Raw genomic sequence first — 251,596 nt, 5'->3', positions numbered from 1 at the left:
AAAAAATAAAATCTGATAAATCCCATAATTTCCACGCTCACAGTTTGGAACAAATGAGGATAATCATGTATATAAAGGGTCTTTTCAATATAAACTATTGTCTGAGTCCTCTGCACTGGTATTATGTATAGTTTAATAGGATAATCTCTGCATCACCTATTTCTGGGCTTAATTTAGTTCTTTTGCCTTGCATCCTACTATATTTTCTTTTTGCAAAAGGAGGCCAAACAGATCTGTATTGCTTACTGGCCTTCTGTATCTTCACTTAATTTGTTTTGGAGGCTGAGTGTCAAACCAGAAAAGTGTCCAAAGAAATAAGCTACTGGATGTAATGTGACTGCAAAAGACTTAATCAGATATATTGATGAATTTTATTAGCAAAAATGCTTTGAGAAGGATACAAGACTCTCACCTCATTCTTACAGCCAGCAACAGCTAGCAAGAAAGATTAATTTATTATGACCAGAATGGCACATTTACAGTACAGATACTGAAATTTAGTATTCTGGTCTCTATATTATTTAAAAAATCATTAATACTGCAAATAGTTTCTTGAAATATGCAATACCTTAAAACAAAGATGGATCATTTACAATCTGTGTCTGACAGGATCATATAAACTTAGATTTTAGAAAAGGAAACAAATCTATTCAGTCAAGTAGTACTTTTCTCCTTCAAACTAGGTAATTCCCCATTGCTTTTAAAGTATATTTCCTGGTTGCATGAAGAAAAAACTCCATGCTGATGCTATAGGTTTGAGGATGACAGATATCTGAAGTTACTTTTTATATTCTATATGTTGCTTACAAAGTCCTATACAAGTAAGACTCTTGCAAGGAGCCTTACCCCTGCTTAAAGGATTAATTTGCAGTCCTCTAAATCCATTAAATCAAATTCTAATTAACTTAAAGTCAATATTCTTTAGGCCTTGTTTATTCTACAAAACCATCATGTTTAAACTGGGTGGTGAAACATATTTCTTAGTCTCCTGAATGGACAGAAAAATAATGTTAATATGATATGTTTTAGTAAGCCTAGTACAAACCTAATCTGCAACACTGATATTAATTGAAGTGCTCTTGGAATGAGGTACTGCTCTGCATGAATTAAGGTATCAGACTGAGTCATATTAAATAAGTACAGATAAGATTTGAAACCATAATATTGCAAAAGCCTTGTTTTGATAGAATTTTTATTTGTGTTTCATGCTTTCAAAAACAATTTTGTATGAGTTTTCATTACAGATATTTCCTATCTTTATTGATTTGTATGTGCTCTGCATGAAACTATTGGTATAATTACACAAACTCTTAGAGTTTTAGAAAAAATGAAACCTCCTCCACCTCATAAATATGCTTCTTCATATTTCAGAGACAGGGAGTGAACATCACTGAGCATCGGGGTTTGGTAGTGATGAGACATGATGTTTGAAACAATTCCCCTATGCCATGCAGAGAAGAATTACAGTCAGAATGGTACTCTGCTGGGGAAAAAAGAATATTCCAAGGCAATATCCACCAACGGTTTTGTTAAGAAATATGAATCATTCCAAAAAGGAAATTGATAGAGTGGTTTTTCTTAATAATAAGATGAGATCACAATAGAAACAAACACTTTCCTCCACAATTGTTCCAAATTTTGTAAACAGGAAAAAACTCCATGTGGGAACACAAGAAATTAAGGTATAAAATACAAGAATTGTAATTAAATGATGTATGAAACTGCTGCCTGTAGCATCACTTTCTATACTGTATAATCTTTTTCAAGTCAGTAGTTATACTGCTGTGTTAATATATGCTAATTTAAATATTTGACATAAAATACCTCGCTTCAAAAAATTTCTTAATGCATTATGATACAGCAAGTCAAATGTTCCAGCAAAGTAAAATATTCAAATAATATGATCTTTAAAGAAATTAGAAAAAAAGCAAATGCATACTGCTCTGCATCTGTGCTTGGGAAACGATTTAAACTATTAAATATTCTAAAGTTGTGTTGTTTTTTTAAGGTAACAAATTGAAATGAAGCACAGTGATTTTTTTTATTATAGCTGTCTTTTCAGCTATATTTCTTTCCATTTGCACATTGGAATGGAACACGTTACCACCACTTTGTAGCTTTTTTATAATCCTTTTAATCAGCACTTCCATTTTGTTTCTGTAATTTGCAAATTGCCATTCTTTTCAATGAAAATAAATTATGTGCGTAATTTTACTCTTGACAAAATTGTTTATTCTTATTGATTAATCACTTTCCTCGTTTTGTATATTATCTTAAACCATAAATTCACAAAGACATAGAGTTATATTTGATTTGGCATTTTCCAACCTTAAATCTTTTGCATTCGTAATGAGAAAACTCTGGCTATTTATTTTCATAAGGCTGATCCAGTAATCCATCTCTACTCTAGAAAGCATTAAAAGTACATTTTCAAGTGCTTCAGTGATGAGGGTTGCTTATTTATTAGCTGAATTTGGGCCTAAAACAGGCTATGTCTGACAATAAATGAACCCAGAGGAATAAGGCTCTGTCAAGGATTGACAGAATAGAGACTTTCTCTATTTGTTCAAACAATCAGATTTCACTCTGCTTAAATTTAATGTGAGTTTTGCCATTATCTGCAATGGGACCAGACCTTAGCCATTATTTTTCATTTTATTGTACATTATTCTAAATGATATACAGCACACACTGTTAAAAATTGTAAGTTAATTTGCTTTCTATGAAGCAGCCCTTCTGAATAAAACCACGCTGTAGCTCTCTAAGGCATGAAAAATACTTCTAATCGAATCTATCTCTGGGTGGGAAAAAATATGGTAAGTGGATGACAAAGAATTATCAGCAAACATGACTTCGCCATCCTTTTAAGAAAATGCCTTCCAAAACTGACCCTGTTATGGATAGTTTTTAAATTTAGGAAGTGTATATATTTATGAAGATTTTATGATGGGTCAAGACCATTTCTCACATAACTCTATCAAAGTCTGCATGCTATTCCATGCATGACTTATGAACATGATTTACCAGCTTTATCTTCAGAAGTTGGAACTGCATCAAGAAAAGCAGAGAAGTCCAGAGGGATGGATGGAAAGCAATACTATAGCAAAGTACTGTTTCATCTGTGAATGCAAGTGGGGTTTTTTTTCCCAAAAATAAAATCAACATTCTCTCCTGACCTGTGCATGTGGGAAAGACAGCATCTGACAAGGAGCTAAAACTTACAATTAGAGTATATTGATATACCATATAAAGGAACACATTTTTTTAATTACTTTAAATTACTGAAATATTACCTGTAAAAACAGTAGAAAAACACTAGCTATTAATTTTAAATTAGAATTAGAATAGAATAGAATACGATATTTTAGTTGGAAGGGACTTACAATGATCATCTAGTCCAACTGCCTGACCAATTCAGGGCTGACGAAAAGTTAAAGCATGTTATTAAGGGCATTATCCAAATGCCTCTTAAATGCTGACAGGCTTGGGGCATCGACTGCCTCTCTAGGAAGCCCGTTCCAGTGTTTGACCACCCTCTCAGTAAAGAAATGCTTCCTAATGTCCAGCCTGAACCTCCCCTGGCACAGCTTTGAACCATTCCCATGCATCCTATCACTGGATACTAGGGAGAAGACATCAGCACCTCCCGCTCCACTCCATTTTACTTTTAGTCTTCCTGCTAGATAAACCGTATTTATACAAATCGCTCCACATTACTGTAAATTGTGCGCACACTAGGATTTTATACTGCTAAAATCTCTCGGTAGGAAAAGAGCCGGGTCTATAATCAGTTCCTGTGATTATATGAACGCTGTGTACTGTCCATCCATCTTCCAGACTAGGTCTCCCTCTCTCCTTGTGTATTTTCTATATAGTTTCCTACCTCCTGCTTTGTTTCTGCTGTATCTGTCTTTCACAGGTATGCAGTGAGATGCTGTACAAAGAACATTACCCAACATTCAAGACAAGGTCTTTATAAACATAAGGAAAGGGATAGGAAGCAAGCACCTTTAGTGATACTTTCAGTGAGCACTTGTGATACAAATTTTTGTTGTTGTAGACAAAATAATTTACTCTCCTTCTCTGACAAAATTTTCCCAAATTCATATTCCTCTGTCTTTGTTTCCACAGTTTTAAACCTTATAGGAATTAGCCCTCTCCCTGACAAGAGCATGAAGCTCAACACAACAACATAAGTAAAGACAAACATATTGTTTTCCTAAAAATAGAAGAGGTGGCTCTGATCTTCTTCACAGACTTACACAGAAACAGAGTACAGATCTTTAAAAAGTTAATCACCATAATGGAATCTTCTTGAGGCTTAGTATATACTTAAGAGTTTTAGAATATATTCTTCTAGATCACTTCCTTCTTATCAAAATCCAGCATACTTTTTTTTTATCCTTTCATCAGATCATTACTAGACACCCTCTAGAGGCCAAAGCAGAACAGTAAATATTAAATGCAATTTATATTCAAAATAAGCTCTTATATTTGAGATTTATGAGCATTACTATTAGCATTTATTATTGCAGGTCCAAGGAACATCACTCTCAGTGTCCAGTATACTCAGCAATGAACACATACAGAAGAATATATTTCTTAAATAGAAGATCAAGCACTCCTTAAGAAAGATGACTTATTGTTAAAAGAAGGAAAAAAAAAATGATATCTCTACTCATCATAGTGATAGGATAGAATTTGATCTTGAAAATCCTAATATGGTGATGATTGTAACGAATTAACTTGTATGTTACTTTGAAAGCACAATTTGCTGTGTTACATTACTGTGGGTTCACTATTTCTGTACTCAGCCCTAGTAAGGCCAAAACTGTAGCAACATGTACAGTTTTTGATCCTGTATTCCAGAAAAAAAAAATATATTGACCAATTTGATTATGAATGAGTGTTGAATGAATATCATCCAGACAGAGAATGAAAGATAAGCGGACTTAAAACCCCTCAGCCAAAACCCCTCAGCCTTTAAGGAAAGATCTTAAATAATTAAACAAAAAGAGTGTGTGGGAAAATAACACAGTAGCAGCTTTCAAATAGATAGAAGACTGGTGTGCAATGACGTTGTTCTCACATCTGCTAGGAATAGGACACAACATAAGAAAAAAAGATGCATTAGAGCAACAGAGACTTTGTTTTGACATGGCTGGGCGGGGGGAGAAAACTCAGCACATTCTGTGTGTAAGGGCTGTTAAACACTGGAAGATATTGCCTCAGTGGCTCTTTGGTCCTTTTTAAGAAGCAGTTAGACAATTGACTGCTAGGGATGTTTGTAGTCAGATTGATCCTGCCCCAGGGCAAGAAGATGACTGTCTTTAGGTCTGTCCTAGTTCTGTTATCTTCAAGTCTGTTGTTTTATAGTTGTGGCATTTCCCACTGGCTGTTCGATAGCTCTGTTCTTTCGTGCAGACTGTGTATTGAAATACCTCAGATTTGTCTTTTAGGCAATCATTAGCAAGTGTCAGGCTTGAAATGCCAGCCTGTAACCTACTTGAACAATTCAGAAATCCTCAGAATGTCTGAATTAGACATATTCCAATTTTACTCATGAAGAAATTGAAGCCATAAGCGATTAAGTTACCTGCCCATGAATATACCATGAATGAATGGGAAATGAGCACTGAGAACTTAGGGGTCCTACTCTGGATTTTACACTTAAAATTGTAAAAATAAAATAATGGTATGTTAAAAAAAAAAAAAAAAGTATAAGAAATAGGGCAGAGTCCCATAGATCACAGAAACTGCACAGTTCTCTCGCTATAAAATACATATAGGTCTACTTTGGAAGTATAGCTTCCCAAAAAGTCCATATTTCCAGTACAATTTCTTTTGACTAAATGTAGCATCAATCCAGCTCAAAAAGAAAAATCTTTCAAAGTACCTTTAGACAACTATTCCGAGTTTTAAAATATATACTCACTAAGGGTCCAGCAATCAGTCTTGGCTATCAATCACTCTGACAAAATCATTGATTTTCATTTCCTTCTTTCATGTTGTGTGGGAACAGCCTGAGTTAGATTACAAGATCTGAGAGAGGCGATAAGGACAATAAGCAGACTTTTGAGAGATTCTGAGCACCTAGTGGATTACTGTCTGTTTAACCTTTTAATGAACTCTTGGGTTTAGTTTTGGGAATCTTGTCTCTTTAGCAGCATTAGTCTCATTTCTATGCTGGTGAGACAGAGAATGTAACCAATATAGTACTGAGGTGCCAGATGTAATCAGACGTCCTACTCCTAGCAGGATGCTATAAATTGTGTGTACGTGATTCTACTGAAAAAGTTAATGTGTCCATATTTTGTGCCATATAAAAAGGCTACTAAACAACCCAATAAACAGTAAAACTTCTGAAATCGCTAGATTTTAATCAAATCTTAAATCCTGATCAATAGTCAAGCACGGTCACCGGACTTCTCGACCCAGTAACAATCACCCTGTGTGTCACAAAGGGATGCCTTGAAGATTACATACTATTTTGCTAAACTTTTAAAGGTCTACTAAAGAAACAGTAAGCGAGAGTGACTTTTTCAAAGCAAATATATTCCTGACAGCTTTCATTCTCTCACACAGAACCAGGTTATCCTTGAAATGAATTAGTGTTGTTAGAGCTATGTCTACTAAAGCATCACTTTGTAGTAAGTCAGAGGCCTGCTTCTGTATATTCTTAGCTTATTCCTCTGATGGTTCCTAAACGAAAGTAGTTCCTTCTAAGTGTCTAAACTTAGAAACATAGAACCAAATCCTGCAATCCTGTTTATCTTTAAACACGTGAAGAATCCCATTGAAAGTACAATTTCACGCAAAATCCCAGAAACACGTGTTGCACCTCTGTGACTACCATCGATTACTAGTGAGTTTTTCTTTCAAGCTGTGATTGAGGGGTCAGCAACAAAGCTAGCTTTACGCTCCCTAGGCCCTATGACTTCAATACGTACAGCATCGTTATGCCAAAACAACCGCACTGTATTTGAATCTGATTATTGATCCATGCATAAGAGAGGAAGCAGAAGGGTAGTGGTGCACTGTCAGGAACTGACTGTAGGATGGGAGATGTGTGGTGGCTTTTCAGGAATTGTTAAGGGTGGTTGTGTGCTGTGGCAGCACCAAAAGGGCTAATACATGGGGTCTGCCTGAGATGGGGGAGAAGTTAGAGCAACCGCAGTGTTTGTCTGGGGGCTACCCCAGGCTGTGGGGAGGATAAGGGGGGCTCTCAGGAGACACGTATGCAGACCCCCCTGAGCTGGGCTGGCTGGGTGACCCTGAGATGTGGGCTCCATCCTCCTGTCAGTCTGGGATGGAAGAAAGGGTTCTCAGATGGGGAGTGTGCGCTGTGAAGAGCAGGGAGTCATCTCAGCGGGGAATGCAGGCATCCTGCTTCAGGGGGGATGAAGGTACTCTGCCAGTGCAGGATGGGGATGCTGTGCTGTGAGGCACTCTTCCACCTGTGCACTGAACAACTTCATGGGCTAAAAGCTAAACCAAGTGCAAACCTGAGGTTTTCGCTCTTACCAGTGTGCTAAAGTAAAATATTTTAAAAAACCCCAACACTTTTTTGTTTGACTTATTCTACTCCAAAATTATTTTCCTTTGTTTTTAAAAACAAACAGGGAAAAATCTAGAATGCTCTGAGCTTACTTTTGTGTAAGAAGGTGTTACTTGTCTAAAATGAAAATGCTTCATGTTTGTTCAAATTCTTGTTCTGCTTCCAGATATCACTATTGCATAATCTTCCGTAGCAATATGAGGGGCCCTTTCCTTTTTTTAACTAAACCCTTATAACCTTTGCTTAATTAGGCAAATGGCTGCAACTGCATGGCTGGGACAAAACACAACTGACAACGTCAACTTACACAGCCTTAGGAGAATAAAACGAAGTTTAAGAAAAGTAAAATAGACTAAGGCGCTGATGATTCAGTTAACTCTGAGGGATGCTCTAATGTATCGTAATGCTGCCCTCTTAAGGACAAAGAAAGCGAGGAGCTGGAGAACCTGCCTTGCTCAGAGGCCTACAACTTCTGTGTGACAGCTAAGATTTATTCGAGGTATTTCGACATGGTTCCCATGCCTTTATGTATGCTACTGCACTCTGTTACGTTCCTTTCGCCCTCCGGGGCACATCAGTACACCCTCGAGCTCTAAAGCTACACGGTGGTAGGAGCCCCTTCTGCGAGGAAAGCAGGCGCGAGGCACGACAAAGACCAAAATGCCCCTGTGCGTGTCTACAAAAGGCTTCGTCGCATCCCATCTCACACAGCGCACGTTTCCTGCGGGTCGTAAACGCAAGGGCGCAGAGCACGGGCAGCACCCGCTGCCCCATCCTGCCCGCTCCACTCCACAGGGGTCTGCGCGCCCGCGGGCAGCCCCACCACCACCAGCACCGGCCGGGGGGGCTGCGGGCTGGGGGCTGCAGGGGGGACCTCCCCACGGGCAGCCCCGACCTGAGGGATGCTGCTGCCGCAGGAGGGGAGCCACACCACAAGCAATTCTATCTCCTTCAGTTAGAGATTTCCCCTGCGAGGACGGGATTTACAGTTTTTCCCAATGGGTTGTTACCACGTATTTACAACACAAAAGTAATTACTGTGACATATAAATTAACCATGGGGAAAACTAAAATATTATCAGCTCGGACCTGGTAGCCCAAAAGGTCAACCGCGGTTATGCAGACATCTCTGCGTGGCTCATGGTGCCATCAAACTCGAAAGACAGAGCTGAAAAAGTAATCCGAAACGATACTGTTAACACATTAAGGCAGTTCAGTTGTTACAGAGGATTTTGATTAAAGGCAGCTCCTTTCTGAGGAAGGCCCTAGCGTGGGATGTCAGTATGTCTAAAGGATTCATCTGGAAGGAAGAAACTGAGAATCAAAGCAACACTTTTAAGACAAAAGTAAAAGAAACAAAGTTTGGGGGTTGTGTGCTGAAAGTAAACTCCCAAGACTTTCCTGTTACCAGGTTTGTGCTGCAAATACTGAAAATGAAGGTGATATTCTGTCGTTTATCTTCTCTTTTCCCAGAACTGAAAACCGATTCTCTTCATCAACATTTTCTATTTCTGTTGTCATACTTCCAATTTAATCTTCAGCTTCGTGTACCTGAAATTTAACTTGCTGAATCTCTCCATTGGTGAGTATTGTTCCTCACACAAAGTGGTTTAAGATTAAATATGATTAGTACTTTTGTGTTGTAAATTCTAAGATAGCTTGTCGTTACTGCCAATATAATCGTGCAGCATTCACAAAATCTGGATGTTCAAGATTACATTCAGTTGACAGTGAATGCAGTGACCAGAGGGTTGTACTAGATGATCTTTAAAGGTCCCTTCCAACACAAACCATCCTATAGTTCTATCAATGAATATATACATGATTTTTGTATATCTGTCCAGATGTTTCAATACTAAAGTTGTGTTTGTGGTGAGTTTTTGTATAAAATGTTTCACAGGCATAGCAAGCAAAGTTACAAATTTAAAATACAAAATTTTGGAAGCTACATGAGTCCTTTTGGAAAAAAAAAAGTCATTCTGGAATAAGAGAGCTGTGCCGATATAATCTGCAAGTCAGATCAACCTTAAGTATGTGAGGATAGTGTGAAACAGCACCTGTGGGTGAACTCTTGGACCTACTTCAGTCAACCAAAATTGTGGCCATTGACTTCTTGGACCTACTTAAGTCAACCAAAATTGTGGCCATTGACTTCAGCAGGGCAGGAGTTTGCTCCATGTTTCCTAAAGTGAGCAGTTTAAGGAAGGTAAATTGTCTTGTGCTCTGAGTTCCCAGGCCACTGCCTCACCTTGATAGTTATGGACCCTGTTGTGTGTGAGATCCTGGATGTATCTTTCTGCATGCTCAGGTTTCACACCTGTTAATTTGGATATATTTAAGCATATATGCCTATATTTATTTATTTACCATATATCTAAACCATGTGTATGTATCATCATGTATATGTAATTTATGGTGTGTGTATATCTAATGTATGGTGTGTATATAATATACAATGTATATATAATGTATGGTGTGCATATATATACATACACATCAGCATTAGAAAGTATATTAATGTCTGTGTGAGATACTGAGAACCTTTGAAAGAAGCTGCTGTACAACGGTCTGAGGTAAAATCGTGCAATCCATTTCTTTCTTGTTCTGACATCTTAAGTGCTCATCCTGTCCTACTGTTAGCATTAGTGAATTTTATTCCTGATTTCCATGTATTTTCCTGTCTAGCCCACTTTCTAATCTGATGCTGAACTTGCCTGTGGAATTTTTAAACATGTGTGATAGGTCGTGTTTTTTAAATTTCTCTCATCTGTGTCTACCTGAGCAAAGCAAACTGAATTTTAATAGGTAAGTAGATTGTATCTCATTCAACTATTTGAGTGTATTTCCAAAAGCTTTTCACTCTGGAATACCAAATCATCATTGAGCCATCCTGCAAAAATCAAATCATAATTTGATATAATCAAAACACAATTATTTTCATATAATCAAAACTGCTGCTGTGCACTGCTGCTACAGTTATACGCCCCAACTTTGCCACCTGCAAAGCACAACACTTACAGCTGTGCACAGGAAGGCAACGCTGGAAAAGATGACTTGCATTAAAAGTTTCATAGCAATTGCTCTCAGTTCAAATACTTTTTATATTATTCTATTTATAGCCATATAAGAATTTTAAAAGAAGAGATTTATTTGCAGAGTAATCGAACTAGACTTTTTCATCTTTCGTGAATCAAAACGAAGTTTTGGTGGTGTCATTGGCCTACAGAAGGAAAACAATTGCAGAGGAATGAGGAGGACCTGCAAACGAGGCTGTCAAGCCCAGCCATTTAAGCATCCTGAATCTGGCCTCAACTAGACACTATATTCAACCACAGAGAACGGAATTAAGTCAATGCACCTCTCATCTGTTCAGTTTTCTCTAAACACAGTACTTCTTTCCAGACCACGCTTTCTTTCTAATCGTGCTCTGGCGATATTCGATGGGCAGGTAGCTATCAAAGTACCCGTTTGATTACGTTATCTAGAGGCAGACCGTACTGTTCGTAACGCTATTCTTTTTTTTGATTACCAAAGCTGTCAAGAAATTAAAAGGTTACCTCTGGGGTTCGGGGTTTTTGACAGCTCTGTGCGGACAGCGTCGCTTACTTCACAGCGTCGCCTATACCCCACGGCCACTCTGGTAAGGAAGCAGTGGTGGTGTTCGCCCACCCACGGAGGACGACCCTCCCCAGCAGGGCCCCCTCGGTGGGCACGGGCCGGCCGCCCTCACCGAACCAAGGCCCAACTCGTTCTTCCCCTCCCACCCGCGCCCCGCTCACCGGCTCTCGCCCAAACACCCTCCTCACGACTCGCACCCCCGATGACCTCCAGCCGGGGCTGGACCCTCCGTTTCCGCGCCTGCTCCCAAGCACTCAACGCCTCGGCGGGAAACGTTACGTTTTAAACCCGAGCGCTTTAATTAAGCACACGCCGGTTGTACGGCCGGGGGCTCGCCCGCCCGCCCGGCTTCCCTGGAAGCGACGGCCCCTTCGGCGGCGGGGGGACACACACATTCCCCCCCCCACAAGTGCTCGCCCCGATCCCCGGGCCCGGCCTCGGGGGCGTCCCCACACCCCGCTCAGGTGAGGGCGGCCCCGCCGGGGCGGGGCGGGCCGGGGGGGGCGGCTCCGGTGGCGCCGCAGGAAGCACCGCCCGCGCCCCTTCCTCCTCCTCCTCCTCCTCTTCTCCTCCTCCTCCGCCTCCGCCCGCCTCCCCGCGGCGGCGGCTTGGCGATGCAGCAGCACTTTTCCCTGGCTGACTGCGACGTGATGGGCTTCGACCTGGACCACACGCTCTGCCGCTACCACCTCCCGCAGAGCGCACGGGTGAGTGCGGGCCGGGGCGGCACGGCACGGTACGGTGCGGTGCGGTACGGTACGGCACGGCCTGGGAGCCGCGGGCCGGGGCCCCTCCGCTCCGCCCCGCTCGCCCGCCGGCTGCCCAAGCGAATGGGAAAGTGGCGGAGAGAGCGGGGCGGCCGGTCCCGGGGGGGGGCGGTGTCTGGGGGCCGGGACCCCCGAGCCTGCCGGCTGAGGTCCCCTGTGGAGAAACCTAAAAAGCGAAGGGAAACGCAAGTGCCTGTCTCGCCGGCCGCTTCCCCAGCAGGCCTCTGCCCGAGCCAAGGGGACAGCCATGTCTCCGTCTTCCTTTTGCAAATGGTGCTTCTTGAGAGCTCTCCCAACTGTAGCGGCGCTGAGGAAAAGGTAGAGCCTTCCTCCCCCCCCCCCCCCCCCCCCCCTCGCCCCCAGGCAAATCTAGAGATGCCGCGGACAGAGCTGAAAGTCCGCAGCACTTTCGACAGGCGACCTTTGCAAACTTACGGGTGCTTAAAATAAAACGCCGAGCTTAAAGGCGCTCGGCATCGCTGCCCTAGTCCTCCTGTCCCTTACGGCGGGGGACCGCTGCCATGTGCTGTCCCTTCCCGCCCTTGGCACTTTTTTTTTTTTTTTTTTCCCCCCCACTGGCGCATTTGAAGCTTCCTACTAATCTTTCATTGACTCGTCCTTCTTTGTCAGGGCTTTGCCGCGGAGCTATCTTGTGTCGCAGATGCTCAGGGTGTCCCCCTCTCCCCTTTTTTTTGCCTCCGTCCACCTACAGTACGTTTTGCGCTGCGTGGGACTCCTACACGCATTGCAAGATACTTATGAATTTGGGATAGAAATGGATGTTTATGAGTGTTCCGTTTATAAATAGGCACGGTTCAGTGCGTCCTGCGTTGAAAAATTGCATTGCTTCCTTTAGCTGTGAGTGACTTTCTGTAGAGAGGCATCTTCCTTACAAAAGAGGGTTCAACAGTAGCAAGTTATAAACTGTATGTCCTCTGAAGTTCCCGCTGGAAACTATAGGCTTACCTTCCATGTTCTTTCTGTTATGCCACACGTGTTACATCTTACACAGGCACATTCTTCCTGATAAGAATTTTGTCCAATGAAGGCAAACTTTAGACAATTGATAACTAAAAGAGTTTAAAATAAACAACAAACCACAAACCAAAAAATTCCCAGTTAACAAAATGGAGACAAAAATGAAAACTTTCACTAAACTTAGTTTACTCTTCATCTTCTCACAGCACATAGACTGACTGACACACGCCCGTTGCATGCCTTCTTGTCTGTAGGAAATAAAAAATACTTTTAAAGGCTGACAGGCACAGCTGAGGAGGCAGTTAGTTCTCGCTCTTTCAGTGTTGGCCTTCATATTAGTCTTTCTCAGACATTCATATTCATTCCAAGAGCAGCTTTTGTAATTAAAAAAAAAGGCCAGGGAACAGCTTTAATGAAAGAACCATGACAAAAAGGGAGCGATTACTATTTTTGGATGGGCCTTAAGGACCTGGCAGCATCTACGTGGCTGCTCTTGTACAACTTTACCAGCACATTACATTAATAATTGCTGACTCTTGTACCCGGCTTTAACAGTGTTCTTTCTGAACTTAGAAGTAGTAAAAATTTACTTAGTAGTTGCCTGTTTCCTTCAAAACATGTTCCTTTGAATACTTTTAAAATGGCCCCTGATGGTGGTTGTTTATTGGTTTGGAAGCTGTTTATTGAGCCTTGGTAACCATGATGTTTAAAATTAAAAAACAAAAAAAGGTTGGGGAGGGGGAAGTAGTGACTAGTCTTAAGTACTTGCCACCTTGGTTTCCCAACAGTCATGAAGCACAGGGGCAATGAGGTAGAATGCTGTAAACTTGGTTATGCTGGACACACTGCATCAGAACTGTTGTGTGAGCATCTTGAGCTGTTTTCCAGCCGTGAGAGAAATAACCTTGGGCACTATTTCCCAGTAGTGGAGACAGTGGGACGGGACCCTTAGCTCCCTGGTTTCATTTCGCTTAGGAGGCGCTAACAATTGCATCTCGCCACTTGCCAGGGAAGCAGTATCTTTCGTCTCACTTAATCAATATAGTTAACGCATGTATTTTTTCATTTGTAGCTAATATATGATAGTTTTGCCCAGTATCTGGTAACGGAGAAGGGTTATGACAAAGACTTGCTGACTCTAGCTCCAGACAACTTAGACTTCTGGTGAGTACGTTGAAAATAACTTCCTTTATGCTCTAACTTTTACAAAGCTTGGAAAACAGCTGCTCTTATTAGGCGATTGTTGTTATGATTGTCAAGCCCAATAGTTAAATCCAAAATTGCAGTTTTAAATACTCTTTCGAACAAGTATTTGTCATGAGATACCTCTAACGTGGTATTTTGAAGAGAACTGAGCATCCAAGCTTGCTTTGTCTGTGCTTCTGTCTAGATACAAGCTTTTTAGTCTACCTTACTCTTTTTGTATGTATCTCCTTTGTCTTCTACCTTCAATGCAACTGGTAAATCCAGTAACCATCAGAATTTAGTCATTTTTATCTCGACAGATGTGGATTTGTTTGTGCAAGGCAGAATAATCCCAACAGCCTTCTGAGGAAAGGTGACATGCCAGGAGGTGGCCCTTGGGTGGCAGGTCAGCCACCAACCTGTGACGCAAAAGACTGAAATGCAAGTTCCTGCTCTGAGCTCAGTGGCCTCTGAGCAGGAGCTTGAATGTGAATCTCCGATCTTCCAACTTTAATAGGTTGGCCCTATCTAGGCCACGGGGGTGGGGGCTTGAAGGCCTGGTAATCACTAAATTTTTTAGGAGTAACACAGGGGCTTTTTTAAGTAATGTATGCATTATTGTGTAATGCTTTTGATCAGTTGTTTTTACAATTCAGTATTTGATTAGATGGTTTCCGAAGGGATCAATTTCAACTTTCATGAGACAAGCAATGTATCTGTATTTCTCATATTTTGAGGCCTCTGGTGCATGAAATCCTTTAAGAACTAGATATCTCTGCCTCGGTCCCTTATTGGAGCCGGAGGTTCATTAACATGGACCTACAAGCCCACAGTGCTGGTAGCTGTGTGTTGGTGCTACTCACCCAGGTGTCATTTGTGAAAGGCTGGGGTCTGCTTGCAGCCTTCATGGCATATCTTCTTTCCTTTGGGTACCTTATAACAGAGGGTGAAGGTGCCATTACTTTTTCAGTCTCATTTATTCATTATTATTCTAGCCACTGAACTCTGAATGAGTTGAATTTACGTTTGCTTAGGTTGTTTGAAAAATTATCTGAAAGGTACAGATTTACTAGGAGAGTTAGGAACTCTTGTTGGGTATCTGTCCTACGCTGTCAACTCTTCACCTTTGTAGTGCTGGCTAGCATGGCAATGCTTCTGCTTCATGTGTTGCTTGGATATTGAGTTGCCTCATTTAGAATGATGTTCTACCCCTCTCTCCCTTAATAATTGCTGTTATCAGTCTAGTAATAATAAGTAGGGGAGTTGCCACTAAGAAAAAGATACATTTCTTTAATAGAAGTGGCTTAAATATCACATTTCTTAGTTGTATATGTTTGGACCTTAATCCTTTAACCTTATCTATATGAACAGTCACTGAACTCACTGAACAATGGAACTGGATTTATTTAGTAGGAATTTGCTATGTAAGTGAAATCCGGTCCTCATTGTAGTAATATGTATTTGCACATATAGAGCATTGTTCAAACATGGAAGTATTTGAAGGGTTGTGACTTCGTTGTTTTTGTGTAGCATCATTGTATAGCGTCTGTAACTGCATTTCACTGATATATAACAAGGCATTCCTCTGAAAGCATTAATTGTTTGTTTCTTCCTTAAAATAAAATTATTCTTAGTTGCAAAGGCTTGGTGTTGGATATTGAAGAAGGAGACTTCCTGAAACTTGCAGAAGATGGAACGGTTTTAAGGTAATATTGACAATAAGTTTATATTGTTAAATGAACACCAAAATTTTAACCTCTTTCTGAAAGCCATCTCTCAGTTTTATTAAATATTTAAAATACTAATTTTGGCATACATTCGTTAACTGGATGTAAAAGTTTAAATACTCTTTGGTAGTGTGACACTCAGTTTCTCTTAATGTTACATATGCATTCTTTTCGTAATATTTCCATGTTAGCTGCTAGTAAAGAATGTATCATTTTTAGTAAACATCTAAGACTCTGGGGGTATACTGATCCTGAAAGTAAATTCACATTTTCAGTGGCTACCAATGCACTCTTTGTCCAGTTCTGCTAGGATCCGGGGTAAGGTTTTTCTTTGGATTATGAGTAACCTGACTCAGAGTCAGTGCTAATGACTAATGCTAATGATGGGAGCACTATTATCTTTGTACCATACATGTTCAAAATTCTGCAGGCTTACAATGTGTAATTTAAATAGCCTGAGGTAAATTTAACACAGAAACTGACACATTCTCTTTCAAATTTCTGGGTTATTTTCCTCTTAAAAGCTATATTTTGCCTGCAGTCATCATTTCAGTACATTCTTAGTTCCTCTTTCCCTCCTTTTTTTAAACATAGAAGACTGCTATTTTGAATTGCAAATCTGAAAAGTAAATATACCTAAAGGATATCAATCCCAGTCCCATTTCCCACTTATTTTTTGGACAAAAAATGAAAATCTGTTTGACTTAGTACGCAAGATAGACTCTACTGTTTTTTTTCTGATAGCATGTGGGAGAAGGAGCTTGAAGATGCTAGAGAAAATCAGATCTCATTGAAAGAAGGGAAGAAATACCTGTGAGTCTCTGCTGTGTATCCTGAAATTCGTTTAGTACCATGAATTTCGGAGTACAAAATGCAGAATTCAAGACTAGAGGGTATACCGCATTAAAGGGAGGAGTAGTACAGGATTACTTCTAGCATTACCTGCATTTGCTTCAAAACTGGAGTCTGTGTTCTTTTGGGGCCCAGTTTGGTGATCAAACTAGTTGATTTTTAATTCCTAAAAAGGCTTGTGCACACTTCTGTATGACACAGCTGCTTGCAGGGCTCAAACTAGCACTTTTTCCATAGTTCTGCCCTGCATTCTGTGAATGTTACCAGGTTTCAGAATGATGTATAGGCTTTCTGCACTGTGTTTTATTGTGCAGTGTATATTGATAGTTTAAGTATAGCGAGTGTCCTCACACAATTGGGAACATTCAAGCGATAGAGTGATTGTGTTAGCAGGTGAGGCACAGCAGCTGTGCTCCCAGCCAACCAAACTGTAGTGTAGTAAGGCCTTTATTGAGGACTGTAATGTATATGATAAAAGCTTAGGCCATGGGAAACTTCTAAGTTATAAAAAGAGTTACTTTTGATCAACTTGCATGCACCTCAGTATTCAGTTGCAATGCATTACTTTGCACAAGGAGTGGTTTGGCTGTTTTCAAACTTTTTTTTTTCCCCTTTTTTTAAATAACTTAATGCACAAATAGGGCAACCCATGGTACAAAGAGCATGACATCCGAAGAGATCCTGGAGACATATGGAAGGAGGGAGTGGAAGCATTTTAATACAGTCAGTGGAATGGTTTCCCGCTCAGGTAGCTATAACTTAGCATGTCCTCTTCTTTGAAATTGCTCTGATCCCTTCAGTGCCTCGTACCATTAGTTCTTACCAGAAATATTTAAAAATACTTGAGCTGACAATTACTGGAATAGGTAAATGTTTTGGGGAAGAGTTGTTGGGGTTTTCTTTCCAACTTCTAGTACTAGAGTTCAACTTAAATTTAGGTCACTAATGAGACAAATGAGCTGACATTATAGAAGTGTTTTGGTTATAGAGATGGGCACATTGTGCCTTGATGAAGTAGACTGAGATTACTAGCCTATCTCGTTTAGGGTGTATTTGGCAAATCTTAATTTTTTCTTAATTGTTGACTCATTGCTGTCAGTGCTGTTACTAGAGGCCTAGGTGCAGGTGCAAAGAACAGAGCGGGTCTGGAAACAAAACTTCTGCAATTGAAGTTTCTTGCGTTTAAGATGGGAGTCGCTTTGAGGGCACTGTGGCTAGGTTTGTGTTCTTGCTCTGTGCTTCCTCTCCATTTGATCTTGGCGATTGTGAGTAATACACATAAAGTGCTCAGTTAAGTTGCATCATCCAATGTAATAGAGATATTTTCCTTGAGTTTTGCTGACATAGACTTGTTTGTGATGCTTATTCTAAACTGCAGGTGATCTTTTGCAACAGGGTAGAAGAGAAAGGTTTCCTTTGGTCATACAGCAAATGTGCCTTTCTTATTATTGAAAAGTGCACTTGGTCTCCCTTGTGAATGTTGGTCCCTGTTTTGCCTACTTGTTCTTTAATATACCTAAGAGACGGCACAGACAAGATCATGAATACAAAAAAAAAAAAAAAAAATCACTGGTTAAAATTTCACTTGTAGGAAAGAGTTGTTGAACGGACCTCAGTCTGGGGGGACATTTGCACCCTCCTGACTTAGTTCTGTTTTGCAGGTTCATGTAATAATGTGGGCATGCTTCCCCTTGGGCTAAGGTACTGTTTGCAGCATGTGTGTGCAAAGGACAAGACTATGTGTAAGACCTGTCCAAATATTTCTGAAACAACTTCTCAAACCCTTTCTTTGTGTTTCCACTGCTAGGGAAATAGATATTTTGGAAGAGTTGAATGATACTGTCCCGACTCTTAAAACTCATGGTTCTTCCCCATCTCTTCCACCTTAACTTTTAGAACCTTGAAATGTATTTACAAAATATTACTGCCTTGATACCAGTGAACAACTTTCAGTTGCCAATTATGTGGATCAGAAGTAGGAATGAAGGCTGACAAAGATTGGGAAGCAGATAATGCATATTACCAGTAAAATCCAAATAGGAGCTTATATTATTATTTAAATGTATTTTTTTATTTGTGATTAAAGCATACAATATGGATTAAAAAAAAAGTAGAATTTTTTTATTATTTTTTTCCAGCTAAATACTATTTGTATGATAATTATTTTGACCTGCCAGGAGCTCTCTTGTGTGCAAGGGTTGTGGACAGCTTAGATCAGGTAAGAACTGGTTTGAAACTATGTATTGCATTATCTTCCTCTTCCCCCACTACACTTCTTGCATGCATTATTAAAAGCATACAAATAGCATATTGAACAACATCAAAGTCTTTAGCTTTTTTCTTGTTTGGAATTTTTCATGTTGGACTTTGTGTATTAAAGCTGTCTCTGAAGATAATTGTGAGCTACATGGCATGTTCAAAATAAATGTACTTCCACCAGAGGGCACAAATAACTAGGATACGAATAGAAATGCACTATCATTTTTTTTTTTCAAGTTTACGCTGTGATAGGTAGAATATAGCTCTTAAAATCTCCGTTAATTATACTTGATGATACTTGAATTAAATCTAATGCAAGTCTTCTGAGTAACATGGTTTGCTAATTTGCTAGGTGTTAATGAGTTGAAAGCTTCATGCCACCCTTTTTAAAATTTGTTTTTGTCTTAAATATATTGATCTATGTACACAGATGTAAATACACCTCTAGAATAGTATCCTTTTTTTTTCTCTGCGAAACAGTAAGTTAAATTCTCAAGGTGGAAAATACAGTTGCTTGAACCTTTTTCAGTGATTTTTAGATAGATAGAATGTCCTAAATCCATCCGACCTTTGAAGTTTGATGCTAGTTGATTTGGTGGTGTTAAAGAAGGCTTGAATCTTAACTTGTATGCAGCTGGGGGTGGGAGAGGGTTCTTCTCATACAGTAAGTATATTCGTGTCAAAAGAGTACTGATGTAATCTTAAAGGTACCAAAGCGCTGCAGCACTGAAAATTGCCAATACTAAACTTTGCAGACTGAAATTCAGAGCTGTGAGATGGGTAGCTGGGATTCCTTTGGGTATCAGCTGAATTGATGCTTTAGCCTCCACTCCAAAATAGCATGCTGAGTAGATTGCTGGCTAAGTCCAAGTGCTGCATGAAGAGTTAGCTAAAGCTAGCTTATCGGGAAGCACTGAGGACAGGTGCACCACAACACTCTTAATTTTGTGATTAATCTCCTTCCTCTAAGCTGTTCATGGCTTACAACCCTGTCTCAGATGTAACACCTGTATTGTATTACTTTATTTTATATTTAATTTAGACTTGGCACAAATCACCTGCTTATTGAGAGAGAAAGCATGTCATAGCACGTGTGTAATAAGCTTTCACGTTCAGTTACTAGTTCACAAGCTGAAGCACTGACCCTGGATCAGTGCTGTCTTCAGCCAGAAAGAACTAAACCTGTGCCATTTCTCCAGAGAGCTACCAGAAGTGGGTCATGCACCCTCTCTATCAGCTAGCAGTTCTTGAATATTTTACTGGATGTTGGCCCAGTTTCAACAAGAGGGCTACAGTTATTCCCTGGAAGGTTAGCATCAGACAGGTGAGATGGATGCAAGGCAGGAGGTGGTAGGCCTCTCCAGCACTCGTGCCTGCAGAATGCTGCATCCTGACAGTTAAAAACAGTCACAGTTTCTTCTTCCACATTTCTAAAAGGAGGTGGAGGCTGCTTTTTCCTGTTCTGGGAGCCTGTTTAGTAAGGGCTATTTTCTTACCATTTCCAGACAACATTCTAGGATCAGGAAAGCTTGCTGCTGGAAACAGATGGGAGAACTGCTAGGTTTGGATTCAGAATGGGTTTAGACATGAGTTGGATGCTGGACTGCTCTACACTGTTAAAAATGAATCTGCTTTTGCTGTGTTCAGAGCCAGAACTCTTACGTGCTTTCAGACAAAGCAGAGGAGCTTCTCAGTGTTTTGGATCTTCACATTGAAAAGCTACACAAAATACCACTTTGATAGTTCAGCTAACGAAATCACATTTGATAATCACACCAAAATCATGGTGGACTGCATGGGCATGCACACAGTTTTCTCTTTGCTTTCTGGGAATTGGTCTTTTCTTTTAAGTCTCATATGCAACAGCTGTGGATTTGCAAGGAATTAGTTTGACTGAGTTCACTCTTCCCTGAGGTCAACTGTTGTGAAGGAAGTGTACCCGCTTTTAAATGAGTACCCATCTGTCCTCAAAACAGCACTCTGAAGAACTGTTAGCTCATTGCACTGATTTTTGAAAAGAAACAAAGAAAAAAAAAAAAAAAAAAAAAAAACACCCCAAAACACCAAACTAAGGAGCAAGTCAGCCACGTGGAGTATGAGGGGAGCAGACAGTTGAATCTGTCTGTCTCAAGGTTAAAGTTAGTGTAGGCTAGTGCCGTGGCCACTAGACACATAGGTGCTCCCCAGCATCTCCTGAACATGGCTTTGAATAATGACCTTGGTTAGCAGCTAACTGAAGTTTGACATATATGAAACCTTTTGTCTTTATTAGTTCTTTTATGTAGTTCTGTGGCAGTTTGCTATAGGAATGGATTAAAAAAAAAACCCACTTGAAAGCCACAGCATCGTATCTTTCCTGCTCTTAACCTGCAGCGCTGGTGGATGATAAGCAGACTGCCGTAGAGCTCGTCAGTCATGCACAAAAGGCCTTGCTTGTGTGACTTGCTAGTTGTGAAATTAAGGGCGGACCATTCCTCTGGAAGCCTCCATGGCAGATTAGGCCTGATGTAACAGTTTACTTCAGTACATATAAACTACATATTTTTGGCTGGTGATGTTAAAGGTTTTTTTGGTTGTTTTGTTTGGGGTTTTGGTGGTTTTTTTTGTTTTTTTTTTTTTAGTTTCTGAATGTTTCCCTCTCCGTAAAATGCTTTGTGCTTACAAAATGGGTCATCACTCAGGTATCAGTGCAGTGGTCAGGACACACAGGGTGGCAATGCTGTGAAATCCATTAAACAGTTGCCTTGAAATTTATCCTAAAGTAGGTGTGGAAGGCCTGTAACAACACTACAAAGATACTTTCCAAGGCATACAAACTCAGAGACTGTACCACCTGCTTTACTACAGCCGGGTAACTCTGAGCACCTCTTACAGGCTCCGTGGCTGATCTTCTGCTCTGGAATTGCATCTGTCGAATTCAGCATTCCTAAAATTTGTGAAGTTTGAGAGTGCTGTGGGGCTCAGCTGGTTGAGAAGCTTTTCCTCTCCCTTGGCGAGATGCTGAAAGGGTGGTTGAGGTCAGCTGGAGCAGCTCTGTGCCCGGGCAGCTTTCTAGGAACGGCGAGAGCCTGTTCCCAAGCACAGATCGCCTTCCCCTGTCCTTCTGCCAGAGCTGGGGTTTGGCAGTCTCCGGAGTACAATGCAATGCCGTGCCACTCAGCCTGGCTTCTGGATGAATGTTTTATACGGTGTTTGGGTGGAGTTGTTGGCAGGAGGGCATTACCTCTAAATTATAGTGAAGGGGTTTGCCAGTTCTGAGGGTGGAAGGTGATATTAGTGCCAGGCTGCAGATAATGTCAGCCTGCTAATTAAGTACAGTATCTGTAGCTCTAGGGACTTCTTTTTCCCAAATGTCAGTGGGATGGCTCATTCATTAAGTCGTTGTTCTGTCTAATGCCCTGCTTTGCTGTAGTATTTTGGAGTTCCTCACAAATATGAATTCTATCTCCTTTCCCTTTCCTCCCCCCACCTCCTCCATAACCTCCTGGAGTAGGGAGATAATGTGTTTGTGGTTACCCAAAGTTAAGCTGGGTACTATCGAGTCCTGATGTCCCAAATCCTACTGCCTAAGACCGTTTTACTCCAAATGCTTTTGTTTATTAATGGCGTTGCTGTCACTGTTTCAATATGAAAGCTCAAAATAGCTGATACCTGATATAATGACTAGGTTCCTTTTGACACTTACAGCATGATGGTCAGAAAAAATATGACTTCTGGAAGGACATGGTGGCTGCTATCCAGCATAATTATAAAATATCAGCTTTTAAAGGTAAGTGGGTTCACTGAAAAATTACTATAATAGCTGAAAATATTACATGTGCTTCCCAGAGCAAATACATTTCCAAGTACACTGCAGGGTACTCAACACAGCTTTTACTTTTCAAGCTTATAAATAGTTGTATAATAGACACATGCTTATCCTGGAATAGAACATCTTTATCACTACTGTTGCTATTTCATTTAGCTAAAACTGTTTTGCTATCTTCAAAAGCACTTGTGATGTGCTACTTCACTGAATTTAGGAGAAAAATGGTTTCTTACCATGATTGGTATGGTAATGTGGACATCCTTGAACTGTATTTTGATTCTATTCCTTATGTTCTTGTAATCATAAATAAAACCAGAAATGCACTGGGGAAAAAAAAAAAATTACTAACTAATATTTGATAATTTTCTTTAGCGTTCTAGTTTTGATTAGAATTCCTCATGTATTGACACAATAGTGAGGTGATTGTTATTTTGTTATAAACTTACTAGAAATTGCAGAGGAATTTTCTTTTTTAATAATAGCCTTCCTCCACCCAAAGCCAACATTATAATACTGTAACATAAATTAGGGTTGGAAAATATCTTGGTTACCCTTCAGCTAGAAATTATTTTCATTCTTTCACAGACTTGACTTCTGAGTTTCTATTAGGCATGTAAAATAATTAGTTGATAATAAAAGCTAATCATCTTGTGTGTGCATACAGTTAATTGAATTTTATTTTTAACCATGTTTTTTTGTAAGAAGATTATATGCAGCTCAGTTTGGAATTCTGTATCATTTTGCTGACAGTACTTTCCAATAGTTACCTCTGTTAATGCAACATCCATGAGGCACAGGTGTAGTTTGGACACTCTTAAAACTTACCTTTTGTTCACCAGAGCTGTACTACTTGCTGTATTCCTTTCAAATATAATTGACAAAATTGTTTCAGAGAAATTTCAAACAAAAATAGAAGTTGATCAACATCAGGTTGCATGTTGTAAAAGACAGCAAGGTAACTCCTAAAATGTTTTGTTTGTCGTTACTGTGTTTCCATTGGAGCTTAGAGTGTGATTGGTAGTTAAGAATTCCTTTACAAACTCATTCGGATATGAAATAAATGTATCCTTTGTTTTCTGCTGATACTAAACCAATCGTAATCAGCTTTTTTAGCATTTTTGTTAATTCATTTTTCAAATCATGAAAGCGCTTTGTTTTAAAGGTGGTGATCATGCAGCATTTGGCAAAAAGAATAATTTTTAAGTGTTCTTTGGAAATTAGATCAAACAAAAGTTAAACTCTGATCTTTGAACTCACGTATATAAATAAACCCAAGCAATTATTTATGAGTGCCTGCTTGTGTGCACATGTGTATGTTTATGCATATACCTACCTATCAGGTACCTATTTGTATATGTAAGCATGGAATCTGCATACAAACAGGTGTGGGATATGCTTTAATCCTTTCTAACTCCTATCGGAACTGGTACCTAATTTAGTACACCTCATTCTCTCTTATAAAAGTCATGAGGTATATGTGCAACAGTGTTGAAAACATAGTAACTGATAGGTATGAGTTATTTTGGATAAAGCTCTGCAAAATCAGAAGTGAAACGATGCAAATTGTATACACTACTTAAATATGTTAATACATGAAAGTGCTACTCTCTGTCATGCATCACTTTGAAGGGTTTCATAGTGGTCTTATTTTCCTTTTAATAACATGGTCTGGTAGATAAAGCACTGAACAGGGAGTCAGAAGAACCAGAGATAATTTCTTCCTGTATCACTTACCTGTGATAGTCCCATGGAGTATCTCTTTTTGCTTCAGGTCCCTCTCTGAAATGAGAATAATGGTACTAATCTTCTTTCACAAGTTTGCGCCAAAGAGATTTATTTTTTTCTCAGTAGCAAGTTTAACATAACTTCCTGAGGAAACTCCTAAACCTGGCTCCAGCCCAATGTCTACATACCAGGAAGCCCCACTGTCTTTCTTAGCCCAGAGCCTGGCCTGAAAACCACAGCCTCTTGACTTAACTCCAATCCCTCAATGTCTTGTAGAGGGTTTAACCCTTTAGACAAAAGCAGTACTCATTAACAGCTAGTCAAGGTAAAATTTCAAAAGCAAACTTATTAAGTGGTCAGTTGAGGAGACGCAAAGTTCCCAAGTTGAAATGGCATCTTTGTAGTGCCATTGTCAGTGACGGAGCAGAACGACTGTTTTATTTTTTTAAATCCATTAAGTGTTTGCAGTTCACTTTGGTTTGTTGTCAGTATGCCCTTGTTTCTCTATGTCCCTTCTCTTTTTTGCATGATTTCTTTGATCATAATCAACTGTCTGGTGGATTTTGCTTTTCATTGTCTTAGCTATGGTAATTGCCTCAGATAATTGCCCTATGATATTTTTTTTGGATGGCTCTTTCAGTTAGGCATGATTGTCCTGACTCAGCCTAATGAAGGGTATTAACCCACTCTCCTACTTGTAAAGAAGTGAAGAACTGAGGCTTGCAGAGGGAAACTAAAAGGGTTCCAAAATAGTCTTGTATTATTCAGGCCTTCCTTTGTGAAGAATAACTCAAAAAAAAAAAAAAATTTTAAAAAAAAGGGAGAATCTATTAAACAATACTATCAGAAAAGTACGATGTCAGATGGCAAGGAACACAGATATTCATATTTGTCAAATGGTCGTTTCTTACCTAATAATACGTGCAAGAATGCCCTCTGCAACTGATATCCAAGTTGAGCATTAAATCTACTTGAGAATCCTTTTTGTAAATCTTTAACTTATTACTGGAATATTTTGCAATTTTAAGGTGATTAACATTACTTTCTATGTGGTCCATTTAGTGTATGTTCTATAGGCATTAGTAAAGAGCAATTTTAAAGGAAACGTCATGTGGCAATGCATTTTACACTATATAAATCCATGGACAGAGGTCCACAACACATTATGGAAACAAGTTTGATCTTCAGAGGTGTAATGAGGACTTGAAGTATTGTATAATTATCTCCATGTGAAAAATTTCAGATTAGGTGATTTTTTTGATGGAGAAATCAGTAGGTTTTGTGGAAGTTGCCTAATGTAATTTTGTAGAGCAGAATTTTGTAAAATTTCTTCTCTTAAAGGCAGTTTGCTTTCTCTTGCACAATTGTCTCTCCCCATAATTCCCCTGACACTTCTGAAAACCATAGCATCTGTGGTTATATAGGGAAAATGATATACTTGTAATATTTTCAATAAGTTTATAAGTTTATGTTTCATTTTGGAAGTAAAAAGTTCATGGCTAATGTGGCAGCAGAGACTTCATAAATTGCCCATGAAAAGGCTTGATGGAATCTGCTCTCAGCTTTCAAGGGTGCAGCTGAGAAATTTGCCACTGACTATCCTTTACAAAAAGGAAAATTATCAGAGAAAGAAAGTGCTAGACTTAAACCCTGGTTTTTAATAACTTGCATTTCATTTTTGTTTTTTTTTCTAATGTGATTGATCAGCATTCTGAAGTGGCATGCTGATATACAGGAAGTGTTACTTCGGGGAGGAAAACTTTGGATCTTTCTAAACTACTCCATCTTTTCCCCCAAAACATGCACACGTACACAGAGGTTTTCAGTCACAAGTTTATGGTATTACCCTGCTTTGGCAGAAGATAATGAACGTAGATATCTGTGATATGCGTGTGATATCTTTTATATGCAACTTCAAGTACAACAAACAAAAAGCAACGATGCTTTTCTGACTAATAAGAAAGAATCCTCCAAAAATTCTGCAAAACATCAGAAATTCCTAATGTCGATGTAGTCCCGTGATGAGAGATCTTTATTTGTCTTAATTGTGAAAACTGCAACAAAGATAGAAGCAAGTAAATCTGTTACACTTCTCTGCTGTGCTTTCCGGCTAAATACAGAAGGGATTATTTGGGTGCTTCATGTGTTTGACTACTTAAGGCTCCAAAAATTTCAGTAGTTCTTTGGAAGTGAGTTTTATACTATTACAGGCTCTTTGTTTTCATTTTAATCTCATATTGGTTTTTCTTTCCTCTAATGCCCATGATCCAGAAGAGATGTGGTTTCTGGAAGAGCTTTATCTTTAGGCTGCTGATCTTCATGTGGAGAAAATATTGGAAAACAAACTTAAAAATCTTACAGACCTTCTCAAGGTCCCCTCTAAATTGAGAATCTGAAACTAAAATCAAAGTATAAGTTGTGCTCGTGCCACAACTTGGTGTGTAATCTCTAGTTTTTCAATGTTAAGAGTTGCTTATGTAATGTCTGAACAATTATGAAAAGCTTTCAAAAAAGACGGGCATGAGGTACTAAGCCATAGAGTTATTTGAAGTCCTATGTGCTCATTCGAGGAACAAAGACATTAAAGGACAAAACCTGGTTTAAAGTGGATGAACGGTGAGGATTAGTGAACTGTGCTTTTAAGAATACTGTCTGTGCCCAGTTTCTTGTGCAGACACTAGTTAATTGGAATCACGGGACAGTAATGTACTGCTGAGCACCAAGCATCTCCAACAATTTTAAACATGTGCTTTGGCATACATTTCATATGTAAAGCAATTAACCAGAAACTTTACAACTACTGAGCAGTATTTTCCAGCTCCAGTACCCAGTCCCTCTATTTGTTTCCAAAACAAAAGTGCCAGATTGGTTGAATATATGGGCAGCAGCACATGCTATGTTTAAATACTGGAAAGTGCTGCTGAACTAATGCAAGTGACTGCCCAGGAAAACGTTTTTAGTGCAAAAAAGATATAATTCTTAGGAGATCTGTAATTAATACTTGACCTAAAACAGGAAGGTAGAAAAGTGGGGATAAACAATGCAGACTCAAGTGTCTTGGGTTTTATTTTGGCTTGGAAAAAAAATTATCACAAGATTGCTACTTATAAATTGTGGTACTGTCCATATTATTTCCATACAAATATTTGTGTGCAGTGTTTATAATAGTAGTACCAGTTTGCTCGTCTAGGTCTGCTTGGCTGCTAAAATAAGCAGATCTCACATTACACTCTCTACTTAAGCATTCATTATTTTACTGAAGTATAGCCTAAACCACAGGCTTCCTTATCCAGCAGCACTTAATAAGAGGAGGAAAAAAACCAATTCTGCAAAGCTACATTCTTGGTAGCTCTTTACAGTTTCCAAAACATTATATAGTTTTGCTAATGATGGATCAACCTAAAGGTGTCCTCACTTTTTTATTAATCCCAATGTATTATCAAGTACTTGGGGAAACTGCTGATTTCAAACATATACAACACAACAAGCCTCGGGTTCTGCTTTCATGAAGAAATGGTAATACCACAAAACTTTTAAACATAGGCCTACATACTTTTAGTGCAGGTGATTAAAAATTTCTGTTTTAAAAACTGAAGCTAAAAATATTTTGAGTTCCTAAGGTTTTGATGTATATGATACTTCTAAAGCACACGAATGGTAACTGTCATTGGAAGACATGTGTGATCAAACTATTACGGTTTCATAATTTATAAGCACTAATTTTATTAAGCTAGCTTACTTTATACCATTAACTTTTCATAGTGCCACAACAGATTAATGCAATGTCTAATGTTTGTGAGACATGAGTGTATGTAGGTATGGTAAATATGATTATGTCTACTGACTAATTACTGTCATCGTTTGATAAATTTACCGTAAGAAGTAAATATATTCCCCAGACTATTGTGTGTTAAAGGAATGAAGTTATTCAGGGAAAATTGGTGCAAAGATTGTCTCCAATTTTGGGGTGGTAAAGCTGTTCTGATTTTGTGAGTGTCTGCATGCTTCTGAAGATACGTTCTTAATGTCTGGACTTGGTGATAGTTGTTTTACAGTACTAAATATTGTAGTTTTACAGAATGTTAGGAGCTTAAAAAATATTGAACTAGTTTGTTGCAGATTACAAAATATGCATCAGACAAAGCTAAGTGGATTTCTAGGCTTCAAATCTAGTTGCTTTTTCATATTGTGAAAGTCTTAGATCTTCAGTAACAGGTAATAATTCACAAATCTACCTTTCTCCAAGGTAGTTATGCATTAATAAGAAAAGTGGAAGTAAATTAAAACTGTGACCTGGTATGCACTGTATTAGAGTTGTTTTCTTGACTCCTGTTCTGTAGTTTAAAGATGAAGCTGACTGTTCCTCAAGTATATTGTCCAGCTGTTGTGATGACTGTGGTGTATCTGAGACTGTGTCCTTTGAATAATACCTTCAGTTAATTCAGGTATAGTGGAGTATGATCTAGAGTCCTGGAATGGCTACTTTATGTGTTATAAGAAGTGATATTTAGAAATTCTGGTTTTCCTTTTTTCGGGGGGGGGGGGGGGGGGACCCAACAAAAAAAAACCAAAAATGCTGGTGCATTATATTAACTCATAAAATTTTAATGTTGCATTCAGTCAGACAATTGATCATCATTTGAAAAAAATTTCTTGCGACAATTCTCTAAAAACATACAATATTATTCTACTAGGTTTGAACCAATCTCTTCTACTTTCTCACTCCCTCCTCCATTTCTGTTGCAAAATTGAAGTTGCATGACCTGCTAATGACAAATCAGATCAGCGCCCAATTAAAACGGTCTGAAGGAGAGAGTGTCAGGACAGTGTAAGTGGGATGTTGTTAGTTATGAGCAAATAGGAAACCTGAGAAAGAGGAGTGAACGTAGTCAGAGGAATAGAGACCATTAGATTCTGAATTGGGCAGTTGGAGCCACACTTGATCGTTCTCCATGAGATCGATGACAGCACTGCCAGAAGCCTGGTCAAGGTATCCTTTCTTGTACTCATCATAGGTGTACATGAGCGGGGAGCCATTTTTGTAGAGCGCAACCCAAACATTTGTTCCTTTTGCATGTACATGGTAGGAGAAATAGTACAGTCCAGGGATCCTGCAGGTGAAGATTCCTGTTCTGGGGTCATAGTGTTGCTGCCTGTTGTACAAGATTTTATCAAATTTGATGGGGACTGTTGCCCCAGGGTAGGCTTTTGAGAGGATGACACTGAAAGCAGACACTGGCATCCCTGTAAGAGCTTGGTTTACTCCTCCTTTCACGAAGGACATTCCTGATAGCTCCCGAGACTCTCCTGCTTTAACGTAGCTGTCGGGCATCTGTGGCATTACGGCTTGGCCAGGGGGACCAGGAGGACCTGGCGGGCCTGGCAAGCCAGGCTCTCCATTGTTGCCTTTAGGGCCGGGGGGTCCAGGTGGTCCCATGGGTCCGGCTAAACCTTTTGTAGAAATACCTGCAGGGCCCGGCAGTCCTGGTGCCCCGGGCTCACCTTTCGCACCAGGGGCTCCTGGCAGGCCAGGAGGGCCAATGGGGCCTCTGATCCCGGGTATTCCCGAAGGCCCTCTGGGGCCCGGCTCACCGTTGATCCCTGGCACTCCCTTAACTCCCTGGGGACCCATTGGACCGGGCAAGCCAGGTAGCCCAGCGTGGCCAGTGTCGCCTTTTGGACCTGGGAAGCCTGGGTGTCCCTTAGGACCAGCAAGACCCTGCTCACCTGGGTATCCTCGTTTTCCCTCTAGCCCCGGTAGACCCCGTTCGCCCTTGGCCCCTGGGAACCCCGGGGGGCCCGCAGGGCCCATGTCGCCTTTGGGCCCGGGTAGGCCGTTCTCACCAGGCAAGCCTTTGAGTCCTTGAGGGCCCATGTTCCCTGGGGGTCCGGCAGGCCCTGGTTCTCCTGGCACACCAGCCGGGCCTTGGTCACCTTTAGGTCCTGGAAGGCCAGGAGGACCTTCAGGGCCTCTGTGTCCCTTCATCCCTGGCAATCCTGGCTTTCCAAATCCTGGAAGACCCGGGGATCCAGGCAAGCCTGCAGGTCCGGGGTGTCCCTTGGCTCCAGGGACGCCTGCTGCTCCTGGTGGTCCCATTGCCCCAGGCTTGCCAATGCCAGCTTCTCCAGGTTCTCCTGGGGGACCCTGGGGACCAGGCATACCGGCCGCTCCGGGTGCACCTGGTAAGCCTCTGTCACCTTTCATACCTGGCTGACCTGGAAGACCGTTTTCGCCGGGCTTCCCTACCCCAGCAGGACCCGGGAGGCCCCGGGGCCCCTGTGGGCCTGGAAGACCCCTGTTACCCGGGCGGCCTGGAACGCCGAATCCATTTTCTCCCTTTTGTCCATTTATTCCAGGGATACCTGGCTCTCCCTTCTCGCCAGGGAGGCCCCTCGGCCCTTGAGCTCCTGGAGGGCCTTGTGGTCCTGGCTTGCCAGGAACAGACAGTCCTGCAGGGCCAGGAGTGCCGGGGGGTCCTTGTGGCCCTCTTGCTCCTGGGAGTCCGACAGGTCCAGCTTCTCCTTTCTCACCATTTAGTCCTCTGTCTCCTGGCTTTCCTGGTAGACCTGGCATGCCTGGCTTTCCAACCGCAGAGAATCCAGGTGGTCCTGGGGGGCCAGGGGGTCCTTGGGGACCAGGACTTCCAAACCCTGGCTTTCCTGCAGGACCTGGTTGTCCTCTTGGTCCAATAGGGCCTGGGGGACCAGGGGGTCCTTGTTCACCCCTTATCTGCACACCTGTGAGAGAGAGGAAACAGGTCAACCAGGGCAGCTCTAACAGATTTGCAGACTTGTAGCATGATGGTGAAATGTGTGAAGGGTTAACTTAACTTGAGCCTCATAGAAGTCAAGTTTCTAATACTGTGTTTGGTCACTGAGAACCCGATGTTCAGAGCAGAATTGTCTCAGAGCTCTTACAAGTGCAAATTTGTTGGAGTTGTGTTGTGAGCTACAAGGCTTCTAGAATTTTTTCATGACTTCAATACATTTAGGGTCATCAGAGAGCTTAAAAGTTGCTGTGCAAGTATTAACGAAGGAAAAAGAAAACCCAAAACCAGCAGGTAACTGATGTAGCAAGTCATCAGACTTACATCTTGATGGTGAACAAAACCAGAGAAAGCTTCCTGTGCAGGTGTAGCTGCTTTCCTGAAACTAGTGTGTGATACATTTTGGTGAGATATTTGTCCTCTCCCCCCCTCCCCCCCCCACTTCCAAAAGTGGGCCAAGGCTCTGTTTTTTCGGTCTTAAAGATTTTTGTTTGTCATAAAAATTTCACTCGGTGGTGAGGTCACAACTGATAATTCATCTTACTGCAGTCAGAATTCTGGCATTGTTTTGTATTTTTAATAATACATTATTTTCCCAGTTATCAAAACAGCAGGTGGAGCCACTTAACCAAATGTCACACAGAGGAATAAACAAACAAGCTCACTGCTTAGTTTTCTGTGCACTTTGGGGGAGCTTGCAGCTTTGTGTTGGAATTAGGTTGCTGATTTGTGGGACATTACAGACAAGATTAACATGGACGTTGTGAGACTACTTCAGTAGTTTGCAGCAACTGGCAGCATTATAGAACAAAATACCATACCTATGATGAATGTTAATTTAAGAAGTCACTTTAAAAAAACAAAACTGAGGGCTATAGGAAGAGCCTGGATTCTGGTTTTTATAATGGCAACATGCTCTGTTTGTTGCTTATTTAGAAAAGATTGATAATTGATCAACAATTAGATCAGCTAAAATTTGCATTTCAGCCTCTTAGAGCAATGTGTGCGAAAGTTTATGCAATGGTGATTCTGCTGTCTCTTAGATAATTAATTCCTTTTTCCAATTGGTGGCTAGTCTTGATGAACCAAAATGAGTTGAAGGAGGAATAAAACTATTCTTGTACCTATTGTATTTTAAAAAAATAATAGAGATGTGTATATGAAATACATTTGATTTTAGTCTGATATGGGATCTGCAAGGTTGCTTTCTTCCTATATTGCCAGGGAAATTGTTCTTATATACCAAGTGTAGAGAGTGCATTTTCTTTTTTTGCTGATGCATAAAATTGGCACAAATGCATATCACCTTATTTTGCATACCTTCCTATCTCATCCTCCTTAAGACAGTGAAAAGGAAGATGTTAAAATCCTACATATAGAAAGAAAGCAATCTGTGTGATTTACTGACAAACTAAAAATGCAAACATGCATCCTCAGCTGCAAAGGAGATTGTGGAATCTGTGAGTACCAGTGACAAGTCTGGTGCAGTCTTTGGTTTCTTACTGATACTGTTGGATTTCTTACTACTGATATCCCATATTCAGCAGGGTGCAATTGCAAGTCGGTTTTCTTGTTATATAGGTGGCATAAGATATGGCAAATTTTAAGAACTACATCATATGAAAAAATAATTTGGAAAGGCTTAAGCCTGTCAGAATTAGCATGTACCCTGGAGCAGAAGTGGCATGTAAATGTTCTTTACATGTTACATATTTTTCTCTTCACCACAGATAAAGAGAGCTGCCATCAGACAAAACAGCTTACTCAACTGGAGGACTCAGAATTTATTCCATAGGTTCTGTCTATGGATAGAACTTAAACTACCTGTTCACATCAGACAACACAGGCAGGTCAGATCGAAGCCTCAATACAAATACCTAAATGAGTTCCTGAGCTAATGTTGTTTCAGTTGTAAGGCATTAGGGGAAAAATACAAATAGGTTTATACATCAACTGCATCAAATCCAAACCCAAGCATTTATGTGGGTACTTTGGCAGAAGACAACAGTGACCCCAGCCAGGTCTGCTCTTTCATAACAATAACTCGAGGAACTATGTCCAGGCTTATCAAATGTATTTTGTTCTTTAGCAGTCAGAATTTGATTTCTGCAGCCTGGGCAACATTCATTTTATTCAGCTGTGTTTAAGTAACATGCAGTAATTGCACTTGATTAAATTATCTTTTTTTGGGCGGTGGCAAATTGCATCAGACTTTATCTTCAGAGTGCTTCTCTTGCTTTTTTACTGTGTTTTGGATGCAACTTCGTATCGGTCCTAGGTTCACAAAGTGGTGGGTATTGCCTTTTTGCATAAGATGCTAAAGGCTTTGTCACTATTCATGATGTTATAGAGATTTTCTGTGAGGAGCTATATTGTTTCAAAGTTGTGCTGCTTTTAGATCAAAATGTTTGGTAATTGTGTTGTCTAGAGACAATGGTAAGTCCTCTGAGGAAAGGACAGCTGACTGCATCAATGAAGTAGGATTTTTACCAGGAAAATCGAAGTAGTGGTTGGCTACTCTTTTATATGTCTTGGCACATATCTTGATGCAAAATTGGTTTACGTTCTCTGAGTGCAGTCAAACCCTATTTATGTATTGAATTAAGTATGAAGACTTTAACAAAAGCTGTAGTAATGGCTTATTTGAGCATTGCTGAACAGTCAGACTTAATTTAATGATTATTCTCAGCTAGGACTTTTCAAAGTTTTCAAGCCAAAGAGCTACTGGTTTAAAAATTGTCCTGCTACTTTTAAAAAATGATAACACTAAATACCTACAGAAAAGGAAAGTGTGTTCTGACTGGAGAGCTGTCAAGAACAAGACACTTAAAACTGTTAATACAATTTCACCAAATTAAATGAAGCTTTAATAGGTTTTGATTGCCAACAGAAATTGTATGATCTATTACATGTTGCCCTGAGTCACCAGTCTGGGTCTAGACTGAAATTTTAGTTCCAGGCTGCTTTTTCACAAAGTTATACAAAAAAAAAAAGATAATTTATTCGTAACTAAATCTCTAGAAGCCAATGTTTGGTGACCAAATAGGAAAAGTAAGCTATAATGAAAAACTTGCCATATGCTACTTGAGCTACTTGCATACGGAAGAACTTGCTAGGCAATAGTTAGGTGAATTTGGTTCTGTAGACTCCTGTTTTATTCTTCCATGATCATCTCAGACTAGAAATTATGATGTCTAACAGTCTGCCCTCTTTAAACTTTTCTAAAAACCCCTCTATAGGATGCTTGTTTTCCAGACTGAAGAATAGCAGTGGTTTTCCAGTCCTCAATTTTGATGCTTGTTCCCTAAATGAAGACTTGCAAGCAATTTTGAATGACTGGACTCCCACATCTGTAAAACTGAATAGCCTGTTGATGTCTGAAAGAAAATAATGTTGTTCTGGGGCGGGGCAGAGAGCGGGATGTTCACAAGGAAGATTCAGTTCTTTTAATTTTAGTGATGATAATTTTCAATAGAGACTACTGATCATACTTTGGGGGACAATTCATGAAATAAATGCAGTACCTAGGAAGTCAGAACTTTTGATTTCAAGTTTTTAAAAAAGGCTTTGGCCTAAGCATGGAACAATAAAACAGAACTCAAATAGTTTCAAACACTAAGTATAGCCACCCGTTTGTCTTATAAGGACAGAGAGGATACCCAGAAATAAGATGTCACAATGTGTAGCATTGCAATTATATATTGCCTTTACAGTCTGTTACAACTGATTTATGAAATGAAGATAACTTTTTATAATAAAGCTAGAATTGTTGTATTACTATGAGATTAGTCTGGTAATTAAAGTATAAGCTTAAATCACTCATGAAAAAACTATGTAGAGGTTTATGTCACATTTTTACAACTATATATCAATTTATTTTGCCTTTCTAGTTGTTAAACAGATCTTCATTTGGCCATGTATATCAGATACGTATTTAAATTCACACCTAAGTTCTGTGACAGAATATGTAAAAGTTCTTTCTGAGTATTGTAGATGACAGGTCTATTGTTAGAAACCCCACTGTTCGATCAAGAAATTTGAGGATAATTAGCAAGTTGCACATAATTATGTACACAGTCATGTTGTATTATTCCGACTACTGAAGATCAAATCTGTAGCTGTGATTTTTGTTTCTGGTCTATAAGCCTTTAGTGATTATTGTGTAAAAAAAATTTGTCCGTGGCAAGTGTACATCTTTGTCAATAAGAGGCAACTGCTAGAGCCACTGCCAGTTCTTTCTGCAGTGATGACATTATTTTAATGAACCTAAACTGTTAGTGAAAGTTGAATACCAATAGTATAAACAAAGAGCTTTTGTTCATGTATTGACCCACTAGGAATGATTGCGTTAGTTTTATTATCAGAAAATAGTAAACTTACCTTGACTCTTTACATTGAATGGTAGAAAATGTGGCCCCTTGATGCTGGATTGTTTCTGATATCGCTCAGAAAAATATCCATCACTACCATGGACAATGTTCAGACAAAACAGCAGCAGTAAGGATATTTGTAAATGCATGTTTCCAAATCCGTTCTGTGTTAGAAAGGGGAGAAAAAGTTTGTTATAAAGAAAAGCTGTTCAATTCTCGTTCTTGTGCATGAATAAGTGAGTTTTCTTTAAGTATTGGTATTAAAAGTAACACGATTTTGTGCTTACTTCTTCCTGCTTTCACTAGTTGTGAAAAATCCTCTAAGAAAAAGGGAATCAGTATTGCTATCACTTTGAATAATACAGGTCTTGTATAAATAGCTTAAAAGTGATACTCTCACTCTTAGGAAAAGAATGATTTTAAATGGATGCCAGTCTATTTAAAACCACTATCCTCAGAAACAGTGATTATTTTCCTAGTTACACTAGGGCTCCAAAAGTAAGTTCAGGAGTTGCATATATCAAAACTCCTGAAATGAAGAAAAGTTTTCAGGGGAAATGCATAGACACCCCACAACGACCTTACTACCTCTGTCTAATGCTATAGCAAATGAAGCATGAACTCCTGGCTCCCTCAGCATCAATGGCAAAAATCTCACATTGCCTTGCTTGAAACCAGACTTTTATCTGTAGCCTTTCAAATAGCCCCAGTGGCAGTAAGGATGCTGTCACTGGCCCTTAAATATCAACCCCCTTCCCTTTGAGCCAGAAAACATTTATCCTGTAGAAGTTACCTTCAAAACCAAATAGAATGAAATGAAATCATTAACATACCAAGATGTTGTGGATCTCCAGTGCAGAGTGGTAGAGCAGTGAATCCTCCTCTATTGAGGAGTTCTTCTGCCACTGGTGAGTGAGCAGAAGCTGATGATTTCAAGTGTCACCCTTGAGTATTTATACAATTTTCCCCCAGTTGGGTGACTGCTGGGCATAAGCTCCTCCCCCAAAATCAGTAAGCAGTAATTATCTGTGTGTATATGTGTGTTTTTTAGGGGTGGGCAAATCTATTTTGGGCAGTCATCCTAGATCCTGTTAAGGTTTTTTGTTGTTGTGGGGGTTTTTTTCCTGCCCCTTGGATTTCTTACTGTTGATGAAATTGTATTGCTCATACCTTGTATTTTCTAAAATTTTACAGCCCCTCTGTTTTTAGAACTGAGAAAGAATTACCAACCTTACTTACAAGTTCATGATTTTTTCCAATGTTACCCAAGTGCTTCATTTGGATTTCTCTGTAAATGCTTTCAGGAAAGAAATATACATCTTGAATTTTGGTGAGCTGTAATTGTTCATTGGGATACAAGTGAAGAACTTAAAGTCAGTTAAGATGTTAATAAGGGAGTTGTGTGATAACCTGAAGATTACTTTTATTATTTTAGGAGATTGTTATCTTCACATTATATTTCTAGACTTCTGTTTTGATGCCAGAGGTACAGTACTATGTATATGATGTATTCTGCAAGTAATGTTTCTGTATTATGAATTCTTGAAATGCAAGCTTACCTTACACAATGAGAACTTCATTGTGTGTAGTTGTAACAAATGCTCTGAAATCCATACTGCTTAAATTTGCAAGTGTTATACAGCCTGATGTTTGGGGCTGATGGAGCTTTTTTGAGCTTTTCTGCAGTCAGCAATTAACTTTTTTTAAGATTGTTCAATCAAAGGCAGTTATTGCTGTACTTTTACTAGATGCATGTTTTTCCTATTAAATGGTTTCAGTTTAGTAAACTTAAACTACTGCTGTTTTACTGTTGGTGGATCAAACTTGATTTCAGCTTATCTCTTTTTTCTTTTTTTTTTTCCTTCAGTTTATAAACTGCTTTTAGCCATTAAGAAAGTTTCTTAAACCAGTCTTGCTTAAGAGACTGTATCCACACATTGTGACTTTTTTTTTTTTAATAAATAATGGAAACTTACAGTGTTTCAGCATCACTTTTATTAGTGTTCAGTACTAAATAGGCAGTAACTTTCAGTCCTTGAATTGTTTGGGTCTCAAACTTCATTTAAGATCGAAGGCCAAAATAAGAGAGAAGAAACAAACATTTCTCATTTAGGATGAAACCAATAGAGCTAAATATATAGTACACTTTGCTTTTATCAAACATTCTCAGCAAAAATACCTACATATAAATTATCTGTGTATTAAAACTACTTTGCCAATTACAGACTTCTTTGATATTTTTATATGGTATTCAGTCTTGTAGGAGATTTTTGGATGAGTTTGAAATACTTTGTTTCCCTTGTACCGAAAATCAGTGGAAAATCAAAGATAAATTATATGTGTTGTTACTAAAGGAAGCTGAGCATGTGCTACAAGTTACTGTCCTGATGAAGTAAGCATGTATTTTTTTTTCAAGTTAATTTATGCCATTTGTGGAAGCTGTCTGGGGAGCCTTTTGGTGAGGTACAGGCAATATCTATGCAGAAGCATATGTATGCACCCATATCCTAATACCAATAGTAGAAATACTGTAGTCAGGCAAGGGTACTAGCATGTTATCTTATAGGAATACTAATAAATAGTGTGCGTTACTGTGAGTTCTCATGCATGGTAGGTATAGAAGGGACACCTGTTACTGTTCCAACCAAAGAACTGAGCTGGTGGCCCTGAGCTGTGCAGCTATCCTATGGAATGACAGGTTAACGTGGGCTGAATTTTACCTGCTTTGTGTCTTTGTTTAATTCCACACTCTTCAAGTGACAACTTTTTTGGCTTTTATGTATTATGGCAAATATCCTAGAACACAAGTTACTGTACTGAAGGAGACCAATGGACCATCAAGTCTATCCTGCTTACAATTGTGCTAATACCTTTGCTTACTAGAGGGCTGTATTAATGTTGTGACTTAGACTGCTGCAATAATTTATTTAATGTATTGTTGAACAGTTCTTTTCTTCTATTCTTCTTCCTAAGCCGTCCTCTAAACAACACTATGTTCCATTTTTGTAAATAAACCCTTTCTGCTGCAGGGGTCTTCAGATTGAAGCCTGCTTTCTCCATTAAGCTTGCGTGCCCAATCTGGTCAGTGGTTTTCAGAGAATGTTTGCCCAACTGAGATGGCATTTCTACTCCCCATATATGCATTCTGTTCCTTTTAATCTTTTGGAGAAGGAAGCTTTGTCCTCAAGTTGTGTAACTTCTCAAGGTGCTTCCTTTAAAAATTAGTCTCTACAAATTCAAATGAGAATCCAGTCATCCACTTTTGACAGAGGCAGCAAATATATGGGCATAGAGTTTATTTCCTCCTTGAAGAAATGCAACTCCAGCCTCTTTTTTTGGTTCACATAAACCCAAAAATAGCTTTTGATTTTAAAACACTTAAATATGCAGCCCTCAGTGGGAAGTGTGGTTGTTGCTAATTTGACAATATTTGGTTAAGAAAGTTAAGAACAGCAGGCAACAGTTTTATGCACACACGGTTTCGTGCTAATTTCTAGCCTAATTCATAAATACCCCCAAAGCAGACGCACTTATGTTAGAGAATCACCAATAATGTACACTGATATTTGCCCAGCAGCCTCACTTCCTGCCTTGGGTCCTTCTGGGCAGGAAGGTGAATACTCTGTGTGTGTGTCTGCATAAATAGGGATGATTGTGGGGTCAAAAGGTATATACAGGCAAATCTGTTGTCCTTATGTTTAACCTGAGCTCCACCCTATTGTGCTATCTTATGCTACTTCTTTGGTTTGAGGTTTTGTTTTTTGTGGGTATGGGAAATTGAGGTAGAATTGGAGTTCACTGCTTTTGTATGTTTTCCCTGTTGCTGTGGATATTTCCTATTGGCAGAGCACTAACACACATCTAGCTCTAAGCATGCATATGAAAGGTAGGCTTTGGTATATATTTGCACGTGCAGAAATATATGCAGTAGACATACTTGTGTATATGTATTTACAGTAACAGCACATTTTAAACAAGAAAGGTTATTTGCATACCTGTTTTCAAAGTATAAACATTTAGACGCTTTTATTTTATAATTATACAGTTAGAAAGTTGTCTTTGCTTACAAATGAAGGTGTCTTTGCTCCCTCCTGCTCCCCCTGTCCTACTACCATAATAGTCAGGAGTAACGTTTGATCCACTGCACTACTTCAGAACTTGCTTTTGTTATGTATTGGCTGCTTCTTCCCATGTAAAGGTAGCCATGGTAGATGTTATAGCGATGTAATAGCTTAAGTCCTAAGCTTGACTGCAATAAAAAGACTCAAAATAGAGTTTCTCTGGACCATAGGAAGTAGGTACTGGAATTGCAGAGTCTTTAACGCTATTCGCAGCAGTCTGCAGTGTTTCATCATAATTGCCTACTGAATGTTCAATTTGTTGTTGGAAAGCCTGCAGTCGCACAGCCTTTCCAAAACCCCCTGTTGCTTCAGTGCCTTACTCCCACAGAATCAGTGAAAACACATGCATAAGTAACATGGAAGTGACACCATTATTTGGGAACTGGGAACTGACTTTCACCACAATCCTGCAAGTTTCTCACAAAGTGACTTGAATGAGTCCCACAATAAGCAACTGCTTATGAGCAAGAACATCTTAATTAAGCATAAATTGTAATAAACCAAGCAACCACTCCCTGTCACACACCCCATCCCCACCCTAATCCCACCCCAAAGAAAGGAAAGAGGAGAAGCAAAACTCAGAGAAAGGTTGGGTTAGGTCCTTGTCGTAGTTGGGAACTGGATTAATATGTTCCTGATGCTGAGGATTTTCAGTGTGAATATGCTTAGATTTATTGTTTTGACCTAGAGTATGTGATCTTGATTTTTGCACCATCTAAGCAGAAACCATGTGCTTAGTTTCAAGGAACCAAGTTCTTTGAAAGTAATAATTCACAACTTTAACTTGGAATTTGTCTTATTTTTAATAATTGCCTTTTAGTCTTAATCCTGCATTTTTTGTAGTTTATAATTACTATTTATGTTAAAATGTGGTACCCAAGGAACCGGGGAGGCGAGGGGGGGGGGGGGTTACTCCTTAAGTTTGAGATTACCTAAAGTAATCTCAGCTGTGAAGAAAGAGGCAAGAATGTGTTGGCGGGAGATTTTTCCTGTGGTTTAAGTAATCTGAAAAATTTGGAATAACTTTTTATTGATGACATAAAATCTCAACACTGTTAAGTGGACACAATTATTTTGCTGCTTCTGGTGCAGTATGTATGACTAGTGCTTTCTGATGATGTCAGTTCCAATTTTGTTACCTGCCTGAAGTAAACTTTGAAGACTCTACCCTAGTCTGTGACAAGTTTTCCTCTGTTAAAAGTGCTTATACCCAAAACTCATGGTAGCTACGATTTTGCAAAGAACTCTAGTAGGTTGTAGCACCATCTCTGGTGAAGAAATTCTCCAGTCTCCAATTTTAAGTTCTCAAGGAAAGGTGCTTAAGAATTTTGAAGGAGTTTGAAAGCCTGCCATGGAATTAAAGGAGTAATTGGGTTTCCTAGTTTGTGGTGCACTTTATGACACTCTGGAAACTCCTAAATCATCTCAGCAACATGGTTTAAAACTGTCCTCTCTCCCATTCCGTCACGCAATGGTGAAGAGTGTTTGCATGCTCCCGTGATAGCAGCCAGGTAAGCCCGCAATGGCAGTGCAGAGGAACAAAGTGTTCCACTGTACCTTAATGGGGAAAATTAATACAGAGGGTTTTCAGCTTCTTCCTGCTCACAGTCAAATGAACCCAAAGAAATAGGAAGCGGGAAAATTTGTGAGTTCAATAGCTGTGGGAAATCTGGGGTGGGGTGTTCTGTTTTTGTTGTTGTTTGGTTTGGTTTGTAATTATTGTACTTTGTATTTACATGGAGGGTATTTTCTGTTTCAACTCCAGCCACTTAGACTGCACAGGACTAGAAAACATCTTGGTGAAGAAAGTATTTACCTTGCTAATTGCAAAATAAATAAGATTTCTTTTGAGTTTCAGAATGCATGTTATCTTTTGTAATTAAAGGAGGCTTGTTGAGGTAATTTGCAGGGCTGCACAGTCCTATCTATATCTGTATTTTGAGATACAATAAAGAACTCTCTCTTAAAACAAACAAAACTAAAGAAACTGTGTTACTCCTATAGTCCCCTACTAGTCTTTTTATAGACTTAAAGTTCTTCTAACACTTATACTTGTGGTTGAATAAATGTCCTACTTTCAAGTAGTAACGGAAAGATGTTCTGTATTTATTCTGGCACTGCAAAACTGACTGCTGACCAGTTTGTTCTGTTCAGCTCAGGTAACTTGATCGCAAGAGCTCTATTTAGTATAGCAGTATATTTGAATAGATGACACCCATTTATATATTTATGGTTGTATTCTGACTGAGTTAACTTGCAGAGACACTGAATGACCATTCTGAAACCTCAGGAAAAGATGTTTTCCACATAGGCTATAGAGAAAGCTTTGAGACTGACTTGAATTTCTGATTATACATTCCTCAGAGTCAGGTAGTATTATTGATGAATGCTTTCTAACAACTCTGCATCGTTTATGGCCTCATTTCATTGTGCTTGTATAAAGATAAGATAATCTTCACCCATCTTAGAGAATTTGCAATACGAGAGTAAAAGATATCAAACAGAAGTACTGGTGTTAGGAAAGATGTTTTCCTGTACTTTGGGTATGCTGCTGGCCTGACCTTATTCCTCCCTCCCTTGTCTCTGAAAGCAAAACCAACAAATATTGTTCAAATGAATGCATTAATTTGAAACATATCAGATGTGTGGCTTTAAATGAAAACTGATCAGTTTTCAAGATACTGAAAACACAAAGCTGGTTTTATATATTTATATTCATCCTTTCTACCACAAATGCTTTTCTGATTAAGTAGCATAAATGTTTATATATTTGAAGTTTTGGATTTTTACTAGATTTGTTTAAAAATGTAAACATGCACGTGATGGCAGGACTTCCATCTTCCTGATGGAGGTGAAGAGAAGAAGTATCTAGTTAACGTTGTGCACAGCTTAGGAAAAATAATTTTCAAGGGGCCTGATCATTGAATAGCCTAAGCAAATATGAAAATTTGACTTTGGATTTTGATGAGGGGGTTCCACAAAACTGTTTCTGGAGCTGCTTAAACACAACCAGGTAAAGAGATTTCCAGTTCCTTCTAGCTGAAGATGCTTATTTCCAGCCTCCTGCCTGATGTTAATTGCATTCTCAGTTGTGTCAATACAATGGTTTATGAAGCTTTTCTGTAAGCTGAGTTAGTAAGAACTTGATTTTGACTAAAATGAAATCAAACTTTCCTGGGAGTGACAGAAGGAGGGATGCTTGTTTTCCATAGGTCCACATCATTTCGCAGGATGTTAAATGATTTTTAAATGCTTGATATACGTAATTGGTCTTTAAAGATTACTGCAAGTGTTCTTTCTTTAGTAAGTTCCTGATGTTCTTGTTTAAAAACCCGATATATAACAGTAAAAAGAGCATTCACATAAAAACGTAAAAATGCTGAATAGTCATATTTTCCTGGGGAGGATTATTTTTGTTTTCTTTAATTCATGCTCTATTTTTCTCTTATTAGATTATTTAATATTTTGTTCTATCTCTGTGCCTGCTGGACTCAAGGTTTCTGTCAGACTACCCTGGACCACAGTGAATAAAGTAGAAGCCATGGTAAAAGAAGGGTGGGAACAACTCATACTTTCCCAAAGGTGAAAAAGTTCAAGCAGCTTCCTCAGGTATCCCATAATTAGGGGACTCTTCCAACCAGTTGTTGAAAAATAGGTGTAACTGAGCTGCTTTTTCAAGTGTACCCACTGGAGCAGGTAGCCAGTGTGCTGAATAGTCTCATTCATTGACCTTACTACCTGCTGTGGTTTGGACAATTGGCATAGAGTTGTTTTTAAACTTTCTTGTTTAGAAACAGGTGCCAAAGGTGGAGGGGAAAAAAAAAAATCCAGACTTTTACAGCCAGAACAAATAAAAGTTGTCTGAGTTCACTTTAAAAATAAGGGATTTGTTTGGTTTTTTAAGTCTGGCATTTTAAATATTGCTGTTCTCTCTTAACTGATTTAAATTGAAACTTAGGAATGTTATGTTGGTGGGTACATATAAACTTTCTATACTCTTTCCCTTATGCAAAATAAGCTTGAGTCCATGGAGCCTAATTTTTCCTGATGATTATTAATAGGACTGCTTTTAATTTCACTTAGGTGAGACTGGATTTTTACAAGCATTATATTGTCATAAAGGAGAGTCGTAATTACCTGCTTGTAATAAAGTGCTAATGAAGTGGCTGCTTTTATTATTACAGAAAATGCTTCAGGGCTACAAAGTTTTATAGGCAACACCATATTACCTGACTCAAATCCACAAGCTTCAATGTCTCCTGCATTTTGTAAGAGAAAAATCACATGAATGTGAAGGATGATTTTTTTTTAAGTACTTTAACCAGTAGGGTCTCACACTCAAAGATTTGAGGATTGAAAGATAGTTATATGAAACTGGTTCATATGTGCAGCAGGTAAATACTTCCCAAACTACTGATACAAAAAATTATCCAGATACCAGGGAAGTATAGGGACTCTTGAAACTCATGATAGATAACCTGACCAAACTGCCAGCTTGTTTTCAATGGTGATGCTTTCTGACCCTGCTGTTACTGTGGTAAATGCTGGAAAAATAAAAACAAAAATTGGACTCCTGCTGGAGGTGGTGTTAGATGACTTTGCACCCATTGATGATGAGATGTAAGCAAGGATCTCCACAGAGTTAATGAATAAGAGCCTGATGTATTTGTGCTGCATACAGAAGTAAAAGTGGGTAACTTTGTAAGCAGAAATTAAGTGTTTTGAGATTTTGAGTCTGTTACTCTTGTATTTAGGTGTGCAAGTTCCACTGAAGCCATTAAACCTTTCCAGACATTCACAGAAAATTGACTGTACCTTTCACTTTGTAATTGTCACAGCTTAAGAATATAGCCATGGAAAGGTAATGGCTGCTTGGATTATATGTGGTTAAAGTGCTGTAATGTGAATGTGCTTAAGCCTTAACAGAGTTACTAAAGATCAGAGAAGGTGAGAGACAGGGAACCGAATCCACAAATGCCAGGTCCCCATCTGATTTATTAACAGATGAGCCATTTTCTTCTGTGTGATCTGTAACCAATAGCCAGTTTTTGTTCTTGAAACAGTTTCTCTGGCAGTAGCTTAGCTAGGAATGTAGATAAAGGTAAAGCTTCTGAGACTCCTTTTGTTAAACAACTCATGGTCCATAAGTGAGGAAGAGGCTGCTCTGCTGTCAGCAGCTGCTGCCAATAACATATGCTACAGCAGAAGACTGATACCAGATTTCAAGGAAGATTTTCTGACACGCTGGTATTGCTACAGGTCCGGAGTGGAAGAAGTCTTCCACCAATCTGCAATAACCAAGATAAAGAGTTAGGACATTGAACTGGGGGTGAGAGAGTCCTATAGGATAGGAAATGGGATATGGAGGGAAGGAGTCATTGATCTGTGTCACATAGTCCAGACTGTGGTGTGGAGTCTGAATTGTATGTTTATCTCATGCAGCATCTTTCTTGAGGAATTCTTGTAGAACCTGTGGGTTTCTTTAATAACACAAGATATAAAAAAAGGAGGACACTGCAACTCCTGGTGCTCAGCTCATCTGTTTTCTGATCAAACTTTCATGAAATGGGGAAGACCTCTGAGCAGGTCACCATACTAGGTGAATGTAAGCCTGCGTAATACATAAAATCAGGAGAAATAAATGGTGTTTGGGTACAGCTGGGGTGGAAATTAAACCGCCTTAAATGTAGGTGCCTTAACCTGGGCCTGAACCCAGCCTTTCTGGCTTTATGCAGGCTGTTGGACCTTAGTGCTGAAAAGCTGAAGCAACTTTATTCTACTTAGCAGTCTGGCTGCAACCTGTGTTGAGCTGCTACAAAACCAGAGGGAAAAGCAGGGTAAGTGCCTTGTGGTTAGCTTGCACTGTGCTCCAAGCTGTTGTGGGAATGAGCAATCTCCACCTATGACTAGTTTGAGATTGTGTACTGTGCGTTTGCATCTTAGGAATACTGATGGATCTACTCATTTTGCTATATATTATACTGTTGTGACTGAGGTTTGAAACTCACTATAGTTCGAGTATGAAACTGCTATAGTTTCATGTCATTTTATTCTCACTACTGAATGGATTTAGTAGGACTCTACAGTGCTTGAGAGTCAACTTTAGAAAACCTTTGGCAAAGGAGGTCTGTTGTCCAGATTGCATCAGTTCTATGTTTCTGATTAGAGCTTTAAAATGGTATTTTTTTAAATGTATTTTGCCTGGCTTGGGAATATATCTAATCACTGCAGCTATAGCATTGAAATCTAAGGGAGTGAAAGCTGATCAAGATCTGTAGTGAACATCTACTCCAAGTATCTTGGATTTCTTCACAGGTTCACCTCGGACAGAAATGAAGAGGGGTGTAACTTAAACGTGGCTGTCTTCCCTAACACATATTCCAGACTACTCAAATGGTGCAAAGATTTAGCCACCTGCAAGCTGTAGTTTCCAGTTTGAGAGCTAGTATAACTACTTGTCTGCAGAGGGAAAAAATATCATATGATGATTAGGAGGGCTTTTTAACATATAGAAAATAAGGGAGGATGTATATAAACCCTGAAGGTTCTGAGACAGCTTGCTGTGTTACTCTAAACTATTTTTCAGCCAAAAAAAGTGTGGGATCTGGGAAGCTAAGGCTAAAATTGTCCTGGTTTCAGCTGGGATAGAATTAACTGTCTTCCTAGTAGCTGGTACAGTGCTATGTTTTGAGTTCAGTATGTGAAGAATGCTGATAACACTGATGTTTTCAGTTGTTGCTCAGTAGTGTTTAGACTATAGTCAAGGATTTTTCAGCTTCTCATGCCCAGCCAGGGCACCTGACCCAAACTGGCCAATGGTGTATTCCATACCATGTGATGTCCCATCTAGTTTAGGAACTGGGAAGGGGGGGGCAGGGATTTGCCGCTCGGGGACTGGCTGGGTGTTGGTCGGCGGGTGGTGAGCAATTGCCCTGCGCATCATTTGTACATTTCAATCCTTTTATTACTACTGCTGTCATTTTATTAGTGTTATCATTATCATTATTAGTTTCTTCTTTTCTGTTCTATTAAACCGTTCTTATCTCAACCCAGGAGTTTTACTTCTTTTCCTGATTTTCTCCCCCATCCCACTGGGTGGGGGGGGAGTGAGTGAGCGGCTGCGTGGTGCTTAGTTGCTGGCTGGGGTTAAACCACGACAAAAATGAATGCTGTTACTTGATATGGTACCTATGTTTTGCTTGATAGATTTCATTCATGCTAATTTCATCACATAATTTATCATTAAATCTGGTAGAGTCAATTCAACATGGCCTTATTGCCATTGCGTGGCTTATCCAATTAGTATCTGGTTATCTGATTCTATACTAGAAACAAGGTAAAATTCTGTCTTTATATTTGCAATCTCATTCTGCATGCTGGCGTGTTTTTTTTCTAAAGATACTTCACGTTTTTTGGATAAGTGAGAAATAAATTTCAGTGTTAGATTTAGATGCAGTAGAATGAAAAAGGATCCTTATGTACAGAAGATCCATCTGCAAATTCAGTAGAAGTTACAGGAATGAGATTTGGAATTTGGTTTTTGGATTGAAACCCTTTCATTTACCAGCTTGAAATATTTTTATATGAAGCTGAGCATCTTTAAACATTCTCCATTTTTCAGGACCTAAACATAAAAGTGTTTGTCCGTTGAAATACTAGGTCACCACAAATGCATGTTAGGTCATTCAGAGAGAGCTTATTGTTTCAAAAAATAGACCATCTGTGTCTATAGACCTGTGGTGGGATGTATTTGCTTACCTACATATTAGTAAGTAAAAGTAAAATTAACATTACTAGCATATTTTCTACCTGGTTCCTTTTTATACCTGTCTAAATCCAGATCTTTTCTGGTATATCCTGTGTACATAAATTGTATTGGGTTTCAGAGTTGGATTCTACCTTGGGCTGTGCTGGTGACCGCAGGATGTTTATGTGAATTATGCTAAGTTTCTGCCAGACTTTTCCCTCTGAGGCCTTCATGCAGTACTCTGTCCCTGAGACACTCATGTCATTTAGAACAGGTTTTTTTGTTTGTTTGTGCACCAATAGTGTGCAGGTACTTTAAGGGAAAATATATTTAGGCTAGTCATGTAGGTAGTGTCAACACTGCTGGGAAACTGAGAGCTGGCAGGAGCATGAGCAGCATTTCTTTGAGATGTGAAATAATCTCTGGACAACCTTAAACTATTTAATAATAGTATAGGATAATTTTAATACCTTTTCCAGTTTCTAGGGGTCAGAAATGCCAAATAAAAATAAGACAAACTTTTGCATTGGCAAAGGAAGATCTACTTTACAAACTTAATGGGGGTAATGGACATGTTTTTGTCATGTTCTTTCTAAAACTGCTTTGAACTATTTAAACTTCTACTGGATCATCTTTTAGAAGCAGAGAAAGCCCTTGCTGTAAAGAATCATACTCTCTAAGAAAACAATCTGTAGTTTCTAGAGAATTTGATTAGAAGCTGTCACAGTGATATTACCTATCAATCTCCCAGTTAGGGCTAAATGGTCTCATGGGAACCCAGGATCTTGGTCTTTTGAGAATGAAAAGTCAAAAACAATCATAGAGGTAAAGGCTCAGAATATCTGTTTTGGTTGAGAGTTGACTTCTGCAACTTCAAGAGTAGAGAGCAAGTTAACATTACAATATTTTTAAACTGTCCTTCTCCTGAAACATAGTGCGGGACACACTACCATCTGGCTGTTCTGATGGAAAACTGCCTCAGGCTGTTCATTCAAAGCCCTGGGAGAAGCCTCTCTCCTGAGTTGTTAACATGCTGTCCTTGGAGTCCTTCATTCCTAGGTTAAATGAAGGACCAGTATGACACCTCAGATGCATGGATGCATATGCTTTTTTGTGTCTAATAGCTGTGGGCAGTTATTTTGAATACTTAAATGCATACAACTGCAAAAAAGGTGATAGTTAACTACATTTTGTGTTTGGAGTTACTTTGTGGCCTACATCTAAAATGTCTACTGAAGCAAAACATTTTTTTGTCCTCAGTTATACTTATGTTCAGGAAAGGACTGTAGGGCTGTCCAAGTCTCAACAAACAACTTATCACCAGGGACTGATGGCATCTAGTTACATTTAAGATGACTGCACAGTGGCCTGTGAGCTAAAATATGCCCCTTTTTTTGGCAGTGGGGTCTACACTGGCTTATGTAAATGTGGATCAGGCCTCTGATGTTTTAAAGGATGTGTATGGCCCAAATCTGTACTTAGCAGAAAATTAATTTATAAACAGAGTCATAAGAACTTAGTTCTAAGTTTCTGCAGTCAAGCTTATGACCCATCAAAACTTTACCAGCTCCCTGTACCCCTACAGAGCAGCACTTTCTTCCTCTTCTGCATTTATGCCATGTGCCTGGAAGGCACATAAGAATCACCTCAATTTTGTGTTCTTGTGCCTGGGGGACAAAGCGTATGCAGTTACATTCTGCTACTTGCTCTTCCAAAAGAAATACAGTCTCTTTCTTTTGGAGAATGGTCTGTTAAGCGATTAAGTAGGTGTGAGGCCTCAGGGACTGAACATATAGATAGTGTCTTTGGAGCATTTAGGTGCCAAACTCTAATAAGTCTTTATTGTGCAAATGCAATCTGAAATTTGTAATAATTGTACAGAATTTCATGGCAGTGGCAGAATGGATATTTTGCACATTACGCCGATATGTAATTACACCAAAATGTAAATGTTCAGGCATTGGAATAGACTGCCCAGGAAAGTGGTTGAGTCACCATCTCTGGAGGTACTCAAAAAGTGTGTAGACAAGGTACTCCATAACATGGTTTAGTGGGCATGGTTGATGGCTGGACTCAATGATCTTCAAGGTCTTTTCCAACCTAAATGATTCTATGATTCTATGTGACAAATTCCAAACCTATGGAAGGAATGACAGACTTAAAGCTGCTTTGCAAGATGGATGTAGAGAACTAGGGTAGAGACTTTTTTTTCCCCTAATATTTTTATTTAAGAATGGACAAACAGTTTTAAACAGATCCTTCTGAAAAAGCAAAAGCCTGAGGTATAAGAAATTGGAGTTGGACTTGTGAAAATTTGGCAATGTTTTAATTGTCTGAAAACCTAATTTTGAGGAAACCTCACACTTCCTGCTAGAGATGAAGCAAACTGTTATAACATCAGGTAATTATTTTAATGGTTAAGCTCTTTTCTTTTACGTTTTTACAATTCAGGGTACCAGGTTTTTTGTTTTGAGGAAAACTACTTTCACAGTCTTTACTTACTATTACTATCAAAGACGTAATATTTAGTATTATCATTAAAAGCTGTTTAATCTACAAAAACTGGTGTTGAAAGTGCTGTGTATTAAGTCTAGATTACTGTGAATTAAAATGAAATCTTCACAAGAAAAAAAGCCAAGAATACAAATGTTTCATATGTGTCCTTTATAATTCTATAATTTAAAGCATGATCACTTATCTCTGCATTCTCCCTCCTTACTGATATTTGCCTTCCTCTGAGAACTTCTTGCCAAACAGTTCTAAGAGTAAGAAAACACTGCTTTGGAAAAGTTTGAATTCACAAGTACACCAGTTTCAGGCTTGCCATCTCTTCCCAGTGGGACTTCTTCTCTTCTTCATCCCAATCATTTGTGAAGTTTGCATCTGGAGAACCTTTTAAAGATGAGTATTGCAATGTTCCTGGCTCTTTTTGAAGAACAGTGTTTTTTACTTTTGAAGTATAAAAAACAACAGCAAAATTGGTAAGAACTCATTTTTTGAATTCTGTTTTCCCAAGGTCTGGCATTTGTTTTCTTTAGTCTAGTACAGAATGTTTGCTCTGAATTTTAGTTATTGTCCTTCAATATGAAGACTTAGAAGTGCTTTCTATACTCTGTGTTTTGGAGCTGATTGCGCTATTAATGTTGTATCCTCCTATGTATATGTATAACAGAATAATCTGTAGAGGACTATAAATATGGTTAGGAATATCAGTATATCTTTTTGGGGTGTATCCGTTTGGGGAGCAGGGATTGTGAGATGCTTTTGGAAACTTTTTGGTCATTACAGCATGCAAGTACAGAGAGAGGATTAGAGTTTGAAAGCTCTGCACATATGCATAGGTGATCGCTCTTTGGCTTCACCTTTTAAAGTAATCAGAATATAACTATTAGATAGCCTTTTATCTGTGGTTATTTGGGGGGGGGGGGGGGGTGTTTTGTGGGTGTTTTTTTTCCCTGCCCTTTGTTTCCTCCTGGATATTGTGGTTAGGCAAGTATTAAGGATTTTCATGATTATACAGACTTCCAGCTTTTCTTAGTGCCCTTATGCCAGGAATCTTGGATGCCAATGAGGCAGAGATATAGATATAGATGACCACCATTGCTGTTTCAAAGACAGTAGCTAAAATGGTAAATAAAAGTATGGATGTTAATATATCAGTGTGCTCGGTTCATAGTGTTGTCTCTTAGTTTACTTAGACATAGCCCACAGGTCCAATGCTATCCAAAGAGGTTTGGCCTTGCTGCCTGTGTACTGTGCACCCCAAAGTCATGGTGCTCACGTGCAGTAAACAAAACAATTTCAGGAAGTTTTGTTTCATAGGTAAGCTAAAGTGTAGATCCTCTCTCGAAGACCTCAGAATTACTGTGTGCTACAGTCGTCTGGGAAGCCTGCGTTGTCAGACGGGATCTGTAACTCAGAAAATTAGGGATATGTTTTACCTCCCCTTCCAGTCAGGAAGCAGCCGGTGTCAGGGGGCCAGACTAGAGCAGAATGAGAGTTGCTCCAAGGGCAGGAGTCATGACTGCTCAGCAATAAATGGCAGAAGCAGAAGAGAAATGAGAGAGAAAATTGACTCTAGTTCGGTCAGGTTATGAGAAGGCAAAAAAAGAGGGCATGCTGACAGAAATTTTTAGCCCCATTCTCATAAAAATAAACTCGCTGTGTAGGCCTTAATCAATTTCTTTAAGCATTGAAGTTCTTAATTCTGAAAACAAAGTGTGGATTAGTTTCTACTGGAAAATAAAACACTGAAAGGGATTTGAGTAGGTGTGCTGATTGCAGAGTGCTATCTCAGATCAGTAAAACTGATCCCTTTAGAAACTGCTGCCTTGTTAGGCACCATACATTTTGACTTAAGTTTTGTAGGTGCTTGAGGTACTCACAAAATTACCTCCATTTAGGCAGTGAGACACTGAAGCTCATGCCTCGGCCTCAATCCTAAGTATTGGAGGCAGTTTCACTGAATACCACTTTTATAGAGGCAACTAATTGCTGTCCTCAGGTGAGGCTGGAGATAAGATTTCACATGCATGCCTTTCTCCATGTGGCTGGTGGAAGTGGCTGTAAATGGAGAAGACAGCTTTTAATTAGAAATGTGAGCACTGCACATTTCATACGTAAAACATGCAAGCAATAGATTTCAGAAATGAAGGCTTATCTCTGTCTTTCAGTGATTCTTTGTATGCATTTCTTTCCATCTTCCATACCTTTAGCTTTGCTGTCTGCTTCTCTGTGTACCTGATGCTTTCTTGTACTATTTACTGTGTTCTATCTATGCTGTTCAGCATTGCATGGGTGGAGGAATTTGTTGCTGCTCCTTATATCAGCTCTTGATACTCATGCATTATCAAGCAGGGGTTACTTGGAGCCAAGCAGCATGAGTAGGGTGAGAGTCCTTTTTTGAAAAATGAGGCCCAGACAGAGGTGGAAATACATTTTTGGCTAGAATAGAGGCTTTAGATAGCAAGAAACTTCTGCATTGTACACTATATTCTTGCTGCAAATTGTCTGACCATATTGACATAGAATCACTGCTTTCAAATAGACTAATTTAACTAGCTCATAGTTTACGTCATATTTTACATCTGTTCAAAAACACTATATCCAAAACTCAATATTTAACATTAGACCACCGAAGATGCTGGTCTGTCCATTGACTCACTTTAAAATGTCTTCCTATGAAAATGCAACCTGAGACAAAAGCCAGCAATCCTGAAACTTCAGAAGGAATCTATGCTAGGTGAAAGCTTTGGATTTTCTAATTTTATTATTATAGTTTCTGTCATGCTGTCTGAGATCAGTCTGTCTTGTCTTACATAACATCCTTCCCATTCAGCAGAACTGAAGATCATCTGAGTTTGAGTACTAGTCTGGATGTACTGGATAAAAAATAAGTTTTAAATTTCTCATTTATTTTGCTTGTACACACACAAAAAAGAACAACCTGCTTCTTGGCTCTTAGCTCTGAGAAGCTGCAGAGTGTCTCAGTCTTGTGATGAAATCTTTCTGCTGTGATGACAGCCCAAGAATGCTGTCTGCTCGATCAGGTCAGCTTTGGAATTCAGGGCACTTTTCTTTTGTTTATGTCCGTAAACTTGACAGGAGCTTCTTCCAGCAGGAAACAAATACAGATATTTTTATGATATGCCACTTGTTTCAGGTTTCTTCTTGCAGCTGCTCAGTCACTTGTTTTCTTCAATTTTATTTAAACTCAGTGAGACTGAAGAGCCTTCTTGCTGTCTTGAGAAATCACTACCAGGTTTCCCAATAATTCTCTGGAGTCTTGACATGTGTCTCCAGCTTATTATCCCTTGAGCAAAACATAATTTTAAATATTTTCAGTGGCTAACGCCAGACTGGGTTGTTACAATAACTCATTCTGACTGTCATAACACAAGCCAAAGAAGCTTGCCCAGTAGCTTCTGTTTCTGTCCAAAGCATATCTTTAAGGACACAACATCCTAGCCTTTATTTAGCTGTGGGTTACTCTGGTTGCTTCACACACTGCTCCTGATTCTCAGGAGGAGAACTCCTACTTCACACCACTTAAGGGAGCTCCCTTTAGATGATTTGTTATCACATCTTTCGAATGTTTGGCAGGAAAGAACCTGAACTTTGTAAAACTATATGGCCTCGTTTTGATTTGGGAGAATCTAAGCATCAGGAATTATCATAGATGGCTACTTCAGACACAGAATCTGTCCTGTATCTCCAAAGGAAGGATTTTTCGTAGTTTAGTATTTTGAGAACACTTTTTCTCTCAAATACTGCTTTAAAAATTAGTTTGATGGTTCCATTTTCATATCTTTCTTTTTGTTTTGATCAGATTTTTATCCTGTCTTTTTGCTGCTTGTTTGAATATGATATATATTCTGTCTTTTGGGTACAGCACATGTACAGCACAAATAAACTTACAAATATGCTTTTATATAACAGACATCCTTTGTGTATACAGAGTTGAAAAGTTATCTCACATCACCTAATTTTCAGTATTTGTTTCCAACACCATTTTCAGGCCATATATAAAAACAATAAAATCAATTTTTACTATAAAATATTCATTCATTTTGGAAAAGTGATGTAAAAAATTAATCCAGACAACATTATGAAATTGCATAGAATATATAAAACCATTTATTTCTAAACTGTGAATTCAACTAGTTCCTGAATTAAAAAATTGACTTTTATACTAATTGACATCAAGAGATATCTATCAGTGCTAGGTATGCTATAGCAAAACTTTGTAAAAATTCTATTTAATATGTTTATCTGCAAATTCAAAAGAAAGAGGAGCATTTTTTCCTTATCAAAGGAGAGACATTCCTTGAACTGTTCTTGAGACTTCACCCTTAGGTGCTTCCAAATCTTTGCTTTTTCAAGTATCTTCTTTTTTCTTTTCTCTTTTCCAAAACAGTTTTAAATAATGTAATCATCTTTTGAGAATTATTAATTAATGCTTTTATGTATACAGCTTGGCTAACTCATTTGTTATGCTTCAGAACAGGGTTGTTCCCAAAAGCAAAATTGCAAGTAGTTTCAAAATTATTTCAGGCTCTGTACACGAAAACTCATCCCCTTTGCAAATGATGGGGAGCAGAATGACAGACTGTACTGTTCACCAGAGCAAATGTCTAGTCTGGCCCCCTGCGTCTGTAAGTGGAGTCTGTTGGATCCTGACTTTGTCCATATTGACAAAAGTACTGCCCTTGTCTAAGGTTTTCTATTAGGATAGTCTGCTAAATTAGTCTGAAGTGTATCTTTCAAGATGGAAAATGAGTTTAAACAGGAAAGGCTAAGGTAGAACTAAGGCTGTGGCAGCAAATACAAGTCAACAAAGGAATGCTGTCAAGTCTGGCAGGCCCAAAGCCTACATGACCTACATGAAGCATTTCACAGTGTTTCCATTGACAGATGCATGACTGAACTTGCATCTGGCAAGTTCTGCTGAGAGACACCAAAACAGCTTTTTTTTTTTTTTTTTTTTTTTTGGCCGCAAGAGTGGATATAAAACCCTTTCTGTGACTTGCCAAATGCACACAAATAAATTTGGGATGCTGATTTCTATTTGAGACCGTGGTAGCAGGTTGTACTTTTCCTCTGACTGTCATTATTAACTCTTTGCAAGTGCTACATCACATTTTCCATTGCTAATGTCTAGCTGACCCCGTTAGATTTGTTGTACTTCAGTTATTGGGAGCTTGCCTCTTCTCTAGCAGCTGCAGCTTTACAAGAGGATGCTCCTCAGCATATTTCATGCCTCTGGCCAGCTACACAAAGCAAATTCTGCTTTTTGATATTTGGGCCTCTGAGCACATTGGGCATGTCTATACAGCTGGCACCAGGCTCTTGCCCTTCTGCAGAAGCTGGCTGGATGTGAAGCAGGCCTTGACTGGAAGTTACGTGATCGTCCTAGAGCACTGATACATGTATTAGTGAGGGGACATCCATACTAATGCAGCTGCTTCCAGGCCGGCACTGCTTTGTATGCAGCCAGCCCAGGGTGTAAGCAGTGTCTGGTTGCACCTGCCTGTGTAGATATCTCTGCTGTGTCCAACAGATTGTGTAGAACTGCCAGTTCTGGTCACCTAAAAATAATCAAATTACAACAAAAAGAAATAGTTGTACCGTTACAGAATATGAGAAGAGTGGAAGAAGAATGCTGCTGGAAAGGGAAGAGAACTTTTTCTTTTACACCAAACTATTTCTATCAAAATGCCAGAGCATAGAAAACTGGGAATTGGCAGGAGCCTCCTCCACACAGCAGTTCTCTGTTGTGAGCTTAGGGGAAAGCAGCTTTGGAGCTGGATGAGTAGGGAGGCTGGAAATCCTATTGTGTGTGCTTATGATTTTGAACAGAAGAACTTCATTCTGAACGGCAAAATATGGTGGTTGGTATGTGGCAAATGGTAAGGTTTGTAACAAAGATGCATAACGGTTTATGGAGTATGCTATGAAGCAGTGAATCCAGAGAGAACAGCTTTGGTGTCTGTTACACAGTGTTCCTAGAACTTGGTGACTGAGCGATTTTAAAGAAAGTGAAAGATAAATACTCCCACACCCATTGGAAAAGCAGATATTTTTCCTTTTAGCAGAGAACATCTGTTGTAGTTAAACTTATATATGAAATACTTTTTTCTGAGAAATTGGAGCTCCTGCAGTTTTTACAAAGAGTAAAGACTGAAAAGAGGACATGAGTCCTTTTGAATTAAAGGTCCCCTTCTATATAGAAAATAAATGCTTCCTTTGTATCAAGAGAGATTTTACCATAGCCTCCATGACTCACATAGATTTAAAAAAACAACAACAACAAAAAACCAAACAAAAAACCAAAACCAACCGAAAAACAAACAAACAAAAACCAAAAAACACCTCAGAATCATCCCCAAGAAGAACTCTAGAGCTGTTGTCTTTCCTCATTTTAAATAGATGTAGTTTGTGTTAGTATTCTGGAAAGGTAGATATATCAAAAGCCCTGCTTTACACCCTAGACAATGTGAACAGCTAAATATTTGTGTAAGTGACATTAGGTAGCATTAGTCTTTGTCTCCTAAAAAGGCTGGTCCAGATAATAGTATAAGAGCCATCTTCTTTAGCTCAAAAGTTGACTCATGCTTTTAGTTACTGATTCAGCTGAACAAGTTCTGCTTACAGCACACGAACAGCCCCCGTATAATCGCACAAACTACTCACATGATTCGGAGAACAATTATCTTTTTGGTTAGTATGACGGTGCTTTTTTTCCCCTCCATAAAGAAGGTCAAGAGTCACAGAAGACAGTTTAATTTATCTTTTAAAAATACGTTTGATGCTCTACTGATAGAAGCAATATTTGGGGGCTTATTTATGGCAGGAGGAGCCTCCAAACATGGGTTGGGAGAAGTAGTATCTACTATTACATCAGCAGCACTATTATAAAAGACAAATTTTGGGACTCAAAAGAGAATTTTATGAGAATTAAAAAAAAATACATATATCTGTATCGAAGCTAATCAGTCCTGAAAGCTTTTTTACTTTTTCTAGCTGTTGCAGTTAGATAAATAGGTATAGTTATACATCAAAAAATGTGGAGGAAGAGAAAGCACTATAAATATGCCTTGTTTCAGGACCAACCACAGCTTTGATACTTGCAACATTGGTTATAACTAGGTGTTTTATAATAGCCTGACTTAATTCAGTGGAGTATGGATTTGCCCAAAGTAGGTATTGACTTTAAAAAAAAAAAAGGAAGTGTCTAAATTGTTTAGTGCTGCTACAACTTAAAACCTAGTTCAGTCTATGAATTTGCAGTTCATCTATGCATAGTTTTCACCCTGTCATGGTTTAGTTAAAGCTTCTGAAATAGCCTAAGGGAAACGTAGAACTACTTAGCAGTAGCGCATTAATTTATAGTGCTACTAATGGAATGTTAGAAATGAGCTGTTATGCCTTGAAAGAGCAGTGGAAGCAGTTATATGCAAGATGTGATTGTTTTTATGTGAATGGAGATAAAATGACATGGTTGGAAAATGTCATTATATTCCTCAGTAACTAAATTCCCTCTGTCCTCCACAAATGGCAAGAAATCTCAATAATGTTTTAAAATCTGGGTTTCTTTTTAAAAGGCACTTTTCATTCAAAAAAATATTTTGTTGGGAAAACTTTGTAATATGATTTTTGCCTGAAACCGTTTTTCTTCTAAATATTATTGTGAAAGGCTGGCAAGTTTGTGGCTCAGTTTTGTTATTTCATATGATCTTCATTTTCTGTTACTAAAAGCAAATCAAATTTTATATTTATGTATGTGTGTGTATGTGTATTTATAGTGAGAGAGAGAAAGGAGGGTAACCTTCAACCTGGAAAAGGTGACAGAAGACTAAGAAATATTTTCACATTGCTAATTTAGCCATTCCAACTTAGTTATATATGGTCAGCTAGTAAATTTCTCTTCCCAAACTGGCCTTTGCTCATGAAGCACAACATGTTTATTTTGGCTGCACGAGCTTTAAGCAGACGTGGCGTGAGAGGTGGACAGTGCCAAGTTAGTCGAAAGGTCTATTAAAATGTTGTAAAGTGGGCAAGGAGGAACAGTGCTACTTATTTATTTGAACTCAAAGCATTAAAATAAGGAACTGCTTTCTGTAGTAGTAAAGAAAGCATATTTTTTCCTAGTTGAGAATGTAGGATCCCATGGGCAGATGGCTGTTGATTATTTGTAGATGTACAGGAAATCTTTATCTTCTAAGTATAGCTATTTGAGCTTATCTTCTTACATAGACCTGTTTTGTTTACTTAGCAGTTCATGAAAGGAGTAAAATTCATATTAACACTGAGGATGGAGAAAATACTTAGATTATTAACAGTGGTTTGAGTTTAGCCTGGGGTGATACAGTTTTTTCTGAAGCTGGAATGCAGTTGTTTTTCTTTTGTTTGCCTGAGGACCCAAGTCCACAAATTATGGCAGGTCAACTGGTCTGCGAATAGCTTTTAATTTGTAATGCTTAATGCATACATTGGTATTTTTTTCATTATGTTTTGAGTTTCAACTTAGATTTTTAAAAATGATGTGATGAAATACAAAAATATATGATTTCCACCTTGTAAAAAGGAACAAGGCATATGTCTGTGTCTAAAACTGAGTAACGCAGTTTGCCCTTTCTATTTCTCCTTCCTTTGCACATCTTTGTCACTGTTACGTACCTTCCACCTTTTGTTAGTCTGTTTCTTTTGGTTTTCCTAACTTTGTTCCCATTGTAACTTTTTATTGTCAGCAAAATATTTTATTATAGCCTTTTTTAAAAATCTTCATTTATTTTTCTCATTTCCTATATGTAATAATATTTCTATATGGTATCACATAATTACACATGTAATTATTGCTTTGTCTGTTCATATATGCTTAAGGATAAAATGGAAACAAGCCATATCTCTTGTAATCCATTTGGCTACATAGAACTAAATGAAAATAGCACCTTGTTGGAATTGTTTGTTGAGCACTTTTATGTCATTGTTATAAACACAGGATGTCTGCTACTGTCTTCCATTGGTTTTAATTGTCAAAGGTTTATGTGTAATGGACAAGAGACATCATATTTTGATGAAAGCAGAAGGACTAACCCTTTTCCAGAACTGGAAGAGCAATGTGGTTGTGAGATATAATAACTGATATGAAATTTAGCTTTAAGCTGGCTCATCATAACAATAAAATTTCTCTGCATGACTTTTTGAACAACCTTACATCCAATTCCTTATTTCAGTAAGACAGAGAAATTTCACAAAGGTATGTAGCGCACTGAGAACTTCATGGTTGAAAAGAATTTTTGCTTATCACAGCATACCCCAGCCATCCTATCAAAGCAGCTTTAGCACCCTCCGGTAGCATTCATGTATTCATATTCAACATACAAATTATTCCTTATGTTCCTTTGCATTATGTTTTCTCATTACAGTAAGATAAATGAACAGAGAAAACCTGTTCATGCAGAGGTCACCACAGGTGACAAACATGTCAGGGTTTATCTTCCTGCCTCCAGACTAGAAATCTCTCTTAAAGGAAAAAGTATTTGTAAAGAACAGAAAGAATATATACCTGAGTGCTAAAAGTATTCTTACATTTCTATTTAAAACTAAAGGTGTCTCTGAGTAATTCCCACAGATAAAACATTATGGTTACCTTTAATAACTCAGCCTACAATTTCATATGTGTTTTACTACAAGAGTTTAAGTGTTCAGTCTAGCCCAGAAAATGTCATCTGCATGGGATTGGAGAGACTGTATTTAGAAAACTTACCCCTTGACTATTGGCGTACCAGATTCTTGCCCTTTGATTTCCCAGTAGTGCCTATTCTTATGAGTAGTACTAGTTAGATTTAGATGTAAGGATGGCAAAAAGGGGCTCTCAGCTTACATTGTAATAGTGTAATTTCTTTCACAAAAAAAAAATTTCTTTACTTATTAAAACCAGAAGCCAAATGTGTATTTCCGGGATAGATAGTTGGAGGTTCACATTTTATGAGTAATATGTGCTACTGTGGTCTGTTAATTCAAAGTAATTTGGAGGCAGAAGGATGAAGCCACCAGCATGTGGATAGAGTCCAAAGCACAATGCTGTCATACCTTTATTTCTGTGCTTTAACTCTGGGACATGCCATGTAAGGAATTACCTTGCATCAAAACAACAATATTTGAATATGTGCTTAGTAATCTGTGGTAAATGTGATATTATGAGACTAATTCTTTATAGTCTTTATGGGCTATGCCAAAGTTTCACAGCTGAGCCCATCTAGTGGGTTGCTGCCACCAAAAGGTCAGCTTCTCTACCTAGCTCTGTCTTCTCCTCATCCTGGGCTGTCCTCATTCCCTTACACCATGTGTGGTGACTGTCAGGTTCTTCTGGGACCTGCTTTAAATTGATCAGCCTTATTTGCTGGTTTAGTTTTCTCCCATTTTAGAAAATTAAAGAGCATTACAGAGATGTTTCATCAGCATTGGATTGAAGGAGTAAGCAGAAGAGAAACAGGTCCATAAATTGTTTAGCATGTTTCATAGCCTGTATTTTTTGTTCAGGACTTCGGCTCTGGCCATGAGCACAATAGTTACTACAGTTTAGTCGAGTTGTTTGATTTTGGGGGTTTATTTTTTAAACCTGCATCTTATATATGAAATGGAGCCATTTGCCCTTAAATGGTTAGAAGTAAACTTAAGTCTTGAAAATGAGCTATGTTGAAATTTATCTTTTATAACTTTAAAAGGTTGATTATATCAGTGCACTGTAGATATTTTAAATCCTTTTGGATTACTTAGTAATTTGGGGCATCTTGAGTTAAGACATGATGTTCTGCAGGAAATCAAACCAGTCTGGGTTCAGATCTATGATGGCCAGTAATTTCAAACTCCTTCACACTGGAAAACAAGACTGGAGAGAAATGTATGTTGGAGGAAAGGGTTCAGTGCATGGTCGGTCCAGCTCCTCTTTTCCCCTGTACATCCATGACTACATACAGCCACCACAGCAGCATCTGAACAAATCAGATAGCCAGTCCTCCAGTGCAGATGTGGAGGAGTCCAGGATGTGGCCACCCTCCTGCCCATGCCCACAGCGTGGTCAGAGCTAGTTGCAGGCAGCTGCAGGTGAATCACGCTGCTGGGCTCCACTGGATGCAGCAGCACAGCGGCCGAGCGCTGCGGCTGGACTCCTCTTGTGTGTGGCTCGTGCCACAGCAGGGGAGTAGGACAAGCTTATCCTGCGCTAGAGACTGCAGAAGTTGCAGGCTTCGTAAATATTAAGGAGAGGTGTTTCTTAGGTAGATTCTAAACCCATAGCGAGAATCTATTAATCTGAATAGAGTGTGAATGAAACCAAGAAACTCCATTAGTACAAAAGCAACTGCACAGACATTTATATAAAACTGGGATGCAAAAGAAAACATATGTACTATTTTACATCACTCTCTGAACTCTAGGTCACGTGTTGAAACAGTTCTGAAAGGTATAGGCAAAAGGTTAGAATATAATCTAATCTATTATATTCTAATGGGCATTTGGTTTGGTAGATAACAAATATAGTTGTACCTCTTGCTACTATTTGGTATATTCTGCATGGTTTTTAAGATCTATGTCTTACATAATTCAAATATAAAAGTAGACTCCCTGAAGTTAAATTAATTATCCTGAATCCCTCAACTTCTCAGTATTTTAATTAATTTTTAGTTTCTGCCTTTAAACTCATGACATCTGCTTTACTGCAAAATTGTTACCATTTTCCATGCCTGTCCTCAACAAGGATGGACTGTGCTGTTCCAAGGGAAATGGAATGAGGTCATCTTATGGAAATGTTTGTCATGTAATAAACATCATAGCAGGAGAGAGTAAAAAAGGAGCATAAAAGTGACAGAAAAAAAATTGTCATCATTTGGCAACAGCTGAGAGGAGTAGAAGGAAGCATGTGGCAGCAGGAGAGTAGTGCAAGAGGAAAAGGAGAGAACAGCACGAAAGGAGGTGGAGTGGAAAGCTGGAAAAGAGTTCCCATTGTTCAAAAAGGACAGCACGTCAGCTTTGCATACCCCAGCGACAGGAGAAGGTCAACATCTGTGTATTCACTGAAAGACAGACAACATGTTTAAGTCTGTATCTAAAACTGAACGTTGGCTGTAGATGATCCTACAAAGAAACTGTCAGAATGCGATGACGTACTTTTTCAAGCAAATGTCCCTGCAGCCCAGTGTGCTGACTTACAGTAGTCCTAACAGATGCTTGGGGAAGAGGAGGAACAGGGTAGGCATCCTAAAAGATTAAAAGATCAGAAGGCTGTTCAGTCTGGTTTTAATTTCACGTTTCTTGGGATTTCAGTCACAGTTTTTGAATACGTGGACATGATGATGCTTTTGTGTCTAAGTACACCTATCATACTCTCTCCTTTTTATTTCCTGATAAAAATTCAGTTTCTTGGTATGGTTTTGCTTTTGTTAGGAAAAAAATTAAAGATATTATTTAGATAATAAGTGGTATCTCCTCTGAAAAATTTTCATGTCTTAGATTTTGAAAAGGGGACACTTTTACTTTTTCTACCAAAAAAAAAAAAAAAAAGAAGCTAACCAGCTTAAAACTTCAGCAAAGTATTGTGTCTTTTCGTTCATAGCTTTTGGAAAGGAACCTGATACTTGGGTAACAGTAGTGCTAATGTGCTAATAAGGATTTAATATTCTTATTTCAGTTACATAGATTATATTTAGCCAACCTTGACCCAATTTTGTTTTTCCCAATTTTTGTGTTTTTCCTCTGTTTCAGAAAATAGGGTATGATTCTTATATACAACTCATTTTGAAAACAGAGTAAGCTATTGATCACTGTATTCATCCAGAGCTCAATGGAAAAGCACCTGCCAATTGCTGTGTATTATATTTGCATATACACTGCCATCTGCAGAGTGGCCTAATGGAGGATTATGATGTTCCTTACGCCACCCATCTGGTGTATATCTAAAAATAATAAGATAATTATCTAAAATTATCTAATCTAAAAATAATCAGATAATGCTACTCACAGTAATGCCTCAAGCACATTGACTGCAACCACTGCCTACTGTGCTTCCTTATAAACATCAAGCTATCATTTAAAATACAGATGAGTCACATTATGCTCATTTTGGTTCTGTCTGCTTTAGAGGTGATCACGGCATGCAGTTTTGTTCTCCACGGCCTGTTCTGTCGTTAAAGACTCTAACATGTACAGTGTTTTTTCCTTTCACCTATTTGCCATATTGTTGGGGAAGACAACCTCTATTATTGAAAGGATCCCTCTATTGTTTGATGCTTGGGTAGGGAGCTGTGAGCAGTGGCGCTTGTGAAACATTACCACCCAAAATTACGACCTAATTGTATCCTGAGACTTAAACAGATTCTGTCCTAATGGATCACTTAGTACAGGGCCAAAGCTTGTCTTTGCAAAAGGCAGATGTCCTTAGTTAAAGGTTTAGATGTTTCCCCCAACTTTATCCTTCTTCTACTTTTTTCCTTTGTGTGAATTGCTGAGTAGAGTTCTTTGGGTTTGATTTTTTCGATACTATTTTCTTCTGAATCAATGATCAGTGGTAGTTTCTATTAAGTGTTAGAGAAAGATAAATACTGAGCTAAAAGATAGCCTTAGTATGATTTAGCCAAATTCTTGTTCCTCTTTTTCATGTTCAGAAGTTATTTTCAATAGATTTGTTTTTTATCCGAATTGTGTGCTATTTGACTCTTCCTATGTTTCACAAAAACTATTTGGTGAGCATATCTTGGAATTGTAGTTAGGGTTGAGTTGTCTCCCAGACAATCTATGTGACTGATTTTTCCATGAAAGACCTTAAGTGTGATTTCGTATTTATTCTTGACCGAACTCTGTTGACTGATTTCTTTCTTTCTTTAATGTGAAGTGAAACTTGACAGCATCACTGTTGCTAGGCCATTGCGTGTTGGCGGGGGTACCCATGTTCATCCTGTCCATAGACAGGAGTCCCTGTGACAGTGCTTTGCCTCTCTGGGGGGAGGGTGGAAGACCATATATCATGGCTGATGTGGGCTAGCCATACCACCCAGAGCGCAGGGTAGCAGATAATACTGGAAGTTGTAAATATAAGGTACTACTGCAGTGTTTGCAAGTGAAATTATTTTTGCTTTCTCTAAAAATTTTCCAGGCTATGATCAGTTTTTCAGTAATGTCACTTCTCATACCCCTACAGTCAAGGCACAGAAAAAGTACTCTGGTGAAAGGAATGTTTAAAATGACATTTCGTTGTTCAAGAGGAATAGTATTTATAAAAGGTTGGCAAGTAAACTTTCTCTGAACTGCGTAATGAATTGATATGACAGTGGACTTTTTCAAATGAAAATGAAATGTTTGAGAAGAGTAATTAAACTGTTCCAAGCAATGAGGAGGGTAAGGGAGTGAGCGCTTTCAAGGTATTAAAAGTTGAAGAAAAATCACTGATAAGTCAGTGAGGAAAGCAATCATAGAATCATAGAATCATTTAGGTTATCTGAATTGGTTTAGTAAGCAGCTAACCCTTTTCTCATCCCCCAAATAATTAACAACCAATTCCATCCTTAATCTAATTTAAATTTGACAAAGTAAGACTAATTTATCAAACCTTTAATAATCTTGGGGCAGAATTATGAAATACACATATGCTTTGAACTTGACCCAGAAAATGACTTAATGCAAAAATAAATAGCTCTAATGCTGTTTCTTGGAAAGTATTAAAAATCAAAATTCAGCACTTGGAACTACTGATGTGATTGGTAATAAATAATACACTGTCTTGTGAGAAACTGCACATGGGGGCATTGATAAGTGATTTATAACTGAAAGATCAGGCTGAGTCCACTGGAAAATGGTCATAATGAGAAAAAGGCTGGTGATCTGCAATCTCCCATACGCTTGCAGAAAGTCACTGAGCTTGAAGAGAAGCTGAAAAGCAATTCTGACACTGGAGGAGCCACGAATAAGATTTTTTTGCTGTTAGACTTACTCAGACTTCTTATATTCTGTTTAAGTTCAGGTTGTCCCTGGTGCAAGATTGGCTTGCCAGGTTAGACAATCCAGAGCAGAGTATTTAGATGAGCTATATTGATAGTTTCATTGCTCTCAGTGAAGCAGCTATGTTAGTTTGATCTTGCTAATTCCTTTATGCTATAAGCAATCTGCTAATCTATTGGTAGCCTTTTGAAATGTCATTGATTTGGTAATCTTAAGCTAATCTTACTCTCCTTGTCCTCCCTGTGGCCCAAAGCAGCTGCCGTGCTCCCAGAGAGTCCTCGGGCACGCTTCAAGAGTTAGGGACTTGGCCAGCCTAGCTAATGATCCCACTAGGTGTTTGGATGGAGCCTTTTTTATTCTTTGTTTTTGATATTTTACTTGTGTATGACCAGACTGTGCCAGTTGTGCTCAGGGCCAGAGAGCAGCCGGCAATGGCCCTCTTCAGCTCCCTGGCCTGAGAGGTAGCGAGCAAACTACCAAAACACACCAAAATGTTCTGCAACCTGTGAAAAAGACATTGACACCAAGTAGCAAGTCCTTTAATGAAAAACGTTGTCACGTAAAAAAGATGTTCAAAGCCAAACAATATTTGATAGAATGATATTAATTTGCTGATTCCTAAATGCAGCTCCATATAAGGTAAATTGTATTATGTCAATTCATTCCGTAAATATATTAGAAAACATTATTCGTTATATCCTCAGATAATAGCTTGAAGTAAGTTGAGATAATAGCTTGAAGTTGTAGCACACAGCAAATAAGTAAAGTCCTGGCGGAATAGAAAGATAAATTAAAATCTGATGTTTTAACTGATGTGTGCACTCATACACTTTGGAGATCCTTTAGGCTACCAATGGAAGATATGCTGAATCTTTAAAAATTGCATTCAGTAACTGACTATTATGGGAAAATAAAGCTCAGTCAGCAACAGCTGTGTATAGGAGAAACAATATTGTCTGGTACATTTCTCTCTCACTCCATCTTACATTATTAAGGATATTCTCCTTTGGTTTATACCACAAAGTAATTTAGGCCACAAATATTAAAATGCGTATTTTTCTTTCTCCAAGCTGTTTTTAAAAGGCAGAATTATCAATTTGCATGGCAAGCCATGCTAAGATCTTTTACCAACCACAATGTCTTCAGTCTTTAATTTTAGGAAAGCTGCGTGCTGTATCTTAGAGGGTACTGGCACATCCATTTTAAAATGAAGGAAGAGCATTCTGCTCTTTGTAACAGACTGTTTAGGCACAAATAAGAATGATGATGTTACATTTTAAAATATATTTGTCTGCTTTATATGCAATAATGAGTTTAAAAGTAAGTGCTTTTAAATTCTTAATGCTATTGGAAGACAATACCAGTTTAGGCATAAAGGAAGGACATTTTCTTTGAGGTGCTCTCGAGCTTTCTCTTGATTTTAATACTGCTCCTGTTGGTAAGGTGTGTGAGGATAAGCATGGGGGTAGGTCTCACAATCAGTGCCCAGATCTTTGCAGGTGATGACTACCTGCAGCAGACCTCCTGGATCCTCCACCTCACACCTGAGGAGTCCCTAAGAACATGCTAAGATGCAGGATGACTGAACTGAACAGACCTCCTTAAAGAGGTGGTGAGCCATTACAGAGCTTGTATTATCAATATAATTGCAAAGGTGTGGAATGAAAGACTATTAATTAGCTTTTCTGAAGCACAGATGTTAATATTCAGTCTTGAGCCCCGAATCAGCCCAACTAAGGTTAGGGACGTGCCTAACTTTAGAAGTGCTGATCACTTTCTAAGTGTCTTCAGTGGTTTTATTTTGTTATACAGAAGTGGAAACACAAAAAGTATTGAGCACATTTAGCATATTGAGCAATATTGAGTAATTCCAGTATCAGGAGCTACAGGGCTAGACAGGGGAAAGGGAGGTTTTGTTATGACCAGATTTTGGGTGCAGTGTGGAGTTGGAAGGAGTGGATCAAGAAAATAATAATTTGGGGAGGGTACTTGGATGACACAAGCTTCAGTGGGAGAGAATTTGACAGTAAAACCTCAGGGGAGGTGCAGACTTGACATTAGGAAACACTTCTTTACCAAGAAGCTAGTCAAACACTGGAACGGGCTTTCTAGAGAGGTGGTCGATGCCCCAAGCCTGTCAGTGTTTAAGAGGCATTTGGATAATGCCCTTAATAACATGCTTTAACTTTTCGTCAGCCCTGAAGTGGTCAGGCAGTTGGACTAGATGATCATTTTAAGTCCCTTCCAGCTGAACTATTCTATTCTGTTCTATACCAAAAGAATTGGAAAGGAATTGGAAGTAGAGGGGGAAAAGCAAGAGGGTTTGGGGGAGCATTGTGGGAAAAGGAGATCGAGTTTGGTTGGAAGTGGCAGCGGGTGACATGGCCAGAGTTTTAGGAGAGGGAAACTTTGGGAGGCAAAGCATTGGCACTCTGGGATAGGGATGATTAGATTTGGGAGGAACTGGGACAAAAGAAGTAAAGCCAGGGGCTTTAGGGGAGAGGAGTTTTGGGGAGGAGAACTGGAGAGATGGAGGTTCTATGGCAAAATGGACCCTGAGTCAAGATCAGCTGCCAGGGGCCATTTCCCTCTCCCAGATATATGCATGGTTTTGAAGTATCTTTGCCCTGACTTTTTGCCTTCATAAAGCCCTATGTTTCAAATTTCGGGGACCTATTTTCTTAAAACAAATGCCAAACAGCTTTAATATTCTGATTTTCCTTCAATTCCAAAGTTAACTAACAATCACAGCATTCATATTCCGTCCTTGATTCTCTGTTTCCCCACTCCTCCTACATAGAAAGGCTGTGGAGCTTAATTAAGAGCTGTAGCTGTGACAGCTTTTAAGCTTTCCTTTTACAAACTCATTTTGGGGCACGTTGATTTGTGTGTCCTGGTGTGTAAGTTCCCACACCAGGCTAAGATACATCTGGGAACCTGTTATAACAAAAGCTCTAGTAGAACTGGGTCAAATGTGTTTAAGTAAATACACTAGAGAGATAACACAGTAAAAGAGATAATATTTTAAAATAATGTAATACTAAAAATCTAATAGTCTGCAAGACAATTAGGTGTGAAGTCCTCTTGTTAATATTGAGCAACTAATGAGTTCTTTCTAGTTATCCCCATGCATTATTTGATGTCAGATATGAAGAAAGTGTGTGAGCAAAGATAAGCCCATACTTGCACTTTACAATATGAGCTGTAAGATAAGGAAGAAGTTGTGTTGATGGCTTCCTGTGCCAAATTTGGGCCCTCCTGTATTAACGTATAACACAGTAACTCTGATAACATGATTTTTCACTTTATTGAGATTGGTACTTTGAAAATGTTGCAGCTTAGTCTAATTGTGTCCATAGAGTGGGGCTGTAACAGTTGGCATGGTGAGGGTTGTCTGAAATCTGCATTGGAAGTTACTTTTTGTCCCTTCAAAAGCCAGTTTTCAGGTCTTAAACTTCTAAGTAAAATAAGACCAACACCACAACTGGTTGCTGAGGACCCTAAAGTTGAAAGTAGGATTATGGGGTAAAATTTATTGATTAAACGTTACTGAGTAGACTGAAAAATACCTGAAGCATTTCCCCCACTTTGGCCTAAAAATAGCCAAATCAGTTTAGAGGAAATCTTGAGAGGTAGCCAAAAAAAAAAAAAAAAAAGAAAGAAAAAGAAACTTGTATGCCAGGTATCTGTTCAAATCTTGGTTAAAGTAAAAAAAATTAGAGGCAGTTTTCAATGCAGCCTCAGTTTTATAGCTATGATAGGCTGCTTCCCCAAAAAAGATGGTCATTTTTGTAACCCTATTTTGACACTTTTTCATATAGATACATTTCCAATGTATTTAAACAATAAGAGCAGACATCAAAAACAGATGAAAGAACATGAAGTATTTGTTTTCAGTCTAATTTTTCAGCACTTTCGTGCAACTCTTTTTTTAACCTCAAGCAGTTTTGCCTACTGCTATTCTAAGTGTTACAAGGCTGCTCTGGAATATTTTAAACAAGTCTTTTGAACACACAGGAAATATTTGTTGTTAGTAATTTGTTGAATGATCAGGCTAGTAAAAACATAATATATGATTAATCTGGGAGACAAGTAGTATTTCTTTCAGCTGGCTTAACAAGTAGGACAAAACTCCCATTCCAAATGCATGCCCTTGTAAATGTGAGTGAATTACAGCAGAAATAGTTTTCTGGTTGTGTACATTGCATGAAGGGATATGAAAAGTATTTGAAGGCACAGCTAAATCATTCTGCAATTCAAGCACTGAATTTAACATGAGTGGAATACTTAGTGCTATTTTAACATTTTGTATCATTTCCCGAGACTTGAATGGAATGTCTTTTTCCGACTTGCAATAGTGTTTATTACTCAATTATTCAATGCTTGCGAGTATAATCATAAAATATAAGCAAAAATCAGCACATTTTTCTTTTTAGAAAACACTATATTGGATTTTTTCTTTAAAAACACTATGGTTGGGGAAGGGTTGTAATTGCTATGTATTTTAATCATCAATCTAGTACCTTTTCAGTGTCCAGCTACAGGAATTTGTGTTTGTCCTACCTTTTAGTTGAATGAAAGCTGTCCCTCGATAGAGGGAGTGTCTGCTTGCCAGCTGTCACCGCAAGTCCCTGCTTTCTTAACTCAGAGGTGCTTCTTTTGCAGCAGGCATGATTCACAGGAGTGCTCAGCAGGCATTTCAGAAGAGTTCGAAGTAGGCAGCCCTCTCATTCATAAACCTTTTTTTGGTGGCTTTTGGACTTTTTAACATACTGAAAAGCTGAGCTGAATCATATGTTGGCTACTGACTGATGGGTCTGCCTTCTGATTCAGTTCCAGGAGAGAATAATTTTTTGTTTCCCAGCAGAAAATGGCTCTGTATGAGAGGTGGAAGGGGATTGGGGATTCTCACTTGTTTAACCCTTGTGTTCTTATTTATCTGTGTAAAAGAGGAGCATGAATTTTATTTGACATGTCTCTCTAATGGGATGAGCTTTTCTGGAGGGTAGAAAACAAATTCCTTTATGTTCTGTAACCAGTAAAAATTGCTTCTTAGGAGAAAAAGTTACAGCATTTTCCCATGTTCATTATTCATATTCTTATAGCAAAACTCAGATTTCAGAACAGGGAGACAAGCTTCCTAGAAGATCTTCCAAATGCCTTCATATCTGTTACCCATTTTTCTACTTCTGTGAATGTACGGGTCAGATATTGTATCTGTGAATTTTTTCCAAATTAAGGAATGATAAGTAAGTCCAAAGTATTAGTGTTTCCTGGAATCCAAAAGAGTAATCTCAAATCAAGATCTTTTCTTTCTTTCTGTTACCACTTCTGAATCTATTAATTCAAGTGTTGGATTTGGATGATTTGAAAATTCTATCTTTTAAACACTGGTTCCATGCCTGTGATAGTCCCATACCAGACTTTCAAAGATGACTCTACAGTGCTTTATTGAATCCATATTTTATCTCTTGTTTTCTTGTTTTTACCTTGTTGATATAATTTATCTCTTATGCTGATAGTTATTTCAGCATAAACAGTTCTTTGTTATCAAAGGAAGAAAACCTTGCTTTTGGAGTATATTCAGTCACTGCTATAGCCCTTGGGAGAAAGGAGAGAAAAAAAAAAAGATAAAATTAAGTATCAATCCTGAAGATGACAGTGCAGGGTGTAAATTATCATATCCCTTGGTTGAGGCAGATTCGTCTTTTTTACAGTCACTGTTTCATTTTGGCATTCTCTGATGTGAGACTTGTAACTACATCTTAAGAGTGTTTCTTAAACACCATTAGAGAGTTACATTATTGTGCTATTTCAAAATGCAATATCAGAAAAGTTATATACTTCCATTAATTTATATAGACAACTCTAATTGTCATGTTCCCTGCACCGTAGTTTCAGAGATATTTCAAACCATTTTTCAAAATTTAATGCAAAATACTTCAGAATTTAGATATCAAAGCTATAATTGGCTCCATGGCCTTGAATTTTATTTGCAACGATATGGGAAATACTTTTTACTTCTGATTCTTTTCTGCATGTAGCCAAAATCTTATGAGACTAGTTTGTCTACAGCTTTTGATCCTGCTACATGGAATGTATTCTTTGAGAGCTGCTTATCTGCCTGATTTATTTCAGTTTAATATGAGTCTGTCAACTCTAAGGATGAGCAAGTTTCTGAGATAATATTAACTTCATTCAAATTGCAAGTCAGTTATGGCTCTAAACCTGAAATGAAAATCATTTGGCTGAAAATTTTAGTTTAGTGCCATAGAGAAAACTAAGTGGGAATGCCAATGTTAGGGCATTGCTGCTCTGGAGGCAGCGATCCCACTCATGTCTATAGCATTTTTGACAATGACTTCAGGAGAGACAAGCTTTTCACTGAACTGTGGAACTTCTCTACATTTAGAGGCACAAACTCTCACATTTAGAGGCACAAGACTGTCACAAGGCACGTCTCTTTCCAGGTGATCGTTCATTTTTTGCTGTACCCTTTATCATCCTTCAGGGACTGAGGGCTTGACATGCAGAAGGGCAGAACAGAAGGGCATAGTACAGCTGAATGGGATTTCTGTTTATAAATAAGTTTAGAAGAAAGAAAAAATGTCAAGGAAAGGGGAACCCAGACTTAGTGGATATACATGCCACAGTCTCTTTTCAGGGAACTGGGGATTCTTGTAGGATGAGGATAACAAAATACCAGTATCTAATAGGAATCTGATGAATGTTCATGAATGTAAAACTCTCAGATGCTTTGATGGGTGGTAATCCGGACAGTCATAAGAAAGCCAATATTAATAGATGTGTGTGCAAAGTATATGCAAGCATGTAAAAAGCATACATAAATAGAGTAGTGAGCCTGACATATTAAGTGGAAAAAAATGAAACTGCATAAGCTGCATCATTATAAAGTACAAGGATTATAAAATTATTTTTCTGGAACTTCAGTCTCAGCTATTTGCTTCACATAATGGATGCATGACTTGATTTTTTTATGATAGATCTTGTAATGAAAGTGGTATTTCCTGTCCTGTATTTATTGGGCTGGCCCTTTAAAATGTATCTGAACTTCCTTAATGCATCCTTTTAAATTCCCAATTTAGGACTGCAGTATCTATAGACCCGAGTGGTAAGCACTGCAGGAGTGTTGAAGAAGGCGGGAATTGGCAGCAGGTCAACTATTGATGTCCATAAAATAGTTTCTTTATATGTGCACCTGAATTCAATCATTGTCAGTTCTGAATTTTTTTTAAGTTGAGTGCACTTGTACTTGGCCTTTCACCCATCACTGCTGGGTATGTAACATGGCTGGGATGAGAACAGGATAAACCATCATTCCTTTGTAGTAGATCATTGCTTCTTCCCCTCTCCCTTCATATTTTCCTAGTCCCACTTTCCAATGTCTGTTTCTTAAAAATTTCCACCCTAGTTCTGTTCAAGATTTGTCATTTCTTGGGAGACTCTTGTTCCTCTCCACAATACCGAGGTAGCTGAGAACCGAGAAGCTCATTGCTCTCAGCTGTGGCTGCTTCTTCACTGGGGGAAGGAGTTTCAGGCAAGGTCCTGCTTGTGCTAAGGAGACTTGGAACAGGGTGCATTGAGTTTCTAGGCAAGAATAATGAATTACGTAATCCTGCTGGCACAGCAGTGCTACGTGGGAATAGAAAATGCATAGGAAAGATGGAATCTTTGGAGAATTTTACTGCCTAAATCCATAATGCAAATTTCAGAAGTGTATATTTTAGATTGCTGCTGAAATGTAAAAACAGAGCACTTTAACACCAGGAGACGGCCTGCGCCATTACATAAATTTCAAGGACCTATATTATAAAAAGTAAGAGTTTCTTATTAATATGATTTTTAGGTGGTTGTTGTTATCATTTTCGTTGTTGTTGTTTATTATTCTTATCAGCAAGTAAAACAACTTTTTCTTGTTCTTTGCATTCCTGGCAGTGGCCAAACCATTTTCCTGAAACTCTCTAGAAATAAAATTTTTTCAAAAGGTAAAGAAATTGATCATGATGCAGTCATCTGCTGTGGAAGATCCTGACTGACTGGATTAGAAGTTTAGCAGTCACTCAGTTTAGGAATGGAAATGGCGGCCCACCCTAGCTGTAGGTATGGTGCTTTATCTACAGATTCATTATTTTCATGCCTTTTTCACAGGAAAAGAAATCTTTGAAGGACAAATATTTTTAATCCTGTTTACAAATCTTGCTCTGAATGTAAACCAGACCTGGGTTCTTGTCTTAAATTACTTGTCATTGCAATACCTGTAATACTAGGAAAGACTTCCAAAATCAAATCATTGATACAAGCTGACTTCATTGCAGTAAATCCTGCACGCAGCAAAGTGTATTTTAGCAATCACAGCTTTATAACTTTTTAATAGGCTTTTATTTATCTTAAATCATGTTGTTGTGAACACTGTAGTCACCTATTTTTTTCTCAATTCATATTCTACTTGACATTTAACCACACATTTTCTTTTCTGTTTTAATTTAAATATATCATTAGAACTTTTGATCAATGTGAAATCCTTGCCATAAAACAAACACACAAACACAGAGAGTCACTGTTCAATTGAACATTGCTTCTTTAATCTGTATACCTAGTTACTAACCCTGTTATAATGAATGTAATGGCTGTTAGTTTTGTTTCCATTAGAGCTGTAGAGAGGTTGGACTCTGGGTATTGTCTGAGTTCTGTTCGTCTGCTTTGGACAATGAACTTTGCATTCAAAGTGAAATTTTTATTTGATTTGTTGGCACATTGATATATAGTTTTGTACATCTTCAAACTTGATTTCTGTAATTCATTCTTTTGACAGGAATCATAATACAAATTTCCATATGTAAATTGTATATCAGTGTAAAATACTTCAATTGACTTTTGAGATGTTTCGTTATTAGGTACATTGCTTATTATTCTTTGTTAATGGCATTAAATCACATGTGACTGTATCCCAGTTTTCAATAACATGAATATATTTAGTGTTAAGTTGGGGTTTTTTCCCCAACTAAGCATGACTACATAGGATCCAATTCTGCTGTAATGGAATAAACAAACAAATAATCATAATCCATTGGATTTTAGTTGCTAAGGAGGAAGAACCTGAGGCCAGATGCTTAACTGAAATTGAAATGTAGACCTGTAGCTTTCCTTAGCCATCAAGTGTGCAATTCAGAGACAGAGAAGTGATCACTAAAGTTCTTACTCTGTTTAAACATAGGTTTTTTTGTTTCATGGTCCCCAGCTCTTAGTTTGTTTTCTGTGAAGCTTTCCGCACTGTTTCTGGAGGCAGAAAAAGAGCTGTTAAAACCAGATCATCATGGAAGACAAGCAGATAGTGGCCAAAAAACTGTGAGGCTGGGTACCATTGATCTAAAAGGCTTTTTTTATATTGAATAGCTAAACATTGCATTTGTAAGAAGAGTTTTTTCATGTTTTCTGAATTAAGGTTTATGCATTTTCTTTTTCCTGTCTCTTGATTAAAGCCTTCTCGATTTTCTTTTTTTTTTTTTTTAATACATTGGTTAATGATGATGATAAATGTATTTCATCCAAAACATGTTATTTTGGGAAATTTGAACATGTACAAATTCTCTTTCATCATTTAGTTTTCATCTTTCTTTAGAGATCACTCTGTTTACCTTAAGATCTGCCTAAGAAAGCTTTGAATATATTTCTACTTGGAAAGGAGAAACTGGGTAGTATTTCAGTTTTTACTTTGAATTTTCCCTAGCCCAGAGTACCAATAAATATTATGAAAAGTAAGAACAAAAAAACAGGAAATAAAAACAGGAACTGGCAGAGTTCCTCACAGTTTTGGCATCTCAGTGTTTAACTGCTCTCTTTTGTTTAGAAAGGCATTTGGTCATTATAATTTGCTTTTAAAAAATATTTAAATACAGATTTCAAAAGATGTTGTATAAATGGGATTTGTGATTACTTTTAACTTTCAGTATTAAAAAAGATAGCTTAAGCAAAGGATGAAAGTGATATACCATAATCTGCGACAAACTGGATCATTTAGGAGACTGGTCATGAACTAACATCTGAGGATTATAATTTCTAATTTGAAATCATCTCTCAGGTAGTCACTGAAAACAAGTATCATCTGACAACAACAACTTTTCATTAATCCATGAGTCTTATTTCAAGTTATTATTGGAAGTATTGAACTTACAATAGATACAGCCTGATAGACGGAAGCATTTTCCTTTTATTACTGTCAGAGCATCTTGGTGGGAGAGTTTCCATTTTTCAGTGGTTGTGTTGCCGATGGTGCAGAGCTACTGCCAGAAGACAGTGATGTTCCTATTGCTGGGTCATGAAAGTCATAACCAATAGTCATGCACGTGAAATTGCATAACTGTACAGGAATACGTATGGGTTTATCATGATAGTCCCCAGTCCTGATGACTTCATAAATTGCTGTAAGCTAGGACAGACTACCTGTAACTAAGCATTAATGCACATAATAACCTTGTTCACGATGCAAAGGGAAAACATCTTCCAGAAAATTTTGTTCATGCGACAGCTTAGCTTTAAAGTGTAAGGATGTAATTTTAACACATACATACAACAAAGTTCAGAATTAGATTCAGAATAGTATCTGTTCTTGCTTTTCTTCCCAGAAATTGTTGCACACATTATACATCTTCATTTGGGGATTGATTTTCAACGTCAAATTTGGAATTTCCTGCTTTGGGTTTATATTGGATCCTTTATGTGGCCTAGTCTTAGGTATTTTTCCAGTTGCAGGTTTTTTAAAAACAAATTGGACAAAGATTTTTTTGGTTTCTGATTTTTACAGTATTTAAAAGCTCATTGAGTTTTAATAGATGTTGATGTTACAAAACTTAAGAATTGTCGATGTCTTATAAAACTGGAAAAATGTTGTTTCTTGCAAACAGTAAATCTAAATATATGTTTGAATCATCATTTTGAGGTTCAAATTATGTTATGTTACTGTGCTTGAAGCTCACCTAAATAGTGCAAGTGGCAAGGTTTGGGTCGTAGGTAAGTTTTGAACTAGGTTGGGAAGGAGAGTTTGGTTGATTTGCTTTAATTTTTGTACAGTGCAAAATCTTGAACTTTCCTAAGGACAATACATATTTAGAGTTTATGATCTGAAAGGTAGCAACTTTGCCTTGAGTCTCTAAAATGGTACAGCAAGGGCATATTTTTAATGTTAGCTGCAGTTTATTGGTTTCATTTTGTTAAGCTACATTTGTGGAATTTTATGAATAGACTTATATCCCATGTACAATGTGTTGCCCTAAGAATTCTTTCTGCAACCAAATGCGAGTGGAAAGCCTTTCTGTAATCTATAAATCCACTTTTTAAATATTAATTGTTTTCTCAGTTGATGATTATTGTAGTTTTGATGCTGATTAACCTTTGCTTATAGGTTATCTCTCATATCTCATCTTACAGGCCCATATTTAATTTAAACTCTTCATGAGTTTTCTATAATGTCTGTCATTTAGAGTGTCTAAGTGATTCCCAGGGAGACTATAATGTAGCAAAAGAAGACATTAATAGCCATGCCTTCTGCAGATACCAGAATTCATTCTTCTCCTTTGTCTGTTATATTGCTCTTGCTTTAAGAACTCATTTTTTCTTTGATTTTTTTTATTTTGTTTCAAGTTTGCTTCATTAATTAGATTTTGCATCATACCTGTTTACACCATCATATGATAGAACAGCCACACTACCTCTAGAAGTTTTTTCACAAATGAATATTCTTGAGCTATATGGATTTCTCTTTCAGCCATGCTATCAGCTGTATTTATTTTAACTTGGTGTGGTAGTCTTATGTAGTATTTACTGATGGCCTATTTCTTCATCATAGTTTATTTTCTTTATACCATTCAGAAGGGCAACGGAAGGCATGTTGAACCCATATGGGGCATGGATGCCACATAATATTAATTACGTCACATGGGTTTCATGAGTATCTGTAATATTACAGTGAACACAAGTAGGGACACTGCTGTTGATCCTGTGGAATATCAGTCTTGATTAGAAACTTCAAATATTATTAACATATAAACTGCATGTTCTTTTCTGTGTACATCTATGTGACTTTCTCTGTGTTGCCTCTGCTAGTACCGATGGATGATTCGTATCCTATCAGTTACGAATGCCCTGTTCCAAGTCAGAACACACCAAGGCAAGCCTTGCACTGTAGCAGAAGCCACATAGATTGGGTTATATCTTCAGCTTGGCTCATATCCTTTTCGTACAGGCCAGATCCTCTAAGCAATTTCCAAACACCTCAGATAATTTGCTGAGGATTCCTACTTCCTTGCTTTCCTTTCCTCAGCTTTCTCTTCACCTAAACAGAACATAAATCTTGTGCCATTGTACCAAATCTTGCTAGATTTTCATATGTGGTCCATATGGTGGTAGTTCTGTTGAATAACGTAATTCACTGTTATTTTATTCATTCCATTTCGATTACAATGCTGGTATAAATAAAATATGAGCAAAAAATCTGCTTTTAATCCAAAAAGACTGATCATTTTTCTGTTGCCAAACTAGTTATTGGAATAAAATCTGATGTCCACTATCCACTATCAACTTCAGGTAATTATTTCAAATAGATGGTATTTCCTTCAACTACTTAAATATTTTTTGGTAGACTAACTTAAATAGAGATTTGATCTTTCTTAGAAGTTACCTTATGTATAATTTCAAGAATGTCTTCTTTTCTGTATCTCCTTCTAGAAAACAAAAAAAAAAATATTTTGTTTTATATAAAATCATTAAAATAATGATCTTTGTCCTGTGCTTTATTCAGTAAATCATTTCAGAGTAACTTTTATAGTTAGTCTGAAAAAATAATATTTACAACTGCTTACTTTTTTTTTCCTAAGAACAAAAATTAGTTCATGAGCTGTTTTGCAGTAACCTTATCCCAAAGTTAACATTTATTTCTAACATCTCAGAAAGCCATGAAAGAAATGCCATATTGATTTGCTAAACTTTTAAATCACCATACATATATTCTTGGTTTTGTATACTCTTTGTTTCAGTGGAGCGAGAATCTTTATTTTTACATGAAAGTTAAAATGACATCCTAATAAAGAAGAGATTCTTTAATGTTCTGTGGGAAAGAGAACAGGGTGTTTCTTAAACAGTGGAAAAACTTGTGGTCTCTCAAAACCTCTGGCTGCAATTTTGTCCTCAACTTCACTTTCCTATACTTAACTGACACTTCTTTCATCCATGCGCTTGAAGACTACAATCCCATTCATCCATCAGAATATGGTCCTCCCTCGTCTATGTTCTTATTTCCTTCACATACAGCCATCTCTCTTCAAGCAAGCACCAAGCTATAAATGCATAAGTCTACCTTGCAAAAATATGTTAGGTCCTTAGACACTCCTAGATCTTCTTAAAATGATTTGGCCTGATCCCAGGCTTTAGCCTGGCCTAAGCAGCTTTTTAAGGTTTCGTGCCATATAAAAATGCAAACTAATTCTGAGAAGATAAACAAAGCTGGGGGAGGACAGTGTTGTGTTTAGGAATGAAAGAATATACAACACATATCTGCAACATGTACCTGAAATGAGCAAAATAAAAGAAATACACTCTTAGCTTGGTGTAAGCATTACTTTTCAGCATTTTCAGTTGCAAAATGATAGAAATTACATGTAAGTAAGTGTGTTAAGAGGGAGTGGTACTGCAAAATGTTTCTGACTGTCTGCTTTGCTTAAAAAAAACTTCCCTCTTGAAAAGTATAGTACTGACATGGGAAACTTTTCACCCATGAAAAGATACCTGCCTGGAGCTTGCCCTGCTGTTAATGAGCCAGAGTTTGTTTCAGCATCACAGCTGCTGCTGCTGCTGCTGCTGCTGCTCTCGAAAAGAAAAAGAAAGAAAAAAAGTTAAAACAATGTATTTAAAGCTCATTAGGAAAAGCTTTGTAATGAATACTACTATAATGCCAGGTGAAGTGGGGATGTCATTAGAGCTCTGGAGCGGGAAAGCATGCCTGCCATCTGGCCTTCCTTCACATTATGTGAATCAGTTATCTCTGGACCTTAGTCCCATGGGCATAAAATGGCTCCTACTGTACTCTATATAGCAATTGGTTAATGCAAATATTGGGCTGGAACTTGTAAGTATGATAAGCCTTTAACAGAAGCAAAGGTACAAAAGCTGGAAGAGCAAGCTTGCCATTTCGGGAGAAGGATCTGTGCATTCTTGATCAGGCTGCTGAGCATCTTCTAACCACAGCAACGAGTACTGCCAGCCTGAGGGTCCCAGTGCCTGTTATCAGCTGGATTTCCCCAGAGCCATTGGCATGTTTGGAAAATAAATGCATTAACATTCATAAGAATCCTAGAAATTTCAGTGAGACTCTTCATAGAAATACACAGACAGATAAGCAGGAGGAAAAAAAAGCACTTGGAGCTTGAAGCTGACTTTGTCAACAGTAAAGAGATTTAAAGCTAAGGCTTCTTTCTTGTTCCCTTAATTAAGTTACCACATGATATTAAAGTATTGTAAAACTAACTAGAAAACATAGATAGATACATAAACAGACAGAAATAAGATAGTAATGGCATATATAGTTCAGTCAGTTCCTTATTTTTCTATACATTTCTATTAAAAATATGGAAACTATATTTTGTTCTGAATGTATATGAAATTTGAAGACACCAACATTTGCAGTGATTTTCTGCTCTGCTAGAAAGTGTACAGCTTTGCTTCAAAAATTAACCATAAAACCATATTCACGTAGCCTGTTACAACTAGCCTTCAACTTACACTGTTAGTTCGGGTACAGTTTCACATGGACTCTATTTTAAAATAATTTATCTATGCAAGATATACGTATTCAATAGCTAATATATCTAGTTACAAATAGAGACCCAATAGCGAAGACTGACCATCTAAATAGATTTTTATGTCTGTTTTGGATAAGATTGCCCCTAACGTAATATCCTTATGTCTTCAACGTGAGAAAAGACACTGTAACTTCCTGTAAAGGAACACAGCAAGTTCATACTAAAATTGGTCATTACCTCTTTAATCATTACTGTGTTCACATGTTATATTTTTTTATTTATATATAGCTGGCAAGACAATGTGTAGTGTGGAAAGACAGCCAAGTTACTAAACATTAAATTAATGTTTATTGATCTCTAAAAGTGCATTCTTCCTACACACCAATTTTTGAGGGAACCTCCGCCTGCTGTTCTGCCCTGCTTTGCAGTGTTTACTTGTTTTTATCATCATATGCAGATGTCACATTTCTATACAATTTTGGCTTTAGGTCACAATTTCACTATTATACTGATCCTCATCTTGGCACCTTTGGAGATTGTCAAAGCAATCCTGGATGGCACTATTTGAAGTCTGTTCTTCTATCTTTAAATGTTTAGCTTGACTTTCTAAGAAAACATAGATGGAGTCTATGTGAACACAAAAGGGTAGCTTTTGTGGGTGTCACATGGTAAATTGAACACCTTTGGGAAATTTCAAAGGAGTTCTACAAGTTCAAATATCATGAAATTCCTAAAAAGCTTCATAAGAATTGGTAACCAGCTGAAAGAAAGAAATCTGGTTTAGTACCTTTTATGGAAGCTCATTTGCTAACAAGCTCTAGGAAATCCAGTGGGGGAGGGACCATATGAGCTTCAGCTAAAATTCAGTCAGCCTATGCAACAGAAACCATAGGGTCATCAGATGCCCTTGTTTTGATTAGGCAAGCAATATTCTACCATATAGAGATGTAGCAGGGTGGGGATAAGCATGTAGGGGATACACGGCCACAGTCCTCTGAGTATGGAGAAAGCCTTCTTGTATGAAAGCAATACTTCAGACTGTAGCTAGAGTTAATAGGGCATGTACCTACAGCTGCCATATAGCTCTGACTACATACTATTAGTGCATCTCAGCACAGTGCAAGCAAGATCCCTGATAAAGACAGAATTTAAATCAACAGATTTTTTTATGACCAGATTGAAACAGTTTGGAGAACAATACAGCTAAAATAATTAATTTTAAGACGTACATATCCTTGAGAATAAAGTAATTGTTATTGATGAGTTTGCTGGGCATTTTTGTTTGTTAAGACAGCACAGAAAAATCAAGAGATATCTTGATTTTACCTGTATTTTTCATTTTGAAGAAGGCTTGTTGTGTGATTTTGGGTAAGCCACTTAAACTTTTAATTTTTTCCATTTCCCTGTAAAATCAAGATAATGTATGTTTGCTCCAAAGGACTTTTCAAAGATGTATGAAAGAAAAGGGCATACATCAAGTGTAATATATTATTTATATTTTTTTCACTAACTACCTCCTTTTTCTTGGATGAGGTAATGTAATGCAAGGTCAGGAATTGAAGACTAACAATTTTCTTTTTTATTTTACATTTATTTTACAATTCCAATATTTTTGTCATAAAGTGCTTGTTTCAGCATGCGCTACCCAAGATCTATACTACAACAAGATGTATTTAAAAGAGAAAGGTAGATTCAGTCCATAGCTATTTGATGCTGCTGCAATTACGACTGGCATATGACAGAGTGAGATTTGAAGTCCTAGGGGAAGAAATAAAATCTGATTATTCACAGTGGTTGACTCTACTTACACTAAGCTGATTTAAACTGCACGTGCTACAAAACCATCTGGTGGCTATGTTGTAGGCTTTGGAAATTCAATGTTTTGCTGAAACTCTTGAAGCTCTCTTTCAAATTCAGATAAGGACATCAGAATTTAAGTAGATTTATAATGAATTTTAAACCTATTTCATATGAAATTGCAAAAAGATAGTTACTGAAACAAATTTAAGTTATAATATTTATTTTAATTATGATATATATTATTTCACTAATTATTTAATTTGCTTAACAATGTGTATATACCAAAAAAGCTCAAGGGGAAAAAAAAAGTGAACAAAAGCTCTTTAAGAAAAAGTTAATGTGCTTTATCTGTCCAAATGAAAAAAAAAATTGTAAAGAAATTGTGCATTTGAACATATTTCAAGGGAAGGCTCATCTATATATTTCAGATCACTCTCTTTGTTTCCTTCTAAAAAAGAAAACACCAAAAACATATAACCAAAAAGCAAATGTTTGATATGATTAGATTAACATGCCCCCATAAAGAAGAACATTAGCTTTGGATTCAGACATTTGTTCTGTTACTGTCATCAGAATTGACAAATCTGTTATTTCCCTCTGAAAACCTGTATAAATATACTGAGGTTCACTGGCATAATATTTTAAGAGCTTGGGAGATGGGGGGTGAGGGGGGTGTTAAAGTTAAAATAAAGGTTTTCCAGAGCATTTCAGCCTATTTCCAAATCTTTCAAGTGAACATAAAGCTAGCAAGATCCTCCCAGCACACCAAGTACAAACTCTTCTTTTCAGGCCCGGCGTCATATAACCTGTTTCATAAAATGGTTCAGCTCACTTTTAAAACTGTTCAGGTCTCAAGCCTTCAGTAGTTCCTCTGGAAGGCTGTCCCACAACCTCACTCTTCTGATGGTTAAGAAAGTTTGCAGCCTAAATCTGTTTGTGGCAAGTTTATAGCCTGTTGATTTTGTGCTTTTTTAAGATTAAGTTTTCCTTCTCCCTTGCAGGGGAGGTCTAATGATATGATGTATTTAACTATGCACACGATTCTTGCTCATGCAGTGATTTTTTGCAAGACAGGCTGTCTGTGTTTTGACAGACTTTTGCAGAATGTGGACAGCCAGATATTTACTCAGATGAGATCTCACTAGTGTTTTTTACACTTGTATTAACTTTTTGCTATTTCAATTTAATTTACCTTGTGTACTATGTCTGAAGAAGTTATTTGTGTTTTACAGAGTCCTGGGTCATGCAAAAAATACATGTTTTCCTCCTGTCTGATTTCTGGCTGATGAGCTACTACAATGAAAATTTGTAATACTCCTTGGGGAGATTTTCCTCATCAAATGTAGAACTTTAAAAGTTAGGCACCTAAACGTTCTCTATGAATGACTACAGAAAGAAGGAATAATCTCCAAAGAATCTCCATTCATTCCATTTAGATGTGTCTAAACTAGATAATATAAAATTACCAGCAGACTTGTTCACATCTTTCTAGTGATTATACAAGGAGACTCCACAGCTGTGAAGGTGCAAAGGTGTTGGATGGATTGAATGACATTAATCCCATTTTGACTGCAGGATACTGTACTTTGTACTATTACATTTCATCCCACGTTTACTCTGCCAGTCCATTTTTCCCTTCACGTGGTGTTCTTCCTCCTTCACACTGGCAGTGCTTCTCACTTTTTGTGGACTTCTTGCATTCATTCCTATTTTAGGGGTGAAATCACAAAGCAAAATAGTAAACAAAATGAATGCCAAGACTAATCCAGGAGGAGCACTACTGGAGTAATCTGATTTCAGCCCAGAGGTTCCCCTTTCAGCACAGTTCATTGGCATTTCCTCTGTAACAGTCACTTTAGTCAGCACCTTCATAGTCTTTTTCTAATGTTCCTTTTTTCTAGTTTATCTAGTAATCTCCATTGTGACACCTTACCAAATGTTCTGCTGAAGTTCAGATAAAATCAAATCTCTCTGTGCAGTTCTTTTGTCTGGAAAATCAGGTATCTTATCAAAGGAAAAAATCAGGCTACTCTGACATGACCTACCTTTACTAAAGCCATGTTACATTTTATTCTATTGTCCATTTACCTTCAAGCCATTAATTATTCTTTCCTTCAAATTTTATCCTAAGATTAACATAGAGCCTGAGGTGTGAAAGGATAAAGAGTTTTGAATCACTTTTTATTCTCTGGTGTTGGCACAAATCCTGTTAAGAATTGAGCATATTTTGTAGCTGTACCTAAGTAACATCTTCATTAAAAATCCTTCCTATTGGATCTGGTATTATATGGCCTTTTTTCAGAGTTCTGAGATGAAAGTGGGCTTGTCAGTAGATCAAGTGCATTAAGCTGTTTAAGCTTTGCTTCTGCCTTGACTATGATTATGGACATACACTTACTACATTGTCTTCTCTGAAGACTTCCTTTTAATTTGGAGATCACATGTTGATTTCTACTATGGCATTTCCACTTCTTCCCTAGAGCTACCTTTTTTTTTTCCCCACTAGATAAAGGAGTTGTAGGCATTTCCTTGAGCATCTTTTTTTTCAAGGAGTAATTAATTTTGCCATTTTGGCAGTTCTTTCTTTTCCCAGTCATTTTAGGCTCCCTGCTTTTTCAAATATCATTATTTGTCCATTTGGATCTGGTAACATTATATAAAAGGATTTCCCTTTCCTTGAGATGCAAGTTCCAATTAAAATATGAAAGTTTGATACAAAGAAACTGAGCTGTCCTTCATCAATGTGTTGATCTTTTTAGCAGTCTTTTGTCCAAGAGGACTAGTATTTTCAAATACATCTCAAGGGAGCTCTTGAAAAGGTGCTTTAAATTATTTCTTCTCTGCTAAGCAGTTTATTTGACAGGTAAAATAAATAGCTATGCATGTTTAATAGTAAAATTATGCTTATATTGCTTGCACACTTTTAAGAGGGTTTCTGGTTAATCAAAGCTTGTTTTCAGTGACTGTATCATTGCTTAAGTAGAAAGAAAAAGGCTTTGATATTAGTGACCAAATAACTTTTACAAAACATTTTGACTAAGATATAAACACACTATTTTAAGTCATTAAAAGGTAGTAGACTAGAAGACATTTTGCAAAGGAAATGTAAGAAGATAATGCAGTGGCATTACATTGCTCAGTAACAATTACAGAATTATTGTGCTGTAAGTTTGCCAGATGGATGTGGAAAGGAAAAAAAGACCAAATGCCTGTAGACACGTGCCCCACACAGCGGATGTGGCTCTCGCATGACAGTATGGGGCCTTTTGCTGTCTAGATTTAGAAGTGCTTTGAGAGGCCAACGTGTTGAGCTGTTTGCTTTATAACAAAGGAGAAATACAATTGATTAATGCCATTTTGGACCATAGCTGCTTTGTTTGCTCCTCATTTGTTTCTCTGAACTAACTGGACCATGATCCTAGCAACCTGGTTCAATAAACAAGAGAGTACAGTTACAAAGAATATCACAACTGAGTGTTTTCTTATGAAATCAAAACACCTCTTCATCAATGACACTTGGCTGCATATTTTTTCTTCTGTCTTAAGTGGAGAGAAGTAGGATTATTTAGCTCAGAGAAAGAGGATTATTTAGCTAGTTTGTTCAAATGTTTAGTCAATGAAGCTTTGGAAAGTTGCTAATGAAGTACAGAGGCCAATATTCTTTTACAAATGTGAACGGAGGCTGTTATGTGCCCCACAGGGAATACTCTGTGCTATTTGCTGTATGCAAAAGGCTTTGCATGACAATCGGAGGTCACTGGGAGACCATTTTTCAAAAATCTCCATATTACTAGTTTCTTAATCCAGGTTATAGAATGAAGCAAACACCTGTTGTTACCCACTGTAGTATCCTGATGTTCAGGATTGGGGTCAGCTAGTTACCCTGGGTTTTTTTCATTCAGCTTAGCCTAATCTAAAATGAAATACAGATAATTAATTGCAGAATTTGCAATAAAGAGCATAGCTGCAAAGTTTTATGAGAAAAGTGAATGCACATAAAAGGAATAAACCCACCTAACTTTGCTTAGTGTAAATATTAGTTTAGAGGGTTTTTTTAATCCCCATGCCCTCTGACACTGGCTGTATTCAAGCCAAGACATCTCATTTTCCCCAAATTATGGGTACTTGCAGAAAACAGTCAAGATTTGGGGCGTATCCTTTTTATCTGCATGGTCAACATTCATCTTTCATGAAGGAGAGGAGGAAGAGGATGGAAAAGGAGATAATTCATATTCAGACAGTCTTATGCCTCTAGTCATTTGGTATTCATTAATCCAGTTCATTCTTGCCTAACCATTGTTTGCTATCTCCTGTTTTAGAGATGTTCATGTTTAACTGGCCCAGCTGAACAAATCTTATCCTTCCAGCCAGACTGGGTTTCATGTGACTGAACATTGGACATCGACAATTAGGCATCTGTTGTCTAGATTCCTTTTTAAGCAAAGGAAAGAAACAGGCATTTGTAGCGTGTGACTCACATGATCTATTTTAGACATGTGTGTACACTAGGATGGGAGGAGCAGCGTGCTAGAGACACCCATTTGTCTCCGCCAACTATAAAAGAAGCCTTGCCATCCTGCACAGATTTAGGGATTGTCAGCCTTAGGTGGGGTGATTCCCATCTTAAGGACTGTTCTTGTACTAGGCTAGGTTTTTACCAAAGCAGTGATTCATGAGGAAGTCCTCTCCTTTTCTTGCAGAGCCAGGAAATTTCCATGTCCCGGAGAGAAACTTCTCATTCTCCCTCTTTGCTCACTCACAGTGTAGCTGTACATTACGTAGCTGGGACTGTATGTGTGTCCCAGGAGAGAGCTCTTGTTTAGGACCGGTCCCAGAAGTGACCCATCAGTGCTGGCATTAACTGCTTTGGGAGCTTCTGGCTCTTCTTCATGACACTGTGATGAAGACAATGAAAATCTGCCTTGGAAGACCTGGGGGGCAGACAGGAGTTCCCAGCACTGCTCTTCTCTGTGAGCTCATGTAGTTTCAGGACTTTGCCAAGCATTCTGCTTGCACCTGCAAATGTTCCTGCAGCAAAGGGAAACAGATTAGGGTAATCAATATGGAAACTCAAACAAAGCAAAGCCTTCGCAGAAACAGTGTTTGCAGGAAGTAGAAACTATTGTAGATGTTCTAAAACTGGCGTAATTGTCAACAACTGTAAAAGGGTGCATTTAGAAGCATCCTTAGTGTCTGAGTATGAGCATCTTCAAACACTTCCAAGTTGAACCTGAATGAGGGTGCTCTTAGGTTCAACGATGAACTGAAGCTGGCTTAAGGCTCCTAATGCCTGATCCAGAACACTGCATGACATAAAGCACTAGTGTAGGGTAAAATCACTATGCTGATTAGATTTCTCTCCAGAAATATCAGGTTAACTTTGTCCCAGCTGGCTTTCTTTGAGGCCTCCATCACTCAAACTTTATAAAGGATCAGGTATTTGATCTGTGTTTAGCATAAAACCAGCACAAAGTCATCATGTCAGCATAAAGAGCTTATTATAGTGTGCTTTGGGAAATGTGAAAGTAATGTGATTATGTCCACACCTGACCTGGTGCAAAAATTGGGTGATCTGCTAGAGCACAGATCTGATACAAATGTCTGTGGAGCTTAGGTTTTAACCTGTTACACTTCTGTGAACTTACCTGCCTATTCTAAAGAGAGTAAAGAGAGTGGTAAAAGAAAAGAGAAACCACCTGGTGAAGATATTAAGATGACAAAGGTGCTTGTATTGCAACTGCTTTAATATTCCCTCCCCTAAGGAGAAGTGAATATTGTTCTAGTTCCTGGGAGGAATGACAACAAGGGGACATTCTTATCGCAATTTAAAAACAGAGGAAAGAAAGAAAGCACATTTTAATAAGAAAACACTGTTGGTGCTTGATTTATTCATTTTTAGTTCTAGATTTCTTAGTAGAAAAAAAAAGACAAAAAGAGTAAAGAGAAGTAGAGATACTGAGCCTTTAGTACCCCTTTGTGATTCAAACAATATTCCAAACTTTTGCTGGTGTAGATTTCATTAATTAAAAAAGCAGTAATATTCTCAATATCCTTGCTGTTCCTCTACATTACAAAGCACAGTAGGGCTTTGGTTTTGAAAGCTAAAATATAGCAAGCTGTTAATGGAATTTTATATTTGTGCTCCCAAGAGATTTAAATGAAGTCTTGAGGGTAACCACAATCCCTGGCAAGAATCCTCTTTCCTATTAAAGCTGACCTGGACAGGAGTTGCTTTCATGCCACTTTTAAAATTGTCCAGAGAAAATAATCTCTCTGGGAGACATCACACATTCTTCTTGCCTCCCTGTCTCTGACCAGCCTAGCAGAGCCACTGCGTCTTAGTCATTAGCAGGGGAGAGAAGGAAACCAATACTTCCCAGTTCTGGAAAAGAAAACTGTTCAAGAAAAAAATACTTACTAGATCCCACAAACTAATAATGAAAGGTCTGTTTGATCACCAACAACTTACTCCTGACCTCATGAACTGGAAAATATTTTCTGTTCTCCTTGGGTAAGTCTTGTCAGTGAATTGTTTCAGGATTTCTTGGGATGGATGAAGTAACTTAAAAGGTGACTTGTTTAGGGTATTTAAATATTTTTTGTTTATTTATTCAGTACACTTCAGTTTGCTAATTATTTAGCTTGACCAGAAGCAATTAGCTGCCAGTAGAACATCAGCAGTGAGCTTTCTGTGATATTCCCTCTACAGAATTAGCACCTGCGTTAAACTCTTGTTCTAAGTCACCACCTGGACCTGCCTCAGTCTCTGCATTAATAAATCAGGAAAACTGGTTTGGGAAAGTTAGACAATATAAACAACTCCCCCCTAAAAAAAAAAAATTTAATATGTTATTTGCATACATTTTTATATCCAATAGATACTTTAAGGTACATTTATTTTTGCATTTATATAGTTTGAAGTTATTGAAACTGTTTTATAAGTCCAAAGTAGAGATTTGCTAAATATAAACTTGCTTGCTAAATGTAAACCTGGAGTGAATTCTTATGGTCAAATGTATAAAGTTCTTTGAAACTGGATGTATAGTGTTGTTGTTATAGTACTTTTAAATGAGGTTAAAAACAAAAGAAGGAATACTGATGGGATATGGAATCTAACTCTGTATGGGATCTGACTCTGTGTGCAGTGCCAGCTACTTTATAACTGCTATCAAACTTTAGGAAAAAGAGATTGACTTCTTTTTAAAAAGAAAAAAATTGGAAGACTTAGAAAGGGATGGGAGAGGAAAAGGAACCAGAAGTTATGTGTGCAATTTAAGTAGGCTGAAAAAAAATTTTAAATCATTTTCCATGAAAAACAGATAAGTGTCTGCTAAATATTGATAGTGGTTATAACTGATTTTCTGACAAAGCTAAAACCAAAAAATGATACATGATCATGTGCTATTTTTGGAGAATTGTAAGTGTCAAAGAAATCTGTCAGGAAGCCAGATAACTACTTTAACACAAAGTTATCACTCTGGTAACTTACATCAATCTTAGAAGGTGACTCGAACTGTCTTGCTGGTAAATTTGAAAACAGTGTGAAATATGTCCAGTCACTGGGGATATGGCATGCATCCACCTTCCAGCATGAAAGCCAGTATGTGACATTAATGTGTATTTCAGAGGGAAACTAACTTCCAAACGGCCAGAGGATACCGGCCAGCTGCCTGCACAGAGAACAAGAGAAACCAAAACCCAGGGGGAGAACGCCACTGCTGAAGTCCTTTAAGTCTCCTATGCCTTTGCACCAACTATTTGCCTTATAGAGCTCTGAGCAAAACCAAACAGGAAAGATCTTAGACCTGTTGCACTGCCAAATATTTTGTGGTCTCTGGGAGCCTGAGAGTTGAACTACGAGACCTGTGTGGTATGTGAGAGGGCTGGAAAGGATTGTTTCAAGTAGGGAGGCAGTGACGGCGCTGCTGGGTCTCGCTCACTAGCCTACGTAGGTGCCAGACAGCCTCTTCCTTGGAGTTCAAAAAGGGCAAGCAAAGTGATCTGACAGCTAGTAAGTTTATCCAGTAAGGTCAGGTGAAGTACAAACTCCCTAATTGCAGTGACCTCTCTACTTACCACAAGGAGGAAAAAACGCTCTGTGGAGTTTATGAACTCAGAGTTATATTTCTTTCATTCAAATATACCCTCCAGTCTTTAAAAGCTCACTGTTCTTCCATAGACCTGGAATACCAATTTCATGATGGAGTTGTACTAGTTGCAAACTATAGTCACAATATCATTCCTCTGAGAAAAGGATGCGTTAGAAAAAGCTGTGTTGCAAGGCTGTCCCACCCAGAGGTGGCTGTCATGGCATGAATGGCCTTTCTCTGGATGAGGGTTGCTACCAGCGCTGGCCTGGAGCCCTCTCACCACAGGCTGCCACTGTGTCAGATCCATGAGCTTGGGTAAGGTGAATATCGATGATCCAAAGAAAAAGAGAACTCAAGTGGCTTCTCGTAGAACTTTAAACTCACATAACTGCACTGAATTCCTGGAAATGCAAGAGCTTGGTACTTTACGTGAAAAGGTGCGTCCGGAGTGAAGGGCTACCATGCCATTTGTGGGAGCTGAAACATTGTGGTCACTGGGCTACAAGAGCCACATACTCTTTTTACATGCTGTGAAGTAAAACTCAGCACTTCAAGCTGGTTATGAAGGCAACTCTGTCAGAAAAGGTTCAAGACAATGTTTCACAGCATAATATTACCTCAACAACAGTCCTTCAAGTCACAAAATAATGGGAAGGAGATAGGAGGGTGTAGTTTGTGGACAGAGCCCAAGAAGCCATGACTTGTGTTCACTTTGGGTTCCTTAAAACCCCATGTCAGGACCTCCCTAATTTCTAAACAGCCATGTGCACAGTGTAGTGGTGATGTACCCTGAGCAGAGCATCCCCATGATGGGATGAGCTTCTGAAGATCTCTGTCACAGAGGGCAGACCTGGCATGGTGTGACCTTCTCCACGTATGCGTCTGTCTCCTGTACTGCCCCAGTCAAGAGGCTGTGCTTGCACCCCAGCAGCCCTCACGTTGTCAGATACCGTGACAGTTTTCCTTTTTTCAACCTGTACTTTGGAAGCAGGAAAACACTTTGGGTCTAGGCATTAGAAATCCTAATGCTGCCCAAAGGTGGCTAGGAGCAATAAGGCATTCTCTGATACTTTTTTTGTTTCTCAGACTTTTAACTGATTTAAATACAGCTACAGGGCATGTTGCAAAGTATTGTCTTTTAGTCATTCTTTTTGCTTGCTCCTTGCACCCAGATCTTTGCTTCTTGCAATAATTGTGATGATCAAATCCCTGGGATGATCAGTGCCTTTCTGCCATGTGATCATAAAGTGTTTGGAGTGAATGTTATATGAGCCATTTTGCTCCTACAATATCAATCAGATCAGCTCCAAAAAAACCTGTCATGAATTCTGCTTTCTGCTGCTGTTACTGGTCCCTGACCAGAAACACCAACTCACTCGAGGCAGCTCTTTTTCCCTTCTCCTTCCCCTTCCCAGGCTTGGCCCTATGACTTCCTCTGCTCCTCCTCCCTCTTTTCTGAAACTCATTGTTCTTAGATTGAAAGCAGTCTCCAAAAACACCACAAACTGTTTTCTTCTGTTTGGGACAGCCCTTCCTGCGCGTATTATATATATGGTGTGACTTGCTGACAGCGTGCATCAGGCACCATTCGCTGGAGAGAGCAGGAAGGAGTACGATGATGCGCATGGACAGCAATCCCTCAGTCCCACCGGAGTGTAAAAGCACTAGAGGACATTTTCTTCAAATATCTTTGGTTCACTTAAAACTGACAAACCAGATAAAAGATTTACTTCTAATTTGGCAAAACTTGGATGGATAATCTTTAAGAATTTGAACGTAACCATGGTGAACAGTGGAATGATTAGTTTAACAAAACTATGTTATTTTCCCTTAGAGTCACTGAGCTGCTAACACCATAAGGGTTGGTTTTGACACTTAGCCACTAAATACATTGCTCATATAAAGTTTTATCTGCTAAGCATGAAACTTCAGAATTATTTACAACTTTCTTTCTAATCCTTCTATTTATTGGGTCAGGCCAACAGCTAGACATAAAGCTTCATAATACAGGTATGAGGATTTTAACAAATTTGTGATCATTAAAGATGTCGCAGTCTGCTGCAGTGTGAAACATTTGTTTTCTTGTATTACATTATTTAGCTTCTGAATCATTTAATTTCAGTACCCCACACTATTAGATGCCATTTGATTGCTCAAAAGTATATATTACTTCAAGCCTGTTTTTTTGTGTGAACTATGGGGATGCATCTGAAGGATTTTCACTGTATGTCAGTATTTCTAAGGGAAGTGCCACTAGAAGACATGAGAGGCTATATAAAATATTATCAAGTTTTAATTTTCAGGCATGTGTATGACAGTCAATTAAGCAGATGAATAATCTTTTCTGTATAGCAACAATTACATCTGCCCCCTATGGATACTACAAACTCGAGCAAAGAGCTCTTGGCCACCCAGTCCCAGCAAACAAAGATTATTTTCTGCATTACATATAAAACTGTTACTCAGTGCCTATAAATTAATTTTGATGGAGATGGAACATATGCTGACACATCATTTTTTAATAAATGTGGATTGGGATTAAATTATTATGGTTTGGCAAAGAGAAGCTGCAGGTTAGAATCTATAATAAATTTCAGGAGGGAAAGGGAATTAAAATGAAAAAGCTTTATTTTAAACTAAAATGGAAGACCATCAGTAATCTGAACAATTAAGCTGAAAAATTTTCCACAAGGTAAAATTGCACTAACGGTAATGGAAAGACTACTCCTGACTTTAGAGCTCCCTCTGGAGCAGGGCACGACCAGCCACAGGACAGCAGTCGTGATGAGAATCCCTTGGGGTCTCACCATGTGGTGGGTGGCAATGTCTTCTGGCCAAATCTGGACGCAATGTAATGACATAGAAGGGTTTTTATCATTGCTAAATTTTAAACAGTATTAACAATGCAGGCATACAGTGTCACTTGGTCAATCCCTAAGAGCAGCTGAACCATTTCAGTTCCTGGTTAGGACTCAGCAGCAAGGTCACTTCGGATTCAGGTCTAGGTTTTTCAGACGTGGATCATCAGAGAGACAACTGATTTGGGGGGATTTTTCTTTTGAGCCTTGCCTAGGTTTAGTCCCTAATGGAGGACAAGAGAATGTAGGGGTTCCAAGTAATTCAGTTTATTGCGTAGGTGGGTTTGACTTCGATCATTTCTATGGCTTTTTTTTAAAATCTTTTAGAGGAGGTGTGACTCACAACTGAATCTGTGACTTTGTGCTGTGAGGAGAAGTGTGATTCGCTTTTTAAAAACCTCTCTGTACTGAAATAATCTTTATTAGATAAAGATGGCAAGACTGTGAGTTTTTCACCCCATAGTCAGTATTTTTAAACTTTGTGAATAAAAACCTGCAGCTGTCCAAATGAAGCACATCCTCACTTTTTCTGCTGTTTCGTGGCTCCCTGTTACATATTTCATCACAAGTTGAAGGGCTTTGTTCACTGGCATATCCCCAGCCATTGCAGGTAATCTGACTAAATTCTTTTGCATCCTACTAAATGATGAAACACTGTTAGTAGCTGGGAGAGTCTCAATAAAAGCATTCACTCCTCTGTGAAACTTGCTCCCTCTGGTGTTTCAGCAGAGCCAGTGCTTAGTGACATTTGAATCCAGGCTTATAATTTAATTACATAACAGTAATGAGGAAATTTTTTTTCTTCACAAGATCTGTAAAATTATTTTAAAAACTTCTTACTGTATTTTACTGTAAAATAAGATTTTGTTCCATCAGTGTTTTTGTAGAGACACTCAGGTGTCATTGCAATGAATACAAAGAGCAATACAAATACCTTCCCATACTGCTCTGAATGCCATCTTCCCTATAAATAATCCTTCCATTTTATTATATTATTTCATTGTATTCCCAGGTTTTATGCTTATGGAATTAAAGAAAAACAATACATCAGTCTCATTTTGGAAACTTTGTGTAGAAACATAGGTTGTTGTTTGGGTTTGGGGTTTTGTTTATAATTTAAAGCTATTTGTGTCTGTCAAGCTAGAAAAAAAGTGACATGTAAGCATGCTTCTAATTTAAATTGTTCCCTGTTTTGGGAACATAAATTATACTTGATAGTGAACTGCAATTATTTTTAAGAATACCAAATTGTGGAGAGAAGGTAACTTTCTGTCTCCATCTGACACAAGGTATTTCAAGGGTTTAATCCTGCTCCCAGTGAAACTGATACTACAAATCCCTTTTACTCCTTGATGGATCAGGACCAGGCCATCATGAACAGGTCATATGGCTAGCAATAGCAGTGACAGAAAACACTTGAAAAAGCAGGAGGTTGACTGATGCCTGGAAAAGGCAGATTAAAGATAATGACAGAGATATTACAAGCTCCCTGACAACTATCTGAAATATTTCTCTTGTATCAATTTTAGTGGATTATCACATACTTCAATTGCTCTCTCGCTGTGGTCACAAAAGTGTCCTTACTAAAAATATTATTGATGAACAACTAAATTGAAATTTCTCTTGAATTTGAATGAACAGTTTCTGTAGAAATGAACTCCTGCTTCAATTGATCAGTGTAAGACATCTTATGGTCCTTCAGTTCTCATCTACTACACAAGAACTTGGTATTTCATATTACGGCATTATTTGGGGAAAAAAAAAAGTCTCTACCTTAACGTGGTAGAAAACTTTGAATAAGCCAGTGTTCTTCTCTGTTTTTTCATTTGGAGTGATGTAGTTCTGCTACTTTAGGATTTGGATACATGCTTACACTCAAATAAGGTTGACTGAGTAACATATGAGACACATATTGTGTAGATGAACTTTGTGTGTAGCAATGGAAATGTTTCTCGCGTGCCTAAGATTGTAAGTCACTCAGACAAGCTTCTTACTGCACTGTGGGGAAATACTGTCACCTGTTTGGTTTAGTTCTCTGTGCTTAATAAAGCAGAGTGCTTTTCCCAGTCTTGGACTCCTGCAATCATCTCTATATCCATTTTGTTTGGCTCACATAAAGGACATTTTAAAGAAGCTGGAAAGGAAGAGTTTAAACTTCCCAGGTGAGCACTGTGAAAGGTGTTAGATTGGCATTTTACATGGGGCATGTTCCTGGGCTTGCAAATGGCATAAAAAGTTACTGCCTGCCAGGTGAGATGGAGTGACTGATTGTATATGCGTACATTAAACCTGTCCCCACAGTGAAATAAAATGTTCGCCTGAACGAGGGAGAAAAGGAAGCAGGTGTGCAGATACAAGTTCTCAGCTGCCAGCTGGCAACTACTTAGATTTGCTTGTTTGATCACTTGCAATCATCTGCAACACAGAAATTATAATGAGAGCAGGAGTAGGAGCAAAATCAGCTTGTGTCTTTTGAGTGTATAAAATTTTGGTAACTTGCTCAGTCTGTCTCTTGTCATATTTAGGAGGATAAAATCCTTAAAGACACTTAGCCCATTGAAGTAGGTAAGAATTTTGTCATGGTAATATGAACAAATCCTTAAGAGGCATGCTTTTATCAATCTATAAAATATCTCTTAGTAGTACACAGTCACCTGTGTTCAAGTACCAACAGATACACACATATCAAAGTATATATAGCTAGAAAGAACCAGATAAAGTTATTTAGACAGCCTGTGGCATGTTACCTTTTGTTTCTATATAGCATTCCCATTCTTTGGGCAAAAATATTTGTGCAAGAATGCAACCGTAGATCCAGGATAAACCAAGAAAGACTTTTATTAACACAATGATCATGGTGAGCTAATCATGAAAGAGCACAAGGTTCATAAATAAAAATTCCAAGAAAATTTGTATTATAGCCTTTCTATATGTTTCCATTCATAACAGTGTGTGCTGCTGTCCTCATATTTTCTAACAACGCATTTCTGTAAATGAATGGTTATATTCTATAAATGCAGTCACGTTACTGATTTCATGAACAGCAGCCAGTCATACTATAATCACACACCGGGCATTCATCTTTGACATCTGAATAGCTACCACATCAAGGCACATCACAGCTGACTGATTTTTCCAGTCATATTGCAGCTTACCTAAATATTGACTGTTGTTCCACTCCTGCCTGTACCCAATTTGTCCGCAGCAGACTATTCTTGGGTGGATTTCTGTTGTTCTCACTTACAAGGATATATTTCATTCTTCTAGACTACTGCATATTTTTCCACTTGATTATCTTGTAATTGCTAACTGTCTTATATGCTCCTCTGTTTTATTTTCTAGTAAAGTTTTTATTGTACACTTAGTCATTCTAGCCAGCAGTAAAATTGTATTGCCACAGTTTGAATGTCTGCAAAAGGCAGGTTTAAGTTGTAACAGCTGGATGCAGGCATTGTGTGTCCATCCTTGCTTTGACACCTTCTATTTGATTATGTTAATGCAGAAAACATACTACTGGCAAAACCTCCTATATCTTTGATCTATTAGAGACCTTATTTCTTGTATGCAATGAGTGAAGGGAGTAAATACTAACAGCATTACATTGGATTCCCTGGCTTATCCTGGGATACTGATATAAACCATAGGCCAAAAGTTCTGAATTTTCAGAGAAAACCAGCATCACATCACCTTTTACTGTCACAGAGACTTTGGCTGTCTAACCATGGGGAGAGTATGAAGGCAAAAAGAGAAATCCAAAGACAATTTTATGTATTTTTTTATACTTTTTCATTATAAGAGAATGTGCCAAGCGTATGCCTACATTTCACAAAAAATACATTTCTATAAGCAATAATATCAAAGATTTCATCTTATCAAGTAAATACTAGGATTGCCACTTGTACATGCAGCTTTGGCAATTAGGTAATTTATACTACTGAAGCACCACACAATTTCATAGAATCATAGAATGTTTTGGGTAGCAAGGGACCTTTAAAGGTCATCCAGTTACTATTTTTTGTTTTCTAATGTATTTATGGCATTCTAAAATGCTTATCTTATCTAGTGGTCTGACTCTATTCATACTAAGCTGTCCATCTCATGGCAGGATGTTCTCGAATGGATTTCATATGTTCTTACACAGGTGTGCTTCCATGCTTTCCATTACATTAGCTCTTCAGTGCCTATAGAGACTTGGCATTTCCTGCAGCTGAACTTCTATATGAAAATTATCTCTATTTACAACTAAAGATATTTTTGTCTCCAAGTTTTTCCTACATCAGTTTTGATGTTACTGTATTTTGTATTCCTTTTTCCATTAGTGGTAAAAATACAATTTTTTAGAAATTTTACATGTGGAAAAGCCATAAGTAATCCAAATGTCTAACAATTATATGAGCACATAAGAAATTACAGTCCTTTCTCTAAAGGTTCTTAAAGTCTTTATGTATACACAGACCTGAAAATTTAAAAGTTCTTTAAGTACGGTAACTGATTTATTCTATCCACTAGCCCATAAATTTGTAATTATAATGGTATGATGGCATTTTCCATTGAAGTATATCTGTCTCTCTGTACAAGTACATCTTACACTTACATATGTAGTATGTGCATATAAAGATTTTGTTTTATAGCAGCCTTTACCAATGAATACAGATACAGCCAATTTCCTGAAAGATCTGCATATAAGTATATCTGGTATAGTGTTATCAGACAGAGTTAGTCTTTGATACTCATACGGTTTCTGATGCCTGACAATTTCCATTTAAAAAGGAAAAAAGAAAACCTTATTTCTACTTCTTTTTGCTTGAGTCCTTATACAGCAGGGAAATTCCTTTTAAAAAGCAATTTTGACATAGCTACTATTGCTAATATATTTTAAGATTGATCCTGATAGGAGCATTTTAATGATAAAATAGAGAGTTCTACTTTGTGTCCTATATCACTATAAATAGTCTGAGACCAGCATTAATTATAGATACATTTTCCAAACTCAGTTCATATCTTCTAGTAGAAAGGAGGTAATAAAAGAAAGCCCATATAGCACAATATTAAAAGAAGAATCTGACGTTAATGTTTAGATGTCAGTCCAAAAAATAAGTGAACGAGGATTAAAATGTTAAGTCTCGTTGCAGAATGCATAGAGCTATATGCAAACATGCGGTATATGTCATTGCCTTTGACATGAATGGTAATTTAAAGCCTAAAGCGGAAGCGGGACTCCTTACATGTCTGTTTTCTTGGGACTTAATAACCACTCCTGCAGACTGGAAAACAAAAGAGCTGTTTGTGTGGCATCTGGTTTCTCCATAAATATTCAGGGAAGAGTTTTGTTGCTCTGTGGAAGCTGCCTCTACAAAGATTTTAAATGTACCATACTTACAAATGCAAATTGTTCATGGAGTATTTACTTTCATAAATACTCTGTCTTGTTTGGCTTAGCCCCATGTAAGCGGGATTTGAGTGGCTGGACTTTCTTCCTTGCAGCCTAATGAGGGTTCGAATGGTAACCAGGCTCTTGCCTTCTGTTTTTTCTCATCAAAGAAGTGTTTAGTTAAGGTTGTAGTAGACGGGGAAGAGAATTGGAGCAGGGCTGTCGGTGGTGGAGTGGAGGTCCACAGAAACCCTCCTGCTCCACAGCCCACCCACTCAGGAGAGTAGCAGGAGGATGCCCAGGAGTGCCCACTGCTGTAACGAGTGGTGTGGGTTCCCAGCCACCCCCTCCCAGGCTGCCAGCCACTGCACAGTAGGGCAGAGGCTCAGCCGCATCCTCTGGCCTCTGCTGTTATCCCTGCGGTTTGGGGTGCTGTGATAGTGGCGTTGTTCCTGCTTCTGCCCCAGGATGTCAGTGAGGCAGAGGCTCCTTCTCAGCGGCAGAAATGAGCCCTGAGCTTTACAGCACTGTCACCATGTAGAGGAGAGTCCTGAGATCAACCAGCTGCTGTTTTCTGATCAGGGGACATCATGCATTTCTTAGTAGTTTTATAGCTCTTCAATTAATATAGGTATTTTCAAAATATGTACCTTAGTCCACATTCTTTGTAATTGGGGTTTTTTATGTAAGCAGGTTTGGATTGTTAGCTAGCAAGAGAGAGGATCATTTCCAACAGTAAAATGGATGTATTGTATACTATTGTAGTTGATGAACTGCAAGCAGATGAGTTAGAGAGGAATAAAGAAATGGCTTTTTTCATATATTATGCTCAATAAAAAGGTATTATATGACTTCAATAGACCTGAGAGATTGAGACCTGTAAAGTTTGCCTCAACAGAAACAGCAACAGCATTTCAACAGTGCTGTAAGAGATACTCTGTTGTCATGTAAATATATTCATCGAGTGTATAAATTCCCTTAAATTTCCAGAATTTCCTGCTAGTAGCTGCAGACATCCATAAGAAAAAATAGCCTCAGAAAGCCAAGAGTTCTCACCTGACAGAGCCTATAGATGACCTGAAATGGCAAAGTGGTCTGTCCAAATACATACAATCTATCTGGAGTATGTTACCATCCCCTTGCTGCGAGGGGTCTCTTTTAAAGCCAGAGCACACCAGGTCATGTACCCAAATGTATCTTCAAAAAAGTTTCGACTCGACTGTCCTAATTGTAGATGTAGCTGCTGTAGCTGCTTTAACATCCAAGTTTCTTCAAGCTTGTATGCTAGGTTGCTATCAACTTGGATTGCCCGTGCTCACATCTCTGCAGCATCTTCATAGAAACAAAATCTGACAAAAAGTTGAGATATTTCTTACAAGAAAATGGCAGTGGAACCAGCCATGAGAGTACACGATCTCCCATTAACAGTTAATTGATTTCTGATCAGAATGAGAAAAAAGGAGAGATCAAGCATAGCAGGTATCCTTAATCAGACATTTATGTGGCATGTAAGAGGGCCTGTGTTCACGTCATTCCTTTTCTGCCAGATTTAGGTTAGAATTTTGGACAAACTGAGATTTCCAAAAGATGAGGTTGGAATACAGAGCCAGAGACTAATTCCAGGTTTGATGATTAGGACACCCACACGCAGAGAGGTATTGTAAAGTTTGGGTCCCTGTTGCCAGATGAAGTGGAGAGGGTCAGATAAGTGAGATTAAATCACAAAAACAAAATCACGTCAGCACCAGGATTCAGCATACTGGAACCATGTTCCAGCAAGGCAGAAACAGTACTTCTGCCTGGCTTGCAAAATGGACTTGTGCGCAGTAAGCGAGTGCCAGTCCATGTGCACGTGTGTTTCTCCCTTCTTTCTTTTTTTTTTTTTTTTAAGGGCTTTTGTTTAATCCTGATGCAGGACAGGGGAAAATATGGAATCCCAGAGAAATTTGTGAGCTAAAAATAATTGCTTCTTGCACAATTCTACTTACAGACACCCTTTTGCCTCCTCACGCTCACTCCTGGAATTAATCTGGGCTAGCCACTCTTCGTTTGGGATCTATTTTACATTAAGTGATATTTACAAGTTTACTTTTTATCTGTTTGCCCTTGTTTGGATAATGTTAAAACAGATGAAGAATCAAACCAGGAGAGAAAAGAATGCAGAATCAGAAATAGAGCACTTGGAAGATTTTTCTTCATAACTTTTAAATAGATTTCCCTGGGCTATAAACTCCAAAATTTTTGTAGACAGACTGACGGGCAAGGACCTTTCCAACAGCGCTTTAGGTATAATTTTAAATATTTTCTTCTTTTCCATGCTCCATAAGAAAGTGATGAACTCAACACACAGGCTTTGCACACAATTAGTTAATTTAGTTTTGCAATTTTTTAAACATTCTTAATGGAGTCTGTACATCTTGTTAAATTTCCAGAAAGCAGCTTTTTTTTCTTTGTTCTCAAGCTGATAGCACTACAATATAATAAACAGGGCTTTGTGCTCAAAAGAACAGCATTAGAAATTGAATGTTCCTCTCTCAGCGTTCCTATGGCAGGTTAGCTGGTGCAAGTGGGAGAGGGATGGTCTGCAATGAAAGTAGCATGAAGTCAGCAGGCTGTGTCTCTTTCTTTTGTTTTGATGAAGTTGTCAGACCTCCAGGTTGTGTATTGTTCGGATTGGCAAAAACCGTGTTATTAATAGCAAGAAGTCGAAAGCTGTGCTGCGGCTCCTTGCTGAATTCATTCTTTCACTGCCTACAAGGAAATTTTCTTTCTGACGTGATCACAGGCATCATTATCCATAGGTGAGGTAGATAAATATGAACACTAGCATCACTCCTTAAAGCAATGAGTGCAGATGGGGCATTTCCCAAGGCCCTCCTGCCTCCATGGAGGCCAATAAACAGAGAAAAGGGGGTGGAAGGGGGGGGGTCCGGTCCCTGCTCGCTAGATGGCACCACCCGCACGTTGTACCGGGGAGAGGCTGCGTTCCCAGCCGGGGAAGTTTCTCCATCTTTCCAGTACCGTATGGCTGAATTATTGATATGGCAAACAACTATGCGCACAGGTGGGTTTTGTTTCCTCCAGCTGTGCTGGCTTCTTAGAGGCAGGTGAATGCCTTTACACGCTGCGGTGTCCAAATGGAACCTGACTCTCTTGTCAGCATTTAAACTCTTTGGGTCTTATCCCGATGGCCCTTCTTGGTACGTCTTCCTATTAATGTTTCTTTAATACCTGGAGACTGGGAATACACTGCTGCAGTCTCATCCGGGAACTGGTTTATGAAGCTCCATAGGCCAGAACCATGAAAAGTACTTGGTATATGTGTGATGTGAAAGCTGTATTAACAGGATAGCTAGTGTGAGATCCCGGGCAAGAGTAAGACTTTCATTATATGTAGTAAAATATGATGATAAGCTTAACAGAAGGTGTTACATCACCTACAATGGAAGTAGTTATTATTGAACACTACTTGTAAGTTAGAAAAATCATGAGATCGCAGAAAGCACACAACGCATAACTTGAATTTTCTAGACATAGAGGTTAATCATAAAGAAGAAACATGAATAACCTGTTACAAATCTCCCTTATTGTCACATTCTTCTGTTGTCTTATTTTCTGATATGTTTTTCTCATACAATTTAAAATGCCTCATTTTACGCATAGTTCTTCCCCTACCCCATTTGTGTGGTGCTTATTGCTTGCAGTTTCCCATTGTCCATCAGGTTGTTGTTGAAGTGCGGATGTGGCATCTGTACAGGAATGTTAAGTAGCAAGCAAAACTGGAGTCTACATACAGCTCTTGGTCCGTCTGTACCCATCTGGAAAGTTTGCAACTGTAGACCCAGAGGTTGGAATTAACAACATTTGTTATTCTCAGTGCGCAGTTCCTGTAACAAATGCCTCAAAGTAGCTGGTGCATTCAAAGCTTCAAAAAGAGTTTCAGTTCCTCTCCAGAGCTATTTTAATTTGAGAGCTACAGAAAATGGGATTACCTGTAATCTATTCTTGGTGGAGCAGTACAGATGAGTACGACTTTTAGTTTATCAGCAACCTGTAGTCTGGGTGTCATTATAAAATATCTATGGACTGTATTTTATTTCTTCATTATGCATTTCATTTCTGCACCAAACATAACAACATGTTTCATGCAAGCCAATGGACTCAATTAAGCCTCATCAGATGTATAAATAAAAATATACTCCAATATTTGACTTCCTTTCAAATTAGGTGCCAGCATTTCTTTTAGACCACAGCAGCATTCTGAACAGATCCCACTTCCCACCTTCTTAGCTATATTCAGTTCAACAAAACAATTTCCTCCATCATAAATTGTTTTGCAGTTTTTTTATGATGTGTTTACCAGGGGATGTATTTTAGAGGTGTGTGAGTTGACCCCAGGTATTGTTTAACAGGTATTTGAGTATGCAAAGTTTGTTGGGAAAAGAAGGTGCTGAGTGCAAATAGTTATAATGTATATAGAATAATCACAAATATACTTCGATGGCAAAGAGCAAGCTTTTATGACCAATGAATGTGTAAGGGTCAGTAGCTTCAGCAATCTGAGTACACGTGAAGATGGAGATTTCCAGAAAATTTATGATAATTTCCCACTGATAGGTTGTCTCCCCATAAATATTAACACCATGGCAATACTTATATAACAAATGATCCATGTAAACCTTTAACAGGAGGAAAAAACGTGGATTTTGTTGTTTTGAGTAATCACTATATCACCTTTCTGTCTTTTACTTGCAAGCATAGGTAAGCGTGTTGCATGAATCCTATAAGAAGATATTCTTGACCATGGAACAAACAGATTTTTCCACCTGAGGAATATTCACTTTAAATGTTCACACATTGCAGTAGGGATTATGAAGTTCTGAAGAATCAGACTGATTTAACTGAGTATGTTTTCCCAACAAATGGTAGTTACCTCTGCATGGGTTTAGTGCTCAGCCCGTGGGTTGCGAAAGTGTCATCACAAATTAATTGATCTCATACGGTTTGATAAATCTGGTCTCTTACACTGCAAACTAGCACGGTAATGTAAAGCAAGGAAGTGAATTATTTTGAGAAAGAAATAATTTCCTCTAAAATGTAGCAATAGATCCTGTCCTACCTTCAAAGTACATCCTTCCTGCTTTGTAGTGTACTGTGGAAACATTGCTGTGTTGATGTAAATAGTAACATGTAACCAGAAGGAAAAGAAAAAACAAGGGAAGAAAGAAATGCTGTTTCCAAGTTTTGCGTCTACAAAACTACGGAAGGTCATTCAAACTACCCTCTTCTAGACACCTTTCTAACAAATGTCATGTGTTAGTAGTCCTCATGAAGTCAGGCTGCAAACTTTGCCACGTACCATGCGCTTCTCATTTTTTTTGTGTTGTTAACCTTTACTAAAGGAAGGGATCTGCAAGCATGGGACGAGACAGGGCAAGGACTGCAGAGTGGGGCTAACTCTGGCAGTGGGAGCGGTTGTACCAGCAAGGTAGAAGTGGGCTGGGCTGGTCTCAGCCATTTGGGAACACTAATAAGAACAAATAACATTAAAATAGCCTGGCTTTCTCTTCCAGTGTCCATGGACCTCAACAAGAAGCAATAACTCTACTTGCAAAAAAACACGCAAGCATCTGGCTGTGGCATTGCCCTCCTAGGAGCCTTGGCCGTTCTGCAGCCAGGACACTGCAGTGGGAGGTGAGGCAGGACTGGGAAGCAAGAGGGTGAAGATTAGGGACAGACTGAACGGGGTTGTTCTTTCAGATGGGGGTGGGGGGAGTGTCAGGAAATGGTCGTTTTTAAGCTCGCTTAAAAGGCTTTTGGGAAAAAGTAGTTAACAGGTTAGGTTTTCAAGAAAAGATGCAGCCTCACCTTGAAGCTGACTTTAGTTAGTCAGCCCTGAAATCTGCAGCCTTGAGGTTCTGGGCTGGCCATCGTCGGTCTTCGGTCCACTGTGAAACCCGGATAGCGGGGTGGCTGGGTGATGTTCAGCTGAGAGGTGGCAGAGCAGCAATAGCCTCTAATTTTGAAATTATAACTTCCTTTTAAATATAGCTAAAGGTCCTGTGCTGTTCCTGACAGCCTTTGGCATGGGAATCTCACCTCGGAAATGCGAGGGTGGGAGGGCGCGTGGTGGTTCCTGCCTCGTTGTTTCAGACCAGAAGAAACAACAGCCACTCTTGGCTTCCTTAGAAGAATCTCTAGTCGTTCAGCCGCCTTTTAGTTTGAGACCTATCTTTAGCTACCAAATCATTTTAATTTTTTGCAGTAAGCTTCTCATAGGCCACAGGAATAGAAAACAAGTAGAAGAGGAAGTGACCCATGAAATATTTGCAGAGGTGATGTTTTGTGTGTGTTCTGCTGAAGTGTTTCGTTCAGTATATTAAATATTTATATAGCCCTGCAGTCACTATTAATCTAAGGAGTCATGTTTTCCCTAGCCCACCACGGATCCTTACCTTATGGTCACCCCCTTGAAATTAATCAAGGTGAACATAGAGAGCTGTCATCACTGGTAAATAGTTTATTATTTTAGAAAATACCATCTATTTCTGCCTGACCAGAGCTGGACATTGCTAAAAATATTGAGAAGGTTAATGTTACATGAGCTGTAAACATTTTCTTTAACAGATACACATGCAAAAGACACAAATGTTCCTGTATTTCCATTGGTAATGTGTGATTTGTTCAAAACTGAAGTGCCACATGCAGAGTGTTTACTTTGTGATAGTAAAATTCCTTACTTTTCTGAGAATATAGGAGGAAAAGTTTCCTCTTTAATTTGATCTGACATAGTAATACATGTTCCCTATCTATGGGTATGCATTATTAATAGAATACAACTTATCCTTAATACTGGTCTATTTTTTCATTATTCTTCATATTTCCTAGCTCCTCTTCTGTCTGATTTCTGTCATTTCTTCCATTTTCTTTCCCATTCTGTTCTACTTGTACATACAAGAGTAGCTTGAAAGATACTCTGCTTTGTAAGCAGCCACTTATATATCTGAGAACACAAGCTAATTCTTAGCTACGACAAGCAGAGGTTCATCATGCTGCCAAGTTCGGCCTCATGATGGGCAGCGACTCACTGAGATGTCGTTCTGAATTCCTGGTCTCCACTGGCCAACCCACCCATACTCCTATTTTTCCCTTCTTTCCTCCCACAAATGCTGCTTCTCTCTTTTTTTTTTCAGGTGAGAACGAGAGATTTGGCACCATAATACTAACATCTCCTTTGTCTCCAAACTCAGTATCCTCTTTTCATGTCTGCTTCTAGTTAACTAAGAGGTGTAAATAGCTAGTATTCTTCCTGCCTGAACTAGATCAGGATCCTTAACCCTTTGGTCTGTTAAGAAACTGCACAGTAGGGAGTTGAGACAATTGCAGAAAGCATAAAAATACAGAATACTTTACATCCATCACACTTCTTTTTTTGCTCTATTGACATTTGCCTCTTCCTAACTTCCTATCTTCCTGGACTCTCATCCTTTTATTCTGTTTATAAACAACTTTATCTCCTGGGAGAAGGAGAGGGATGATTTATCTCTTCCTGCTGCTCCCTTTCCTGATATCTGCCTGAAGCCAGGCCTCCAGAATGTAACCATATTTTGCCCAGTCATCCCTGCTTAATGCTTCACTCTCCTTTCTTATCTTGCTTTATGTTAACATTTCCTTCCTTCTGTCTCTCGTTTTGCTTCTGCTGCTCCTACTAGAATACACACTTGAGCTTAAATGAAAGGAAGTGAAAGACAACTTGTCTAGTGTAATTTTAACCATCACCCCCCTTTCTCCTCTACTTGCTTTCATGAAATGAAACTTAAATACTTTTGCAAAATCTTCTGTAATGAAAGTATTTTTCTTGTGTTTCTGTTGAATGCACATGTTAGTTGTTGGATATGTTTATTTAGACAAGAGAAGAAGACAAAAACAATGGTCAAAGAAGTGTCTCTTCACTCTAAAAACCCAAAGTGCTGTAAGACTACAGCGGAAAGCAATATACAATGAATCTAAGTTGTCTGCATCATTGTTGATAGTAACACCTTATTTCAGCTCTACTCTGTTCATCAAATTAAGAACTGTTTCCTACAAGCCTGCATTCAGACAAAAATTAGGGAGGAGGTGTAAGTTCTTACGTCAGAGCTGCAGAGAATCTGGCTATGGGCATTAATAGCTAAGCTATCAAATTGCCTTTCCATTTAAAAGAGAGAAAAGTCACATTCCCAAATACTACTTTCATTGTAAGAGATCGTTAGTTGTTAAAGCCACTAAATACAAGCTACAAATTGGCAGCTGAAAGTTTATTTTTCTTTGCTGAATTCTAGGGATTTTTTTAGCCTCATACCTCTCTGCTTAGCTAAATCGTATAAATAGCGGATAAATTCTTTCTAATTTAATCAAGTAGGTGCCCCTTAGAAGCAGTGACAATACTAAAAAATACACTGTGTTCCTGTGTTTTAGTTCTGGACTGAAACCTTGCCAGAAACATGCCTCTTGAACATTTGCCTTTCTTATAATCCAAGTAATAGTTAAGGGATGAAACTGCGGTGTCCCGGTAGTGGGGATTTACAGACATTGAGTCCAAAGGAGTCCAGAGCCAGTGGGGTGTAAAGTGACCTTGCCAAAGAGAAGTGGTGTAATAAAGAGCACAAGAGAAATCCACAATTATTTTTTCCCCAAATAGAGGTATTGTATTAGCACATCAAACTGCATACTTCAATAAAGTAATTTCGCAACTGTAGTAGAGGAGGGCGGTTGGAATAAAGACTGGATTATTGTCTGTGCTAGAGGACATCTGCCAGTCATTGCAAGCATTGTACAGGCTCTTTCTGAGTTTGGTCTGGGGGTTCTGCATTTCCAGCTATACATAATTCCCATCACACTTGCTATCACAGCCATATTACAAGCAATTAAACTGTAAGGCAAGGCGATGCAAAGAACATCTTGATCAAATTACAATGTCAGATGAGACAAGAAAAAACAAACCCCAAACTGGACACTAAGGCAACCTCTGATAATATACACAGAGGAAATTATATTGCTTTCAAAATACAACAGGACGTAGATCTGATAAGAGGTTCTGGCAGGACTTTAATATGTGCCAGTTCTAGACAACTCATTTTAATTGCTTATATTTCTGTCTTCTGCTTAAAAAGGAAATGTGTTTTTCTGAAAGGATACTTAATGGACTGCAAAGGCAATCATTTTTGAAAGTGTATTTGGAAGATGATTAGAAATCCCTACAGAGGCTAGTTGCTAATTTGCTATCCCAGACTATATTTCAGAGATTTCAGATAAACTCCAAGTTGTTTAGTAACAAGAATGGAAACTGGAAAACTGCATTTGCTCCATGGCAACATACATGTAATAAATTACAATGTTGTGCATAAAATGCTTAGACATTTGCTTTCCTGCTCCACATCATTGGATTAAGTTTTCTTACACAGTCACAGGGGTAAATATGTTGATTGTTATGTTGATTGTCACGGTCTTCTTGTTTCCATTTTTTTGATGATATGCTTTCTTGTATTTTGAGAAAGTGTTCACACTGCCAAAAAGCCAGAGGTTACTAGTGTAGGCTTTGGCATGCATACAGATAACTGGCACCAATAAAGAGATACATTTGAGGTGAAAGTTGGGACATTTGTTTTGTTATTGTTGTTTTGCTTTCACTGATTTGTGGGTACACATTAATACATGTCAATATCCATATAGGCGCATGCTAAGTGATAGTCATAAAACAGGGAGATAAGAATGTAGAGATTTTATTTTAGGCAGTGTACACATAGCAAACTGTCAATTGTAGATATGGTGGTGACCACAAGTCCCCCATTTTGATACAGTGAATTTGTGGACCAACAAAGCATCTCTAAAGCATGCTTATAGTTCAATTTTTAAGAGTATTTTGAAATTTGGATGGTCCATAAGCATTATCAGGAAGGTTCTGCAGGCTAGAGACATTTCTTACCTCTCAAGAATGGTGTTTATCTGAAGAATTACTTTTTTGTTTTTCAAGAACAGAGCTCTATGACAGTTGCATAAAATCACTCTTATTACCATTAACACACTTTCTCCTTTCTTCTGTTGGCTCTGGTAAAATTAGTTCTTTTCTGATTTCTCACTGACTCTTTGGTCAATAGAGTTTTCTTATTAGTTTTATGGTTTTCGTGCTTTAGAAAAACAAAGTGCAGCATATGGCATAGTGGTAATATATACCCTGGGAAAAAATGCTTCATTTCTCGCTGTCAAATGATTCCATTTGTTTGTGAAGGCTTGACACGATGCTATTTCTCCATCACATGTTAATACTTCCACAACTCTTTTTGCCAACAAGGTGCCTATGGCTCTGCTGTCCTCCTCAAAACTGGCTATTGGCCTGGGATAATGAGCGAGGTTTTCAGCTTTTATTTTATTTGGCTTTCAGTAAAATCTTGCAAGCTTTGGTTGTTAAACTCCTTTACAGGTATGAGTATATATTCAACCAAATTGTCTTCACCAGATGCAATAGCCTGTTAGGAATTAAGTTAAACTCTACTTTCCCAGGCCATGTTGGCCTAATTAGAGTGTGCTTTAATGAGGGTTCTTCTAAGGTATCTCTGCCTGATATGGCAAACAGCCCAGAGGCAAACTTCAGATCCCAGTGTCCAAGAATTGATTCATTGCTTGTCTGCAATTAACAGTTGGGCTTCAGGGTCTGGATAGAAAACTAGAATAAGACTCTCTTTCAGTTCATATGTTGAATCCAGAGTTGTTGACCTTTTCCAATACAGATGTAACTCAAAGGCCAAATATCATACATTTATCACATAGCAGATACTGCACAGAGTATGGACAAAGAAAACAGTGTTGATTAAATTTACTGAAAGTCGTTAAATTAGTTGCACATCAAAGAATGGTCAACAGAGGATGGGAAGCATTTGATAAGGAAAGAAAAACAAAGAGTGTCCAACAGTAAAGTTCATAGAAAATAGATCTTTTTACCTTAGGGTAAAAAGAGTGATAGATCACTATATATATATAAGTGAACTTTGCCATCTTTCTTTTAAATTATTTGAACCTGTGAGAGCTAATGCCAAGCCTGCTTTGTTTGTGTCCCCCTTCATTCTCATATAATGTTGTGTGCTTTCCAAAACAACAAAGAAGAAAAATTGTCATAACATAGCATATGAAATATAATTACTAATGATAATACTGAAAATGCAGCTTCTGCTTCTAAAAACTATATTTCTCATCCCAAACAATATTCATGCCCCAGGAAAGAGTGGGGGGAAACACTACAGGAAACCTGCTTTCATAAATCTGCTTTGTTTAATCAAAAAAATCATTGGTCTTGGCTAGCTCTCAAGGCAAATGTCATGGCATCCCATAATGCTGGCTGCAGGAACAGGCTCATATTCCTCTGGTACATGCTGTTATACAGCCTAACCTAAATACTATGAAGAACAGGAATAGTGACCTGGTTATGAGTTGGGAGATTTTGTCTGAGAGACTTTCCTCAGATATAATACTCCACTCTGTAGCTTCAGGGAAGAAATCTGTCAAGTCACAGTACAGAATAAGACATTTTTGCCTTCTGTCTAGTTAGAGTGATAACAGCCAATTCAAAACTTCTTTTGGAAGACTTTTTTTCCTGCCATCTGTAGAAGTTTGAATGTGTAATTTATGAAATAGTGTTATGTTTAGCACCCAGCATCTTTCAGTCTTTCTTAGATACTACTGTTTCAAACATACATGTTCTCTTTCATTACATAGCTAAAGTTCAAGTGGTTTAAATCTTATTTTTTCAAACTAGAGAATAGCATTACTCACATACCAGAAGGCTAAGTAATGTCTGGGATTTATTAAATCATTCAGCAAAGTTGACCACAGACAGTTGCATATAGAACAAATGCTGGAAGAAAAATAATCTTCTATGATGATGTTCATTATACTATAACACACACAGACTGAGAGCCAAATACTTGGTATCATTTCTGTCTCTACAATTATTATATTTCTTTTTAGACCTTTAATTAGCTTGACATTTTTGGTTATAGAGAGTTTGAGCACAGAGGAAATTTGTAGTCTTAGGAATGATAAAAAAAGGTAAGTTCAATGTTAATTTGATGTCTTAGTAAAGCAGCTATGGGTTATAACAAGGTAAATATTTATTGGTGACTTTAATGAATAGGTAACCTTTACTGCCAACTTAGTGTTATTGCATACTTCTTAAAATCTTACATTCCAAGTGTATTTGCAAAATTCTATTGCTGTTATATTCTGCAAAAAGAGCATTATTGAAGCTGGAATTGGAATTGGGGTTTTTTTTGCATCTGTTCCTAGTATTCCACATACCTGTGAGTCTTTGCCAGTTTGTTTTATCAGTCTTTCATAGATAAAGTACTTGTAAAAAAATGCAAAAAAATGGATGCTATTGATCAGACTATGCTAACCTAAAGTGTCAGAAGTAACTGAACAGATGTTCTTGGGATTTTCAGGTCCTTACCATTGTCTAAACATTAAACTCATTTTAAAATCACAAATTCAGTATCCAGAAATTGGGCAAAGGCAACAGGAAGTAATTACTTGCTGTGTAAGACTATAATCTGTAATTTATGTATTATTTACTCTTATGAGCAAAAGAACATCAAGAAAATAACTATGGAAATTCCATAATAAAAGAGAAAAGTCATACAAACTTCTTTCTGCTACAGTGTATCCTCTTGGTTTGATTGGGTTTTGGTTTATATTGAGTTACAACCCAGGGAAAATTTTAAACTTTGCTTCGCCTTTTTACAATTGTATTGTTTGCACATAAAAGGGTATTTTGTGTGGATTAAGTGGTTTGTGAGCAGGATTGGATAATACATAATTATGTTTTAATTTTTCAGAAGACTGTGGGACATATTTCCCAGAAGTGAAAAATCATCCAGACAAATATTTACAAACATGTCCTGAGTCTGTAAAAAAGTGGCTGAAACAACTGAAGAGTGCTGGGAAGATTCTGCTATTAATTACTAGTTCTCACAGTGACTATTGCAGGCTCCTGTGTGAACATATTCTTGGGTAAGTGCAATGTCCATTTCAAATTATATCTGCCAGACAGCAACTGGAGATAAGCCCGAGCTGTAGGGAAGTTAATTTGAGTTTCTTGATGTGTTGTGAATTATTTGGATCTGAGGTTTCTGGTGGGCCTCTCCCTACTAGAGTGTTACAGGGTAGTCGGGGCAAAGTAGTCCATCTATGAGCCTGTGAGCTGTATCTGACCCACAGCTCACTTCTATCTGCATCTTTTCTGGGCATCATGATGGGATTGAAGATGACAGGGAATATTTTCAGGCCAACACTCAATACATCATCTGAACCCCAATTTTATCATAAGTTTTTGCTAGACTCTCTTATTCAAGCCACTTCCTTTCTGTGCTTCTCCAGTGGTGAGCACAAGTAGTAGTAATATTTCATTTCCTTGCAGTAAATCTGCATGGAAAAGCTTACAAATACTTCTTCCCAATCGTGTTTTCCAAGAGGTGGTAGTGCATGAGAAATGTGCATTTACAGATCACAACAGAAAAGATAAAAGAGGTAGTTCGTTGCACTTAGTGATTGGTTGAGATTGTAGTTGCTCATCACAACAGCTATTTTTAGCTGTAATGTTAAGAACATGACCAGTCAAGTCAAATTCAGTGAAATTCAGCAGAACCATCACTTACATCCCTAGAAACAAATTAATCAGTGATGCAAATAGCTAGGTGGGTGACACGGTGAGGCTGTTTAATAAATGAATCAAAGAAACAAAGTAGGGCAATGCGAGCCGACCTTGGCTATCTGGATATGCAAGGGAACAGCAGAGTGAATACAGCGATGCAGTAAGAAAACCACGGGTAAGGTGAAAAACAGAGCTACCTTCCAAAACCAGTCCTGCCAGTATCACTTCTCTTTTGTACTTGCTGGACTAAATGCTAAATGGAGCATCAGCTGTGCCAGTTCTCACTGCCTTGCATGAACATTATACTTGCTCATTTGAGGGGAAAATCTACCTCCTCACAAAATGTAATTCTCCTTATGAGTAAGATGGCTGTGATTAACTCTTTCGTGTAGTTCTGTCTAGTTGTTTGCTGACTGAAAATTTGGTATAAAACTAAATTCTTGGCCACATATAATGATTTTGGCTTTCTTTTTCCGTGGTGAATAAAGTTTCAGCTGTTTAAGGTAGCTGTAGAGATCCTGCTGGAAGACAGTAAGCAATGTAGCAGAGAGGGTCAGTTGCCTTTCAAAAGACAGAAAAGAGATGTTCTGCTAGAAGGATACTGGATCACCCTCTTTCCACATAAGTGTAGGATGTTCTACAGTGTTTATTACAATCATGTTTTCCAGTGACTCATGCAATGTGGCTTCCAAGACATTTTCTGGAGAACTGACTACTCCACTGTCCATTAGACGTTACTGAAGCCTTTTTTTCCTGAAAAAAATTCTAAACATTTTATTGATTTTGTTTGTTGCATACCTCTTATATCAGACAATAATACTTTACACACCAATGCTGGTTTTTGCAGTACCGGAATATAGTCTAGGTTCACACGTATTATCTCTACCCTTAACTTTAATTTGACCAGGCTATCTGCATTTTATTCTTGACATCAACACTTATGAATTATGTCTATGTAGTCCTTCATTAATTTCTTTCCCTACTTCTTTTAGGTAATGAATATGATACTGTGAAGTTCAGAACTGTGTAGTATTACATCAAAAAAAACCCAAGGATAAAGATGAACAGTGGAAATGTGTGTGAAGTTTTAGCCTCTTACTCCTAATATTATTACCTTGTAACTGTTAACTTTTTTGCACTTTATTTAAGAGTTCCTTTTTGGCTAAGAAATTATTGTCCACATAAAATCAGCGCTGGGAAATTCATGCTTAAGTGTACAATTTACCATTTCAAGAGCAAACTATCCCAGTTGTGTTCATCTGACCAAGCAGTCCTTAACTGAAAGACATTTTGGTAAGGACAGAGGAAGGCTAAGAGAAAATCTCATTTGGAAATAAAATGAGAGCAGTTTCCCAGCCAGAGCACACACATATTGCTGGGATCAGTGTATAAGGCATGCAAACCTATAGAAGCAAGTGCCAGTTCATTCACACAAGTAGCAACATCATGGTGTGACTTTTCAGGCTTACCTACCATGAGAATGCATGTCCAGTTAACTGAATGTTTAAGTGTTGGCAGGAGCACACCTAAAGACGAGTCAGTCGTCACCTAGTCACTGAAGCCGAGTGTCATTTCACCTTTTCATGAATGTTAGCCATCAAAGAGCTAGGAATTTTTTGAAGCTGGTCATTTTGGTTCCCTCTGTGGTTAGTGGAGGGAAGACACTGGGCATCATCCTTGGCAATTCATTCTGTACCATAGAATTATGTCTGAAATAAGTGGGATGAATTGCCTTCTAAGAATGTGGATGTTTCTCCCTTGGCGCTGTCTGTGGTGCAGATCACTAGCTGTGAATTCAGCATACAATTTTAGATGGCTAAAGTTATGTGAGATACATCCTATCCTTTGTCTTAGCCATTTACTGTAACCACAGACCACTATACTAAGCACAAGCAGTAACTGGAATGGATTTTATCATGTATAAAGTTACGTAGTAATGTAACACAAGGTACAGGCTCTCATAAAATCAGTAGCTTTTTACAGAAGATTTAGTATGATTCAAAAAAGACCATAGATAACACCTCTCTTCACACAAAACATATTTTTCTGCAACAAATCAATAAAAAGTTAACCAAATGTTGTGAAAACTGTTCTGTTTCAAATTTTTTACACAAAGTACTCACGACTGTTCCCACGAGTCTTTGTTGTGCTCCTGAAGTGTTGGCTTTATTTGGAAAGTTCAAGCTTAACTTACCCATGGAAGCATTATTTGCGCTGCATGCTAATTTGAAAAGTTTACCTCTATCGATACTTTTCACCTAAGGACAGAAGAGCCATGCCTGTTTGCTCAGCTTCTGGAATCTTCCACACAGAAGCTAATTTTAAAAACATACCATTGTCATATTTGATACTGGTTCTTTTAAAAAGGTAGAAGTTTACCTATGATCACAAGTGGAGAAAAGTAGACAAAGCTAAAATTTCGTTAGAGGAAGGAAATTTAAAGACATTCTGTGTTAAGGCTGGAATGTAATTTAGAGCACAAAATAAAAGCTTGAAGATAAGCTCATGAGAGCATTCAGTTTTTTGTTAAGATATCTCAGTCTCATGGGAGATTGTAGATTATTTGAAAATTACACAGTTAGCTAGTTTAGTTCCAGTAAACTTCCTCTACTGTTGATAGCATTTTAGTGCCTGTACCCATCCTGGGCTTGCCATCTGTAACATCTTTATTCCATGCAAGAGTATCCATCATTTTTTGGATGCTATAGGCAGTAAAATCACCTAAGCAATGAAACATTTATAATAACATAAAATATGTCATAGATGGGGAATGTTTACATTTTCCAATAATTTAAAAACCCCCACTTTTTAAGCAACATTTGTCTAATTTTATATTTTAGTAACTTCAAAACTTGTAGGTAGGCATTATTGTTATTATTTCTTGCTCTGGTTCCCAGTTTGATGATGTAATAATCATAGAATCACAGAATGGTTTGATTTGGAAGGGGCCTTAAAGATCACCTAGTCCCAACCCCCCTGCCATGGGCAGGGACACCTTCCACTAGACCAGGTTGCCCAAAGCCCCATCCAGCCTGGCCTTGAACACTGCCAGGGATGGGGCAGCCACAGCCTCTGGACAACCTGTTCCAGTGCCTCACCACCCTCACAGGGAAGAACTTCTTCCTTACATCTCATCTAAATCTTCCCTCTTTCAGTGTAAAGCCATTACCCCTTGTCCTATCACTATGTGCCCTTGTAAAAAGTCCCCCTCTACCTTTCCTGCAGCCCCTCTTTAGGTACTGGAAAGCTGCTATAAGGTCTCCCTGGAGCCTTCTCTTCTCCAGGCTGAACAATCCCAAGTCTCTCAGCCTGTCTTTATAGGAGAGGTGCTCCAGCCCTCTGATCATCTTCATGGCCCTCCTCTGGACTTGCTCAAATAAGTAAGGTTAGATTACTTAAAATAAAGACCCTTGCTAGAGTAGGAATAACTGGCATCTCCAGATATAGTCCATCTCATGGTAAGACAGGTGGCATGAGTGTTCCCCAGGATCCCCTATTTTTCCTATTGGCTTTGAATGTTACTGACTTGTATACAGGTCTCTAAAAATACCTAAATATAAATATGCCCCACTTATATACCATGCTGAAACATTCAATCCCATTTAAATTGGTGGGATTTCCACAGTTCAGATATCAATCTGTATTCTTATGGACCTAATGGTCTTTGAAAAATCTGAATTTGGTGGTGGGATTCAGCTGGCAGATTAAGACTCGTACTTGGTAGGTGTTTATTTGTGAGCCACGTGTCTAACCTCCCTGTAGCCAGCAGGGATTTAGTCAGAGCAGCTAGTGGAGGCCGAAGGAAGAGTTCAGCTAACATAATGGCATTTCAACTTCAGGGTATGTGAAACCACCCTTTAGACTTAATTGGCTGTGTTAATTAGATCTCTGTTGACTATGGTGGCATCTTGGACCCCCATTAGGCCTGTGCGTACATACAGTATTGATACCAACAATATAAGCACCTGTGTTTAAGTGTCTTCAGTCTTCAGTTACTTCCCACCCCATCACTTGACTTCATATATTCTGCTTTATAAGGAAAATCACTCATTTACACCTTTCTATACTTGTCTATGCATATGTTGTCACCTGAGATTAAAATATGTCATCTGTTACATGTTCTCCTGAGATTTAAAAACTCCCTGGGCCAAGGAGCATCTTTTTACAAATAATAAGTGATCCTGAAGGTACAGCACTGTGGGTTATCAGCCAGCTGTCTTCTCACTTTTGGCAACCTCAGGAAAAGAAGGGCAGTAGTGACACTGAACAAGCATCGGACAAAAAACTGACAGAAGAAAGTCCCTTAAATAAGTGGTTTGCTATTTTCTTAAGTCTTAAAGAGTATTTAGCGGCATCTTAAGCTAATTCATTAGTTTAATTAATTCAATTTCCTTTACTTTCTAGGAACGATTTTGAAGAGTACTTTGACATTGTGATCACAAATGCTTTGAAACCTGGTTTCTTCTCCCATACCCCAAACCAAAGACCCTTCCGAACTCTTGGTAAGTTGCAGTCATGAGTACCTTCTCATCTGCTTACCTCTATCCAAAAAAAAAAAAAAAAAAAGAGAAATAAAAGTAAGAGAACTGGACAGCATATTTTGAAAATCTAGCACTGGGGGGAAACATGAGCTCTACACAAGAATCTTCGAGAGATATAAGTAAAATTTCTCTTAAGACTGAGGAGCACTGAGATATTAAGAATTACAGTACTAAGGACAATGAACAGGCAGAGCTGCGACAGTAATTGCATCATTAATGAAAAAGTAAGAATCCTTTTCTTTATTGTGCTGACAAGGTCATACACAGAAAATGAAATTTAGTTCTGGGAAAAAACACAGCAGAAATATTTCAAGAATTTAAAGGAAATTCAAAGAACGGTACAAATAAAGTTGCAAGGCTGAAGGAAATGATTTATGGTGGAAATCTAACAGTATTAAATGTGTGTACTTTGGCTAAATAATGACAGAGTAGGTGAAAAGGAAGTGCCTGTGTACCCACTTAATTTAATTAAAACAATCTGAAACGTTTGGCAATGTTGTCCATTAGGTAATTAAGGTTGTAACAAAAGAGGTTTATAGGAGCAGTGTTCATTGAACTACAAATAACAACAGTAACATGGCTGAAGACAGTTCATTTGTCCATATTTTGGTAAATACCTTTATGATTAAGCGTTACCTGAAAATTAATCTTATATCCAAAATAGCATAAGTCAGCATATATTGAACTATATTTTAGCATTTTATGACAGGAAAGTCAGCTGTTCCAGCCCAAAAGAAATTTTGCCTGTGGAACTTTGACAGTAAAACTAAAATGAGCAGTGGAAATGTATATTGAAACTGCATTTTAATGTTTCACATATTTATATAGGAAAGTAAGGAAGAAATATCTTAAATGTGATTTTTAAAGGATTAGTTCAAATAGGAAACTGCCAAGTTGACAATTTGAGAAAAAATAAGCTCAGAAGGGAAACTGAAACTATTTAGATGAAATGGGGGGGGGGGGAGCAAAAACATAAAGGGTGAAACAGGCACAGTTCTGCAAGCATTTTATTTAGATTCATATAATGCAAATTGAAAAGAAAATGTAATTCACTTTGGATATTTTTTTAAACAATCTGATTAGCCTGACTTCCTAAGGAAATCCTGCTGTGTCCATCTGTCAGTAATCCAGCCAGCAACTTTGGAACCTGTTGGCCAGTTTCAGTAAATTTAATAGACAGCCAAAAAGCTCAAAGATATTTTGACAAGGTTTTTTTGTGCAAACAAGGGCAGAACAGAGGGAGAAGACTTGAAATTACTGTCTGCATTGAGAAATAGCATAGCATTAGCTTAATCACCTTATAGATTGTAAGTACCAATTTCCATGAAGCATGTTTCTTTCTCATGTGTTCAAACAGGAACAGCATTTCCTGGAGTCCTCTTACTGACTTAACTGGTTTTCATTCATTTTATATTTTGGCATTGCAAAGAGGCTCAAGTGAGGGTTGATCACTCATTACATGAATACCTTATTAATGCAGAATAAAATGTAGTTTCTGTTCTGGAGCCCTCACTATCTAAATAGATAAAGGACACAAAGGTAACTGAAGCAATCATCAGATAAATAATTTGCTGAAACCACTAACCTGTGAATGGATTTTTTATATATATATATATTTGTATTCAATTGACAGTAACTGGTTTCTTCTGAAAGACCAACCAGAACATTCAAAGCAAAGAATTATACATTTAGGACAGGTTTTGAGAGACATGTTTTGAAGTAGTGAAGAGCTTGTTTAAGAGTACGTGAAGTTTAAACCATCAAAATAGGAGCAATTATATGAGAAGATGTCTGAAATAGTAATATATTTTTATAATGTAACTTTTGCTGCCCTCCCTCTATGTTCCTCTCAATACATGTATAGCTTCAGGGTAGGCACTGATAGTTTCAAACAGTCACCGCAGATAGCAAGGAACACAGCTCATTTCTGAAACTGCATATGGTGGAGCTTCTAATACATTGGGGGGCGCGGGGGAGGGCAGTTTTCCAGTTTCCAGAATTTTTTAAGGCTTTCTTTCATAGCACAACCACTGAAATTTCAGAATTTCAGTTTCTAGTTTCTGTCTTCCTTTTGCCACTATAGACCAGGCAGAAGAAGAGTTTAGCCCCTGTGCTTCAGACCTTCTCTTCTCTGAGACCACTGGACATAATATATCATGGAGACAAAATTTCCTTATTTTTGCTTTGAAATACGAAAAAAAGTAGAGGTGGACATCACAGTAAATATTTTCTTAAATCACAAAGAGTAAACTTTTGTTAGTGTAATTTAGGGAAAAAAGATACAGTAAGTGATACAAATCTCGTTCCGTGAAGAAATTTGTTGCAGAAAATTAACTGAAGTAACTCCTTATCAATCCTACCCGTTTCTCCAGGTCTGAGTTTCAGCCATGTTCTTCCACCCATCAATGGGTCCAAATTACAATAAATTCCCAATAATACCATATTCCCTTCTATTCCAAAGGAATTGTGTTATAAATGGACTTAAGGCACAAAATATGGAATGTGTTCTTAATTTCAAACACCCAAGTGTTGCATTATGTACTGGAGCTAAATTTTAGTTACATATAACAGAATTTTTGCTGCAGATTTACTAAGGGAAATGTTTTGAAGTTTACTAAAGAGAAGGATAAATTCTTTTCAGTGAATAATTTCAAAAAGGTGTGTGGTGGGTTGACCCTGGCTGGATGGCAGGTGCCCACCAAAGCTGCTCTATCAGTCCCGTCCCCAGCTGGACAGGGGAGAGAAAATATAATTAAAGGCTCATGGGTCGAGATAAGGACAGGGAGAGATCACTCACCAATTACTGTCATGGGAAAGGGAAAAAAAATTAATTTATTACCAATCAAATCAGAGTAGGGTAATGAGAAATAAAACCAAATCTTAAAACACATTCCCCCCACCCCTCCCTCTTTCCCAGGCACAGCATCACTCCCGTTTTTTTCTACCTCCTCCCCCTTCAGTGGTGCAGAGGGACAGGGAATGGGGGTTGCCATCAGTTCATCACACATTGTCTCTGCCACTCCTTCCTCCTGAAGGGGCAGGAGTCATCACACTCTTCCTCTGCTCCAGCGTGGGGTCCCTCCCACGGGAGACAGTCCTCCAAGAACTTCTCCAACGTGGGTCCTTCCCAGGGGCTGCAGTTCTTCATGAACTGCTCCAGCGTGGGTCCCTTCCACAGGCTGCAGTCCTTCAGGCACAGACTGCTCCAGTGTGGGTCCCCCACAGGGTCACAAGTCCTGCCAGAAAACCCGCTCCAGCGTGGGCTCCTCTCTCCATGGGGCCACAGGTCCTGCCAGGAGCCTGCTCCAGCGCGGGCTTCCCACAGGGTCACAGCCTCCTTCGGGCATCCCCCTGCTCCGGCGTGGGGTCCTCTCTCCCCAGGCTGCAGGTGGAGATCTGCTCCCCCGTGGACCTCCCTGGGCTGCAGGGGGACAGCCTGCCTCACCATGGTCTTCATCACCACGGGCTGCAGGGGAATCTCTGCTCCGGTGCCTGGAGCACCTCCTGCCCTCCTGCTGCACTGACCTGGGGGTCTGCAGGGCTGGTGCTCTCACATGTTCTCTCTCCTCTCTCCGGCTGTAATTGCAGTTGCTGGGGGTTTTTCCCCCCTTCTTAAATCTGTTCTCCCAGAGGCACTACCACCATTGTTGATGGGCTCGGCCTTGGCCATCAGCGGGTCTGTCTTGGAGCCGGCTGGAACTGGCTCTGTCGGACATGGGGGAAGCTTCCAGCAGCTTCTCACAGAAGCCACCCCTGCAGCCCCCCCCGGTACCAAAACCTTGCCGCACAAACCCAATACAAGGCGGCTATGTTCAGTAAACATTTGAAGGAGGATAAGAAATAGGACAAGATGACAAAGGAGGCATTGTCTAGAAATGTGATATTGGATAACTGCTCTGCAGAAATGTTTTTTCAGTAAAGTAATTTTAGAACTAATCCATTTAGAAACCATGAAAAATTTTTTTAATTGCACAATTAAAAGTTCATCACTGCTTCATTTGAGTTTCAAGATATGCATCATTTAAAGCAACCAAAACACTGTTTGAAATCTTAAAAGATTCATGTGACTGCTTCTTATTGAATGGAGGTACTGAAAAGCACAATAATTAATTATTTAATTTGCATAATTTTCTTTCAAAGTACCATTCTGTCAAATGGAGGAAGACTTTATATGTATCTTTCCAGGTTTTAGAACGGCAACATTTATTTTTACCTGGCAAAACTGTTTTTCTATTTAGGTGTAGGTTATGTAGCAAAGCACATAGTTTATGAGTACAATGCTATACAAAAAAAACTTTACTCCCATAATATGAATACCCCATATTTACTTGTTATTGACAAGCTTACATTTTCTTTTACACAGGGAAATTCTTTAAATGGTTCTTGAAAGTACTAGTAGTATCTTGAGCTATTTTATCTAAGAATCAAGTTGAAAATATTTGTATAAATCCTATGTTGAAAATGTAGGATTTTCTTTGCTTTCAACAGCTACATCCAGCTTAAAATAATATATCATTCCATGAAGGACTTGAAGGAATGCATAACAATTATAGTTGTGACTCATCTGATAATCTGCAGTACACCAAGATTTCTGTAACATTTGACAACAGAGCTTTCCCTTTATCACATCACTCGTTCATGTTTGTCAAATTACTAGCCTGACTACCAGTTCTGATCATTGTTGAACGTACTTTTTAGAATGCAAAATTAAAATAGAAATGCTAAAGGCAGCCCTAAATTCCCTGAGAGCCTTCTATATCTCTGTATGCACAGGGAATTCTCACTTGGTCGGTCCTAAATAAGACTTTTGTATCTTTTGTTTCCAGCTCAGGAACAGTTACTGTCTTTTTTGATCTGTCTGTTCAGTGTCTGAATGTACAATGCATATTTAAGAGTGTATGTATATCTTCATATATGTGTGTACATATATGTACAGGCTGAAAACAACCCTATGTATGGAGTGCCAGTGGATGCCGTATTTCTGTGAGATCGTGTGCCCTTATCCAATGTCCAGAGAAACAAACCTGCTCTCCTTCTCCTGCAGAGAGTCTCAGGTTTTCAAAGCCCACTTTCAATTGCGCTTCCAGGCTGTCTGCCTTACTCCCACACTTGAATTTCTGTCCAGCTTATGGTGCCTCTGCTACATGATGTAGCCCCCAATTTAGGAAACTCTTTCAGTTCTCCAATTTTTTACAATTCTCTGGAAACTGCCACTTTAACAACTCACTGCAGAAGCTTTTTTCCTCCCTCAGTCATTCTTCTCTAGCCTTCTAAAATACAGGAAAATGCTATAAACTGAAAGAACCAATTAGAAAAGAAAATAAGGGGACAGGATATAAAATGACATACTTCTAGACTGAAGACTGTCTTTGATTATTAAGGGCTGCGAGTCTTCAGAAGGCGGCGGCGATCCCATGTCTGCTGTTTAAGTTTTCTTCTGCCATCTTCTGCGACATCTGGGCTTGACTGTTGCCAGAGATGGGATGCAGAACTGGGTGGAAAACCAGGGCTCATCCTATATAGCTATTTTTATGCTTTTATACTTTCAAGGCCTTCTAGGCCTGAGGAGTGGGATCAGGATGGGAGTGCCTTCATTTTCCTGGAAGTTAAATGTGTAAGCTGTATAACTTCTTTTTAGGTCATTCTTTTTATTAGCGACTTTGGCCTTTACCACCAGAAGAATACCAAAATACTACCCAGTAAATATTTTAAAGACCTTTAGTAAAACTGTAGAATATCTATTAAAAATATGGACATTTTGAAACGGATCATATTGCACCATTACAAGGGAATATATTATTTAAGTAGTCTTACATTATTCACTTAGTTGAAGAACATAAGTGCCACCTCTAGAAAATTCTGATTAAATTTTCAACCAAAACACATTGAATTGAGTCTACAATATAGTTCAGTTGCTGTAATTGCTATGTAATAGGTATCTCAGTTGCTACCTCTATAGTGAAGGCTGCTTTGTTAAGAAAATAACATGGTGGGTTTTTTTCTTTTACATGAGCCTGAGAGGTTAGAACTCAAGAAAGCTTGTCTACTCTTTTTGGCTATTTTAGTTGTTCCAATCACCTCTCTTTACCATCAGAACTTCATATTTAAATGTAGATTCAAATTTAAATTTAAAAATAGTTGTAGATTCAGCCTTTAGCTCAGGACAGATATGACAGCACAAGTGTTGGTGGTTTTATGCAGAGATTTGATATTTGGCAGAGAGCTCACTCTCCTGATAGGAACCTGGTCTTTTGCTGCACCTGCGAATCCTCACCCAAATGTAGGGGTTGTGGTCCTCAGTCTGCAAAGACTGTCACGTTTCCACAGATCTGGTCTGTACTGAGCTCCTCCAGCCACAAGTCATTGCTGGGATTAAATAGGACTTTTTCTTCCGTTGTTTGACATGGATCCCTGGTACATCCTTACCACTGAACACTGAAGCTCAGAGGTCCGCTGCTCCCCCCACGAGCAGCAGAGGAGATGGGGGTAAGGAAAATCTGACGTAAATGCAGAGGCACGTGTGTGAGACCAAGATGAATCCGAGAGGGGCTGGGGGAGCCAGGTGGTGGGAAGGGAGAGCACGGGAGGAGGCAGAGTAAGAGCAGAGCAGCACTTGTAAATGCACAGAGGAGAGGGGTTTCACGCTGATGGGGTTTTCTGAATTTCAAGTCTTTGCCTTTTGACTTCTACCACTGCCTTAAGGAGAACTTTTTGAAATAAGTCCAATGCGTCAAATAGCTTAAAATGATTTACCCGTGTACTGCGTGGATTGGCTCCCAGCTTGCCCCCAGCCGCAGCAGGGGATGCGGCGCTGCCCTCCCGGAGGCTGTCTGAGCTCAGGGGGGGACCACAAAGGGCCCCTCTTCCCGCTTCTCAGAAGACACGAGCAGAATAACAACACCATCAGCAAAGGACACCTGTGTAATCTATTCTTCCAATGACTCAGGGTGTTTCTTTATTTAATGCAGCTGTGCTTTCTGCCTTTCTTCTGGAGATGGTGCCTCTTCATATCGGCCTGTCTGGAAATAATCTATAACGTGAGGCCACATAATAATGCATATTTGCTGAGAGCTTGTGACAGAGTGGCATGTAAAGGTTGCACTGGCTGAGGACTGCATTATTCAGGAGGAATAAAGTCCATAAATGTTTCCCATATGTCTTCTAAAATGACTGCCTTTATATTGTTATAACATCCCACAGTGCCACATGGTCTGTGAAAGCAATGCCATTCTTTTCAAGGAAATCTTGTTTAGCAGTTCTTTATAGTGTAGTGACACTTTTTTCCATGTATTTTCTGGCTATTTAGGAGAGAGAAAGAAGGGTTATAACTAATAAATAATCATCTTTTGTACTCTAGTTTTCAAAACTAGATCTTTTTGTACCTCATGAGATCATGAAGTTAAGATCAAGAGTCACCGAACTCTTTAATATCAGAAACAGGTTCTGTATGTAGCTGGTAGTAGGAGGTCCACTGTTTTAAGGGATAAAGTATCTGGTTCTATACCCAAGCCACCAATGAGAAATAATTCTTTACTCTTATCTCAGCTAGAGATTTTAATTTTATCCATCATTTCTGGAGAAAGAGGAGTTTCTTTTTAAGGAGCTAATTGGTATGGATGATGATATAGAAAGATCTTCATATTCAGTAATAGAGCCTGACCGTTTTTATTTTTTATTATGAAAATGCATAAGGATTATGGAAGTTCCTTATAAAGATGATTCCTTCAGCTGAAACCCTCTGCAGCAGTATGGTCAATGCCTGATTTCACTTTCTGAAAAGCAGCCTAAGGTGGGCCAGCAGGGCTGACAGTGGGACACACATACAAACAAATTTAATCTCATATAACAGGGTTTGTTTTCATAGAGATATTCATCATCTACTGAAGAAGCTCAGACAGTATTTCCCAACATCTACAATGTCAGGCTTCTTGGCCGACTGTCGCACCTCCCATTCTTGTTTACATGATCTTAGTCTAAAACTATTCCACTTTGTGTACCACGTTTGCACACATATCAGCCACCCAACAGATTTTTTTCTGACAGTGTAAACAGCTGTCTCAGGGCCTTCTGGTTTCCAATATGATTTATGCACTGTAGACAAACATTTAAAAAATCAGCATATGTTACCTTATAATCAAATGGATTTACCAGTTAATCTTTTTAAAGTTTGCTAGATAGTACCTGTGTATAGTTTGGGAATCATTTGAGAATAGAGGTGATTATTTCCTATCATATCATCAACGTTTGCGATTAAGCCATGGGATAGGTAAGATGGGAGACCTCTTTTAGGTAGCTGAGGACCTTTTTTCTAACAGTTAAATTTTATTTCATGTTTGATAAACATAGTCTTAGTTGACAATAACAGTCTGGATTTTGTTTTTTACATGTTCGGTACGGTAGGTTTATGTGAAAGCATTTAAAACAGATGCAAAAAGCAAAATAAAGTTGGGCCAGTGCATGTCCTCATCCTTTTGCAGGCACAGACAGACACAATACATTTTTAACAGATGATAGCAAAATGTTGGCATAAAGCTTCATTTTTTTCTGATAGTTTTCAAAGTCCTTGGCTACCATATTTGACAGTCATTGCCTCATAAAAACAAGTGTTTTGAAATTGAGGAAGTACTTTTTTATTACTAATTGGCAGTGTATCATTTATAACCCTTTTGTAAAATTATGCAAGGGGCCACTCTGCAGTTTGCACTGACGGTACATGTATCCACTCATACAATGACATAGTTAAGCTGCTGTAATTTGCCACTCTGTAGTAGTTAGGCTGTGTGGTAGCCAAAGAACAAGAAAGCCAAGCTTTCCCTTATGGTACATCCATTTAGGCTATCTGATCAGAGAGGCCATTCCTTTCTCCTAGGGAGAGGAAAGGAGTGGTTTTGTTTTGTTCTGTTTTTCTTGGAATGGGCTTTACTGGTATTTGTTTCAGAAGTGTTGGGAGACCAGATTTTCATTGCATCATTTAGACATATTCTCAACAACAACTGGTCTCGCTCAGGCATTTTACAGAGCATCAGAAGCTAGAGGTTGAGTGGCCACGTTTGGTTTCTGTTTCTACCAGGAGGGCACAGTGCTGGCCTGACCGCAGCAATTCACTGTAAAACTGGAGCAGGGTCAAGCGCTGGGATTTCAGCTGATGGTCCCTCTTAACTGTCACGGGAGATACCTGTTATCAGCCGAGACGGCTGTTGGAAATTGGGTTGGGTTGCTGCTTCTTGAGCTTCGTTGGCCAATGCCTCAACCATATTAGCCAGAGGAGCTACCAGGACACAGGCTAATTCTTTAACATTTAGTCTGTTTGCCTAAACATTTCGGCTTACGCCATCACATGGCTTGTGTGAGCAGGAACTTATGCCCATCCCCTACTGCAAACCTCTATCAGTAATGCAATTTCAGCCACATTTGAGCGTGGCCTAGTATTCTCAGAGATATTACAGCCTCTACAGGTTGGAGAGGAAAAAATGGGTCTGTCCCTGCCAGCTCAGAGAAAGGCTGCAGTGTAAAATTACCCCTTGTTAGATACCTGCATATCCATGCAGCAGAGCCAGGCCGCAAATGACCCAGCTACTGGAAGATCCATGAGACTTTGCAGCCTATTAGACATTCAGTGAATCCAAGTGCAAGGCACAACTTCATAGAAAGATAGGCCCCATGATTTCTACTGTTGTTCATAAACAACTCCTTGTTTATTAAGGAAAAAAAAAAAGAAAAAGATTACATAGTCTTTGAAGTATGGCATCTCTTTGTTTCTGAGTATCAAGATGAATGCTGAACTGTGGATGCATTCTCCAATGCCTATCCTTCTTTAAAAGAAAGAATTAATGTGTTGAGCCAAGTTCTTTATGTTTGCCTAGTGTTCAAAGTACCTTAGAGGATAAAAGGAATAAGAAGTTATTTATCCGAAAATCAAAACAGTGAAAAAGCGCAATGTGCTTCTGCATAAAGACAGCAGGGGTTGCTTCAGCTGATTACCTTTGATATTAAATACTGTGTTTGGCACAAAGCTGATAAGAATATTACAGAAAGCTAGTTCAAAGAAAGCTGAAGCTGCTGCTTTCAAAAGCTGGATATCAACAATATTCTTTTTGTTAAAACTGGAAAACATGTTTAGCATAATTGCCAGGAATTCTAAAACCAGAATTCTTTGTGTATGGAAAGTCTATTTTTATTTTCTAAAGGAGTTGCAGTAATTAACAGTACTGCAAAATCTAGTTATTGATTATATTACGTTATATTCCAGGCCTGGATAAAACTCAAAACCCAATTCTTTAAGGTATTGTGCAAGCACGTGATAAGAGTCAGTCTCTGTCTACAAGGAGCCTGCAGGCAGACCAGATAAACAAATGGTGAAATAACAAAAGCGGTGGCTTTTCTGTTAGAGCCAAGGAACTAAAACACCAAGAGATTTAATGACTTACCCATAATCATATCTCTGGCAGATTTGCGTATTTAACTAAAATTTCTAGTGTCCTAATCCAGAAGCAGTGTAGAACTGTAAACTGTGTTTGCATAAGGACTCCATGAGAGTCTTGATTGTGAAAATCCTTTTAGCCCTTTCCAAAGATTTATCATAATGTGGAAATTAAGATAACATAATTGCAATTAATTCTGCTGGATTTACTTTTTATGGTTCTGTGATATTTATAAGTTTAAGGAACTGGACCTCCTAACTTGATGTGTTCTACACTGAAATTATTCAAGTTATTCAATAATTATTTCAAATTATTGAATGCAATAAGCTAGAGTAGTTGTTTGTTTTGGAAGACAGTTCCATACCAATGATTTCTTACAATTGGTTGTTGGTTATCAGGTCATATTTATGTTTCATTTTAATGGAAGCAGCTTTCTCCATAGAGAAGCATGTCAAATGGCTTCTTAATATGGTGAATTATTTTAAGCTTTCCAAGCCTGTGTACTTAGAAGTAGTCTATCAAAGAACCTATTTCTGTGAAATAGGTTGCAAAATCTGTAAGTCATGATGATGCTTTAAACGTGGCTGCCAAAGAGGTGACATCAGGATTTAAAAGTAGCATTTGTTTTAACAACAACATTTAGTAACTATATAAACTGCAGATAAAGAGAGTTAACTACAGTTTTTCTATATAATTCCATTTAAACACATAGACCATGTGATAGAGAGGTCGTTAAAAGTCAGGATGTATAGAAAATCCTCATTCATAGTTTTGTGACCACCTTCTGGTGTTGCTATTTTCTCTTCTTTTATTTCAGGATATTAGCACAGAATGGAACCGTGACACAGTCTGATCTGGTTTGTACCTGCAGTACCAGAGAGATAAGGCATGAAAGCTCCCACAGTTAGGAAGCCCGATTCATCCCAAAAATGCCGCTTGTTTTTGCAGCAGAATGAGCTGCTAAGGGCCTGTCAACCCCATCCTCTCTCTGTAGTGAGTCCCCACGGAAATTGAATTGCCATATCCTAGTCTGTGTTTTCAAACCCAAAGCCAAAATACCTAAATGACCAGTTTGTATTCCAGACAAAACTGTGTTCAGCAAACAGACTTCTCTGGCTTAAGGGAATTCTCCTCCAACACATGAAAGGATTATTAAGAGGTGATTTTTTTCCTCCATAGTCCCTGAGAAAACACAGCCAAATGCTGTGCAAGATTTAGAAGCAAAGAGGTCAGCACTCAATATAGATCACATTTATAGTGTGGTAATACTATAACAACGTGTGATGCTGAAAAAGGCTTGGGATTTAGGGAAGATTTCTTACTGACATGAAGACCAGTTCTGTGCGGAAGACAAAAGCAAATGAACATCTTCCATACATGAGCAAGACTTGCAACACTAACTCTTGTTGCAGCATTACTAGGACCCTTTCTGAAATAGTACCTTCAGTTCTCATGTTCTTTCAGTTGTCTTCCATAGAAATGCTGAAAGTTTGAAATGGTTGACTAAGCAATTGTGTCTGAGGGACATGTAAGCTCACTTAATTTAATTTAGTGAAGAGAACATTAAGAAGTAGTCTTAATGAAGAAGTAATTTGTGGCTCCTTTACATTGGACACATGGGAGCTCAGACTAGTTTAACGTAATACCTGAAGAATGTCTAGCAATTATTTATACAGATAATTCAATATCCAGAATTCTAGACTAGAAGGGTTTTTTTAATATTGCTTCTGGTTATATGAAATATTTCTTTTCACCTTCATTCTATTTCCCAGCACACATAAGTGTCCACCCATGACTGAGGAGGAAGAGCTAAACTGGAAATACCAAAAGACCAAAAGGAACACTAGGGAAACAAACCATGTGCAAGTCAGCAGCTGTTTTGGCATAAAGAGAATGCATATTTCCTTTTGATCTGTCTTGTGCATTTTAATATAAGATGGTTAAACAAATACCTGTTATTTCATCCACAGAATAAAAAAGGTCCCCCTGGAAAGCTTATTAACTCATACAGATCATTACCAGACTCTATGGCTGTTTACAAGTAGGATGTTACGCCCTTGATAGCTTAGTTCAAAAGCTTCTTTTCTTGCCAAACCTGTATCATAAAGATGAATAGTTTTCAGAAGCTTTTTTTTTTTTTGCCATTTAGTTGCAAGCCCCTCCCTTAAACAAGAATTGACTCATGACTACATTGTAAGGGTGATGCTGTATGTCAGAAGTCACAGAGGTCTACCTTGAAATAAATAAGTAAGTACCAGGAGTGGATATAGAAACAACAGTGTATAGAGACTCTCTGGCTACCTATCATTTGGTATTCCTCAGCCAGCTCCCATTGCAGGCAATGAAGAGCGAGCCAGCACGGTCAGTGGAGGGCTGTACAACTGCCCAGACGGCAGTGCCTGTGCTGTACTCTGCAGAATACATTGGCCCTGTCGATGTAATACTGCAACCCGCAGTGGCTGTGCTTCCTATCATAGAACCTTTACATTATATTTCTGCATCTGGAGCTGAATCCCAGCCATGATGCATTTGTTGCCTAATCATAGGCCTCCAGTGCTAATGAAAAGCCCCAGGGAATCCAAACACGGGTCTTGCAGAAATGGCACAGGACCTATGGAAGACCCGTCCCTTCCCAATTTGGACTAATGTGCTGGAGGACCTTCGGGCATCTCAGATGTCTCTAGGCACCAGTATATTAGCAACTGGATAGGCTACCTGCTGATCAGAAAGCTGTGATCTGTGCAGGTCTACTGGATCAATACAAGTTCATAAACTTTACCGGTCAGATTCAGTGCAAACCTGTGTGAATTTAGGTTGGTGGACATTTAATTAAACTTCATGTTATAGTTCTTTAACAGCTGTCGAAATCCACAAGGAATTTCTGGAAGAAAGAAAGATTACCTACGTCACAGGGGTGACTTATCAGCATGACTTTGCAGGGAAAACTCATTTTTTGGCATAGATCACATATGTGTAAGCAGTAAGTGATAGGATTCGGGGAGGGGGGTATTTATCTTTGTTCTCCATGTAATTGTTTTCTTCTGTAGGATTCAAAAATAACTGGATTATTAGACAGAGAACCCCATAAAAATTTACCTTGTGATTTGATTTTTAATTAATTTGGAAATTGGGATTGAGGTAGTTTGTAGTAGAGCAAATATAGAGGTTTGTGTATGGTACATTCCTGGCAAAATGAGGGCTGGCAACCACTGCAGAAAGCTTCCCTTCAGCATAGTTTCCATGAATCTGTATGTGCTGGTTTTCATTAAGAAGCTTTAGAGTTCTCTTGTGTGTTCTTCCAAAATGTCAAGCTTTTATTAAGGTTAGTCTGCAGAATTGTTTTTCACAGAAAGCACATGTTGATTTTTGTACTGCAGGCATCAGATCTGCTATTGGAAGCAAGTAGTGAAAGGAGCTAGTTAGGAAGCCCTAGAAATGAGCTGGGAACACGAGGAATTGTGACCAAAGCCTGGGCTGAGATCTGGTTCACTTTGATATGACACTGAATCTCTGCCTCAGTTTACCGGTTTCTAAAGACCGAGGCTTACCTAATGCTTACGAAGTACCCAGGAGCGCTGCACAGCGGTTAGTGGCAGAGGACGACTGCAACAGATAGCAGGTGTGGACTTATCCTGCGTGGGGGAAATCCTAGGTGGTGAGATAGTTACTTAGTTCAGCAGCAGCTCTGCCTCTCCCACCTAACAAAGGTCAGAGAACACAAAACTGGACATTTCTTGGATGGCAAGTGATCATGGGACACTGCATTGTTTAGATGAGTAGGAAGTCCTCTGCAGCTGATGTTCGGAAGGGGATTACTTCTTGCAAGCTGAAAGCTCAGGAAGAGGTAAAAGTGATGTGCCGTCTTCTTCCTCGTTCTCTTTGTACTTCAGTTTTTCTTTATTTTTCACAAAGGAGTCCAAATGTCTTAAACTTCAATATGTATGTTGCATGTTGTTCTAGGTAGAGTTAGCAACCCCAGGACTTATTCGCTTCATCAGTAAACACGTTCATTCTAACCTGATTCTTATCTGCTGTGAAACCACTTTATATATTATTACTGTCCACAGATCCCAGGTGTCTCTGTGATATTGCCAGACTAAGGCTGAGCCTTCCAAGATGATTATTTTTTTCTGGAATAATAGTAGAAAGAGATTTTATCTGTGAAATTCCTGCATACGGAGATCTGGCACAATGCTCTTGGTTCTGAGAAACAAAGTGCATTTTCATATAGACACTAAGTGGTTTTGCAAACCACGCAAAGTGCACAGGTATGGAACTGGAAAAGCATTATAGGAAGTGTCACAGGGATCATTTCGCTTTTACTTCTTCAGAAAACTCATTACTACAAATCTTTCATGCCGGTCTTCCCATCACAGAGTAACTAAAAGTACTTATGCCAGAAAGGAATAGTTTCCATTTTTCCTTGCCATCTCCAACCCGGTTACATTGTTCTGAGATTTTCAGTGACTCTTTCACACATAAAAACTTTTCCTTTGTTAGAACTTTAATTTCCTAACATGTTTCATTTTGTTTATTAAATATGAAGTTCTACTATATCTCAACAGATCTAATAGGAATAGGATTTCTTGGTCTTTTTCATTCTGGTGTTCCCTGACATGCCTGGGCCCATAGCAGACCTTAAAAAGCGTCTGAAATATCTGCCAGTTGTTCTAACCCTGTCACGTTCTTTGTCCCTCCTTTGAATTCATCCATGACTGTGGTCTACAGGGCCATGGAATTTTCCCCAAACCTCAAGACTGAACTTGCCGTCACCCCTCTATCTTCTGTCACATGCACACACGGACATGTCTTGTCCTTCCCTTCTGCTCCCCATGTGCCACAGGTTGTAAGGCTCAACGGGGAGCTGGGTGTGCACACCCTACATAGACAGGAGCTGCTAAGGGGCAGGAGAGGCACAGAGCGATGGAAAGAAAGTGAAAATATTTCTGCTTTTCTCTGGCCCCCAGGAGAAGTTTTCCCGCTGTCCCTCATCTCGGCATTCATGGCCTGAGCAACATCATAGCACAGTTATTTCTTCTTTTATCCAGAGTCTACATAAATCCAGTTCTACCTCTCCCATCTGCATCTCACTTCTCCCTCCTAAGCCACTTAAATGGCTATTGTTGCCACTGTACCAAAATACTTCACGAACCTTAATATATTTACACTCATAGGACTTCTGCTGTGGGGGAGCTTTTAATGCTTCTGTTTACACACAAAGTGCCCGAGGTCAGGTAGGAAATGTGGCAGAACAGGTGACTCCCTGTCCCAAAAGCCAGACTAACCCAGACCAAACCATGGGTGCAGCGTCCTCCCTGTATGCAGCTGACCACGATTCCCCAAGGACAAGCACCCTTCCTTCCCAAAGGCATCCTCCGTCACGGCTCCCCCACGCCTCTTGGCAAGGCACGCACCCAAGCAGCCGGTCACAGCTTGGCCATCCTGCTCCCCAGCTGGCCCACCCTCCATCACACCCATGGTCTGGGGAGGTTTCCTAGTTTATGTACTCCTTTTTCTCCTGTTTAGCTGTTACTTGGCGTAGTGCCACCAAATTACTCACCAGCGCAACTCCAAATTGTTTTCTTTCTATAGCACTTTCTGGTAAAGGCTTTTTGTGATGGACCTTAATGGGCGCGTTGCTCATGGCAAGGGTGCACTGCACAACCCCAAATTTTTAAAGGTTTGGGTTTTTTTTAATCTAGAAGGGATAGTAATAATATCAAATACAGCAGAGAATACGGTAAAAGCATCTAAGGGTCCTCCTTATGTTAATAAGATTGCAGAGTCCCCATTGGGATTCATTGATGATACAGGAACAGAGATGTATCTCCAAGGGCAGATTCTCTGAAACTAAAATCAGTGTTAGGTCCTGAAGTGTCTTTGGTGCTTCTTGAATATTTTCTTAAGCAAAGGGAAAGAAAATATAAGGCAGAAAATGTATTAGGAAAAAAAAAGTCTTATTTGATACTGAACATGACTGCCCACTGTGATTGTTTTGATATTTTATTCTTTTCTGGTATGTTTGATATTCTGTCATATCTATGATTCTGAACCAGTTTCTATATTTTTCTAATAGAAAATGGTCCTTAACTATTTAATGCCATCATATTCTGATTATAATTAAAGATTTTTTCTTTTACAGTTACTTGAAGTGCTAAGTATTATTAATAAACTCTAAAAATACTCACAGTTTAGTACATATATGAAGCAATGCCAAGGTAGTTTCTTCCCTGACAGCCACATTCCAATGCTTTTAATATTGGTATGATTTTTAAGTATGCAATGTAATGCTTCTCTTCTGCCATGTGATAAAAAGAAGTCTTGGGTCAAGAGGAGCCAGAACCCCTCTCTCAGTAGTTTCAGGTGTTAGCTTTTATTTCCATAAAAAATTGATTATTCTAAGCCATCCAGTTTTGTTTAGAAATATTGGGAATGAGCATACTTTACAACTTAAATAGCAAGATAGCTGTGAAGCACTGAGAAAATAAGCTATTTTCAAGTTGTCTCTTTTTTTTTTTTTTTTTCCTTGAGAAGTCTCCCATTTTCAGACAGAAAAAAAACATGTCTGAGTTTTTTAACATCCACACAGCAGTGGGGAGATACCCAGGCTCCAGTGGCGGGCCCCTCCACTCTCCAGGAATGCTCTCGCTGCCGCTTGCTGAGCTTGCCGGGCTCGGCAGCAGCACCGTGCTAAGGAAACTGTTGTGGGTTGGGGTGGGGTTCTTCTTTTTTAATTACTGAGTCAGAGGGACAGTCTGAGCAAGGTTTTAATAACCACTATCTGCAGCTACGGAGCGCTTGTACGGTAATTAACAGGCAGTAGCCTGGCTGGATTTTATTTTTTTAATTCCCAAATTTCATTTTTTACCTGTGAAAGTTTGCAACTTAAGTTAGTCTTTAAAGGTTGATGTAAAACTGCCCCCTTCAGAGGCAGCTGCTATTTGAAGAGCTGGAACTTCAGACAGAACTAATCAATAAACTTAAAGTAGGGATTTCCGATAGTGAAGTAAGTTAGGAAAAAAGAATGGAGCTTTCTTATAAACCATAACTCAACTTGGCTGTATAAATAGTTTTCATATAAAAGTTAATGAAAATATCTGTTGTGTGTTCCAGGCAAATGAGTAAGTGCAATAACTGTGCATGCTTATGTCTACTTCACAATTATTATGCCCTTTGAAATAATGTATTTTAGGGAACTGAAGAAATAAAAACCAAAGGCCTCTTGCAGCAGGGTCCATATATTGCTTTGCAGAGATATGGTTGTTCAGAATCAAATGGTCTATTCTAGTTTATGTAATTTATTTTATACCTGAAATATTAAGATGTAGGGGGGAAAAAAGTTCTTAGTCTTTCTGTAACTGAGGATTAAAGAGCTTTTGTTCTTTTTTTGTTGGTGGTGGGGTTTTTTAATGTCTGAGGCCAAAGTAAATGAACAGCAGGAAGTTTTTCTCCACCACACTGCAGTGTCGATTTTCAGTGCAGAAGAGTATGGTCCAAGAGCAAATTCCAATAAGCTTTATTTCAGTAGGTATTGCTAGAGACACTTAGAGGGTTAGGATAAGCTGAGAGATTACAGTCTGCACAGTGCAAAGAAGATGCTTTGTGTGTCTTAGGTTTTTTTTAATTATTGAAATTAATTGAGACATTTTTCTGAAGTGACAGGTTAGGTCAGAACTGACTGGTGGCCCTCATGTTATCTGTGCTTCCCTCCATTTTCTGCTTCCATCCACTCTTCAAATTTTTGTACAGCAGTGAAGCACACCCTAGTAAGAAAGGTTATAGACAGTTGCTTGAACTGAACTGCATGTTCCTGAAATGATTACATCTTTTTTTTTTTTCCTCAATTACCATACCTCTCCTAGCTTACTGGAATTTAAAATGCTTTCTGGAAAAGCCTGTCTCTCTCCATAATTATATAGGGATCTGTAGGATGACTATGATATTAATATTGATAGGGTTATTTGGGGACATTTGTCTGTATATTGGGAGTTCCTCATTTATAAGGCTCTGGAGACTTCTTGCAAAACAAATGAGGTCCAGAATAAAACTGTTCTGGGGAAGGAATTTATTTCTTATCTGGCCATTTTGTACTTCTCCAAAGATCCCGATTAAAAAAAAAAAAAGAAGAAGAAGAAATTAAATTCTGTATTTATGTCCCTCTTACCTTCCAAAATAGAAGTTCTCTGAGTTATAAATACAATTAAATAAAATTACAGAAAAAGCTTCACCAAATCTGCGCATGAACTACACTTAAAAATGAACTTGCAGATGAATCATTCTCAAAAAAAAACTGATTTTCCTTTTCCAAGGAAAAAGAGGCCTTGTTTGTATTTCATCATACCAATTTTTTAAACAGAAACACTTTGTTCATTAGCCAGACTGTTCCTGGGAAGTTATAAAGTTAATGCTTTCACAGATTAGAAAACAAATTACTAAATCTGTAATGAGCTATTATTTTCAGTTCCTGTAACAAAGTAATCAAAACTTCCTAAAGAAACTTCCTTGCTGACTTCTCTAAAGGAAATACTGATTTTCCTACAAACAAGTAAACCTTCAATCTTGTCTCAATGTAGGCTGTCACTTGGCACAATTAAGCACTAAGGCAGATTTTAATAAAAAATAAAAAGGTTTTAGTAAAACTAAAAATCTAAAACTATTTATTTGTTTGTTTATTTGTTTGTTTCTCTTCTCTAAAGAGTCTGTGGTTCTTCTATGCCTAGGGCAATTTGAAAATACACTATCTTGTACTTTGGTCTTACCAGGCCTTATAAATGAGCAAAAGAACAGAAGTCCATCGTGAGAAAAGGGTTTGTTAGTAATCGGATAAGTAGCACTTATGAATTATTATGAAATAGTTTATTTTTTTCACAGGATGGTGTCTGTATTTTTTCTCTCAGCTTTACCTATGGTGTTCTTTCAGAGTGTTTCCAGCTTTTAGTAGTACTGTTATTTAGTCCTCCATATGAATGAGCACATATATGTTGGGATTGCTAAGCATAAGAAAGATGTATCACTGCCTATGTAAAATTAAAAATCATGTTCCAGTTTTCAGAACTGAATTTTTACTTTGATTAGTTTCACCTTTGTCTCACCAACTAGAAGCCACCCCAAAGAAAGCAGAATGATGCAAGGGCAGGAAGGGGAGCTGATCTTCAGGCTTTTTCTGAAAAAAATGAGATTGGACAGCCAAAAATGGAAACGGCCAAAGTCACTTTGGGAAGCCTTAACCTTTTATTTCAGCACATCGTGCTAAGGGAATAATTTGTTCTTTATCACTTCCCTGCAGTCATCCAGTCAGACAGGAGACTGGCAAGCGCTGGTGCACGTGTCGGGCAGATGCTTTTCCCAGCTGCTTCCAGGGCACAGAAGTAATTCAGGGATGGTAAAACACACAGTAATATCTGCATGGATCCTGGACACCACCCAGCAAAAGTGGTGGATCTATACATAGGAATTTGAGGTGCTGCCCTACAGAAGGGTGCCCGTAGGGTATGAAGTTTTACCCCCAGCAAGCTTGTAAGTACTTGCTTTCTCCATGGAGAGCATGCCCCCAGAGGAACCCTGCAGCTTATGTTATGCCATCTCATCCCCTTTACCACTGGAAGAAGCCACCAGAAGGATTTTACTTATGCAGGTCCCTTTGTCTTGACTGTAAAACGATGTGCTTTCCTGCCCCGAGTCCCCTTCTGGAAAAGAGAGTTTGTGTTCCTTAAGTGAGCTCAAAATGCCATCTAGGATCAGAGCGGGCTTGCAAGCTGGGCTGGAACATAACCTGGCTTTCATATTAATGTCCTCAGGGCCTGAAATGACATTATTTTAAATTACAGAGAGGCATATCGGTATGATAGTTGTGGATCATAAAACGTACTTGTTTTACAAAATGCTGAAGACATACACCTGTCCGCGGTGAGAGCCCGCGAGAGCTGCCCGTGGGGAGGAAGAGGAGGAGGCAGGAGCAGGTACAGGCGCGAGCAGCGACAGGGTCACCGCCTGTTTTTATCCTATTGTGCAGTTCAAAGGAGCAAAAAGCATCAGTAATCCCAATAGCCGCTCTAACTAGATTTGTATGGCAGCGAGGAAAAGGCTGTCAGGAGACAGACAGGAGAAGGGGCTGCTGGGGACCTGCGCACATGCTGCGGTTAAACCTGGCACAGCTTCTGCTGGCACGGCCTCCGGGCACTCCGAGTCGCTTCCTTACCCCCGTCTCTGCCCGGCCAAGTGGGTGCGAGGTGTCCTCGGGCTCGCGGGTCCTCCCCTCGCCCCGGCGCGTACCCAGCTCTCGCCGTAGGGCACCCAGCCGGAGGAGATCTGGGGAGATGATGAGAATTAACCTGGGCGTAGGTGCGGCTGAAGAGAGGTGAGTAACTGCCGAAGCGTAAATTCACCCTCTTAGCTTCTCTCTTAACCTCGGGCTTCCCAAACGAGAGCCCCATCCCATGGGCTGGGGTTTAACAGTGTAAACGCCAGCCAGGTTAAGGATAGAGCTCCACGTTCAGATCCTGGGCTGAACATTTAGTGTGGACACAACCTCAGCGCCGCACGTATTCAGGTTTCCATCTGGGCAAGTATAACCCGTAAACGGATAGCAAAGCACACGGCAGTAAGCAAGCGTGTGCAAAGAATTTCCCAAGGAGCGATTCTGTGCCAAAGTAAATTACCATCACTTGTCATTTAAATGGGAATAAGCTTCACTGATTACTTTTTGCATATTCATTCAGAACGAAACCAGATGTTACTCAGCCCGTGTTATAAACCTGCAACTCACATTTAAAAGCAGGCAAGAAAAAGGATATTGAGTCTTGTTAGTGAATTGGTTTATCTGAAAAAACATATCTGCTAACGGTGATGGGAGTACATTTCTGAATCAGAAAACATTTCCCAAGCTGTTAGACACAGCAATATGCAAATCACCATTCCAGCAATATTAATATTGCCCCAGCATGTGTCAAGTTTTTGTTGTTATTTTTAAAAAGGAAGAGTAGCTTCCCCTCAGGAAAATTGCTCTGAATCACTGTTGAGGTTTGGGTGAGTGTTTTAATAGAACGATTTGGGGGGGGTAATTATTTTAATTTTACTTGCTTGCTACCTTTACGTTTCTTGTCGTGGCACGTTTTCAGTCTACAGCCAGGAGTCTGGGTTGCAGTGATATATTAGGCTTCAGAAGGAAGCAAGTTGCTCTGTCTAAATCATCTGAGAAATTCTTGTTGGTTATGCAGTCTGTTTAAAATTGTCAGGACGTCTCCTTTTCCTCCCAGCTTATAAGACCTGAAGCATTAGCATCCCCACCTATATATGTGTTGCTTCCTGCTGAAGGAGTATTTATAGCATTTCTGACCTTTGAGTGAACTTTTATGAATCAATAACAGCAAATTGGAAGGAAGGTCAGCAGCAGTTTTCCTCTTGTCTGAGTGTAGCCAAAGTTAGGCTTGGCATATCTAAAATATGTTAGGAACTATCATAACTACATTTATGCAGCATTTTTGCAGGAAATTTGCAGATTTCTTCAGTGCTGTCATGTAGCTGCTATCTGAAGGATATATTACAAGGCCAGAGCCAATGGTGTCATTAATGGGTTTTAAGTTGTTTTGTATCAATTTTTACATGGCAGAACTACTACAAGAGGTCTTAACAGCCAGAGCTGAAGAATAATTTTCTTGACTATACTTTGCCACAGGGAAAATGTAAGTGGATTAGAAACCCTTCTTTTTAATGGCTTACTGCAACTGAAACACCATTAATTTCCTCCCACCTCAGATTACAGAAATAAAATTGATACAGTCACCCCTAGATGTGTGAGCACAAGCAGCCAATACGAGATGGTTCGAGGCAAGGTTTGCCAATTCAGATTCATTATCCCCATAGCTCTACAACTCAAATATTATAAAGGACCTTCCCTAATTCCTCAGGTTTCTGAAGCTCCTTCCAAAATCAAGGTGCTCCCATAATGAATTAGACATCTGAATTCTGTTTACTGCCTCCAAGCATAGAGGAGGAAACCAGGCTTCAAAATTTCCCTTCATTTCATTGCCTAAAAGCAAAGTTCCTAACTTAATTAAATCCTTTCCTTCTCCAGAGCTGGCACCTCTAGAAAGTGCTTCTTGTGCTCTCTGCCTACCGAGGGAGCCTGGCCAACTAGTTCAGATTGTAACTGTAAATTAGAACCTAAATTCCGGATGCATCGAGTTAAGTAAGATGAATCCCATTGCTAGGGGTGACAGTAATAGATCTCACAGAGTGAGAGATCTTCTACCTTGTAATTAGAGTGATTTTTTTCAGTCAGGACTGCCCCTCGTGCCTTTCCATAGAGGTAGCAAAGCAGGGTCTTGCTCTTTGCTGGAGCCTTCTGGTGCTGCTGTAATACATAGGGCTCCTATTTGTAAATGCGATGTTGTTATTCTGAAAATCCCTCTCATAATAGCTCCATTTTTCTCTAGTATTTTCCTGACTGAATGGAGAGACAATGATAGCTGTACAAACCTCCACAAATTTCAGGAAACTTTTGGTAGCAGCTCAAAAGAGTTGTTTTCATAAGTTTCTTTTTCTATGTCCGTATCATTTGAAGATTTTGTCTACTTGTTCAGCCAACCTTACAAATATGTCTAAAAATACAGGGAAAATAAAACAAATTTGCTGAAGCTTGACAACTTCTGTTTGATCAAAAGTTGTTTGGTCAAATGTATTTTAAAAGTCAGGAAATGAAGATTTTTTAATGGATGCTATCATACTTGTTATTATTATCGCTAGGTTTCTGAAGAAGAACAAAGGAAAAGACATTTCCACACAAGTTCTGCGTGAATTGTTAGTGTCAACTTTGAATTTCCTTGTTTTTCCCTAGTTTATAAAACATCCTTAATATAGAATCGTTTTGTCTGAGAATAAATCCTGTGTTTATTCAAATTCTTAGATTCATAATATTAAAGAATGACTTACTGCCTCTCTCCACATACCTATTTCCCTGGTTTTGCTTCTTTTTTTATTTCTTTCAAGGACCAATGTCCTGCACTATGTACATCTTCAGTGCTCTTAAACGTAAAGCTGTCTTTTCATTTCACTATTCTCCAAAATTTGCATTCCAGCTTTCAGCAGTCTCTAATCAAATGAAGTTTGCTCTGTCTTAGTCTTCTTCCTAACACATTTTAAGTACTTTTTTGAAAAATTCTATAAAGCGGCAGAAAAAACGAAGTCCTGATGTTACACCTAAGTCAGATCAAAATACTCTGTTGGCTTCTACCCGTCTGTCTCTAGCATAAAAAATAAGACATGTTTAACTGAGACTGAATAACAAAATCACCCTTCTGTTTAACCACATCAGTAGGCAGAAGACATTAATATTTCTGTTGAAATTCTAGTTTATTGGTTCACTAAGGCTAGTGTTTTGGCTCCAGCAAGAAGCTAAGAGTTCATCTGGCAATAGCACCTGGATCTGACGGAGCAGTAAGGTCACACGGACACCAGGACATGCTTTGGGACCAGCTAGAAATGAAGCCTGTGGCACAGTTGGGTGATGACTGGGGAGTTTCAGCTTCTACTGGTTTTTCCAGTTCACTGACAGCTGCCAGTGTAGCTATATGCCAATGTGGATTACACCACCAGCAGCAATATTGCCCACTCATCATTTCTTCTGAACTGGGTGTTAACTGGAACTGCTCATTGTTTGCGCCGATCTAAGGCTGGCGAATGCCCTTAAGAGCTACCTCAGCCTGTTTTGTTGTATTTATGCCGTCATTCAAAAGCAGTAGGTAATTCCTCAGTGGGGAAAGGTACGTGCTGTCTCTTACAGCCTCTCTAATCTCACGGTTTCACCTTAGATCTGTAGCAGCTCCTCCATCCGTCTGGTCCGCGTGGCTTCCTGCCTTCACTGCTGCAGCGTCTGGGAGGCAAAGCCGATGGCTTTGATTCCTCGACTCTTCTGTAGCCCTTGCAGACGAGGCTCGGCTGCATCTTTTCTCACAAATGTTTGCCTACCCCCAGCTACCAAACACCTTGACTGAACCCGCAGTCAGTACCAGGACTTGAGCCAGACACTGGAGCTGGTTTAATGTCAAAATAGACCACGATCTCCAAGCTGTGCCCAGGCAGCTTCTCGCGCGTCTCACGAATACAGGAGCGTGGGCTGCTCTCGCTAACAGCGGGTGATTTTGCTTGGTGATTTCAGAGAATGACGAGGAGCAGGAGGCTCTGCTATCACTGGACAAGCCCGGCTGGTATTCCCAAGGTAATGCTATCCAGCTTTATGAACTACTGAAGAAGATGACTGGCAAGTTGGATCCTAAGGTACGTTATAAGTGAGAAAAAATCTTTCTGAAAATACCCTGTTTCAGTCTAAAATTCACCAGACAAGGTTTCATTAAAGTTATTGATGTGATCGGTCACAAATTTTTATTCTGGTTATGCTTGCTGTTGTCTAACAGACTGCAGTCCAGAACTGGAAGTAGCATATTAGTTGTCTTATCTGAAGAATATGTAAACTTTCTAGATGTTTTATTCTGTGTGCATGGTCATGCATTTCAGCAGCTTTGGGGAGAATCAGACTGTAATCAGGAAATAAACAATCTCCGTGATGAAACAGATCAAATAGATTAAAAGGTGGCATCAGTGAAAACTAGGATCATGTTATTCTAATTACAGGTCTGGATGAGTGAATATGCCACTCAAGGTGATGGGACCACATTTTCCCTAGGGGGTAAACTGCTCCCTGGGCACAGAAGAGTTCTGAGTCACCACTGAGAGATGCTCTGTGTTCTCCCTTGTTTCCAAAGTTGTCCAAAATTCATTCCTGTTGTTTAGTGTATTTTCTTGGTAGTCTTTTCCACTGCTTCCTGGCAGGCTATTTCTGTCAGTCAAAAATCTCAGCGGTGGCCCCTGTGCTGGTCCCAGCCAAGCATCTCCGTCCAATGCCCCTGGAGGGTGAGGGCAAGGAGGGTGTGCAGGGCCAGCCTTTTCCTTACGGAGCTGGTCGAAGATAAAACCCGAAACTGTGATATTAATAAGATCTCTGTGTGTCACGGCCAACTGTAAACACGGAGGAATTTTTATTAGGTTGTTTTAAAGCTCTTTTTCTCTCTGTGAAATAGTTTGCTTGTGTTTTCCTCGTATACAACGAACTTTTAATTTGCTGCTTCCCTTGTAGGTTGTTTATTTTGGTGACAGCATGCACTCAGATATTTTCCCAGCTCATCACTATAGCAACTGGGAAACCGTCTTCATCTTAGAGGAGCTTCTAGGGGACAAAGTTACGCTGCCTGCAGAGACTGAATCTGAGCCCTTGGAGAAGAAAGGAAAATATGAGGTAAGGGTTCCTTGCAGATGTTTCCTGGAACAGAAGAAAGCAAGTTACAATAAAGCCTCATGCCACCTGCCCTGAGAATGAGCCTGCTTATCATACCAGGCTGCTAGCAGCATCAGCATCCCTCATAGACCTACTGTCCTTGCCGCACCGGGAGGTGCCATCCTGTCCCAGCTTGGCATTGCTTGGGTGACACAGAGCTTCTACCCGGAGCTCAATCGCAGACCTCAGCAAAAGAGCTGTATGTGCAGTTCCTTAACCAAAAAACATAGTCTTCTTTTCAGTAACAAGAACCTGCCTTGCGTCCTACAAGGAGAAATTTCATGGCCGCTTATCCCAAGTCCAGCACCTGAACTCTGCCGAGTTCATGATGTTTCCCTGCGTGTCGTGGCCAACTGTAAACAGGGAGGAATTTTTATTAGGTTGTTTTAAAGCTGTCTTTCTGTGAAATACAGTTTGCTTGTGCTTTCCTTATATACAAAGAACTTTTAATTTGCTGCTTCCCTCGCAGGTTGTTTATTTTGGTGATGGCTGCACTCAGATAAGAGGCACTGTTTCGAAGTCTGGTCCAATGCAGACTACTGAGTTACCTCAGATAAATAATGTGATTTTCAGGTTGATCGCAGCTGGGAAGTGGGGCCTTAGCACAACTGCCACACTTCAATTCTCCCAGAGAAGCTGGAAGGTTACTGTGGTTTATTCTTCTCTCCGCTGCCGAAAAACACAGTAGATAGGGAACAGCTCTCAGGCAGCCGACGTGGCAGTGTTGTACCTCCAATGTGTTCTATGTAGGAGCTACACTGCAGCTTCACTCTCCATTTGGAGTGTTTCTTTTCTTATGTTCCAAATAAATAGGTCATTTTCTTCTAATTGCAGAGAGATATATATGCTTTTTGCACTTTGCTTTGAAAAGCACTTAACTTTTTTTTCTTCTTAAATAATTACTCTTTGTGATTTAAAAGTTAACTTACTGATAGGAAGATTTTTATGGGGTGCTTTTACACTAGAGATGTTTTTAACCTGACTAAGAAGCATTTTAAAAGCCCCTGGTTTTTTGTGGAGAAAAGGATGACTTCAATGTGACTAAAACAATATAGATGTGACATCTATTTCCCTACTTTTTTAGTAGACATATCTAATATTGTCCCCCACTATCCTGATTTCTAAACTAAGGTCAGACAAGGACATTTCAGTCACTGAAATAAGGAAATGTAATCATTAATGTTTAGGCTTTTTCCTGGGTTGTAGAAAAACAAAAATTAAGACAAACAAACTTAAGTCTCCTATCAAGAAAAAAGTGTTTCCCAGTAAGAAAACGGGGGGAGGAAGGAAGAGTGAGTAGTAGTGCTACATAGGTTAATATAATTTAATTTAATTAATTAATTCTATAAAAATAACTCATTCTCCTCCATAAACTTGTTCATTCTCTGACTGGAGACTCTTCTGCATTGCAGCATAGGACTTACATCTCTGTAAGGTTTGGGGGGGGTTTGTGCAACCATGGTTTCTTAAGCATGTTCAATATATGCTTTTAAAGGACACATATTTAAACAGACAGCCAGAACAGGCTTCTTTTCCTGGAAGTACAAAGAAGGAGTTATTGAGTGATGTGTTTCTAAGCCCTTGATGATGATTTATTTGGTTTTCTCTTGTTGCAGTACCTCTGGTCAACTGCTCACAAGATCCATCTTCTCTATCGCTGCAGTTATCAAGCAGAAAATTGAGACTTTTAGACAGGTGCTTGACATTTCACTAACACTGTAGTATTCCTGATAAGAGATTGCAGTATCTCGGGGAGACACCACCCCTGCCACCCACAACCCCTGTTCAGTTTACATCCGCTACCAGTGACAGCAAGCAAGCAAGGGAGAAATGAATTGCGTTGATTAAAGGAATCTGAACCAGGGGGGCCGTGGCAGGTCAGTGGTGTTATTTCATTACCATGCTGCTCACTGGAGTCTGAACAACAGGTCACATCCATATCTCTGCAGTTGACTGGACACCACTGACTTAACAGGACTAGTTCAAAGGGACTCCCTTTACAAGCCTATGAAAGTTTTATTTTCATTCCCCTAATCAACTTCTCCCATTAGCCCTTTGGTTAAGAGGGGAGAAAATCCAACTCAAAGGATTGTACAAAGTCAGGTGTCTTTGAAAATTAGGCACTAACAAATTAGATTTAGTCTTATTTATCAGCCTTCTCATTCATTGGCAATAAAAAAATACACTATTATTGCAGACTTTCCATGCCATGCTGTGTGTGCAGAGAGGGACTGAATATTTAATACAAGATGCAGTCTTCCCTTCTATCAATCTTTACAAAATATTATTAAAGAAATACAGTATTACTTCTAATTTGCAATTGCATCTTTCAGAAAGAAATTACAAAAAACTGCTTTCAGTTGTTTGACTGGTATTTCATCACTAACAGAGAGGAGAAGAAAACAACCTCCTCGCACACAAACTGGGAGGCTAGTAATTTCCATTTTCATTAGCAGTTTTTGTCTTTTCCCTTCAATTAAATGCATGATCTAAGCCAGATACACATAACTGTGAAATTATGGTAACAACTGCAGTTCTTTCAAGTGCATGAGTCATAACCAAATGAGCAGAATAGCAAACTAAAAACTATTCATGCAATTACTCGGCTCCTAAGTGAATTGCAGCATGCAGGGGAAAAATAAAATACCAAGCATTGTGTTGAAACGAGATTCCCCCCAGATTTGGGGGTTTGTTTGCTTGGCTGGAGGCTTTGTTTTTGCCTTCTGTTCTTTAAATGTGTGATCAATTCCATCAATGAAAACTCGAAGAAAAGATGGAATTCATCCCAGGATTTCGAGGGAAGCGATTACAGAGGAGCTAGTCAGCGTGTAAAAACCTTGGGCTATAGGAATGAATGGAGTAGAAATTGAAGAAGTTATTGGCAGATATAGATGATATTTTTGCAGTTAGAAGGGAAAACTAATTTTTGCAGTATTGCCTAGTGGCTGGTTGGTTGTGGGGATCAGGGCCCTTAACCCCCTGAATTTCCCTGACTCCCTCAGCATGACCTTAGACAAGGGCTAATTCCTCTGTGCCTTTTGGCTCTGTCTCTTTATTCTGGTTTAACACAAATCTAACAGTATATTCAAGACCAACCTGATGGTCTGTTGTGAAGCCTGGCGAGTTAAAGCCATATCCTTAAAGCAATATCCTGAAGTGAAATGCATTTTATTTTAAAGGAAGTCTGCTTATAGTGATCCATGTTGGAGTTTAGCTGTAATGATCGTGGGTGAAATGTTTTATATTTGCACATGACTTGTGGAGGGCAGGTTCTGTGCAAAAGTTAGACCAGTGGCAGGTTTGCACACCCAGCATGGCTGTGTTACTTGGGAACATCTGGCTGTTGTGACCAGCACAGCTGTGCTGGCGGAAACACCTCAAATACTTGCCATTCTGCTGGCAAAACTGTATTTTGAGCATTGTTTTTTCTGGCAGTAAGGGTGCTGTTACTACCTTGGCACAAAGCGTACAGCCATCAGTACCATCCGTTCTTGTCTGCTCTGTTAACAGGCCCTATTTGTCTGCAGTTAATAAAGCAAAGGTGATAGAAGTATTCCAGGTGGTTTAACTTAGCGGAGAGCATTGGGACTTGGGGAATGCTCGTACCTTCGTTATTTCTCTGAAGTCTAGACAGCTGACCTGCTACTGTCTAACCAGTATACCGAGAGAAAAACCACACACTTGGGGGTTTTGGATAGGAAAGAGGAATTGCTCAGCACTTCCCAGGACCTACTGTCCTGCTGCTAGAGCAAGCCCTGTGTCTGGGGACTACAGGAGTGGCTGGTGCACCTTCCAGAGCTCCTTGGCCCCACTGCTGAACGTCTGTCTCCAGGCGTGCGAGGAGTAGCGATGTTACCAGGGGACTTTTGCCTCATTTCACAGGTGTATAGGCTTCATGGTATGTGATCTTTCCTTCCTTGCAGGCTGCATATGCTGCAGGTGAGATATGGACATTGTGTAGGCAGCAGTTAGAGATGGCAGGGAGAGCGATGTCAGATGTTTCCAAAGGATGGGGGCAAAGTTTTGACAGCTCTTTTCAGATTTGAGATGAAGATTTAGCATCATTACCAAACCACCCTTGTCAATGTGGAGATAAGCTAGTAGCAAAATGATGGGAGTTCTTTACCAGCTGACTTGAAGACAACTCTCATATCTAACCGGGTTTGGTTTTATTAAGGGCTTGGGCTGTAAATCCAAAATGTAACTCCCTCCTCCTTAACAAGGAAGAAATTCCCACTCTGAGAATCAGACCTCTGAAAAAATCAATTCATTTCCTCAGATTGCAATTTTAATTGCCTATTGAACCAGTTATACATTTCAAAAAGCAGAAGCCTCAAATTTTTTCTCCTGTCAATAAATGAGGCCCTGTCTTTTGTGCAAACGCTTGTGTGGGCCAATACTGGGGTTGTTTTCATTAATCACCTGAACAGCTGGAACGACCTTAAGAGTTTTCTGCATGTGTCATCCAGCAGGCAAACAGATTTTAATTCAGCGTAGCATCTACATTTAATTATAACTGATGTGAAGTCCTGGGAATTGCATGGAAAGATAAGATTTGGCCAAAAAAAAGTGTAAGATGCTGTCCCTGTGTGTGAGGGGAAAAAAAAAAAAACCACCAAACACAAAAGAGCCCAGCTCTTAAGTTAACTGCTGGTTTTGAAACAAAAGATGGGGAGTTGGTTCCAACCTGTTTACATCAGAAGATAGATAGAAACCAATATCTATATTTGTCCAAATCAATACTTCCTCCCCACCCCCAGCTACGCTCAGAGAAAAAACTGTTACGCAGAATAACAAAAAGAATGGTTTTGTGTTTACCGACATGGTCGTTTGGCTGGATCAACGGCTTTCTTGTGATCAAAAGCCATGGACTTCTGTCACACACACAAATTATTTCAGCAGATTCTCAAAACTATTAAGAAAGGGGTTAAATAAAAAATAAAGTACAAAAGTTCAAGAATCTGGAGGCACACACTAGGATATCTGTTCTTTTATGCTTTGCTGGTCTGAAAAGTTACTTTGCACTCAGATGACTTCAACAGATTTTCTATAGTGTATGTAGCTCACAGTTTTGTTTTCCATTTTTTCATCTTTCTGTAGAGGCCTCCTGGAGCTTTTTCTGGCTGCTCATGGCAATATATAGCAGGTTTCAAGATGAACTGCTAAAAAATTCAGTTTTCCCAATGCTGCTTTAATGCTTTCTTTAAAACATAATGAGTCTACATGTTGTTGTCTGAAAATATACATGAAAAAAATCAATTTTTCACTGAATGGCTCTGCATTGATCCTGCAGCTCTGTTCTCAGTCATTCCTCAGCTCAGGAACAGATAACACGACACAGGTGGCATGATGCGTTCTTCACAGTTACTCCATCCAGCGCCACGAGACTCCTTTCTCCCGGGAGGAGGTCCAGGCTGGATTACAGTCTGTGTCACATTTACCCAGCTTCTCCAGCAGAGAAAGGGAGCAGGCTATTCACACTATCGAAAACAGGGAAAAGAGAAGATTTTGTAAGAGAAATATATTTAAAGCCAACTTTTTATATCCTAGGGAATCCATAAATTGTGTAAACATGAGCTTGGGGACTTATGGGAGGAAGATAGTTATTGTTTTTCTTTACAATATTTTAAAGTCACATTGGTTCTGAGATACAATAAAGTTTTCTCAGAAAATCAGAGAAACACTGGAGTTTCTTAAATTAATGCTTGTGGTTGGAACGAGAAAGATTTCCCTTTTTTTAAGATTACATATTTATTTCTTTTTCTTTCAGGGAGATCAGCTCAAAGCTCCTTACTTTGTATCTAAACAGTGGGGCTCTTTCTTCGTGGACAGATTGCCAGGCCTGGAAAATGCAGAGGAAACCTTAGTTCGCACATGGTCCTGTAAATGTATTAGCACTTACAGCACTATTGCAATCCCTAGTCTTGAAGCAATAGCAGGTAAGGAAGATGGCTTTTTTTTTTTTTTTTTTTATGAACATGTAGTATTCATAGTAACTTTTTAATACTGTAGATCTATTTTTGAGATTACATATATCCAAAATACATTCAAAAATACTCTGTTCATATCACACAACAGTTAATGCTAGTGCCTATTAATTATTTCAATGTTTGTGCTTTTAATAGTTGTCTGATACATCAGTTGTTTGTCTCTGCAAATATTAGAGGTTTAATTTATCCTATGTTAGAAATAGGATACAACATTTAACAGACTGTAGATGAGTTCCTGAACTTGGTCAGGACTTCACCACAGTGTTTTGCTGTTTCTGCTTTCAATGATGAGTTACATTAGGAAACAAAACACATGCAAAGTTACTTGGGGTTTTTACACTTCCAAATATGTTTCTCTCAGATCTGGTTTGTTATCCTTCCTCCGTCATCTCATTTATCCCTTACAGTTGAAATGGAGATGAACAAACACAAGAATGTAATGAAGCCAAGAATGCCTAGGACTATGCTTCTCTCTCTTTTATTTTTTTATTTTAAATGTGTGTATTGCTTTTGAAACTGCATCATTATGGATGGAGCTGGAGCCTAAAACATTCTCCTTATCTGGAAAACAAGGCCATCACAATCAATGTCTTGTTCTCCAAAAATTCACCTAATTGAGAAACCAGCTCAGGCTTTCTACCTTCTTACATCAAAGCTGCGTCAAAGGTACAATTATGGCTGATCTTCTGATTTGCACTAATGTTTATCCCTGGAGGGACCATACATTATTTTGGATGGTTTGTAGCAATAGTTGTAGCAGTAATACTGCAATAAGTTTGCAACTGCAGTACATATTGGTTGATTATGAAGTGGTGGTGAAGCCCTCTATCTATCTATCCTCAATCTTATCATTTTGCATTACTGAACTTTATTGATATACCATATCTAAAGGAATAAACAAATTATTAAATGAATGAGGTGCTTAGCTGTGTGAACACAGCAACCATTTAGTTTACTAACCACTTTGTCGAGCATCTGTTCCCTACTTCATGCTTAAGACCAAGGAATAAAAAGTTGTTATGAGAGAGCATTTCAGATTTGCCCAGCAGTTATTTCTACACCAGAACACGTCATAGACCTGTTCTTTGCGACCATATTCTACACATGTACATACATTGTAAGGATATCTCAAAACAGAAAACTCATACGGTGCCACAATTTATTGATGCTTCTGATATTTGCCATGTTGCACTCTGTATTTCAGCCTAAAGGCACAAAGCCCAAGTCTACCACGGGAAGTTGCCAAGAGAAAGGTAACTTCTGTAAAACTCCCTTCTAGTACCTTTTCCAGAGTCATTCTGTGGCTTGCTTTGGAAGCGTTGGTCTAGAGGAAGCACGTCGGTCAGCCACGCTCTGTGAAACTGTGCCTCCCCGCCAGCTCCCCCCAACCACAGCGCAGTTTGCAGGGCTAGAAAAGGCTTTAGTCCGCAAACGTACCGCCAAGTTTCCAGATACAGGTGAAGGGGTGAGAACCAGAAAGGCATATCTGTGTAAATTACCAAGTAGCTTAGCTGCCCATCATCGGCGGTGGAGCCCCTGCCAAGTCTGTTCCTCCAATACGAGGGACAGTGTGTGCCGGTGCTGGGGCAGGGGCTGGTGTCTGTGAAACTTGTACCCCAGAGCTAAAGGACAGGGGAAAAATAACATTTTTAACTTGCAGCTGTGCGCCTGAGAGCAGACTCAAAGCTAAAGGTACGAGAACATCTCTGGTTTCTTAGAGAGAGAGGTATTTCTTGTTTGTTTGTGCGGAAGAGCAGATGTTCATTATTATGGATGTTGAGGAATTCCTGACTCCTCTCGAATACCTTGTTTGACTCCTGTCACAGCAAGCTGTGAGAGCCCCTGCTTTGCCAAGCCCTGAAGTTTTTGGCTGCAGTTGTAAGTCATAGCTTAGCTGCAGCTATTTGGGAATAACTAGCTAGAAGAGATTCAAACGGGTTATGCGAGTTTGATGCACTCCAGCTTTTCCTCTTCTATTCATCTCCTTTAACTACCAGCAGAGGACTTTCCACTGCCAAGCTGCAAAAACACAGGCCTTTCTTCCAGATCCCCCGAGCCCAAACGCGCAGCCAGGCTGCCGGTGTGCCGACCGTACGAGCCCAGCTCCCGGCACCAGCACCCGGCTCAGCCCGACCCAGCCGAAGGAGCGGCCGCCCCCCTGGAGGTGTGCTCCAGCCTCCCGTGAGTCGGGGGCTCACCAGGGCTTTGCTATCAGCGATGTGTGACCCGGCCTTTGTTACGTCTGTGGGAGCCATAGTAAGTGCCATGTGCAAGTAAATATCCCAACAGATTGCAATCTGCAAAAATATTTGGTGAAAGGCAGACAATTGCTGCTGTGCTGACTTCAGAATCGATTGTTCGGGTGCAACGTATAACTGTGCGTAAAGAACAGCTGGGTTTACTTCTCAAGATGCATTTTTCATTGAAAAAGATTATTCCAAAAATTATTCCACGTTATTCAATAGTAGTGGTGTTTTACAAAAATAACTCAGTTTGCATCAAAGTTCATATGAGAATTCCTTTGAGAGAGTTATCAGAAATTCATTTTGGGTAATAAAACCCTTCAAGTCTGTTTTCTTTTTTCTTAAATAGAGCAAATATGTTAAAAAAGTTAAAAATAAGCTATTGATCTGGATTGAGAAGTTGGAATAGAAACAACTTCGACAGTTCTCTTTTTTCACCAACATGTTGTAAGTTTGGTGCAGATGCCTTCTGATAGTTTCACCTGAAGAATTTATACATGTAACTAAAGGGAACAATATGGTACTTACCAAAGAGCACTGTAGGGAAAGGGTTTCACAGGGAATGCTGCTGTTGCAGGTTTTGGCCATTCAAACTATAAAATAACAGAACATGTAAACAAATTGTATGTGTAATTAGTAAAATGACAGCTTGGACAAAAGATAACCCAATCCATTCTTCATTAGCTTTCTGTGCTAATCGAATGTAGTCATTCTTCTACACTTCTGTTCCTGTCTTTACTTGAAAATTCAGTATCTGACTCAAAAGGGGCTTCCATTCAAAGATGTGTTAGAAATTCTGAAATTTAATCTTGCCTCTGGCAAGGAAAGTATTAGTGGGATTGCAGATTACTGCGTCACAGTTTGTCATCTAAACTCCCCTGATAGTCCCTGAAGAGAAATTGGCTTTTTCCTTGTGCATGAAGAAGGACATTTTGTTTGTTGTTAAAATTGCCCAAAGGACAGAAAGGATCTTCTATAATACCTTCTGTGTACTCTCCTCAGTTTGGAGTGGAAATCAGATAGAGCTCAAATAAAACTCTTCATTTAAGACATTATCACCTTGACATTAAGACAACATTAAAAAGGTTTAACTGAAGAGCAGCATTATGGTTATATCTTTGTAATATTAAGAGATGAGTTAAGTTGAAAGTTTTCTAAACATTTCATAGGTCTTTTATGAGCTAATTCTCCTTACCCACTTCCAGTAAGCAGGGCAGTTCTTCTCACATACTGGAAAGCTGATGAGCTCATGATTATATTGACAGTACATGGTTAATAAAATAGTAGAAGCCAATGCCCCTACTCATATTCTACATGCCTTGTTCACAAATCCATCTGTTTCTTCACTTTTCTGCTGTTGAATCTCTCCTCATTTAAAGCTCCCTTACAGATTTTGAGCACTTTCAAGCACAATGATATCGTAAGCCAAATTTTTCAAACCAGGATCTGTTACCATGGGAATGTTATGTTTGAGCTCACACATAGAAATTAAAAGGTATAGGGGTCTGTCAGAAAAATGGCTTTTTGCATAAACCACAGTTTCTAATACATTCTCCTCCACTTCAGAAAGTTTGGTATGAGCCAAGTAGAGGCGGGTACTCTTATCTATCATACCTGAATAATCTGAATACTTTACGTTCAAGGAGCAGGCAACCACTACTCCGTGGCTGTTTGATCAAATTTGCAGATATGCATATAAATAATTATATGTCCTGCATCACATAGGTATTCCAACAATAATTACAGAAGATCTCTCTGATTTACAAAGAAGATCAAATATAAATAATATCTTATTTTCTAAGCAAGTTTTTGTAGGAAAAAGTCACTAAAATAACTAGCCAGTGCTACCATTTCAGATGGATATTTGATTAACAATTCTTTGATCCCCAAAATGATATGCATATTTCAAGCTAATTCTTTTCCTTTGAATCTTATTATGGTTGGTATTTTTATAAAAGTCCCACTTGAAAAAATTCAATGATAAGCAACTGTGCAGTTTTAGAGCTTATGGGGGAATTGTGGTATGTTTGTTTTGTTCTTTGTTGCAAAGAAAAGCTTAAGAGAGTGAGCTCTAAATCCTAATAAGGAGAACCCAAAAAGAGCTTTTTATAAATTTCATGATTGTTAATGTAATCTCTTCAACTTGTCTCATAACCTCTGAATGGTAAGGTTTGTCATAGGATTAAAAATTACTGCAAGCAAGAACAGGAGTTTGAGCGATGTTGCAGCTGAAGAGAGTTGTATTTCAGAGAAGAAATTGTGCAAATGTAAATGTTTTATGGAGGCAGAGTTCATTTCACACTTTGGAGATTTGATAACTAAGCTTGTGTCATGCATGAGGATAATGCATTTTTTTAAAATCCTGCATGCTATACGAAATCTTATCATGCTTTGCCCATATGTGTGCATAAGTTTTTCTTTATGCCTTATTGTTATTTCAATTAGCTAGTACAAGAGAAAAATCTCCGTTATAAATTACCAAAGCTGTCTCTTTAAAGGCATCTACAGATCTGTACCCTGCCACTTTCTGCAGGAGTTTGAGTCGTCAGCCTGCTTGCTGTATAAATATAATGATAAAATTGCCAGTGAACCATGGCAAAGAAGTTCATGTTTCTGCTTAGAGTTGCAAATTATCTGCACAATGGAAAGCCCAAGGCAGCTGTGGCTGGGGCGCCAGAACTGGCAAAGCGTGGGTCGCAGATACATGGGTCTGCCCGTCACAGATCAACTACAAATTGCAAACCTCACGCTCTTTCTTCAACAGGTATTTTAAAGGTGAATGCCCTTGAAGAATCAACTATTACCACGGAAGTCATGAATTTCACTAAGCATGTAGCCACATACTCCCTTCTATATCCTGAACGGTATCGTTCATAATTATTGCTGAAATGAAACAAAAAATCCCCCATATTTTAATACATTAGTTCTATGTCTTTTCATTGCTATTACATCATTTAAAGTCAAATCCAGCTCCTATTAAAATTAGATTAGTCTTTCCTGTAACTAGAGTGATAATTATGTGCTCTTATTCAAATAATACAATAATAGCATATAATTTCCTTAAACATATAGAACTATCTATATTATACATTACTTGTTAATTAGCAGTAATCTCTTCTATTTAATGCCTTACCTTACAACCATGCTTTTACTTAACAGCTTCAGTGTAAGACTATACAATACCATCTAAAGACTTAAGTTTATAAAAATGCTTTGAGGATTTAAACTGCTTCGGGGCTTAGCTGCTATAAATGGTAGTTGCTACTAAAAGGCCAAAGAGGTCATTTTTATAATGAAACTTTTTATGCAAGAAAGGTATTTTTATGTTTGGTGAAAAATTGGTATACATATACAATGGCAACATTTCTGAGGTTTTCTGGTTCTGAGGTTTTGATGCAAGTAAAAAAGCAGGTAGTAAAGATAATTGACTAGAGAGAAGATACGTGTTCTGAAGGTATTAACAGCATCTTGCTCTATATGTAAATTGAAAAGCATCAGATAATGTAAATCTGATTCATCTGTTCCAGAAAACTAGTTTAAGGTTTAAGTGTTCTTCATTTAAAAGAAAGAAAAACATGCTCAACACAACAGAGAAATATAATCCATTTATTTTTTCAGCTGCGAAATACAACTGAAACCGACAATAAACTGCATTTCAATCATAACAAATTATTATTTAATAGATCAGAACTAGCTTGCAAAAAGTCTTCAGGACCCAGGTATTTCCCAGAGGGTCTGAGACCCCAACTTTCCCAAAGTATTTGACTACTTGACGGTAATTTTCAACATAAAAGGACAGCTTTCAGTGTATTACAATTTGTTCAGTCTTTCCTTCCTCCTCCAGAAAGGTGTATTGACTTGTGTCCCTGAAGGCCGTGTCAAATCATGCAGAACCCAAAAGATTACTTCCTAGCCAATAACTGACAGAAATGTTCCTGCCATCGTTATTCTGCTCTGTGAGATGTCAAAGTACAGCCACCTCTAAAAGATTAAAGGGAGAACTCATGAGCAACTCATTAAGAAAGGGGGAAACTACTCGGTAATTTCTGCTTTAAAGTTATCCTTCAAGTCAGGCAGCATAATTTCATTTGCAGGCTATAATTAAAGCTATAATTGGGTTTTGACTAGATCGCAGACTTACGGGGTGGGTTTAGATTGCTTCATTAAAAACACTGGTGGTAATACGAAGTGTTGATAGTTTTTGAGTGTGAAAAACAGTGAAAATAGGCAAGTCACCAAGTACAGGAAATATTTCTTTGACCAGGTTGGAATTTTACATAACCTGCAACTTCACATGTACAAGAAAAAGTTGCTGGAAGCATTTATGTACTCTGGATTGGTGCCTAACATATTCCCTCTGGATTAAGATGGTAACACACACACACAAAACAATGTAGGCTTTGTCTTCACTGCTTAAAAAGCTTAATGTGTGTCTGTGTGTGGCTTTTTACCTTAAGGTAAGCAATGTTTGTCACCCATCCGGAGGAAAAAATAGGGAAAAGGAAAGAAAACATTTGTTTTACGAGGGGAACATGACAACATTAACCCAAGTTTGAAGAGTAAGGTTGATCTTGGTGAGTTTACCTCAAAATGAAAGTAAAGGGGTGTATTATCACTGCATGGATCTTAATATAGCTCCTTCGCAGTCTCAAAATGCAACTTATTTCTTTTTCTTAATCAATCAGAAATGCCTGTCATCTCACACAATTGCTTGTTTGCAGGCTAACTTCTTCAACTTACCTCAGAAGCCCTTCCCACTGCCCTTAGATCCAGGATGAGTCATTCAGACAGAAATTAATTAACAGATCCCTGAAAGACTTAACACCTGCTAGTAGGATCTTGGCAGTCTCTTAGGATTTTTTTTAGATTAAGTCTTCATCTAAATATTTAAAATTATTGTAGTCCAATATTTTCTTGTGATTGATTCCAGATCAAGCAAAGAACCACACAGGGCTATTTTCTCAAAGGATCTCCAAAAATCACCATTTAAACTTAAACAAAAATGAGAGAAATTTCCCTCACATACAAATAATGAGTTTTCTTATATAAACACAAAACAGTAACGGAATTTCTAAGGCTTTTCTTCGCTGCAGACTCTATCAGTCTCAGATGTGAGTTTAGTGCATGCCTTGTGCACAGCTGTTTCGTTCAAGCCAGGGTCAGCAGTTCCTTGGCCGTAGGGTGGACCCAAAGTAATGTGACTTGTTACTCCCAAGATAATTGTGGTGAAACTGCACACCACGGGCAATAGCAACAACCATGATGGGATGGTCTTTCCCTCTCCCGGGCACTCATCCCTCTGCAAAACTCTGAGAGCAAGGCTGCTGCTCCACATCTCCCCAGTTTGTCACTTGGGTTTTCTCCAGTGTCACCCAATTCTGTGTTAGATACAGCAGAAGAGTGACCAGTGATAAACTCCAGTGGCAGTGAAACTCTTCTCAGGCCAAGCTCATGCCGCAGATGTCTACTGGCAGAGCCGCAGGCATGATCTCCGACCAATACACCTGTGTTAGCAAAAGCTCTTAAGTAGGTGCCATTGAAGCAGCAAACCTGCATTTTAACTGAGGCTAGTTTTAGTCTTTTTTCTTGGCTGCCCTGGCTCATATAGCACACTGCAAGTGCCAGCTACATCCAGACTCAGAAGTTTTCATAACTTCCTTCTATAAAGCATACCTGCACTGAGGAGTACCCCCTTTCCTATACCACCCCGCACAGGTACCCTCCCTTCTCCTCCTCCTCCTCCTCTAACTTTTGAGTCACAGAGTGTGCAGACAGCAGCAATGACTTTCATGCAATTGACAGAAGGAACACTTTCCTCGTGCTGACTTCAGTATTTCGGGCGCTTTGTTTTGGTACAGCAAACATCTGACGTCCTGTTTAGGAAAATCAGCCTTAGAAGTTTTGCTAAAAATAACTGCTATCAGATAAATCTACTTGTGACCTTGAGGTTTTTTTTCTTTTTACCACTAGCACGCTCCTTTACATTCTGAGCTCTTGCTGCAAGCACTGCTTCGACTGTTATAAAATAGAAACGGGTCAGGAGATAAAAACATTTAGTATTTTAAAAAAACAACACCTGTTATAGTTCACCTGTAGGTTGGCAAGTCAGGTAGTAGATCCCTCAACAGCCCAGCCAAACTGGTGAGCTCTCCTGCAGCAGTTGTGCTTACTCCACTGTTAAGAAATTATTATTAGAAATTGTTACCATTAAGAAATTAATATTTTAAATTAATAATTTTCTTCAACAGCAGCTTTGAAATATAAGCAAAGTTTTATGGCAAAGCTTCTAAGCCAATGTAAATTACTGGAATTCTTGTAAAAGCAAAAGAATTAATACTGGCTGATGGTCTGCCCCTATAGTTATACCACCTAGATGCTGAGCCGTAAGATAGAGCTCTGTCTGTCTCTTCTGAGATTTGCCACAGTTAAGCAGTTTAAAGATTTGTCAAGTTAAAACTTGGGTATCGCTGATGAGGTTTTAGTTTTCCTCCCTGTGCCTTTTCCTTGGCGACAATCAGGAGGATATGTTTGGATTCACTTAAGAACACAACCCTGCCGTTTACTAGGAGGTTTCTCCAGCGTACGGCTCCAGCCCTGCTGACTGCCAGGGAGCAGACCTCAGAGAGGGGGGGGGAGTTCTGCTTTCTGTAGGGCTTCTTACTCGTCATGGGGATGCTGCTGTGGTGTCATGATTAAAAAATGTTGGCTTTGCTTTTGTTGGTCAATACTGCAAAATGATTCCTGACATTTCTGCTCTGTATTTGGGGAGAAATCTGTTTCAGTCTTGGACTGTGCTTTTAATTGAAGAAAATGCTTTCCATCTAAAGAGCTTAGTTAGGATTATATTTGTTTAATGTATTGGTTTGTTCAGGGAAATCTCAAAAAAAAGATTAGACGTTAGTATTGAGTTTATCAAGCAGGCCTGTGTCTGGATTAGATTATAATTGTCTTCCATTCAGTTACTCAAATATTTTCCTGATCACTCATCGAGAATATTACGTTTTCCGTTCTTCTTGTGGTTTCCTTTTCTTTCCTTGTGGCTGGAACTCTAATTTTTCTTCTGATAAAAGCTTGTGGCTTTCATTTAGTTGGCTTACACTAACTGGACAGCACACAGACATTGAGATGTTGTCAGCTTAATAACTATGAAATAAATCCATCAGTAACAGTTAAATACATGCATGGATATGGGTATACATGAGCATCATAGCACAACGTTGTAATTAATGTCACTTAATACCTGGATCTGGGTAACTGGAACACAGCAGCTGGAACACAGTAACTGACAGTGGTTACTGTTCAAACGTCATCATTGCCATTTTATTTATACCAGGGCTGCTGGAGTCCTGCGGGCGAGGTAGGGCAGGGCAGGAGTCCTGCTTCTGAGCTCAGGCTAAGGGATATAACCCATGAGGGCTGCCCAAGCCGTTGGGAAACGCTGGAACACTGAATGGTCACTGCAAAGGAGGCTGGATTTCATCACTCACTTGCACTCAAGCTTTGGTGTGGGAGCAAAGAAAGGAGTGGGACAGAAATTCAGGGTGATGCATCTAATAACTGACATTTCTGTAGATCTAGAAAGGGTCTAGAAAGACCTTGAGACCCTCCGTGTCTGACTTCTAGGAGTCTTTGTCTCTAAAAGCAAATATCCTATGTGTCTTGGGAACAAAATTAGTCTGGGTGGAATTACCTAAGTAGGATAGAATAATTCTGGGATTGTGGTCCTCAAGCAATCGGGTGGAGCCAGCTAGTTCATTCTTACAGCCTCAGGCTGTTTAGTTTGTTCAGGGTTTGGTGGGTTTTTTAGGGTAGTGGCAATATTGGATGAAGTTTGTGCTGAATTCATTATCAGTGTAGGTTAGGACTGATTAGAGCCTCGCTGTCAAATTATATCTCAGAGAGGACTGGGTATCTGCCCCCTGCCTAATTTATGACTCTCCATCAGGGTTAGATGAGAAGTGGGTGCCAAGATGCAAAGGTCTGCCGTGACAGCAGCAGTTTGGAGCATGCATAGTAGCAAAACCTGGAGAAATTTACTGGCAAAAACACTAGGAAAACGATCAACTTGGAAATAAGCAACTATTTTTTTTCCTGAGACTGGCTTTATTGTCAAATACTGTATCTTTTTTTTTGCATCAAGCTGTGGCCTGTGCAAACATTTCAGTTTAGCAAAATAGAGCTGCTTATTTCTTCTCTATGTCATCAGTGATAATATGGAATAAGACCAGATACAAAATGAATTGCGGCTATGTCCAGGAGGCAGACTCCAGACTTGTATCATGGTTCTTTGTTGATGAGCCAGTATTGCTGGATCTAGTGATACCATTGCCATTTACATCAAAAGATGTTGGATTGAGCTTTGCTGTACAATTCACGTGATCCTTTTGCAATCCAGGGCAATGGCGATTCATTTAAAGTTGTAAAGATTTCAAAGACCTTAGTTTAAATGAACTTACAGCTGTCTTCATCTAAGACATTTTCTGGGTTTTCATTTTTTCATAAATTTTGCATTCCCCAGGAAAAAAATGTTCATTTCTCTTTCCCTGTATACTTGCCTCTCTTCCTCACCATGTGTTTATTTATAGCCACTAAGATTCCAAGTATGCCTTTCTGGATCAGTCCAGAGCTTTCTCATAAATACATCACAGAAATAAAGCAGTAATATAAAATGTGGCATATTCCAGGCAAAGCAGACGCTGCAAATGCAACCATTGATAAAAAGGAGGAAAACTGGAAATACAGGAAGATTATTCCTGTTTGTGATACATAAAACCAGCTTCATGAGTGAAGAACAGTATCTGCTTCATGCTGCATGCAACTTGCAGTGTTGCCATATTTTTAAATATGGATACCTTCTGATCATCTTCCAAAGTCGGCTTGCTCAGACAAAAGCAAAATTTAAATGGATAGATTGGGGTTTGAATATGTAAAAAAGGGATTATTCTTTTTTGGAGTCTTGTGCGTAGAATGGGTTTGTTGTTTAAGCTGATTGTATAAAGCTAGTTTACCAGGAAATATGAACAAAATTACTGTTTTGATCCAACTGTTTCTTTTCTTCAGCATAAGCAACTCTGCAGTAAGTCTGCCTCATTTGTGCTGCTCTTCGGTTAAACCACTCTTGGGAGACTCCTGACTGCTAGACTAAAAAGCTAGTGAAAGCTTTTATATAAAAGTAACTGTATGGTATTTGGTTTTTATAGCTTATAAAGATATTCAGAAATATTTGCTTTCTTTTTTCTTATTATTTGTTATTTTGGAAACCTTTGTTTTAAACAGAGCTGTCATAAATAGACTCAGCAGCCAGTAAATCCACTGGGCCCTCCGCAGACTAGAAAAACATCTGCCTGTTCTGCAGTGCTCAGAGTGGGCTCCAGAGATTCCCCTGACTCAGACAAAATGAGAAAATGTACTTCTTTGACAAGCTAAAGTAACCCACTTCATAAAGCGTAATTCGCTTCCAATCAAGTCTCCTCCCATTCCTACTTTATTCCATCCTCTATCTGATCTTTCAGCTGGATCTAAATACTAATTTGCTTGCTTTAGTTATGTTTAATATGGTTCTAAAGCTGCAGACCTGGATGCAGTCCTGGTGCCTGCGTACGAGTCGCTTGTGAGACAGACCTGAACTTCCTGTTGTTTGTGCCGAAACTGCCAAGATTGTGTTTTTCTGTTTCACAAAAGCTGCTGAGCACCAAAAAATTTGTAGTGTATAGGGAGAGGATGTCATCACCCCAAATTTACTCCAAACAACAACAGAAAAAAGTTGTCATTAATAACTTACTGTCCAGATGAGCTGAGTAATAGTTTTTATGTTTCGCTTTGGTTCTAAACAGACAACTTAGGAAGGAGCTAGCCCTTGTTTTTGTTGGGTTTTCTTTTCCATTTCTTGGAAGGGTAATTGTTTCTTGAATAAAGTTTTATTTGTATGTTTTTTTAATTTGGTTTCTTGAACTTTGAATAAGAGGTGAGCATGGGAAGTATCAGTTTTCTGGCTGTGAGGGTGGGCGGGTCACTGCTGGCCGCAAAGACTTTTTTTAAAAGCTACAGAAAAGAAAGCTTTGACTGTTCAGAGCTATTTTAATGCATTCAGTGTTCATTGCAGATTGGAAGTGATGAGTACGCCAAGTTACAAGTGCAGATTTCTAAGAATGCTTGGTACAAAATTACGTTGTTAACACTGGACTGCAAGAAGGTCTAAGAGTGGGTCCGTTTGGGGAATCTTGCTATAATAGCCATAAAAAAAAAAAAAGGACTTCTTTGTTTTAGACATAGCCCTCTTATGAGATAAAAGAGAAAGGTGACAAATTGAAGAATGAACTTGAAAGGGTTCTGGTGGGGAAATTCCGTCTAGGCTCAATGAATATTTTTGTTTAGTTTTTAAGCATTAGTTAAATCATTTTCAATGACTAGCATTATTTCAGCAATCAGGGAACTGAATATCCTTTACTGCAGTTGAGTAAACTCTGAAAGTCAATCCCCTGGACAGCTGAAGATGTCAGATAAATATGTGATCACGCAATCTGATTGAGTTCTAATGCTGGTGAGCAAACAGCTCAAGGCCTTAAGAAGTACTCCTATTCACAGCAGGTTTATTTTTTTATGTGATACGGGCTGTGTTGCTAATCAGATATGGTATGTTTCTGTCTTTCAGATTTACCACTGGATTATAGATTTACACGATTTTCCTCAAATAGCTCAGCAACTGCCGGGTACTACCCAAGCCCTCCAAGAGCACTGCTGCCAAATGAGGAGTCAGTGACTATGAAATAGGTTGTTGGCTTTTTCCTTAGATAACCCTGTGGCCCTTACTTAAACTGCTATCAAATGCTAATTGGTGAAAATGCTGTGTGGTGAAAATGCTTCATAAAGTAGAATGATGGATTAAAGCAGACTCCTGTGTAGACTTGTGTTTCACTTGTTTCTCTAGTCCAGCCGGAACAGGTGAGCAATGCATCCTTCTCTCTAAATCTTCTGACCACCACTACCTTTTGCAAAGTGCTATTGGCTTTTTCCATGTGTTTCCCAAAGCCTTCAAGAGAAATGTAATAGTAACAACTCATCCCAAGTTACATTCTGCGTTTTCAAGAACATTTTTGGTACTATGCCTATGTAAGGTGATGCTGTTGCTACCGTAAGCCCCAGGAAAGACATGAACCAGACCCTCAACCATATTTCATTAAGAGTTACCTTGGACAGCCCAGGTTATCACCATAGATCAGTGTTTTGCAGGCTCTGAGGAATTTATTCTCTCACTGTAACTGTTCTGGATATACAGAAAGACTGAGGCCCAAAGAGAAAGATGCATCATACCCAAAAAGAGACTTGCATGGGATTTAGGCAACTAAATGTGGACCGCTAGTCCTGAAAGCCTTTGTCACATGCTTCGTATTCCTGAAAGTGCCTAACCACTATTCAACAGTAAGGTTCCCTACATGCCTTTTCCTCCTTTAGTCTTCAATACCTCAAGAGTCAGAGCTCTTCTACAGAAGGAGGGAAACCTGTGTGCAGTTCCCTTCTCAGCTTGAGTGGATTCAAACCCTCATTCTTCACCTCCCTGGGAAATCCTTCCAAGAGTAGGAAGGATATAGCACCCAGCTGTGTAGAGCCATCTTTACTAAGTACAGCCTCAGCCCAGAAGAGAAGCAAGACTGAAGATATAAACTGAATATGTGCTTTCTTATTGACTAATTTAGGCAAACGGGCATCCTGTTCTCTGTGGATTCAGTTCCAAAGACCTGTTCTCCACTGCTTTGGACAGGGAGCCTTCAGTCACTAATGCAGTGTCAAAGATATTTCTTTAGTCAGCAGTTTTGTCACACTAGGATGGCAGAATTTTGGATAAATTTCCCTCAAAGTTTAAAGAACAATAAACAGAAACTTTGTTTTCAAGAAAAAGAACTTACTTTCTTAGGCCTAGATAATTATCAGAACAGATTTAACTTGTGCTAACACTTATCTCGTGTCACCACAGCTCACTCTATATTTTTGCAGCTTCACCAGTTAAAATATTTTTTGCCAGAATCAGACACAAACACCATTCCACCTCATTTCAGAGATACCAGCTTTTGTTGCCATACTTTTTTCCTACCTTTACATAGGATGTTATTTTTACATTCTTGTGGTCCAGTATACTTACAAGTAATATGCAACATTTCCAGTTTAACATTAAGCATTGTTTTTTTTGAAAGGGAAACATAAAACAAAAAAGGAAAAAACTGAGAAAAACTTTCTTACAACAAGGTGGGTGAGGAAGAAAAATGAAAGTGCCATTCTCTTCCTCATAAACTGTAGGCTGAAAATACTTGACATAAGGTAACAATAAGTAATACTTCAGTTTATTTTGAAATTTTAAAATTAGCATCAATGTCTTGGGCAGCAAATCTGGCCCACGATAAGGGTATGATTTGTATTAAGCAGAGAGATATCCAGATTAAAATCTCAGATCCCTGATTGCAACATCATTTGAAATTCTAACCTGAATCCAGTAATCCTCTGCAAATAATTTCTAACTAGGTTATGGTCCAAACCAATATTGTGTACCCTCACGCTTTTGTTGTTCTGCATTTGGAACTGATTTTTGTGGGTTGGGGATTTTTTTCTTGTTTTTTAAAGAAAATTAATTACAATTGAATTAAGGAAAATTAGAGTGAAAATCATCTGAGTAAGTCCTTGGTTCCTGGCGTCTCAGTGGAGAAGCAGTATTTTTCTTAATGGAAAGGTGACAGATTCTAAGAACAGCCTGAACACAAAGCTCACCAGAAGTAATACATATATGGACTTGCTCACCTGGGAGGTGATAGTACCCATTTCTGACGGAGGCTGTCACCAGCCATTTGCACTCGCTGCCAGAAGGAGCACACAGCAGCAGAGAAAGAAGTGGATCACAGAAAGCTACGGGAAGCATGACTCCATGTGCCACCACAGTCTGTGGCTGCAGGAAGACTTAGGAAAAATAATGGAAGTGTTTGCCCAAAAGCCAGAGTTCCTATGAAATCAGGACTTAACGGCTCTTACTAAAGACTCTTCTTATTCAAGAATCTCTGAAAATAATACAGGTCCTGTTACAAAGCAGAGGTTGGCAATGGAGGAACTTTAGGAGGGCAATCAGTGCCGTGACGGTGGGAGAGCTGTTGGAAATGGAGGTGGCATGGAGACCAGGGAGGAGAAATGCACATGGCAGAAAATTGGTAGGGAGCTGGCCACATTTAACATGACACTGTAAAGATACCATCTTTGCTTCTTCCTTCTTTCTCTTTGTTTTGTTTTTTTTTTTAAACCCCTGGAAATCTCTGACATTTCTTGGATTCTGTTGTGAGAGGCCATTGACAAAGATTGCAGAAGTGCCTGCAAAACTATCTTGAGTATCGGCAGGGAGGCGTAAAGTTGTAAAGATTCATTAAAATCACTGTATCAGGTTATATAGCCCTGAAGGCCACAGTTGTGCTTAAAACCAGGGATGAATACCAAGTCTCTCTGGCGTCTGTTTTGGTATAAAGCACGTGTCTGAATTTTAAAATAAAGAGATTTTATTTCTGAAAAAAATATATGTTCTCTGAATTTACTTTATCGCTGAGCGGCAAAAAGAAAAAAGGGAGACAAGATCATCACAGAGCACTGCAAGGGGACGTTTGTGCTATAGCCTCGAACAAAGCTAAACTTGACCCACTCAGAATAAAAGATTTATAAACCAACCAAAAAATAGTATAAATTAATACCTTTAATAAATTAATACCTTTAATACCTATAGGGAAGTCAGCTTTGATGCAAAGCAGAGCTCACTGCAAGTGTTTCCTGAATAGGGTTTGTTCCTGGAAACTAAAGGCTTCTTAATCCCGTTAAATAAACAAATCCAGATAGTTTATCTGTGGTAGATATGGGGCACTGCTGGACACAGGCCTTTCTGAGGCTGGTGCTTCCCCGGGCTGCTGGGGCTCTTCAGCTCATCTGAGTCCCAGGTGTGCGATAGTGCAACAGTTCCTGGGAATTCCCAGGAAAAATTGTCTGATGATGGGCACCAGGAACCAGCACGCCCAAAACTGGTTTAAATCTGCGCAAGTAGCAAGCAGCCATTGTCCAGCCTGGCGTGACAGCCTATTGAGGGAAAAACCATAAAAATCAGGGATGCAGTATCACGACAAGGCAGGTTCGTACTCCGATGTGTGACCAGCAGATCTTTTGGGATGCAGGAGGGCTCCTGGGCTCCAGGCAGGGTGGCTGGACCAGCCCTCCAGTGTCCTGGGGCTTGAGACACTGTGTAACCACTCATCTCACCCATCCCCTGCAACCACCCATAATGCTCCAAACGTTATCTGCATTCACATAAATAACTTTAGCCCTGCCCACATTGCCTAGTGTGATGTTTTATAGCAGCAGTTGGCTATAACAGTTGAAAACAATACGACCGTTTTGCTATCACAAATGAAAACCATGCCTGCCATGTCCCCCCAGGTCACGTCCTGCCAGCAGCTGTACAGGTTTTAGGGGTTTTAACAACGTTTTTGACAGATACTTTAGAAACTGAAGAAATGTAACATACCCATACCTAACTGGTAAGTTGGAGACTACTTATCAGTTGCTGCATTGTAAAATAGGATGCGGAAAATCATCTACCGCACGCAATCCACAGCACTGATCTTTGTTTGAGGGAAAATAAATACAAACTCTGGCCCAGCTCCAAGTCATCGGTGTCAGCACACTCTGGATCAGATCTGGCTGCAACCAGGTTGCAAACCACGTATCCCTCAGTAAAAGCTGGCTTATTGTGAGATTGCTCTAATTCAAAACTGCTCACTTGTGTTTTCCTGAGAAACAGTCACTCTCCTATAGAAACCTCAGGTTTTTTCCTAATCCAGCCTGAGAGGAGGGGGGTATGGCCAACAGCTATTGCCCTGGCAAAATGAATGGGTTCCAACCTGGTCTTGGAGTGCGCTTCTCTTTCCTATAGATGCATAGTCATATTTTCTAGCTATGTAGAACAACATACAGTTTGTAATCATCTTTCTTACCACAAGTAGAGATGTGATTTTACATTTCTCACAGTGGCCTTGTTTGAAGTGTTTGGCCATGACTTGTCCAACCACATACCAAATAAATATTGTGGCTTCACCTTTCAGTCTTTCCTCCTGGGGCCAAGTATGCATTAAATCATGCCAAGGCAAATGACAGCAGAGTGTAAGAGTATATAAATTAGCAGAGAGATGCCAGCAGTGTCAGAGCTTCCATGTCAACCCTCCTTTGCCGCCACGGGGAACAATAATGCAGTAAGTGTAAAACACACTTTTGCACACAACCTAGATGTTTTACAGTACAGTTTCTGAGCAAGCCAGGTTTAGAAATAAAGTCACTTCTGTGCAAAAGGGTAAAAGTCTCATGCTACAGCAAGGGATCTGGTAGGAAAATGTTGCTTGTGACTTCCCTGGCAAGGGGGCATGGCATGGGGCAGCCTGCTGCCCCTCAGCATCTTGGAGGGAGCAAGTTTTCTGGTACATTTAAGCTCCTGACTTTTAAAACAAAATATGCTTCTTTCCGTACACATGCTTGGAGGCAGATACTATTTCAGCTGAAGCATGGCATCAGATTTAGGAGGGAAAGCATGCAGCTAAGATACAGGAACCTTATCTCTGCAGAGAGTGCCAGCTATAATGGTATAATGACTATAATGGTGTAGCCGCAGACATCTATTGTTAACAAGTGCCCATGAAACAGCCCTTCCAGCAGGCACGTAGCCGATCCAGAACCCCCCAGGGGAAAGGCTCAACCCCATTATAAATCCAGTTGCCTATAATTTTCTTTTCTGCCATTCTGAATAAATGGAACATCAAATGCCCTTGGTGACTCACAGGAGAGAAGAAAAAATATTAAAAAACAGAGGTTTTCTTCTGAATGCTTTCGGTGCAAGAAACAAATCCTGCTTTTCCTTAAGCATTATAAATAGAAATGCTTAACTTGAAAACAGAGCCTGGATTAGGGCCAAAATAAGATGGAATCCAGGAAGTTAAACAGACTGGGAGATTTCCAGCTCGAAAAGATTGCCAGCATCTTTACAGGGCGAACTGGATATTCCTATCTACAGGTCAATGGACTAGTACTGTGGCCAGCATGACCGATCACTTTCTTGAATATAGGACAAAGGTGTAAGGGAACTCTTTCCAGTGTGAGGTGGGTACCCACAGCAGTTCTCTGGCAGGCATGGCAAGACTGCAGAGGTTTTGCAGCTGACCAGATGTTACAGTTCACAGAAGGGCAAACATCTGAAGCGCCGCGTCTAACTTCTGCCCTTGCTGCAGCAAAACTGATTTAATCAGAACTGTGCTAAAAATCCCTCATGCTTCCCACTCACACTGCCAGAGCGCATGCGTAGTTCTCTCACCCATGGTCATAGCAACTTTTAAGTACTTGCACGGGGCTGAGAAACTATCGCAGCCACTTCAAAACGTTATGGCTTCCAGCTCCTTTTGCAAGTTAGAGGGTGCAAGACACAAAATGGCAGCAGCACAAATGGAATAGCAGTCTGCACAGCACCCGCTGCAGCTCCCATGGCCCCGGCAAAGCAGATTCTGCCAGCCAGAAAGGTATTTCTAATTTCCATTGACTACTAAATGTTGAGCACAAACACTTAACCACTCAGTTTCATTTCCTCCTACAAGGTTGAAGAACTTATGTTCCTTTTAAGAGTGAAGAAGATCATAAACTAACTTGCACTGTATACAGGAGGAAAAAAATAGAAGTTCTTGTCCAAAATTTATGCAAGTAGTATTTTCAGGGTATATTTTTAGGAAAACAAGTCCATTCACTTTCGATAGACCTTGTTCTGTCACAACACTAAAAGCAACTCTGACAATTGTGACTCCATGTGCCTAATAAATTTACATTTAAAAGATTAATTTTTAAAGCCTCCACGATCTCTGAGGAAGAAAAGTACAGGATATAGCAACTCTTTTCTTGCCTTATCTCAAAATAATACCTGAGAACTGCAGTTTTCTTGCTACATCATCCCCCAGAGACCTCAGCCCACACAGAATTTAAATGGGTACTCCCAGGTGCTGAGCAGCCTGCAAATTATAGGAAACCAGAGAAAGAAGATCCCATTGTAAATTTTGTGGAAAGAAATATGAAATTAGAATTATGAAATTGAGAGATAAAAAATCCTTTATCTTATACTGACAAAAGGCCTCAAAGATATCTACCGGAGGGCTGCTGTTCAAGAGCTGCAGCAGTGTTAGAGACAGATAGCAGCAGTGAACTTCTATCTCTGTTCTCTTCCTCAAAGCTGCCCAGAAAAAAGGGCATGAGTGCCCGTACATACATCTATATACACGAACAGGCAGCAATTAAGGGCTAGTGTCCCATGACATGGGAACCCAGAGACTAAGGGAATGAGGGAATTATCGGCATTTCATAGGAGGTGTGGGGTTTTAGGTCAATTAAATAAACTAAGCGCTCTTAGACAGTACATAGGGAAATCTCTACATCAGTAGTAGACAGGTGATGGAAAATGGAGTATAGATGAAGCTCAAGGAGGATAAGGCTGAGGGTCAGCATGAGCTGACATTAATAGCTTAACAGGGCAGTAGATGGCTAGAGGGTATCAGGGAACAGAGTTTACATATATTACAGTAAATAATTACCAAAATATATCTATTGTGTGGGGTTTTCCACTTTCCTCTAACTTTCCTCCTGTTATTGCACTGGACTTGGAGGTACCTGATACATTACTGATATTAAGACATACGCAAAATTAGAAAAAAAAAAAAATGTTGTAACCTGAAGACAATTACATGACTTTAAGAAAATAGCTTTAACAATCATTAATATGACCATTATTAGATAGATATTATTAAAAGTAACTGTAAAAATATTTGTCTGTATATGTACCTATATGTGTACACATTTAGAAACCATTGCTGTGTAGAGTGCACCGCCAGTGACTCACAAATATGGATGTGTGTATGAGGGAACGATCACGAGGCACTTACAGGGGCTCCTAAAATACTCAACAGCAGAGCCCCAAAAGCCCCAGAAAAATACACACAATAACCAATTATTGATGCAGACTAGTGCAACCTCATGAAGCCCCTAAAACTAAGAGCAGAGACAGAGCTGTCTTTAGGGAGTATATATGACCACGACAAGAGCAACCAGTTGGTGAGCACCATTGCTTCAGAATCAAGTGTGCAGAACTGATCACTATGGTATCGTCTAGTACTGCATAGGTAAGTATTATCTTTAAGTGGAATTTAATTTTTCATGCCTGTGTTTGTGTTTGATCTAATATCCCACCTTTGAGTCTTGGCTGCAACTAGGATGCAGAAAATCAGAGCAGGATTGTTACAAAGAGAAATGGAGAGTCAGCAAGTTCAAATACAGTTTCTAAGATGTACCTTTTTCATTTACACATCTCTATTGTAAGGAAGAAGAGACACAGGAGTATGAAACACAAGAATTGGGGGTGGGGATAAATAAGCCACTTGTAAATATTTTCATGAATTCCAGCAGTTGTTTAGTTGTCTGCTTGGCATTCCACTTATCAAGTGACTCCATAAAATAGGTGGATTCAAGCCTTACAAATGCCATTCACTGAAAACAGTGTGTTACAAACGGAAAACATTATTGCAACATATCTGGCATCCAGAGAGGGAGATTGTAGAAATCAGCTCTAAGGGAGCACTAATAAAGACTGTCTTTAGAAGGTTTCTCTCAGTATGAGCATTAATGGTTTGTGCTCCCCAGGGGATACTGCTCAGCTTATAACATTGCAGAAATTTGGAAGGAAAGAAGTTGAGATTTTGAGAAAGGTCACACATTTGAGTACATAAAGTAACAACCAATTCAGCTGAATGAAAAGCCACATGCTGCTGGGTGTCCCCCCATTGCAACCTGTTCCAGTCAGCATCAGAGAAAAGAAAGGGTAAGTGCTAAAGAAGGAGCAGGCCAGTTAGGCAACATGACAGCTGCTAGAAGGAGATATACCTAAACCCACTTGATGTCTACAGTAATAAAAGGCAATAAAAATGATGCTGTCCTACTGCTATCATAATGGATTCTGCTGTTGAAAGGCACAGATCAGTTGATATGCATAATTTTTTATTGGACCCAGGTCTTTTTTGGTGTTTCACAATAAGTACCTAAGTACCTGTGTGGTGGGTTGAAGCTGGCTAGAGGCCAGATGACCACCAAAGCCACTCTATCACTCCTCTCCCCAGCTGGACAGGGGAGAGAAAAATATAACAAAGGGCTCATGGGTCGAGATAAGGACAGGGAGAGATCACTCAACCAATCAACATCATGGGCAAGACAGACTGGACTTAGGGAAAATTAACTTAATTTATTGCCAATCAACCAGAGTAGGGTAATGAGAAATAAAACCAAATCTTAAAACACATTCCCCCCACCCCTCCCTTCTTCCCGGGCACAGCTTCCCTCACAAATTCTCTGCCTCCTCCCCCTTCAGTGGCGCAGGGGGACAGGGAATGGGGGTTGCCATCAGTTCATCACACGTTGTCTCTGCCGCTTCATCCTCCTCAGGGGCAGGACTCCTCACACTCTTCCCCTGCTCCAGCATGGGGTCCCTCCCACAGGAGACAGTCCTCCATGAAATTCTCCAACGTGGGTCCTTCCCGTGGGCTGCAGTTCTTCATGAACTGCTCCAGCGTGGGTCCCTTCCACGGGCTGCAGTCCTTCAGGCACAGACTGCTCCAGCACGGGCTTCCCACGGGATCACAGCCTCCTTCAGGCATCCCCCTGCTCCGGCATGGGGTCCTCCCCGGGCTGCAGGTGGAGATCTGCTCCCCCGTGGACCTCCCTGGGCTGCAGGGGGACAGCCTGCCTCACCGTGGTCTTCATCACCACGGGCTGCAGGGGAATCTCTGCTCCGGCGCCTGGAGCATCTCCTGCCCTCCTTCTGCACTGACCTGGGGGTCTGCAGGGCTGGTGCTCTCACATCTTCTCACTCCTCTCTCTGGCTGCAGTTTCTGTGCTGCTGCAACTTTTCCCCTTCTGAAATCTGTTCTCCCAGAGCATGACCACCATCGCTGATGGGCTCGGCCTTGGCCAGCGGTGGGTCCATCTTGGAGCCGGCTGGCGTTGGTTCTGTCGGACATGGGGGAAGCTTCCAGCAGCTTCTCACAGAAGCCACCCCTGTAGCCTCCCCACTACCAAAACCTTGCCGCACAAACCCAATACAACCTGCTTCATGTCTGCTGTCTTCCTGACATGAATATGGACCGTGATTCTGTCTCCACTCACCACTGTTCTACCTCTCCTTGCTGAGGTTATTGATGCTGCAGCTTCCCATTCACTAAGAAATCTGCAGGAATTCTTTCTCATCTGACTTTCTGTCTGCTGGCCTCGGGCTAAACCCGGCTGAACACATGGTGAGAGCAAGAAAGAGGGGAAGAAAGGAAATGTAAAGCAGAGAAAGATGTTCCATTTACATACAAAGAAGAGCTGTTTAGGAAACAGGTCTAGTGCTTTCCCCTTCCAGCTACCCAGCTGATACTTTGGCTACCACAGTGCAGAAGAATAAAACGCTGTGTCTGTGGGGAAGAGAGAAGCATTTCCAGTCCATAGATATGGAAGCAGACAAAGGGAGGCAGAAGCATTTGTTGCACTAACACATCTTTCCAGTCCCATAAATGTACCTGGCACCTGACAGACCCATGGGAAAGAACTGGCTAGATCTTCGAGAGAAATTGCTTCGCACCACACTAAATGTGTGCCCCAACCAGAAAGGTATCCTAACGAGCTTAGACAAGATTTCCAACTGTCTCTGATTCTCAGGACTGATTTCAGACCACTCCTTTTCATTACCTAGTTTTGGAGCTGCGACTGTTTCTGCCTATTGCCTGCACAGTGAGCCAGAGCCCCAAATCCCTGAGCAGTAAATGGTATGAATCATGCAACATTCTCATAAACTTGAAGGACGTAGTCGGAACAACAACCAAGTTAGGACACTGTCAGGTCCACACCCTGGCTGGAAAAGAGGACATAGCCAACATTCCCCAATATGAGGCTGGAATTGGGACAACTTTTGAAAATTAGAGCTGCCTTCATATGGCACTAATAAAGTCCAGGGGGAAGAGTTGGGCAGAGCAGCCCAGATTGAGGAGGGCAGGGTGAGCATTATGCAAGTATCCAGATTTGCAGTCCTGCAGTTCAGCTCCAAGAAGAGACTGGCCTAACACTCTTGTCCTAAATATTTCAGCTCACAGTGCTAAGATCAGAAATCATCACAGCTGGACACAAAAGACAAAGGGAACACAAGGGTTACAGTCATAAGAAAATCAATTGTTGTGGAGAATTAGTGAAAGAATCCAGAGAATTTCATATTTTTCTCTCTTTTCATTTGAAAAGTTTTGTCACATCATAGTAAAAGTAGAAGTGCCTCTTACGTGGCAATTAGAGACCAAACAGATCACACAGAGAATAGGACTTTGGTGATAGGGAGGTACTTTAAAAAAAAAATAATAAAACACAGAGAGGAAAAATAAAAGAAGAAAAAAAATGCTGTTGCATAGGCTAAGCAGGAAGAAAGAAAAGAATGGCCAAGGCTGTGTATGTGGAACAGACTGAACGACATACAGCTTCCCTCTTTAGGCTAGCATCTTCAGTCACAAAGAAAGAGGAAGGAACCATCCCCCCCCCCCATTTTCATGAGAACCAAAGTCTTTAAAATGTATGAAGCATTAGCAGACACTTGGTGCCTCCTCCAGAAAGGGTGGGCCCTACATCACCGGCTTCATGCAGCCCTGCTGCCTTCCTTTCCCACTGCCCAAGCACAGCCATGGAGGCTTGCTCCCTCTTCATGTCCTCATGACCCAGCTCGTCAATGCAGCAAGAAAATAAAGTGCATTTCCCTACCCTGAAAACCAGATAACTACAGGGCCTTCTTGGAAGCTTTCACTTCTCAATCATCATTTACCGTAAGGGGGGGGAAAAAAGATAGATATTATCAAGGCTTCGTAACCAAGAGCTGGCTGCTCACAGTGTCTCTGATGCGGCAGGCATTTTCAAGGCGTGCACTGTATACTTTGGTGTCTAAGACAGTGACTTCTATGTGTGTGACCTAAAAAAATTGCCATTGTCGGAAAAGGGCAACATTTCCCACACACATTTGGCTCACTCACACAGAGACCAGACATTTCATGTTCCTGGTAATGTGGCTTGCCATAAAGGCCAAGAAAAAATAAAGAGCATGTGACGTATGAGTAGAACAGTTTCTGACCTGAACAGTTTTCAAATAATTTCCACGGAACATGCTCTGCACAACCTGGCCAAGTCAATGGTCTTCAGCTCCAAAAGGTAAATTGAGCTCCTCTCCTAAATCCATTCTGGAGCAATGCCATCTGAAAGGTCAGTTTGCTGTATATTTCAGTGTTGCATGATGTAATCGAAGGGAATGACAGCTACAAAAATTATTAATCTCAGTGGGACCTTTCCAATAAAAAAGAAGAAAGGAACTTATAAACTGGGGTTCTGATGCTTGGGAGCAAAAAGGGAGTGAGAGATTTCAGAGGCAGAAGCACCAAGGGAGTGGAAGTTGTATGATGGCATGTTACTGAGTCAGTCATTAAACCAACTTTATGGTTGGTGGCAAGAATAGGTAGCTTGGGGACATGATTTGTCACTTCCTAAAGAAGACGTCTAAAACAGGTCAGATGAATTCTGCCCTGAAAGTACTTATTTTTCTCTGTGGTTATAAAGAGAGTCTAACATGACTAGATCAGAGGTAGTTATCGGCCAAGTATAGAACAAAAGTGCATGAGATGTCCAGAGGTTAGATGGATCCCACCAACAATTTCTGCTCCAGATTGACATTGTTTTATTGTTTAATTTTTTTCTTCTTGCCGTCATCAGCAACAAATTGACTGGCGTGCAGCAAGCCTAGCAAACCACTGAGAGAAACTCAACCTTAGCAAGGGAGGTTATACCCATTGCTGAAGAAGCGAAGGGCAGAGGAAGATCAAAGAAGAGCCATAATCTTGCCTGTGCAGGTAGCATTTTGAACATAATCTTACAAAACAGGACTGGAAAGGACCTTGACAGGTCATTTGGTCCACCCCTTCCTCTAAGGCAAGATCCATCAGCCTTTCTAGACCTGAACTGTTCTTGTCAAATATATGTCCAACTTCAACTTAAAAAGCCTCCAGGGACAGAGATGCCGTTCACTCCTGCTTTATCTACCCTTACAGATACTTTCTTTTTTTCCTATTCAGCCTACGTTTCTCTTACTGCAACTCACACACTGTTCTCAGAGGATGGGGATAAGAGATTATTATCTTCTTTTCAGCAGCTTTTGCGTAGCTGAAGGCTGTTATCACATCTTCCTCCAATCTTCTCATACTTAGGCGAATTTTTTCAGGCTTTTGATACACAATGCTTGCTAAACCTGGGGTCATTCTCATTTCAAAATTATTAGTAGCAATGCTGAGTTTAATCTAGAATGGACAGGTCGTGCGTCTCTTAGATATCTCTGAATCATCCTGTAAATTGCATTTTATTTATTTAGCCTGACAAGCACCTATGAGTTATTGGGAAGTAAAATGAGCCCCATTTTACACAAAAGGACATAAGGCAGAGAGGATTTGTGGCTCTCCGCTCTGTGTATGTTTCTCCACCACAGTCTAACTACACACCAGAGCAAGACCCAAGCACAGCCCAGCTCACCCTCTGCGAGGCAGAAACCCAGGTACACATGCTATAGGGGAGCCGCAGCGTGCTTTGCCCAGGTACTCAGTCATGACAAGGCAGCAGAGTGCAGTTTCTCTACAATATAGGGAGATAGAAGGACAGACTAAAGTCAGGATTTCAAAAGCCGTTCGGGCATTATGCTGTTCAGAATTGTAAGGGCTAATTCCATTTAACTTAGAGTCGGATACTTAATATGTTTAAATACCTAATGATGCAGACATGTGACTAGTACTTAAACACCTCCCTCCACTTTAGGCATCCTGATGATTTTAGAAATAACTCCAGTAGAATTGTCCTGTTAGCCACATCTGGTCTGACTGGGGGAGTCTGTAGCTCTTCTCATGCTCATTCGTGTCACAATATTAATATTTTATAACTCTGCTCTCAATGCAGTATAGCACAGTACCATTCAAATAGGCATTTAGAAACATATCTTCTAATGATTAATCTAGTGTTTGCATGACTGAAACTGAAGCACTTAGTGCTTTTAGGCATGTCGTTACTGGTAAAAAAGCAAGGCTTCATTCCAGGCTCTGGCATGGCTCTTGGAGTTCGCAGCAGCAGCTTGTGGATCCCTATTCATAACGCTGAGACTGTCAATAAGGTATCGCTGGGAAATACAAGGGGTGAAGGGAAATGTATAGTTTCTAGTTTCATCTAGTTTCCACAAGTTTATTAATCTTGATAGAACAGCAGGAAATCACACTGTAAACCACAAAGAGCCTGTTTAAAACCATCCTCAGAAAACACAGCTTTTACATTTTAAACCCAGGGAGCTGAGCGCTTAGAGCCCACTGGTTGAGTCAGTAACACCAGCAAACACATTACTAAAATGAAGAATGAGCTTTGTGAAATGTAAACTTCAGGTAGCTGGACACCATCGTGATCTATCACGTGTTTTTATTTTTATTTTCATTTCAGTAGAGTAGGCTGAAGATGACAAAATGTGCTCAGTTTTTGGAACCCAACAAAGAATTGGAATTCTTCACTTCAGACATTTTCTTGGTTATAGTGACTGAGGAAGCAGAGAACTGCTCCAAAGGATCATTTATTGTATCCTCTTTTATATTACTTTCCTAAGTATCTTCAATTGAGTGGCTGCAAAAACTCTCAGGGCGGTTGCTTGAACGGTCACAAGCGTTTCACGTTTTTTGTTTCACCTGGGAAACATTTATGTAAGCAGTCCCACCACACTTAAAAGAGCAGATTTGACAAATTGGCTTTTTTTTTTTTGGTTTGTTTCTTTGCTGGCTTGAGGGAAGTTTTGCACGGATGGTCCTGTTAACTCCCCGGGTGAAGGGGTCACCCGGGATGCTTTAACCCCGCAGCCCCCCCTTGCCCCAGCCGCGGTGCCGCTGCCACCCGCCCCAGGTGAGGAAAAGCCAAACCGCCGGCACCCCCCGCTGCCGGGGCCGACGCCTTCCCGGCGGAGAAACGAGTCCTCCCGCTCGTAAGGGGAGAGCGCGGGTTATTTCCCTGAAGTACCAGCCGCGGAGAAAAAGGCCGCGTGTTGGCCAGGAATAAATAAACAAACGAGCCCACGCAGAACTAGGCGAGGGCTGCGGGGCCCGTGGACCCGAGCGGCGGGGCCGTGAGGGGCCGGGCGGTGCGGCGGGGCTGCCCCGCCGCCGCCATGGCGTGAGGGGCCGGGGGGAGAGGAAGAGGAGGAGGAGGAGGAGGAGGACCGGGGAGAGGTAAGGAAGGAGGGCGGGGAGGCGGGAGGTGGAGCGGGGGGGGGGAGTCACTTTCTTCCTGAGTTGAAAAACGCCCCCACACACAACCCCCCCCCCCCGCTCCGTCCCCCGGGGCTGCGGAGGAGAAACTTTCTGGCTGCCGAGCGGCGGGTCCGCGCCGAGCCCAGGCAGGGGCCGCCGGCGGTGAGTGCCCGTGCGGTGCCGGGCAGCGCTCCGCTCCCCTCCGGCCCGTCCTTTACCCTTCGCTCCCCTCAGGCGGCCGCCCCCGGCCCCGCCTGCTCCACGGCGGGCCCCGGGGCGGCTGACGGCCGGGCGGGCCCCGGGCGCTCCCCTCCGCCCGCGCCGGGCTGAGGGGGCCGGTTACCGGCGGATTTGGGAAGGAGGAGGTCGGAGGTGGTTGGCCGGGGGGCGTCCCGCGGGTCACCGGCCCCTCCGAGCTTGTCCCCGGCGGGTCGGGGCACCCCCGCTTGGACAGCCGCAGCCTTCCGGAGGTGAGGGGGGGGGGGGGGGTGTCCCGCGTGTCCGTGGGAGGGAGGTGCGTGGCGGGAGACGCGGCTTTTTCGGCTGAAAGCTTTCCCTCGGGGCGCCGTGGGTAACGGCTTTCCGCTCCCCCGCAGCACCGTCACCGCAGGAGCCGCCGAGCCCTTCGCTGAGGAGTCGAGCCCCCCCCCCCCCCCAAAAAAAAACACACGCGTGTGAAAGGTAAGCGGCAGCATCCTCGTCTGGCACCCAGGGAAGCCGAGAGGCAGGAAAAGAGCGGTTTGCCCCATGCAACTTCCTGCCGCTTTTCCTTTTTTTTTAATTTTTTTTTGTTGTTGTTGGAAAAGTGACCTGGGACCGCAGCTGTTCGCTCGGGAAGCGGGGGTCTCCTCAGCCCCAGGACGGCAAGTGGCGATTCCTTTAGCTCGCGTTGCATGAAAGCGATGCATCATCGCTTGCTGCCAGCTCTCAAAATTCGTTTTGGTATGAATGGAAGTAGCCATTCTCTCTGCTTTTCTGTCATTCCCTCTCTAAACAACGTAAAGGCTGCGATATTTTCCTGCGTTTTCAAGCTGGAGCGGCTTCCTTTTTGGACGTAAGCGATGGCAATATAAGAAATAGATACAGTTGTGAATGAAATACAGGAAGTATTGCTCAACTAGTTGGAGATTTTTGGTCACCCTAAGAAGACCAATTGCAATTTAAATAACACTAAAGTTTTAATGTAGTCTAAACAAAGACAAAGAAAAATCTCGGCTAAATATTGCCACATTATGTTTATCATGCCAACAATTATTATAACTCATTGCAGTATTTCAAACAAGGAACAATTCAGCTGAAGGGCAGCAGTGGGAATCAATAATTCAGATGCTGTTTATTACTCTGAAAGACTCTTGCTGGGTAGCCTCGGGCAAGTCACTCCACCTCTCCATGGCTCTGCTTCCTTCCTCATAAAACAGATAAACGTGCCTGCTTGCTTCACAGGGGTGTTGAGAAGTTTAATTAATTAATTTGTTTCATAACTACTTGGAGATCCTTGGGTGCATTTTTCTACAGAAGCGCTAAATATTATTTCAACCATGAGTTCTTTTACTATGTGTCATTGCTTATATGTGTTTCTTCAGTGACCTAAATTAGCTCAGTTTTTAGTGGAAGTCAACAAAGTAGCAGTTCTGCACTGGGATTTTCTTCACTATCTGTAAACTTCACTGGGGCACGAAACCAAAATACACTAATAACAGCGTATTTTACTGGGACAGAACTACTGGTACTTTAAGAAAATGTCATTTTCTTTTCTTGTTATTCAAAATGAGAGCTTCCTTTTGTTGTTTTGTTTGAAGCATTGTGGTACTTTGCATAATTTTGAGTTGGCATGAAAAAAAACTGAGTGGTGTTACTTAATACAAGAGCAAGAGATGAGAATAGTTTATGAACATATCTGTAACCTCTACTGTGGAGACTGACCTCAGAAGACACTTGGTGCTGGTTTTCCACTGTGTATTCATATACAATCTCTTCTAAAACCTGTTCTTCGGTCATAGAGGATATGGGTTGCAAAGGAAGAAATACATGACCTGAACAAATTGCTTGCCTATGGTAAAATTTGATAGATTCTGGTTGCCTAAGCGAGGTCGGTTTTTTTTACAGTGTGTATTAGTTATTGTAACTAGATATTTAGTAAATGTCCACACCACAATGGAGAGGAAAATGTGTTTAATTACCTGGCTAAATGTTAGATGTGATTTTCATAGGTTGCAAACAGTTATAAGTAAAAAGGAGTAGCTGGAAGCTAGTTTTAGAGTGCTATCTCAGTTTTGGTACTTTCTAAAGGCATGAGCCTTTAGAAACACTGCTCATGAGGTCTGTGTGTACCATTTCTTTTCCTCGGGTACAATGACAGCAAGCACATAAGCCTTTTCAAAACTGAATTCAAATAAAGCCTAGATCAGTGGTGATGGAAAGTAATTCCCATCACCAGGCAGCTGTTGGCTTGTGAATGAACATAGTGAGTTTATATGCTGGTGGAGAAATGGTCACATCCATCAGTACCCAGCAGTCTGAGCAGTGAGAACTAGGGTTAAATGAGGCTGTAAATGAGTCTGTAAACCAAAGTGTCCCTTCTCTCAGAAGTGATTGCATTTAGCTAAAACTGAGTCACATTCTTAGGCTTGTGTGTGGAAACTTGCACATCTGGCACCCACAACATACTCTAGCAATGAGCAGGAAGAAATTTAGTTACTACTGCTATTGTTCCTGGACATTTTGCAAGAAATAAAGCCCGTCTTCCCTGTTGGTTTTGGTGGGGTTTTTTTCTGAAGGGATTAAAAAAATAAAGAAACAAACAACTTTCCGTAACCATTGTTTCCTGGTTTAGACTTGGTAATCCAAGTGTCTGGTGAGTGAAAGAGAATATGACTTTTGCTTAGCAAGTTCTATTTAATTGGTAAATATGGTATCTCAGCAGCAAGTTTGTCCTGGCTGCTTACACCTTCTTTGCTGTCTCCATTCAGCTGGGGTAGATAAAAGAACATAGTTACAGTAGTGTAGTCCCCTAAAGCTGTTAAACCATGGTGCCAGTTTGTGTTCAGAACTGTAGCCACATATTTATAAATAGACTCACTATTTGGCAGAAAGACTTTCCTTTGAGCTACTCTTCTGTTTAGATGGGTAAGCTTTGTACCGATGTCTGTTAGCCCAGCTAAGCCCAGCTGGGGTATAATGAGGTGAGACAGAGCTGCATTAGCAAAAACGCCAAACCCTTGTGCGCTGCACTTTGGCTGGACTCGGTTACCTGCTCAGGATGGGAACGGAGCAGAGGAGGGGATTAAAGCCTGCTAGGAAAAAGGAAATTTAGCTGATGTCACCTGGGACCTTTCTCATGAATGCTTTGTCGGTAGAAGTTTAGGAGAAGTCAAGTGTTGGTAGCGGAGAGCTGACCGAAAGGGTCTGGACGTGTTGGGAATCACGTGAAGGACAGAGCGCTGGAAATGGTTTCTCCCATCAGCTGCTGACATCAGCTTTCATCCGCTCTTGGGACATGGTCAGGTGTGAAAGCCCGGGCACAATGCGGCCATTATGTACACGGTCTGAAATTACCTTTGTTTGGTCTGTCTTTCTGTTTTTCCCCTTGCTTAGACTCACAGAGTATACAGTAGGAATCGGCAATAGCGTTGTTCAGAGCAGGCGCTGGATTGTAGGGACCCTGCTCACTTGACTCGGGCAGGTATCACATCTCAGTACCAGATAAACGTAATTTTAACATAAGAGTTCCTTCACCACAGTTGTCCTGGTTTATGTTCTTATTTTGTTTGGTTTGGGTTTTTTTAATCAGAAATATTAAAAATGCTGAATATTTTACGTAAACCTGGTATGGCCTCTTAAGTTTTCTAATCATATGGCTGCCTAGAGTTGTTAAAGTATTTTCAAAAGTTGTTTGAAAGTATTTCTTTGGATGTCACATCATTTTAAAGCCTTTTAATCATACCCTTGCAGCCATGGTGCATCACGCCTCTGGCCAAAATGATCTGTCAGGTTTCAGCTCTGCTGCGAGAGTCATGCCTGCACAACTTAAGTCAGAAATGAGGTTACACGATTCTAAATTTCAAAATTAACCTGTAATTTAATGGTTATGTTGACACCTACTCACACAGATTGCTCATGCCAACTGTGAGTAGCTAAATTGTGCAGGAGTAATGTAGCCTTTTAACTCCATCTGCAGTTGAGGCTTCTGTCCCTGAAAATGTAACTGTCACTTTTTATTAAGGGTATCCTGCTCTTCTCAAAGGTATTCTGGGCAGCAGTGAGGACAGTAATAACACTGAAGGAACTACAGGACAATACATTTTATTGTCTCTCCAAGTTTGTACCTTGAAAAAATCAGCTGCATCTGGGTACATCTATCTATGGGGAAAGAGAGAGGTACTATATGCTATATCTAGATATATAGAGAGAAACCATAGATAATGAAATAACAGATGAAAGCAGCAGAGCTAACAGAATTGTACCAATAATAACAAACAGCATATTGATCTGCAGAGAGATGTAACTACCAGGTAGGGTGGTGCAATTTAGGTCTACAAACAGAGAGGCTGCTATCCCATAGCAAACTAAAGAGTAGTTCTTCTATGTGAATACACATTTGGAGTCTGCATCCACACATCATAAGATCATATGTAGATAATATAAAGGCAAGTGTTGATTTAAATTGCTCAGTTTGCAGTCTTTTTACGTTCGTAAATTGGCTAGCATAGGTGCCTTTGGACACACTTTGCTGGTGCTTCTATACACTGTCACAATGCTTTCTCATAAATAATAAATAAAATCTTAATATAGTTTTGTATTCAAGGCCGAGTCATAAACAGAATATGGAAACATAGTTAAAATGGGTTTTGATCCCATAGCAACTGAAGGATATGATGTATTTCAGAATTCCTGTCTGTTAATATGACGTACTGTGGAAATGCTTTACAAATAAAAATATTTATTTGGTGTCTTCAGCTACTAAAGTCTGTAGATAGATATAGATATACATGGACTGAGGACTGGTTTTGTAAAACTCCAGCAGAAACACTTCATTCATTTCCAACATCTCGGAGGCAACTGAATGAAGGACAATTAAAACAAAAGGCAGGAAGGATGAAAACTGTTAATTATATGTAGTAGAGGAGAACAAGTAGCCAGGGGACTTAAAACATTTAAAGTATTTGGAAGAGTAAAGGTCAAGGCTAACAGAGAAGTACTGGTTGGAAAAGGGGATAGAAATTAAAGTCAGAAAAGGAAACACTAGTCTCATTATCAGAAGTTTCTGGTGCTGTAATCGGCCTCCTAAAAAGTGAGGGAAGCTGCATGGCGTGCGGCAGTCTGAGTGGGCAGGATTAGGCACAAGGAGGAATTCAGTTTTGACAGCAGTAAAATTGGCTTTCCTCTTTTGCACATGTGATTGTTCTCTTCTGTCCTTCATTTGCGCCTCCTGGGCGTCGCAGTTGCCCTCCAAAGGTTTTCTAGCTCTTCCTGCGCACCGTGGTCGGACCCCTCGATCCACGCAGAGACCACGCTCGTGGCTGCCTCGGGCGATCTCCTCCTCCGCTCCCCGCGAGGCGCAGCCGCAGGCTGCTGTCGGAGGGAGCCCCGAGCGCGGTTTCTGACACCCCCACCGACGGGTTCGCAGCCTCACGGAACCCCTCCGTGGGTCTACCTGCGTGGGCCGGGAGGATGCGTTACTACTCTGCAGCTGCCAAATGAATACCGTTTTCACCACCCAAACTGTGTTTCTGCGGTGTCTGTTACCCTCAGAGTCCCAGGCCCCAAAAGTGCCCTGCGTGCTGTAACAATATAATAGATGGATGAGTGGTTTGATTGACTTCTGGGACATTAATGGGGCGGACGAATGTAGTTAATATATCCTTTTGGCCGATATGAAAATTCTCAAACTGTCTTCCATCAGTGTTAGCGTCTGTGAAAAGTGTTCTGCAAAAAATAACTATATTTTTAATTATGGAAATGGCCTTTTAAAAGTACTTTAGCTCAGGATAAAATGCTGGTGCTCGAAAGGAAATCTTTCTGTGGTAGCTTATAGTTTTATGCCTTTGATGGTAAAAGTGACTAAGCTTTCATTCACTGAATGTGGATGCCTTAACAGGCATGTCTGTACTGGTTGGGAATGATCACCTTCAGGATTCTGGATATCAAAATGACTTTCTTACTCTTTCTATACAGTGAAGTATGGAATAAGAGATCCCAGTAAAGGTTAGGAATAATAATGCTAGAGCAACCAAAAAATTACTGACAAAGCATATACAGTAGGATAAATTGTAAAATAGAAGAAAATTCCAAATTCCTAGATTATGGTTTGGGCATGCAGACAATGTAAATCTTGTTTTTGCTTGAGGCAGAGAAGGTTATGCGTTCAGTGTGCACACATGTGTGCCCTGTTAATTTATATACACAGTGGTAAAATAGACAAATAAGCTTTTAAATGAAAGGAATAAACAGGTGAAACTTCCATCGCAGATACCTTATACATCCTACTGTAAACTTATAAAAGTACTTTGCAGTTGCTGTTGTATCTGTAGTATGGTGGAGAATGAGAGCAACCCTCCATTCTCCCAGAATGATGGTCTCTCACGGCTGTGTACTGCTCTAAATATATCCATTGAATTTTGTGCGTAGATCAAAGGACAGACACAAGTTTAAATCTTGACTGCTGACATGATGTCATATACTGATAAATCCTATAGAAACTGGTTGTTTCTGGTTGCCTTTATGATTTTCATAGCACAGCTGTAATTCAGGCATTTAACTTGATACAAAACTTCTTTCAAGGTATTTCAGATCACTTCAGAACAAGTGCAATACTAACACCTGGGTACGTGAGCTGTACTTTATTTATTGTAGATTTGATTCTGAATTTTATTTGGGATTTCAGTATTTAAGCTTTTAAATACCTTTGACATTATATAATTGTGACATAGCATATTTCTCATAGTAAAAAAATCAGAGGAAAGAATGAAGTAATGTCCCCTGGTGGTTAAGGTTGTGATAGGTATTTTTCAAGTTGTAAGCAGTGATTTTACACCTTTCCAGCATTTTTATTGGAGAGACAGATGGTCACTGGTTTTATCTCACTGACCAAAAGGGGGATGGAGGAAGGACTCCCGATTGCTCTTATGCTGGGACATGGGAGTTTCCTGCACGGGTGTCCAGCCCGCAGCTTTGAGAGGGACTCAGCAGTACCACTTGCTGATGTGGGAACTATACAGCTTCGGAGCTTGGTCAGTAGATTCATTGTGATTGTTACAGTACAAAGATAAGTTCATAGTTTTCTTGGTCCCACTCCGTCTGCCGCCTAATTTTGCTCTATTGGATATGTTTCTGTGAGTCAGTAGGAACCAAATGGCAATATATATGGGAATTAGTCTCTGACCCTTTTACCTCTCTGTTTTTGTGGACTTACCCTGCATTTTTTAGTACTTAAATGTTATTGGATTCAGTTAGAGGACTTAATTGTTCTCCTATTTTTAAATATGTTTGCAAAATATTTAGATCAGTGGTAAAACTGACATTGTTGGACAAAATAGCTCTCCAGTTGATGCAAGTGTTGTGATTTTTAAACCACTACCATTTCCAACTGATTAATTCAGTTTTATAGATGCTGTTTCTCTTATCAGCAACAAAGTCAATTGCAATGTGTGCGAAAAGATCTACTAATTACTTGAGCTATTTGGACAAAGTGCCAAAAAAAGAGTTCCTACAGAAGTTTGCTTTTCTCCACTGTGATCTAACCTAGCACTAACATGGCAAACAGTTCTATTTTAGCTGCTGTCAGCATTGGTACAAAAAGATGCACCCCCGTCTCCATTTAATGGGACAACATGCCACGCACATCTCCTTGCAATGTTACCTATTGGTTTCATGATACTGGTATGGCAGCAGCTGTTGCTGGTGGTTGACCATTTCTTTTTAAAATATCTATGACTCTCTTACCTGTTTTAGCATTGGGTGCTAAAATTACTTACTGTCAATTTAGTACTAGTACTTTTGAATGGCTTAACAAGGTGATCTTACCACGTAACTTAAGTTGTGACAAAAGTATAGTGACGCTGTTGTTCAACGTGAAATTGAGCATTACAATTACAAGCATCACAAAAAATTGAGTGGAAGAAGTTTGCTTTCACTTTCAGTATTTTATCAAGAAGTGATGCAAAAAGATTATGAAAGTTAAGTCCTTGCTGATCCAGAGGTCATTGTCTAAGGTAAAAGTTTGCAGGCTGAACCTGAAGATTTGCTTTTTGTCAGTATGGTGGAACAGATTTTCCGTTAAATATTTGAACACAATTCTTACCCAAACACTTGTGGGGGTAATTCAGGCAACAATAATGAGAACTGTAGCCTTTGTGGAAAATAGGAGCTGCCCAAAAGAAGACGAAATTTGTAAAATCTGCGGAGCTAAGTCATTAAATGGTAATTTTGAGTTTTAAACTAGTTAAAATATTTGGTTTTTCTTACAGGCATAGATGTTGGCTACTCGAGCTGAGTGTCAGGGCTACTCTGACCTTCTCTGGAGGCATGTAGGCACTTTGCAGGGGGGGTCAGAGGAAAGCCAGCATATCCGTAGCAGAGACGCCAGGAGTTTGCCTGCAGCATCTCCTGAGCAATCTAGAAGGAGAAGACAGCACAGGAGTGGGAAACCCAGCTCTCAGCGAGGGTGTAACTCCATCCACCTTCTCCTGGCTGGAGACTCCTGTTCCTGGTTGAGCGTTAGCCTTCCCCAGGGTACACGGTGAGGTAGAGGAAGGCCCATGACTCACAGTGGGTCATGCAGTGATGTGGAGGAGGGCCCACGACCTCGGTGGGTCCCACAGAGAGGTGGCTGAGGGCCCATGTGTGATGGAGCGGGCAGGTCTGACTTGTTCATGTCTCAGCCCTGGGCTCTGGGGAGCTCCTTCATTCAGAAACCTGAGTAATCCGTGGTGTTGCAATACTTCCAGTTGGTGGAAGTTTTAGGCGCCAGAAATCCCACCTTTCTGTTCCTGTAAATGTTGAGGTACCCGTGTCGGAGGCGAGTCATGGACTGGTGTTGGAGACACTAGGGGACACCCCTGCAACTTCTGCTTTTTAAGAAGCAACGCAAGTGTTGTCCCAGCAAAAAGCATCCGCAAAGCACAGTGGCCCTTCAGAACTGATACTGCAGAAAGCCACGATTCTTAACATGTTTTTATTTCTGCAATGATCCACAAGAAGGTCAGATTGCATCAAGGACAGCTGTGCCAGCTGATGGTGCTAACAGAGCTGTCCTTCCCTCGCCCCCCCTCCGCTGGCCCTCTCCCACTCCTCAGCTCTCTCTGCCGGAGCAGCCCTTCTGGGCACAAGTGGCAGGAGTAAACAGGGCCTCTCTTTTCCTTTAAATAGTATATCAAGCCAAGTTTATTTGGCGAACTTATTTGTATAAACCGATGTTCAGTTACTGGCATGAGCTTTACAATCTTTTTTTTTTTGCTGCAGTTGAACACCTACTCATTGATGCAGATTGGGAGAACTGAAATAGTTAAGATGTAGTCTGTTTTTTCTAGAATAATTAATGTTCTTTACTGTTTGTTTCTGCTGGCAATGGAGTGGAAATCATGGCAAATGCTCTTTTGGTCTAGGACTAAGCGACAACCTTTTCAAAGCACTTTGTATATTAGCATTTTCTTCCATGGGCAAGCATCCTTCACTCTCCTTTTAATTTTTAATATTTTATCAGGTCATGGTTTCCAAACTGAATAAAACCCCCTCATTTTCAGAAAAGGTTGAGTTGCTTGGTAAAGTTTTTCTTGGAAGATGTGGCTGGTAATGATGTAGTGTAATACGAGAGTAAGAAATTCTTTTAACTTTAAAAAAAATGGTATTGTGAGTGCAATTTAAGCTATCAGAAGGCCCAAACTCCTATTCTTTTGAGCCCTGTGTATCAGACAAACTTGTAGCAGGTCCACTCACAACTGGTAAGTTGGATCTTATGCGGCCAGTTATCTGTGCATGTCTGGCTTCACCTAAGCTATGCAGATAATCAAGGTTCATATGTGTGGCTTTGAGCAGTGCTAAGTGTTTCTTTAGCTTTCAGTGTGCATGTAAGTTAACTAGGGAAACCTCAAAGTATAGAGTTCAACACAGTTGAATATGCGTTCTGCTTCAGTGGTTTTGGCTTGGTGGTCCTGTCCCCGTCCCCCCCACCCCAGGTACATTTATACCATTTAAAGAATTCTAAATAATCCCTAAATGTTACTGGGTTTGGTCACATTCTCCTTCAGAAGGTGCTTTGGTTCTTTTCCAACCACGTGATAATTTTTGAAGTGGTTTCAGATATATGTTACCAATCAGTGTAGTTTCTAAACAGCTACTGCGATGAGGAATGGCGATGACGCCCATTAGCCCTGCGGAGTTACCGGGACGAGTCAGCAAGGCAACGAAGTGTGTGCCCGGGTCTGGTCCTCGGCAATGAAGAAGTGCTTGGTGGTGTGCGTGGCTGAAGGCAGTTTGAAATCCCTGCAGGGGCGGTTCGTCATGGCCGTATCCAGAACCAGCCAGTTTGTATATCCTCACTATCTAGGTGATCGTTTTTATTGCAAATCCACAGGTTTATTCTGTTTGGAGCTTTGCGATTGTTTTTGTTATTACTTTTGCTGGCCCTGCTTTTAAGGACATCACAGATGAGAAAACATGGAACATCTGCCTCTCTCCTCGCTCTCTGTAGCGCAGTTTGAGGCCACAGCAGTGCCGTCCTGGGGTCTCGCATGGGCGATGGTCTCCACGTGGTTGTGGCTGGTGCCTCCACAGAGGTTTGCATGGAAAGGAAGGTGGACTGCTTTCTAGCTGCCTCCTCCCATCCACCAGTCACACCAGGCTGAGCCCCGCAAAGTTACCGGGCAGGGCTCACCGGCCCCACTGAATTGTGGCTGCCATGGGTTATTGTCTTCATATCATAGGAAGGGTCTCGGTGTGACTTAACCAAGAATAAATGACTTTGTAGTCCTGCTTTCGTCACTGCCTATTGACTTTCTTCCAGATCTTGACTCTCAGTATGCTGCCTATGAATATACCCATGAAAAAACCTATGATTGGTTTTCCAGTTACACTGTTGTTAGTCAGAACAATGTGGTATGGTGGTTGCTTCTCATGTACAAGGTAAAAAACCAAAGGGTTTACCTTCTCTATTAAATGCACACACGCGTGAGGGGAGAAAATGAGGGGGGTTATTGAATTCTTAAAATATGGGCTATGAATTTTAGACAATGCTGGAGGTGGTTGATGATGGTGAAATGCTGGGAAATGTGTGTCCAGATTTACAAAGAAGGAGTTCTGGGAAAACTTACTGTATATTTCCTAATTTCTGGTCAGAAAGACCCTAATTTAGGGAACTCTTAAAACCATCCCTAAATATATGTATGTGCTTAATTCTTATTGATGTGCAGAAGCACTTACAGAAATCAAACCAAGGAAAAGAATGCATGAAGTCCTCACTGCTAGCTGGGATTTTTTTCTGATTGTGTAAGCCAGGAAACTTCTTCCAATGTATGATCATCACAGAATAAGATACAGGCATTTTTTGCCTTTTTTTCAGATTTTTTTTTTTACGTTCTTTCCTCTGCCCCCAGTTCTAAAGGATCATACGGGCTTTAAAAAAACCTATGGTGTTTTTTTTCAAATATGAAAAAGCAGTTCTTTTCAACAGTTAAAAAAAATGACATCATGTTTCAAACATAATGTACTGGTTTGTCTGGTTTTTACCTCCTTCCTTTCAAAATTTACTGTTGTATGGTTTCCTTATTTATAGATGAGAATACGAGTAGACTTGAGTATGTTTGGATAAACTACGGTGCATGTTTCTTTGTATGTGTGTATGTGGTGAGAGACTATGTACATATAGTAAAAGTATTACCAAATAAACCACCCTGTGATCTGCGTAATGTGTCCTGTAATGATTGGTTTACATCCAAAAAAGGGCAAAACTTACTTGCAAAATGCATTAAAATACTATGAAAATGTCATCTTCCATTATGCTCTGTTAAAGCAATTATGTTACGCACTGTAATATATAAATGTAGGCAGTTACAGGGTGCAGTATTATTTTTACCCTAGGCAGGAATGCACAAGAAAAGATGTACTTCTTGGCCAAAGATGCTTGCTCCCAAATTAATTTTAGGAGCTGAACATAAGCACCTAGAGGGTCCGTGTACCCAGTAGTCATGGAGGGACCCAGCCTATCAAGGTTGTCTCATTGTCTATGCACATATTAATGACATTGTTGAATCGGGATGTGGGTCTCTAAATAAGGTTTTAGCAGCCTAAGTTTCTGTTAGAAGATTTTGGCATCTATAGGTAGGGAGCTGTGGGGAGAAATAAAAGGTTGCTTTGTACTTCAGCTTCTTACAAGTTTTATGACTGAATCCTATGCAACAGGTTTTCCATGGAAAAAACCATTTCATATTTGTGTTTAGGTTTTCTTTCCTTCTGTCTATTTCTTCTTTTAATAATTGAAAACTACTGTTCATTATTTACATAAAACTGTCTCTCTTGGGTCTGCTTTCTGTAACCTTTCCCCTCAGAAGAATTCTAGGAATTTGCCGGCTTTCCTCAGGGGGATCCTGGCCATGTTTTATCTGAGACTAGATAGTTGGTGATTTTTATGAAGTAACTTACTATGTTTAAATACTTGCATTTAACCTCTGCATAGATTTGCCATTTGAGCACATTTTAAGAAGTCATGTACGTAGGAAAATACGCGCTTTAATTCAATGTTCAGCCTTCTTGGTAGCTGGCAGTAAATCTCCACATGCAAAATGGAGAGCCCCTAATAATAATAATAATAATAATAAAAGCAAAAACCCTAAATGCCCCAAAGGCAAGGTATTTCAGCTGTTTTTCTAAGGCTCTGCCGCTTTCTCTTTTTTCTTTCTGACTTCTTTTTTTCTTTTTTTCTTTTTTTTTTGAAAATGAGGACGTGTCAGAACCGGAGGCCTCAAGCGCAGTATAAAATGACCCCGGCGCAAACCTCCAGCATTCTTCATCCTTCCCTCTCCAGCTGCTAATATCAGCCAAGGCAGCACGCAGGCTTGGCTGCCGCCAGCACAAGCTCCCCGGCTCTCCCCCATCCTCCTCCCCTCCCGCCCTCCTCCGCTTGCCAGTACAGTCAGCACTGCCTCATATTAGGCACCACTGCAATTATATGAAATCTCAAGTGCAAGAGCTGGCAGTGTGTTCCTTCGCCTCGTATCAGCTACTAGAGGGAAGACGTGGGAGGGAGGGTGTCTCTTCAAAGTGTACAGTTTTTTCCTTAGGATGAATTGCTCAGCAGGTATTTTGTCTGAAGTATTCATATAGAAATGATTTGAAAGCCACCTGGACGATACGTGGGGTTCATTAAGTCTAGATGGAGTCGTATTTCCTAGAGAGCATCCTGAATTTTAGTGTCTCACGGATTCATTTTCTCTCTCTCTTTCACGTCCATCTGCCATAGGATATTTCAAAGATGGTTTGGCTGCCAGTGAGACTTGGAGATCTGATGCCACAATGAGGACTCACACACGGGGAGCCCCAAGTGTGTTTTTCATACACGCGGTTTGCTTCGCCTTTGCCTGCGGCGCCAGGGAGGACCCAGACGCGATGGTTCCTTTTGTCAACGCCAACTATGACAGCTACCCCATGCTCTACTTCTCCAAAGGGGACGTGGAGGTTCTGCGACTCCAGGCCACCACCACGCACCAGCACATTGCAGCTCGTCTGATCGAGGCGGTGCAAACGATGCTGTCGAATCCCCTGGAGTACCTTCCTCCCTGGGACCCGAAGGAGTTCAGCGCTCGGTGGAATGAGATTTACGGCAACAACCTTGGGGCCCTGGCGATGTTCTGTGTGCTCTACCCTGAAAACATCGAGGCTATCAACATGGCCAAGGATTACATGGAGAGGATGGCGGCTCAGCCTAGTTGGTAGATTTTTGTCTTTTTTTTTTTTAAGTTGTTCTTACTGTATAAACAGCTTGCAGTTGGAGGAGTGAGTGGATGAGTAAATTGCTTAAATTATTTCAGTCGTTCTAATATTCACTGTAACAGTGACTAACTTGCTGAATGCATTTACCCTCATCTGGACCAGCAGTGACACGCAGATTCTCACCTTCACTGGACTTACCCTGTTGCAAATTAATTCTGAAAGAAGGAGCATGACCCTTTGTCTACCATCCTAATTGCTGTAAAGTTAAAAAAAAAAAAAAAAAAAAATCCAAACCCACTCCCAATCAGAAGGCAGGGTTTCCCATCTGATTTGTGTGAAGAAGTGCTAAAAGTGTTATTTTTAATCTCTTTTTTTCCAGACTTGTACATATCTTTTAGGTAATTCTTCCTTAGGAAGAATTCAGAAAAAGGTATAATTAGGTATAGGTAAAAATGACACTCTTGAATTTCTGCAGTCTGCTCTAACATCTGTTTGAGCTTCAGTTCAGACTTGCAGTTCCACTTGGCTGTACGGTTCTTGGGCCTCCTCTTAAGACATACTAGGACATGATAAAGATTGTTGTCCATCTGATTACTTTGCTGGAACTGCCTGAGTAACTGGCATTTTGACGACCACCTCCTGGATTAACCTCACCTGGATGTGAGTTGTCATCCACAAGTGACTCTGTCCTTGCTGTGCCATGCTCTTTCTGTGGGGACAGAAGTTGATGTTTTCACTGTACGAGCGAGTCCAGCAACTGGGACCCCCAGGTCTCTCTCCTTCTCCTCATCTTCCTTTTTCGTACCTACTAGCAGACCCCTACCCCCTTCACCAGGTGCCACTCAATACACCTTCCAGACTGTGGCCCAGGGTTGCTGCCACTGAGAGGAGGTCGGAGGATGGAAACACAGGCTTTGCCAGGACGGTGGCTTCTGGCCAGGGCAGCGAGCTGGAGCTGCGATGGGGCACTGCTCCCTCTGCCGCAGCTGCTGTCCTACAGCTCCGTGGTGGAAGCAGCTCAGCAGAAGTCTGTGTCAGGTTTCAAGTCAGCACAGGAAGAACCATTAGCTGTTCAAGCAGTATTCATTGCTCAGACTACCACTGTTCCTTACCTTCTTTGCATTGAGACCAGCTAGCAGTGTCCTATAAATGGTATCCATCCGTGGACCGTCATTGCAATTATGCTGGATTTGGGCTAGCATAACTTGGGATCCATTTTCTCCTGGTGGGCATGATTTAAAAGTCATTACAGTGTTGGGGTTCCCCTATACCAAGTATTGAAGTGGTGAATGCCACAGAAATACAGAACTAGAACAAAAGAAGTGGTAGGAGAGAGAAGGGACACACTGGGCTTAAGTTGCTTACATGTCACAGAAGAGAGGACATCCAAGGACATGTAACTATCTCCAGCAGGACCTACGGACTGCTCCAAAGTCAACACCTTCCTCCCTAGTTTCGTTGTTCGCACTCTTTCTTAACTTGATTTGGGTAGTGTGAACATATAGTTACATGGCCATCTGTTTTAATGGAATAAGAAAGAGGAGCAAGCAATATTTTGAGTAGTGGAACTTAATTGTGTCTTCCTTCTCACTTTCCTATATCTCATTCACTGTCTCAGTAACCTCATTTCAGTTCCTCATGTCCTGCAATTCCTGCCCTAGATTAATTGTGATTCCTCTGTCCCTTGCCATAATGCTCTCCTTTGTCCCAGCTGACCAGATACCCACCAGAAGTGAGCAGATATCCTATTTCCACTTGACTTTGATGATATTTACCTCCCCCAAACTACTGTTTTTCTCAAGCAAGTATCTTGTGTTACCTCGATGAAAGAGAAGCCATGCTTTTCCCATCTTTCCCTTCTGATGTAGATACGTCATTCAGCAAACATCAAGGTTTAGTCAAGGTTCTCCGCTTTGCAAAAGAAGCAGGTGTAATGCACTTAGTAGGGGAAGTACAGGAGGAGGAAATCAGAAACATAGGCAACAGGGATGGGGTAAGCTGCCCTTTGTATAACGACCAACTGGCCAGCTTTACAAATGCTGTGACAGAAACATGGATCTGGTTTCCGTCTTTGCATTTCCCCTGAAGACAGGCTGAATGCTGTCAACATAGAATTCACACTATAGTACCATCAGTGATGGCAGTAATATAGATCCCTCTCCCTTGTCCAACAGTGGTTTTCAGGAAACTGTAGGAATGTAAGATCTCTGAGGCATGGACTACTCTGTCTGGCTTTTCTCAAATAGGTCAGCAGGTTCAGAAGCTGAAGGAGCAGACAGGCAGATTACATAAAACTGTTTTTTCTAAGAAACTTAACTAAAAAGTACCAGAAAACATGTTACTGCACACAATTCTCCACTTAGAGTAAGACCAGGAGAACAAACATGGCAAATCAGAAAGTTGTGACCTGAGCACTACTAGTAAGCATTTAGATGTTTTGGCATCTAAAACACTGTAAGACGGTACGTGAGCTGTTCTGGCAATGTCACAATAATGGAATTAAAAAAAAAAAAAAAGCTGTGCAGTCTACTTAGGGCTGTTTAGTTTTCCTCAGACTTTGGGGAAAATATCATTCTGGGTGATATATTATGAATGTTTTCCTTATTAAATAATTTGAGGACACACGTGTTCTGATCACGAGGGTGGAAAGAAGGAGCAGTTTTGATGTTGCCCAAGTTTTAAGCCTTGAATGTTAGGAGACTCATCTGCAAAAACTCCGTATGTTGTCAGTAAAGAGGGCTTGTCCAGAGAGGTATCAGTAAGATAAGTAAATCAGAAGAACTTTTCTCTCCTTAGACTTGCTCTATAATGTAGGTGCCTAGACTGCCATGTGAATTGCCTGAAAAACATCTTTTTGTCACTGACAGATTCATCAACACATGTTGGAAAGTTAAAACTGGCGGTCATATAGATTCCTTGTTGGCAGCTCGATTCTTTCAATAGTATAATCTGGGTTTCTTTTGACTTCTTCTGACATGGCACTGACTCTAAAATAGCTCTAGAATTAAAAAAAAAAAATTCCAGTTGGATGAGTTTCCTCTAATTTTTGTGGCAATATTAAATAAAATTCAAGCCTTACCAGAAAACAGTGTATTTTGGTAGTGTGTGCAGTAGTTGGGTAAAATAAATATGGTTTAAAATGTCACTGGTTATTTGTCCCAGAATGACAGGAGATTAAGGAGACTGACATTTTAAATTTCATGTTTACATTAGCAAGAATCCTCAATAGTCCAAGTATGGTTCAATATCTCGGGATACAATTATGAGAAAATCTACTGGTAATTGATACAAGCGTGGAAGGGGCTGTAAGTAAGCACTTTTCTCTTTTCTCATCTATTACAATAGTAATTTTATATCACATAATAAAGTACCCCCTTAATTGAGTTCCTGTTCATGTAGGCTGACGGAGCTTGAGCCGTTTGTCATAACAACCAATGTTGATAAGCATGCTGCTCGTAACAGAGCATCCGTAATTGCTACATCCTGGAGTAGGTTTACATTTTAAAATAAACAAAGGGGCAATGGCTAATAGCTAACTATAACAATCACCCAAAATTATATGGGAACGGACAATGTTTTGGAGACTAGCAAGAGCAGGGAAATGTAGTGCATTAACATTTCAATAAAAATAGATGAACTTTAATGGGTTTGCCTGTAAAAATTAAAAGCTGGTGTTAAATAACTCACTTGGTTTTCCTGGGATTTGATATGTAGATGCTGCCTAGAATCTTACGGAAAGTTTGTCCTTATATTTAAGTCATATTATCTTATTTTACAGAGAAAGAGGATAAAGATGCGTTTTCTGGCATTTTATCTCTGACTGGCCCCTAGAGCACTCCCCACCAGAAGCGCGTTTTTGGCCAAGGAGATCTGTACTCGTGATTCTTTCCATATGCCGCCTTGGCCTGTTCCCGCACTGAGCGGAGTGATGTAATCGGAGTCACACATCATGCAGAAATAAGAGTCCAGTCAGATTCTGTGTTTTGGACAAAGCAGTGAAAAACCCTCTTCTTTAGTAAGCCCGCCTTATAAAAAAATGCTTTAGAAGTTCACAAATTCTGTGCCCTTACAGCAGAGGCTTCCCCATTTGCAGTTGCCAGATGAGATTTCTGTGCTACCTTTTTTTTTTTTTTTTTTTGGCACATAGTCGATGCACTGTTTTTAAAGACAAGTATGTTACCAATGTGCAGTAAGGTGTGGGATTTGACAGTAAGCCTGGCTCTGTGGGTTTCATCGGGGAGATAATTGCTGTCAAGCACGTGTGAACATTCCAAGGAAATAGCAGTGAGTAAGGAGAAGCTAACGGGAGGCTTCAGCATAACAAATCTGTGACCTTCCTGCTATTTCATATTAACCAGCAAACCTACAGCCTTCTGTTAGTCTCTGTTTATTAAAAGTATTAGAGCATGCTGTAGGACTGTTGCTGTTAGTATCCAGATAGTGCTCGGTGTTGAACAATATGGTTTATAAAGTAAAAATACATAAATATAAATAATTAAATGTGTAGATAAATGTATAACTAAAATAAATTCACATGTGCCGAGTTGAAATAAAGCAAGTCTCTGTGCTGACACCACAAATTTAGACCATCTGTTTGACTCCCAATAATCAACCAGCAGTCACATTCAAAGAAAACATGGGAGCGTTTTATAAGACTGTGGCACAGAAGTTAGTATAAAAGAAGCTTGGGGGATGCTGAGATAGTCTTCTACAGGCAGAAAGAAAAAGAAAAGGAAGGGTAGCAGGATGAATTTGGTATCTGGAATATATATTATGTTAGTAAGTGAAATGTCAAACCCTCATGCTGTTTTTCTCTTTTTCATATGTAGCATTTAAAAATAGAAATTGTGCATGACTGTGAAATTAAATGGCTAGCTGGATTTTGAAGAGTTTCTTTTATACCTTCTTTTTTAATTGATAGGTTCTCTAGGAGATAAATTGGTGCTGAAGTTCTGTGGTAGCTACAGGGAGCTCAATTTGTGGCATGCCTGGTATAAAAATTTACTACAACAAGAGCTGGAGGTAATCTGTTGAAATAATAACATAAGTAAATTTCTGTGTCTGCTTAGTATGGCACTGGGAACTACGAAAACAGACTCAGTTCTTGTTTATTAATATGTCAACACAGAAGGATTGTGATTGATACTAAGAGTGAGCCCAGTGTGAAAAGGACTCTCTTGTGATCAAAGCCAAAAATGAGAGAAGAGGACCTGAAAGAAGCTTTAGAAACAGCAGAATGATGATTATAGACCTATGGGGAAACAGAGAGAAGGAGGATCGAAAGTAGATGAAGGTTTCCAAAGGAGTAAAGTTTTAGTTGCCTTCTCAGCACCCAAGCAGTGCAACTCTACTTTTATAGTAAGCTCTTAAAACTTCTGAAAAATATTGTCTATATGTTGCCTTTTTTTCCATATTGATATGAATGTAGCCGTTTTACATTTAACCACTCCTTTGCCTGTCTCCCTGTGAACTGAGCTGCAATGAACACGAGCATGTCAGAGTGGCTGCTGCTGAAATACAACTGGTAAAGAGATAGGGACAAACTTGTCATGTTTTACCTTAGACACTGGAAATATAAATCATCAGTTTTTCAAGGATGTTTTTTATTCTTAACATTTTTGTTGTTGCAACTGACCAAGCACATAGATTGTGCAGATAATAGAGTTTTTGTTTTGGCAGCCAACCAGAAAAATGTGGCAAGGGTGAAAGCTGAGAGGTTGTTTTGGATGAAACAGGTTTTTTCAAGGATTTTTCTTTTTTCTTTCCAAAATAAAAATTGGAAGATATTGTTCCATTAGTGAAGAAAATATTCAATTTGAGCACAAGAAAATATTTTGGTTTGGAGGCTTTGTAAGAAAAATACTGAAAATTGAGTCTAGTTTATAAAATACGTGTTGGTGGTCTCATTCCCCTTGGTAGGTATACTCCCTCTTGGTATGTATACTCCCTCTGGCCACAGAAGAGTATTTCTCTCCTTTGCCTGATGGGAAGTTTAAAGCTGTATCTCCTTCCCCCAGAAGTGGGTCAGAACAATAGCAAGGGTCAGCGGAGTGCCAGGACATTGCCATTGGCATTGGGAAGACTGTACAATGATGCAATCGACTGAAGGATCAAGAGGTCAGTTGGCCCCATTACATGCCAGATTTGCATCCACACTTGACATTTAATGTGCATTAAACTCAACCATGCCCTTAGCTAGCTACCATGTCTAAGACAGATTGCATCAAAAGGCACTAGAGGGCTGTCCTTGAATTAATTTTCACCTGTAAGCCTTTAGAAAAGAGCCTTGACTCATTTCCTTTGCATCCACCTAGTGAGAATGAGAGGTGCAGTACTGAGGAGGGAGTGCTGGCATGCTTCCTTCTGTCATTAGCTTAATCTGCCCTCAACCTCTGAGAGGTATTCTGCTGTAAGTAGTTTGTCATGGGAAAGTTTGGAGCGTTAAACTTAAGGATGTGGATTACTTGTGTAATATATGTGTCAGGATGTGCTTAATGCTTCATTTTGCATGCAGTGATGCCATATTACTTATTGACATAGAGGCTAGAAATCAGACCTTACACCGCCTGGAAGGGTATTCTATTTCTCAAGTTAGAGAGTGTTATTTTCCAATTTACTTCTATTTGTCTGGATATGAAGTAAAGGAAAGGCAGTTCTAAACATCCCACAGGCTGTGATCAGGGAACTCACTTAAGCAGGAAAGTTTGATTTAAACCCTGGCTTGAACTGGGCAGACAGTGGGTTTCCCCTCTTGGCTTATATTTCTTAGAGAAATGCTAATACTTCTGGTTTCAGTGAGGAAGTAGTTATTAGTAGAGAGAAATGAGGGAAAAATACAGAAAACCATTTCTTCTGAGAGAAGAGACATTAGTAGCATTAGGAATGTTGCCAAGAAATGGAGACAATGTAGTAATTTTACCACAGTTTTTCTTGTTGTTTTTGTTGCTGTTGATACTGGTTTTTACTTCCCATCCAAAATTGTATACAATTGGTATACTTATTTAGAGCACGGAACCACATTTAGTGAAGGTGGTAAGTACACTCTTATCAGCCCGCCTGTTTACCAAATCTGACACTGGAGATCCATTTGAAAAATGAGAGCGTAATTTAGATACAAAAAGCATTTAATGCTTGCTACTTGACCATTCTTCTTGTGAATCATGTTCCACATTGTTTGGTGTACATTGCTTGGTTCCATTGAAATTCAGTTAATGGAGGTGCACTGATTTATATCAGCTAAAGAGTTATTGCTTCAGGAGAGCTTCATTTTAAGAACAGATGTTGACTGTGGTTTTGTATGTTTAGAAATAAGGGTCTTTAAATCATCCATCTTTAATTTTCTCTATTACTTATATGCATCTTTGTTAAATTCTACACAAGACTTATTATACAGAATTGTAATTTTGAGGGAAATTATGGCAAAATTACTTTGTCTAACCTGAGGTGGGTAACTATGCCAGTATGTAGGCTTAGGTTGCCTAAAATAAGGTTTTTTACACTGAAGCATTTGGAGTTTTTTTCTGAAGAAATCAACAACCTAAATGTAGTTATAACTGATCAATTTAGCACTTCCCATGTAGAAGTGTGCTTTCTGTCTTATCAGAAGTGGTGCCAGAGAGACTAATATACACTCTTATACTATAGAATTTGATGCAGTATTGCATTCGAAACCAAACATAAAGTTAGCATACATCTTAACAATGAAAGTTACAATAAATCAGTTCCACTGTCAAATCCCATTTAAGATTTAGTTAGGTAAAGATCATTAAATAGCTTTAAGCACATTCTAATTAGCAATTTGTATGTTGTTATAAGGATACTGAACTTTGAATTAAACTTTTAAGTTAACTCAAAATCTTTCATTGTTCTTTTCTTCCCCCCTGACGTATAGCTTAGCCTCAATCACTTTGTAATTGTTCCAGGCAGAGGCCTTTAAAGTGATATTTCCTCTACCCATTTGAACTGTGATTTCTGAATGTGCAGATGTTTAGTGAAAAGCAAAACTAAAAATACTTTGGAAATTAGGATTCATGATATAGTTGGTCAAAGGTATATTCACATGTCAAAGGATTTCTGACAGCAATCATGGTGCCAGAGTGTTGAAAGTAAGCAGCAAAGAATGCAACTTTACTTTTACGTCTAGGACTAACAACATTTTAAGAGCTTTTTCAATGATAAGGAAAGATAAAAAAGTAGAAATAGAGATGCAGAGAATTAATTGAGATTGACAAATAAGCAGTTAACTCGGATTTTCAATTTTTGTGCCTCAGTGACACAGTATAAATAAATCTGGAGAGTCAGAAGAGTTTCTTGCCCAGTTCAGTTACGTTTTCTTCCAGTTTATCTGGAAATACAGAAAGAAAAAGCGTCAAGGAAAAGCATGTAAATGTTTTGGCATACAGGTCAATAATTTTTTGCACAATAATTAAGTGAAAACATAAGTAAGAAATTTTACTATACCTGGCTGGAAGTCTTCACTGATATATTTAGAGTTTGAACCAGGAAAAAAAGACAGAGAAATGTTCCTGACATTGACCACAGAGAATAGCATGAGGATGTGGAGAAGATGAGTAGTAAATTTCTAGAACTTTTTTCCCTGATGCTTTGACAGTTATTTGTTACCACACTTAGAGCTGGCTGTCTTCGTATTGTTCACAACCATTTTCTGTCAATGCCTGTCTGTTAACCAAGAAACAAAATTGTGCAAACAAAATAATCTAGTCCAATGAAAACTCTGGCTTTTAAAAAAAGGTCAAATCCTGCTGCTAAGTGCTGAATGCATTCATGTATTTATTTTAAATCTGTGAGATAAAGATTTCATTTTAAAAAAAGGAAAAATGAATGTATAACTTCTCTCAGCAGATGGGATTGAAGCTGAGAGAAGGCGAACACTTAAAACTGTTGGAAATTCCGTTAATCAAAAAGCCTACAGATAGTGCAGATAGTGAAAAAAGAGAACAACCACAGTATGTATTCCTTCACATTTCCTTTTCTGTAGAAGAACTGTGGCCTGAAAGTACTGTCAGCACCGCAAAACTAAAGTCTTTGCTACACAATGTGTGCTTGATTTAAGAGAAATATTTGTTCTACACAACCTCCACCTCTATTATGAATTTTCTTGATACAAATTTACTATTTTGCTAAGTTCAATGTAATTATTGGATACAAGCAGGTAGTTCCTAGAAAATGATTTTGAGTAGTGGCATAATTTTACCTCTGTTTTATGTTAAACACTGGGGGGTTTAATGCTAATAAGTATGTTAATTTGAACTGTAGTCACGAAAGTAAATTTCATCATCTCTACTTCAACCCTTGAATGCATTTGGGAAATGAAGAAAGAGCACAGTGAGTTATTTTATTATACTTGCTTTAAAGACAACTTCAGTCCCATAGCCACCAATCAGGAGTTTATCAACATTTGGCTCCTTTGGAAAAGACAAGGGTTGTTACAGATTTTTGGAGGAGTATAAACTATGGGATATTACTTTCTCACAAAAATGATGTGAATATTGCTTCAGATAAATAGATTCTGTTTCTGTACAACCAATATTCTGCATATCTGTTTCTCCTAGCAAAACCCAGAATATTGCAAGCACTGGTTTAATATTTAACAACTTAATCTCTCTAAGAAAATTAATGAACTTTGAAGGTTAACATCTGTACTTAGGAAAGAAAAAAATGGTCTTAGAGACTTGGTAAGTAGCTTACTACTGTGTTAAAATTCAACATGGCATTGCCTAACTTCAGAGACTTTGTCATACACGCCTCACAGTATGGTAATGGAGAAACTCAATTAATTGGCACCTTTCTTTATTGACAGGCTAGTGAAGGATGCTCCGTGGGATGAGGTCCCTCTTGCTCACTCCTTAGTTGGTTTTGCCACCGCGTATGACTTCTTGTACAGCTATCTTAGCAAGACTCAACAAGAGAGATTTCTTGAGGTAATTGCCAATGCCTCGGGATATATGTACGAAACATCATACAGACGTGGATGGGGCTTCCAGTACCTCCACAACCACCAGCCTACCAACTGTGTGGCCCTGCTGGCTGGAAGCCTGGTTCTGATGAATCAAGGTATGTGCTGAAACACAGGAGCGTTTTTCTGAAGTGTATCAACTCAATCAGCCATTTATGCAGCAAAGTTCAGGAACTGATAAAAATGCTTCTGAGAGTACAGCAGTGTTGGGTTTGCTCTTTGCTGCTTAGAAAAATTTGATTTGCTGAATAGAACAAAAGTCTGGGCAGATGTACAAGGTATAATATATATGCATATATACCTGTGTATATAAATTCAGTTATCTAAGTGATTCTGAAATTCTTACCTCACTGTTTGTAAGAATCAAAAATCGCCTTGTGTATAGTCTGTCCAGTCCAGATTTACAGACAGGGTCTTTCAGGGTAGATGATCAGTAAAGAGCGATGTCCTTGCTCTCCTTACACAACGCACTGAGAAGGTCAGCAGTCAGAAACACCCCACACTCTGAGCTGGGAGCTAGATAAGAGGATAACCTGGAATTTCATCCAAGACTTCTGTCCTGTCTCCCTGAGAGAGCTGCAAAGGTATAACTTTATCCACCCAATGGCCACAGCTCAGGACCTTTCTTTCCAACATCCTTTTCTATGGAGATGAGCAGGGCTTTACCTTTTTCCCTCTGAACTAAGCACTTGCACCCCAAAACCTTCATCCAAGAGGTGTCTGTGCCAGGTGTCATCTCCTTCTTTGCTTTGGGGACTTAAACCCGTCCTTCCCAGTTCCCAGGTGGATGGCCTCAGCGCTTGCTTTTGGCTGCTCTGCCTGGGGACTATCCCTCTCCTCCTGTCTAAGTGATACACAGCGTAAACGAGAATGCAAGTCATGGAGTCAGAGGGAGAGAGCAGATTAGAAATCCTGACTTTAAACCCCAGTGGTACTTCGGCTGAGAGGTGGAAGTCATGGAGCCAGCTCCTGCTTTTATAAGAATGCGTCAGTATTTTATCAAGTGATTATTTAGTATGTACTAGGAGTATTTTGAAAACATGATGCCCAATGGAATTACTTACTTGCTGCAAGTCAAAGAAAATCTAGTTTTTGGATGCTGATGGCATTGCCAAGCTGTACAGCCCTGCCAAGCAAAGGCACATCTGCCCATCGTTGGAGCTTTTAGATGCCCAAAGAAGTGTGACAAAAAACTGTGGCACCTAACTCTGTTTGGGGGAATCATCTTTTTGTGAAGTGTTTGTCTCAACAAGCACATTCACTGATGTGCATACGCTGAAAAGCAGCAAGAGTATGTGTGGAAGTTATTCCCTTTCCTCCTATCTTGCCTTCCACAAATTGAAGACTCAGATCATGTTTATTCAGTGGGTTTTGCTAAATTCCTCATAATTCCATCCTTCCCCAAGCCTCCATTGTTGCAGAAAGCTGGCAGTTTGCAAGATGACTCTGCTTTTCATTAGAGTATAGACCATAAGTATGCTTTGTGCCAAACAATGGTAACATCACAAATAAAGTTGGGCAATATTTCTTTCACCAAAGGTTGGTGGGGTTTTTGGGAGGCAGGGGAGAAGCAAATTCAGCAACACTTGAGCAATTTGAAAATAGTGATGATATTTCAAACAAAAGTAGATCAAAACAGACTGTATATTTCTAAATGAAAATTCAGTTGTTTTCAATATAGAGCAACTTTATTCTTAAAAAATGACATTTTAAATGAAGTTTTTCTGCTGGTCTAAAATTAAAAAAAAAAAAAGTTTTTTTAAAAAATTGTCGTTCCAAGATGAAAGACTTTTTCTGAAGGACAAAAAAAAAAGGAAGGGAGAAAGGGAGCAAACATACAGGAAGAATAGTATCAGATGCATAGCAACTGCAAATAATGTATCCTAGTGTAGAGATTTCTCCCAAAAGGTTTAAATTCCAACTAATAATTTTAAGCACAATCCAGCTATTGAAGCATGCAGAGGCTAAATAGCCAGCTTAAAAACATGTAAACATTGCCATAGGACTGAAAAATGAAACTAATTGAAATGAATTCTAGGCACACACATGTATTGAATTCTTTGTAGTTAAAGTAAACACTCAGATACTCAAAAAAGAAACTTCAGTAAGGCCTACCTTGTTATAGATATTGCTAATTTTAGGTGAGATTTGTTCTGGTTTGTTGTGTAGCCTGAGAAGGTGTTGCGTGTCTTACTTTTTTCGTTCTAATATATTATCATTTTTTTAATATACTACAGGTATAGGGTTATAGCATAGATATACGCTAAATAAACAGAACACACATGCATTACAATGGTAAATGCACTGTGCTGAACCATGGAAAATACCATTCTCACTAGTGCAGTAGTCAAAAGCTAGCTATTGTGGCTGTGATGTCACGAGGGAAAACAAGGGTGGGAGCATTTGGGATTTTATTCGGACAGACCGCTGTGCTGCTAACTCCATCAGAGTAATGAAATAGTGTCAAGATAGCTGTGAGTAAAGTAAGTGGAAGTAAGTAGTGCCACCTGCCCCTGTTGCTCAGGCCTTCCCCATCGTAGTTAACTTTTCAGCCAGCAGATAAAAATACCATGTTAGATTCAGGTTGTCTGTTTAACTTAGACATTGCAATTTTTTATCTGATAACTGAGCAGGATTTGGCAGCCTTGACTAGTAGGATGTCTGAATTGCTCATCACTCTGCTGAGCATAAATACTGTAATTGTGGCAATAAAATGAAACAGTCTTAGTAGTGGGTTTGGATGTAGCTCATACTGCCTTAGCCTGGCATCTGCGTTTCATTCAGCAGGCACCGCTTCACCATGTAATGGGGTGTAACATATGCCAGCTGAGTTCTGCTCTATGGTGGAAATAAGTCAGGTTAAATCTGTGTCCAGACACTTTGAGTTTGGTAGACACGAAGCTGTCAAATAGAAGTGCAAGGCGGTTGGTCTCTGTTTAATCCTACCTCTCTTGCCAGTGAATCCAAAAGAAAATAAGTGGATTCCTCTGCTGGGATCCACGTGCTGACTTCTGCAATATGTAAATGCAGTGCTGAGGCTCTCGTGTGTGTGCTTGTTCCTCAGTGAAGGCAGACAAGCCCTGACAAGGTCTTCTCGCAACCTCTTTCCAGCTCTTGATTTGTGTAGAGCAGACCAAAATAGTAAGGTCTCTGAAAGTCAGAGAAGACTTTCAGAAGAAATGTAACTGTTTAGGGCTTGTATACGTGGAGGCTGCAACTTAACCTGGTTGGAAGATTAATTTTATTCTGGAACTGAGGAATCTGCCTTTGGAATTAATCTTGCAAAACTTTTCCAAAATAACTTCTATTTGGATAGCTCTTTAGATTATACAATAAAACGAAAAAATAAGTAGAACGGAGCGTGTCTTAAAATAGAGCATGTATTAGTGGCATATCAGTTAACTGCAGCTCAAATGTAAGCTTCTTTGTATTTTTAAACTCTGAGGATCTCTTTACCGCGCTGGTGATCCTGCCAGTGAAAAATGACCGATTAGAATATTTGCATTATTGGAGCCCTCTAGTGGGGACCGTCAGCCTGTTTTCCTAAGGCTTTAATTTGAAATACAATAAATAGTCTTGGTGTGGCTCTTCCCTTTTTGCATGTCCTGAATGCATTAAGGAAATTTTCCTTTTAAGATGGAAAGCATAATCCCACATTATTAGCAAAAGGTGTTTGAAAGATTTTCCCTGCTCATGTGACCTTGCTTTTCTGTGTTTAAATACAGTGGTTTATTTTTCACCCTAGAACTACAGGGATGCTGCAGCGCTGGGTTGTATTTTAGAGCTCTGGATTGCAGATTCCTTGCTGTAGAGGATCCCCCTGTGGGAGTAGAGATGACATAATCCATGATCTATGGTGGTGTAATCAGATTTGCCAACACCTTTTTCTTTCAGGCTACCTTCAGGAAGCTTACTTGTGGACCAAGCAAGTGTTGGCAATCATGGAGAAGTCAGTAGTCCTGCTGCAGGAGGTCACAGACGGCTCCCTCTACGAAGGGGTGGCCTATGGCAGCTACACGACCAGGTCGCTGTTTCAGTACATGTTTCTTGTCCAAAGGCACTTCGATATCAATCACTTCAGCCACCCCTGGCTCAAGCAGCACTTTGCATTTATGTACAGGACTGTCCTGCCAGGTAGGTCTTCTGAGTGAATGAAGATGAATCTTCTAATTCTTGAAGCAGCAGTAAATTTCATACTTGAAGTAGGCCATTTTTAAATAACATCGGACTTGGGGTTTTTTTAAATAACCTTTTCCTTGGATTTTACCTTCATCATCCATCAAAACAGTGACATCCTTGTTTATCACTGCTTATTAAAGATCATTATTTATTAAACTCTGGCTTTTAAAACCAGTTCCAGATAGGAACATCACTTGGCAGAAAAAGCAATGGTTCAGAATTTGATTCCTGGTTTTCAGAGTTTGAAACAGACTTGTTTCTAGCGTTTTCCATTCGAAAAATAATATTCTTCGAGATTCTTATTGATTTTTTCCTTTGCCAAAAATCATGACACTAAAATACTAGGTGAAAGGAATAGAAAATGATAAAGCCAGGGTAAAAGTAACAACAAAGTATAGGTAAGTTTTACATGATCGCTAGTTTTCCACAAAACATTGAAATAGATTTTTATACCATTTTTATTAAAATATTTTTCATATGGAAAATGTAATTGACTCAAATGATAGGTTTCTCTGTGCAGGGGTATATGAACCTTTTTTTTTTTTTCAATGTGGGCATTAAACAGAAATATCTGACATCACTAATGGATTAATTTTGCAGACTTTTTAGTATTTCTTTTCTTTTGCCGAGTCTTTTGCAGAATCTCTGGTCTCTCACAGTGTGTTTTAGCATCTCTGATTTGAAGTCCTAGTTGTGACTGAAAGATGGAGATGTACAAACACAAAACCAGTTATAAGTTAATAAATATTGCTGACCCCTTCTAGCTTTCAGAAGAGATTACATTTCAGGCAGCCTTGCAAGTTTTCAGTGATGGATTTCTGTTGCTTATTTGCAGGGACACTTCATTACGAACTTATATTGTTCAAATTCATGGTTGAAAAGACAGCGATAACTTTATTGGCTATAAGAACGCCAGATCTAGCCATGTATGTAAGGGGGGCTGAGCGCAGCTTTGGCTTGCCAGCGTAGGCATGTAAGGAATCGCACTGACTCCATGTGAGACCTCGGGCATCTACCAGGGAGAGGTTCCTAAGAGCAAAGTGAACTCATGCTAGCTGTTTCAGGGTGAAGCTGACTTTTTCTTTTCCTTGTGGGAACCTCTGTTTTCTTGCTTTAGAGAGTTTGGATTGACATAGGGAAAGTGAAAGCTGTGAAAAGAAAGTTACCTTTGCCAGATTTGAGCGAGGAGAGGAAGTGTATGGGACATTGCTTCTTACATTTTTTGTAGTACTTTGACTGTCTGTAGCCCATAGCCAAAGAAGAAAGGTGAGTATTCAAGCTACCTACAGCAGAAGGAAACAGCTGCTGTGTAACCTGTTTATGGCTCATTTACAAGTGGGTCTATAAACATCTGAAAGGGCTGTTTCTGTTTGTTTCTGTTTGTACTGCTTGGCTTCACCTTCATGCTCTACAAACGCATCTTTGTACATTTATTTGTTCTTTCTCACATTCCTTTTGACTTTTTCCCAAGGGTTTCAGAGAACTGTGGCCATCGCAGATTCCAACTATAACTGGTTCTATGGGCCAGAGAGCCAGCTGGTGTTTCTTGACAAGTTTGTCATGCGCAACGGCAGCGGGAACTGGTTGGCAGAGCAGATCAGAAGGAACCGAGTGGTGGAGGGCCCGGGGACACCATCCAAAGGGCAGAGGTGGTGCACTCTCCACACTGAATTTCTCTGGTATGAAAGGGAATGAGTGGGCTCAAAGGGAACCTGACAGCTGTTTGCTATTAGTGATAATTCATTATCTTTAGATTTGTACTGTAGAAGCAGAGATCAGGCTGGCCATGCGTGACCCAGAGAGTCATTAGGCTCAGAACTTCGCTTGGCATAGATGCATAGTATGTGTTGCTACAGTTTCAAGCAGTTCCAAAAGGACTGAAAATTTGCCTGCATGTATTCATCAGTTTATTTGGTCTATTCTAATGGGTTTTAATCCCACTGTGTTCTTTAATAATTAATTAGGTGAATATTTAAAGCATAGTTTTCTTTTAAAAGCTGTAAATAATAATATAAGCTTTCTTTTAAAAGCTAAAGTAATGTAGGCAGTAAGGCTACTATTAGTTGGTTTTGCACACTAATTTGCAAGTCATGCTTAGAAAAGGCAGGGACACCTTCCACTAGACCAGATTGCCCAAAGCCCCATCCAACCTGGCCTTGAACACTTTCAAGGATGGGGCATCCACAGCCTCTCTGGGCAACCTGTTCTAGTGCCTCACCACCCTCACAGGGAAGAACTTCTTCCTTACATCTCATCTAAATCATCCCTCTCTCAGTGTAAAGCCATTACCCCTTGTCCTATCACTACATGCCCTTGTAAAAAGTCCCCCTCTACCTTTCCTGTAGGCCCCCTTTAGGTACTGGAATGCTGCTATAAGGTCTCCCTGGAGCCTTCTCTTCTCCAGGCTAAACAGCCCCAACTCTTTCAGCCTGTCTTTATAGGGGAGGTGCTCCAGCCCTCTGATCATCTTCATGGCCCTCCTCTGGACTTGCTCCAACAATTCCATGTCCTTCTTATGTTGAGGGCCCCAGAGCTGAACGCAGTACTCCAGGTAGGGTCTCACAAGAGCAGAGTAGAGGGGTAGAATCACGTCCCTTGACTTGCTGGTCACGCTTCTTTTGATGCAGCCCAGGATACAGTTGGCTTTCTGGGCTGCAAGCGCACATTGCTGGGTCATGTTGATCTTCTCGTCAACCAGCACCCCCAACTCCTTCTCCACAGGGCTGCTTTTAATCCACTCATCACCCACCCTGTATTTGTGCAGGACCTTGCACTTGGCCTTGTTGAACTTCATGAGGTTCACACAGGCCCACCTCTCGAGCCTGTCAAGGTCCCTCTGGATGGCATCCCTTCCCTCCAATGTGTTGACTGCACCACACAGCTTGGTGTTGTCAGCAAACTTGCTGAGGTGCGCTCAATCCCACAGTCCATGTTGCCGACAAAGATGTTTGTTGAACAGTGCCAGTCCCAATACCAACCCCTAAGGAACACCACTCATCACTGCTTTCCACTTGGACATCGAGCCGTTGACCACAACTCTTTGAGGCGACCATCCGGCCAATTCCTTATCCACCAAGTGGTCCATCTGTCAAATCTGTGTCTCCAATTTAGAGACAAGGATGTCATGAGGGACATTGTCAAATGCTTTATACAATTCCAGGTAGATGACATCCATTGCTCTTCTCTCATCCACCAATGCTGTAACCCCATCGTAGAAGGCCACCAGATTTGTCAGGCATGATTTACCCTTAGTGAAGCCATGTTGGCTGTCACCAATCACCTCCTTATTTTCCATGTGCCTTAGCAGAATTTCCAGGAGAATCCGCTCCATGATCTTGCCGGGCAGAGAAGTGAGACTGATTGGCCTGTAGTTCCCCGAGTCTTCCTTTTTTCCCTCTTTAAAAATGGAGTTTATGTTTCTCCTTTTCCAATCAGTGGGAACTTCACCAGACTCCCACAATTTCTCAAATAAGATGGATAGTGGCTTAGGCCACTTCATCCACCAGTTCCCTCAGGACCTGCAGATGCATCTCATCAGGTCCCATGGACTTGTGCACTTTCAGGTTCCTTAGATGGTCTTGAACCTGATCTTCTCCTATGGTGGGTGGTTCTTCATTCTCCCAGTCCCTGCCTTTGCCTTCTGCGACTTGGGCAGTGTGGCTGGAGCACTTTGCCAGTGAAGACTGAAGCAAAAATCCATTGAGTACCACAGCCTCCATGTCCCAGGTAACCAGGTCTCCCATTTCCTTCCGGAGAGGGCCTGCATTTTCCCTAGTCTTCCTTTTATCACTGATGTACCTATAGAAGCTTTTCTTGTTGTCCTTGATGTCCCTGGCCTGATTTAATTCTATCAGGGTTTTAGCTTTTCTCACCTGATCCCTGGCTGCTCGGACAATTTCTCTGTATTCCTCCCAGGCTACCTGTCCTTGCTCCCACCCTCTGTAGGCTTCCTTTTTGTGTTTGAGTTTGTCCAGGAGCTCCTTGTTCATCCCTGCAGGCCTCCTGGTGGTTTTGCCTGACTTCCTCTTCATTGGGATGCAGTAGCTTTATGATATAAGACAAAATGTGGCTAGTTTGAAACTAGTGGTACCTTATTTTTGGACTGTGGAAGGATTGCTTGTTTTAAATGTGGAGCAGATGCTTTCAGCTATTATTCTGTAAAAAGCACACAACAAATCTGTATAGGCATTAGTATGATAAATATTACTACAACTATATGATTAGTTCACTCAGGAAGCATACATGTGGGCTTTATATTGTTAGCTTGCTCCTTGACGTAAATAATGAATTGCTTTTTGAGTTTTGTGCAGGTGCTGATAATGGAATCAGTCAAGTGATTTTTAAATGCATTTTCCTGGTCTTTTTGGCAGGTATGATGCAAGTTTGCGCTCTGTACCTCCTCCAGACTACGGGGTTCCTAAACTGCATTATTTTGAGGACTGGGGAGTGGTAACCTATGGAAGTGCTTTGCCAGCTGAAATCAACAGGCCTTTCCTTTCCTTCAAGTCAGGAAAGCTGGGAGGACGTGCAATATATGATATTGTTCATAAGAACAAGTACAAAGAGTGGATCAAGGGGTGGAGGAACTTTAATGCTGGCCATGAACACCCGGACCAGAACTCCTTTACTTTTGCTCCCAACGGTGTACCTTTCATAACAGAAGCTCTGTATGGGCCAAAATATACTTTTTTTAATAATGTGTTGATGTTTTCCCCTGCCGTGTCCAAGAGCTGCTTCTCCCCATGGGAAGGGCAGATTACAGAAGACTGTTCCTCAAAGTGGCTTAAATATAAACATGACTTGGCTGGTGACTGTCAGGGACGAGTGGTTGCCGCCATGGAGAGAAGCGGGGTGGTTTTTATCAGGGGAGAAGGAGTGGGTGCATACAATCCTAAACTGAAGCTGAGAAAATTGCAAAGAAACCTCATACTTCTGCATCCCCAGCTTCTCTTGCTAGTGGACCAAATCCATCTAGAAGATGACAGTCCCCTGGAGGCAGCGACCAGTTTCTTCCACAATGTGGATGTGCCTTTTGAAGAAACGGTTGTTGATGATGTCCATGGGGCCTTTATTAGGCACCGTGATGGGATATATAAGATGTACTGGATGGACGACACTGGCCATAGCGAGAAAGCTACCATCGCCTCAAGGATGTATCCCCGGGGCTACCCGTACAATGGAACGAACTACGTGAATGTAACGACCCTCTTGAGGCACCCCGTCACCAGGGCCATTTACCTTTTCATTGGGCCCTCGGTTGACGTGCAGAGCTTCACCGTCCGTGGAGATTCTCCGCAGCTGGATGTTTTTGTTACCACCAGTGAGCATGCCTATGCGGTGTACCTGTGGCTCGTTGAGGATGGGTCCCGCTCTGCCTTTGCACAGGTGATTGCAGACCGCCAGAAAATTGTCTTTGACCGAGCCTCTGCCATCAGGAGCTCTGCAGTGCCAGAAGTGAAGGACTATGTAGGGATTGTGGAGAGGAACCTGCAGCATTTTAAGCCTGTTTTCCAGCAGCTCGAGAAGCAGATCTTGTCTCGTGTACGCAACACAGCCAGCTTTAGGAAGACTGCTGAGCGCCTGCTGAGGTTTTCAGATAAGAGACAGACAGAGGAGGCCATTGACAGGATATTTGCAATCTCACAGAGGCAGCAGCAGCAGCACGGCAGAGCAAAGAAGAACAGAAAGGTAGCCAAAGGCTACAAATTTGTCGATGCTGTTCCTGACATTTTTGCACAAATTGAGGTGAATGAAAGAAAAGTGCGACAAAAGGCACAGACTCAAGCACAAAAAGAGTTGCCTGTAGATGAAGACGAGGAAATGAAAGATCTTCTGGATTTTGCAGATATCACTTATGTGAAGCACAAAACTGGGGTGTCAATCAAAGGCCGATCAGGGCTGGCACAGATGGTGACGACTGCTCGAAGTAGTGCCCCATCAATCTCAGCTTCTTATACCCGCCTCTTTCTAATTCTCAACATTGCTATTTTTTTTGTCATGTTAGCAATGCAGCTCACATATTTTCAGAAGGCCAAGAGACTGCATGGCCAAAGATGTCTGTATGCAATACTTTTAGTAGACAGCTGTATATTATTGTGGCTGTATTCTTCCTGTTCTCAGTCACAATGTTAGCAGACGACCTCTACTAGTCGACCAGTTTATGGTCATATACGTCTATGCAAAAGCATTAACCCTAATAGGGCCAAAGTTTTTCTTCTTTTTTCTGAAACATTCCAAAAACAGCTGGGGAAAGATTGTTTTCAGACCAGAAGGGATGGAAGAATAGGGCAAGCAATGAATATCTCAGAAAACTAAGTACTTAATAAGTACTCCTCCTTTGTGTTTTGAGTTGGGCCTCACATCTGAGGGAATGTTATGCTTTGTTCATCAGAGTTCAGTAATGTAAAGTTGTAATTAATTTTTTGGTGAGAAGAGCCCTCTTAATAGATTTGTTTCTAAGGGCTTTCTTTTTTCTACAGAACTGGGTTTGCATTTAGTGAGTTTTCATTTCAGGCTGCTATGGATGTCTCTGGACATTCTCTTAAGAAAAAGACATTCAAACATAAGTATGCAAAGCAGATCTTAGCAGTAGACTTCATTTCTCTCTGCCAAACCAAAGAATGCTTCAATATGGGACACTCCTGTATAATTATTGCAGACCCTTACATCATGTGATCTCTTCCATGCTTTACAGTCTGGCACAGTGGAAATGGCAATCATGTCGGTACTTGCCATGTGAGAGGCACAGCACCTAGTAGGCAGTAGCAAAAGGCAAATATGGGGCTAACTCAAAGTATAAAGGAACACAATTCTCAGGAAAAAAACCCTTTATCTTTCAGTCAAGTGTAGACTGTAGAAGTATGAATGCTGTAGGGTCTGTTCTCAATTTTACAAGGCAAGGTTTCACAAAAGTTTTCTATAGTTTAAAGCACATCTTAGTAGGGAAATAATGTTCTAGATCACTGCCCTTCCTTATGCAATTGTAAAAATACAAACAAAAAAACCAAAGCGATCCTGTGGTAACCTCAGCAACTGCCAGTATGGAAAAAGAGGTATTAAGGAAGTATTTAATGTCTTTTTTCTGTTCACATGGCTAGAAACAGAGGACAGTTAAAATTGTGTGAAAGTCTGTTCTCTATAAAGCACCAGCAAGGGTTCTGCAAGCTCTTGGTGGCCCCGGGTCAATTATTTGGGGATTAGTGGTAAATGGAATCATGTGGTTTATGACAAAAATAAGTTTGACGTCTCCACGTATATCCCCTTCTGTTCATTAAACTGATTTCAAAAAATCATAGCTATTTGAGAGAATGGAAGCTCTATGGAATTGGGCCATATCTGTATGTCTTTACAGAAAAACAATTCTTCCAGTACATTTGCTAAATAAAAACATTGTAATTGTCTCTGTGGAAAAGTTGTTTTTCTTTGATTACTGTAATTATTGGCAAAAATATTTTAATGATGTTCATCAGCACTTTGTTCAAACCACAAACCTTTGTTTCCTCTTCCTTACACCCATTAAGGTATCTGTGACCTACATTGCTGCTTTTAAGCCTCCTGCAAGTCTATGTGTTGAAATGCGATGAGCTTCCTTGTCTATATATCTCCAGTGAACAGATCAGAATATTTTCACTAGGTTCCAGCTACTGAGCCAGTTCTGAGCACTGTATTCACATACACAAGCCCTACTGCAGTCTTCAGTGCCTGGATTTATCCAGTGAAACGTGGTGCATTTAGTCTGAGCAAAGATTTAAGACTCCAGTTAATTTCTGATTCATACATAGTCAGTGGAGAAAGAGAGCCTTCAGATAACTAGTCAGTCCACCTAAGACCTTGAAACACCTTCAAGACATAACTTTTCCTTTTCCCTAATTGCAAAAGGCAATGTAGGGCAGTTAATCACCTATTTCAAATCACCCACTTAATTGTTTAAGGTGAAGAGAGCTGAGCCTGGGGAGTGTCACCCAGTATAGCTCCATGTTTGTAGTGGTGCCTGCTGGAAGCATGACTAGATTGTGACAGGCTGCGTAATCACTGGAAAATTCCTTATTTCTGCCTTAGCAATGTGTTAACATGAAGACATGCAGAAATAGCTGTTGGGTTATGTTCAGCTTCAAAGACACTGTAGGTTAGTTCTTCAATATTAGGCGATACTATTGTTGGCCATGAAACACTGAAAAATCAAGATGCAGGTACTGTTGCAGTTTAGTTGTATGGCCTGGCACATCCCTCCGCTGGGAGCCGGTGCCTTAAAATTGCCCCAGGGTAATTCAGGGAGTCATTAGGCATTATAAGCAAATGACCTGTGCTTGTGTCTCCATTTCGTCTTTGCAGCCATGTGAGCCTTCAGGAAAATACAGAGCTGTGGTAGCTTTTAGCCTTTATCAGGCTAATGTCAACAGTGGAGTTTGTACAAATATTTCACTTTATTCCCTGTTTATGCACGTTTACCTGGTGCCAATTTGCTATTGCTTTGAACAGTTAGCTATAGAAAGCCAGCCTATAGTCTAGAAGGCTTTTGAGAAATACCTGCATTTCTTGGTCTGCTTTGTAGTTTGGCATCTGAATTCTAGCGTGGGATTTGTGTAGCTGTCAAATGAAGCTGCAGAATTACAGAGATTAGAAAGTAAAGTATGGTCCTGGATGTTAGCTCTCATTTACACTACACTTCTCTGCACCATTCTAGCAATACAAAGGGAAAGAGGAGGTTGCAAGAGCTGCCCATGCTCACAGCCAAGTCTTAAAGCAGCTTTTAAAGCAGACCAGCATTCAAATGAATAGTGTACATGCAATGATGGAGTGAAGGGAAATTAAATGTACCGGGCTGTCCTCCTGAATGGGAGACCAGCCCAATTTCGGCATAAAGTGGGAATCCAAGTGTTTTCCAGCCTGTGCTTGGTTTGCATCTGATATCTTTCTGTTAAAGATTTATGTTAGCTGCATATGACTGTCATTACTGGGCACTCTGAACTCCACTTACACAGATGTAACTTTGATTCAGATAGGGCAACGAAAGTTTGCTTCAGCTAGTGATGGAGCCGTAATTGTGCTGAGTATAGTTTGGATATGAAAAGAATCTTGTGGACTTTCTTACTTATTCTTTTCCAAGCCAGAGCCTTTGAAAAGTCCCTCTCCAACATTCACGTAAGTTTTGTTTCCATTCTTTACTTCCATTCTTCTTGTCCCTCTCATTCCTTATCAAAGAATGCCATTTTTTCATGGAATTTGAAGCAAATGGAAGAACAGATGTTTCCATGCTATCAGCAGCCAGCAACGCAGGCTGTTGGGTAGAAGTGTCTGTGTCACAATGAAGAAACAGTTCAAGCCCTGAAAAATCTGGGCTGCCCTTGCTTTACTGGGAAGTGCGGTGAAGAAGAGCAGGTAAACGGCATCAGCGCAGATAGCCCTACTGGGTGGTGGGAGGGCTGGAGAAGGTTGGTGTTCCTCAATGCTTGCTGACACAAGAGAGGCTGCTGGCCTTGCCTTTGCATCCATTGTCTGAAATGCAAGAGAGAAGCAGTCTCAGTGAGTTCTGTCCACGGCAGAGGCACTTAGCACTAGTTTCATCTGGATTGGGTATACTGAACAACTTTTGAAACGTCACTGTATGGTACCCAGTAGCAAAGGTATCTTTCACTCCCTGTTTTAAATGGAGTCACAACAGTGAAGTGTTTCTGGCACATGCCTCTGCTCACATTCTTATTCTGCTTCTTTTTGGTTTCTAAAAATGTTAAATTTCTGCATCTCTGGCCACAGGAAAAGATGGCTATCCTACAACTGGGTGTATGTGGATGGGTTCCTGTATTCATCTGAGACCCCGCTGACTTCACTCAACTTCTCTTCAATAGCTGATGTTCAGTCATGCATGCTTCATTTCAGGGCTGCAGTCTAAATTAGTCTAAAGTTAGTTCAGTGTATTCTGAACGAAGTGAATGGGGATTCAGCCCACAGGTAACAGTGTGTATGTTTGAGGGTGGAATCTGGTTCTTAGATTTTTTTTAATGACTTTTTGAGTCCAGCTAAAAATTGGCTATGTATGTTATATACATCATTGTGACTAAAGGAAGCAAAGGGAATGGAGCACATTACCTCATTTCTTAAAACTTGTAAGATCAAAGCTTATTCTGAAGGATTATATGTCTGAAATAAATACATCAAATTCTTCTGTTGGCCTATGTATTTTCCACTGATGAAAAGTTTTTTCTTAGTGTTTGAAAGCATATAGTGTTTGGAAAATAGCTGTATTTCTGCACTGGGGCATTAAATTCACATTTATTTGGTCTGCAAAAGTCTTAGTTGGGATGAAACATACTTTTGTCTAACTTTAATCCCTTTGCTCTGGCTACTCTGTTAAAATTCAGTAAGGTAACTTCAAGCTGCTAAGTCAGACAGAGCTAACAAAGCCAAGATGTTATTTTCTGTCCTTTCTTGGCAGTTGACTCCAGGAGTGCTCTGCAGCAGGAGGCCTATGCAATCCAGTGCTGGATATGTCCATACTGTCATCAGTACACAGACTGTTATCTAAACAAGTTCAACTTTGAAACAAATAATGTCAGAGCACTTCAAAGCAAGAGCCCAGGACCTTTTCAAGGAAGGAATATAACTGTTGTCTGCTTGAGGCAGGCAGGAGAACTGGACCCAACTACACAGGTGCATTCTGAAAAATACCCTGAAAACCAGGATTACTATTGGGTCTTCCTCAAAGCTCACATCAGTTTTTCTAGTGATAATAACTAACACAGGTCGGTGACTAATTTAGATTTGTGCTTGCCTTGGTTGCTGCTCTACACTGCATAGTGGCTACAGCCATTTAGGTCAACAGGAAAACTAATACTTTCATGAGAATTTAGATTTCAACTTGCAGTTTTTGGTGAACATGACTGCAGTGGCCGTGATATACTAAGGAGCACATGAATCCATATATACAAGGCCATATCCTCTCTGCTTTAATTCGTATTAATAAAAATAGCAAGAGAACAATGTAAATCATGCGTTGTGGTAGTGATGTTCTTGTGGTAATGGAATTATGCAGTTAAATCCCACAGACTTGTTCCCAGTCAAATTCCAAAAGGCAGAAAAAAGCAGGAGGAGAGATGCTGTTGGCATGCCTTTATATATCCATGCTCTCCACAAGAACGCCTGCAACACTACCAGAGTTGCTGTGGGAATCCTCATTATACTGAAAGACAAACAGTGGGATCCTAATAGTCCCCCCGGGCCTCAGTGATGCTGTGAAAGTGGTGTTCTTCTCATCTGTTCTCAGGTAAGCTTTAACTTGTACATGTAAGGTGAGCTGGGACTTCAGAGCTCTTTAGCTCAGCATCTAATTTGGGTCCTCCCAACATACAGCCCCATCCACCTGGGCTGCAGACATTCACCAGTCACAGAAAGGAAAAGCACTGTGGGGTCCCCTGGGAAAGACAGCCATGAGGAATGGGCTGTGACCACCCTTTCTCACTGGTAGCCTGCTCTCTGTATGAGAGACCCTTGGGGAAGACATCAGTCCCGCAGGGTCCCCGTGACTTGTCACAGTGGTGACAGCCCACTCCCAGCTTCCCTCTTTTCTAAGAACCCCTGACACGTGGGCAGGCAGCAGCGTGCTGATGTTCACGTGCACAGCATGCACACAGAAAGTTTGGCGCAATGACCTGTGGTACAGGCATATGACTCTATGAGGGAAGAAGCTCCCCATCTTTTTATCCTATTTGCCATTTTATCCCAGTGTATCTAGCAATTCCTTCAGCTAAATGCACATGTAGCATTTCCCCCAGATGCTGCCTTTCCTGCCAGATTCCCAAGGCTGATAAAAGAAAACAGCATTCATAGCATTTATGATGATTTTCCAGAAGTTTAGGGACTCAGAGAAAAATTGCTTAGCATTTGAAATGCATTTTTGTGTAAGATATTTAGCATGATATTGTGGCCTTTTTCCCCTCTGACTTGTGCCCAAAACCACCCGTGATTTTACTGGTTTCACTCCTAATTGGCCCTGGGACAACCAAGAGCAAAGCTGTCCCCCTCCAACTCCCAGGGCTGTGCTACCACGAACAATAATCCATAGCAAAAGGATATTATGAATGTATGACTTTCCCCAAAACATTAATATACTTTTTTTTCACCAGTAAGCACTTTCACTCCAAATGTTACACACTCAGTCTAGCTATGTACCTACCGCCAATTGGAAGGCAATCTTCAAAGAGGTGGAATGATTCTAAAATCACAAGTATAAAAATCTCTGGTTTTCCACTTTGTCTTCATAAAGGTTGTAACAGAGGAAGTTGGGAATGCCAGGAAAGATGGGCCCGTTGGATCTGCCCACAGGAAATGCCAGTGAAGAAATCTTGAGGAGGATGGGGCGCGGAAACTTCCCTAGATTGCCACACTGCTGGGAGACTAAGCTAGATGAATTCAGCCTGTGGCAAGAGAGAGTAGGTGATCAGCATATGCATTTCTTTTTCTCCCTAAAGAATAGGACTAGCCTTGAGATGAGGAGCTGAACTCTTCAGGACATGCTAAGGAAGGCCAAGTTGCTTCATGACCTAGTAAAGATGCTAAAGCACTTACAGTAGATCTTAACTGATAACTATAGTCTAGAACTATATTCACTTCTCTCATGCTTGTCTTTTTTTTATATGGCATAACCCTTTTTTTGATCAAGTCAAGTAATTGTATTCTTTCATTTATTAAGTTTGCCAGGTAACGAAGGTGACTGTGATTGACCCATTATCAATGATGAGATCCCACTTCCCCAGTGAGTGGTGAACAGTATTGCAATGGATTTGCCTTAAAATGTCATATATCTTACTCTGCCTCAGAGCCCCCAAGGCTCCATAGGATGTTCCTCCAATAAGCTGCATGGCTGATCTGTTTCTGACAGCAGAAGTGGTAAACTCTGGTAAAACAGAATCTTGTATGCCTCATGAAGTTTCTTCTGGTAGACCCAACTGCAGGTCGCTAGCAAAGGGAAAATGGGCAGAGGACCAGAGTCCCTGGGAGGGTACTTAAATAACTCTGCTTTTACGTAAGGTAGAGGAATATAGAAGATGTTCAGTAATGCAATGAAATACTTACAGCTGCAAATGCCTTGCAAATAAAATGACAATGATGGTGGAGTAATTGAGCATTACAGAATAAATGAAAACAGACCCAGACACTTGGAAAGTTACTGCTAACATAAGATATAGGCAACTGGGAATGCTTTCTCCTTATGTCCCATCTATCATTCTTTCCTTTTGAATCATATCTTCCTGTAGAAAAAGAAAAAAAAGATTTTTCTCTGCCAGTTACAATGTCGTAGATTCTCCCAGGATGGTCTGACAGCAGGACTAGCTGCTTATAAAAGGCAGGTACCAAAAGTGCTTTTGAGTGTCATAGAATTCAGCCTTTACTGCAAGCCAGACATACCTGCTATAGAGTCTGACACGGCTCATACATTTGTGGTAAGCTGAAACAGCTTGGGTATTCTGCAGGTAAGGAATGAGATTGATTAGGAAAACTATATGAGCAAGTGACGTTGAGGACTAGAAACTTTGCAATTCTGTGAGAACAAAACTCAGTTACAGGAGACTGAGACCGTTTCTAGACCTCTCTTGAGGTCATCATTGATGAATGAAGAGTGGAATGAATGTTCATTCTGCAGAGAGAAATGTATGCTAAATTTTAATTATATGCTAAATCTAGTATATCATGTAGGCTGTTTGGTGGGAGAGGGATTGAAAAATCTGTGGTGAAGTCTAGTCACCCATCATTTCCTTTGCGAAAGTAGTGCTTCCTGGTGAAGTTATCTTCCTCCAGGGGTATGGTAGAAGTAGTAGCTGTGGCTACTACTGTGAAATTTCTTTTCACTGGTAGAAGTGTATTAATGTTTTTGAGCATTCTCTTCCATAAGGACAGTTGGTTTGCCTGTCTTCTAAACTTACTAAGAAGAAATGACTGGCATCCCTTCACAGGAAGATTCATTAGGGGTTTTTTTTTCATTCTTAACTTGCTCACCTGATTTTACCCAGAGAAGGCTGTGAACTTATTGGCATAACTAAGATAGCTGCATGTGGACAGCTTTGAAAGGGATAGGGTCTCAGCTCTTGCACTGCCTTACTGTTAGAAAAAAAATTCTTTAAGTAACAAAATTTGGGCAGCAAAGGAGCCCAGGATGGTAAACTGGAAATGGGGGAAAGGGGCATACTACCGTGAACTGAAGAACTAGTTAATTAGTTAAAGTTTAAAAAGAGGAAGAAGGATTAATTGAATGAAAAAGTACAGAACATATTTTGTAGCATATGATCAGACAGAATCAGGCCACACACACACATGCACGCACACACACACAGAAGGAGTGAAGAGACTCAAATCTCAGCTATTCAGCAATTCCAGGACAGCAAGATGGGATGGCATAACCTGAAGAAAGCAAGGACACATGGAATACAAAACATTTATAATAAGATTATAGAAGTATTTTGGGTTTAATGTGCTTAAACTTGCAAAGTAATTTTATGGCATTTCATTTTCCATAGTAAATTAAAAAGACTGAGCTTTGTTTTCTTATAACTGACTAGTTGACTACCCAGGTTGATTTACCTGATTACAGATGAGTTAACTCTATAATCTGCCTCACTAAGGCTCCTTAATTTCATCATAAAACCTGACAACTTCTACCTTTCTAATCCTATGAAAATATCATATATTTTCTTATAAATTCAGCAAATATTTTTCACTTAATCCACAGACAACACTTAAAGAATCACACAGACTTATTTATGGCACTTATAGATTGTAGATTAGTGTAGATTGAACAGTAAAGCCCTCACACTGCTGGTTGCTGTAGGACACTCGGACTGGGTTACAGGACCCTCCCCATCCAGAAATGAGACCTGTAGTGTTAAAAAAGCAGCAGTTAATAATAGCAAGAGAAAATCAGTGCAATGGCCTGTGTGACTGTACCAGAGCTCACCCGTCAGAGCCTCCTTCAGAGCTACACTGGGTTTTGCAGACGTGGTTCCTTCCTACCCACTAAAATTCATTTTCAGCCAAAAACTGCTAATAAATGTAATGCCTTAAAATAGCAGTATAATGTACACAAATACTTGTAAGCTGTACATGCCCAGTCACAGTGCTACTTCTCAGGCTGCTCTCTACTAAGCATTAGTACTATTAATGATTTATGTGGTGCCACTGAGCTGTGTGACACTCCGCAAACATGTAAGAAGGCTGGTTCAACTGTAAAGTCAGAATAACTTCCTCGGTTTCACAAACTGAGGTAATGGGCCCCCGGGGGACGTCAGTCCACCTGGAGGGTAGGTGCAGATCTGCTTGTGGACAAGACCCCCACTAGTTAAGCATTAATTTCACCTGGAACAAGACAAAAGGCATTACAAGAATTTTCCTAGAATAAAAAGACTTTTCCATATGTCCTTCTGAACTAGGCACTGAGAAATGCAGCTTACAAGTCTCTCACTTGAAGAAGCAAGTCCGGTTGTTATAAAAAGAAAACCAGTGCTGATGTGCTCTTTTCCATTGCATCCATGGATGTACAATGTACATTAGAGTAATAATGTGAAGAGGAAGTTGAGCTTGATAAGGCTAATGACAGGAATCTGGGACAGGATGGGCCTTGGTCAGAGCAGCTGGAAAGACAATGATTTGTAGAAAAACCAAACCAGTCTTCTGCTATTCCAAACAAATAGCAAACTTCGCAGCAAAAAAAATAAATAACCTATTGTAAGGACTTACTAACATGACTAAAACAAGATCTACTCAATATGTGCGCACGCACACATACACGCTGCATTTAAGACCAGTATTATGCATTTGATACAACCACAGAACTAGTTAGGCTACAGATTTTTCCACCTAGAAAATGTTTGAGATTCATTCAGCTGCAAATGCAAGGATAGAAATTAGAACGTCAGGGAGAAACTTGATAAAATATTAAACAAGTCAGCTGGTTTTCAATTGACTGACCCCTTCATTTTAATAAAGTATATTTCAAAAAGAAAACATGTTTCAAATAATAAAAATAATCATTTTGTTCTAAAAATATCTGTCTTTTGCATTCTGGCATTATTTTCATCCCCCTCGGAAGGCATGAAATTTAATGCAAATCAATGCAAAAACAACCATTACATTGGAATTCTGTGTTCTTTAGCAGAAAACTGTTTTTTTAAAACACTTTCCAGTTAATGCTTTACAGCTGTTGCAGCGAGACAAGTGTTATTTTAGAGGGCAAGATAGAACTACCCTGGGAGAACAATGCTCTGAGGATGCCGAAAGCAGCCGGCCGCAGGGTTCTGTGCTCCCCTCCTGCCTGGGACCCTCTCCAGCCCCCCCAGGTGGGGCTCGCCCCGGCCACGGCTGCTCCCCATTTGACTCCTAGCACAGCTACACCCTCGCTTTCCAACCAGGGTGGTCTCTCCTCCCTCTCCCACCTCTTTCTGGAGTATTTACTGGAAACATGTTTGCTTAGAGGGGAGGGTTAATCCTTTTTCACGCAGAGCTCCCTGCCCTTTTCCCAGGAAGCTTGTTCCTGAAATCGTATTTTATTACAGATAAATAAAACACTGCTAAAATTAGGCTCAGAAAGTGAAGTAGCAGCACTTCTTGGCTGTACTCTTTCCCCTGTGTGGTCGTCGTCTGCTCCAGAGGACTGCCGCTGGTCGTTGGGATCCCTTGTTAAACCAGTGGTGCTCAGAGGCAGCCCACGTCCCTGTCTCTGTAATGAGGTGCCTTTGCAGTGATTTCACCTTGCTTCTGTTGTTTCTCCCATCCCGACATCTGCTACGACTTTTTCAGACACGGTGAATTCTGGTTTCAAGGTACGCTAACCATTGCCTCTGGGTAAAAATCAAGGCAACGATATTTGCCAATAATACGAAGTTATTCTGGATAGTTAAACATCTGCTTTAAAGAACTGCAGATATACTTTACTAGACTGCCTGACCAGAAAGCAAAATGGCAGGTCAAATTCAGTGGAGGGGAAGTGGTGGTCAAAGTGAAACCAAATCCTACCTTCATATATGCACTGATAGACTCCAAACTGACTGAGATTATCCCTCAGGACTGAGATTTTTTTATTATAAGACATAACTCACTAAAATATCAACTCAGTGCTTCATGGATGATCCAAAAGCAGTTAAAATTCTAGAAATTATTACAAGGAAATAGAAAACAAAACCGTGTCAGTATGCTGTTGTAGCAAACTGCGATTCAGCTGCACCTTAAATGCACTGTAAATCTGGCATACCCCCCCATTTCCCATTATGTAAAAAATGATACCTGAATCCTAGAGACTGGTTCAGGTGGCAACCTGGCTAAAAAAACAAAAAATAAACAAATATTACATCAGACAAGGAAGAACTAAATCTATTAGTGGCTCCTCAGCCTGGAAGAGGGGGCTATGATGAAGATGTGCAAGATCAAGAGCGGATGGAGAGACCAGGTAGGGATCCACGGTTTTCTCTCTTCCCCTGCCAGAACCTGGGGGCATCGAATGGGGGGGTGTCAGGTTTGAATGAAGGTTAAGCACACTTGCTATACAATGTCTCAGATGTTAAAAAAGTCTGCATGGGTTAAAACTGAAACCAGACAAATTTACAGAAGAAATACATCAGCAGGTGGTAGATGCAAAGGAAATCCTGAAATGCAGATTTTTGGGGTGTGAGTGCGTTCCTGAGCTTGCTTTCCCTGCCCTGGTGCTCCTTCCCTAGCTTTCCCCTGGAACCAAGAGGTGACCAGACTAACTCAGCCTTCGGTCTGATTCACTCTGGCTGGTTTTACACCTTTCTATTACCCTCCCGCGCGATAACAAAGCAAAGTCTCCTCCAGGCTGATGCAGGCGTTCGGGTCAGTGGCCGGGTTTCTCGGCAGCAGCTCAGCACGGAGCCCAGCGTTCGCCCACGCCAGCTTTCCACCCGCCGGGCTCCTGCGGCCCCGGTACGGCACGGAGCGATGCGGGCAGCGTCACCCCTTGCTGCCTTGTCAGCACCAACACCGGGCTGGCCGAGCTGGAGGCAGCATTCGCCTGAGCCCGGGGTGATGCTCTGGCTTTGTGGTAAACTGTGCGGTGATAACGCCCGGGAAGAATCGGTGCAGTGTAAATGACAGCATTTCAAATCGGATCGGGATGAAGTCATACCGCTGGTGCACCCAGTGAGGGAGACAGCTCGTGCAAGGGGCGGGTGATTTTGACTCTCGAACCCCAGGTGAGTGGTTGTGGCAGAGAAAATGACAGCGACCACCAACTCTGCACGGCTGGCTGTCGCCAAGCACGTAACAACAGCAAACTACCGCACTGCCTACATCGCCTCAGAGAGCTTCAGCTACGTGGCTACGAGCAAGCAACGAAGCTTCAGCTTCCTTAATTCTAAATACCGGTTCACCTCATCTAGATTTAGAAGAGACAAACCTTAGCTAGGAGCCTGGTTGAGCTCCCTCAGGGCATGAATAAAACCTATGGACTCTGGGAGCAAATGTTTTCATAGGCAGCTCAGTCTTCCAAGCCCAGGAATCCCTTCCAGATATTTTTCTTCATTATGCAAGCCTTTTCCATCATTTTTCCACGTCATGCCATCTGCTTAGTTTCTTCTTGTTTAGGGGTGGATTTTTTCTGGGCTACAAAGCTGCCACTACGTGCTACGGAGGAGGGAGTCCAAAGTCTGGTTCCTGGCAAATGGTACTCTGGTAGCTGGAGCTTCAGTGGAAACCACATACTGGGTCATTGCTATGTGTGCACTGGCTAATTTGCTCTAACTATAACTAATTTTAAAAGATTAATTGATTAGCTTGAATAATTAACATGTTTGTAGCTGAATTGTCTGCCAGAAGAGAACAAGCCATGTTGTGTTGCTCATGGTAAGGCAGGATGAAAAATTGTACACAGTTCTGGGTGGTCTTCTCACATTTTATTCACTCTTTGAATCTGTTGCCTCACCGAGAAGCTTCACTGAAAAGATTATGAGGTTTAAGGTGTTGCTAGTTACAACGCATGTGTGGACAAATACAAACTATTTTTACAGAAACAAAGATAGACCTTTGCTGTTTTGATGTTGGTTACTGGGGTGGGTTTCCACTGTGGTCTCCCCTTGACCTTGACACGGCGCAGTGAGCCGGTGCTCTGCTGTCTCCTCTGAGAGCTGCTGCTGTGCCTCAGCGCATCGCCACCACCGCTGAAGGCGAAAGCTCTGCAAGCTTCTCTAAGCTGCGGGAGCTTCAGGATACTTGTCTTTTTTCCTTTTCTGACTAAGATTTCACCGTTCTGGGTCACAGCATTGTGTCCCTGCTGACGGCTGCCAGCGAGCACACCTTCTCCTTTGTGGTGTTCAAGCATCCCGGCAATCCTGGGAACGTGCTGTACGGCTCCGTCTTCCTCGCAGTGCCTGCCTTCATCCTCTCTCTGCTTGGCTGAAACACGGTGAACGCCAGGACGTGGTGCCTGGGGACAGGCAGCTGCCCTCCGAAGATGCGCTGAGCTGCAGCCCCTGGGGAACCTGCTCCCACCGCTGCCTCGTGCTGCCGTCGGTGGCAGCCAGGGCTTTGGTGGACCCAGGCTTCTCCTGGATCACGGTAGCCGGGCTCAGAGCCAGCTTCTACAAATGCGCAGCCAGCGGGAGCAGCCTGATAACGAACCTCGTGTGTAAAGGTAAAGGACGAGAGTGCCACAAACTGCTGCTCAAAACACCCTGCAACGAGAAGTTATTGGAGGAGATACCAGGCGAATTCCTCAGCCTCCAGGCGCAGTCGCAGGTAAAGCCTCACCGCTCTTCTCTTCACCCTACGGGCTTCAACGCTGGCTGCTCAATGCATGGTTGTGCCTGCTGGGGACTAAACAGTCTTATCTCACACTATATATTGTACCAAGCGTACACCATTAGCAAAAATTCATTAGCAAAAAAAAAACCTAACAGAAAGGTAGCAAGTGTATATTTGTGCTATCTTCTGATTTTGCGTGGCAATTGTTTGGCACTGCCATTTACAAAACTTCTCTCAAAGCTGGGCAGGGAACCAGCCTAGAGACCAGAACTTTCCACAGCAAGTTTTCTTCTCATTTAACTTAGGCATGGTGTGAGTTCTTATCTTTTTCCACTTTCATTCCTTTAAATACCTGAAACTTCTCTAAGTACACGTTAGGTGAGGGGAAGCTGAGGTCACGAATAGAGAGGAAGCTGAAGCCTCTTTGCAACAGAGAGCTGGCAAGTGAAAGAAATAAGGACAGCTGGTTTGACTACAAATCTCAGCGCTTGGACCTATTAATAATTTCACACTTGTATTCTAGAAGAAGAGTTAAAATATGTATCTGTCTTGTTAGAGTGTTCTTGTGATGAAGGCAAACTGCATGATCAAAAAAATAGCACCTGTGTGGAGAATTTTTTTTTTTAGAGTGAAATGAAACCCCCAAATTTTGGCAGCACTCCAGTTTTGTTTCTAGGTTTGTTTGGTCATCGTCTTAACTCCAGTGAAAAAAACAGGTTTTATCACTTTTTCTCAGGAAAACATTAAGGCTGGTTAATGGAGTTAACTTTATAAGAGACTATAATTACTTGGATTTTGGTAAGTTCCTGTTTAGTACAAATGCTTATTAAAACCAAAAAAAGTGTTTATATTTGTTAAATATTTAGCATGCTTCTCTGCCAAGAAAAAGGCTGAAAAGGGGCAACTCTATACCACTGAATTCAGATAGGGTAAGAAATGAGCAAAATCAAGGAAGACTGACTGTTACTGATATTGCAATGAAATCTAAAAAACCCCAAATCAGTCAAACAAGAACAGAAAAAGTGTGAGAGCATTTTTATTATTGACCATTATTTTTAATATCTGATCTACTTTCAACAAAATTAAGAACGAAAAAGAATACAAACTCATTTTTCTTTAGCACTCCATGTTTTTCTCTTGAAAACAAATCAGCTTGAGGTGAAAGGGAATGCTGTGAATGTCTGCCTGGACCTTCCAGCTAGGTACCACTGAGTACTGAAGGGACCAGCATCTACCTGTTTTATGTGGGGCCTTTTGAGACTTATCTAGTAATGTTAAAATCATGTCTAAAACAAGAATAAATTCCCATATTTAATAGTCAAATCTGTGTCTGACCTACAAAACATACAGGACACAACTTTTCCTGCATGCTGCGGCAAGTGGCTATTTTTTGCAGGCTCAGACATCAGGGAGAGAAGGTACTTCCCAAGAGCAGATGAAAAGCAGGAGGTCTAATTCGCAGCACCAGAGGCGGGCAGGGGGATTCTGCACCGTCTGTACCGTAAATCTAACCACAACTGCAGAAACCTCTGGTCAGTATCTTGCCTTTAAAGTTAAGAAAGCAGGATATAACTGAGGAAGAACTTCACCTTCTCTTTTTTTGGTATTCATCCTCAATCTAACCAGATCAGCTCAGGGGCGCAGAAGTTCTGTAAGGCTGGCTGAATCGTATGCACGGGATCCTCTCTTTCTGCAGCGAGCAGACTGTTACAGGCACTCCAGGGTATCTTTGCTTACAGTTTTCATGTCTGCTTCAATGTTAAGTTCTATACTCCTACATATGACCATGCAAAACCACCGCTAACCCATCTTTTCCAAGCTGATAGCATGGCTCCTGATAGTCAGCATCATGACTGTGGCACTGATTGTAACACGTGTCATCCACTGTCGCTCCCCAGTTAGCTATCTTCAGCTCAAGTTCTGGAAAATCTGCTCGAAAAGGGAACGGGAGCTCTTTGGGACCAAGGCTAAAGAGCATGCAACCAGGCTGGCAGAAATAAATACAGATTGCTTTTTTGAAGCCACTAACCCAGCACCATGTCAGACTTCCAGCGATGAAGACTGGCGGAAGATTTCATTCTTGGAGACCTTAAATTCACAAGAGCAGTATTACAGCATGATACACAAGTACATTAATACAAACAGAGGCAACAGCATCAGATTCAGGGAAGGAAATCAGAAACCCCCTGTTTTAGGATCTGTGGATGAAGAAAGTGCAAGTGAATCAGGGTTTTAACGAAACAAATCCTTTGCAACCCTGGCAGTCTTTCAACCCTACTGATAGAAGAAGAGTCTTATTCTGTGCTCTTATTGAAATCTATGCAAATTGTATGTAGAAGCTGAGAGTCATAACCCTCAGCAGATTTGTTTTTAAATACACTTTATTACTTTTGCTTAAGTACATTTAAATAAATAGATCTGTCATGATGGGAGCTTTCATATGTTGTTGTTCATTAAGAAGAGCCACACTTGTAAAATAATCAGCATCCACAAAGATGTCAGCACGTACTATGTCAAATTATTACCAAACACCTTAAAGGCATTTGACAGCTGGAGTAACAATACCAAACCTTCATACCTGGCAGTATCAAAGAGGCAAAAAGGAATGGAAGTTTTGATCAGAAATTCAGCTTAGTTTATTAGCTCTTACTTGACAGTACATCTTTCAGTGGAGCTTAGAGCAAGCTTTAGACTAAAATACTTACTTTCAGGCCGTATCTTTTAAAATCTGGGAAGTAATTAGCGTTTTGGAGCTACCTGTGCATAACAAAGGTGTCCATCAGAATGACTTCAGCTGCTTATCAGTTTGAATAGATGAGCAAAAATATCCCAACCAATTTAACCCTACATGCTCAGCAGCTTTATGTAATAACAGTGAAACAAAAAATTTCTGTGGTGGTGAATTTTCTTTACCACTGCCTGATCTTGATCACCTTTTGCAGCAGGCCTTCTTAATTAGCTCTACTGCTCATTTCCTGTAGTTGTAAAGCTCTTTAATGGAAAAAAATAGGCACTTGAATGCTGCATGGAAACCACACCAACATTAAACTTCTTGTTTATATTCCATTTATATTTTTTCTATTTTTTTCTGACAAATACATAATTATTATGGGTTTTTAAAATATATATAATATTACATATAGGGTTTTGGCCCTGGCATCAGTAGCTAAGCCATACCTGGGTGTCCCTGCCAAATACACTGTTCAACTTGATCCAGAATGAAGTCTAAGCGCAAATTAGCATGTTTCAATGGGTTAGGCTTATGCATAACATGGCAGTATAGGTGAAGCTTATGTTAACAAACATTTACAGCACAGCTACACACTTAAGGACATTATAAATCCACAATCCATGTTAGCAAATAATAATGTTCTTAGCAAAGAACATGGAATGATAAGAAACAAAGATACTAGTTTTGAGTGAAGAATGATAAAGTTCAGTTTTTCTCTGAGAAGCTTTTTTTAGAGAGGGTGAGTCATATTGTCTGGACTGGGCTGTCCTTTCACTCCTCCCAGAAATCTTCTCTTTCTAGACAGTAAACTCTAACTTGGAAACTATTCAGACAGAGAGGAATCCCATGAAGTTTTTCGTTACAGTCATTCTCCAAGGAAGAAGTAAGGGAAGAGCCTATTTTAACTAGCTGAATATAACTAGCTTGGAAGCTTCATTCTTATTATAAAACGAAAATATAACACATGAAGGGAAAACAAGATTTAATTCTGTATGTAGAAAAGAATTTTTAAAAGTATTCATTTTGTCACAGAGTCACTGACTTGCTCGGTGCTGTTTTCCTTCCAAGAAACTTGATGATAATAGAGTAAAAAGTGTCCGATTTGTTACTTGTGCCCCAGGAATCACAGTTCTGTTAAAAATGTTCCATTTTACCTCTCATATTGAAGACTTTGTTTGTTCATTGACATTTAGAGGAAGATAAATCTACTCTGGAATGTCGTAAATGGGAAGGATATAATGTCTCAGCCCCACTGCGATCAGTGCCAAAACATTCCTTGGCACAGTGGGGCCAGGCTTTCTTTACCTTAAAGATATAATAAAATACTTCAGGATAGGTGGAAAGTCTCCACGAACAAGCCATGCCTTATTTCATTTCCCGATGAGAAGCTGCACTGAAAACACCTTCAGAATTCGTGTTAATCCTCTCAGCTGCATCTGGGTGGGCTTTTGCCACTTCCCACTCACGGTCACAACTGCTCGGGTCTCATTACCAAAGCTGCCTCGGCTTTCCAGGGAAGACGCAGCGCCAGCACTTCTAATTAAAATCAATGAGCAAAGGCTTCAAATGGGACTGCAATACATATCTTCAAGTTTGCTGGCAGGGATGGTGGTCTGTTTTTTGCAGATAAAGTGACTTCTAGGGGAAGGAAAAAATGTGTATCTATGTATAAGGATAGAAGCAGATATTTATATATTGGTTTTGTATGCAGTCATGTTTGAATTTTGATTTTTCCTCACCTTTATGTAACACTCATATCTTCTGTACATAATTACATTTATAACAAAAGAAATTTCAAAGAAAGAGAAGCTTCAGCACACTTGTGAGTGCTCCATTAGAGGCCTTCAAAAGTAGGGCCTACAGTAAAACGGAACACTGAGGAACACTTCTGTGAATAGTTACCAAGTGAGACAAGCAAAAGACTGTATGTGCATAGGGTAGCTAATGTCAGCTATTAATGGTAATGTAGTGTGGGTCACTGTTTTTTCTATTGTTTATTACCATTTTTCTACCTAACTTTTACTTACTCCATCTTTAGAATACAATGGACAAGGTGATCCAGTGTAGGAAGAATGCTGGAAAAAGGAAAAATGGCCATTGCCTTGTAAAAAATCTTGCTGTGGTCAGCCAAAGTCACCACATGTCCATCTCAGCCAGCTGGGCAGAACCAGCAAAAACCCCACCAAGGGCTCCTGCACAGGCAGTGAAATTGGGCAAATTCCACAAGACCTTTCAGCCCTAATTAAAAAAAAAAAAAAAAAAGTAGGGAAACTCGTTACGGGTTTTAACATGTTTTTACATGTTGTACCTCGTTATTCATAGCAGGTAACGGCATACTGGGCTGAGCCCAAGGCTGAGTAATGAATAGCTTATTTTTTTGTTCTGTACAAAATTATTCTCTTAAAGCACCATTATATTACACCACCACTGTACGACACTGTTAAGACAAATGAAGGGAGAAGGATTATCATGAGGATTGTACAGATCTGGTGGGAATGAACTCCGCTGTCCCCAAGGTATGAGGTGTCCCTTACTTAGCAGGATTAAGAGGTAAACAGACTGAGGGAAAAACAGGAGACGAAGGTACAAATCATAGCGATAAAATCACAGTTAACTCTGGGCTTCACTGAACTGAATTGCGGGTTTGTATTTCAGTTTAAAACAAGAGCTTTGGTGAGAAGAAGGTGAGCTGGCTTCATGGTTAGGGTACTGTGCTAGGACTTGGGGTTTTGTCCAACCCTTACCCAGATATCTTGCATTACACCGGACAACACTAAACCTTTCCTATGACTCAGGTCTCTGTGAGGCTGCTATTTCTCTACTTCCCAGTCATGTTGTGGTAACAAGTCCACTGCCAAGGGGAAGATGCTCAACAGCCGGTGATGAAGGTCAGGTAAGAACAGACACAACGACCAGCAAACCAGTTGTGTGGCAATCTCTGAATTTTTATTCGAGTTTTCTTAGGTGAGTACAGATCCACAGTGACTACGCATTAAATACGCCATGCTTTGTTCAGTTTGGTCATAAGATCAGTGCTCCTGAAGAGAAGACTGACGTGAAAAGGGCCATGGCTTGAAGCAACACAAGCATCGATGCGGCTGTCAGTGCTGCAGCCTGACGTGTGCACGGGGCTGAACAGGCAACGCCAGCAAAACTGCATGTGGCGCCTGAAAGAGCCGTAAAGAACTGAAGCGGCTCCCGACGTCAGTGAAGCCTCATCCCTCTCTGGTTTCAAAGGGAGCAGGATGTCTGGTGTGGAGGACAGTGAGCGGCAAACCATTACGCATCAAAACAGGCACCTGACAGCGAGACACTGCACACAGCAGTCACAGCAGATGAATTCATTATTCCTAACCACAAACAGCCAGGGAAATAAAGCACCGCTTAGCAAGCATGCTTTGAAACATTGCCAACAAACAAAATGGGAAAAGGTGGTCATGTTTATCCAAAAACAGTTGGCGTCCGAATGAATATTTTGCATCCAGTGTGTACTAAATACTGAGATAAAACTTTCATTGAGCTCAAGAGCATGGTTATGCAAGAAGGGAGGGCAGGCCATTTTGATCTTTTACACTGGTATCTGTGTCACGACAATTAACATTGCTCTCGCCCTGCTCTGCCCCTCCTGCTTGCCGCCCGGCTCTCTTCACCTTTCAAGTGTGCAACTGGTGCAGCTGGCTCAGCGAAGCCATTTTTACCCTGCATGTCTTCTTCAGAAACAAAAGGTGCAAAATATCCCTCAGCAAGGGTTTCTCCCAATATTTCTTTCATTTATTTCTTTTGTGCTTTCTGTCTTCAGCCTTCCTTAAAAATGTGATTCCTATTTCTGTCACAGCATCGCCCTTCAGCCTGTCCTGGAGGAAGGTGACTTCTGCTGCTAGGTGAACCTAGAAAGAATCAGGTCTGATCAATTAAGCAAAGAAATGCCCCGGTTTTTCCCCTCCTCCAGCATAACAAGCTGCTTCTCTCTTACCACAAGGGGACCCCCTTTCTCAGGTTTCATAAGAAACAGATTTCTGGATTGTTTTAAAATATCTTTCCCAACTGAGTTAATAAAAAGAAAGTTTATATACACTGGAATTTATATAACAGCTTACCCTTCATTCCAGTGCTTTGCTTTAATCCGAGAACCTAAATTGTGTACTTGATTTTGTGATCACAAAATTTTCTGGTCACATACTAATACTTATGATAGAATTCTTTTGTTAATTAGTCTTAGATACTACAATACTGAGACTGACATACATACATAATACTTGCACAGCTTTTGTTTTCTTGAAACAAAAGATACATGACAAATTACATATTGACAGAAACATAAAGCCGACCAAAAGCTATGTTCCAGAAAATGCCACAGAAGCTCTACGCCTCAGTGACTTTCAAATGATGTCCTTTGTTTACTCTTTTGTAAAAGTCTTAAATTTAAGAACAAAATTTGGAATCCATCTCATGCACTTCTGGTGCTTTGGCTTTAATGTTATACTCATCTACACTTTGTTCTCCCTTTCAGCAGGCGCTGCGGTAACCTGACAATATTATTTATCTTCATGTATTTGGAAAGAATCAGGGATGGCTATTACGGGTTGCACCTATGCAGGAAAATGAGGTAGGCTGAAGGAGCAGCAGCGGAGTCCCCCGGCATGCCCTCGGGGCTCTCCGCAGTCTGTGTTAGCTGGCTCCCCACTCCCACCGGCTTTTGCACCCAAGTCAGCCATGGAAGAGCCACGCAGGGACAGTGTGGGGGTGAGCCAGCCTGCGTGCTTCTCTACCTCAGGATCCAGGATCAGCCTGGCCCTCTTTTACTTAGGTATAGGCATTGAATCTGAGAGAGAGATTCAACCCTACTAAACCTCCTTCATTTATCTGAGCAAGTGTTTTTGCTTTCCTGTGCCTCTGCATATTAACAAAGAATGGAGAAAACAGACGTGCCCTTCCTTACCATTTCCAAGGCACCTCGAATCACTCCGCAGAGGAGGTTACAGTAGCAAAGTGATGCTCGTTCTGCTGGCAGCTCCTCCACAAAGTCCACTAGTGGGTTTTTGTCCAGAATCAAGGAGAATTCATTTCCTGCGGCACTACTGCAGCTCACGCTAGGGGTGACCCCAAGGTACATCTTGAAAGCAACCTGCAAAAGGATGAAACTCTGCTGCTTGCACTTGTTGTGTGCAAACCAGAGGTGAAACTTTAGGATGCAGCATTCTGTAGACCAGCTTTACCCCAGGAAAACAGGGGGAAGGGCCAGACAGGCTGGAAAGCAAACTAGATTTGTCTCTTCTGTGATCAGCTTGAGCCAGAGATGCAAATCTGGAGTGATGTGATACTCCAGGGAAGTACAGCAGAAGGCTGCTTATTCTGTCTTTGATGTTCCTACATTTACAACACCATATGAAGTGGGTTTACTGTTATCACTTGTCTGCTTTCAGTCATGTCACACTCCCCTGGGACCATTAGCATCTATATTAGGTCCTTCACTACGTTACCAGCAACTTTGATGAACACAGCTCGAGAACTCCTGCAACTGGTGAGCGTGTGTTTTTACTCCGATCTCCATCTGCAGTCACAAAAAAAACCAACCCACCGAGAATGAGACTGCCAAGACTGCAAATTTATTTGATTATATAGCGCATTGCCTGCTTTCCTTCTACTACTGATGGATGTTACTGTAAATGTGCACCATCTGCTGTGCTAGCAGAGAGGTCCCCTGTGAGCGCGCTTCTCCAGACGGTGACATCACGGCGTTATCTAGCCGGCGCGTATGCAGGCAGGCTAGCAGCAGGCTGTTCTTCCTCTGGAGAGCTCTCCCCTGCTACACCACTACAGGCTGCTGCAACCGAAGATAAGAGTGTCTTGATTTTTACCTCTTTAGTGAGTACCAAACATGGATAGTTTCCAAACCATCCTGAAATTCTTTATGAACCGGAAAACCGCTATAGGTTACAGCTTTATGGCACTGCTGACAATGGGAGGTGAACGTGTGTTTTCTCTTGTTGCTTTCAGATGCCCCTGCAGCAATGAGAACTTCAGGTACGGTTTGGTATTTCTCTTCTCCCCAGCTTTTGTTTTGCTAGTTATTGGATATTTCTTGAACAGCAAGACCTGGAAACTCTTTACAGGCTGCTGGGTGAATCCCAGAAAAATATTCCCCAAAGGCAATATCTGCCATTGCTTTTACATCTTTGGACAAGTCACTTTAAACGCTCTGGTGGCCCCAGTGATGTGGCTTTCGGTGGCTTTGCTCAACGGGACTTTTTACGAATGTGCCATGAGTGGCTTGAAAAATCCTGCCTACTTAAATGCAGTTTGCGACAGCAAATCTGAGAAGTGCTTTGAAGAGCTACACAAGGTAGTCTGTGACAAAAGCTCCATGCCCTTTTCAGAGAGCGACGAACTGAAACGAACTCTTCAAGCACAGTCCCAGGTAAGAAAAATAAAGAGCATTATGCAGTTTGTACTGCCGCTGTGATTTATCTGTTGAAGATCCTGATGTCAGATGCTAAGATAAAACCTTTGGTTTCACATAAACAAAATTTTGACATGATGCAGCCTTGCAAAATACAATCAATCCCTCTTTTAGTTCAGTTTGAGCTGTGGCATACTTCCTGGGAGGCCCCACTGACGGCAGGATCAATAAGACCAGATAACTTAAAGCTGTCTTCCTGAATGAAGCCTGCTCTAAAGAGAAAAAAAACCTGGATTGTTTAGGAGGCTGAATTAACAGATGTCACCCTATTAAAGGGGTCTGTCCTATTAAAAAATCCATACCACACTCTTCTATTTTATACCATCACGACCTGTAATGAAATCTTAGGTCACTAACAGTAGAAAAATACTTGAAAACAAGATTTGTGACAGATTTGTGACTGCTTGCATAATATGTTTCTGTTTGTGTACATGATGCCAGATGAGAGCACATTTTTGTCCTGCTTGGAGGAAGGAAGAAAGACTAAAATAAAACAAGCAGAACATGCAAAGCTGAGATCATATTATATTTTACTATATTCTTGTGATACAGTTCTGCTCACTGCCTTGTAATGTAAATGAATTCAGAGACAAAAAAAAACAAAACAAAGGGGGGGGGGGGAAGACTACAGAAAAAGATGGAAAGATGATTGTCAGCAGGAAGGAAAAACACTCTGTGCAGCCAGCAAGTTTGTGTCAGGCAATTGTATCCATCTGGAACCATTTCCTCCCCAAAAGCCAGTTTTATTTTCAAGTCCTCATGCAAATAGGACTGGAATGCAGACAAAGCCTGCACTGCAGACAAAGCAATTTATCTGAGAGTTTTAGAAGGATATAACAAATAGTACTTAAGACTTTAAGTTGTATGTGTAGGAAAAAGTGAAAGACCAGTGACTCAGTTTATAGCATGAGAATACATGAGTTCATTCTCCAAGCTGCAAAAAAAGTGAAAAGCTGCTAAAAAGAGCAGTTTCTCAAATACCCATAGAAATCATCAGTCAGTACAAAGTGACTGGAAAAAGAAAAGAAAGTGGAGCTATTCTCCCATATCAGTCCCTAAGAATAATTGTTTGTCAAGCTTCTCTATTTCACATATTTCCCTGAGGAAAGTTTCTATATTCCCTCAGCCAAATACAGATTTTTTACTGGCATTTATTTTTTTAACATCAGTGCAAGAGTTCACAAGAGAAAGGTTGCAGCTCTCCATATCAACACCATTAAAGCATGGGAAATCAGTTCCAGTTCATATGGGTCTCTGAAACCTAAAAGATTTATTCCATAGTGGAATTTGTTCCACTGTTTGAAAACAAGGTGGTTTTATTTTTTACAAATGTTACACATTGCAGTGGAGTAGGTGGGTAAAACTATCGGCTAGGCCAGCAGCACTAGGCATGAAAAAATTGTGTTCACAATCTGCTTTCCTTAGAGGAGAACATCCCACAATAACAATTTCAAGCACATTTTCCCACACTCAGCCCTTGCTCTAATCCTGGAAGTAGCTCTTTATTTTAAAATGTTCTTAACAGAATTTTGTCAAACGCTGAAGTTGCTACAAAAAAAAGTTTAGTGATGTTGGAAAAGCATATTCCAGCAAAAACAAAGTTCTCTGAAAATACAGCAACTATTTCTAATCAGTGTGTAGACAAACTGGGCTCTATTCCAGTGCCAACACAGACCTGCCAATGCACATGCTATTTCTTCTTTCTCATGCCCTCTCCTCCCAGCATTCTCACAGGATTGGTCAAGAAGGTAATTTTAAACCAGTTCTGGCATAAAAATAATTTTCCACTACAAAGGGCTGATTCAGAAAAAAAAAAAAGTTCACAAGAATAGCATAGATTTCAATGAATCTCCTGGTAGAAGAATTGAGGAATGCTTTTTAAATTTAAGACCATCTTTTATATTCCTGTTAGCTAATTAATGCAGTTGTTGGTTTGCAGTTTGGGGTTGTTTTTTTTTTTAATTAAAAAGAAGTCTGAAAAGAACACAACTAAAAATGGTCACAGTTTAAAAGGTTGAGTAATCTGGGACAAAAGTTACTTACCCTTTTTGGTTTTGTAGTTTGTCACAATTCAGAATTGTGTCTTAATCCTAATTCTTGCTGGGTAATTTTATTTAATGCTTTCAGGAGATAGCAAACCATTTACCATCTAGTGATTGTGAGATTTTATTCTCTCTGTGCACTTTTCCCTTTGCGTGACAGAATTCAGTAAGCAATTCCAATACACTGCATGCCAGATGGTTATAGTTTTGCAATAAACTCTCATCAATATCCTCTCTAAATTAGCCAGACGCAACTTCTGCTCTCAGGTCCGCTCTGTATAGCTCTGTATAGCTCTATTCAGCCATAACATTATTTGATTGATCATTTAGACCTCTGTTAGATTTTTCTTCATACACGGTCTTGTAGTTGAGGTCTGATTTGAGATCATCTGTCCCTGAACCTGCCATTGCCGTTGTGCTGGACATGTCACCTCAGCTGCTGTTATCCAAGTTCCCTTTGTCATAAAACGGGACACGGGGGCAGCCAGACTCTAGTATAAGCCAACTTTTCTTGAGCATTTTACCTTCCACTGTAAAAATCAACCGGCTTTTGCCTTCCTGAGAAAGAGATGTCAAACTGAGAGCTATTGAGAAGCCTCAACCCTGACGTCTTCTGCTTCCCTCTGGTCCCCATACGGATGCCCCATTAACACTAATGCTGGGCACTGAATGCCAACTGGGACGAGACGCCCACAGCAGGGGACCAAGAGGAGCAGCAGGTCCTCCGTACAAAGTATGGTCGCTCTGTTGGACACTCTTGATTTAAGTAGCATTTTCACTTGGGCCTTTTTAACCTGAAACTCTTTTCTTTGGTTTTCCCAGATTTTAGGCTGGTGTGTGATCGTTACCACAGCTCTTCTCTCCCTGCTCACCACTTGCTGTGCCAGCTGCCAGTCGAAAGTCAGCCACCTCCAGCTGATGTTCTGGAGGGTGTACACGGAGAAGGAGAAGGAGCAACTGGAACAGATGTTCCAGCTGTATGCCACCAAGCTGAGTGAGCGAAACCTGAAGTGCTTTTTTGAGAACAAGGAACCAGAAGCGATTTCCCTGCCGGCATTTCGGGCATGGGAAGATGCTTCCCAGCTCTACTCTTTCAGCAGTAGCAAACAGCATTATAGCACAATTCATAAGCTAGTTGAAGAACGCCAGAAAGAAATCAATGAGGAAAGAGAGACAATGCTGGACTTTGCAGACAGAAGGGAGATACCATAGATAGAATATATTTTCAGCTTTTTTCTATCTTGCTAATACAGCGTACTTCTAGCTGGTTTCACCTCTGTGTTTTTTCACAGTGGCCTCTTTCTTCTTCTTCACGTTCCCTCCTGGTTACAAACTTGCTCCAAAAGGATGGAATGAAATTATTTCCCTACATCAGTGAAAAGCCTGCACTCCTCCATGGCACCTAGGGTTCATGCTGTACTAATGTTGCTGGGTCTGGATCAGGAGCTGACAGCGAAAAGAGATGAATAATGACTCCTACAAGAGGGTTTTAACAATATCCTATGTAAAAGGTGCTATATATACTCATCTTATGTAAATCAAGAGACTATCATAAAGTAACACCATTTAATAGGTGTGAATATAGTAAAAGATGTTTGTGGCTTTCTGACAGCCCATAGAAAGCAGAGGTTTTGCTTCCAGGCTATTTCCAGGCCATTTGCAGGTACAGCATTCTTTTGAGGCACCAGTGGTCACTCACAGCATCTCAGTGTCTTTGGACTTCTGTTGCACCTAGAACACCACGGCTGGTCACAGTCATCAGCCCTGGTCTTCGAGTCCTTGAGACATGGGGCAGCAACCTCCACTGACAGTGAGGGGCCAGGTAAATTTTTAGACAAATCTTAGAGCCGAAGCGTACCAAATTACCAAAGGGTTTGGCATTTTCATGTTTTTGTTAAGAAATAACATGTTATCTCAAAACATAATTAGTCATTGTTAGTGCTTTGTTACAACAATGAAAATGCATCACTGATATTTTGCCTCCATAGAATACTTGGTATTATCTCCTCCCACTGAAAATTTCTCTTTTTACCTGTATAAAGCTCCTGTTTTGAGTGGGTTTTGGGCAGCAGCCTATAGAGCTGCTCTGGGTGCAGCCTATAGAACTATGTATTATTGTTTGTACTGGGCCTGCAGCCAGTGCACAACAGAGGGCCTGGAAGGAAATTTCACATTTTAAGACAAGAAAATATTTTTGCAACAGGCTGATTTTCACTTTTCTGAATAGCTTAGGAAACTTCGTGTCTGGAGCAAGAGGAACCGGCAGGCAACGCAGGTGAGGTGACTGCACAGTCAGTGCTTCTGACAAATGCATTTCACCCCAGAGCCCTGGGCTCTACCTCACCTACTTGGAATTCACCACGTGGCTCTCACACAGGGTGTCCAGAGCCTTTGCAACCACTGTATAAAAGGAGAACAAAGCTTCTGCCAAGTTTCTTTCCCTGGGGTGACTGGGCAGGCTTTTATGCAACATTTTACTGCCAGTCTCCCTGAGTCTGCAAAGAATCATATTTTTGCTCTGCTTGAATCAGGCTCTTATCAACAAGCCAGGGTACTCTGCCCAGCTGTTCTCATACTCACTACACTTCTTCAGCAGAAAAAAAAAATCTAGCTGCATTTATAGACCATTACACCTTTTTAAAATAAAATCCAAGAGCTAATTCCACTGTCTGCTTAGAAACTTCTCTGTGTGGTTTGAAGAATTTGTGCAAAGGCTTTAAATTTTTTTATCCCAGCTGACCCACTTCGTAGCAGACTTAGAACATATTATATGCTTAAATGTACCTGCTGCAGCTGAAAGCACAGAGGCAACACTGCCAAAATGAAAGTCACAACAGCAGGCATGTCTGACACCATGTCTGGCACGTACGCATTTTTCTCCCCAGGCTCCTCTCCTGGTATAGCAACTATCTAATTCCAGGGTACATGTCCCTTCCCATTTGTCTGCTTTTCTCTTTCTTTATGAGAGATGCCCCAACATCTACTGCCCAGTCCCCATCTCACCGCCTCCCTACATGCGAGGGGAGAGGAGACACCATCTAACAGAATGTCCCCCCCACCTGGACCAAACTTCCCTTCCCAAAGCTGCCTTTCCACCTCCTTACTGATACCACAGAAAACCAAAGCAAGTAGGGATGCAAAGTAGGTTAATGAGCCGATCAAGGTATATGGGAAACAAGTGAGTTGGTGTAAGGATGAGGTCTCCACTGTGACACCAGAGCTGGGACACAGAGGCAAAAGCATAGCAGGCAGAGGGAAAGGTAGGAGGACAGAGGGGTCCCACGTCAGGCTTTTGGCACCCTCTTTTTCCTCAGGAGAAGGCTCAAAGTTCTGCACCTGAGTAGCCAGGTCCATCTGAAACAGGAGTGTTTCCCAGCCTGGCCTTCTCCTTTATCGTGGAGGGGGAAAACCAAGGTGCCTTCTCCTCTCCTCATCCTTACCCTGCTTCGTGTTCACAGGTGAACGCTTGGGAGAGCATCTCCACCTCCAAGGGCAGCTGCTGAGCACTTAGTGCTGTAACATCTGCCCGGTAGGACCCCAAGTCTCTTGCTGACCCTCGTTCCCAGGGCTGTGCTCCTCTTAACTGCGTCATCTTACCAAAATGCCTGTGACTTAATGCAATTGCCACGCGGATATAAAAACAGACAAAAATAAGAGCCAGTTTGACCCTATGTTTTCAGCTGGAGTCTGGTTTTGGCAAACTTAACCCTGTCCTTCAAGCAGTTATCGCAAAAGATGTTTTGTATCAACATTGTCCTTGAATTGAAGTTTAGCAGCTACCGTGGCAGCTCAGAAAGAACCAAAGGCTATTATCAACACCATCCAAAACAAACTAACTGGAAAAAAAACCAAACAAAGAGTAGAATCAACATTTTCTCTTGGAAATTTAGATTTTGCATTAACTCTGATGTCTGTCAAAATATGAGTGCACAAATAAACAGGAAACTTCTTCTCAATTCTGTGTGCTTTGTCCCTCAGTTTACTATTTTTTCTCCCCTGGGGGAACCCAATTTTCTCATTTAATTCTCTTAACTCTTCTTCCGATATACAATTGCTGCTCCGTCAAACTTCAAGTCTTTGTTATAAGAACAAAAACTAGTTAACCATGCTAGGTCCTCATATGCTTTCAATTTATTTTCAGCTGTACTTTGCATTACAGTATGACGAATCTGTCCAAATTCTATTTTTAAAATTTCCTGTGTAAAAGAGAACTTGCATGGAAACTATGCAAAACCAGTAGCTGGTTTGCAATGGGGCAACAAATTAAGGCAAAATTGCAAAGCTATAAAGTGAAAATTGTAAAAAAGTCTTAGCGGAAAAAATTAATTTATAAGTCATTCAATGAATAGATATGAACATTTTTTTTTTTTAAACCAGGCTGTGACTAGATAGAAATTCCTTTAAAACTACCATACACAACTTGTCAGAGGGTAAACCAAAGGCCTTTTCAGTCTTTATTTGTGACTCCAAAAGACAGGGAAGTAAAATGAATGAGTGGTTTTGAAAGTTTCATCCATAAATCTTTCTCATTTTTATCTATATGAAATGGAAGAAAAAAGGAATATGTATTTAGACATGTACATAGACTCACCATTAAAATGACACCTATATAAAGCAAAAATCTCTCTTTTGAAAATGTTACTTGCAACTTTATGGGATTATATATTGCTTAATGTCAAACAAGAAATCTATGCAGTCAGAATTAAAAATGTACCACTGCTCTTTTTCAAAGTCTCAACCAGCATCCCATCTCTCTCAAGCAGCAAGAATAAAATGCATTAACATTTTGATGGTGCTCAAATACAGTCTAGACTTACTGAAATATTTAGGAGCCGCTACCTTATCAGTCCCTTTATATACTACTGGGAACTTCTCACTACAAAACATTGTATGCAGAAGTAATGTTGCAAAGTAAGTGATGATACAGACTGTTAAAAAAATTGAAACCATAATTTCAGATGACATAATAACAAGATTAATGAAGGACCAGAATTAATCTGCTTAGAAGGGGAAAGGCAGCCAAAATAACATTTTTGGTAGCATACTTTTCATCCTTAGTACTTTTCCACAGTCAGTGTTTGGGAAGAGCAAGATGCTTTAAAGGTCTTGCCACGTACTCACAAACTTTTCTTCGCTCTTTACAGTGCAGCACTTCATTTTTCATTTTACCGTCTACCACTTAGCACAGCAACCTGCTGTATGCATTTCCCTCTCACTGCTGAGATCTGAAAAGCAACATTTACCAGCTTTGTAAATTCTGCCAGCTTGTGTCAGACTTTCCAACTGGCCATAGGTCAATATACAGGGACCTCGTGTGGCAGGACCTCCCATGGGAAGGGGAATCACATCTCTTACCCTAACTCTGGGCTTGGGGGTGACGTGGTTGGATTACCCCAGCCCTGGTTGTCCCCAGGGACCTCTACAAGCAGCTGCAGAGACGTACAGTTGCTGCACTCATGGGGTACCGAGCTCCCACCATAAAGCCCACCACTCCAGCCACTGCTTTTCAGGAAGGGATATGTTCTGAGGCTGTATTAGCACAGCTGTGGAGCCTGTGAGCCAGCACGAGCTCGCTGTGGACCGGAGGGCATGGGCCGGCTGCTCCCGCTGTAGCACACACAGACACCTCCTGGGGCACGGTGACATTGAGCTGTAGAAGGTAACACTGTTCTAGGATTAGATCTAAAACCAGGACCTGTTTATATTTCGCATCTCTTTCGATCAGATTGATGCTAGAGGTCTTAGGAGGAGGAATTGAAGTAAAAATTTGATTTTGTAGGATTATAGAGCAAAATTATCACCCTCATTTCAAACGTAATCCTCAGTTATACTCAGATCCAAATTCTGAATCCAGTCTTGGACATCACTTCTTCAGGTGAGCTTTGTTCTTAATACCAGTCCTCAACTGGTTTCCATTTTCTTATCCCAATTTGCCAGGGAGCAGAAAGCCTACTTTTACATGGCCTGTTTTATCTTTTTTTATTCTACCCCAACTGTAACCATGCAAAGTCACAGCACCAACACGAGAAGTCGGTGAGCACCATGGGAACCCAGTGCAGAAGGGCTCACTTTGGCTTATCATCAAACTGTTGGCCCTTTGCCAGTCCAGTATAAGCTAGCAGTAAATTCCAGGCTTTGCAGCCTGAACCAGGGGTTGAAGTTTTAAGCCCTCAGTCCCCGCCTTAGGTGCACCTTTCCTCCAGTATTTATTTCTTAATATGGCAAGCTGGCTTTGTACGCCTCATTTTATGTTTTTTTCCTTTGCTTCATCTCTTTCCATTTCTGACAGGGAACACCCACAGCCTGATCTCGCAGACTTCCTTTTGCTTTCCAAAGGACTGCAAGATAACAGCTATGTTTACAGAAAGTTCGGCTCTAACTACTTGAACTGCCTAACTGCCTTAATTACTTTAACTTTGAACTGGTTTTACTCTACACACTCATCCTCAAACAGATTTCAACCTCAGAAGAGTTAGTGCAGTTAAGTATTTAAGTGCTTTGTCCTGGCTGAGAACACTACTGCTGAAGAGTTAAAGAGATCATGTAAACAGCTGTGTAATTCTGAACAGGTCACTTTAACAGCATTATTTGCAGTTACTTGCTGGGTCATTTTACATATGTTTTATTGGTATGTGCCTCAGAAAAATGTGCTTGAAGACTATTTAAAAAATGTTTTGCCAAAGAAATGTGAAAATGCTTCCCATATCACATTTTGCCTTGGAAAGGTTATACTCCCACTACAGAACTCCTTTTAGTTTGCTAAAAATAGCCTTTTCAAGAGACTGTGTGCTTTAAAGTTTGTTCCAATCTTTCCAAGTATTTTTATTTCTCTCAGTAAGTCTCTTTTGAAGTACAACCTGCAGAGAAATAGTGTCTTTTTCCTTACTTTGATGTTTAATTTCTCACTCTATATTGTTGTTGAATCCCCTGTACTTAACCATGATGGTTCGACTGTTCTAAAGCATTTGTAAATAAGGGAATCATGAGGAACAAGACCCAGAAAACCAGATATCTGGCATATACATGAAAATCCAGAGAAAATAAAGCACAAATACCACCTGAAGAAGAACATAAAAGTGAACAAAAATGTGATTTTGCAACCTGGTCTCATTCTTTTAATGAGACAGTGCATTTTAATACTGAGATTGAAAAGCTGCTTGTCTCATGGTTTTCTTTCAGCTGCCCTCACTATCTCCAATGGATCCTCTACCCCAGGTCACCTCCTCCGGAGAAGGAGCTTTGTTGTACATCATCCTGATGTGAGACTCCAAAATAAACTTTACTTCAGGAAGAAATTTAGTTTCCACTCTTTTATGAGCTAATGGGATCTGGCTGGCTTTTAGTAATGTCACCTACTTCTGCTTTAAACTTTGGCAGATCATGGTGTATGTGTGTGTTGCGCACATGGGCACTTTATAGCCCTACCAGCAACAGCAAATGCAGAGAGGTCCTCTCTCTATTTCTGTGACAGCCATCAGTTCCTCTATGACAAGCATTTCAGAATGATAACATAACTTCTGTCCCTCCATTTCAGCCAGATGTAACGTAGGTATTTTTGACATGGTTAATGTGAGCAGGATCACAGCTTACCTGGTAACAGCCACGTGCACTTTGAACTAAGATACTCCTGTATAACCAGCATATACTGGTGCCTTAGTTCACTGTATAGAAAGCAGTTCTGCAGTCAGCGGTTAAACATTAATGGTCACATTTAGCTGATGCTGCTGGTAATTCTCAAGCAATCAGAAAGTATGCCAGGCATATTTTTGTCTCCTAAAATGAGCCAATGGAAATGAATCTCAGTTCAATTAGTTGATACCCTGATCTCTCCTCTTAAAACAAATGACTACCTAGCAAACAGTTCTGTGTTATGAAGTGTGGTTAATTTTTGCCATTGGGCAAGGCCAAGCGTATCTTCACTGGCAACACTTCATAGCTGAAAATCATAAAGGATAAAAAGGATCATTCACCATGACCTGAGCAGGTACTAGTCTGAGCTAACTCAGGATCTATGAACTACCACCTCCTTTACAGTGGCTCAGCAGGCTGGATGTCCTATGGATTTCTCTTTGAGCTTCTCCAGGAAATTTGACTTGCCCATGGGGGAAAAAATACATCTTTAGAAACTCGTGTATTGCCACTAAATTTCCTCCTAGATCTTTCTTGTCTGACAGTAGTGTGAATGACTACTCAATAAAAGGGACATTTCCATCAAAGAGGGCAAAAGTACCCACTCTGATTTTATCTTTTTTTATTTTATTATTAGATTTGTGGGTAGTCAGGAAAATGTTCCTCGCATTTTCCTTTCTTACAGTTCTTCTCTGCTACCACTGAGTCATCCTTTTGCAGAAAATCATGCAGCTTATCCCTAATATTACCATTTTAAGGTTAAAAATATCTAAGATATAATTATGGAGATGCTGAGGAGATTCAGATGGCAGGAGTAAGAATATCAAAGTTTAAGATCTGTATGAGATGGTTAAGGCTTATGCTCCCAGAAAAAAGAAAAAAAGTGAGGGAATATATGATTCAAAGTTTGTTAAAACTGGATCATTTTCTGTTGTTTGCTGCATTCTCTGGCAAGAGTAGAAGAAATCAGCTTAATCTGCATCAAACAAAAAGAAACTTTTAAATTATTCTAATGGCAAAATGCCTCATAGGCTACTAGGAATAGAGGAATTTTAATTTCAGCTTAGCAACTGACTTTAAGGTCAGTTTAGGTCAGGGGTGGTAGCCTCTTACAGGTGGTATCCCATTTTGTGTTCTCTGTTCTCAACTCAGATATAAAACTAATACCCATGTGAATTAATTCTGTAGTTCTGATGACCCTTTGTGGTAAACTTATCACTGTGGGTTTATCAAGGCCATTGGCAAAATTCTTATCTCACTGAATATCACATTTTTTGTGTTCTGTTGAATGTGGGGTTTTTCCCAGCCTGATGTAGCACTATGCTACAGAGGTAGAAACTGATGTCTCCTCTCAAGGCCAACCTCTGTGAGCTACTAGTTGATATGAAGTTGTAGGTAAGAAAAAGGCGGTATTTCACCCAAAGGAAGCGTGGGTGTGATTGTAGAGATGAGTGGGCTTTGATAAGACAATCATGATATAGCAGAAATGTAGGTAATCGTTCTGGAGCAAACTGATAGAGGAGGAGGGAAAAGGTAAGACCATTGAAGCTGATGAAGCTGTAGAGAATGTAAACCTTATTTACCTGTGCAATCATGTCTGCTGTTTCAGAATAACTGCGGCACTTTTTCACAGCTGAACGAGCTAAAAAATCATCAATCAGCCTTATGCCAATGCCATAGCCCCTAAGGAGAGAACAAAGAATGTTAACATTCAAAATGGGGAACTTCTTTCCACCTACCGTCTCCCTAATCTGTCTCTTGTGCTTTCTCAGCAAAACAGCTGCATGCTCTTGAATGAATAGCTTTGAGGACAACAGATTTTGCTGGTCTAGATTCTTCTTTCTACCACAGTTTGCAGCACAGTGGAATTGCTGTTCATGTAGTCATTTAAGGAATCACGCTCCTTTAAGCACGATACCCCTGGCAAAGATGATATGAAAGTTGTTTATATACACATTGTCTCTGCATATATTTATATTTACATATATGAATAAATATTAGATGTTAGATATATGAGTATAATATATAAACAATATACAAATAATACACCTGGTTAATTCTACTTTGTCACTAAAAATAGGATAGGATAACATAGCACAGGATTTTCTCCATTCCTCTGTCATCCCCAGAGTTCCTCTCACACCGTCTCTGTCAAGGAGAACAAAGCAACTGCCCCTTCAGGTCAGAGCATTCCCCTCTGGACTGGTATGGAGTTCAGCAAATACTGGGCACCCTCATTGCAGCATTCAGACACCAGGAAAACCCATAGGAAATGGACTTACACCTGATCTCTTTCACTTTATTCTCTTACCTCTTCACCTCATTTTTTGCTCTCCCTTCACAAATCCCTCTTTGTCTTTTTTCTAACATGTTCTCTTCCTTCATCTACTAATTGCAGAAAAAATCCAAAAGTTGCTACTTCATATACAGTTTCAGTACACCACCACCTTCATTTTGTACTTATAACACTACAATTTCAGAGAAATGAAATAAAAAAGGATGGAAGTTAATAGAAATTTTACAAAACAAATATTCATACCTAGCTCACACACATTAACAAAGGTCAGTAACTAACTACATAGTATGCAAAATAGCTATGTCTCCAAGCATTTTTTGAAAAAGGGAGATTGACACAAATGTTATGAAAGAATGTGAACTCAACTCAGAAATGTTTTTAGGGAAATTTTCATTTGCATTTCTGTGGATGTTGGCAGTCTCTGCCTGTTTGTCAGAGGCCCTACACCCTCAGCGAAGCAGTCTGAACTCCGTGGAGTTTCTTACTGATTTTGTACCACATCTTTGACAAGAAGCCAAAAAGTGATCTGATGTCTAATGTGATGAGAAGACCAAAAAGTGGTTTTGGCAGCACGAAGTTTAAAATTGCAATATGTCATGCATCAGAAAACAATGACATATTTATTTATTTATTTATTTATTTATTTCCTCAGTATCAATATCAATAATGTTGGTAAATACATCATCAGCAGTTAGCAAGGTATTTATTGGTGATGTACATGACTACTTAGATCCTTTTCAACTTTTATGCCTTAGATTTGCAGAGTCAAATGAATAATAAATTGACAAGCAGCTATTTGGCAACTGTACAGTGAAAAACACCCTTCTCACTACAGATTATATATATATATATATACATATAGAAAGAGAGACCTAAGAATACTGTTCCCAACTGTCACAGGTTTGCTAATCTATAAGATTTCTTCCTCCAGCTGAGCTGTTTTCATCTTCACAGAAGTAAAGATGGCCATATTGCTTTAATGAAACCTGTCACTATTTTATCAAGTCTTTATCAAGAGAAAACCAAAAAGATTTTATAAAAACACCTATAATAATAAAAAAACAAGGAGCAAAGCATGTCTCCACATCTTCCAAAACTACCCTTTAGTAATTTCTACCATAGCATCAGAAAGACGTCTGTATATTTTTTAAATGTATGATTTTCATCAGAGCTGAATGAGGGATTAATATCAAGTAAACACCTGAGGGATGTTGTCCCTTCTTAGTTAGTGAACAAATTATTTTTCTTTTTTATCATCAAGGATATTTTTACTCACTTCCATTGATGGCTATTGAACTATAGCTTGTTTGCAAGCTTTCAGATTAATAGTAAAGTGGTTAGGTATTCTGTCCACTGTGATTGTTGTAAATCCGTTTTGCATGTCTGTTTTGCCTGAAAACACAAGACCTACTCTTCTGCTGAAGATCTTGGTATATCTTCTTGTTAACTAGCTCAAAAGTAGTTTCTTGCTGATTTTCTGTGATATTACTATTTTTACTGTGATAATGCCTAGGAATCTCAGTCAGGACAACAGGATCCTATAAACATCGAAGCTTCATTTTCCAAAGAGGTTATCCATGTAACAATCAGTTCCTCGTTGACCATTTGTGCTACCTCACTCGTTGCTGTATGGTCTTTTAAAGGTGAGAGGCCCGTCTGCCCCAAACCCTGCGGAGGTGGGGGGGTGTCAGGGAAGACAGCCCGAGACACCCGAATTACACCCTTGGGGAAGGTGATCGATTACAAAAGGAGTCTGCCTATTGACTTAGTCACCGAAGCCAAATCCCTACAGCCTAGAATTGTGACTACTTCTTAGCTGTCCAAGTCACAAACCCGGGGTGTAGCTAGAGGAGGGGGAGCCACGGGAAGGCCACAGAAATGCATGTTCACTAAAAAACACCCCTGAGAAACAAAAAGCTTGTCTACTTTGAAATGACATGGGTATGAAGAAATAGAAGAGGAGAGTTAACAAGGAAGTTGAAAATTAATACATGGAAAGAGGAGCAAAATTTAGAAGCTTGTATTACTAATTAGCTTAACAAAGGACCAACAAGGAACAAGCGTAAGCTGTCAAAACAGCCCTGACGCTTTTCTTCTGAGAATTCAAAAGCTGATGGTTGATCTTCATTCACAAATTAATGTTATTTCTGTTGACAGAATATTGAACCTTTTCCCCATGATCTCTGTAATCCTAGACAGTGCTCGAACTCATAAGGTAACAGACATAAAGCTGAAAGGTAACATACAGGACAAACAGCATTATCGATAAAGCTGAACATTTAAAGCAGTACTTACATTCTATCTAAACAGGTGTTGACATCTTCATCTTTTTCATAGTCCTTGCACAGCTGGGCTACCAAAGCCCCATATGTCAGTACAAAAAGTTCTCTGCTCTGCCAGAAAAGGTGGAAATCAAAAATGAAGCAAACTAGAATCAAACTTTTTCACACTTTTGAGCTGCTACTGTGTTAAAAGCAAGCAAAAATAACATTTACATTAATCAAGAAACTTTTGTCCATGGACATGTAATCACTGAAATCCACAATTCAAGTGTGACAGTCTGACCTGATCATCACTTGAGTCTCTGCGCAGGGATTTTGCTTGTCAGAAATACCATTTCTTGGGATACAGCTACTTTCATCAAGTACATTATTGCATCCTATAACAGCACATATGTATGTTGGATTGATAAATGCTGTCAAATGCCATCCAAGATTTATGACAAGTGTTTAGCTGCAGGAAGAGTAATTGAAGCAATTAGCTGTTAGCCCTTTTACAATAGGAACAACAGTGTATATACTGAAATTCCAGTTCCTTCACAAAGGTACAGTTGATCTGATTCAGATCATAAGCTGCTTCCCACCCACCCACTCCCACCCCCAAATAAAAGATTTTTAAAAAATTAGCTCAGAATAATGAAAAAAACCCCTATCGTTCAGCACAAGTGTAAAGAATAACAAGCAAAGTAGAAAAGAATCAGTCCCATTGACATTTCCCCTTCTTTATCAGACTATACAAGTAACTTGAATCACTATCAATACCAGCTCTCCAAATGCCTAGACAATCTCACTGTGACATTATTTCTGTATCTTAATACAGAAGATGTGGTTGGTATGGCTCCACCGCATGAGCAAGATGAAGGAGATGGGTGAGGATTACAGCCACCTGCCCAAGGAGCATGGAGAGCAACTGAGGAGATAAAAGGCATATCATGCACAGATCCTGTCACAAGTACCAATCTGGGATGGATCTTCAGCTGTGCAGTAACCTGGAGGAAAGTTTTCTTCCCTCCCTGCCCTGCCAGATCACCTCCATGGCATGGCAGAATTGACTGTATTTAGTCAGAGCAGCGGCTGGCCTTTAGGGGAGAGACTAGGTTGACTCTCACTAAACTTCTTGGATAGGAATTAATTAAAGGAAGTGCCACAGGCCTGTGGCATGTGGGCAGACTAGAGGTGATTTTGTTTACAGCCTGTGGAAAAATGATGGTGAATACCAATGAAAACAATAGGAAAAAAATCACACAAGGAAAGGAAGAACAGCTTGGTGGAAAGACCTCTTCCTGATCCCATTGCATCAAAAGCTTGCAGTTTAATCAATGTTCCCATTTTAACAAGTCACTGTTCAAAATCTTAAGTAGTATGGAATCATTTCTTAAACTCATCTTGGTGATAAGTCCTGTTTACAATAATATTGCACACTTTGCCAAACACTCTAATGGAGTATACGGATGTCATACAGGTTCTGTATTCTAGTCTCAGAAAATGTCTGTGTTGTAATAAGAAAAATACCTTAGAGAAACTTAATCATACTATATCAACATAATTGCATTTACCAGCCACTCTTGCAATCCATTGGAGTATTTTTTCCCATAAACTTATGTATATTAACTTTAAGTATATTATAGTCATCCTTTTTTTTTTTTTTAAGTGGACATCTCTGTCCCCTTTTCAGAAATTGGCACAACATTGTCCTAAAGCTTTCTGGAACTTCTCCACTGCCCCAACTCCTAGCAAAAACCACTGTTAACCATCCAGACAGCCCTAAGGCTCTAAGTTCCTGAAGAAAGACTTCTGTGGAATTGAACCATCCAAACAAAGAACAGAGATCTCTTTATCTCTGTGTTTCATTTAATGACTATCTAACCACAGAGGCACATAAACTTACCTGGCATTTCTGTCTTTGACCACAAACCTCTCTAAGCACTTAGACCTCTGTTTCTGAACAGACCCCAGTCTCAGAAACTTTGTGCCCATCTTTCCTAAGCCTGTTCAGAATCTCAGCACCAGGGATAAATTAAAAAAATGCAGTTAAGTGCCCAGTGAGCGAGACAGTCACTTTGGTTTTGTTGTCAGTCTTCTACAGTTGGCTATGTTCTATTTTCCTTACTATCAACTTCCTCTCTCTTCAATTTGTTATACATATGTATACTTATATACGTATGTCATAATTGTACTTTTAGATACAAGCATATTCTCTTCAAGGCACAATACTATTATTGGGGGGGGGAGAGGGTTAAACCACTGTGGCCTTATTTCCACGTTATGGCACTCTGTTTTTTTGGACTTGTCGCATAACATTCCTAAATGGTTAGAAATTTTCAACCACAGATAGAGATTCTGAGGAAATTTGCTATCTGAATTTTTCTTATTTAGACACACCAATGCCAGAGGACAAGAAGGAGAATAACTGGTATCTTTAATGGCACAAAATACTGCTTTTGTGACCGTGCAGTTTAAGAAGGCCTCTTGGGAAAATCTTGCATGCAGTATATTTAAAACAACTGCTGGAGCTTTAGGAGAATATTAACATGAAGTGCAGAAAAAGAAGGAAGTTTTGGTCTAAGTAACTTCTACTTGATAGAATTCTGTGCTATGTGATCAATGGTCAAAGTCAACACTCAAAGACAACGGTTACAGTTTTACTATTGTTTTCTCAGGAATCAGATTTTGGCCTTAAAGCCAGATGTTGAGATCCTGTGACGGTGCACTCCCTGTGCATACTAAAAACGCAACATTAGGAGGACGAAGAAGGACCCCTGCTCATGCAACATAACCCCCAAAAGAAGACGTGGTCTGGTATGCAGGAGGCACACAGTGGGTACCAGGTACACTGCAGCCTCAGATGAACCGTCTCTTCCTGGAACGATTCATGGGGTAGAGATGTGGCTGGTGCAGCTGCTTTCCTCCAACACAAGAACAGAGTTTTGGCCTCAAGGATTCATGTTGAAGGCAGGACTGTCTGAAAATCATTTCATGTCATAGGCAAGGTAGCTGGAGAGATATGAATGGTCCTAGAGCAAATCTCAGTGTTACTGCTCGGAGTCAAACAAACTCCCAAGTCCTATGGGCAAAGCTTTTTTATGTCACTGCTTAATAGCTGGCAGCTTGTTGGCAGCTCACAAGGGGGTCCCACTGTAGCCATAAATGCTGCCAGCGCCTCTGTTCTCATACTGGCAGACTCATCCCCATCCTTTCAGTACTTTCAGGCTATTTGGAAATATGACTGTACAGAACACATCAATACAATAATAGCTTATTCCTACTCCATGCACAATTTTAATTACACATTACAAAAATATCTTACTATTTTGTGGTTCTCCTGCTTTCTTCCTGGTGGCCGAGACATGTTGCTTGTGTAATGCTTGACGTACTTGATGGTCACTTCAAGTCTTTTCTTCCTCAAGCAGCATGGTTTTCTCTCAGTCACTGTATTTCCTCTTTCCCTTCTCTAAAGTTTTCTCCTTTCTGCTCTTCTGCCGTTTGCATGAGATGTGTTTGCTGCAGTCTGTAATGCTGCTGATGCTCCTCCTATTCTCTACGTCTAACGAGCCCTTTGGGAGGAATTTGACTGGCAACAGATCTGCCCCTGTACACAACATAAATAACCACTTCATCCATAAGAATGATTCATAATCAAATACACAGCAAACAGCCATGGGAAGTCAAACTGGGCAGCCCCAAGAGAGTCAAAGGTCTTACGTTCTTAGGAACAGCAAATTCATTCTGTTGTTTGTGTCAGGTTTTGGTGTTTGGAGACTTAACAGAAGCTCCCTCTCTGAAGAGTAAAAACACAATTGCAAGACACTGCTGCACAAGGTAATTAAAATTTGATCACTTTCAACTTAAAGGAGCTATAGACTTCTGTCTGCTCTGACTGCTTTAGTCCAGTGAGTTAAAGTCTGCCTGGGCAGGAGCAGTATGGGTTACAAGGCACTACTACCACCATGTTCCTGCGAAGCTGGCAGGACACATATGGAGCGCCCAGATTCCCAGAGGAATAAACTGTGTACCTGCTACACCTGCCAGCTTGTGCAAATGGCACTTTCATTAATGACGTTTCTAGAGGATATTCCATCATTCTTAACCTATTATAACCCCTTTTTGTAAACATCCCTGCTATGAACATCCAGAAAGGTTCAGCTTACTTTTTCAGTTTTCCCCCAAGGCAAATTTGGCCTATTCTGTTAGTTTAGATTCACAACGAATTTAGACGATGGTCACTAGTGAATTTAGAATTGAATCAGGTAGCTGTCTTTCCTCATAGGACTTATCTCCACATATATTCCCACTGAGTCCTCTCAGGAAAGGAAGTAAAAATACATGGCCTCATCTGATTGCCGTGCTGTTATTAAATTTCAATTAATTAATAGATTCGGTGCCAGAGTAAAATTACAGGTATTTACTACTCCAGGTACACAGAAAGCAGGAGATGTGATTCATTTGGGATACAAAGGATTAATTTGCTTTGAAAAATGGTAATTTAAAGTTATGACACAATTCAACAACAAAAAAGAGGACAGATAAAAGGATTTTCAGCTTTTTCTGTAGGAAACATAGTCATCCTAACAGCTTTCATTTTACACAGAACGAGCTTGTGTTGACAGCTTTACAATATAATAAGCCTCTTCCATTTTCTTCTAGGCAATTTTCTGGCCCTGTAAAATCCAACTCCATTTTATAAGTGAAATTATTGTAGGTACTTCCCATATCTAAATTTAAATAAATTATAAAAGTCAGGCATTATAATTCTCTAGATAGTTACTTGCATTTCTAAATTCAGTCTGAGATGGGTTTGTTTCTCATATTGTCTCCAACTAGTGACAAGCACCAAAT

At 39.9% G+C, this 251,596-nt stretch overlaps 6 protein-coding genes across 8 annotated transcripts; 4 read left to right on the top strand and 2 right to left on the bottom strand.

Moving 5' to 3' along the window:
• The first annotated feature begins 11,752 nt into the window (after nt 1–11,752).
• Nucleotides 11,753–163,434, top strand: NT5DC1 (5'-nucleotidase domain containing 1). The gene is made up of 12 exons (XM_075046768.1): nt 11,753–11,883; nt 13,994–14,085; nt 15,741–15,812; nt 17,327–17,433; nt 18,824–18,903; nt 22,632–22,713; nt 110,771–110,945; nt 115,990–116,087; nt 140,703–140,821; nt 141,678–141,836; nt 147,646–147,814; nt 160,760–163,434. Exons 1-12 carry the CDS (start codon nt 11,791–11,793, stop codon nt 160,876–160,878), a joined length of 1,365 nt encoding a protein of 454 aa, XP_074902869.1. The 5' UTR covers nt 11,753–11,790; the 3' UTR covers nt 160,879–163,434.
• COL10A1 (collagen type X alpha 1 chain) lies at nt 29,061–69,760 on the bottom strand. Of its 2 annotated transcripts, none has more exons than XM_075046766.1 (3): nt 69,539–69,760; nt 35,625–35,778; nt 29,061–31,215 (listed from the first exon to the last, which is right to left on the bottom strand). In XM_075046766.1, the coding sequence occupies exons 2-3, from the start codon at nt 35,761–35,763 to the stop codon at nt 29,321–29,323; spliced, it is 2,034 nt and encodes a 677-aa protein (XP_074902867.1). In that variant the 5' UTR covers nt 35,764–35,778; nt 69,539–69,760; the 3' UTR covers nt 29,061–29,320. The 2 variants fall into 2 exon arrangements, with proteins under 2 accessions (XP_074902867.1, XP_074902868.1); XM_075046767.1 differs by lacking the exon at nt 69,539–69,760 and adding an exon at nt 36,448–36,910.
• Nucleotides 163,435–175,774: 12,340 nt separating the features above from the next.
• Nucleotides 175,775–211,025, top strand: DSE (dermatan sulfate epimerase). Of its 2 annotated transcripts, XM_075046764.1 has the most exons (6): nt 175,775–175,981; nt 188,962–189,430; nt 199,252–199,505; nt 203,302–203,541; nt 205,058–205,265; nt 207,957–211,025. In XM_075046764.1, the coding sequence occupies exons 2-6, from the start codon at nt 189,015–189,017 to the stop codon at nt 209,716–209,718; spliced, it is 2,880 nt and encodes a 959-aa protein (XP_074902865.1). In that variant the 5' UTR covers nt 175,775–175,981; nt 188,962–189,014; the 3' UTR covers nt 209,719–211,025. The 2 variants fall into 2 exon arrangements, with proteins under 2 accessions (XP_074902865.1, XP_074902866.1); XM_075046765.1 differs by lacking the exon at nt 175,775–175,981 and having other exon boundaries at nt 189,310–189,426; nt 207,957–211,020.
• A 10,498-nt stretch (nt 211,026–221,523) lies between these two features.
• LOC142039898 (calcium homeostasis modulator protein 6-like) lies at nt 221,524–225,654 on the top strand. Its single transcript, XM_075047025.1, is given in 4 exon segments — nt 221,524–221,668; nt 222,819–223,031; nt 223,034–223,317; nt 225,143–225,654. Coding segments are annotated over 4 exon segments (1,059 nt in total). The 3' UTR covers nt 225,560–225,654.
• Nucleotides 225,655–228,775: 3,121 nt separating this feature from the next.
• On the bottom strand, nt 228,776–250,302 carry TRAPPC3L (trafficking protein particle complex subunit 3L). Its single transcript, XM_075046762.1, has 5 exons — nt 250,068–250,302; nt 246,777–246,874; nt 243,769–243,868; nt 230,994–231,179; nt 228,776–229,941 (listed from the first exon to the last, which is right to left on the bottom strand). Exons 1-5 carry the CDS (start codon nt 250,107–250,109, stop codon nt 229,822–229,824), a joined length of 546 nt encoding a protein of 181 aa, XP_074902863.1. The 5' UTR covers nt 250,110–250,302; the 3' UTR covers nt 228,776–229,821.
• Nucleotides 231,654–239,109, top strand: CALHM5 (calcium homeostasis modulator family member 5). Its single transcript, XM_075046761.1, has 2 exons — nt 231,654–232,472; nt 235,379–239,109. The coding sequence occupies exons 1-2, from the start codon at nt 231,933–231,935 to the stop codon at nt 235,766–235,768; spliced, it is 930 nt and encodes a 309-aa protein (XP_074902862.1). The 5' UTR covers nt 231,654–231,932; the 3' UTR covers nt 235,769–239,109.
• Nucleotides 250,303–251,596: the final 1,294 nt, after the last annotated feature.

Source organism: Buteo buteo, chromosome 15 (assembly GCF_964188355.1).
Source record: "Buteo buteo chromosome 15, bButBut1.hap1.1, whole genome shotgun sequence".
Lineage (NCBI taxonomy): Eukaryota > Metazoa > Chordata > Aves > Accipitriformes > Accipitridae > Buteo > Buteo buteo.
The sequence above is the reverse complement of the archived record's forward strand: the minus strand, read 5'-3'. Positions and strand labels throughout refer to the sequence as shown.

What these genes read in the sequence shown, in the direction of transcription:
- DSE (XM_075046764.1), top strand. Translation starts at nt 189,015, where the DNA reads ATGAGGACTCACACACGGGGAGCCCCAAGTGTGTTTTTCATACACGCG. An exon ending in CCTGGTTCTGATGAATCAAG is followed by an intron (nt 199,506 to 203,301) that starts GTATGTGCTGAA and finishes TTTTTCTTTCAG; the next exon opens with GCTACCTTCAGGAAGCTTAC. An exon ending in CTCCACACTGAATTTCTCTG is followed by an intron (nt 205,266 to 207,956) that starts GTATGAAAGGGA and finishes TCTTTTTGGCAG; the next exon opens with GTATGATGCAAGTTTGCGCT.
- NT5DC1 (XM_075046768.1), top strand. Translation starts at nt 11,791, where the DNA reads ATGCAGCAGCACTTTTCCCTGGCTGACTGCGACGTGATGGGCTTCGAC. An exon ending in TGGAATGGTTTCCCGCTCAG is followed by an intron (nt 17,434 to 18,823) that starts GTAGCTATAACT and finishes ATTTTTTTCCAG; the next exon opens with CTAAATACTATTTGTATGAT. An exon ending in TAAAATATCAGCTTTTAAAG is followed by an intron (nt 22,714 to 110,770) that starts GTAAGTGGGTTC and finishes TTAATTTTTCAG; the next exon opens with AAGACTGTGGGACATATTTC.
- COL10A1 (XM_075046766.1), bottom strand. Translation starts at nt 35,763, where the DNA reads ATGCATTTACAAATATCCTTACTGCTGCTGTTTTGTCTGAACATTGTC. An exon ending in ATTCAATGTAAAGAGTCAAG is followed by an intron (nt 31,216 to 35,624) that starts GTAAGTTTACTA and finishes TCTCTCTCACAG; the next exon opens with GTGTGCAGATAAGGGGTGAA.
- CALHM5 (XM_075046761.1), top strand. Translation starts at nt 231,933, where the DNA reads ATGGATAGTTTCCAAACCATCCTGAAATTCTTTATGAACCGGAAAACC. An exon ending in CTCTTCAAGCACAGTCCCAG is followed by an intron (nt 232,473 to 235,378) that starts GTAAGAAAAATA and finishes TGGTTTTCCCAG; the next exon opens with ATTTTAGGCTGGTGTGTGAT.
- TRAPPC3L (XM_075046762.1), bottom strand. Translation starts at nt 250,109, where the DNA reads ATGTCTCGGCCACCAGGAAGAAAGCAGGAGAACCACAAAATA. An exon ending in AACACCTGTTTAGATAGAAT is followed by an intron (nt 243,869 to 246,776) that starts GTAAGTACTGCT and finishes TTCTCTCCTTAG; the next exon opens with GGGCTATGGCATTGGCATAA. An exon ending in TTCGAGGTGCCTTGGAAATG is followed by an intron (nt 229,942 to 230,993) that starts GTAAGGAAGGGC and finishes GATTCTTTCTAG; the next exon opens with GTTCACCTAGCAGCAGAAGT.